At 43.3% G+C, this 257,904-nt stretch overlaps 24 protein-coding genes, 2 long non-coding RNA genes, 1 other non-coding gene and 1 pseudogene across 39 annotated transcripts; 16 read left to right on the top strand and 12 right to left on the bottom strand.

Moving 5' to 3' along the window:
• On the top strand, positions 10,472-14,077 carry LOC8056911 (cyclin-D4-1). The gene is made up of 6 exons (XM_002444487.2): positions 10,472-11,105; positions 12,044-12,130; positions 12,229-12,327; positions 12,437-12,638; positions 12,746-12,861; positions 13,143-14,077. Exons 1-6 carry the CDS (start codon positions 10,785-10,787, stop codon positions 13,437-13,439), a joined length of 1,122 nt encoding a protein of 373 aa, XP_002444532.1. The 5' UTR covers positions 10,472-10,784; the 3' UTR covers positions 13,440-14,077.
• LOC8083565 (zinc-finger homeodomain protein 2) lies at positions 32,587-34,169 on the bottom strand. Its single transcript, XM_002445604.2, has one exon. The coding sequence runs from the start codon at positions 33,950-33,952 to the stop codon at positions 33,017-33,019; it is 936 nt and encodes a 311-aa protein (XP_002445649.1). The 5' UTR covers positions 33,953-34,169; the 3' UTR covers positions 32,587-33,016.
• LOC8083566 (serine/threonine-protein kinase PEPKR2) lies at positions 53,296-56,311 on the bottom strand. Its single transcript, XM_002445605.2, has 3 exons — positions 55,411-56,311; positions 53,894-54,190; positions 53,296-53,817 (listed from the first exon to the last, which is right to left on the bottom strand). Exons 1-3 carry the CDS (start codon positions 56,153-56,155, stop codon positions 53,519-53,521), a joined length of 1,341 nt encoding a protein of 446 aa, XP_002445650.1. The 5' UTR covers positions 56,156-56,311; the 3' UTR covers positions 53,296-53,518.
• LOC110437036 (protein DETOXIFICATION 27-like) lies at positions 74,035-78,977 on the top strand. Its single transcript, XM_021465100.1, has 9 exons — positions 74,035-74,564; positions 76,311-76,852; positions 77,019-77,105; positions 77,228-77,284; positions 77,406-77,644; positions 77,904-78,022; positions 78,140-78,226; positions 78,353-78,470; positions 78,601-78,977. The coding sequence occupies exons 1-8, from the start codon at positions 74,259-74,261 to the stop codon at positions 78,401-78,403; spliced, it is 1,488 nt and encodes a 495-aa protein (XP_021320775.1). The 5' UTR covers positions 74,035-74,258; the 3' UTR covers positions 78,404-78,470; positions 78,601-78,977.
• On the top strand, positions 80,428-81,733 carry LOC8056913 (annotated as a pseudogene).
• Positions 98,952-111,198, top strand: LOC8056915 (structural maintenance of chromosomes protein 1). The gene is made up of 18 exons (XM_021465206.1): positions 98,952-99,572; positions 99,666-99,902; positions 99,989-100,222; positions 100,932-101,170; positions 103,028-103,294; positions 103,419-103,689; positions 104,656-104,780; positions 105,643-105,752; positions 105,847-105,954; positions 106,045-106,184; positions 106,610-106,699; positions 106,787-106,995; positions 107,089-107,258; positions 107,661-107,770; positions 107,921-108,300; positions 109,941-110,192; positions 110,563-110,790; positions 110,885-111,198. The coding sequence occupies exons 1-18, from the start codon at positions 99,096-99,098 to the stop codon at positions 110,931-110,933; spliced, it is 3,696 nt and encodes a 1,231-aa protein (XP_021320881.1). The 5' UTR covers positions 98,952-99,095; the 3' UTR covers positions 110,934-111,198.
• Positions 111,290-113,788, bottom strand: LOC8083569 (epsin-3). Its single transcript, XM_002445608.2, has 2 exons — positions 112,467-113,788; positions 111,290-112,392 (listed from the first exon to the last, which is right to left on the bottom strand). Exons 1-2 carry the CDS (start codon positions 112,589-112,591, stop codon positions 111,522-111,524), a joined length of 996 nt encoding a protein of 331 aa, XP_002445653.1. The 5' UTR covers positions 112,592-113,788; the 3' UTR covers positions 111,290-111,521.
• LOC110437066 lies at positions 113,937-117,311 on the bottom strand. 3 transcript variants are annotated; one of them, XM_021465209.1, is made up of 11 exons: positions 117,108-117,311; positions 116,917-117,000; positions 116,585-116,680; positions 116,418-116,493; positions 116,251-116,337; positions 116,044-116,129; positions 115,879-115,971; positions 115,429-115,563; positions 115,093-115,198; positions 114,534-114,730; positions 113,937-114,352 (listed from the first exon to the last, which is right to left on the bottom strand). In XM_021465209.1, the coding sequence occupies exons 1-11, from the start codon at positions 117,171-117,173 to the stop codon at positions 114,284-114,286; spliced, it is 1,095 nt and encodes a 364-aa protein (XP_021320884.1). In that variant the 5' UTR covers positions 117,174-117,311; the 3' UTR covers positions 113,937-114,283. The 3 variants fall into 3 exon arrangements, with proteins under 3 accessions (XP_021320884.1, XP_021320885.1, XP_021320883.1); XM_021465210.1 differs by having other exon boundaries at positions 116,251-116,331; positions 116,917-117,006; XM_021465208.1 differs by having other exon boundaries at positions 116,917-117,006; positions 117,108-117,310.
• On the top strand, positions 117,471-121,178 carry LOC110437068. Of its 6 annotated transcripts, none has more exons than XR_002455126.1 (6): positions 117,471-117,985; positions 118,075-119,173; positions 119,740-119,800; positions 120,375-120,457; positions 120,562-120,621; positions 120,872-121,178. It is a non-coding gene; the product is annotated as an uncharacterized LOC110437068 (long non-coding RNA). The 6 variants fall into 6 exon arrangements; XR_002455124.1 differs by having other exon boundaries at positions 117,491-118,806; positions 119,046-119,173; XR_002455127.1 differs by having other exon boundaries at positions 117,475-119,173; positions 120,562-120,757.
• LOC110437067 (peroxisomal membrane protein PMP22) lies at positions 121,660-124,513 on the bottom strand. The gene is made up of 7 exons (XM_021465211.1): positions 124,421-124,513; positions 123,932-124,231; positions 122,773-122,874; positions 122,563-122,638; positions 122,295-122,365; positions 122,129-122,214; positions 121,660-122,037 (listed from the first exon to the last, which is right to left on the bottom strand). Exons 2-7 carry the CDS (start codon positions 124,100-124,102, stop codon positions 121,980-121,982), a joined length of 564 nt encoding a protein of 187 aa, XP_021320886.1. The 5' UTR covers positions 124,103-124,231; positions 124,421-124,513; the 3' UTR covers positions 121,660-121,979.
• Positions 127,042-128,119, bottom strand: LOC8056916 (protein PROTON GRADIENT REGULATION 5, chloroplastic). The gene is made up of 2 exons (XM_002445609.2): positions 127,537-128,119; positions 127,042-127,445 (listed from the first exon to the last, which is right to left on the bottom strand). The coding sequence occupies exons 1-2, from the start codon at positions 127,816-127,818 to the stop codon at positions 127,341-127,343; spliced, it is 387 nt and encodes a 128-aa protein (XP_002445654.1). The 5' UTR covers positions 127,819-128,119; the 3' UTR covers positions 127,042-127,340.
• LOC8056917 (probable inactive histone-lysine N-methyltransferase SUVR2) lies at positions 128,344-132,171 on the bottom strand. The gene is made up of 8 exons (XM_002445610.2): positions 131,928-132,171; positions 131,383-131,821; positions 129,903-130,936; positions 129,291-129,580; positions 129,115-129,181; positions 128,984-129,034; positions 128,798-128,891; positions 128,344-128,708 (listed from the first exon to the last, which is right to left on the bottom strand). Exons 1-8 carry the CDS (start codon positions 132,135-132,137, stop codon positions 128,674-128,676), a joined length of 2,220 nt encoding a protein of 739 aa, XP_002445655.1. The 5' UTR covers positions 132,138-132,171; the 3' UTR covers positions 128,344-128,673.
• LOC8056918 (mitochondrial import receptor subunit TOM9-2) lies at positions 133,328-134,098 on the top strand. The gene has a single exon (XM_002444492.2). The coding sequence runs from the start codon at positions 133,439-133,441 to the stop codon at positions 133,718-133,720; it is 282 nt and encodes a 93-aa protein (XP_002444537.1). The 5' UTR covers positions 133,328-133,438; the 3' UTR covers positions 133,721-134,098.
• On the bottom strand, positions 134,895-138,537 carry LOC8054097 (ribokinase). 3 transcript variants are annotated; one of them, XR_002454672.1, is made up of 12 exons: positions 138,277-138,537; positions 137,986-138,153; positions 137,819-137,893; positions 137,682-137,734; positions 137,408-137,558; positions 137,067-137,177; positions 136,420-136,546; positions 136,195-136,295; positions 135,704-135,842; positions 135,570-135,622; positions 135,193-135,484; positions 134,895-134,933 (listed from the first exon to the last, which is right to left on the bottom strand). XR_002454672.1 is itself a non-coding variant. In XM_002445611.2 (11 exons), the coding sequence occupies exons 1-11, from the start codon at positions 138,403-138,405 to the stop codon at positions 135,373-135,375; spliced, it is 1,185 nt and encodes a 394-aa protein (XP_002445656.1). In that variant the 5' UTR covers positions 138,406-138,537; the 3' UTR covers positions 135,140-135,372. The 3 variants fall into 3 exon arrangements, 2 of the variants coding, with proteins under 2 accessions (XP_002445656.1, XP_021320030.1); XM_002445611.2 differs by lacking the exon at positions 134,895-134,933 and having other exon boundaries at positions 135,140-135,450; XM_021464355.1 differs by lacking the exon at positions 134,895-134,933 and having other exon boundaries at positions 135,140-135,484.
• Positions 140,211-141,678, bottom strand: LOC110437313. Its single transcript, XM_021465714.1, has 4 exons — positions 141,469-141,678; positions 140,765-140,833; positions 140,346-140,408; positions 140,211-140,271 (listed from the first exon to the last, which is right to left on the bottom strand). Exons 1-4 carry the CDS (start codon positions 141,612-141,614, stop codon positions 140,211-140,213), a joined length of 339 nt encoding a protein of 112 aa, XP_021321389.1. The 5' UTR covers positions 141,615-141,678.
• LOC8056919 lies at positions 148,685-155,488 on the top strand. Its single transcript, XM_002444493.2, has 5 exons — positions 148,685-149,565; positions 149,764-150,195; positions 151,612-151,785; positions 154,267-154,320; positions 154,458-155,488. Exons 1-5 carry the CDS (start codon positions 149,146-149,148, stop codon positions 155,025-155,027), a joined length of 1,650 nt encoding a protein of 549 aa, XP_002444538.1. The 5' UTR covers positions 148,685-149,145; the 3' UTR covers positions 155,028-155,488.
• On the top strand, positions 159,565-164,806 carry LOC8054813 (bifunctional TH2 protein, mitochondrial). Its single transcript, XM_002444494.2, has 6 exons — positions 159,565-160,089; positions 160,204-160,312; positions 162,609-162,896; positions 163,018-163,429; positions 163,551-163,820; positions 163,982-164,806. The coding sequence occupies exons 1-6, from the start codon at positions 159,713-159,715 to the stop codon at positions 164,404-164,406; spliced, it is 1,881 nt and encodes a 626-aa protein (XP_002444539.2). The 5' UTR covers positions 159,565-159,712; the 3' UTR covers positions 164,407-164,806.
• Positions 164,845-166,644, bottom strand: LOC8054814 (GDSL esterase/lipase LTL1). Its single transcript, XM_021464648.1, has one exon. It carries the CDS (start codon positions 166,134-166,136, stop codon positions 164,991-164,993), a length of 1,146 nt encoding a protein of 381 aa, XP_021320323.1. The 5' UTR covers positions 166,137-166,644; the 3' UTR covers positions 164,845-164,990.
• On the bottom strand, positions 166,825-169,739 carry LOC8056920 (monothiol glutaredoxin-S10). The gene is made up of 5 exons (XM_002445613.2): positions 169,480-169,739; positions 169,295-169,368; positions 168,148-168,222; positions 167,849-167,875; positions 166,825-167,069 (listed from the first exon to the last, which is right to left on the bottom strand). Exons 1-5 carry the CDS (start codon positions 169,737-169,739, stop codon positions 166,993-166,995), a joined length of 513 nt encoding a protein of 170 aa, XP_002445658.1. The 3' UTR covers positions 166,825-166,992.
• Positions 173,154-175,787, top strand: LOC8056921 (ABC transporter G family member 4). Its single transcript, XM_002444495.2, has one exon. The coding sequence runs from the start codon at positions 173,513-173,515 to the stop codon at positions 175,409-175,411; it is 1,899 nt and encodes a 632-aa protein (XP_002444540.1). The 5' UTR covers positions 173,154-173,512; the 3' UTR covers positions 175,412-175,787.
• On the top strand, positions 180,111-182,953 carry LOC8054815 (histone-lysine N-methyltransferase family member SUVH9). Its single transcript, XM_002444496.2, has one exon. The coding sequence runs from the start codon at positions 180,540-180,542 to the stop codon at positions 182,538-182,540; it is 2,001 nt and encodes a 666-aa protein (XP_002444541.1). The 5' UTR covers positions 180,111-180,539; the 3' UTR covers positions 182,541-182,953.
• Positions 187,310-192,539, top strand: LOC8054816 (7-hydroxymethyl chlorophyll a reductase, chloroplastic). Its single transcript, XM_002444497.2, has 17 exons — positions 187,310-187,620; positions 187,716-187,800; positions 188,859-188,967; positions 189,220-189,304; positions 189,402-189,443; positions 189,624-189,702; positions 190,121-190,172; positions 190,262-190,324; positions 190,405-190,502; positions 190,708-190,743; positions 190,825-190,886; positions 190,988-191,015; positions 191,471-191,550; positions 191,625-191,694; positions 191,797-191,854; positions 191,962-192,026; positions 192,132-192,539. The coding sequence occupies exons 1-17, from the start codon at positions 187,388-187,390 to the stop codon at positions 192,321-192,323; spliced, it is 1,437 nt and encodes a 478-aa protein (XP_002444542.1). The 5' UTR covers positions 187,310-187,387; the 3' UTR covers positions 192,324-192,539.
• On the top strand, positions 201,499-203,381 carry LOC8054817 (ethylene-responsive transcription factor ABI4). Its single transcript, XM_002444498.2, has one exon. The coding sequence runs from the start codon at positions 201,722-201,724 to the stop codon at positions 202,904-202,906; it is 1,185 nt and encodes a 394-aa protein (XP_002444543.2). The 5' UTR covers positions 201,499-201,721; the 3' UTR covers positions 202,907-203,381.
• Positions 205,193-205,273, top strand: TRNAL-AAG. Its single transcript has one exon. It is a non-coding gene; the product is annotated as a tRNA-Leu (tRNA).
• On the top strand, positions 209,850-213,672 carry LOC110436815. 2 transcript variants are annotated; one of them, XM_021464349.1, is made up of 5 exons: positions 209,850-210,293; positions 210,392-210,509; positions 211,675-211,753; positions 213,027-213,140; positions 213,255-213,672. In XM_021464349.1, exons 1-5 carry the CDS (start codon positions 210,043-210,045, stop codon positions 213,344-213,346), a joined length of 654 nt encoding a protein of 217 aa, XP_021320024.1. In that variant the 5' UTR covers positions 209,850-210,042; the 3' UTR covers positions 213,347-213,672. The 2 variants fall into 2 exon arrangements, with proteins under 2 accessions (XP_021320024.1, XP_021320025.1); XM_021464350.1 differs by having other exon boundaries at positions 209,852-210,293; positions 213,030-213,140; positions 213,255-213,597.
• On the bottom strand, positions 214,317-217,891 carry LOC8054818. Of its 2 annotated transcripts, XM_002445614.2 has the most exons (10): positions 217,776-217,891; positions 217,406-217,661; positions 217,158-217,316; positions 216,870-216,917; positions 216,702-216,761; positions 216,457-216,549; positions 216,218-216,361; positions 215,686-215,793; positions 214,850-214,901; positions 214,317-214,772 (listed from the first exon to the last, which is right to left on the bottom strand). In XM_002445614.2, the coding sequence occupies exons 2-10, from the start codon at positions 217,508-217,510 to the stop codon at positions 214,735-214,737; spliced, it is 807 nt and encodes a 268-aa protein (XP_002445659.1). In that variant the 5' UTR covers positions 217,511-217,661; positions 217,776-217,891; the 3' UTR covers positions 214,317-214,734. The 2 variants fall into 2 exon arrangements, with proteins under 2 accessions (XP_002445659.1, XP_021320023.1); XM_021464348.1 differs by having other exon boundaries at positions 217,406-217,846.
• LOC8054819 (mediator of RNA polymerase II transcription subunit 15a) lies at positions 217,990-227,398 on the top strand. 2 transcript variants are annotated; one of them, XM_002444500.2, is made up of 9 exons: positions 217,990-218,370; positions 219,340-219,451; positions 219,811-219,925; positions 221,853-221,920; positions 222,504-222,807; positions 223,450-223,520; positions 226,335-226,725; positions 226,945-227,036; positions 227,131-227,398. In XM_002444500.2, the coding sequence occupies exons 1-8, from the start codon at positions 218,216-218,218 to the stop codon at positions 227,004-227,006; spliced, it is 1,278 nt and encodes a 425-aa protein (XP_002444545.2). In that variant the 5' UTR covers positions 217,990-218,215; the 3' UTR covers positions 227,007-227,036; positions 227,131-227,398. The 2 variants fall into 2 exon arrangements, with proteins under 2 accessions (XP_002444545.2, XP_021320021.1); XM_021464346.1 differs by having other exon boundaries at positions 226,335-226,710.
• On the top strand, positions 250,252-252,314 carry LOC110436816. The gene is made up of 3 exons (XR_002454671.1): positions 250,252-250,684; positions 251,232-251,440; positions 251,520-252,314. It is a non-coding gene; the product is annotated as an uncharacterized LOC110436816 (long non-coding RNA).

The following is a 257,904-nucleotide window of genomic DNA, read 5'->3' on the forward strand; positions in this document are numbered from 1 at the left end:
AATTGACGCTCGACCTCTCCTCCTCTCGCCTCCTCGCTGACGAGCCATGCCTGCATGCTCCCCTCCTCTCCTCCCACCTTCTCTCGCTGGCGAGCCGTGCCTGCATGCTCCCCTTCTCTCCCCAAGACCTCACTGCTTGTCCGAGTTTGTCGATGGCAAAGATAGGAAGGAAGGGGATGAAGGAAGGAAGGGGATGACATATGGGCTTCACATGTCATTGGCTCTTAAGCTGAATTTGGGAGCCAAGATTTAGGTAGTACTGCTAGACTTGGAACCAAAATTTAGGTAGTATAAAAATAGGTGGGTACCTAAACAAATATTTAGGTAGTCTGTTTTAGATAGTACTGTTGTAGATGCTTTTACGCACCCGGCGGCCTCTGTAGCTTATGGCCTTGTTTAGTTTCAAAAATTTTGCAAAATGGATATTATAATACTTTTATTTATATTTGACAAATATTATTCAATTATAGACTAAATAGGCTTAAATGACTCGTCTCGTAAATTAAAGATAAACTGTGCAATTAGTTTTTGTTTTCGTCTATATTTAGTGTTTCATGTATGTGACGAAAGATTTGATGTGATAAGAAATTTAAAAAAAAAATCGCAAAATTTTTTAAGAACTAAACAAGGCCTATATTATCCGCGACCAAGCAATGAATCAGTACACAGCTGCGAAATACGTACGTACGTACGGCCACTATATCAGGCCAGCACCGAGCAATAATCAGGTTAATGGAGTAGCCGCTTGACGCTCCTGTTTCATGTGGCCCTTGCGAAGCCAATAAGCGCCGCGAGAGTTAACACCTACGGCAGGGCCGTGCAGCCGTGCGTTAACTCCGGCGACAACGAATATAAAACCTGTCGATTCGTATCGCCGTCCTCGCTTGCACAAAATCTTTGCTCGCTTCGTACGGATGTACAATGCATGGCTTCTGTTCCTGTTGCTTTCATCAACGCTATAAAACTGCCCCCCACATAGTATCATCGTACGGTGGCTTTGGTAGCCGGCCCCTGCTTGTACCTATTAACTACCTGAAGCGCCTCTGCTAAACCAGTAACTCAAATGTGATACAATACTAGTTCCAGGAGGCTAGTAACACATTTATTACATCAGATAAGTTTCAGCGCAGTAGTCTCGGTAAGCGTGGACAAGGAAGGCACGCTATGATAATAAGACACTAAAATACAACATAGGTCCAAAGGACTCAGAAACAAACGATATCACAATCGAACATCTGACGAGTCCCAATGCCACAGGCTTAGTTGGGTGCAGACACGACCTTACTCGAACGCCACTTCGGGATCGAAGTCCGGATCTTCCTCTGTTTAATAAAGCAAGGGTGAGTACAAAGTACTCAGCAAATCCAACCTTACCCTACGGAAGGGGTTAACAATATATATGCATATGGATAAATCAAGGATGAGGCTTAGTTTTATTTGCATAAAGCTATCTTTTTACACATGCAAGGTTTCATTTCACAAATACTGTTGTAAAAGACCTCTTTTCCACATATGATAGTATTTCTGAAAATGGGGTTTGATCACAATTTTAAGTGTTGTTGAACCCTTGTTCCCACAACACAATGGCAGTCAACCATTTATTTCCAAAATCACACTCACTCTCATGTTTTCACTCATACCAACACATCTAGTTGTTGAAACCAAACCATAACCCGTCCGAGACCGCGGACACGGCTATCCAGATAGATTTACACTCTGCAGAGGTTGTACACTTTTCCCACAAGTAGGATACCATAACTTACACCGTCGTGCAAGCATAGATCTATCAAAGTCATTACCCTCCATAGCTAAGTAATGGCGCTCACCACGGGAACACTAAGGCTACATCTCATGATACCACAATAACTCACAAAGCTCTTTTCATATATTTCCACAATTTCACATACATCACTTAGTGTCCCGTTGCACACTTGCCTCCAAGTGATTGCCACACTAACTAGAGGGATTTAGACTAAGCCTTTTTCATGCAAGGCGAGTGGTTGTACGATAAATGAGTTAGGCAAAATGAATCATCAACTCAGTCCTTAATCGAGACAAGACGGATATCTTCACGCTTAACCCCGCAAGGTATAAGCCACAACACCAGGGCATCTCCAAAAGAGATCCCATCCGCCCCATCTCTATAGTAATCACATCTATAACTTGTTCATTAACCCTTTCATAATACCCACAATATATTTTCACCACTCACACTTTTTTCTTTTAAAATCATTATATTTGAGAAAATATAACGATGAGTATCCCGGATGAGTAACAAGTCCTAAGCATACTAAATAATAATATTTCTATCATAGCATATTATTTGTTCCTTTGTTCGAACAAGACAATTACCGGGTAATATCAATTCAAGGATGGCTATTCAACAGGTTTTAACTAAGCAGCGAAAATACTTCGTACATATATCGTACATGCAATATTTAAAACGGTTTCTACGGGTTGTGTTTAAAATAGAATCAATATGCATCAAAGGGGATCGGTTGGACTTGCCTCCGTCGGCGTCCTCAGCAAACTCTTGCTGACAGTCCGGATCCTCGGCGTCAAACTCGCGGTACTCGTCTCCAACGTTCTCGTTTTTCGGCTCGTTCACTCCATCAGCTAAAATACTCGACGAACGACACAGACAACAAGCACAGATAAATAATCACATAAATTCAAATAAGCTCTAAAAATTATGAAATTAATATGGGAGGTAGACCATGATTTTAGATGAATTTAGAAAAAAGAATTATTAAAATCAGAGTTAACATGTGGCATTTGTGAAATGGCCGGACTTTAATCATGCGAAAAAGGCTAACGATGATTAAGAAATACATGCTTCACGAGATGAATTTTGGCTGGTAGTGCATGTTGCATGCATGCATGTACTATTTGGAGTTAATGCTTACGGCCCACGCATGCATGGTTAGAGAGAAATTAGCAGGAGTCATTAGAGCTCTTCTGTATGTCATGGTTCTATTCGTGGAGTTCTTGGCAGTGAATCGGTACAGACAAATACAAGGAAAAATACAAGAAAATACTACAGAAAGACATAGAAGAGCAAGGAGATGCTCATGAGCTGCTCACCTCGTCTTGCGACGACAGTCGAGCTCGGCTTGTGCATATGGCCGTATACGGTATACGCGAAGTGAGAGTGAGTGAGCGAGTGAGTGAACGTGTTTCTCGGGTGGTGAGAGTGAGCACCCGAGGCTGGCTTTTTATAGGCCAAAGCGCTCAGCTGCGTGCCATTAAAAATGCTACTGTAGCGCATGGTCGGTGCCTAATTTGCATGCACGATGCATGCAAATGGACGGTGCCTAATCACCGTGTCCTTGCATGCAGGTGCATGCAAATGGACGGTGCGTGATGTCCTGCATTCATGCATGCATGCCTGAGATATATTCGTGTGGGTGCACTGCTATGTTTTCTTGCATGTAAGCTTGCTGGTACTCGCTGTTATTTATGCGCGAAAAAAATATAGATGGATTAGATGGAGATACTATAGAGCTCAAATTATTTTATAGTTTTTGAAATATATTTTGAAAATAATTTTAAATGCGAGTGATTTTTGAATGTGAATTTTTAGGATGTTACACTATCCCTATTCCCTAGTATAAAATGTGCATCGGAAATTAACGTAGAAACAATGTCGTACTCTAAGGCCAGTCTCACTAGTCTGTTTCAATGCACTGTTTTCAAAACAAATCCGCTGACAGGTATCAATGAAACGAACAATGAAACAACCTCCACAATGTATGAGTTTCACCTTGACGTTTTCTAGGCTGGGTAAAGCATTTAATTACTACAAAATGATTGGATCACATGCAAGATGGTGAAACGATTTAGCCCTCAGTGGAGATTTTATCCCGTTTCACCGCGTGGGAAGCAACGCCCGCGGGGTTTCACCTTGGTAAAACTACTTCCTTCTCTCCTCTTCGTTTCATGTAAAAAGTACGGTTTTGCTGACATGACGCTCAAATAAATGTGCATGACATCTTGTGAAAACCCCCACTGAGACTGGCCTAAGAGCAAGGTCAATAAGACCAGTCTTAGTAGGAGTTTCATCTGAGTTTTATTCACATTAAATAAGCTGTCACATAGATATTTTGGATGACATGGCAGCGTATCTAAGAAGAGAAGAAATGGGTTTCATCTAGATGAAACTCTCTTGATATGATTACCAACTCTCTATGAGTCTTGAAATTAAATGTCTATGAAACCATGGAATAAAACTCTCCATTGAGAGTGAGTGTTTCATCCAAGTTTCATTTCATATCACATGACATGACAACCTTGGCAACAACACTATGAAACTCTCCACTGAGACTGGCCTAAGGTTAGTCTCAATGCATGTTTCATGAGAGTGTCATGCACATTAAATAGGGTGCCACATAAGCAAAATTGCTGACTTGGCAGGGTCATTAAATGAAGGAGTTTCATCAGATGAGAGAGGAGTTTCGTCCCCATGAAACTCATGTGGCTCGGTTACCTAGTTTATAGTCTTGGAAACTGTGCCATGAAACTATGCGTTGAGACTGGCCTAAGGGTACTCACAATGCAAGACTCTATCACAGAGTGTAAGACCATTAATTACATATTATTTATGATATTTTGCTCATGTGGCAGCATATTTATTGAAAAAAGAGGTAGAAAAAATAAGACTCCAAGTCTTATTTAGACTCTAAGTCCACATTGTTCGAGGTAATAAATAACTTTAGACTCTATCACAGAGTCCAAGACAATTAGTTACATATTATTTATGGTATTTTACTGATGTGGCAGCATATTTATTGGAGAAAGAGGTAGAAAAAATAAGACTTCAAGTCTTATTTAGACTCTAAGTCCACATTGTTCGAGGTAATAAATAACTTTAGACTCTATGATAGAGTATGCATTGTGAGTGCCCTAATAGAGCCAAGGGCTTGGCTATAAGCCAAGTGATTAGAGCTAAGTTATACAGTAAGTTGTCTCATACTTGTCTCTAAAACACCTTCTATTTCCTATTTCTTCTCACAACGCTTGTTATTTGGGCCCACCACTACTTATGCATTTGTGCCCAGCTTGGTGCTTACATAAGAGCCAAGCTATCATCTCTCTCATCTCTTCTCTCCTCCACATCAGCATTAGCTTGGCTATAAGCCCATTATTGTACCTGCTCTCATGCATGCATTTCGGATTTCTTTCGAGAAAGTGTAGGGTGGCGGCGAGCATGCATGCAGATGAACCCCTCGTCGACACGGCTGCCAGCGCCGGTACGCTGCCTTAATCTCGTCGTTCCTGCTCGCCCCCGCCACAGGCCACCACATCGCCAAGCACATTGTAGCGTCTCCTAACAGCCAACATCACCTCCATTGTGGATACGCGACCAAGCACATTGTAGTTGGAAGACGATGGCCTAGCTACGAGCCAAAGAGGGGTGGCCGCCATCGGGGACACACGCACTTGGCTAGCAAAGGTGGCCATGGTGGGCTTAGTGGTAGCACTAGAATAACAAATTTAACATATGGTTAAACATGCTTAACAAAGGCGCATGCGTGTGATTCAAAGCTTATATGTTAATCTAAGTTTCCAAAAAATGGTGGTTTCTGCATGCCTTTGTTAATTAAGAAAAAACAAAGAAAAAGACCGACGGCATAGGCACCTATATATTCAAGCTACTACCAGCCTCGATGTGGGCTGCCACCTCCAACCTTCGTGAAAATATGCCCTCTAGATATTGCTATTTCTATTGCGGCCTCTAACCTCCTCGACCCGCTGCTAGGGCATCGCAAGCTACCGTTCTCTATAGATATGGTGTGGGAGACAATGTAAAGATAGAATGGATGAAGAGAGGTGATGAATGGGCTCAACAAATTTAAAGCAACAACCTTAGCCTATATATGCAAATGAAAATACCAAACCCCCAAGCCTCTGACACCTATTTTCTTCTATAAAAGCAAACTAAGAGGTCCATGGAGCCATCAGTACTTAGGTCCTTAGAAAAGTTTACACTAAGATATAAGAGAGACCATTAACAACTAGGTCCATGTAGTATGAGATGCACCTGTCTTCTATGTTGTATAATAGGTTGGGGTATATTTTAATATAATTTGATTGGTTTATTTGACCAATGATGATGCCACATAGAACATATTACAAGAAACACACATACGTGAGTTTAGTGAGATTGGGTAATAGTCTATGAGATTGGGTAATCTCAAAATACTCACGAAAAGCAATTGAGTTTGAATTATATGCTCCATCAAAGGGTATGCTTTTGGTAGTCTACTACCTGTAAAGGGATTAGGTGGATCATACTTTTCACAAAATTATCAATTTAAGGCATATTCTATTATTGTTCATTTTTTAATAAGCGTGTTCTTTTGTTCTAGATGGATGTTCAATATAACAGTCTCTATCAATACATCAATGTTGATGGGAAAAAAGGTCAAAGAAGTTTGCATTCGAACTTGGTAACCAATTGTGAACAAAAAAATCAAATTTAGACGAATTTGGGCCAAGTTTGCAAATTTAAGGGGAAATTGTCTTTGGCTGATTTCGGGTGATGTTCGAACCTCCTCGGCGTAAACTAGCCTAGGTTTGTTTTTCTAAGTGAGCATTATGGGTGCGTAAAAAAAACCTAGACCAATTTTGTGTGTGTGAGTCCAGTTCGATCCGAACTCGATCCAAACTTCTCGGATCTCGCAGGAAACTTACAGATTATACTTTTGGAAGATTTCCTACTAGGATAAGACCATATCCCCTCAATATATATTAGAGGATCATGGTCGATTAAGTTTAATCACACACAATCGTACAAAAATCAATCTACTCTCTACTTTTCTCCTTTGCCCTACTTTTCCAACCTCCATGTCATTATTTATCGCTTGATCTGATGACCAAATTTGTCTCCCTAGGCTTGTTGGTGAGTCTCTTTTAGGTGTGAACTTTTGAAAACTCTTATGCTAGTTTGTCCAAAAACTAGACACAGTTCTTCATCACGTAATTATGTAAGCGCAACAGTTATCTTTTGCTGATTTGCTTTGAAAGCCTTGTCGCTCTTCACCGTCAAAACGTATTGGTTATCCGTTGGATACTTGGATTATTCAGTATGTTTGTGATCCAAGCATTTTAGCTCCTTGTGATATTTGGTTGATCTTTGTGTCAACAAATTATGGTATATCAAACAAGGATTGAAATTAGAGCATCTCTTCTATGCCTTAGAATTTGGTGGGATTGTTGGATATTAATTGGGCTTAGTCTAATTTTATTTAATCAAAAATAAATAAATCCTAAGGCCCATATTAAATGCTAGATGCATTAATGGTTTAGTTCGTATAGGATTTTGATTAGAGGTTCAATGAACTTAAAAGGATGACTATTGTGTGCACTTGTTGAGAATTGAAAGATGTGAAAGACGTGCCACACATGTGTGCACCTAGTCGATCTATATCATGTCGTGGCATGGCATGTCACAACTCTACTCTAGTACAACCCCTCTAGCCGACGGTTATCATGCTGACTACCTTCATGGTTCACGTGTGTTGGCCGGAGCTCAACCCTCCTTCGCATGCGGAGGCTCAGGAGACCCTCATCCATTGCCGTGAGAGGGCAGGCGAATCGTCAAACAGGCTGGAGCTCGAAACCATAGATAGTCAATGTTTCAATAAATTGATTCCAACTAACTTCCAGGGGAGCATTTACAGTCCCTTTATATAGGGCTCAGATTTCGATTGAGATCTATTACAAGAGTGCCCCGTGACGGTGGAGGAATATCCCAGTATATTCCGCCCCCAGTCAGCGACCTACAAGGGCACTCGGATAATTCCCCTCCACGAGCATTTTACAAATCGATGTGCCGGAATTCCAGCCCTAGCATGACCCGGACCTCCGTCGCTCCTCCGCCAGGGTCTTTAGATCCTCTACCAATTAGACGCTAGAGGACCGACGTCTACCTCCCAGGGTTCTTCGCCGTCTTGAGGCTGACTTGAACCTTCGCCATTCATCTGCCAAAGGATCAGCGTCCGCTTCTCGAGGACCTTCACGTCATGTCGGTTTGAGCACACATGTTTCACAGAAATCGGATCGAGTTGGCGTTAGATTTTCTCGGAACCTTCGTACACTACTATACGAAAGTTATGAACGTGAAGGCCCAGCTACCACGATTTCGATCTTTGCTTCCTAAGTAGCCAGGGGAAGGGTGTGGCTGAGCCCCCAACAACATGGTGTGGGGAGGGCAATTATCTTGTTAACCTCCTAGCCGAGCGTTGAAAATGCGCAAGCTCAACTACAGAGACTTTGTCACAACACTACTAGTGCATCTGCTAGCTCACTCTGGGCGTAATTAACCGAAGATCGAACCGAACTGACCGAGACCAAACTTTTCAGTAATAAATTCGGTCCCTGCTTCCAACTAACCAAACTTTATACGGTTAGTTCAGGTATAGGTGTCGGTTAACCGAACTAAGGGCAGTCCCAATGGAGCATTAATAATAGTTTCTACCCCTATTAATTGAGATGCCACATAAGCAAAATGCTGACATGGCAGTGTAATTAATGAGGAAAGAGAAGCGAAATCATGGAAATCGTTTCCTAACAAAGAAACGGCTTCTACTCTTTACCCAAGGCACCAAGAAACCGTGAAATCACCATTGGAAGAAATCACCGATTTCTTGCCCATGTTGTCGTCCTCGCTTGCTGGTCATGCCTAACTACACCTGCGCCGCTCGGCTGTGCCGCCACACCTGCTCACACTGGCCATGCTGCACCGGCCGTGCTCGCCCCGCTCGGCCGCGTGCGCTGTCCTGCCCGCTGCTCGGCCACACCGCCGCATTCGCTCGCGCCTACACCCACTCCGCTTGGCTGCGTGACTTGCGCCCGCTCTGCTCGGCCATGCCACCATGCCTGCTCACGTTGGCCCTGCTCGGCTGTGCCGCCGTGTCTGCTCGCGCCGGCCATGTCCGCTCACGCTGATGTTGCTCGGCCGCAACGTCGCCACTATGCAGGACGCAAGGGGCCGCTGTGCAGCACTCGGAACCAGTGCGCAAGCTACCGTCAGTGTGTAGGACACGCCGCCGTGCAGCTGGCTGTCGCTGCCTCGCTCGTCACGCAAGCGGTCGCTGCTGCAGGGAAGCAAGCTTTTGCCGCGGCCTCCATGGCGCTCTCCATGGCGAAATGGAAGCCAGCCTCAAAACACGCGACCATCCATGGCGAGGAGCAGGTCGTGAGGTGCTCTATATGTGGCGGGGTCGCGGTTGCCTGGCGCCTTGGCTCCATGGTGCTCTCCGTGGCGAGGTCGTGTTCTTTAGTCGTCCGTGCTCAAGAGAAAAACAATGAACTTAGGAGAGAGAAAGCAATAAAAAATAAAACATTTACTAAGGGAAGAAACCTTCATTAGGTGCGGTGATTTCTATACATGATTTTTTTTTGACATGGCTGTTATAGAAATTGTGCATAGTTTCTTCTGTTGGGACTGCCCTAACCAAACTAACCGAAATTCTCTGTTGAAAGTTCTAAACTGTTTTTTATCTTTTTAAAGACTTGATTGTGTGTTGTTTTTGTTGTGTCATTGTGAGTTTGTGACTTGTGAGTTGTGATATGTTGCTATAGTTAATATTCGAATAAGGAGAACCAAGATTTTTTTTATTATTTTGTGCAAACATGTTGCTGAAATTTGATACAAATCTGCTAGTCTGGTTAGTTCGGTCGTGACAGGGACCAAACAATTGCTCGGTCTTTATTTTTTCAACTAACCAATTGATCCTTGTTTTCTGATGACCGAACTTTCAAAATGACCGAGAAATCGATCGATTCGGTTCGGTCAGACCGAACGCTCAGACCTACTGCTAGCTAGATAGCTTTTGCTAGATCAAACACGTTTTTTCTTTCACGGATATCTTTACATATTTTTTGGATTATAAAATATGCCTAAATTCACTTACATAGTAACACTACCGAGCTCGGATTGATGGATGAGTGGATAGTAATTTTGCTGATATTGTAATTTTATTTGCCCATAGATTTTGAACAAAACATTCGCTGATATTGAACTTACATATGTGTTCTAATACTTGCCGAATATGTTTGCAAGTGTTTTCATTTCATAAACATATATATGGATGGTAGGCAGGGCGGCACAGTTGACCGTTCGAAATCAACCCAAAAGGCCGGTTTCACACTCACGCATATCATATCAGGTAGAATCATGTTTTAGGCAAACCCTTGCGAAAGGGCCGTGAGGACTGTCACTCCTCTGGCCGCGTCGTCAACTGGCGCGTCCAATCACATCCGCCGATCCCCGATCAGACGGCCAGCGGGCTCGCGGGACGCCTACAGAACCGCGGAACCGCCGGATCCAGCCGCGCGTACGGCAATGCTCGCCTTTCCTGCACCCGTCGCGACCGCCCGCCTCCTCCATTCCCGCTCCGGCTGTCTCAATTTTGGCGTACCACCGCGTGCGCTTTCCCGAAATACTCCCCTCATCTCCCCGATACAAAGCGCGAGCCGCGAGGAGGAGACGGGAGGGCGAGGCACAGCCAGGCAGGCAGCCGCACGGCACAACTGCACCGCACTCTGCCTCCTCCCTCCCTCCCTCCCTCCCTCCCTCCGTCCGTTCTCCCCCCTTGTCCTTCTCCACTCGGCACTGCCGCATTCTGCTCGCTACCCAAACACGCGCACAAGCAGCAGCCGGTTACATCGCCGGCGGCGCGCGCACGGCAGGAGAGGAGAGGGAGACGCGGCCGGAAGAAGGCGCAGGCTTTGGTTTGCCGGGGCCCGGTGGGAGTGGGATACGCCGGTAGTACAGAGCCATGGCGCCGAGCTGCTACGACGTGGCCGCGTCCATGCTCCTCTGCGCCGAGGAGCACAGCAGCATCCTGTGCTTTGAGGAGGAAGAGGAGGAGGAGTTGCAAGTGGTGGGGAGAAAGAGAGCCCGGTCGCCGGAGCCGGACTACGGGGACGATTTCGGCGTGGATTTGTTCCCGCCGCAGTCGGAGGAATGCGTGGCCGGTCTGGTGGAGAAGGAGCGGGAACACATGCCGAGGTCCGACTACGGCGAGAGGCTGCGCGGCGGCGGCGGCGACGGCATCGATCTCTGCGTCCGCCGGGAAGCCATCGACTGGATTTGGAAGGTAGGTTCTTGATTGATCTGAGTGTCTGTGGTGTGGTTAGACAGGGGATGGAAAAAAGGAAACATTTTTGCTCATTTCTTACTGCTTAGGAGACCTGTAGGAGCGCATTCCATGTCCATTTCCATGAATTAGGCCTTGTTTAGTTCCGAAAAGATTTCGGATTTCGGTACTGTAGCACTTTCGTTTGTTTGTGACAAATATTATCTAATTATGGACTAACTAGGATCAAAAGATTCGTCTCGCGATTTCCAGTTAAACTGTGTAATTAGTTTTTGCTTTTGTCTATATTTAATGCTTCATGCATGTGCCGCAAGATTCGATGTGACGGAGAATCTTGAAAACTTTTTGCTTTTTGGGGTGAACTAAACAAGGCCTTACTTTTTTTGTTTGCGAGGACATTTCCATGATTACTTGAGTTTTGTTCATCTAAGAAGACGCTTATTTTCTCGTTTCTGCATCCAAACACTTGCAATATTTTATCTTCCTCACACAGAGCATAGATTGTTCCTTCTATCTTTGCAATGCTGATGGCTGCTTCAATCATTTCCTTCATGGTCGAATTGCGTGCGTGTTTAGGTGTGTAGCCAAGTAACTTATGCCAATGATTTCAGTACTGTGCTTGATTACAGCGAAACAAACACTGTTGTAACGTGCCTTGTAGCTATGCCGTGACCATTTTTCCCGGGTGGTGAAACTTGGGGACCATCTCGGCCAAAGTTGGCCATTCGTCCGCTTCCTGAATCACGAGATACTAAAGATGCACTGTCTGGTTCAACATTGTTCTTTTTATATTTTCGAGAAAAACATGTAGTACGCATTTTTAGGCCAAACTCAAAATATATTTTTGACAAAATTTCCATAGTATATTTCACGTGAATCTTTACTATACAATGGCTTCACTTCTTTTCCACGTGATTAGTAATGTGATCCTTGTGCAGGTTTACACATACTACAACTTTCGTCCTCTCACTGCCTACTTGGCAGTGAACTATCTTGATCGTTTCCTCTCACGGTACGAGCTGCCGGTAAGAACCACAAGATCTTTCTTTTAGTTACCTTGCCAATGCTGTCAATATCAGTAACTCTTTAATCCAGTAACGTTTATCGCCGATGTCATTTCCAGGACGGCAAGGACTGGATGACACAACTCCTCTCGGTGGCGTGCGTTTCTCTAGCCGCCAAGATGGAGGAAACTGCCGTCCCTCAATCTCTGGACCTTCAGGTGGGTGAACTGTGTGTTTGGCATTGCAATGAAGATGTATATTGTTTTTTCCCCCTTATTATTCATCTGATGATCTTGTTCTAAGTGCGTGGTTGGCATGTGCAACCAGGTCGGAGATGCGCGCTATGTGTTTGAGGCCAAGACGATCCAGAGAATGGAGCTCCTTGTTCTGAGCACCCTCAATTGGAGGATGCAGGCCGTGACACCTTTCTCCTACATGGATTACTTCCTAAACAAGCTCAATGGTGGCAACGCGGCGCCAAGAAGCTGGTTCTTTCAATCCGCAGAGCTTATCCTCTGTGCAGCCAGAGGTATACAAGGAGCATGATTGCCATTGGTATCAGTGGAAATGGCATGGATTATCATGCCATTTCGTGCTCTTGAACTAATACAATTGGTCATTCCTGTTGAACGACAGGAACCTGCTGCATAGGGTTTAGGCCGTCTGAGATCGCCGCGGCAGTTGCGGCAGCCGTGGTCGTCGGAGAAGGGAACGTCGCAGGCATTGAGAACGCCTGCCTTCACGTAGACAAGGTACACATTGAAGCAAAAGCCTTCCTCAATGCGAACTCATTTCGTCCCCTAGTAACCTCGTTTGTTTAGGCTAAACAAATGCAAGGCCACAGTTGGAGATCCACACATTCATAGCTCAAATCTCGTAGCCGTACTTTTTGCATAAACGCGGCCCCGGTACAGATGCGTGAAACGCATTTATACCCGTGTGTTTGTGTTTGTGTTTGTGAGCTGAGCTCGCTCGATCGGCGTGTTATTTAATGTGCTGCTGCTGCCTTGGGCTGCTGTGTGTGTGTCTACAGGAGCGGGTGTTGCTGTGCCAGGACGCGATCCAGTCCATGTCCATGGCGTCCTCGGCCATTGACACTGTGCCACCAAAGTCTGCGAGCGGCAGCGGCAGGACCTCCACCTCCTCCCCTGTGCCTGTGCCATGGAGCCCTGTAGGGGTGCTGGACGCTGCTGGCTGCCTCAGCTACAAGAGCGAAGACGATGCCGCCGGGGCAGCAGCGACTGTTGCTGCTGCCTCACATGGGGCCTCTGGCTCTTCAAGCTCATCGCCCCCAGTGACCAGCAAAAGGCGAAAACTCACCAGCCGATGATGCATTGTTGCAGTGACCGGTCAAAGTGCGTGCCCAATGAGCAGAGTGAACTGACTAGGACTAGTCTAGTCTGCTTTTGATTTTCTTTTTTTACCGCGCCAAGAAAGGTCAAATGGCTCCCGATTGCAACGGAGGTGGTGGTTGTGCTGTGTGAGATGGATGTGCATTGAGAGGCGAAAAGGGAGGGGATTTTGACATGACGAGAGGAGTCTGGGCAAGAGCAAGAAGTTGATGAATAAAGATGTGAGGTGGACAACACCTAAATTGCTGAGCTTTTCTTTGCAAGGACCGGAGGAGAGGAGGGAGACAGACAGGCAGCCACAAGCTTGGTGTGCCACAAAGGGCGCACCATGGCTTTGTGGGAACACAAAGCTGGAGGAGATCGATGAATGAGATGATCAGAATAAAGGTGGTGAAGGGCCTGGAGGGACCAGGCCGTAGGCAATATGTAGGAGAACTAGGCACTGACCTGCCTATCTTTGAGTATTATCTGATAAATTGCTTTAGTAGTTTCTAGTATTTTTTTTTTATTTTTCAGTTTCATTGTGAAGAGAAAAATGTAGGAGAGGAGAAATGTATTTGTGACCCAAAAAAAAGTTGATCCAGATGAATAAATTATGAGGCTAACATGAGAAAAAGGAAGTGAACAGAATCCATGACAAAGGGAAGTGGGTTTAGTTCAGTGATAACAACACAACCGATCATCATTATTATTCATCATTTCTTTTAATTTAAACTTTAATTTAATCTTGGCCTGCCTGCCTATATTGTTCGACTGCTTGTCTGCTTTGAGACCATGGGGCTTTGCTTTCTCTGGGAATTAAAAGAAGGGGGACCTTGTCAGGCGGAGCGTTGGGAACACAAAATTACAATACTGTCCGGATCAGTGCTGGGCATATGTCTCTTTGTTCGAATTAGTAGGAGCTGCCTACTGCTAGTATATGTTGTTTAATTCCACCATCTAAATAAACAGTTGCATATATCAGGGGTATCAAGAATCTGAATTCCCATACTGATTGGATACCATTCGGCCGATCTGACTTCAGTGCCGTGTGGCTTCTATTATAGAAATCACAAAAGCAATATCAATAAGGATAGAGTGTTGACTGCGATTCAGATCACAGCCATCAAGGACTAACACGACCTATCACACGAGGCAAATAACTCCAAAATCAGCAAAACCCATCAAGAGATCGGTTAGGTAGATTTAAAGTCTGTCGTTTGCCAATAGAGCTTGAGAACAGTCAGTGAACACCTCTTCTGATAAGACATGTCACGGAGATGCACGCCGAGTTTCTCAAAGGATCAACAAGGCCATCTACAACATCGCCGTCTTATCGAGAGATGTGTCAAATTTAGACTAGAAAAGTAGGGTAAAGAGGTAATATATGCAAAAAAAAAAAGATCAATTGGATATTGGATCATTCAATCAGTCATGATTCTTCAATATATATATAGAGAGGTAGTCTTATCTTACTAGAAAACTTCTTTGACATGCAATCTATAAGTACCCCATGAGTTTGGATCGAGTTTAAACTCTCGAATTTAGACTGAAAGAGTCAAAAGTTCTAAAAAGTGGTCGAAAGTTCCAACCTTGTGGAGGTCGAAACTTTTGTCCGAACTTTCAATGTAGTGATATCTTTCTGAGGGCAGAACTTCATCACTAGACTTCAAATTGAATGTTTCATATTTTTTATTTCCGTCTCAACAAGAGGAACACAATAGTAAAGTCTATTATGCATTTTTACAAAGTATATAAATTAGCATTTTTAGCTATCAGCAGATACTCAAATTTAGGAGTTCTTAGAATATAGTAATGTTAAGTGTTAATTAACAAGGGAAATTATTTAGATCATTGTAGTATGTTCGTGGACGGCTAGAAATATATAACCAAATTACTTAATATGTTTTCGTCATCTTTTATATCCGAATACGCGTCTGGATCCAAAATTAATATGGATATGGTTGGAAAATATTATTTATTAAAAATATATTTATTAATGTAAAATTATGCTTATATTTTTTATTGGTACGTGTTTACATGTTTATTGAAAGTTTTAAATTATTAAATAAAATGAAAAGCTTATATTCATAAAAATGTTATTTCCAATGAGCTATCTTTGTCCCCATGTGTTATATATACTCACACTTTGATACCTACTTGTATAATGATTTTGTACTTGCAAAATGGATAAATTTTATGAGCTAGGTTGAGATATCTGATTTGAATCCGTATCTAACCAAAAATATGAATCTCTGTTTAATATCATTCAAATTCGGTCCATATTCATTCCAGTTTGACCCTACTGTGGAGGTGAGAGTTCATTTTTCTGATACTGAAATCAGTGGATTGTTTTTATTATTTATAGTGCCAAGATTTTGTATTTAAAGTGTCTCTTTGAAATTTAAAATTAGATATGCAGTAATGGAATGGCACGTAATATCGAATATACACTATGTCTAGACAAAAATATTGTTACTCATCAAAATCCTCTAAAGTTCATAGAATCCAAAATGGTATTTATAAATTTGAAATGGACGGTTCTGATTCTCACACGGAGACAAGAAGTTATACATCTTATGCAAGGAGTCGAAGGCTTGCTTGGCCTCTTGGTTGTATCGTCTCGCTCGGCTATTTGGTACTCCCTATATTTCAATTTCAAATTAAGATACTCTAAGAGCATCTCTAAGAGCTTGGCTAAAATGAGTAACTAAATTCTAATGTTTAGCCATTTTGTAAAATAGATAACTTCTTAAAAAAGAAGAGGTTTACAACAGCCTTGCTATCAGATAGCTAGTGCCAGTGGTTGGCTATATATGGCCAACGAAAATTAAGGGATAGCAAACTTTCTATTTTACAAAACCAAATGGTACATCTGTTGGAGTCTATTTTTCTACTATAAAAGTTCTAAAAGGTCTCCATAATAAGAATAGCAAAGCTGTTGGAGTTGCTCTTAGAATCTTAAAAAGTGAAAATATACTCAAAATTATAGAAAAAATTATAAAGATTGATAACCTTATATAGATATACTATAAAAATATAATTAATAGCAACAAATTCTATAGCGCGCTATTTATTTGGAAACAGACATAGTGTATATTCATTTGGAAACAGACAAAATATATAATAGGTGTTTCACAATCACAATCACAGATCACAAATCACAAATCATAGGTGTTTCACAGTTTAAATGTTTAATACATAACTAACTCATAAGCATAATGCATAACCACAAGTACATAAGCACAACACAACAAATAAGTGCATGACAACATGATCACAGATAAACAGCAATAGCGCGTAAATAGCGGCGCTATGACGCTATTTCAGTATAGCGGCGCTATAGCGCGCTATAGCGCTAATAGCGTAAAAATGAGGTATAGCTTCGCGTCGACTTATTCTGGCCGCTATAGCGGCGCTATAGCGCGAAAATAGCGCGCTATTTAAAACATAATGAAGAATCTAATGATACTTAGTTTCTATCATAAATATTATCATTTTATTATATAAATTTGGTCATATTTAAGATTTTTTGACTCTCTAAAATTCTTGAAATATCTTGTAATTTGGAATGCAGAGAGTAGCGAGCATGAAACTCTACTTTTTCCAGCGATCTTGCCCCATAGGTAGGCAAGGATAACCTTACCACGTGTGGGAGATGCGAGCACGCAGGGATGCACGACATATGGCAACCGCTCTCTCGATATGATCTCACAATGGAGGAACTCATGCCTAACTCAAAATGGTTGTGAAAGGCTGGATGCTGGAAAACACAACCCAGAGGGGAGTGAATGGAAGTCGATAAAAATTATTTGCCCAAGGAAGAACTTGACGTATATGTCAAATCGAATCAAACACTTTTCTCTTCTAACGAAGCTTGGAGCAGAAGCCAAAGAAGCAAAGAATGTCGAAATGCTAAAATATATGGCCCCGTTCGCTTAAATTTATCTACCAAATCTATCAACTATTTAACACTATTTTTTCTCTTATAAGAAAATCAGTGAACAATACTTTTAATCATGACTTTTTAGATAAGCGAATAGGTAGTAAAAATTGGATCGCTTGATATGCATACCGGGTGACTTTTTATTTTTCATAGTGCAGACGGATCCCTTGGTTTTCACAGATTTCAGCCATATACAGAGTAGGAAAGGCAAAATGCTTCAAACAAACCCGCAAAAATATGTAAATTGAACTAGAGATTGACAACAAGTCGAATAAAGCTGAAGAAGGTCTCCCCAAAATCACAAGTTGATATTATAAATATTATAATTTTATTATATAAATTTGATTAAACTTGAGATACTTTAACTCTCTAAAATTTTTAAAATAACTTATAATTTAAGAACGGGGAAGTACGTCCAATGAGAATTGAGATGGATCTCGATGTCGAGTTGTCGTCTTGTCGACACGTCCGTCCGTCGTCCTCCTCTGCCCTTTGCAGATAATATGGGACCATCCCTTGCGGACGAATCAGCAGCAACCCTACAAGGCAAGTATACGTACAAAGGCGGATGTGGAAAAAAAGACCCACCCAACTGCCGCTCGCCAGCTGCCCAGGGAGGCAGGGAATCATGCTTGCAGCGCCAGCGCGTGCTCGCCGTTCTGGCGATCGCCCGCCCGCCCGCCGTGTGCGCCGCACGCAGCACCTGCTATGCTGCCTGCCTGCCCTCCAACCGTAACTAAGGCCTTGTTTAGTTATCCAAAAATTTTGTAAAATTTTTCAGATTTTCTATCACATCGAATCTTTAGACGTATGCATGGAGTATTAAATATAGATGAAAATAAAAACTAATTACACAGTTTGGTCGGAATTGACGAGACAAATCTTTTGAGCTTAGTTAGTCCATAATTGGACAATATTTGTCAAATACAAACGAAAATACTACTATTCCTATTTTGCAAAATTTTTTGGAAGTAGACAAGACCTAAATTTCGTTTCCCGTCTCGATCTGCCACCGCCCCGCCCGGCGGAGCGCGGAGGCACCGATGCGGCCGCGGCCGCGGCCGCGGCCTCGCCTCGCCCCGCGCTGCGCGTGGTCGAATTCCTCGCATCTTCAGCGATCTTCTCCGGACGACAGATACTTGATGAGTGAATCTATGAATAATACGGAGTGTGTGTACGGGACAGACAGATACTTGATGAGTGAATCTATATGAATAATACGGAGTGTACTACGTATAGGAATAGGATGGTCTATATGGATACAGGATCATCAGTACCGCTGTACCGGATCAGCAATGGGTCGTGCATGCAGCATGCATCTATCACAGGCAGCTGGACCAAAGTACTACTACGAAGGAACAAGCGACAGGAGGCGGGCCATCTATCGTAGCAGCTCATCGAATCGAGTGTCCCGCGCTGGTAATCTGCTGGGACTGTCCCTGTCCCCGTCCGGCGGCCAATCACCGGAACGGTTGTGAGCCATCATGGCAAGCCCAGGCCATGGCCCTGAGGAATTCTGTCCGGCTCGGGTGGCCGGCCGGGACCGCCCGCCCGCTTGGGGCTCTACAGCGCCTCGGAAACCGGAAGGCTTTGATCGATCTGTGGTGCGTGTCCGTGCGAGGTGATCGATGGATGCGCGCGTTCCTTGGTGCCGCGCGCAATGATCGCCTCCGATCGATCCTCGCCGTGGCCGGGGATGATTATTGCGGACATCATTGCGCTGCCGCAGCGCCCGTGGCGCGTGGCAGCAGCCGTGAAAAGAGCTGCCGTGGATCGCTCGGAGCAAAGCCAAATCCGGTGCTGCTGCCTGCTAGGCCCTCCGTGGATGCGGTGAGTGAGATCCGTGGGATTATGAGAATGGCGTTTTGACAGGGCACACCCGCACCGCGCGCGGCACCGGTCATCGGATACTACTCTCGTCCGGTTCAATGGTCCCGACGACCCGTGTATGTATGTAGCTACCGATCGCGACTAGCGTGTAGGGTTCATTCTTGGTTGAGCATGATTATTACACCGCTGGCACGACGATCGACTCACCGGACCAAAGATACACCAGGACGACGCCGACGCGAGTGGGAGGGAGGGAGGCCGGAGTACTACTACTCCTACCCATGCATGTAGCCAGACAGAACGGCACGTTCGTCCACTAGAAAAAGGGCTAAAAGCGAACGGCACATACTACAGTCCGTCGGGGCCTGTGCACTGCTTCTCGACAATTCTCAGAGGAATACGAATATCTTTGCAGCGGCCGGCGGCAGCGCTCCCTCTCCCTGCCTCAACAAGTATTGCGCCCGTGCGTGCGTGCGTGCCTGCTCTACAGACAAAGGACGACGCACGGGGCTGCCGCGACGGCGTGTCTTCCTGCTCGCCAACGCCCGAACAGCTCTGCAGACTGCAGACCTGGGCCTGCACTGCACGAGGTGCAAAAGCCGCCGCCGTCGCCGCCCCACCACGCCTTGCAGAACGAACCGATGCTAGCAGTAGCTCGCGCTCACTGCAAGCTGAAGCTGACGGAGGCTACTATGTGAATCACATTATTACTACATTACAATACAACAAAAAAAGAAAAGGAAAAAAACCTAGAAACTGGAAAATAAGACGAAAATAAAACAAAAAAACGGGCGCTGTGACGGCGAGCGACAAGTCGATCTGCCGATGGCGAGAGAGCGAGCAGATGAGATGATTCAGAGTTTTCAGACAGGGGTCGGCTTTTACACAGCACTAGGATTAGGAAAGTGGTGCCCCCTCATCCTCCTCCTGATATGGGCCAGGCCAGGCATGCAAAGTGGGCTTTGCTTGCACGAGCTGGAGAGGCCTGGGCCCAACGCGTGCTCCGGAAAAAAAAGGCCTGCAGGTCAACGAAAGACAGGATCCCCCATCATTGCGAGCAGATTGCACAATGATGCTACCTACCTACTAACCTACCCAGCGGCCAGCAGGGAGGGGCACGGGCTTTAAACTCCGTAGGCCAGTAGGCCCGTCCCCGACCCGGGCTTACTAGGCCAGTAGGCCCGTCCCCATCCCCGTAAAGGAAACTTGGGGGCCGCCTACCCAACTAGGCCGGGCCTAGACATCATTGTTATTAGGCTCCAAAATTCCCTTGAAAAAAAAACACAGGCGTTTCGTCGGCCTAAGCCCAGTCCTTCCTGGCAAGTATTTAGGGCTGTTGTGAGCCCACCAGATTTGACTGAACAGGCATTCTAGGTCTCGGTCTAGGAAAAAGTCTTGCTCCCCAAAAAAATACTAGTCTAGGTCTTGTAGTTACTAAAAAGTTTCGTAAATTTTTTCAGATTCACCATCACATCGAATCTTACGGTATATGTATGAAGCATTAAATATAAATAAAAAATAACTAATTGCACAGTTTACTTGTAATTTGCGAGACAAATCTTCTGAGCCTAGTTAGTCCATGATTAGATAATATTTGACAAATACAAACGAAAGTACTACAGTGTCCATCTTCCAAAATGTTTGGGAACTAAACAAGGAAAAAGTCCTTTTTTCCCTCAACTTTTGCGGTGGTCCAAGATTTCACTCCTTAGATATAAAAGTTGGTTTTTTTATCCCCTCATCCTTTAAGGCCTCCTTTGGAAATTGGAACACATGATTCCCAAAACGTAGAAACAAAGAAAAAACATAGGAATAGAATAGGAATGCATACAGGGAATTAAAGATTCTTCGAGTTTGTTTGGACGAGGAGGAGGAAAAATAAAGGAATCTTGCAAAGAAATAAGTATCACATCTCTTAATTATCATTTGAAAAAACACATAATTTAATTATACATACTATATGATTATGGAAGAGCATTGGCCAAGGTGGGGCTGCCTAAACATTACAGTAGCATCATCAAAGCCAAATTGCCTCGATCCTACACGACAAGCAAAAAACAATCAGGTCAGATTGGATGTTTCTTTCCTACAAGTTTCCTTTGGAATCAACCCTATAGGAAACATTCCTCCATTTCTCCTATGGACAAATCCTTGGTGCCAAAGGAGTGAACAGTGTTATTTCCTACAGGTTTTGGAATCCTTCATTTTACCTTCAATCCAAAGGGGCCTAAACCAGTTTTAGATTTGCATCACGAACATGTTTGATGGCAGTTTTGGTTGACGTGACGCCACGTCGGACATCGTACATGTAGTGGTGAAGCTTGGCCATGAAAAGAGTAGGGCAAATATGATATGAAATGGAGAGAGGGAGAGGGGGTAGATTATTAGTGTTTCATCACCACTTCAAATGGTTAAACTAAGACTTTCATTAAGGAATTTTCTTGATTAGGGGGGCATGGCCCGTGGCCCTCACTAAGCTCTAGCACGCGGCGGCATTGTAGCTAAGAGGGGGTAATTTGATCACATTGATAGTCCAAGGGTAAATTGAACTATATTTGTTTCCAACAAATGTGTCCATTTTTTTTGAAAAAAGTGAAATTAAAAATCACAAAAACCTGTTTACTCCTAAAAATTCATAAAATTGATTTAGCTACTGTGAAAAATGATTTAGCCATGGTACTATGAAAATTTATCTAGGGTAAAGGCCCAATGCCTCCTAGGAATAATAGCAGACAAGTTGCGGGTAAAGCATTTACTCGCTTGCTAGCATACTCACAACTTTAGCTTCTTTTTTTTTGAGATTACACAGTACAACGCAGACACTCAACACGCACGCACACTCACCCCTATGAACACACGTACGCAAACCCTACCCCTATGAGCACCTTCGAAGAACTGAGCTAGCAAATCTTGAAGTTCACGAAGTCACCACATGCGCCTCGCTGTCGACGGACACGTCGCCTACCACTTACTCGTCCGCAAACATGCTCGTGGGTAAGATTTCATCCCACACCAGCACCCGATAGATATGAAATAATAAATACATAGTTAAACAACACATAAATATATCAATCTCACTTACATATATATAGATTTCACTAGGACAATATAAAATAGCTCACAAGTCACGATACATCATAGAATATGTGGTTCAGCCCTTCGTGCTTAATAAAGTAACCAGTTAATAGCTCACATAGTGATACCAATCACTTTATTCAATTATCCATGAAAAATATCTTGTTTATAGTTTGATACGCTATAAATTACAAGTTAAATGTGCTAGTTGAAATGATATACACATGTGAAGTGGTTACAAATATTCGTATTTATTCTCAAATTGTGGGTGATACCCACGTTTTACCCGTATCTTTGCGGCTACCTAATCCTTATATACTCACATGTGAGTTTTCATGCCCATGCCCATCGAATATGAAACCCACAGGTATACGATTGCCATCCCTAATGTCCAGTATGGTCATGATGCTTCTACACAGTATGGGCCATCAAGGGAGACTAGTTATGAATACCAAATGTGTCCATCTAATTTTCTGCTAGGCACCATAAGATAGAACATTATTTTGAGAAAAAAAAATCTTAAACTAGCTAGTTTCAGAATTTCCCAAGCTAAAATAATATTTTTTTATGTTTATTTTAGGATTAAACTTGATTGAGGTTTTTTAGTTCAATATATTTTTCATGTACAAATAATTTATAACTTGATTAAAAAGTTGGATGGTTTTTTGGATATTTTTAAAAGATATTTTTTTAAAAGGCGGCACTACCTTAGCAAAAAAGAACATCATCGATATCTCTCCATGTGCAAATATAAATACGGAGTAGCTTTGAAAGTTAAAGGGATAAAAACCCATGCTTTTTATATTTGATTTGAGATGAGATAGGAAAATCGGATAATCGTGAAAATAGATTTTTTTTGGGGGGGGGTTAAAAAAGGCTTAAAAACCGTGTTTTATTTGCCACCTCGTTCATTCCCTCCTTCCAATGTGGTAGCTAGGGTTGTGGTGGTGCTGAGAGAGGACGGTACTGAAGCTGTTGTGCACTGTTGGTTGAATTCTTCAAGAGTTCAAGTTGTACTCGTATCTTTCGAGACATGGACTGAATTCAAGCACACCGTCACACGATGGCATGCACCACGTATCCATCCATGTTGGTTGTCGGAATATGATTGGAAGATTACACCTCGCTTAATGCAATTATGCAAGCACAGGTATGTCCCTGAACTAACGCAACTCGACAATTTGAGTCGGCACGAAAGATCGTTAATAAGCACACCGTCCAGAGTTTGAATTGGGCAGTTGAACTTGATCACGAGTGAACCAACCTGACGCAGGCTACAGAGGCATCTTTTTATCCTGTATACAATGAACTACTGAACTACTGATGCACAGCAGTGAGCTGTGCGGCTACAGATGATATACGTAGATAGACGGGTAGACGGAACAGGAGATGAGCCACCAGCCTGCTGTGACCCAGAACTATTGCTTGACGTGCAGTCGGGCGTCTACAGTCATATATATCCGCACTGTTGTGTTGCGCCCGGCCTGGTGTTAGCTGTGTTGGCTGTCGCCATGAACTCGTACGCACAGTGATATCCATCGCGCCTAGGCCTGCCTTCCCCTGGCACGGCATGTCGCGTGCAATGCAACGCCGGCAGCCCGGCACACCCACCGCCACCGGCACACAGCGGCCATCATCCCCGTGGCCGCGTTGGGCGGCGCGCCGCCTTCTTCGACTCGTCAGTCATCAGCTAGCTGCTGCGGCTGCGGCAGAGGGAGGAGAAAAAGCGATGAGCAGGTGCTCGGTAGCCGGGCGCCAGGGCATCGTTTTGTCCCTTTCACGCGCTAGCTTTTGCTTCCGCTGCGCTGCCCGATGATGGAGAGTACGTCCGTCCAAGCCGTGTTTGGCCTCCTATTCCCTAAAGCGCGCCACGAGCCGCCCTGAGGTACAAAAGGCTTTGGCGGGGTCTTGTTTTTATCGGTGACAGTGGTGTGGCACACAACAATCAATCTTTTGCTTGCTCCTGGCACTATCTGTCTCCATCAGGCGGGCCAAGCAGGTGCCTGGCTATGGATGGCTGGCCCCTGTCCTATAGCCTATAGGAGGGAGGGACGGATCCCATGCATGCATGCAGTTGCCTTTGAGAGCGGCGAGGTAAAGCTAGCTACCAGTACGTGTGTGTGTGTGTGTGTTGTTAGACCTTTAACAAATTGGACAGCATGCAGTAGTAGCACTGAGACTTGGGCTTTTTGGAACCTTACGGCCGGGCTGTGATCGGCCCAAGGAATCCATGCATGTCGCCATGCATGCACGCCGCTTTAGGCTTTAGGCGACAACGCCCACTTCACCTTTTGCTCCCTCTCTTTCCAGAGGTCGTCGATGCCTCGACCTCGATCGACGACGGGGCGGGGAGTCGAGGTCGAGGCACCATCTCCTCCGGCCAACCTTGACGACGACACCTTTTGTGCTCTGTGCGACGCAGCGCAGGCCGCCGGCCGGGCGTGTCGAAAGGCAGCAGCCAGCAGGCAGGCGACAAGAAGCCTCTGTGCGCGCTGCGCTGCCGTTCCATCGGCCGGCGGCTCGGAGCTTCCGATCCGTAGAGTTCATCCGTTCGACCGGGAAATGCCGCGGCGCCAGCGCCACGCTTTTCGCGCATGCATGGCGAAATGGCCGCCGCCCCTGCGTTGTGTGGCTACGGCGGACCTGCCAATCGGAGGACAGGAGGAACGTCTTTTACGGCATATTTGCTTGAGCTTATTAGGACAAAAGGAACGTCTTTTGCAGCACGTTTGCTTGAGTTTATTAGTCGATTCTATTAACTATTTATTAATGTTTTTCTCGTATAATAGATTAGTCAACCGTATTTTTTGTCATAACTTATCAGCCAAACAAACAAACATAGGTTAGTCTCTACCGAAAACTGATTGTCAATCGCAGCATCACAAACATATAAACACATATCTTAATACAAAACTGCTTTAAAATATATGTATGTATATTTCTTAAAACAAGTCTGAAAAATGGGAGAGTGAAGACATATGCCGGTAAAAAAGCCGCCTTCTCCCTGCAACTGCATGCGTCTGGCAAGCATTTGACTTCATGAGACGTACTCGTACTAGACTTACTACTACCAGAGCACGAAACAATCCTGAAAGTAACACACTTTCCTTTGTATTTGATATTTATTATCTAATTATAGATTAATTAGTATTAAAATATTCTTGTTGTCATTTCTATCTTTACTGTGAAATTAATTATTTTTTAATATATATTTAATGCTTTATACATACATATATCACAAGATTCATGAATCTTGAAAAAAAAATTCTGGGAAAAATAAACAAGGCCGAGCTTTGTTTAATTTTCAAAAAAATTTGTAAAAATTTTTACATTCTCTGTCACATTGAATCTTTAGACGCATGCATAGAGTATTGAATATATACAAAAATAAAAACTAATTACAAACTTCACCTGTAATTTTCGAGATGAATCTTTTGAGTCTAGTTAGTCTATGATTAAACAATATTTGTCAAATAAAAACGAAAGTGTCACGATTTTTCAACTAATTTGTGTAATTAATTTATTTTTTATCTATATTTAATACTTCACGCATACGTTTAAATATTGATGGGTGAAAATTTTTTAATTTGAGAACAAGGCCTAGACAAAGCCCTAGTATGTTGTACAAAAAAAAGAACACTCCAGTACGCCGAGGCTACTCTGGCACGCGCGTTTATGTCACGGCACGGCCTGTGCCAGTCTACTGGTGAGCTCGTGACCTGCGCCAGTAGCCATAGTACTGGTAAACGTCACGGTCATGGTCACGCCTGGTCGAAAAGGACTTCAAGTCAACATGTTCAGGGATCCTGGACCGGACGACATTCGACTCCATGCGCATGTGCGTATATACGACTAGCAGCAACCTGGTCATATTTGATACTACTCTTTGGTCTCACAAACTAAGGCCTTGTTTAGTTCCAAAAAATTTTGCAAAATTTTTCAGATTCTCCGTCACATCGAATCTTTATACGTATGCATGAAGTATTAAATATAGATGAAAATAAAAACTAATTACACAGTTTGGTCGGAATTGACGAGACGAATCTTTTGAGCCTAGTTAGTCTATGATTGGACAATATTTGCCAAATACAAACGAAATTGGTACTATTCACATTTTGCAAAATATTTTGGAACTAAACAAGGCCTAATTATAGATCAGCTCATTAGCTTCCTTATGATATAAATTGTCCACCTAATAACTAGATTTAGTTCAGAACTTATCGGAGCTATATTTTTAGTAGTAAATGATGACGTCCCTATCGATAGGATTGATTGATGATATGCTTTTAATTGTAGGTGACGTCTCTGTTAACAGCGTGACTTTGTGAAGCTCGTGATCTACCGTATCTGTCCTTTGGAGGTGCTCATATAGGTAGAATTTGCGTACATGTGTTGCGCTATGCTTTTAGTGGTAGACGATGTCACATCGATAGTGAGATGTTAGTGATGACTTTGTAAATCTCATGATCTGCCGTAACACCCCTTCGAATGTGACTTTGTTAATCTCGTGATCTCCCAGGCCACCAACATGAATAGGGTGTCGGCTTCTCTTTGCTTGTTCCCTTGCCATCTTCGCTGCCACTGGTCCCATGCTACCTACCTCAGAAGCGTCGTCACTGAGCATCGCTAGAATAGTCCACCAAATCTGGCGCGAGAACGAGCAAGAGGCAAAGATGTGGTCGATAGCGAGATGTTAGTGGTGACTTTGTGAATCTCGTGATCTGTCGTAACAACCCTTTGAAGGTTCTCATAGGGATAGTGTTTACACACCTATGTTCATAAGGATGAGTGTGTGGTGGGGTTTACGTACGTGTGTTCATAAGGGTGAATGTGCTACGTTCTCAATGTGTATTGTGTAATTCTAAAAAAACTATATATCTCATTTTTTGTGTAATCAAGTTTTCTTAAGGTTAATCATGCTGATTTGTTATGAGTGAGAAAAAATATTATTCATTCATTCCGAGTAGTACTGTTAAAGTAGTATAAAAATATATATTATATTATTCTTCGAAACATGTCCTTAGTTAATTCTTAACATGCGAGCTCAGTCTTTTGGATATGTCTATAGGGGTAAGGTTTATGTACATGTATTTATATGGGTGAGTGTACATGTATTGTGAGTGTCTGCATTGTACTGTTCAATTTTAAAACTATATATCTCGTTTTTTGTGTAATTAAGTTTTCTTAAGTTTAATTATGCTGATTTGTTAGGAGAGAAAAACATTGTTCGCTGAATAGTACTATTAAAGTAGGCTAAAGAACAGAGCAATTGTCAACATTTGTATCTCCTAATATATTGACCATAAAAACATTTATTACACTATTCTTTGAAACGTGGCCTTAGCTATTTCTAACCGCTAACCATCTGTAAAAGACGCAAGCAATCCCTCGTCATGGAAAAAAAAAGATACTAGTCCATAACATAGAAAAAACATGGCACGTCCCATGGTTACTATCCATTTCTTAGTTTTGAAGTGTATAGTTATGGGAGTACCTAAACTAACTACATTTCTTACAAAACAAGAACTACAATAGGCTTAGGCTGACACTACCTGATTATATTAAACAAATGTGGTTTAAGCATACAAGATCTGTGAAAAGAGAGGAAGAAATTAACAACGCCAAACTAGCTATCTACAGAAGCCTTTCTTTTCACTCCAAGACCTTAGAAATAATTCCTTGTTTACTGAGTTAGAGGCCCTGTGTAGTAGAGCCAAATGGCTAGGTTCAGGGTTAGCTTGGCATAAAACTTTGTCTAGACCCTAGAGGTGGGTTGTATGTATATGATTTGTATGTGCATACAACAAATAAAACTGAATTTGATATAGATAGTAGTTTTCCTAGACAAATTTCTATTCCTTGTTTATGAACTAAAATTCATATAGGCTTGTTTGCATGCAACACGTGCATACAAAAGCACCACATTTGAAAAAGAAGCGCACGGATGCAATGCCATGTGAATCCAAGTCTTTGTGCGAAAGTAGAGGCACTTGTGAGGTCAATGGAAACGAAAAGTAATTTATTTCGCTGTGTTTTTTTTGTTTTTGTAAAGTAGATGATGTTAAATCTCATTACATTTTTAGATATCGAGAATCTATTCATATGCTACATGAAATGCATTTGTAGTGGGGTTTTATGCGGTTTCCAACGTCGGTCTTGTTTAGATGTGAATTTTTTTTTATTTAGCTACTGTAGCATTTTCGTTTGTTTGTGGTAAATATTATCCAATTATAGACTAACTAGGGTCAAAAGATTCGTCTCGCGATTTACAGACAAACTGTGTAATTAGTTTTATTTTCGTCTATATTTAATACTTCATGCATGTGTTGTAAAATTCGACGTGATAGGGAAACTTTTTGGATTTTGGGTGGAACTAAACAAGGCCGTCTTAGAAATAATGCTCACTCGTTTTGTCCCCATGAAAGGTTTTAGTTCTCTCCTTGTCGATACATGCACATGCTCTACTTTTACTTATATGATACTTTATTTAATGTATATGAAACCTATAATCTACATTAAAACTGGCCTGAGGCCATTACCATTGAAGATTTCGAACTCATTAAATGAGGTGCCACGTGGATAAAAACTAATATCCATGTCAAGAAATTTTTTAATAGAAAGAAGAGGTGTTTCATCATGATGTAATTGGTTCTACACTGTTTCCAAATCTATGATAAATTTTGAAACTAGCATACAGCAACACATCTAAGCGCACATCGAATAGTAAGAGTCGGTACCAACTCTTAGATGAGTGAGATGAGTAAAGAGTTAGGTACTAATCACGTGCATGGTATTGCTATGTATAACCTATTAAACCGTGGAATGCGCAAGATAGCTAGTACTGTGTACTTGAAGAGACTGTATTTCATTCAGTAGTCTCAACACTTTAGGTGAAATGATAGTCTCCAAATTAAACTACAGAATAAAACTCGCAATATATTTGTTTCAAAAGCTCGCAATATAAAAGCCATTCATGATAGTACGTATGCACCATAGTATGGCAGTACGTATCACTGTTCACTGGGGATGCCAGCTGGTTCAGCCTTTTTTGACTGTTGCACACATGAGATGATGCTGTATTTACCAAACTACCCAGATAGTCATTGACTGGAGGATATTTGCTGTGTCTCGCTAACCAAAGCGTCCAGAGCAACTCTACGGATAAATTCTATGTGGACTAAGAATTAAAAGTTAAGGTGATGTGCGCTAATGGCTGCTGGATGACAATATATGAAACCTGAAATCATAATTTAGTCTGCTTGCTCATGCAAATATATATCCAAAGCATTAGATATTCACCAGAACACAATACTACATACTGCCCGTATTTACCTTCTAGTTTTTCATACGGAAGCCCATGCATACTTCTCACGCACTATCTTGTTTAAATGATACTAAAAATCATCAATGTTATACTTTTAAAGCAAAGACGCATGCATTTGGTCATTGTGCTACATGCTCGTTAATTTTTCACTTAGGGCCTATTTAGATGCACTCAAAAACAAAAAAGTTTACATGATTCTCCATCACATCGAATCTTACGGCAAATGCATAGAGCATTAAATATAGATAAAAAAACTAATTGCTTTACTTGTAAATTACGAGACGGATCTTTTAAGCCTAGTTATTCTATAATTAGACAGTTGTTTGTTAAATACAAATGAAACTGCTACAGTATCAAAATCAAAAAAGATTTTGCATCTAAACAAAGCCTTAGTATACAAGATCAAACTTTTACACATCGTTAAGCCTGTTCTTCTGGTCTACCCCTGTACTTTATAAATAGAAAACGCATTTTGAGCAAAGTTCTAGCCAGATAATAATCTTAACTTTCATTTATTTGCGCAAGAGAACGACAGATATCCTACACACACACACACACCATGCATTATATATACCTAAAAAATGTGGATAACCTAGGAATAACCATAAGGTTTTTTTTCATTAGTAGTATAAGAAAATCGGCATCCAAAAATTCAAGCTGAGACAAAACTTAAACGGTTAAACTTCGGTACTAGGGTGCATCACCCCATCTCACATCCAACCAAGTGAAGCTAGGTTCATTCCCAGCGGCCTACACCATGCATATAATAAAACTCCAAATTGAGCATATATATATGTAGATCTCCAAAAACATCCGGTAGAGCAAATTTCCAAGGTGGTGGGAGATCGAGCAACTAGTGGAGCACAACACAAACAGCTGCCTTTGGCAACATCGGCTGTTGCCAAAATACCAGTAGCAGCTAGCAATTGTCAAGAAGGGAAAAACTCCCGCCACTCCCACTCCCCAGTCGTCCGGCCAGCTAGTGACAGACAGACAGTCGTCCAGCCCTCGGCATTCAGCAGCTTGGCATGGACCACGGACGCACGTCGGATCCGGCCAGTACTTACCACGCAAAGAGTTCTAGGCGAGCTCAGCAGCTCGGCGAATGCGAATCCCCTCCCCCTCCCGTGCCGGTGCCGGCCCCCCACGGCCGCCGTCCTGTGCCGGCCAGGCAGACCATCGACGCCGCTCGGCCTAGCTAGCCAGTAGCCAGGCCCCCCGCTCCGTGACCGAGCCCCGCCCAGGGAGAGGAGGACCCCCCCCCTCTCCCGTGCGCGCACGGCACGGATCGGCGCTGGCCGGCGCCGTGGTCCACGCCGATCTACAGATCCCACTACCCCGGCCTGCCGCGCCGCCCCCCCAGTCCCAGCGGTGGTGCCCGATCGACCCCTCCTCCTGCGCTCCTTCTCTCTCTCTCGCCCTACCGCGCGCGCAGGCGCAGTAGAGAACAAGTGTGCACTCCCTTCAGATTCTGCATCCAGGCAGGCGCGCCCACACCGGCCACCGGCCACCGCACACAGCACGGCGCACTTGCCCCGCTCCGCGTTCCGCGGCCGTGCGTGCACCCCCCGGATTGGCCATTAACGTGGGCTTCAGTAATGGCGGGACGCGCCAAAGTACAGCACGAGGAGCGCGCGATGCGAAAGGGAAACCACCACCTCCGGCCGTCCGCACTGCGCCTGGCATGCATGCGCGCGCTTTTTACTCCACCGTCCGTTCCCAGCCCCGGCAGCTCCCCCGCCAGCCTGGCGTGGTGTGCGTGTCGACTGCCGACTGCGGCGCTGCCGATCGAGGAAGAAGGCCACGACGGCCGGCGGTCGTCGTCGCAGGCCGGCCGGCCGGACGGTGTGGAAAGTCTGCCTGCCTGCGCAGGGCCAGGGGAGTGACGGAGCGTCCGCCGGCCGCATGCGACGCCCGGAACAAGAAAGGCAGCGCCAGCTCGCGGAAAAGACTAGGAGAGAGAGAGAGAGAGAGAGAGAGAGAGAGAGAGAGAGAGAGAGAGAGAGAGGGAGGAAGCGCGGATCGTCGTCCTCGCGCGCTTTTGCTTTCTTCCAAAACAAAGACGAAGCTGCCCTTCTAGCTAGCTAGGGAGCTTGCAAGGCTGGCAAAATCTCTGGCTGCTTCCATCCTCTCCGTCGAGCTCCATACGGAGACGCCATGGCCGCTTGCACTGTGGCTGGCTGCATATCGCATGGCGAAGAATGTAGCCATAAATGCTGCCGAGGACCAACCGGAATTGAATGCGAAACTCGGCTACTCTTCCAACAACCAGCAAGTAAAAGCGGAAAGGAGCAGGATGCCGTTCGAAACTAATTAAAGCGAGGAAGGAGACGACTAGGCTAGCTTCATTAAGTTCGATCAGCTCCGACTCCTCACTCAAATCATCATGCTACGAGCCTACGACGACCTCATGCATCATCAGCGTTTACTGCGAGTCTGCATCTCTGCAGCTGCTTTCGCTGTGCTGCTTACGAATTGCATCAAACGCTACGGATCCGAGCAGTGACATCGCAACAGTGAAGCTGGTCGATCGACCAGCATGGCAGCATTATTATTGGAGAAAAAAGGGGTTGAGAAGCATGCAAATGGGGCTGTGGAGATGGACGGATCAAGAACAGGTCACGGTAATGCTGGTACTAATAGTTTACTCCTGCCACACTTGGATCGATCGCTGATGCTGGAAAGCGCATGCAGCAGTGTGCATTGCTGCTGCTTGCCTGCTTGCCATGCATGGGCATCGCAGTTGGCAGGCTGCTGCTGTAGGAGACTAGGAACAGACGCTTCTGAGTTCTGCCCTAGCTGTTGCCAAAGCCTGCTGGAGGGTGGCCATGGCCGGACCCAGGGAGGCCCTGGCCCTGGCCTGGCCGCGGTGTAAAAATTTTTAATCCCGGCTCTCATCAAGCCCCAAGTGGCCGGCCAAACACGAGAGAAGAGAGGGGGAAAAAAGATGATGAAACAAGGGCTCCATGCAACCCAAATCCCCAGACAGGATCGAAATTTTCAATTGCAAACACAAAAGCGAGTAGTACATTCCCAAGATCCAAGTCGGCAAATGGCCATGCCCTGCCCTCCTCCTTCCCAACACCACCAACGTCATGATCGAACACACAGCCAAAGAAACCACAATAAAATACTCATCAAAGATGACAAAAGAACAAGCGACGGCCGTCTTCTCCATCATAGCTAAATCCAAGAACTGCTGCTCGCTACGGGGACCTAGCTAGCTAGCTTGCATTTTTTTTTCTAGTCTAGCTAAAAGGAAGGCAAATTGAAAAAGGCTAGCAATAATCTGCTAAGGATCGGAGAGGAGATCGATGACGCAATATAATGCGATCAGTGGTGGTAGTGTACCTAGCTAGCACTGGCGCCGGCGCCGGCGCCGGGGAAGGAAGGATCGACGATCATGGCTTCTTGCCGAGGGTGTGCTTGTTGTTGTGCATCCACACCTTGAGCACGTGGCGCTTGACGCAGACCTCCTCGCAGAACTGCTGGACGGCGGCCTCGTCGTGCTTCTGGATCCGCCACCCGAGGCGCTCCGCGAACGCCAGCATCCGGTCCTTCTGCTCCTGCGTGAACTTGGTGCGGAACCGCTTCTTGCCGGAGCCGGAGCCGCCGGACCCTGACGGGCCGCCGCCCCCTGAGCCGCCCAGGGACATGCCCACCATGGGCGCCACCACCAACGGGCCGATCAGCCCGGACATGTCGTCGCCCTCGTCGACGCGCCCCGAGTGGGAGGTGGACGGGAGCGCGAGCGGGCGCTGCATCTGCATGTGCCCGGCCGCCGCGGCCGCCAGCTGCTGGTGCTGGTGGAGGAGGTACCCGGCAGGGGTGCGGTAGTAGGGCGAGAACTGGTGGTGGTGGTGGTGCGCCGCGGCGGCACCGTAGGCGGTGATGGCAGCAGGGGAAAGGGCGGCGGCGGCGGCGGGATCGGCCCCGCCGCCGCCCGTGGGCGAGTCGGACTCCTTGCGGTGGAAGTTGCGGTGGCAGCCGCAGGCCGCGCAGCGGAGCGCGTCGATGGAGCCGTCCTCGCCCGCGGCCATGAACTCGCCGCAGCCGTCCACCGCGTGCCCGCCGATGCCGACCGCGTGGTTCTTGAGGCACTCCCGATACCTGGTGCCCCCACCCCCCGCGCCACCGCCTACGCCACCTCCCACCACGACGCCGCCCGGCGTCCTGAAGCTCCCGCCTCCAGAATCCCCGGGCTTCGGGGTCCCGCCGCCGCCGCCGCCTCCCAGTCCCGCCACCAGCCCGGCCGGCTGCATCGGCGCGTCGTAGCTCGAGCTGACGGGCATCGGCGTCATCTCCTCGTCGCCGTCGTCGTGCTCGTCGAAGTCCATGGCTGTCGGTGACTGACGACGTAGTCGGCGCACGGGGAAGCTTCTTGCTTTGCTACTAGCTACTCCTACTTTGCTTTTTTTTTTCCCCTTCCGATTTCCAGTAGGTTCTTCTTTGCCGGCTGGGCCGAGGTTAACAGCAAGAGCTTAGTGGCTTGTAATAGCTACAGGAGAGTGTGTTCTAGCTGGGACTTGTAATAGGGGAAGTGAGAGAAAAATACTCCGTATAGCCGTGAACTGTGCACACTCCCTGCTGCTAGTTTTGACGCATCGGCAGCGGCGCTGTGCGGCAGCAGGCTGGGCTGCTGGCTTTGTTTAGTTCTAAAAAATTTTGAAAAATTTTTTAGATTCTACGTCACATCGAATCTTTATACACATGCATGAAGTACTAAATATAGATAAAAATAAAAACTAATTGCACAGTTTAGTCGGAATTGACGAGATAAATCTTTTGAACCTAGTTAGTCCATGATTGGACAATATTTATCAAATACAAACGAAAAATCTACAGTGTCCATTTTGCAAAATATTTTGGAACTAAACAGGTCCTTGGGGTGACACAAACACATCGCTCGATCGTGTCTGGTTCCGCGCTACTACCCCCAATCTAGCGGGCCGCGCACCTGTCGCCCTGAGGTGTGGTGTGGCTTTGGCTCCTGTTTATATCTTGGATCTTTTGTCCTCTCTCTCAGCCCGGTTCAAAATGGGGTTTACGTTTAGGCCTCGTTTACTTCCAAAATTTTTTGCAAAATCGACACTGTAGCACTTTCGTTTGTATTTGACAAAAATTGTCAAATCATGGACTAATTAGGCTCAAAAGATTTGTCTCGTCAATTTCGACCAAACTATGCAATTAGTTTTTATTTTCATCTATATTTAATACTCCATGCATGCGTCTAAAGATTCGATGTGACGAAGAATCTGAAAAATTTTGCAAAATTTTTTGGGAACTAAACAAGGCCTTACTCTGCCTTCTTCCTCCCGAAGGCTCGAGCTCGAGCTCTTTTTCTCGCACGTATTTACGAAGGAAGAGAGTACGTAGGCCATTATTACAGTACTCACGAACGTATCTGTGATATATGATCTGTGTTTCAATGCTCGGTTAGTACTCCATGGTGATCTGTGTATACGCTCGGCTACACATGTAGTCGAGCTGTTAATGTGTTTCGACGTATAATAACACTTGGTACACTTTCACTTGGACCAAAACGGCAAAACGGTAGCATGTGCACCCAAATTCCATTTTGACGAGGACATCAACATCGTTGATACATCCACACATACACGAGTATATATTCCTGGACTAATTACTCGTGCTCACGTACGGCAACTCAATTTACCAGGTGAGTTCACTCTTAGGTTTGTGTCAATCTTATTTACAACATAAAGACTTGGTACACCTTCGTGTTGCCTACAAATGATGGAGAAGATCAAAGGAAAGGAAAAAAGTGAACAAGGGAAGGGTTCTCGCGCACTGCATTCAGAATGCGAGCTAGGCAATACCAACTTGTCAAGGACTGATTGCACATGGAAAGAATGGATTGAACTTTTTTTGGGGGAGGAGGGGAGTTCAAGTTTCCCAAACATCCTACATCACGCTATCGCGTCACTACAAGTCCAAGAAAAGAAAGATTCTTAGAATGAGTTACAATTTGGGATGAAGGAAGTACTTCCATGTAATAAATGCTTTGGTAATGAAGTAGCAATAAACTATTACTGCTAGGTGTCCATGATCCAAATATGTATTTGTTGTGTCACAATTCTTAAATACTCTCTTTGTTCCATTTTATCAAGCGCAAGTGAGAATGACACAATCTCGTAGATTACAATTTGAAAATTGATTTGATCTGTATTATATTATCTATTCTTATAAACTTATAATCATTAGATAGTATAATTCCTTACAAGACTAATCATATAATGTTTGTATTATAATAGTTCAAAATTCTTAGCCTAATTATTTTTTTAAGATTTTAAAGTTTAGATCTTCATATGTGTCGCTATTTCGTCAACCGACTAGTCAATTTACATGAATGTCGCGCTACTCCACAAAGACGATGATAGCATCCAAAAGACTCGAGGAATTATATTGGTTCAAACCGGAGCCCTATGTCTAGTCTCACCGAAAATTGGGTGTGTGTTACTCACTTGAATGCTCTAAAGTTCTCACAATGGGAGGGGGTGCAAGGAGAGTGAAAAGAGGTAGGAGAACAAAGTCAGACTACACGAATAAAGGTTTTAAGTGTTTATCCTCTTGGAAAGGAGCCCTGGCTGCCCTTATATAGAGTTTGGGGCCAGGGTGCGTACAAAGTAAAAGGTTCTCTCGTCTTAGGGGTCATGAGTCTAAAGGAGGGAAACTAGCTAACTTGACCGTCAAGGAATGTCGTCTTGTCTTGAGTCAGCATACTTCCGAGCGTTGTTGTCGTCATGGCCTTGTGCCCACGTCGCTATATGGGGGTGGCATAGTGCTACTGTGCCGGTCGTGGTGACTCTATAGGCACGATGGTGGTTCTCTAGCCGTCCTATACGACGTGGCCTCCGTCATTTTCTTCTGATTCCCCGTTGGCATCGTACAAGAGTTGGTGGCCACCTCGAGTCGTTGGCTATATTGTTGCTTGCGGAGCTGATGGCCCCTAGCCTAAGCTTCAGGGTCATCGCCTACGTTGGCTTGGAGGTCAAGTCCATAGTTACGTGTCCCATCCCATTGTAGGTGGGATCATATGCTCGTCTTGTCATGTCGTATTTGGACGGTGGGTTACCTTAATGGCCACCACTGTGTAGCGGTGTTATATTGTTTGCGCAGCGTGTCATAGCCTCATAGGGATGGCGTCTGACTGGGTTGTTGTCCCCTTGGTCCTTACGGGGTCAATACGATGTGCCTACCCTTGTGAGAGCAGGCCCACTTGGCTAGGTCTGATCTCTCCCCATTGCTCATGGTGTCAGGACAGAGGAGAGGTCATGCGGTGTTGCGCGGTGAAGATAGAGAGAGGAGGTCGTGGCTGATTCTTTAGTGTGGTGTTGGGTTTGGATCTAAGCTGGGCTGGGCCACAGTCCTTTGGGTTTATACTAGCTTGTGTGTCATGGGCCGCCCAAGCAGCTAACTAATCAGTGTCTTGAGATACCCAGGGTATCATAACCCCGACAATATGTGTGTGCGTCAGATAAAATGGAACGGAGGTAGTACTAACAATGCACTTATTTTGAGACCGAGAATGCATATACATAAAAACATACATGGTTTTAAGGCTCATTTGGACAGCTGGTAGTGAAGGATTTTTGTAGCAATACTATTCGTAAAGAATTTATACCTATCATATGGTTTGGTTTGCAGATACATGAACAATGTTCCATAAGAGTGTACTTCTTTGCATTCCTATTCCAAAGGATTTGTAGCATCCGGTTAGAGCTCTTGGTAAAATTCATGTTACAAAGAACAAAAAACTCAGTGCTATTGCTACTAGGTATGGAGGTTCTTGTATATAGAAGAAATGTTTTAGTCATGTCTGATCAGCTAGTGAATATAAAACAACTTTGTTATGGCCAAAAAAATCCTTTAGGATTCTATGATTTTCTCATGACCATTAGTACACTAGAGATTTCTTTTGGCGCCACCTTTTTTTCAATTGCAGTTCAGAAAAAGGTGGCGCCAGTAGAGAGAAAAGTGTGGGCTAGAATAAAAGTCCACCTGTGTAAAAGAATTCACACTGGCGGTTCCTGTAATAAAACTGTGGTTTGCATTATCTATTCACTATCTATTTATATTGGTGGTTTGCATTATCTAACCGCCAGTGCAAAGGTCATTTACGCTGGCCTCCTACTTACGTGAACGGTGCAAATGAAGATTTACACTAGCAGTGTCCTTATGTGAACCGTCTGTAATTACTATTTCTATAAATGCTATTTCTTGCTCCCCCTGATCATCACTGTTAAGCCCAGCCATCTTCCATTCGTGGTGAACTTGGAGGTCCAACACTCACAAAATTATACAAATTATAATGTACTACCCTCTTCATACCAAATTATATATATATATTTAGATATACACTATGTTTAGATACCTAATAAAAATAATATATTTAGACAATGAGGGCACGGATACGGATGAAAATTTGGGTTCATTACTGAATTTACATTTTTCACAGTGAAAACAACGTTATATTGCAAAATCACCGAGCAGTGGGGTAGTCCTTAGAGGTCAGACACTGACGAGTGACGACTGAAATATTACCGCTGGGATTCAACGGATGAACGGAAGTATAGGATCGCCAAACTACGCGAGGGACGCGGAGGATACGATGACTGATGATGATGCTGTGATGAAGTCGATCGAGTTGGCCTCGGGGGCGCATGCTGCCTCTCAGAGCACCAGCGATCGCCCCACCGCCACCAGCCCTCCGGCAAAGATGGCGCCTCATGATTGCAGGAAATGCGCGCGAGGAGGAAGGGGTGCTCGTGCGTGCCCTTCTCCCGCGCACCGTCTGCTAGTGCTAGCGTCGCGATCCACTCGAGTGTGCGTGCGTGTGGTAGTACACTGCGTCACTGCTTCTGCTCGCGGCTCGTGGCGTCGTGCACGCGCCGTGAGTTGAGCTAGCGTAAAGGGTGCCGGCCGGGGCCGGGGGAGAAAGCGCGCTCGCGGCGTACGCGCGTGCAGCCGCGCTAGCTGCAGGGATGCGTCCAAGCTTGCTGAAAAGACGGATCGAAGGCTTTGCCGAGCCTTGGGACTTGGTGCGGTGCTGGGCGGGAAGGCCATCCAGGTGCTGCAGACGACAAACCGGCAAAGTGTCTAGCGCGCTACTACTGCGCTAGGGCCGAGTCCAGCCTAGGTCTTGTTTAGTTACGAAAAGCGAAAAGTTTTCGTTACTGTAGCAATTCCGTTTGTTTGTAACAAATATTATCAAATCATGGACTAACTAGGATCGAAAGATTCGTCTCGTGATTAGCTAAACTGTGTAATTAGTTTTTGTTTTCGTCTATATTTAATTTTTCATGCATGTGACACAAGATTCGATGTGATGGGAATCTTGAAAAACTTTTTGGTTTTCGGACTGAACTAAACAAGGCCCTAGACGGATGATGCACTGGTTTCTGAGCTGAGGGTTTTATTTGACTGTAATGTCTTTCCATCATCCAGGGGACCTTGATGCAGCGAGCTCGGAGCATTGCCGAGACAGACAAACCATGGCCGCCAGCCAGCCAGCCAGCCCAGCCTGGCACACGCAATGGCATGCGTTCACGGACTGCCCTGGAGGGTAGTCGTATCGTAGGCTCGTAGGCTCGTAGCTACTCCTTCCTTCGTCGCCCGCCTGAGCTCACTGCCAGACAATATTCCCGGCGCACAGACGTTACTGTACGCTGCTGCGACATGGCATGGCAGAACCGGCAAGAGATCGATCCAGGGAGGAGTTATGGCCCGCGCCGGTGGACGGTTGCGCGGCGTGCACACTGTAGCTGGAGGCTGTAGCGCCGCTTCATTCGCAACGTCGTCTGCTGGCCCTGCTGCATGCATGCCGCCGCGGCAGCGGCAGCAGTATTGCCCCCCGCTGCCGTGCCCGGCCGTCGTCAGCTGCTCACATGGTCCATCACCATCATCATCATCATCCCCGCTGCAGGATCGGCGGGCCGCCAGGGCCAGCCATACCGCCTGGGGCAGGCGATCAGGGTCCTTGCTTGTAGCTGTTGCGGCACACGTACGAGCGATGGCTGACACGATGATCGAGCGCGCCAATCGCCATGCATGCAAGTGTGGCGTGGTGGTGGCTTTTGTGTAGTGTAGTGTAGTGTAGTGTAGGAGTAACGAACAGCTGGCTGATCCTGTCAGCCCGCGGGCCCGGCCGAGAACACGCAGCAGCACAGCACAGCCCTGGCCCCTGGAACAGCCCTCGCTCGAGCTCGAGCCAGGGGGAGAGCGACAGCGGAGAGCCGGAGACGGAGAAGGGAGAAGAACCGACCGACCCCTACCCACCGGACCACGGGCCACATGCATGCAGCGGGAGCGGGGCTAGGCCACCCCATCCACCCACCCTGACGACGACGACGACGATCGAATCAGACCAGACCGGACGTGGCCACCCCAGGCCCGGCGTGTCCGTGCTGCGGCGGGCGCTGACACGGGCACGTACGCACAGGCACCCGTCCCCGTCGTCGTACCACGGCAGCCAGCCGGACGCCCAGCACGAGCTACAGCGTCGTCGTAGCCACCATGCATGCTTCCGCGCGCGCCGCTGGGCGCTGGCTGGCCGGGACGACGACGATCTATCTGGCCCGGCCGGTTAGCTGAGGCGCTGAGCAGAGCGCTCGCTCGTATACTATTAATGCAGCTACAGTATAAGCGATGAAGCTGCCGGCAGCCCCATGCATGCATCGCAGGCAGTTCGATCGCAACAGCAGCGCAGCTGCATGCGTGCACTGTGCGCGGCCGCAGCATATCCGCATCCCGGCCGCGTGCCAGGGCCAGGCCAGGCCGGCGGCAGCCATGGATCAATGACACACCTGGACGACGCCGGCGCCGGCCGGACTCACATCACATGCATGCATGCGCCGGACACGGAAACCTCAGCGGACCGCCGGACGATGATGGGCCGGGAGCACCGAGGACGAACGGACGGACGGACGGACGACGAACATTTTACGAATTTGCATGGCATGCGCGGGCGCGCAGTGTGGCTACAGCCATGGGGCCTTGTTTACTTCAAAAAATTTTGCAAAATTTTTCGAATTCCCCGTCACATCGAATCTTTAGACGTGTGCATGAAGTATTAAATATAGACGAAAATAAAAACTAATTGCATAGTTTGGTCGAAATTGACGAGACGAATCTTTTCAGCCTAGTTAGTGCATGATTTGACAATATTTGTCGAATACAAACGAAAGTGCTACAGTACATGTTTGGTTGCTAGCCATAGTTTACCACAACTAACTTTAGGCAAGTGTGGCAAGCTACAAAAAGTGTGGTTAGCAAATTGGTTGCCACACTTTACCATGCCTAAAGAAATCTTACCATACTTTTTAACTCTATGACATGTGGAGCCCAAAAGAATCATGCATAAACTTAGTAATCAACTAAACACTTGCCAACTTGGTCAAACTTGACTAAAGTAAAGTGTGGCAAGGTGTGACTAGCAACCAAACACACTAAACAAGGCCCATGTGCTTCGGGGCTTCTCGTCATGGTGCCCGCCTGCTGTACGTGCAAGCTGTGCCGCCTTGGCGTCCTGGCTTGTCCCAGCCGGAGCTAATAAATTTCGAATTGACCTGTCTCCCTCGTGGAGAGCAGCCAGGGGGTGGTGACGCAGGAGAAAGGAGGAGATGGAGTGGGTTCGGACAGTGACAGGACGACGACGAGGAGGAATGGCCCAGTGAGCTCCATCGGCTCGGCCCTCTGTACAGTACTATACTTCCTACTCCAATAGCCCAATACAGCATTGTACGTATTTTTCCGGTGTGCGGAAATTCTACGTTTTATTTGTTCAACGCATTTCATACACTTCCAAGTACTGACATTGTGATGCTATTATATCGTTTTTTTTTCTAATACTAGAAGGTGACCTCGAAAGAACACTATGCTTCACACATGGCCACATATGCCTTTATAAAAAAATGCATCAGACTTAAATATGCATCTAAATCATATAGCTTAACTATTATTAAGTTATTTTTTTCTACGAATAACGCTGGCAGACCTACGTTTAGTTGTTAAGCCATGGCAGAAAGTACTGATGTCTAATTTGTTGTCAGAGAAATGTACAACTGAATGGCTGACAGATTTAACCGTTAACTCAAGCAAACAGACTTATACGCATGCTTTGTTGACATAAAAAATGTGCCGCCAAGTGCAGTGAACTCCGCCTTAAGTTCCTAGAAAACTGGCCTGGATGGTTAAAAGATCTCGCGAGGCCGGTTTTATTGGTTCAAGCCTGGTTTGAAGTCCAACTCAATCCCGACTTATTTTTTATCACGAGAAACTTGTTGATTCCATTTGGAAGATATTTCTTACTAGGATAATATGATCCCCTCTACATATACCGTAGGATCACGTTTGAAAGACCAACAACCAATTGATCAAAAACACACCTATTGTTAGAAATCGAGACATCGATTGCTCACAATTACACACAAGAACAAATACAGAGAGATGAAGGAAGAGGGATGTTGCTTTCTTTCATTTCCTTTCCTAGATGTCCGTATACAAGGATTTTTTTTCGAGATCACGACTTCATGTGTTTTTCATTAAGAAGAAGAGCCGAAAGAAACGGCAGATAACCGATACAATGAGTTCGCAAGTAATCCAAGGATTACCATTGAAACCCATAACACAAACAAAAGCAAGAAACATGAGGGGGATCCTCCACCTAACAACCCCAACCGCTAAGCCAAAAACAAGAAGAACAACTCAACACCTAGGTAGCCAGCAGTGTTCGGAGCCGCAACAGAAAGGACAACTGACGGCCATGCATCCGTCCCTACCTCTTCAACCTCAACGACCAACCCAGCCAGAGACGCGTCCTCAGTGGCAAAGCGAACGAACCGACGGCCAAGCATCCGTCTCCACTTCAGCAACCTCGACGACCAACCTAGCCGGAGACGCGTCCTCAGTGGTAAAGCAACCATCCGACGGCCAAGCATCCGTCCCCACCTCAGCAACCTCAACGACCCACCTGCCGGAGATGCATCCTTGGTGGCAAAGCAACGCACCTCGGCGGCAAAGCATCCGCCGGAAATACCTCGGTGGCAAAGCATCCACCGGAAGAAGCACAACTGCAGCTTCAACAAACACTAGCCAGCAAACCTGAGTGGAGAGCAGCATGAAGCACGAAAAGGCTCGGCACGACGCCCGAGGGACCATGCGGGCAGGAGGCCACGCGTAGAAAGAACTTCGGCGGCAACGCCTTCAAGAAGGGAAGCGACGCGGGGAGCGCCATTGTTGCCGGCCCATACGGGCGAGGCGCTCTAGTTCCTTGCAACCATCAACCCCAGAAGGGACGAGCGCCGTCGGCCGAGGCGGGGAACGCAACGACATATGCCTCCAACGAGGAAAATGACGCCCTGAAGGCGTCGCCATAGTCGGCCAGAAGGCACGGCTTTCGCCTAGCGCCACCCACTCGTGCACAGACCGCTCCAAAACGCCGACCACGCCGCCATGACGCCGAAGGGGAACCGCTCGAACAGCTGCCCACATCACCACGATGCAGGGAGTGCACGAGGCGAGCCGGCCGCCGTAGCCGTCCGCCGCCAAGCAGATGACCACCGCAGCCGTGGAGGGAGTGCCGAAGCCTTAGCAGCCGCCCCGAACGAGCCCAACCATCCTGCACCCCACCCCGACCACGCCGGAGCCCAGACGGACGCCAGGCAGGCCGGCCAACGCAGGGAACGGGGGGAGTCGCGCCAGATCAGAGGCCGGAGGCCCAGATCCGGCCGTCCCACAAGCCGCCCACGCCGGGGACAGGACGGGCAGGCTGGCCGACGGCCCGGCGAGCGAGTGGCGGCGAGCGGAAGGAACACCTCCGGGTACAGCCGCGCGCACCCGTCCGTGGCCCTCAGCGCCTCCGCCTCCTCGTCCGTGAAGACGTCGGTGTAGGAGTAAATGATACGCGGGCCGCCGTCGCTGCGGTCGGCTGTGGAGTCCAGCTGGGGCGCCGCCTGCGGTAGGAACGAGCGGAGCCCCTCGGCGACGCGCGCTGCGGCCAGCGTCAGCGCGGGCAGACGGCCACCGCCGCAGACCCCAAGGCCGCCGGACGCGGACTCCAAGGCCGCCGGAGGGCAGGGGGGCCAGGGGCCCAGATCCGGCAGACCCCCGGCCCAGGCCACCGGCGCCCGCCCCGATGAAGACCTCGCCGCCGCGCGACGAAACGGCGCCGCCGCAGGCCCCTAGGCCAACGGGGGAGGGGGAAGAAGGTGAGGGGGGAGAGGAGCGTGTGGGAGGAGGAGGGGGGGAGGGAGGAGCAGGCGCGGCGGGCCGCCGCCGCCGCCAGGAGGGCGGCGACGACGACCGGAGCGTCGCGGCGGGGGTTGGGAGCCGGGGCGGGGGTTGGGAGCTCTCGTTCCAGGAATAATTCTCTCAACGCGGCTTCCCTAGCCTCCATATACAAGGATGAAGGTCCCTCCCTATTTATAGAGAGACATTGTGAATGAGTACAAACTTTCTAAAGGGTTTGAAACCTTTGAAAATCATCTCCCTCCTTCATAAATTTAGCCAAATTCAAAGTCTCATTTGCATACACTGTTGAAGACTTTGATTTACAACACCTATTACCCTTTTTTCTTTACCCTATATTTTCCAACACCCTATGCTTAGTTCGTCTCTATACGGAGCATTATAGGTGCCCTTGCTAACCCTAGGACAACCAATACGTGTCCCTCACCGCCGCGTTTTCTAAGGTGGTGTTCTCAACTTTTCATACGAAGAATGGAGATCAAATTCGCTCTATTGGCCCGCTCGTTGGTCTTGCTGATTTGGAAAGTACTCGCTCCATGATAGACCGTGTGTGGCCTGGGATATGTGTGAGCTGAATTAGTGTCAACACATACACACTCACCCCCCTATAAACACATTGATCCACACTCTACCACTATAAACACCTTCAAAAGACTAAGATTAGACCAAGTTAACATAGATAATTCATAATTCTAAGCTACCTACATCTGCCTTTATAAAAATATATTACTAACTTTTGTACATATGTAATTTAGTTTGTATATTGTTCTAAATTACTAACTTCGGAATGTCAATATACAAACTAACTAGCATCAACTTACCCAACCTTCATGGTCAGGAAGTAATCTAAAGTAATTTCTAAATCAAACCATAGTGTCATTAAAAACACCCTAGTGAGGGTTTGAGTTTCTATGTAAATCTTTAGTGAGGCCTTGTTTAGTCCCTCCAAAAAGCCAAAAACTTTTCAAGATTCTCCGTCACACCGAATCTTGCGGTACATGCATGAAGCATTAAATATAAATAAAAAATAACTAATTAGATCCTGATTCGGTAGTTTCTTTGGGTTTATCGGACTAAAAATAACTAGAAGGAATATGATCAGGATCTAATTAAGTTCGATAAATCCAAAGAAACTACCGCATCATGCGTCTAGGGTTGATTAGAATCTTGTGGTACATTCATGTAACACTTTCGTTTGTATTTGGTAATTATGATTCAAACATAGACTAACTAGGTTTAAAAGATTCGTCTCGCAAATTACTGTACAATTAGTTACTTTTTTATCTATATTTAATACTCTATGTATGCGTCTAAAGATTCGATGTGATAGAGAATCTTAAAAAGTTTTGCTCACTAAACAAGGCCTTAACAAAGACGCGTAAACTTTTCCATGATCATCCAAAAACTTTTCAAGATTCTGTATCACATCGAATTTTGCAGTACATGCATGAAGTATTAAATATAGATAAAAAATAACTAATTGTATAATTTACCTTGTCAAATATAAACAAAAATACTATAAAATCAAAATCCAAAAGTTTTTTTACGTAAACAAGGCAAAAAAAAAACAGCCTAACAGGCTGGGGCCGCCCGCTACTTCCAATTTCCTGACCGCTTGCACGAGGCTAGCTACTAGCTGGACTTTGCTGCAACACTTTCAGCGGAAACTGCGCAAAGCCGATCGTGCAACGAGCACCCACTTCACTGTCTCCCTCCTCTCCTCTCCTCTCGTACGGCAATCGGCTTCCGATCCGATCCTTTAAATTTTTTTCACCGCGGTAATTCGAAACGAGGCGCGCGCGACTCTTGCAGTACTACGCGCGTCGTACTGTAATAATTTACCCGTGCACGAACAGTGCGCAGCAGATTCGGGCAGCCACCAGCGGTCAGTGCGCATGCATGCAGGATGAACGCCGGCCGGGCAGGCCGACGAACGCCATTGGCCAGGTGAGGTAGCGGCCGAGACCGAGGCCCACCACCGCAGAGCGCACACTGCGGCGAGCAGGACATTTTTCCATTCCATCGTTGTCTCTACTCTCACTCTCATGATTGCTTCCCCCCTCGAGGCCTTGTTTACTTCAAATCGACAAGGTAGCACTTTCGTTTTTATTTAACAAATATTATCTAATTATGGACTAACTAGGCTCAAAAGATTCATCTCATCAATTCCGACCAAACTGTATAGTTAATTTTTATTTTTGTCTATATTTAATACTCCATGTATACGTCTAAAGATTCGATGTGATGAGGAATCTGAAAAATTTTGTACAAGATTTTGGGAACTAAACAAGGCCTCGGTCGCTTTTCCAGCTCTCCGGCCTCCATGTATGTCAAGGCCAATACGCCGGCCATGCGCGCATATGCCCCGTGCTCTCTGCTCTGCCCTCCTCCACGGCATCGGCATGCACTACGGCAGCGCATCGAAATGCTCCTTGATCTTTTCACACGCGCTCCACATACTCATATGGGCCTTGTTTAGTTTCCAAAAAATTTTGTAAAATTTTTCAGATTCCCCGTCACATCAAATGTTTAAACGCATGCATAGAGTATTAAATATATACGAAAATAAAAACTAATTACACAGTTTGGTCGGAATTGACGAGATGAATCTTTTGAGCCTATTTAGTTCATGATTGGATAATATTTATCAAATACAAACGAAAGTGCTACTATTCTATTTTGTAAATTTTTTTGGAACTAAACAAGGCCATGATATGGAACAGCAGCCAGCGAACCATGTGGCTGTATAGGGAGGTAGCTTTGTTGCTAAATTTCAGATTCTCGTCACATCGAATCTTTAGACATATGCATGACGTATTAAATATAAACAAAAATAAAAACTAATTGTACAGTTTAGTCGAAATTGACGAGACAAATCTATAGAGCCTAGTTAGTCCATTATTGAATAATATTTATCAAATACAAACGAAAATGCTACAATGTCGATTTTCTAAAAAATTTTAAAACTAAACAAGGCCCCGCCGAAGCTAGTACAGCTAGCTAGCGACGCATCGGAGTATAGACCAGTTCGATCGGGACTCAAGAGCGAGATACGTACGTACGTGTGCGCGTCGCGGCTGTATGCATACCTGCTGCTGACAGCTGGTTGTCGTAGTTGTCGTACATGGACGACCCTGCTGCGTCGTGTACAACGCAGGGAGAGAGCTGAGAGGTGAGAGGGATGGGAGAAAGCTGATGAGCTCTAGTAGGCTATAGGTCTATGGCGGCTAGGGGTGGTACGTAGTGGTAGCCCGTATGTAGGGTGGGGATGCCCGGAGCCGACGCGTGCAATTTGCACTTGTGCAGTGCTTGGGATCGGCCTTGTTTAGTTCTCAGGAAATTTTGCAAAATTTTTCAGATTTTTACGTTACATTAAATCTTTAGACGCATGTATGAAGTATTAAATATAGACAAAAATAAAAACTAATTGCACAGTTTGGTCGAAATTGACGAGACGAATCTTTTGAGTCTAGTTAGTACATGTTTGGATAATATTTGTCAAATACTCACTCCATCTCAAATTGTAAGTCGTTTGACTTTTTTTACCCAAAGTTTGACCACTCGTCTTATTCAAAAAATTTATGTAAATATAGTCAAATTTTAAGTCATTCTTGAAGAACTTTTGTTAATAAACCAATACACAATAAAAAAAGTAATATTTTGTACAAAACTTTAAATAAAACGAGTGGTCAAACTTGATATTAAAAAAGTCAAACGACTTACAATTCGAGTACAAACGAAAGTGATACTATTCCTATTTTACAAAAATTTTTAGAACTAAACAAGGCCCTGTGTGTGGGTCGACCAGCCCACCATGCATTGCAACGGGCAATGGCAATGGCAATGCAGATCCATGTTCCGACTGGGGCTTTCGTTTCGTCGTTCCTGGGGGCTCATGATTAGCCAGCCGCTCAGGGTCATGCCGGTGCCGGTGCTTTGGCTGGCTCTTGTCGCACTTGTCACCTGTCTGTCATCCCCCACCCACCACCACCGCGCCGTGACCCTTTTTCTCGCAGCGCGCTGAGGCCGCGCCCGGTTCGTGCCTGCCTCCGCCCCGCCGGCAATCATGCCCTCGCCAAAAGGAACCGGGCGGCCGGCGCCACGCCAACGAGCCGGCCACGAGCCAACAGGTAACGCGCAACCGACCGAGCGACATGCAGGGCATGTTTCTGTGCTCTTGCTGGATAGTGGTGGCCACCTAAAGCCTAGTACAGGCCTACTTGATCGAGCTACATTATCCGATCCTATCCCGTCCGTCGTCTAGCTGGACATCATCTGGCTGTACCCGGCCGATCATCCGTGCGTACATGCATGTCTCTGTACCGTCACGAGCTAAACATCGATCAGGCGATCGATCTATCGATGGTTCATTGGTTCCTGCGATGCACAAACGACGGAGCGCGCGAGCAGCGACCAAGAACTGGCCAAAAACAAAACATGTTTGCACACAGATATTTAAACAGTACGGGACCCTAGCTAGTAGCAAGAGAGACTGAAAGAGCACATCATGTCCGGGCTTTTCCCCGCCGCCCATCATGCCCGTCAGTCCCGGCGAATAACCGAGGGGTTTCGCCGATCGATTGCGCTGCTGAAAACACTGCCCTGATGGAGACAACACGCGGGGGCCAAGCCCCTCGTCCAGTCTAATCCAATCCGACATCGGATCCGTCGGTTCCAAAAGGCGGACACCACCAACTCCAAGCTCGCCACGCCTCCCCGAGCTCAGGCTTTGCTTTGGATCAAATCGAGCCAAAAACGCTCGATGATGGCTCGACTAATCACTGCATGCGGACCTACTACTCCTAGCTTTAGCGCATAGCGCATGCATGGTGGTGGCACAGAAACACTTGTTGCGCCCCGAGTTGGCAGATCCGATGCTCCCTGCCCCCGTGCCGGGAGAACCACCAGAAGGCGGACCGCGGGCGGGCGCGAAGCTCAGGTCAGGTCTCAGGTGGTGGTAGGATTTGTTCTTGTGCTGGGTGACACGTGGGGAGCCCAACAAATCCGCGGCCGGCCGATCGCCACTCCGCACTCGGGAGAGTGCTTGGCTTTGGGTCTTGTTTAGTTCCTTATCGAAATTTTTTCGGGACACTGTATCACTTTCGTTTGTTTGTGGTAATTATTGTCCAATCATAGACTAACTAGGCTCAAAAGATTTGTCTCGTAAATTTCGAACAAACTGTGCAATTAGTTTTTAATTTTATTTATATTTAATACTCCGTGTATGCGTCTAAAGATTCAATTAGCATCGATCACGTCCTGCTGGGCACGTTGCGTCTACTCTACAGCCGAGAACGTAGGTGCGGTCGTCGGTGAATGCTGGGTTGCTTGCAGCTTGCATGGTAGAGAAGAAGGTAGGCTCGCTGTTGTTGGTGTGTCGTGGCTACAGGCTACATTGGATTGGATTTTGGAAGGAAAAAAAAACAAACGGACCTTCAACGAGGCCGGCCACCGTTCACGCCAGCGTCGCTGATGGTGGACATCTCGTCGGAAGCTGACCCGTGCTGCTCGCTCGGCGGGCTTGAGGAAGCTGCATGCAGTAGCTCCACACAGTCGTTCTACAGGAAACGCGAGCTTTGCCCTAGGAGGGCGGTGGTGCTGGCCCTATGGGGTGGCAATGGGTGCGACGACCGAGGGCCCAAGTGGAGGAGGGGCCCAAGCCCAGGTATATAACCCCTCTAGACCCTATAGTTTAGAGCTTTTTACCTGTATGCCATTATGAAAGATTGACCAAACCAGCAGGCCACTAAAAAGTTGTTTCGCACCGCTGTGACCAACTTCATCTTCGACTATACCCGTGTGCCATTCCGTCTCAGTTCCGTTTGTTTTGTGACGTTCAAAAGATCAGACACGTAGGTCCCATGTAGAAAAATGTCCTTCTTACCCCTGAGTCCATAACCCCCATGCGGAGGCCGTGCTCGTGCTGCTTTCCGCGGGCGCTGTTCCTCCGAGGCGAGGGAGTCGACGACATTCAGGTGTGTACGTTACTTTTCTTTTTTTTTCTTATCCTTTCTTTATTTAACTTTTCTTTTCTTTTCTTTTTTGTATCTATTTTTTTTCTTTTCGTGTTTCATGTCGCGGGATCGGCTTTCTTTTGTTTTCCATTTTTGTTATTGTTCTCATTTCTTTATTTTCCTCTTCGTTTATATTTTTATTTTTATTTACATTTCTTTTTTGTTTTAAGTGATTATTATTATTATATTAATTTCCATTTTATGTTTCTTTTATTTATTTTTTTATTTTCTTTTCTTTCCGTTTTAACATTTTATTTCTAATCTTGATTTTTTAATTTTATTCTTTTTTTGTTTCGTGTGATTTTTCATTATGGTAATGATTTTTATTTTTATTTTTTATTTTTTCTCTTTCTTTTTTTCGTGCATTATTCATTTTTTTATTTTATGGTCTTGTTTAGTTCACCCTGAAAACCAAAAAAAAATCAAGATTCTCTGTCACATCGAATCTTGCGGCACATGCATGAAGCATTAAATATAGATGAAAATAAAAACTAATCATACAGTTTAACGGCTAAAACTTTTTTAGTTTAGGTAACATCAGATCTGTGACCTTTTGTTTTGCTGGTTTGGCGTAGCAATACGAAAAAAACAAACAAAAAAATTCATGATTAGACAGCAGGTGCCGGCGTGCCGCTGCTTTCCCATGCATCGGACGGGATGTCTTGCCAATTTCAGTGCAAGAGATCAGGGCTTTGTTTAGTTCCCAACAAATTTTGCAAAATTTTTTTCAGATTCTTCATCACATCAAATTTTTAGACATATACATAGAATATTAAATATAGACGAAAATAAAAAATAATTACACAGTTTGGTCGGAATTGACAAGACGAATCTTTTGAGCCTAGTTAGCCTATGATTGGACAATATTTGTCAAATACAAGTAAAAATACTACAGTGTCAATTTTCCAAAAAAATTTTGGAAACCGCAGAGGCTCACCTAACTTTTAGGGCACCCAGATTAAGGTCTTATTTAGTTCAAAAAAATTTACAAAATTTTTCAAATTTTCCATCAAATCGAATCTTTAGACGTATTTATGGAGCATTAAATATACACGAAAATTTGACACACGGTATTTTAACCATACACCATATCCTGCATTTACCATGGTAGTATCCAAAATAGGCTGTTAGTGGCACACGGTATTTTGATTGGCTCGTTCATAGCGGTATCCAAAATTGGCAGTCAGTGGCACTGGGGACAAAAAATTTTTGTTGTCGAGACCAAGTAGCCCAGGGGCATTCAAGTCTATTGCCAGGCCACTTAACTGCCGTTAGACTTCAAAATGGACGGAATGGCACACGGGTATAGCCGAAGATCAAGTTGGGTATAACGGTGCGAAACAACTTTTTAGTGGCTTCCTGGTTTGGTCGATCTTTCATAATGGCATACAGGTAAAAAGCTCTATAGTTTATTAGACATCAGCAAACCAATGAGATGAAAGACTTAGAATTAGCTAGCCTGTCAAAAAGATTGTTGGTCTTTCTGGTTTTCTTTTTAAGATTCACCACGGCCCTCGAGGACAAAGAAGGCGAGGAGCCACGCCACACTCTCATCGCAATTCGAGTTTGCAACACACACATGTGGAGTTGGAGGTGATATTTTTTCTTTGTTTTAGTTCATATCCAGGCCTTAGGTATTTTTGTCCTTATTCATTTTTAACCCAAATTAATTATTTATATGGTATTCCAAACTTCTAGTACTTTGTACTTATATTCTCATATTTTTCTTTTAATTTAGGAGTTAGAATTTTAAAATGTTTAAACATTTGTTCGGTTATGAGAAAAGAAAACAAAAATAATAAAAAGATCAATTTATTCAATCACAAAAATTTGCTACAAAAATTTTCTTTCGCTTTGCAAGTAAAATTAGTGTCTATATATAATTTAAGATTATATATATGATTTAGAGGGGCCATCACGACGAGTTCGCCAGAGGATCTCAAGATCCTAGGACCGGCGCTGGGCGCTCGTGGTTTGGAAGCAGAGGTGGAGCTACAGCTTCTCATCGCCGCCTGGATGAAAAACTCGAAGTACGTTAACTCGGTCGGCTCGTGGCTGGCTCGACTCAGCTCGTCTCGTTATAATAACAAGACGAGCCGAGCTAATATTTTATCTCGTTAGCTATAACGAGCCAAATCGAGCCAGCTCGCAAACCAAACGAGCTACAATTTTAGAGAAAAAGGCATCCTAATTTATATTAGTTTTATATTACTTTATATCTTATACTTTACAAATAGTTAATATGTTAGCTTATATGAATATTTTGTTTGACTTAAGTCTATTGGTTGTATTATTTTTATACTATTACTATTTTAGATTTTAAATAAATGCAAATATTATATTTTATGTTTTTTTATACCTGTCTCGCGAGCTTAACGAGCCGGCTCGAGCTCGTAACAAGCCGAGTCGAGCTGGCTTTTCTGCCTTCCAAACTAAGCTAACTCGTTATCCTAATAAGCCAAAACAAGCTAAGCCGAGCCGAGCTGGCTTGACTTGTTATCCAGCCTTACTCGTGGTCCGACGACCCGCGACAAATTTTGAAATTTCAATAAAAAATCAGTGCATATAGTGCTAAAATTTCCTAGTGACCCCACCTATTTATGTACAAGACCCTGGTAATCATCAACTCCCTCCGTCCCACAAATAAATTTATTTATTTGACTATTATAATTCATGTTTAACCATTCGTCTTACTTAAATTTGTTGTACAAATAATAAAATAAATAAATTATTATAAAAATATATCTAACAATAAAATAAGTCATGAGAAAATAAATAATATTTATTATTTTTTTTTAATAAGAGAACGGTCAGATATGAATCATATAAGTCAAATAAATGCAATTATTTGTAGGACGGAGGGAGTAGCCTAGATTCGCTCCTGTTGGGAATTGCGGTGGTCATATTCGTGTTCGTCGTGGTTGTGTTGTTCGAGTTATGTAGCTAGTAGGGTTTAGAATTTGTTCTGGAGCAGACTGACCGATCGTGGACCAGTGCCCCCTCACCGATAACTGAAACAGTCCTACTAGTACTAATTGTAGGCCGGCCCATTAGTCACAATTATTTTAGCCCGACCCATCAATCACAGTTGAACGCGAAACCATCTAGGCCCACTTACGTCTTTCTCACCGACCCGCATCCGAATGCCCAGCCTAAGGCCTGAGGGCATGCAGAACAAGGTTTTGTGCTTCAGAAGCCCACTTACGCAAACATCACCTAAGGCCTTGTTTAGTTCCTAGAAAATTTTGCAAAATCTTTCACATTCGATGGAATGTTAAGAAGGAATGAAACGTCAGCGAAAAGAAGAGTATTTTATGTCACCCGCTTTCGAAGCTCAGAAGGCCACAAACACACCGTGGTGACAGCATATAGTACAAAACAATGGCACTATCCACGCGCACGAAACAAAACTAAAACGAATCAATTACAGTGTCATCGATGTAAAGAAAAACGATGACAACAGTGGATATATTTACAAAGGATTAGAGCCTCAGCGAGCTACAATTGCAAAACATCAACCACGGCAAACAAAACAATTTTTTACATCTACAAAATCACAGAGCTCGTATATACAAGCAAGAGGGCTAGGTAGGTCAAGTCAGAAAGCCACACACGGATTCCTCTTCATGTTCGGAGAGTGTTCCTGCTTGGAGGCAACAGCCCGTTGGCTGGGCTGAACAGCCGGCTCCTCTTGGGCTCTGATATCCTCACCTGTGTTATTGCTGTCGCCAGTGCGTCAACTATACCGCATTCATCTTGCTCTTCAGAGTTGTCACTTGAGGATTCTGAAGATGAAGACTCACAGTAATCAAACCTAACTCTCTCCCGATGGATCATGGGAGTTGCAGTCTTGTTAGTACCCCATAGGTTAGAGAATTCAGCTTTCTGCGGGGATTCAGTGTAGAATAAGACCCAGGGGTGCCCTGTGTTCAAAGCCATTGGAAAAGTCGATTAGAATCATATCAACAAAGCACAAGTTACAAGGATGCTTGAACTTACGGAGAACATCTTCGGCGTCGGGTCTTGAAGAGACATCACGAGTTAGCATTCGGCCAATGAGATCGCGAGCAAGATGTGACACTGATGCCCACTGACTGCTGTGAAAATCAAGGTCCACAGTCTTTATAGCATCAAAGATAGCTTCGACTGAGTTTCCTTGGAAAGGAAGAGTGCCCATCAATAGAACATGCAGAAGCACCCCGGCAGCCCATATATCTACTTTTTGCGAGTAATTTCCTAGTAGAACCTCAGGTGCCACATACGCGGGACTGCCAGCAACACCAATCAATTGCTGACCTGCTCAAAGTTGAGGAACATATTAGTGAGCATCAAACCTGTAGGAAATGAAAGTCATAGAGATGATTCAAGAGCATCATCTAGTTTTGACCTAGATGCAACTTTTTTTTTCTAGCCAGAGAATAGCATGTTTGTAACCTCAAACCTCAAGTTAATATGTTCCAGTAAAGATCTACAGATATTAACATAGCAGCCAGGCCATATATAACAGAATCTAAATGGCAGATAAGACTAAAATATCAAATTGCAAAAGGTCCATGTGTGCGAGACTACAAAATCTCAGTAATAATAGCCATGATTGCATGATTGTTGCTCAGAAAATTAATGATCAAACAATTTGTCAATATTCTAGAAAGAAAAAAAAACATAATTGCCATATGCAAGGAATTGAGTTTCGACATATTCCTTGTATAACGATATAAGTGCATTGAAACGAAACAGGGTAAGCTCAGCCAATAATAATCACGTCATGGTTTGGGAAAAAAAAGACATGTTAGTGTTAGTCTGAATGTCTGATCACATACAGAAGGAAACTGCTAACAGACATTTGACCACCTCCTGATGAACAAATTATTACTGACCTTAAAACCAGTTAGGCTGCTATATCTAGCGCACAGAAGCACACAAATGCCTTCAAACCACATGACCGATGTAGCAGTAACCACACGACCTGACCATCATGATGTCATTCTATTGAATCTGTCAACCCAAGTATCCATAACTCCATGGGAGTAACAACTACCTTCAGATGACAACAACTCGACTGCAACTACCAAGTTAGCACCACTTCGACTCTTGACAAACCTAACAAAACAAAATGACACAGTGAATGAATACCTGATACCAAGTCACCACTGAAAACACAACTTGCACATTTCAAATCCCTTGTCAAATGCTTTTTAAATGCTAGTAACAATGTTCAAATGCAGCATGAACCGGAAAACCCTGTTCTATGGGTGCATAAGCAAAATAAACCATTCTTCCTAGATGCACAATGACAAGATGTAACCACTACAGCACCATAAGAATTTGATGTGATTAAATCTTCCTATATTTGAGTAATTCTCGTTCTCCACCATTGTGATCTACTGATGTGGCAGCATTATCAGGGAACTACATTGTCAGAATAGAATCATATCGACTACTCAGTACCCATATATAGATGAACGCACGTGAACTGTCAAACCTAGATAGAAGTGGCAATCTTTTTAGGTACTCACCATCAGCAACTCGCACGGCCAATCCAAAATCTGCAAGCTTCAATTTTCCAGCCTTGGTGAGCAGAACATTCTCCGGCTTGACGTCCCTATGCACGACGCCCATCTCGTGGCAGTACTTGAGGACGGCCATGAGCTCCTTGATCACATTGGCGGCGCGTCGCTCCGAGAGCTTCCCCTCCCTGGCCACCTCATCGAGGAGCCGTCCGCCGTGGCAGAGCTCCATGACGAGGTAGAATGCGTCGGCGTCCTCGAAGACGGCCCTGAGCGTGACGACGCCCGGGTGGCCCGAGAGGTGCTGCATGATCTCCACCTCGCGGTGCGCCGTGTCCCCGGCGTTCTTGGGCAGCGCCTTGCAGGCGAACTCGTCCTCGCCGCCCCGGGCGGCGGGCCCGGCGGCCTTGGGGCGGCAGACGCGGACGGACCCGAACTTGCCGTGCCCGATCTCCTCGCCGAGGTCGTACTCGCTCTCCAGCCGCTTCCGCCGCCCGATCCGCGTGGCGCTGTCGATGCAGCCCACCTTCCGCTTCAGCCCGCGCCCCGGGAGGAAGGCCCTCGCCGACGCCGACGCGCCGCTCGCCGCGGGGGCCGTCATCACCACGGCTGGGTCCGCCGCGTCGGCGCGGCGCGGGGACTGCTGCGGTTCGGAACCGCGGCAGGCGCGCTTCCGGGAGGCCAAATCTTGGAGGGACCTCGCGGCGGAGCACGCCGGCGGCGCGCCCTTGCGCTTCCGGGCCACCGGCTCCATGGCGCCCGCGCGCGCGCGCTTATGGAGGATCGGAATCTCTCGCTCCTAGCTTGGGTTTTGGCGGCGCCGTCTCCGCGTCGGCGGTGGTGGGAGGGGGAGAGGGAGGGGATCGGATCGGGGCAGCGGCGGGGGTCTTGATTGCGGGGCGGGGCGGGGCGGGCAGCGGCTTGGCGGGTGGGGCTCGGAGAGATGTGGCGTCGAGGTGACGCAAAGGACGAGGCTTTTGTGGGGGGGAATCGGTGGATCGGAGCGGAGCGGAAGAGCGGAACTGGGGGCGCGAGCACGAGCGCCAGCGTGACGGCGTAACCGACGCGGCGTGCAGGCGTGTGGCGCAGCGAAGCTACGCGAGTTTCTTGAGTGGGTTTGTGGTCCTGGGCCGTCACGAGGCCCGTGTGATGTGGTGAGGATGGCGTTTTCAATGGCCTTGTTTAGTTATAAAATATTTTACAAAATCGACGCTATAGCTCTTTCGTTTTTATTTGACAAATATTATCCAATCATGGATTAACTAGGCTTAAAAGATTCGTCTCGTCAATGTCGACCAAACTATGCAATTAGTTTTTATTTTTATCTATATTTAATACTTTATACATGTGTCTAAATATTCGATGTGACGGGAAATCTGAAAAATTTTACAAAATTTTTTAGAACTAAACAAGGCCATATATCCTAGCCGGAACAAAGCAGACGGCGGTTTGTCGCTGCAGACTGCGGACAAGCTGTCAAAGTGTGTCGCTGTTTAGGCCCTGTTTAGATTGGAGATGAAAATTTTTTATATGTCACATCGAATGTGTCGGAAAGATGTCGGAAGGGTTTTTAGAAACTAATAAAAAAATAAATTACATAGCTCATCAGGAAACTGCAAGACAAATCTATTAAGCATAATTAATCTATCGTTAGCACATGTGGGTTACTGTAGCACTTAAGGCTAATCATAGAGTAACTAGGCTTAAAAGATTCGTCTCGCGATTTTTAACCAAACTGTGTAATTAGTTTATTTTTTTTATGCACATTTAATGTTCCATACATATGTCTAAAGATTCGATGTGATGGATAAAAAAATTTTGGGTAGAAAACTAAACAGGGCCTTATATGTCCTCACTCAAACAGCCCCGATAGACGTGGGTCTAGGGCCACGGTCTTAAAAGTGATCCAATTTATCTACTAAAAGTATATGTTGAATTTGTAGCCCAAATGAAATATGTTGGGTCAAATTTCTTAATATATACTAACTGGCCAAACACGTTTGGATGGAGATTGAGACAGAAAAAAGAAAATACATCGGGATAAAAAATAGAGGTATGGGTTGGGATGAGCTGCTAGTCGTATTTCTTGTCTTCCAAACGCCACCAGAGAGAATGCAGTCATATTTTTTGTCTTCCAAACGCCACAAGAGAGAAAATATATGTTGGGTATTGGATCTCCATCTTCAATTATCCAAAACTCATATTTTTCTGTTTCCAAACGCCACCAGAGAGAAAAGAGCACCCGCGACTCTCAAGTCTCAAACATCCCCGTCCTTTACAATCCATGTCTATGCCCCACCGGTCAATGCAATTCTAATTTTTTTTTCTCTCCTTCTTTTGGCCGTGGCTAGTGCTGATTTATATTTAGAAAGTTATTGTGGGTTGCAGCCACAGCTACAGTAACAACCATAATAAGTTGAAGCGAACACAACCATGAGGCCAGTATCACAAAGCCAATATTTTGTACAAGCACAATCAAAAGTAGTTAAAAAGATATTGTCCAAAAACCATGAATGTTAGAAGAACTAGTTTTGTTATCTATTAGTATTACATCCCGCGTAGATTATACTTTGGACCTGATGCTAATGAAATATATACATGTCTTGATAGTGGCCTAGGCTTTCAAAATCGATGAGCTCTGCCACTATTTATATGGTGTTTGGTTTGAGGAATCAAACCGTTCAAATAAGATGGTGCACCATGTGTCCATCCCTTAATATGGTGTTTGGTTTGAGGAATCAAACCGTTCAAATAAGATGGTGCACCATGTGTCCATCCCTTAATATGGTGTAGTTTGAGGAATCATACTATTCAAATGAGATGGTGCATCATGAGTCCATTCCTTAATAGGGTGTTTGGTTTAGGGAATCAAGCCATTCTAGATGAGGTAGTGCATCATGAGTTCATTTCTAAATTTTGGTGTGAGACCGCCTTCCTCGCACTACTATGGATCAGTAGCTTGTGAGGAATGAGGTGATGGTCCATCAACTCATCCATTGCACAAATCAAACAAAAAAGGGTAGGGAGTGAGAATATGATAAACTAACTCATTTCTCAAACCAAATACCTAATAAATTTGGTGGAATAACTTTATTCCTCAAACTAGTACTAATTACTATGAGCATTAGTTTATGACAAATTAGATTCTATTCTACAAGCCAGATAAAAGAAGAACTTTACTAGAGCGTGCGCGTGCAGAAATTCTAATTTTTGGTTCCACACTACAATTTGGGTATCAAATTATTTTCGTTGCCAAAAAGGGGGGAAGTATAGTAGATCTTTTGTTCCCTAACTCTGGCACCCTCACCCCCACTGTCGGCCATCACCGTGCAAAGGGCGCTAGGGTTCACCAGAGACCCGATGACCCCTAGTGTTGTCGACGAAAGCTAGTCGGCAGTCTACCTTGGGGTATACCCACGGTAGTAGTTTATCGGCACACACAGGTGCGCAAGCTACGAACTTGATGGTGACGCAAGACACAGGCAAGGATTTTATCCAGGTTCGGCCGCCGTATGGGCGTAATACCTACGTCCTGCATCTGATTGTATTGCTATGCGTTGGATCGAATTGTCTTGAGTTGTCTAAGGGGGGTCCCTTGCCTCTCTTTATATAGTCCAGAGGGTAGGGTTACAGATCTAGAAACTAATCCTAGTCGGATACAATTGTCATAGATAACATGTTATCAATTCCTATTCTAACCGACTAGAATCTTGCTTGATCTCCACGTCTTGTTTCCTTACGTGAAACTCCGAGCAGTTGGATCAAGCCTCAAACTATCTCGTGATGGGTCAAGTCTCCTAGCCCAAGTCTAGCCGTAAGGGTATAGGGGTTTATACCCCAACAAGTGCCGGTGGGAACATTTGAAAAAAGGTGGGAACATTTAAAAAAATTAACACAGACGGTTGGCTTAGCAAACATTTCGACCGGTGGTTCTCAGTTAACCGCCAGTGGAAAGATCCATTTTCACTTGCCCTAGCGCTGGTTGTTCTAGGAAACGTCTATAGAAATGGCTTCCCAATCGCCTGTACACATCTTCATTGCACTAGTGGCTGGGCCCGCTTAGCGAAACACACTTTGCCAATTGCCACACAGAAATTGGTGCTAGATCCTTGAAAATCGTTCAACTCGCAAATTAGTGAGGTGTCCATTTCAAGGAATCCAAATCAAGGCATGTATTGCTCAGATCGGGCACCAAGGATGATTTAACACAGAGGAGCAAGAGCTTGCTAGTTTAGCACAGAAGCTTGCAACCTAGTGGTGCTTTCCTTAGTCTCACCGACCATTAAAATTTGCTAGAGGACATCGAAAGTGTAGGTTGTTTGTTGGTGGATACCAAAAGTGGAGCCATGTTTTATGCTACTGGACACCGCATCTATTATTTTATTCATTTTCACCAATTGAGGAGAGATACATGTGAGAAAAATGTCATTCTTGTCATTGTCTCTTTCTTATTCCTTTCTCTCCCTTTCTTTTTTTCCTAGGCGAGGCAGGTCGACGCATGGGGGCGCCGGTGGTTGCTGCTAAGGACATGTCGGTGGCAACATCGGGCATCTCCACCATGGCAACCACTCCACGACCAATGGTGACCTCGTCGGCAAAACAAGATAACGACGCACGAGGGCTGACATGATCATTAGCAATGGGCAAGCCCCCCTCCCCCTGGCAAGTTTGTTCCAGGTGAGCCACCTTGACAAGTTTAGGAGCAACGAGGGCCCCACACGAGCGAGCTCAAGCCCCAGCCTCCACGACCATGGTGGCAACAACAAGCACAGGGAGAGTCACATTCTGACAAACTAAGTGGTGGAACCTTGACGAGATCATGCTTGCGAGTATCTTTGAGCTATGCGCAGTCTAGATTTAAGATCAATTGAAGGAGAAATAGGATCAATAGAGCTACTCACGTGATGGTTGCCAAGGCGGGCGTGCACCATGGCGGCAATGATGTTTCGGTTACTCTAGCTATGGAATCAAGAAACGAGCAGTCTTATGAGCATCCGAGGAACAAGAGAAACATGGATGCATAATCAATTGTATAGGGGAAGGTCATAGTTGTGCTACCCACAGCAAGGTCGCCATGGCGGCCATGGTAGATCATTTGTCTGAGTTCACTGAAGACGATGAGGACTTCTTAAACGAAATGCTCGACATGTTCTGGATAGGAAATCATAGGGGTCCATGATGCATCCGTAGATGAGAGGAACTGCATGGAGATAGAGCAAGGTAGGAGAATTTCTCCGGCAGCAGTGGTTGTTGCATTCAATGGGGTCCATGGTGGCCATGTGTTGCATTCGTCACGCGCTCGCCCATGGCCACCACACTGTCGTGCGCTCACTCGTGCCTCGTAGACACCACTGTTGTCCAAGGACATCGCCACACGCTTGCCCGAAGACACAAAGGAGCGAAGAAAAAAAGAAAAGGAGAGAGAAAGAAGAAAGAAGCAAGGGCAAGAATGAGATTTCTCCCACCTTCCTCTCTCCTCAACCGGAGAAAATGAATAAAATAAGGGATATAATGTCTAGTAGCATAATTGTCAACAACGAGTGCGTCTTCTAACAAATGACTCCACTCTATGTGTTAACCTCTACTTTCCGAGTCCGCTAGACAAATTTTGTAGTATTCTTCTCCCAACTTGAACCGGCCAATGGATGGACCATCGTTAGAAAAACGTATACCTGTACTTGAGCCGGGACTGTAAAACTTTTTAAGTTTATACTTGGTGATGCAACGGTAGGATCCGCTACTAAAAGTAAAAGGCAAAAAAAAAAATTATTGTAGTCCCTCTACCAGGAACGGGTTGCACATACATGTCCTTAATCTGTAATCTCTCACCCTGTTCTCTTGCCTTGTTTCCTCCTCGGATGTTCAGGGCAGCGAGAGTGAACAGATAAACAGGCCAGCAAGTTGGAAAGGAACCTGGCCGCTACCGTCCCTGCGTCATGCCTGACCTCTCTCAGCCTGTCAGCCATCGCCGTTGTTGTAGCAGTGAGGGATAGAGGAAGATGAGACTTACGGAGTATATGAGAGTGACCGGATAAGAATGGGAGAGGATCGGCAACCAGTGGCGGAGGAAGGATTAAAACTAAGGTATGGCGAAGTTTGTAATATAGATATGAATGGTAACAATGTTTGCTGAATTCGGTTTACGAAAGCGTGGAAAACACAAATGCCAAAAATTTGTATCAAAATTAATAGTGTCCGGTGAAAATAGTTATGGGCACAAGTCGGCCTTGGTAACACATATCATAGAGCCCAAATATAATAACGGTCCACTTGTCTAAGTGTGACCTTTCTCCTGCCGAAGGAGCTTCTCTCGCAATCAGCCATAGTAAACGCCAAACATAGACGCAAGACCTGCAATTTGTAGTGGATATCCACACCAGAATTGATGTATGGCAAGAGCCATACCTTGCCATATGGGATCCTCCGCCCCTGTCGGCAACTCATTTTGGGAACCGCAACTTATGTGGTTTCAACATGTTAGGCCATGTTTAGTTCACCCTTAAACCAAAAACTTTTCAAGATTTCCCACTCACATCGAATCTTGCAGCACATACATGAAGCATTAAATATAGATGAAAACAAAAACTAATTACATAGTTTGCTTGTAAATCACGAGACGATTCTTTTAAGCCTAGTTACTTCATGATTGGACAATGTTTGTCAAATAAAAACAAAAATATTATAATATCAAAATTCAAAAACTTTTTAAATCTAAACAAAGCCTCAATTGCAAGACTTTTCCACCTCCTCTCCCTGCTCATGCACAGTGCGGACAAGTCGGGGTGATACACGCCCCTTTGTCGGGCTTGTTCTACAGGAGTAGTTATACGCCACGCAGGTGCTTTTTGCAGAATATAAAAATAGCCCTCTATTTCGCAAAAAAAATATAAATCTCGTTTCTCTCGAGAAATTAAAAGAGCTTTAAATTTGATCAAATTTATATAAGATGTTATATACCGTTAGATCTCTAATTAATTTTGTTATGAAAATATATTTTATAACTAATCTAATGATATTTATTACACATTGTAAATATCGATATTTTTTAAACTATATTGAGTTAAAGTTAAAAATCTTTAATTTCTCAGGATAAAAGAGTTATATATTTTTTTGGAACGGGGGTAGTAGATATTATTCGGACCGTCGGGAAATCGTACTCGTGTCGGATAGGTACAGACGCGATCTCAATCTGCAGTAATTCGCCATCGCTCTCTGTACGTCTTCGGTCTCGTTTCCAGTCGCGCATGCATGCATCTCTGGCGTCACCTCTTACGCACACAGCTAGGCCACAGCCATGAACTAACGAAGCAGCAGTGTAGACACCCACACCGTGACACAAATCCACTTCTACGGTTCGGCGTATTCATTTCGAGCGAACGATCCAACAACGTACGATAGAGCTTAACCTCCTCACCTGCGTGACGTTAGCGATGATGTCAGGTTAAAAAAAGCAAAACATTTATTTCAAAAAGTTATAATTTCTGAATAGTATATCTATTTTTATTTTCGTCTGCATCATTGTGTTCTATGCGACGAGATGAATAAAACTAGACCTCACTTACATATATTTCAAATAATTTTATTTTATTAGTAATTTATCTATATCATAGAATAATATATAATTTATAGACTATAACTTATAAGAATAACTTATAACATATAACTTAGCATATTTCTACTAATATGTTATGATACTAATTTGTATATTTAAGTTTTGAATATAACTTATACACCTAACTTTACATCTAAGCCATTCATTAAGTTGTATAACTTATAAGTTTTAAATATAACTTATATATCTAACTTTGGTTCTGTTTCATAATTTTTGTGTTTCTAAAATTTAGTTCATTCATTTGTCTGTTAATAACTTTTGTGTTTGCAGTTTTGGCACAAGTTAGTTAATTCGTTTCTTTGTGTTTAATAACTTTTATACATAAAAGGTGTTTTATAGCTCTTAAGATTTTAAGCTTTTCGCATAAGTTATATTTTATAACTTTCATAGCATAAGTTATATGATGTAAGTTAATATACATAAAATGGTAGCAGGAAAAATAAATCTTTGAAACATGTGCAAGTGGGATCTAGTTTTGTTCGTCTCGTCTCGTAGAACACATCAATGCAGACGAAATTAAAAAAAGATACACCGTTCAGAAGTTATAGTATTTTGAAATAAATATTTCTCTTTTTTAATGACGTCAGCCATCCTTAAAAAGTGCGCATGAATATAGAGGCGTTGTGCGGAAGAAGCATCGTGCATACGCGGTGAGGTTTGCTGATTGGTTGCCAAAAAGAGAAATGAGTGAGATTTTTTTTCCAAATAAGGTATGTCTGAAATTGATCGTTTTGAACGTTCGTAATTTAGTGAGACCGACACCGTGATGCTCATGCATGCTGCATTCCCATCGTGGGCATAGGTGCGTTACGTCGGTCTCTCCACGGACGGGCTCCGGGCTTCCGCGGGGCCGACGCCGATGCACTCATGCACGGATGATCGGTTGGGCCGGCAGAGTGTCCTAGCCAGTGGTAAGTAGCAGCCAGTGGCGGACCTAGGAATTCGCCAAGACTAGGGTCAAATTTTGGTGCCAAATTTCAAAAGCTACAACCTATATTATAGTCTATAGGACTATATATATATATATATATATATATATATATATATATATATATATATATATATATAAACAAAAACTATCAAGCAAAGTTTGCAAATTCAGAGAAATTCTCAAACTATATAATTAATAATACGATAGAATAGCTATGAAATATCAATGAACAATGAAAATAAATACTTATTGTCTAGTGAAGATTTGTTGCGTTCGTTGTTCTTGTTCACCAACTCGAGAAAAATACGATGCAATAGTCTTTGTTCTCTTCATCTAATTGAAATCAAAATTTCACAATTAGTAGTTGCTAGTTGAAATCAAAAGAAAATAAAAACTAAACTATTAATAAAAAATTAAAAGAACACATACCTTTGCTCCACTGTGGATAGGAAGCGCCAGGGTGGGCGCGTTGGCTTCGGCAGGGATAGGCGTACCTGGAGATCCGAGGCTCCGAGCGCTGCCGACACTCGACAGCCAAGGGCCCCTGCCCTGTGGCCGCGAGGGGCTTGCTGAGGTGTGAGCGCGTCTGGCACTCTGGCTGTCTGGACGAGCACGCAGTCGCCGGTCGGCCTTGGTCAGGTCGCGGTCGAGGGCCTCGAGGAGGCAGCGAGCAGAGGAGCTGAGGAGGGACGCCAGAGTCCGCGAGCTCGGGACCGGCGACCGCCGAGGGCGCGCGACTGCGCAAGGCCGAGGCGTGCCGCATGCGGAGGCGTGCAGGGGGCGGCGAGGCGCGTGCAGGGGGCGGCGGGGCGATGTGTAGGGGTTGGATGCAGGCCTGAGCGACTTCTCTTCTTCTCTGCCCTAGTCTTTTAATTAATGGACTTCTTTCCCAGGCCAAAACTGAAGAATTACTCCAAGAATTTTTGGGTCACGACTAGAACCATGGCCCTACTGGCCCTACACCTGGGCCCGCCCCTGGTAGCAGCCAAGTCGTGGCCAGAGCCAGGGGACGACAATTGGCTGGTTGCAAACTTGCATCGTAGTAGTACTCCAGTAGGCTGTCATAGGGTATCCCGCAGCAGCTGACGACTATACTTCTTCCGTACTCATAAAACATGTCAATTTGGGCTCTTGACTCATTTTCACAAAGCATGTCGTTGTAGGCGCGGGGTCACGTTTAGACACGTTTGCCCTTGTTCGGCTTAACTCGGCATTAATCACGGTGCCTCGATTTCTCTCCCACAGTAATCGTGTGCACGCTTGCGGCCGCTGCGCTCGCCCGCTGCGCACGCTCGCCGCCACGCTCGCCCGTAGCACACGCTCGCGGCTGCAGTGTGCTCATCCGCGCCGCACTTGCCCGCTTCCCCGCTCGCTCGCGTGCCATGGATTCAGGTGGCGCCGGACTCCATGGAATCCTCAGAGATCCTGATGGCGAGCGCGAAGCATGCATTTTGGTTCGGACTTTAATTATTGTGTCGAAGAAAGGAATACCTATCTTTGCCCAATAGATATAGCCGAAAATCGGCACACATTCCGGATCGGGAATGACAGTACAGAGGTACAGGGTTTGAAAGGTGCAGAACGGGATGAGAAACTCCGAAAGTTGAAACTTGATTTTGAAGCCAAATACGTCTTCTATATTGGACATTCACTAATAAAGTTTCAAGACAGGAAAGCGGTGGTAGCCCCGTACCACTTTGGGTAAGTGTGAGTTTACAAAATATCTATCTAAACTATTTCAATGCATAAATGCATCATGGATTTAATTCGAGCAGGAACCACTGGATATGCTTCATCATTTATCCCAAGGAGGGAAGGGTGTTGGTGCTAGACTCCGCAGATTACCCGAAAGAAAGCTATGCTCCATTCATCAAACTGCTAGAGCTGTAAGTTAAACTATGAATGCATACTTAAGCATTGTGAGAATTTGACAATAACATGGTGACTCTATTTGAGATCATAGGGCATACAGGTTCTATAAGATAAATCATGGAAAGTGCGAGCCAAGAGACCAGGGCCACCATTGGAGGTTATACATAACTGGCCGGTACATATAAAAATTTACTATTATGAATACAAATCATACACATAGGACCACAGTTGCAATTATAGTTAAATAACCACTCTCCTGTTATACAGTGCATGAAGCAACCACCCTTATCTGTCCTTTGTGGCTACTACGTGTGCGAGAACATGAGAGAAAACGGACGATATGTAAGGAACCCTGACAAGGTAATATAAGTAATAGTCTATTAAAGTTGAAAGTCATAAAATATATAATGTTTATAAACTTTCTTTGCAGGTATATAAGCAAGGGACGACGAAGCGCATGGACGAACATGCTTTAGACAACATAGTTGAGGACATCTGCTCGTTCATCATGAAGCATGTCATTCCACGTGAAGGCAAATATCATGATGATGAAAGCCAATTATCCAGGCCATAGTTCCGCGTGCTGATAGAGATTAGTAAGCTCAAACTTACTAAAGAGGGTTATTAGAGGACAGAAACAAACTTTGATGTATATATATATGATGTGTGATGATGGATATACTCTTGTAATTAACTTTATGTCTTTGAGCACCAAACTTTGATGTATACAAATATATGTATGAGATGAAGTATTTAAATTGCATGTTGCTATGTTTGAAGACCAACCAATATCAATATATTTAAATAATAACAATAAAATAATAAATTAATTAATTAATTAATTAAAAAATAAATAAATAATATATATTTTAATAGGTTTCCACAGGCAGCTCTCTTAAGAAACCGCATGTGTAAATGTGCATTTATACAGGCGGTTCCCTAAGAGAGCCGCCTGTGTAAACGGTTTCTACTGACGGCTCTCAAGCAGCCGCCTGTGGAAATGAATGATTTCTACTGGTCTCTAGCGCAGGCGGTGCTGGAAAACGTCTGTATAGTGTGCCCATATACTCGTGGCAGACTCAGCCATGCACTACTGCCACGGACTCGCCGGAATCACAGCTGCTCGTGGCGCTGCACTTCGTCTCACCGGCCTCAAGCAGGACTCGCGGTCTTGGTGGCGCCGGACTATGGAAAACGAGCTCCAAGCAGACTCAAATGCGAACATACTCAAACGCAAAAAAAAAAAAAAGCAACATGCAAAGAGCCAGGCAAAAAAAAAAAACAACGCCAACAAGCATCAACAAGACAGCAACCATGCAAAAACAAAAAATAGTGTAGAAGTTGAGAATTCGAATATAATACTCAATGCTGACGCCTAACTGCACTAACCAGTTGAGCCACTTAAATTTCTTGGAGCAACCGCAACCTTATTAAAGATAAAGAAAGAAAATTAATCCCTAATTAATTATTTTTTAGTTATCAAAATCATATTCTAAATGTCGGGTTTTTTTGGTATAGAGAGAGTGTATCGATCTACCAAACGTGCTAAGGGCTTGTTTTAGATGCAAAACCTTTTTGGATTTCGCTAATATAGCACTTTCGTTTGTTTGTGACAAATATTGTCCAATCATAGACTAACTAGGATCAAAAGATTTGTCTCACGATTTACATGTAAACTGTGCAATTAGTTTTTATTTTTATCTATATTTAGTGCTTCATACATGTGCCGTAAGATTCGATGTGACAGAGAATCTTGAAAACTTTTTGGTTTTTTGGGTGAACTAAACAAAGGCCTAAGAGCACGTGGAAAAAATGTTGATGATATAGCCTTGTTTAGTTTCTAAATTTTTTTAAAATTTCTCCACATCGAATCTTTGATACATTCATAAAGTATTAAATATAAATAAAAAACTAATTACATATTTGTGAGACGAATTTTTTAAATTTAATTAGTCTATAAATAAACAATAATTATCAAATATAAATAAAAATGCTACAATAGTTAAATCTAAAAAATTTCAAAACAAGGCCATAGTGTGCCCGTACGTGCTTCTAGCTGCACGGACAACAGCACAGATATCCTATTGCCCCCACATTCGAGCATGACCAATCCACATTAAATTAAATTAATTCACTCCTCATTCTGCAAAGAAAAGATACATCCACACACAGGAACCCTAAAAAATGGTTCGTTCACAGTGTGCGCCGACCCGACAGCACAGGTACGTACACACACGAGCGCACTTGGCGGAACGCGCAGAAGTAGGTGCACTCCAGCGGCTGGTTCCTATTGTCCGAGTCAACGTCAAAAGCTTTCGCCTTGTTCGCAGTGAAATCTATCAGCCCCAATGTTTTTCTCTTAAAATAAATATTTTTTATTATAGCAGCCAAACGAACAAGGTATGTGACCACTAGCTAGCTAAGTAGTTCATCCATCTCTCCTGTATTGTTTAGTTCTAAAAAATTTTGTAAAATTTTTTAAATTTTTTATACATCAAGCTTTACGAGCCTAATTAATCCATAATTGAATAATATTCGTCAAATATAAACAAAAATATTATAATGTCTATTTTGTAAATTTTTTTAAGAACTAAACAAGACCGAGCGCACACAGACGGAGAGTGCGCGAAGACTTTCAAAACCAATTTCGAAGAGCATCGTTGGGTAGCTGCAGGGATGCCAGTTCAAACTATTTCGGGTCATTGGCTCGACCCAAAAGATTGATCAAAAGGCTTCCTAAAAATTTCAAGATTATCTGTCACATCGAATTTTTAGATGCATACATAGAACATTTGTTACATTGAATTTTTAGACACATGCATGGAATATTAAATATATATAAAAAAATAACTAATTATATAGTTTACCTATAATTTATGAGATGAATCTTTTAAGTCTAGGTAGTCTATGATTGGACAATAATTATCAAATACAAATGAAAATACTAGAGTAGCTAAATTCAAAAAATTTCGCGAATTAAAGAAGACCTAAACTAGAATGGTATTTTCATAGTTTGAGGAAGGTGGAAAAATGAACTACGATGACATTTGACTGTAATTAGTTCGGTGACCCAAAAAGAACACCATTGGCATCCACTTGCATCCATTCATGGCTGTCATCAAAATAATCAAAATTACATAATATGAAACGCTTAATTAATGTAAAGTTTTAGACAAGAGAATTACGGCTTGGGGAGGTCCATAACTCCATACACATGAGAATCGACTAGGTGATCAATTTCCTAAACCTAATCGGCTCTTGGTTTTAACACCGTAATCCGAGCTAGAAATTATATTTTGGTATAGATTTGTAAGAATTTTTTAACTCAAAGCCAAAGAAAGAGACTTAGGAAGAGACTTCCTCACTCAATCTTAGCAATGGATTTTTTATTTTTAACATTTTTATTCAATATTTTTAAAAATAACTGCTCCAAAAATGATTTTCACATCAGCGGGGCTCACATAACCAAATAACATTGTCGCGCCACATGTATAGCCACGACAACATCTACCATGTTAGACGGTGTTTTCCAACGTAGAAAATGTTGTCACGATGGCATGGCAAGACTTAAGTTTCAAAAAGTCATATCTTTTTGATACTATATGTTGAATGAGGAAAAATCTATATAAAAATTATAACTCTCGGTGAAATCTACAACTTTGTACTTTTGAGTTTTTTATTTGAGCATGTTAAAATTCTCAAAAAATAATATAAAATTTCAAGACAATAATAATCGCGTACTGTCATACCCATATTTTAAGAACAAAATAGGATGCATAAAAGACTCATATGTGCCCCAGGAATAGTCGCACACATAAGTAGACAAATCTCAATTGTACCATTGCAGTGTTTATTACATAGCGAAACATAATAAATCACATAGTCTTACACAAAAATGATAGCATAAAGTAAACAACGCTCTCGACGAAAGCTCCACACAGGGACACTGTTGACTGGTTGACTCCAAGCCTAGTACTCATAACGGTAGTCCTCATTCCAGTCATCTTCATTATCATATCCTGAGGTGTTGGAAAATTGCAAGAGTGAGCACATATTGTACTCAACAAGTATAACCAGGAGTTCATGAGGCTCAAATAGCTGACACTGGTTTGACTGCATTTAGCTTTTAATATTGGATAACATGTTTAATCATTGGATAGCAAATATCAAGGTAGCATAAATAATCTCATAACCACATGATCGATGTATACAAGAATTAAGAATAACACAAATAAACAACATAATAAACCATTATTTATTATCATTAATCATGTTCATCAGTGTCCATCTATTCCGTCAGTTTTTCGGGCCGCCCGTATCCGTGGGCACGGCTAGTATACTAGATTTAACACTCTGCAGAGGTTGTACATCTTTACCCATGAGTCATGATTTACCCTTTCGCCCGAGGTAGCTAGTCTCTTAACCCCCTTCCTAGGGAGGTCGCCAGGGATCACTATGAAGCCTTTCAAAAGTTCGTCTAACAAGTTAGGGCCGCAAGGTTTCCTTCACGAGCAGATATAGATACCCCCCTTCCGAATGGCACAATGACGCGCAGCCTATACACATAGGGACAGGGGCTCGCACTATACCCGTGTCGGTTCAGCCCCTCTAGCGCCCTTTCGGATAACCGCTAACAAGCTAGAAAAGGTCTTCATACTGAGCTAAAGCCAGAGCCATATAGCCCTCATGGTTGTACGAGTTGTCCCAGCTTTTGCCAAGGGATAAGTCCTTGTGGAGGGTCAAGATCAATCTAGCAAAAGCCAGAGTTCTTTCCACCCTTTATATTCAAGTTGGTAGAAAGCTTATTTTATTGTTTATTGTATATTCAAATATTCATGTTACAAGATCATGGATTAATAATCAAGCACTAGCAAAAACTACCCAAATGCATATCCAAGTAGGTAACAAGGAATTCAGGATAACAATCATCTATGATTTTGCTAAGGTCATCAAGGTGACAGCATGCATATGATATATATGTGTAGTTATAAGTGAATAGGTAACAAGGATGATCCCAAGTTATACTTGCCTTGATCAAAGCTCTCCTGAGCATGCTGGTCTTCAAATGCTTGGTCTTGATCACCAACGTACGGCTCACCGTCTATTCCCAAACATCAATCAACAACACGCAATCTGATGGAGACAATCATACACCAAGCAAACAAGATATAATTAGAACATTACACCAAACAGTGGTAAAACAAAGATAAAAGTTTATGAAAATATTCTACGCAGCGCTACGATCATACAAACGTAAAGTTCACGAAAATCGGAATTAAAACGAGAAAGATATGAATTTTCTAAGATTTCTTATAGAGAAATAATTATTTAAATGCTTCTGCAGAATTAAAATGTTTCAAAACAGTAAACTAATACTTCTAACATGTAGAGATCATAAATATGAATCTAACGGAATTTGAATGGATAAAAACGGAGTTAAAATGAATATTCTATGAGCAAATTAAACCCAGTGGCAAAGCTGTAATTTTCAGAAAACGTATTTCTCTTTTTATCCGACGAAAATACGTGTCTCAAGTCGAGAAAACGTATTCTGCAGAATACGCTAAGGACCGCGGGTCACTACTTCAATTTTTACAGGGACTCTTAAGCAAAAACGCGGCCGAAAGGGTAACTTTCTTTCTGAGCCCTTGATCTTCGATCGGACGGCCACGAATCGCCCCTGGGAAGGCAACGGCGGGCCGGCCGGCTCCTGCTCACCGGCGCGGCGGTGCGCCATAGGCGCCGCCGTGAAGCTCGCCGGCGTCGTCCACTTCTCGTTTCCGAGCACCAAAACATAAACCGAGACCATGGGCGGGTAGAGGAGAGTGTGGCGATCTCACCTAGGGGGTCGATTCGGCTCGAGAAGGAGCAGAAACAGCCGGGCACTCGCCGCGGCGGAGAGAACTCTCGGCGAGATCTAGTTCTCGTGGAAAACGAAGCTAGAGCTCGGGTTGAACGGCTTAAGTGCGAAAGGAAACCTACGGGGTGGATTTGGGAGCTTTATAGGGGTTTTGTTTCGCGAAAAAGGCAAGAAAATCTCGGGATTGAATCAGCCGGGGGAAGAATCTGGTTCGGTTGCGCTGAGGAAGGAGAAGGCGCTGGTCTCGCGGCCCCACGCGTCAGCGAAAGGAGTACGGGGGCCCGGCCGTCAGTGACTGAGAGAGGGGGGAGGAGGGGGAAGTCTGCGCGCAGGGAGCTGGGCCGGTTGGGCCGCGCGCAAGGGTGGGGGGAACTGCTGGGCTTCGGCTATTGGCCCAGGCCGAGGTGAGGGATGTGTATTTCTTTTTTTTTTTAATTTCCCAAAGCCTTTTCCAAATAGAGTTTTGAAAGCAATACAATTAAAATATAACCAGAACAAACAGTACAAAAATAACTATGCTCCAGCATGAATGCAAAATCACGTTTCTGAACTTATGATGAGTTTTAATTTTCATAAAATTATTTGTTTGCTAGATTCAAATGCCCATAAAAATACTTGAATAAATCAAATTAATTCCTATTAATTGAAATCAAAATTTTGGGTGTTACACGTACTAGTGCTGGTCACATTAGGAAAAAAATTGTTTTTTATATGTTATCAAATACAGATACTTTTACATCAAAGATGTAACTCTAAAGGACATCTACAATTTTATATTTTTGAGTTTTTACATTTAAGACCATTAAGATATAGAAAAAATAATATAAAATTTCAATAGTATGAAATAATCATGTATTAGGTTTTATCGCTTTACTAAAATTATACTTTTTAATGTCTGGTATCAAATGAAGATATTTTTTACATTAAAGTTGTAGCTAACTATAAGATCATTAACTTTTTATTTTTGAGGTCTTTCATTTGAGATAGGTAACATACCAAAGAAATAATACAAAATTTAAGAGCATACTAATCATCTTTCAAAGCTTATCTTTTTAGAAAAAACATATATTTCTTATTCGATGTCACATACAAGTACTTTTTAAATGAAACTTGTAAATCTCATTAAGAACTACAACTTTGATATAAAATATATCTTCATTTGACATCATACAAATTTTCTAATGCGATGGCGTGTACTAGCGATTATTATAATGTTGCAATTTCATATTATTTCTTCATGCATCTTAATGACTTTAAATATAAAAACTCAAAACTATGAAATTGTAGATATCGCTTAGAGCTACAATTTTGATGTAAAAAGTATCTTCGTGAGACAACATATAAAAAATTATTTTTCTAATGCGGCCAGCACTAGTACGCGATTATTATGGTTTTGAAATTTTATATAATTATTTTTTATTTTAACCTCCTCAAATAAAAAACTCAAAACTGTAAAGTTGTAGATCTTATTGTGTGCTATAATTTTCCTATAGATTTTATCTTCATCCAATATCATGTCAAAGAGTTATGATTTTTTTGAAATTTATTCTTATCACATCACTCTCCGTAACGCGACAAAGTTTTTTATGTGGGAAAGGCCGTCTAACATGATAAATATTACTGCACCGAAGGTCTGATATGACAAAAAAAAATTGAGTGGTTATTATTAAATATTAAATAAACATGGATTGAAGAAAAAAATTATCAGCAATTGATCTGGACTACTGTTAAGACCAGTCTCAGTGGAGGTTTCACCAGGATGTCATGCACATTTATTAGAGCATCATGTCAGCAAAACTGCACTTTTTGCATGAATCAAAGAGAAGAGAGAAGGAAGTAGTTTCACCATGGTGAAACTCCGCGGGCGTTGTTTCCCACGCGGTGAAACGGAATGAAATCCCCACTGAGAGCTAAATCGTTTCACCATCATGCATGTGATCCAATCATTTTGCAGTAATTAAATACTTTGCCCAATCTAGGAAACGTCAAGGTGAAACTCATGCATTGTGGAGGTTGTTTCATTATTCGTTTCATTGATGCTCTGTCAGCGGATTTGTTTTGGAAACAGTGTATTGAAACGGGCCACCGAGAAGTCAAACCATCTTAATTTCCATAAGAGTTTATTTATATATAAAAAGGTACTCGTAAACAAATATTATTGGATTGATCAAGGAACATACGCGTACAGTGCGTCTATGTCACCAAAATTTCATTATTTCCGTGACGTGGTCATGCATAGTTCTGTAAAAAATCAGGTTTATTTTCGTGGCCCAGCACCACTTCATCTCGGCCACACTGCCGTGCAACGTGCACCACACCCTTTATTATATATACGGCAGCATCAGCAACACACCGCCATGACATATTATTTGTCACGTATAGGTATAGGAACGTGCGCGTCCGCCGTCTGGCCATCTCTCTATATACAAAGCCGAGGCAAATCGCAGTTCCCACACCACCGCAATCCTCCGCGACCAGAGCTAGCCTACCGTCCAGCCGCACGCGTCCTAGCTAGTAGATAGGAAGAAGGAAGCTAGCTTAAGGTAGCTAGCGCGCGTGTGTGTCGCCGTGCCATCTCGCCGATGGAGGAGGAGGACCAGGCGAGGGCGGCGCCGCTGCTGCAGCAGCCGCTCCCGCTCGGCGATTTCGTCGACGACGAAGTGGGCGGCGGCGCGGCCACCACCAAGGCGGCGGGGCGGGCGGCGGTGGAGTGGTGGGTGGAGTCGAAGAAGCTCTGGCACATCGTCGGCCCGGCCATCTTCCAGCGGATCGCGCTCTACGGGGTGAACGTCGTCTCGCAGGCCTTCATCGGCCACCTCGGCGACCTCGAGCTCGCCGCCTTCTCCATCGCCGCCACCGTCGTCGCCGGCTTCAACTTCGGCTTCCTGGTAAGCGCGCGTCGTCACCACCCACTAGTACTGCCTCCTAATAATATGCGCACACACAACGCGGTGCGGTGCACGCATTCGTACGTGCTGCCCTATGCTAATGTTTCGATCCGGAGCTGGACTATGCTGGAGGAAGGCAGATCACGTCAAGCAAACTGTTACCCCTACCCTGCTGTCTCTGTGAACTGCTTAATAACCAGTTAACATTAACAAGCCCTGCCATCGTCTGCCGCCGAGAGAACTTGTTTCGGACGATAGCACATGGCGGCGAGTAGTAGGTAGATCCAAATGCAATAATGCCACCGAGAAATGTTTATTTATGCTAAACAAAAGAGAACGATATGGTCAACCAACTGGATGCATTTGGTTCGCAGGTTGCAGAAACAGCTCTGAATATTCTTTTCAAGCTATATATATGTGATCTACAATGTTAGTTTAATTTACCTCGGATCTGGTCAGATATCCTACTTCCATTTCAAATTTATGTCGCTCCATCTTTATTCTAAGTCAATTTTCTTTATTTATGACACAGTTTATAGAAAACACAATAAACATGGACAACATAACACTAGCTAGGTGGTCCACTAGCTAGGATTGTATCAACTCGATAGTGATTGCGAATTAATTAAACCCTTCCTTTATAAAAAAAATCAAACTAGATTTATTAGATTCATCATAAAATATATTTGATATTGCATTCATTTCATAGTGTAGATGTTAATACATTTTTTTTAATAAACTCGATCAAAATTTGACAAGTTTAACTTAAGCTAAATTGATTATGTTTTGGAACGGATCAAGTATTATATACACTTATAACAATCATATGATTGAGTCGTGTCGGATCCATGGACCATGCGGTAGTTGATCAGTTGAGCTCTGCAGATTTATGATGATGTTTGGGATGATGCGATATTCATTTGGCTTCCTGTCGCTGTTAATTAAAAACTGAATGAAGAAACACCAAGATTATTGATAGCTTGCTGAGTGTCGCTGTCTAATCAGTATCACCAGTTAATCTCTCGTTGTCGTCTCCCAGTACCTTTCACTCATTATTTTTCACAAAAAAAGGTCCATGTGGGCTGCTGATAGATTGGATCTTTGGTGCATGGTGTTCCCTTTTTATGTGGATAGTTGCTGTCGACGATAGACAGCCAAGTGATAAAAATGCATCTGTTTGTGAGCTTCTGTCCAGGAACCGAATCCAATCCGGATGCAGTGCTCCAGATCATGCCAAATATATACTAGTCAATCAGATGAGCCATGCAATCAACTATACTGTATGCTAGTCCGGAGAACCGTGTTCTAGTTGGATGCATGGCTACTGCTGACTGGTCTAATGACGCTCTCGGTCCATCGTTTTGTCGCCAGCTGCAGCTTTTTGTCGTACCATATTTGCCTATCTCGTTGTTATTATTACTTGTGGCCTCTCGTTTAGCTGTCTGCTACCGGGCCCATGGCACAAGCACAAATGTAAGAAGGTGCCACAGGCTACTTGCTCATCAGCTCGCAGAGAAGCCAATACAAATAAAATGTCACCGTCTTCAATTATTCACCCATTTCGTCATGGCTCACGACATGTGTAGTAGTTGTTGTACAACATTTGGCTACTCGCAGTTACTATCTAATCATGCATGCTGCGAGCACAGTAAAAATGAAAAACCAATGCTTAATTAATTATCTCGGTAATACTAGCTATACTCGTAGTAGTTTCACTTGATGCTGATGCTGTACACGTACGTGTAGCTGGGCATGGCGAGCGCGCTGGAGACGCTGTGCGGGCAGGCGTTTGGCGCGAAGAAGCACCACATGCTGGGCGTGTACCTGCAGCGGTCGTGGATCGTGCTGCTCATCTTCGCGGCGGCGCTGACGCCGACGTACATCTTCATGGAGGACCTGCTGCTGCTGATCGGGCAGACCCCGGAGCTGTCGCGGCTGGCGGGGCAGATGAGCGTGTGGCTGCTCCCACAGCACTTCGCCATGGCGATGCTGCTCCCGCTCACGCGCTTCCTGCAGAGCCAGCTCAAGAACTGGGTCACCGCCATCACGGCCGCCGTCGCGCTCGCCATCCACGTCGTCGTCACCTACGTGCTCGTGCAGGTCCTGGGCTACGGGATCGTCGGCGCCGTCGCGTCCGCCGACATGGCGTGGTGGCTCGTCGTCCTGGGACAGTACGTCTACGTCGTCGGAGGCGGGTGCCCGCTGTCGTGGAAGGGCTTCACCATGGAGGCGTTCGCCGACTTCTGGGAGTTCATCAAGCTCTCCTCGGCGTCCGGAGTCATGCTCTGGTTCGTGCGTGCCGTCCGTCGTCGTCCATTGTTTCGATCATAGCTTATATATAGTTTCTCTAGCCTACACTCTACTAGTAGTGAGCTAGACGAGACATATGATTCTGATGTGGTTTCAAAGTCGACATGCCATTATTAACGTAAACGCTTGATGACCTGCATGCAGCTTGGAGAACTGGTACTACCGACTGTTGGTGCTGCTGACAGGATACCTGAAGAACGCTGAAATCGCTGTGGATGCACTCTCCATCTGGTAAATTAAATGCATGGTGCTATGCCATTCACACGCAGCAGAACGTACTACTATGCCATTCACATCCAAATCAGTTTCCATGCATATATATCTGACATTATTGGTTCCTGATCCAAATGCAGCCAGACGATCAACGGATGGGAGATGATGATCCCGTTCGGCTTCTTAGCAGCAACAGGGTACGTACGTAGATCGGCATCTCTGTTTTTTTTTTAAATAAAGAACGGAAACATCAGTCAGTACACTAGAATGAAATAAACCATCATCTCCATCGATTTGTGGCATGGCATGGCATGGCAGGGTGCGAGTCGCAAACGAGCTGGGCGCAGGGAGCGGCAAAGGTGCGCGGTTCGCCATCGTGGTGTCCATCACGACGTCCGTGGTGATCGGCCTCGTCTTCTGGTGCCTCATCCTCTACTTCGACGACAAGATCGCGCTGCTCTTCACGTCCAGCGCGGTCGTGCTCGACGCCGTGCACCACCTGTCCGTGCTGCTCGCCTTCACCATCCTCCTCAACAGCGTGCAGCCCGTCCTCTCAGGCAAGCCCGTCCCTTCTGCCCATCTCTGACACCATAGTCGTTGGGCAGAGGATTTTAGTCCCGGTTGGTCTCAACAACCGGGAGTAAAAATGTTTTTGTCCTGGACGTTGATTGGGCTGAGATTATTGTTCATTTTGGGCAAGTGACCAAAGGCCTGTTCTCTACTAGTGGCCGCTGAACCTGTGAGCTGAGCTGAGCATCGCCTGCTTGCTTATTCCTTGTGATTCTCTCATGGTGGATCTGTTGCTTCTGCATGCAGGGGTGGCCGTTGGTTCAGGATGGCAAGCATTGGTCGCCTACGTGAACGTCGGCACCTACTACCTCATCGGAGTTCCCTTGGGTATCATACTCGGTTGGCCGCTGCAGTTTGGAGTAGGGGTATGTAGTATGTACTATGTAATGATGCTATAAACAGCATGCGCAAATCAGTAGTCCTGATGATCAACTTTTGTGCATATTTTGGAGTTTGGGCTGATCTTGACAGCTGATTTTCAGGGAATCTGGTCCGGCATGATTGGAGGGACCGCCGTTCAAACGATCATACTCGCCTACCTCACTGTCAAATGTGACTGGGATGAAGAGGTGGCGCACTGCACTCTCATCTTCTTTGCTTCTAGTGTTTCTGCATATATATGTTTGAGTTTCGATCTTCCCCGTGTACTGACCGCATCGATTTGTTTGTTGGTTGTGATGCTTCTCTATTTGCAGGCGAGGTTAGCCAGTATGAGAATGCAGAAATGGGCCGACGACTTGAAATAAACCTACTCCAACAATATACTGCTGCACTTTGTTGTTAGACAGGCACAGGGAACCCTGAAGCGCTAAGGTAACTTCTGGTAAAATTAAAATATGCATAGCTCTCTTGCATGCTTAGAAGTTACTTATATGTAAAAAAAAGGAGTCAAAGCGCAGCAAGACTAATAAAGAAACAATGTGGCATATATGTATGTGTGCAGATACAGCCATGCATGTTCCGGCCTTCAACTACATTTGGCGGCTGACGACCCCAGGTTTCTGAAGATAGTGTACGGAACCTCCGATATATAGCGGAATTGCGTGCTGTCCTAGGGATTACGTAACTATATATAATTGTGATCCTTTCGCAGCATTGTCGCAAGGATAATTTTTGCAATACTGTTTCAGAGTCAAAATATTGTGTCATTATTGAGCTAATCTCAGGACAGGTCATTCGAATTCTTCTTCTTCTTCTTCTTCTTCCTTCTCCTCCTCCTATTATTTTTTGCTAATATTATTATTAAAACAAATGACATAGGTGTCAATCTACCGAGCATGTATTTGTATCTAATATTAAAGAGCGAAGTATTTCCTCCAACTCGTTTTTACTTCCCAAACTGCACTTTTTTGGCCCCGCTTTCTCTTACTTTTTAAACTGCCCTAGCAACACCCCTCTGTATCCCATGTATGACTCAATTGCCCTCGTACACTTTATATGCCGTATATATATATGACCCGAATTCATAACCATTATGGCCTGGATTTATGACATGTGATTATACAAGTTAGAATAACTCACATGCAGCGATGATACATAGTATGATTCCATGCAAAGCAGCTTTTCACCCAAAAATGGCTCCGGCTTTCACCAGAAAGTGGCTCTTCCTTCAGAAGTATTTGGTACAACTTCTTTGACTCCTTCATAGAAGCTGCTGCTGGACCGAACATGATCTTACATATATAAAACCAGCAGAATGTGGAAGCTTAAGAAAGATATTGCGCTGGGATATGCTCATTGGGATGCTTGTTGTCTCCCGCTAATCACCATGATCTAGCTTATTAGGACATGTTTTGGACCATGGATCACAATAATCGCCTGAAATATAACGGTGCTCCAAACATGAGAGATACAGATTATTATAATCAAAGTACCAAATTATAATAATATTATCTTGTAATACACCTGGGATTTATTAATGGGAGATTATGGATGCTAAAAAGACCTCCACCTTATCCCCTTCACCGCATGCAAAGGTATCATTCGTCATCACAGTACTCTAACCAACAATAGTCCACCCACTATAATCTAGGATCTAAATTGTCTAGATTATTAAAATTCATTATCCAGATTATTATAAACCCATTCATAATTTTGATTACTATAATCAAATAGGAATCAAACAACGCCTTAATTAATTACACCCGTTTGGAGGGCCTCATCCCGGCTTAGCGGAGCCAGGAGAAGCCACACATATGCAGCTTCGATGGCTTCTCAACTCCTCTCCACATTTTTTCTAGAGCCGTTTCTTCAGCTGCTACAGCACTCTACAATGCTCAACAGCACGTTGTAGTACATTTAGAGCCAGAGTGAGAGCACAACGGAGCCCGGGGTTAGGGCACTCACAATGCAGACTCTACCATAGAGTTTAAAGTTATTTATTACCTTAAACAATGTGGATTTAGAGTCTAAATAAGATTCGGAGTCTTATTTTTTCTACCTCTTTCTTCAATAAATATGCTGTCATATCAGTAAAATATCATAAATAATATGTCATTCATCATCTTGTCCTTACACTTTTCACGTGGGCATAAATATTGTGAAATGGTTCCTTAAACTATCTCCAACAATGGTCACCCAAAATACAAGACCCATTTGTCCTTTGGGTGCGCTACAGGTAAAAGGTTTCATAACTATTTTTAGTCTTCTCCAACAACAAGACCTAAAAGACAACACTCTCTGCAAATGGGTCTCGAGGAGAGAGGATACCCAAATTTGGGTTATGCCTCTCCTGATACCCAAAATGGGTCTTCTGTATGGGTACTCTGTTGGAGGCTATAGGTATTGTGTTGGAAACCTATTATGGCAGCCCAATATAGAAGGAAGAAATAATTTTAAAAGAAAGTTCCACTTTACCAAGATCGCTCAATCTCCTACAACTAAATAAACATTTTTTGGTGCAACATTCATTTTGGTTCGTCCGTCTGCCTATGCATGTGACCCCTCCGCGTCATCAATCAAGCACCTGACGCTCCTTCCTTGTGATCTTTCCTTTCATAGCGCGATAGTGCGATTCATCTCCTCCCCATAATCCTTCCCTAGCAATGGCGAAGGCAAGGCCGCCCGCCGCCCGCCGCCGCCGTGCCTGCGAATCCCCTTAGGGCCTCCTCCACCACCAGGTCGACATGTGCTCCTGCAACGCCGACCTCACCACCATGCTCCGCCTCTACGACGACGCCCTCTCCGAGGACACCCCCGTCCCGCTCTCCCTCCACCACTACAACTGTCTGCTCTACCTCTGCTCCAACGCCGCCGCTATATATCGACACTGACACCGATAGCTCCGCCGCCCAGCGCGGCTTCGACATCTTCGCAAGGATGGAGGCCGATGGCGTCCAACCCAACGAGGCCACCCTCACTAGCATCGTGCGCCTTGCCACCGCCACACTCGTGACCCCACCATGGCCTTCTCCGTCGTCCACCACAAGGCCGCTGCGGACACCCCGTCGCGCCTCTGCTCCTACGGCCTGGCCTCTTCACCTACTGCAATGCCAAAGATGCCGACGGCGCCAAGCAGGTCGAGGCCCACATGGACGCCTCTGGCGTCGTGCTCGAGGAGCCCGAGCTCGCTGTGTTGCTCCGCGTCAATGCGGACAAGGGCAAGGCCGATGAGGTTTACAGGCTCCTGCACAGGACGCGCGCCCTCATCAGGCAGGTCTGCGGCACGACCGCCCAGGTCGTCGAGGCCTGGTTCTGGTCAGACGCAACATCCCAGGTGGGGGTGGACAAGTGGGATCCTAGCAAGGTCAAGGAGGGCATCATCAAGGGCGGCGGTGGCTGGCATGGCCAGGGATGGCTTGGCAAGCAAGGGGGCATGGAGCGTTGGCTGGACCGACATGGACAAGGATGGGACATGCCAACGCTGTGGGGAGAAGCTTGTCTGCATAGACATTGATCCATCATAGACTGACAACTTTGCAAATTTGCTCACCGAACTTGCCATCAAGCGTGAGGTCAAGGAAGATTTCCTCGGGTTCTAGGTTCTGTCTCCAATCCATCACCATCTTCTTTCAGCCCCATCCATATAGTACTAGGCCTTGTTTAGTTCACCCCGAAATTCAAAAATTTTCAAGATTCCCCGCCACATCAAATCTTGTGGCACATGCATGAAGCACTAAATATAGAAGAAAATAAAAACTAATTGCACGGGGTTTCTCTGTAATTTACGAGACGAATATTTTGAGCATAGTTAGTTTATGATTGGACAATATTTGCCACAAACAAACAAAAATACTACAGTGTCAAAATCCAAAATCTTTTCGGAACTAAACAAGGCCCTACTCTTTTTACCAATATATAAACTTGTCTTTCTGAACCCAAGACCTCCCTCATCTCTGCAGAACTGGCTATGTTGCCATGGACCATTCGATGCTGTTATACAGTTAATAGACGTTGCTAATGTAGACCTTTACAATAGTAAAGCTTTCAGTTTTTCACAGGTAGTAGGCTTTGTTCAGCCAAGCAGTAAAGTTATGATCCAATACTTCTTTGACACAATGACAGGAAACAGCTAAAAATACCAAGTTGGATCGCTCTCTCCTTGTAGGTTAACTCTGTTGTAAATGCTATACAGAGAGTGACTAAGTCAAAGAAGTTGCCACTTATCATTTTGCATAGGAACCGTGTAAATGGTGGTCCTGCAAAGGCTCCATACAACCAGAAGATTCTGGAGAGTTGGAGGAATGCTGGAGCTCTGTATACGACCGCTCCTGGTTGGTTCCAGTGATGATTGGTGAGCCCCTTTTTGCTGTTTAACATACCAGCAAATCTCCTACAACTAAAAAGTAAGACTATCTTTTGGTGTATCGCTCCATCCCGTCATGCGTTCCTACGACAATTTCTAAGGTGGAAGGGTACGAAATAAAATAAATAACAAGAAAGAATTCCTGATGCAAATATACAAGAGAGAAATAATATATAAACATGGAGGTAGAAATAAATAAAAAAGAAAGGATTCGTGATGCAAATGTATAAGTCCTTGGCTATTCCTAGGCATCATGTTTGAGCACCTATTTTCTGAAATTGATACTCTAGTTCGTCAGTCCTCTGCTTAGATATACTTTTGCTTGTGATTTATCTCCTCTCCAGCCTCAATTGTGAATGCGTCCTCAATTGTGAAGCGTCTCGAATTTTCTTTCTTGCTTTACCCAATTAACCATCAGACCAAGGTTCATGCAGATGCAGTTCTAGATATGCAACTGATTGTAGTAACACCAGATTATAAACAGATGCCACATGTTCCAACCTGCAACAGGTAGTTTCCTTTGTAAGAGCTATATAGAATATTCAAATATTGAACATGTAAGTGGTTTTTGTCTTGGCAAAGTTTTGCTTTTGTGAAAAGAAAAAAAAGGAATTTTAGTCACATATCACGTAATTTTGAATTTTAGAATCGGGATCATAGGTTGGCAATTGTCGCCGCTGATCTCATCATTTTTACCTTGTTAGACAGGACAATGAAAAAAACATAGATTTGTGAAATAGCAATGTTCTAAAAACGTCTTATTGTTTCTGTGGTACATTATCCTTCATCTCTTTGCCTCTTTCTGGCATGTCACTATGCCCATCTTTGCAACGCTCTACATTGTGAAGTTTAATATTAGGCTGACTAACTTTAGTTGATTTGGGTTGGCTAACTTAAGTGGAGATGCTTGCCTTATGGAGAAGAACATTGGACATATGTTTTGCTTGAGGGTGATAAATTCCATCGAGAAGAACACTAGGAGGCACTAACTTTTGCTACTGGGAGAAACTTAGAATTATTTCTATGGGGGCCTGAGGGATGAGAATTAATTACTTGAGGATATGCATGTTATTGTGATGAAATAATCCGAGTACATAGATATACCAAGACAGTTGCATCCAAGTAATGTACTGCTAGTCTCTAGATACATACAACTATGGGGGCTGGCCATCATGCTGCACACCAACCAAATTCAGCATAAATAAAGTGCAAGCTTCTCAAACTTTTTAGAATGAGATGTATGGGTTCCTAATATAGATGCTCTTCTACTATGTTATCTGGGTTGGCAAATAATACATGGAGAGGATAAATTTTCAAAGGAACTCGCAACATTTCCGTTACTGTGTTTTAAAATTAAGTGATTGCTCAGTCTCTTCCGTTTGGTGTTTGTAGCTAAATAAAGCGTGAATCCCTTTTTTCAAAAGGTGGATTATTAGCGCACGAAAAATGGATACCGTAGATTTTTTCCTGTTGATTTAAAACATTATTTTATCCACATCACAGAAAGACTTATATAGTAGAGTTTGTGAGCATGTGACGCCGCGGTCTCCGTGACTATGTTAATTTCATAAACTTTGTTTTTATATTACTATCACTTTAACGTTAGTATTTAATTTTTATATATTATTATCTTATCGTGAAATCTATGTACTTTTAGTACAAAATATTAACTATCTCATAGCAATGCACAGACACGCTACCTAGTTACCACAATAATATAAAAAAAGAAAGAAACACAATATTTATTTTAATGATCATTTAATGGTCTAGATTTAACTGAAAAGTCAACTATTAATAGTCACCTAAATTCAAAATTAAAAAGATTGAATACTATACGAATTGGGAAGCATAGGTAAATAAATATTCCATGTCAAGCACAGCTAATAAGTAGGTAAACTTGAATTAAAAATAAAACAAGTAAATTTCTCGTTGGATTAGAAATCAAAATATATGATTAAATAAAGAAAACGTGCAAATAATTTAATTATCATATATAAAAAATTATAAAAGCAACCATGTTAGTTGACGGGGAATAAAAACTAGCACACTAATTAAAAATGAAAACAATGTGCACCATTGCCCCATTGGTTTTACCGGTCATCTAATGGGAAGGATCAGATTTAATGGAAATGTGAGAATTGAGATGTGTAGTAATTAGTAAACCATGACTAGAGATGATAATGGGGACCTGATTTCCCATGGGGAATTCAATTATTAATGGGACAGGGTTAGAGAGCCTTTTCTCCCATGGGATAAAAATGGGGCAATTTTATCCCGTGTCGAGTCTAGCCGGGATCACTACGGAAGAATCAAAATTTCCCGAATGTCACAGGCTTCTCCGAGTGCCAAAAAACGGGCACTCGGGGAAGCCAATCTTCCCCAAGTGTTGCACTCGGAGAAGAATTGCACTCAGGGAAAAGAGGCTTTCCCGAGAGTCGTAGATTAGCTGGCTCTCAGGGAAGAGCGACACTCGGGAAAGGCCCTCTTCCCCGAGTGCAACATTCGGTGAAGAGCTACACTCGGGAAAATAGAAAACATCTTCTATTGATCTCTTTTCAAATTGAGTATGCGTATATGCCTAATTTGATCTTCTGGTGGCCTGTAAGTGATTCTGAGCTGAGACATCCCCATCTGGACCATGTCAAAGGGTCATCGGCATCGCACGACATGCTATCCACACCTGGACCGTCGCTGGGATCGCAAGCTGGGGCGTCCCAACCCTCGTCGGCATCGCACACTGGACCGTCGTCGTGAGCCGCCTTCGGAGTTGTTTTTATGTATTGAACTTGCGAACTTGGAATAATATGTACTTTTGGACGTGTGATTTGTAATATATTCTGAATTTTGTACAAATTTGGTTATTTGTGATATATATAAATGTGGTTTGCGGTTTGTGATATATATATATATATGAAAAAGCAAAGAACAAAAAAAAGAATTTTCAAAGTGGCTTCCCCGAGTGCATGGGCTGCGCCACTCGGGAAAGAAAGTTTCTTCTTCGAGTGCTTGGGCTGTGGCGCTTGGGGAAGAGGATTTCTTCTCCGAGTGTCTAGGCTGCAGCGCTCGGGAAAGAGGGTGTCTTCCCCGAGTGTTGCACTTGGGAAAGAATTTTTTTTAAAAAAGAAGGAAACGGCGTCGGCTGCCCACCAACGGCGTTAACTCTTCCCTGAGTGCTAGAACGGCTCTTGGGAAAGCCTTCCCTGAGTGCACGATTTTCACCTCTCGGGAAAGACGCCTTTCCTGTGAAAAGATACCTCGGGCACTCTTCGCCAAGTGCTTTTGACACTAGGGAAAGCCACTGCTTACCGTAGTGGATGGAGATGGTGTGCATTACTTGTCCCTATTTCCCATAGGGATTCCCATGACGGGGACCGTTTATATGGCTAGCAGGCTAATTTTAGGTAAAGCCCATATCTAAGCATTTCATTCCACAAGACATAGACCTCCCCATGATCACTAGCCCAATACTAATGGCGGAGGGAAGAGGAGGGTGGGGTAGAGGTAAGCACCCCTAACGTTTCTATGCCCCCATAATATGTCCTCTTAATTAACTACTTAATGTTGCTAAAAAATAAATACTTAATAGTTCAATTAGCTAGTTAATGACGTTATTTGTGTTTTGGTTCCATGTTCTTTCTCTGTATCAATCTCTAATAACATCTATGTCTAAATACTGGCTCTGCCCCTACTCAATACAGAGCCAACCCTATCCTCTCCTACTTCTCCCCCACAATTCCTTAGCACCCTCACAGTGAGAGCTTAGCACTCCCGCTCGTGACTTCATGAAATGCGAGTTGCGACAACCCATCATCTCCTTCTCAAGCCATAAAGCGTCAAGTTTGGTCACAAAACAACCAAGCAATAAAGATCCAAGCGGTCCTTACTATTTAGTTAGGTCTAGCGAGAAAGGAACATGGTGCCCAAGTGGTGGTTGTTTCGTCAGATATATTTATTAGTACTCTTTTTATATTTTCTCAAAAATAAGAACTTTAATTAGATTATAGATTGCACTCTTAAATACCGTGATGGAAAAAACATTTAAGTTGGCACCATGTTACTCAAGATTCGTGGTAGAGGTTGAAGTAAGATCTAGGATAGGGTAGCGATGCTAGCTTAAGAGCTATTAATAGTTAAGTCTTATAATCACTACTCAATCCAAAGGAATATTGAAGATCAAGAAGGTCATACCCACCTTTGGTATAAGAGCATCTCCAACAACTCCTCAAATCCACTTGATATTCTTATTATTTTGAGAAAAATACAAAAACACATCTCCAACAACTCCTTAAATTCAGTTGGTATATTTCCCAACTTGCTAAACATCGACACCGCACGCGTATATCTCCGCGCGCGGCATACACTCCGTATCGCAGTTTTCGGGCTTCGACGTTTCTCTCCCGCGCGCGCGAGCGATCTTCCCCGGTGCGCGCCAAACCCTCCCCGTCGTCGATCGACTTCTCCATCCCCACCGTCCGCGGCGCGATCCAGAAGATGGAGAGGAGCCGTCCGCCGTCCGCGGCGTGGCGGCGCTGGCGGGCCTCGACGAGCGCGGCGGCGACCATGGAGAAGGTGACGGCGAAGAGGCCGACGCCGATGCGCTGGAGCGGGGTGATCCCCGTGGCGACGCCCGTGAGGCGGCGCATGGCGGGGACGAAGGCGGCCTCGTACGCCGGGACGAGCGCCACGAGCATGATGTAGGGGATCGCCTGCAGCGACGCCGGCGGGATGTGGAAGCCGGAGGCGGCGAGGCGAGTGTCCATGGCGCTGCCCTGCTGCACGGAGAAGGTCTGCAGCTGCGGCAGGATGGTGTTGAACACGATGGTGCACGCGAAGATGGGCACCACGCACAGCAGCAGCTTCACCTGCTCCACCTCCGCCGGTGTGCACAGACGCCACGGGCTCTCCTTCGTCCCCGCCGACGACCCGCCGGTGCTGTCCGACGCCTTCACGCAGAAGTGCTGGCCGGCTTCGTTCCGTGAGGCTTCCCTCGGTGGACTAGCTGAACGACGCCGACTTCGTTCCGTCAGGCTTCGATCGGGGAAGTACGGTCGCGGTCGACCGGCGGCGGCGGCCACGCACGCGACGTGCAGGTAAGCCAATTTCACGTGATTGGAAGGCCCAGTACAGGTTTGGACAAAGGTGGGCCTATTTTTTTTCAATTTTACCAAGTGAAAATACCAATTTGTTGGAGACACTTCATTTTTCTCCTTGCCAAACAAAATAGCAAGTTCCTATAACTCAAGATATACCAAGTGAATTTTAAGGAGTTGTTGGAGATGCTCTAACCTCACACACTTCTAAAGGCCTTGAATTTTCTTTATCAAGTAATTATAGATGTGTAGTATTGTTGCTTTATTAGTAGAAAATAGTATGCTCATATTTATTCTACCAACATATATAATGTCGATTTATCTAAAATAACAATTTACATATGCTACATGTCACGATATTAATATAATTTTATAATAAAATGCTATTATCATTCATATATGAGTTTAGAGAATATTTTTCATGATTAGTGAAACAAAATCATGGATTTTCACCCATTTATGCATGTGTACTTAATCTAGGTGGGTACACATTTATGTTTACTTTAGTCACTTTTTAATATATTAGTATTGATACAAGTGAATAATTAAGAAACATATATACGAATAGATTATAGTTATTAACATTTTCATACTAGTAGATTTAAGGGGACATTTTAGTTTTTCTAATAAATGTTGGAGGGGTAATTTAGATGTAAATCCAATGGTTTACTTAAACTATCTACCGTAATAAAATGTGGGTAATTACATGCAAATTTGGAGTTTTAGATTATGTTTTACAATAACATACAAATTTAGGAGTTACTTTCTGTTGTTTTCCATAATGACATATGTGGATAATTATTTAGAAAATATAATAGATCTAATGACTATTATCAATTGCGATTAGAGTATACCAAATTGATAACTAGCTCTTTTATGTGAGAAATTTTAGAATTCATCTTCTTAACTTTTTAGCATATCTTGTGAGAACTAATTTAGAGGTTGGTAATAGTAATATAGAGTGCTGATTGATGATGATACTTTGGTTGGTGCCAATTAGTTGCGTGATAAGCATATAGGGATTGACTTGCAATGACATGGACTAAAGTAATGGCCCTATAGTTGCTCGGTGCTACAACTTCAGTTTTTTAGAGATCGAAACAAGTAACTTCTTGTGTTATTAACACCTTTAGGTTGTAGTAGCAATGTCTTCATAAACTCCAACATGATGGACTAAAGAAGCCATGTTAAGAGTTCATTGAGACTACTTATGTTAACCAATGACTTGTTTTTTACATTGTAGCGAAAGCCTTAACATTATATAAGAAACTTATACCAACAACACCTGTAACACAGTGAAATGAAATAACTTGAAAATAAATAATACAATCACATAATTATGTGAGATTCATAAAGAACCAAAAGAATATTAGGTCCAATAAGTAGCCATATTACACTTATACATGAAAACTATGCCTGGAGCGATCAATTGTAAAAGAAAAAGAAAAAACTATGTTCAACTCATATTTGCTTCATCTTCATTAGTTTCAACAAGTTGGTTTGGTGATGGTTCCTCAAACCAATAGCAACAAGCAACAAAATAGATGAAACCTACAATGCCAAGCATTGCAAGCACAAAATAGAAGTAGTCATAGTGCCCTTGGTTCAAGTTATTAGGAAGCCATCCTACTCTTCCACCACTACATGTAATCACTTTGACTAGCTTGACAATCATTGTACTTGCAATGTTTGCGACACCTGATGCTAGGGGAAGGAGAGCCAGCGCTAAGCTACTCATAGTCTTTGGTAGCACTGCATAGTAGAATTCAATCTGTCCAATGGATCCAAATGCACCAATGAGACCAGCAAAAACACATTGAGGGGCTAGCCACAACACCGACATATTTACAACTCCATCAATATTGTTTTTCAGGCCCTGGCTTATTGCTTGCTTCCTCCGAATAGCTTCCACTACTGATGCCGAAAGAGCACATGCAATGGAGAAAAGCACGCCGATGCCCATTTTCTGCTTATGACTAAGTGTTTTTTCTGTTCTTGTAATCTTTTGAAGAAGTGGTACGATAAATTTGTCAAAACATCCTAACCATAATGTGAAAGTAATGACTTCAAATATTGCAATTGAACCAGCTGGCATTTGAAACTTTGTGGTACCAACACGACGATCCATTGTTTCTGCCTGTAACACCCTAAACGAAGCCGTTGGGATCAACAAACTAGTAATCATAGCAGACCACATAGGGATAACACTTAGTGCACGCTTGGTGTCCTCAACTTGCTCAACAGTGCATACATTCCATGAATTGGCATTAAGCACTTCGGTGTTAGAACTATTTACATGTGCCCTCAACACACATGCTCTATTAAGGAACCTATAATATTTGAAGTTTCGAATTAATGATTAACTCAAGAATAATAAGTATAGCTTTACAATATCAAATATCAAATTATCAATGGTTAATACCTCATTTTGCTTGATGGAACCATTGTCAATCCTCTAATATTGTGGTAGTGTAGATCATTATCACCTGCTTTAGGAAGTTGGATGTGTCGATTCCTTATAGCGATGAAGATCACTTGCACTAAACTGATCCATGTGCTTTTCTGTGGTTTCACCTTGATATAAAGGGGTGATGTAACAATATTTAAAAATGTAGCAAATGCCGCTATAGCTATAGAAATAGCAAAACCAATCCTCCAGCCCAATTTGTCTTGCAAGTATACAATAAGAGTTATAGAAATAATTGCTGAGCCACCCATTGATAAATAATACCATCTGAATAGAACTTTGAGTGCACGGTCCTTTTGAGCACCCCTCCAGTGAGTAAACTGGTCCACACCAAAAGGAAGGCTGCAAGGACGAACACCACTTGCACCAATTGACAAGAACATTAGAGAAGTTAGCAAGACAAAAAGTTGTAGTGTTGTCGGTGAGTGACAACTTTGATTATCCTGGTCTTTATTTGCATAATCTTCTGCGACCAATATTGGAACTACTATGGTCAACCAGAGAAGAATAGCTCCCTAGTTTAGAAACCAACACAGAACAAAAAAAACATTTGTTATGAAACTAACTTTAGTTAAAATGGTATGTACATATGTAAGTAGCTATATCTTACAATCATGCATGAAAAAAGTGTGAGTGAAATTGTGAGAAAGCGCCCCAATAGTGCATCAGACACAATAGCCCCAAAGATAGGCAAGAAGTTTGTAGCTGCTTGGTAGGCAAATACAACTAATGCACTTTCTGCAGATCCCATATGATACTCTTTGGTCAAATATATAATAATATTTGCACCAACCGCTAAGTTCACGATCCGTTCACATCCTTCGTTAACTGAAATAAGGAAAACATGCAAATCCATAATATTGATACCATTTTATGAAAAATTAAGTACCATTTATATTAATAACACTTATTAAACAACATTTCCAAAAACAACATGAGAAATTAACAACTAGATGGTGTATGCTAGGAATAAAAAGGTTAGTGAACAAAAACACAATATAATATATATCAACATACTGTTCTTGTTATCTATGAAATTGTTGGAAAATATGAAGTAGTAATAACTGTGGATTATGTATTCCATTAGAGTGAAAGGTATATTACTGATTATGAACGGGATAGTTTGAAGACCGCCTCTTCTAGACACATGAACATGTTCATCCATATGAGTGTCATCCATCTTTCACAAACAATCAGCTCTATGGTGTTTGATATTGTTCATGAAAGTTGTATTATATAGCAATATTAGATAATGGAACTATCTTTCAATTTTGACCATGAGACAACATAATAGAAACCTTACGATAGTAATAAAATCCAAAAGATAGGAATAGATTCTAGAAGATAGATAAAATATCACAAAAGTTATATGGTTCTACTTAGAAAGTACCTGTACGACGCTAGCTGTACACACTCTAAATGATTTCTTCATCGTCAATAATTTAAAGCAAAATCTAGATCTAGAGAAATATATATGAAAATATCTTTGGAGATAAAGTATCCAAAGTTGAAGATAGCATGCATATGCTATATCAAATATAAATTTATATAGTACTCCCTCCATCCATACAAGAATGCAATTCTCGCTTTCTAAGAAGTCAAACAGTTTAAACTTTGACTAAATTATATAAAAAAATTATTAGAATTCATAATAAAAAATTAGTATCTTTAGATTAGTTATAAAATATATTTTTATAACAAATTTATTTAAAGCCATAAATACTATCTGCTATAAACTTGGTCAAACTTGAGCTAGCTTGACTAACAAGGATCCCATAATTGCATTCTTTTGTGGACAAAGGTAGTATATTTGGACATCTCTAGGGATATCTAGATATGATATATTAGGACTAGTGTAATCCAGGGATACCTGGCTTATCTCAAGGGTAAGATCCTTGCCCTCCAAGTAATGTGTCTAGAGGCTCAAGCAATACATCCATATACACTAAACCAATCTAGAAGACTTCTACGTGGTATCATGAACTTAAATTTTGATTCTAAGCCATAAACCCTAGTCTTTCACCGCACGTTGCATCTATAGTCTGTCTTCCACGGAGTGCCACCAACTAGTGGCAGAACCAGGGGCAGCAGGAGCCATGGTCCCCCAATATAGTAGATATTTTAACACCCCTGTAAATATTGCAATTTATAGCATATTAAGGCATAAATCAAGCCATTTTGTATCAATGTATTGTGTTTTTTGTTGTAAATACTAACTACACTCATAAAAACAAAAAAGCTATTGAGACAAACAATTATATATATATATTTATCACACTTAGAGGTGTTATCATATTTGTTCTGCCTCCTTAATCAAAGTTTCCAGTTCCACCACTACCGCTAATGCAACCCCATGAACCACTTATGTGATTTTTCACAAAGTTGGTTATGATATTACTATCTTAAATGATGACCCTGAGTTTGAGCCAACACTGTCCGCTCCAATTCAATATGACCTTGTGGGTACGCAAGAGATGGAGTAACAAAGGAGCACAATATCAACCAAGCTGCAAAGAAACTTAAAAGCTCTAAATTCCTCTAGTTTTAAACCTATTTAAGTGGTTATGTTGTTCCTATGCAATTGGCAACTGTAGTCACATGTTTTGCAATGTCACTCATGTAGCTACCTTGCTTGGAAGGGATTTCCAAGCTATCTCAAATAGTTGGATTTGAAGAAAGTGTTCACTATTGCAAGCTTTCTTTGCATCCTATGGAATAGCCTAAACTACACTAGATAATGCTAATAATGAATTTGCTAGTGCATAGATGTTGATTAGATTTAACCCAAGAGTATTCCAAGATACCAATTTTTCATGGAATGAGAAGTGTGCTAATTAAAATAAGGTTCTTCCTATGATAGCAAGGCGATGTCCTATTGTTTCCTAGAGCTCTAAAGAATTGAGTTTCTGATTCTCACTATGGTAGAACTAGAAAAGATGACCAACTATGTTAAAAGCACATAGAAAGTAGTACAATGTAAGGTTCCCCTCACCCATATTGTTCATTTTTGAGCACCCATATTCAAGGGTTTGGCATGCAATCTTGACATGAACAATGATTGTGTCATGAATTAGTGGGTAGAAGATTGGGGTTGTTGGCATTGGAGCAATCACATCCATGTCCTCAAACAAGACAATTTTGTCCAAGCATAGAGCATCTTTAAACTGTGAAGCCTCAACTCTTCTTGAGTATAAGTTGGATCATCCTCAAAGTAGTTGTCCCTACCACTGTTGCCATTTGAGGGGTATGGGTCATCCTACCTACAAGCTTTACCTCTAGCATAGGATCTACTAGGTGTCTCCACTATGTTTGCTATCCATGCTAAGTGGGAGTTTGCAAAGTAGAACTTCGGTTTGAAGGAGCTGGAAGGTCATGAAGGCTTGGTGGGTGGAACATGAACCTATTGTGCACTCATGCAACTCAACTTCTAGGCCATGCATCATGTGCCCACACACAATCGGTGGCCCGACAAATCTCGAGCATGGGAGAACAAGGGACAATGGTCAAGATGGCAATGAGTACGTACCTATGGATAGTGGCTACCCGTACCCGCACATGTGAAGTCTAAATTTTACTCGTTGGGTTAGCCGTACTTGCACATAGGTAGGAAAATGCTCCCATATCCGCACTTGCATGGGTAAATTCTACCTGACACGTAAACCGCACCTGACTGCATACCCGAGAATTACATATAAATATCAAATATTCACATACAAAAATGAATCATTCCAAGCCTCCAACAAGTTACAAACTAACATTCATATACTGACATTAAATTCATATATATACTAGGAGGGTTTAGTTGGATTTGGGTCAAATTCATGGGCTATATGGGCTAAAATAACAAGGGTGGCTAATTATTTTGTGCATAGGATTTTGCCCAATAATATACCCATGGGTAGAAAATTCATCCCATACCCACCTTTTTATCGGGGAGCATCTCCAACAATTTGCTAAAGCACTTGCCATCCTAAAAAATTTAACAAAAGAGGCAAAAAAAACTTGCTCCAACAGTTTGGTATTCCCACTTACCAAATTGTTTCGCTTGCCAAATATCTGACCCGCGCGCGTAAGTTTCCGCCGTGCGGACGCGCTTGCCATCGCGCGATTCAGCCTATTCGGTGCCATTCCCGCCAGACATGTGAAAGTTCTGGCCTGTTCCTGCCGTCCTGCTTGTTGCTGTAGAGATGCTGCAGAGCTGCTCGTGATGACATGTTGCTACTGATAGTGATGGATGAGACACTTTGTACAACCAATGATTTAATTAAATGACGATGTTCGTAAAGGTAAAGCAACTGAGAATTCGTCAGAGGTCAGACTAGAAGCCGCCCGTTTTTATGCGAAAAAATTTTAGATTTCGCTACTATAGCATTTTCGTTTGTTTGTGGCAAATATTGTTCAATTATGGACTAACTAGAATCAAAAAATCATCTCGCGATTTACAAGTAAATTGTGCAATTAGTTTTTATTTTCGTTTATACTTAATACTTCATGCATGTGCCGAAAGATTCGATGTGACGAAGAATCTTGAAAATTTTTTAGTTTTCAGGTTGAACTAAATGGTAACAGGAGACGGCGCCACAGACAACAGTGTGCCCTCGCGACGGTTGTAGCGGGTACGATGGATCCATCGATCTGGTAGTTGGTAGTTTATAGTGGTGGGCCTGTTTTTTCATAATTTGGCAAATCTAATTGGCAAACTGTTGGAGATGACAAATTATTTCACTTGCCAAATCTTTTAGCAACTTGCCAACACACAAGATTTGGCAAACGTTTTTTTAGCAAACTGTTGGAGATGCTCTAACTTGTCGAGTACTAAGGTTTCAGATGCTAGTTGCCATCTTGAGACAGTGGCCCCTCGGGGTGAGCCCATGGGCCTACGGTGGCACCAAGCGTTAAGGATGGATCACACAACACCGAATTGGAGTGGTGAAAGTTGTCCGACAAGGCTAGGGGCACACCTTGGCAACCTCTCTAGCAAAGCATGGGACACCAACATGTCTGTAGGGCCCATTGGTGTGGGCCGTCCCCTCTAGCATGGTAAAAGAGATGTTCATGCGACACATGACAAGAGCACAATATGTTCTTCTATGTGTGTGTCTTCCCATTCAATGGCATGGCCTCTCCTCCTACCTCATGCTTGTGCTTTAATCGGTAAGCGATGAGTCCCACACCATCTCCCTCCTCTTGTGTCTAGATCACCATGATACTGCCTTAGGAGTGGGCACCTTAGTCTCCATCACGGGCACGCGGCTGCCTCCCACCAGCTGTAGCCCTTTGATGTCACCAGTCACCACAATGTTGTAATGCTCCTGGGCTTGCTTTGGTGCCTCGGTAGTGACCCGATGCAAAGGCTGATCCCCTACATGCAAAAAATCTATTGCATTCCTGTCCTAGGGACATGGGCGGATCCAAAGGGGAGGGACTGGATACTGGATTGGCTGCACCTCCCTATAAACATGATTTGTCCATTAAATTAGTACTGAATCTTCACTATTTAGCCCTCTTTGATCTCATCCTAGATTCGTCCCTGCCCAGGGACGACCACCTCGGTCTGTTGTTTCATGTTTGAGCTACATTTTAAAATGTAAACAAAAGTTGTGTTAACTTATCTAAAGTTGCTTTGCCATTCCAATTGGATTGGCATAATGTTCTATCAAAACAGAGCAAAGACTATCGCCACCTGACTGTGCCGTGGCCATGGGTCCATGTGCAGTGTTTATATTGGAAGTAGACTCAGTGCTCCAATGCGTCGAGCTTAGGCGTTGTTTAGTTCCAAAAAATTTTACCAAAAATTTTGGATTCCTCGTCACATCGAATTTTACGGCATATGTATAAGGTATTAAATATAGACAAAAATAAAAACTAATTACACAGTTTATCTATAATTTGTAAGACAAATCTTTTGAGCCTAGTTAGTCCATGATTAGACAATTTTGTTAAATAAAAAAAAGTGCTACAATACCTAAAATTCTAAAAGTTTGCCAACTGAACAAGACCTTATTGATGGGGCAGCAGCGGTCTCATAGTCAGCCAGGGTCTCATGCGGTCATGCCTCTTGCATAATAAGGCCTGGTTTAGTTTAAATTTTTTTTTAAGATTTTACGTCACATAAAATTTTTGGACACATGCATGGAGCATTAAATCTAGACAAAAATAAAAACTAATTGTATAGTTTGCCTATAATTTGTGAGATAAATCTTTTAAACCTAGTTAGTTTATAGTTAGATAATAATTTTCAATAGCTAAAGCCAATTTTTTTTTGCAAACTAAGAGCATCTCCAAGGGTTATGCATTTAGACTTTGTATTTACTAATTTGCAAAAAATACTTAAAATATGCTATCAAATGGTTTTGCATTTAGACTTTGCAATTTGTATAATTTGGCATTTAGAGGTCTAGACTTGACATATATGCCAAGCCTCCCAGACTTTGCAAATCGTGATCGTCCCCACGCCCGCGCGACTTGGGCTGCGTTCCGTCCACCCGAGCGACTCCTCCACGTGCGAGCGCCATTAAGTTTTGCTGCGAAGCTTTGCCGAAGAGGATCAGGACGGGGCGAGGTTCAGGACGGGCAAGGTTCAGGACGAGGTGAGGTTCATGACGGGTGAGGACTAAACGACGCAGCGCAAGGACCTGGATGGGGCGACGACGGCTGAGCAAGGAATGCCGCGATACGAAGGCGCACGACGCGCGAAGAATTACCGGCGACGAAGAAAATCGCGCGCCAAGAGAAAAACCTTCCGGGGAAAAAAAGTGTGGGCCTAAAATTCCCTCAAATTCCACGTGAAAATGCAAAACTGTTGGAGATCACGTCTTTTTATCCTTGTCATTTTTATTTAGAACTTTACAAACTCCATCAAATACAAAACTAAAAATACATAACCCTTAAAAGATACTCTAAACAAGACCTCACCGCAAACAAACCAGCCCTACTCTAAACAAGACCTAACCGGAAACAAACCAGCCCACTCTTCCCGCCTTATCCTTTAGCCGCATGCTCCATTCTCGTCAAGTTATAAATCACTTTGGTATGTCAACTAATGGAATAGACGAACATGCATTTGATTATTGTGACATACTCTTTCTGTCTTTAAAAACTTCAACTCCTAGAGTTATTTTAAGTCAAATTTTTAAAATTTTAACCAAATTTGTTAGAAAACACTAAGATTTATAGTACCAAATTAATGCTCTCTCTATGTTGTCTGTAAATGAATGGATGAATAAATTATTATAAAAATGTTTTGTGCCATAAATTGTTACACGCGTTTCACAAACTACATCATCTGCTAGAATGGGAACTATGATGCATATGCACGACATTACTTTTTATACAAAGTACTCCATTTGTCACATAATACAATGTATTCGAGCATTTAAAATTTATCTTCAAATATAATGTATTCTATATAGAATAAAAACGAATTCTGTATTACATATATTCTATTTATCAACCAATCATCATCAATCACGTCGAAGATATTGCCTGATCATGAAATAAAATTAGGGTAGTTTTTTATGTTTTCTCTTAATTTGTTCTAGAATTTTTAGGATATACTTTTTCAATACTAGAAAGTATAGATTAAAGCTTGTACTCCCTCCTCCCAAAATAAGTATTGTTTTCGTTTCTAAAAAATCAAACACTTTTAATTTTGATCAAATATATTAAAAAATATTAATATTAATAGTATGTAATTAGTACTACTAGATAAATCAATAAATTTATTTTTATAATAACTTTATTTATATATACATTATTAATATTTTTATAGAAACTTAGGGGTGTTTAGTTGCTCTTCTTTACGGGTTCTAATCCATCATTTTGCATAATAGAATTAGACATTATGCAAATTTTTTGGTAAAAAGATAGTTATTCTCATTTTGGATTTTGGTCTCAAGAGAAAAAAACCCAAAAGAGCCTGAAGAGATCCTCATGAGGGCAATAAATTCTGCATTTTAGATGAACTAAACATAACTCTTAAAATTTTACCATTTTATATTCCATCATTCTAAACTAGTTGGCATTTTACATTTTGCATGTCATGGGGAACTAAACACTCCCTTAGGCCTTGTTTAGTTCCTAATTTTTTTAGTTTTGGGTACTATAGCACTTTCATTTTTATTTGGCAATTATTGTCTAATCATGGATTAACTAGGCCTTGTTCAGTTGGTAAAATTTTTAGATTTTGGATACTATAACACTTACATTTGTATTTGGTAATTATTGTCCAATTATTAACTAACTAGGCTCAAAAGATTTATCTCGCAAATTACAGGTAAATTGTGTAATTAGTTTTTGTTTTCGATTATATTTAATACTTCATGCATGTACCGCAAGATTCGATGTGACAGAGAATTTAAAAGATTTTTGGTTTTTGAGTGAACTAAAACAAGGCCTAAATTTAGGCCTTGTTTAGATACAAAAAGTTTTTAGATTTTGACACTGTAGTATTTTCGTTTTTATTTAACAAACATTGTCTAATTATGGAGTAACTAGGCTTAAAAGATTCGTCTCGTGATTTACATGTAAACTGTGCAATTAGTTATTCTTTTTATTTATATTTAATACTTCATGTATGTGCCGTAAGATTCGATGTGACGAGGAATCTTATAAAGTTTTAGTGCGATGAACTGCCAAAGCTACTTTAGGCCTTGTTTAGTTCGCAAAAATTTTCAAGATTCTCCGAATCTTTGGTCGCATGCATAGAGCATTAAATATAGACGAAAATAAAAACTAACTACACAGTTTACCTATAATTTGTGAGATGAATCTTTTGAGTCTAGTTACTCCATGATTGGACAATGTTTGTCAAATAAAAACGAAATGCTACAGTAGCTTAAAAACAAAAAATTTTACGACCTAAACAAGGACTTAGTTATAGATAGAAAATAGAGTGGACTTGTCCTGACATTATTTTCCGAATTTCGTCGTCCTTCGTGGCCAGAGAAGCAATTTGTGGGCACCGAGGGCCGACGACCGCTTTGTGATGGGCCGTCCGCTCTTCTGGCCCTCTTGCCTCTTCACAGCGCTCCCTTCGTCGTCTTCGTCCCCTTGCTCGACCTCCCGTCCGTTTCCCGGTTTCCGAATGCCCACTCCGACCAAAACCCTAGCTGCTTCGTGAAGGCGGAGGGGAGGAGATGGCGGCAGCGGATGGGAGCGGCGGCGACTACCGGGCCAGGGGCGGCGGCGTTGGCGGTCGGATTGACCGGCTGGTGGTGGAGAACTTCAAGTCGTACAAGGGCGAGCAGACGATTGGGCCCTTCGTCGACTTCACCGCCATCATCGGCCCTAACGGCGCCGGCAAGTCGAACCTGATGGACGCCATCAGCTTCGTGCTGGGCGTGCGCTCAGCGCACCTTCGCGGCGCGCAGCTCAAGGACCTCATCTACGCCCTCGACGACCGCGACAAGGAGGCCAAGGGCCGCAGGGCTTCCGTCCGCCTCTTCTACCGCCAATCCAACCAGGAGGAGCTCTGCTTCACGCGCAGCATCACCGGCGGTGGCGGCGGCAGTGAGTACCGCATCAACGGCAGCCCAGTCACCTGGGACCAGTACAACGCCAAGCTCAGATCCCTCGGCATCCTCGTCAAGGCCCGCAACTTCCTCGTCTTTCAGGTCTCTCCATTTATTCCCTTCGTCATTGTATATTCCTGATTTAAACAGTCTCGGGTTTAATTAGGGCAGGGAAACTGTCCATTTGCACTGCAGGGTGATGTGGAATCCATCGCCTCCAAGAACCCCAAGGAGCTCACCGCTCTCCTGGAGCAGATCTCAGGCTCTGATGAGCTTAGGAGGGAGTATGACGAGCTGGAGGAGCAGAAAGCCAGGGCCGAAGAGAAGTCTGCGCTTGTCTATCAAGAGAAAAGGACCATTGTCATGGAGCGGAAGCAGAAGAAGGCACAAAAAGAGGAGGCAGAGAAGCATCTACGCCTTCAGCAGGACCTGGTCTGATATTCTTTGTGTGACCTTCGCATGCAGCTTAATTAATTTCTTCATGTTAATTATGTTGTCTCCTTGATTTTTTCCCCCAGAAACTGTTGAAGACAGAGCATTACCTTTGGCAACTCTATACCATCGAAAAAGACATCGAGAAAGTTGAAGCTGAGCTTGTGGAGGATAGAGAGTCTCTTCAGCAAGTGCAGGAAGAGAATCGATCCAGTGACTATGAACTGACTACAAAAAAGAAGGAGCAAAGTGTATTTCTCAAGAAAATGACAGTGTGTGAGAGGAATATAGCCAGGAAAAAGCTTGAATTTGACAAGAAGGTAAGTGCTTTTTAGTTCACTCGCTTGCAGTCTCACTTCACCAAAACTTGCATTGTGGAATTGTATGTATGGGCTACTTAGGAAGAATCATTATCATACTTCTTTCACTGAAATTGCTTACTTCTTCTGTACAACTGATTAATTGCATCATTCTAAGTTGCAATATTCTGTTCATGCTGTATCAAGGGTTTAGTAGGTCTCTCAACCGCATCCCTATATTGCCCACTCAACCTTCTGCTCACTTGTCCATGCCATGCATGTGGATGGCACACCCAACCTTCCGCTCACCACCTAGCATCCCTCTAGTATTTCAGCAAATACATATCTTTTTATGAGCTTAAGTCTTATAGGATTTTTACATGTTTTGGATGGGTCCAGTGATAGACTGATAGGCCAATACAATCAAAATGCTTTGTTGTTGATGATAATAATGGACTCAATGATAACATGATATGCTACCATTTAATATTCTTTTAGCTTAACTCTTGAGTAATGTCCTTGTTACTTAATGATTTGGCTGTTTTTATAAAATCATGTTCATTGTGGTATTGCTGAATATTTTTTCTGCTTCTAATTTATGATTATTGCTAGAGATCCTTTATGATAATAGCTGAAAGAGGAGTCTTGTCCTATAGAATTTTAAGTGCTGCTACTGGATATACTAATTACTAATAAAAACTATATATTGTAATTGTATCTCTATTTTCAGCAACCTGAGCTTCTTAAATTGAGAGAGCAAATATCTCGGCTCAAATCAAAAATCAAAAGTTGCAAGAAAGAGATTGACAAAAAGAAGGATGATCACAAAAAACATCTGGGAGAGTTGAGAAGGCTGCAAAGTGATCTGGTTGAGGTCACAGAAGCTATTGAGGAATTGAATGAGCAAGGACAAGATAAAAGTGGAAAACTGCTATTAGCTGACGACCAACTCCAGGAGTATCATAGAATGTGAGTGTGACCAGACATCTTATGCGCAGTCTTGATTTTATATTTAGTCCATCTTAGGCATCAGTGCATATTCGGTGTATTATTATTCGAGAGAATTATTTCCATGGCCCTGAAAAAAGCTCGGCTTACTTTCTTGACCCTTTATTTTTGAACTTACCAGTTTGGCCTGAAAGCTATCTTTAGTTTCTTATAATTTTAGGTGTTAAGCCAAGTGGGAAATGACGATTTTACCCCTGAGTGAAAAATGACTCAGTGTAGAGTTCAGTTTGTCTGTGTTTAATTTTGAGGAATAGTTCAAATGGTTTAAGGTTGTCATAGCACTTAAAATTCTGTAGGACAAGACTCCTCTTTCAGCTATTATTATCAAGGATCTCTAGCAATAATCATAAATTAAAAGCATAAAATATATTCAGCAACACAACATACTATCAACACCATTACCCTAACATTGGAGCTGTGAGGAAAGAAAAGGAAAAGAGGAAATGGAGCTTATCCCCTCTTTTAAAATCCCATTTCTGGGCTGTGGAAGGGGAAGACAGGTGGATTTAAAATCCCAGTGCTTCTAACTTAGCTAGGAACTAGGCCTGCATAGGTGGTCTATTCTGAAAGGTGGAATAGCCTGTTTCCTCCATTAGTTTTGAAGCAGTAATTGAATTCAGGCCTAGATTTTGCTCCACATCGAACCATGAACAAGAAAAGGCATGAGAGAAATATTGGCTAGTAATTCTGTTTTGTGAAGCCCCAATTCTTAACTGGAATGAACACTGAAGGACTCTGCCCTCCCTCTATTTATCCAGGAGATGGAAAGGCACTTCTCTCGTTTTTTTCTGTTATATTTTCTCCTTTTTTTTTAATTTTGAGGAATCACTAATAGAATTCAACCATCTGGGCGACCATATGCACAATACAACATGGAGTTGTATGCTGCATTCGGGAAGGATGAAACACTCCTGAAAAGGAGCCTATTCATTCTCTCCCAATTGGCTGGATCGTAGGGCTGGTGATTTAACCCCCCCCCCCCCCCCCCCCCCCCAAAATTCATTTGATTTGGTACGTATTTGCTGAGTCAACGGGTTGATCCCCTTTCAGCAGGTGTTTGATGTGTGTGTGTGTGTGTGGGAGGGGGGGGGGGGGGGGCTGAATGGTGAGTAGGGACGGGGTTATCCCTAAGGGGAATATGCCTCTCAGATTTGGAATATCCCTGTCCTGTGAAAGTGAAGGGACGGATTTGTTCCCTTTGGATGCTTTCATCTTCCATCAGGACTGGATAGGGCGGAGCTTGGGCGCAGGATGAAGACATGGCTCTAGTATGGGCTATAGGCGCTGGCATGGTGCCGAACCACAAGCAGCACGGATGAGGCGACTGGCTGGTGCTCTGACACGATGTGGCCCCTGTGCACGGTGTGAGTGACATGGTTTGCATATGCGAGAGGTTCAGCTATGAATAATCAAAATAAACAATTGAAGAGCCTACCTTGGTCTTTTACAGCACCTAAGTGGCCTCTTAACACTTTATTTGTGGGCCCACAGTGGTTTTGTGGCTACGCAACACTTGAACTGAAAAATATCTACACAACACTTGTACTAAAAAATATCATGCTTATCAAGGTAGCTGTTGAGTTTTCAGTATTTGATAACCACAAGTTTCTGGATACACAACCATCTCTTTGACATGATTTTGGGTTTGCTTTGTTAAAATTAACAAATATTAATTGGCCTTTTCCTCAGTAGCTCGCTCCATAACTGCTTTTGCCAATCATGACTAAAACAAATAACTTCAAACTTCTTATCCCACCATTTCCATTTATTATTCCTCTGGCTTCAATGCCATCCTGACTTCACTTACTTTTGTTACAGTAAGGAGGATGCAGGAATGAAGACAGCAAAGCTAAGAGATGAGAAGGAAGTTATAGACAAAAAATTAAATGCTGATGTTGAAGCAAAAAAGAATTTAGTGGAGAACTTGCAGCAGCTGGAAAGCCGCAAGGACGAGATATCATCACAAGAGCGTGAACTGCAGACAAAACTTAACAAGATTCTCCATTCTATCCCCAAGCTAGAAAATGAGCTCACACACTTGCATGAGGAACACGACAAAATTGCAAAGGAACGCCAAACTTCAGGGTTAGTCTATACCAAATTCGTTGATTTTTTGATATGGTGTAGCTTCAAGTCCTTTGGCACAAGTTTTCCTTCACTATCAATATGTTTTTAATTCTCAATACACTTATTAACATGTTTTGTGCAGATCTAGGTACCAAAATCTGAAGCAGAGGGTGGATGAAATAGAAACAAAACTACGGGAGCTTAAAGCTGACAAGCGTGAAAATGAGCGTGATGCTCGATTAAAAGAAACTGTTGTAACTCTAAAGCGGCTATTCCCTGGAGTCCATGGCCGCATGCTTGAACTTTGCAGGCCCTCACAGAAGAAATATAATCTTGCTGTTACTGTTGCCATGGGGAAATTCATGGATGCAGTTGTAGTGGAAGACGAGAACACTGGAAAGGAATGCATTAAGGTGCTCTTTCACAATTTTTGTTGCTAATTCTTCTACTCTTGTTTACTACAGCACTCAATCAGAGTACTTTTTCTTTGTTGCTTAATCCAAAATGCACTTTCTAGAAATATTGAACCTCTTAAATGGAATGAAATGCCCAACCCCTCATACTTGTTTGGGATGATATAAAAGGCCTAAACGCCTATATTTTTGTGATGCACTAACTCATATAGTCATGTGGATGTGAATAAATAACCCTTAGATGGATCCATATTTTTTGTTGAGATTGCAGTATCGCGCATCCTCATGTCCATTTGCATCATGCCAATGCAAATCTCATACAACGGAAATTTATGAAGTCATACATATTTAAAATGACTGTCTTTGGAGTCCTTGTTTAAATCTAGTGTGTAAAGTTTTACGGTGTCACATTGGCTGTCACATGAGGGTATTAAATCGAGTGTTTGATAGTAATAATGAAACAAATTACAGAAGTCCTCAATACTCCACGAGACGAATTTATTAAAGCCTAATTAACCTGTCATTAGCATATGTTTACTGTAGCACCACATTGTCAAATCATGGACTAATTCGGCTTAAAAAATTCGTCTCGCAAAATAGCCGCAATCTGTGCAATTAGTTATTTTTTAGTCTATATTTAATACTCCATGTATGTGTCCAAACATCCGATGGGGATAGGGAGTAAACTTTAGGAGGAGGAACTAAACAAGGCCGACTACATTATTTTCAAGAGGCAGCTGAACACAATTTTATCATTGCTACTCTATGTTAGTAAGGTAGTTATACTTATATATGTCTTAATGAAATATGCTTTCCTTTTGTATTTATCCATTCTGTTCTGCCTGCTGCATTCAAACTTCTGTTCTGCCTACAGCATTCAAACTTATATTCTTTCCTGCCTTTGCATTTAAACTTTCTGGCTAGACATAAGTTTAAATGAGTTACTTTATGTTCTGTGTGCTACAGTATCTGAAGGAGCACCGGGATCCTCCACAGACATTTATTCCCTTGCAATCAGTTCGTGTGAAGCCAATAATTGAGAAGCTGCGAACTCTTGGTGGATCTGCGCAGTTAGTTTTTGATGTCATTCAATATCCTTTTTTTAAAGTTGGCTTCTTGCTGTGTAAATTATAAATTATTGTATTTATTTATTTTTTGCAGATGAATTATTTTGAGTAGTCAAATCAAATGTCTATATTCTAGATGAACGTATATTTATGCACAGTACAGTAGTCTTGAAGCCATGCATATTAGATGTATTCTTGTTGTGTATATTATATATCTTTAATGCCCTCAAGAATTTTCGAAGTGGTTCAGTACCCATGCTGATGCTAATGAGTGCAGATGCCCAACGTTTCAAACATTTACCTGTTTCCCTACCATTGCTCAAAGTAATGCTGTTGTGAATTAATCTCTCACCATGTAAGTGTAGATACATTTGAAAGATTCACTGCTGATTTTTTGCTTCTGACCTGATCACTTTCATCAAATGTGCTATCCATCTTTTGCCTATATCTAGGCAATCTCTTGTTGATAAAGCTCCTCTACTGTATTTGCTAAAAGATGTGAATGCATCTGTCAGTAGGGAAAGATTTGTGTTTCCATGCCTTGAAACATGTACTTCATTCCTACTATTGCCTAAAATGTAAAATCATCATATTTTTGTGAATTAATCTCTCAACATAACAATGTATTTATGATTTCCATCAAATGTGATATCTGTCGTCTGCCCATATATTCATCCACTTTCTAGTAATATTTTCTTCTAATTTTGTACGAAGACATAGTTGCAACCTTTCACTAAGCCTTGCCCTTAGTTTTATTGTGCATGATTGCCTGCCCACTTGTGATTTTGCATTCTTTTTTGCAATAGTAGCTCATGGAGAAAAGTTAATGGCTCTTAAACTATACCAATTTTCTTGACATGTTGATTTTTGTACCTTAACATTGTACTTTTGACCGAGTTTTGGAGAAAGCAGTTCTGTATGCTGTTGGAAATACACTTGTCTGTGATAAACTTGATGAAGCTAAAGCCTTAAGTTGGAGTGGTGAAAGGTATAAAGGTAAGGGCATATATCTTGTGCTTATTCTGAGGCAACAAATTTTCTTGTTTGGTTCTTTTTATGCTTATTGTGATATACAATGTGTTGCATTTAGTTGTTACTGTTGATGGGATTCTGCTGACTAAATCTGGAACGATGACTGGTGGAACAAGTGGGGGGATGGAAGCTAGATCAAACAAATGGGATGACAGTGCAATAGAATGTCTGTATTATGCAATCCCTTTATTACATATTAAAATATGTGTGCTATTTGGCAATGTCTTACTAGCTCTTCTTGCAATTTATATTACAGCTTTGAAGAAGAACAAAAATAAGTTGGAAACTGAAATGTCAGAACTTGGTTCCCCCAGGGAGCTGCAGAGAAAGGAGCTTGCCATATCTGAGAAAATAACTGGACTTGAGAAAAAGTTGCACTACTCGAATGTTGAACAGGTTGGTTTGACTAATAAACCAGATAATGATTGATGATTTTTCCCCCATCATCTGAGTGAGTAAGAAAGTACTTTAACCTGTGGTGGAGGAAATTTCTTAGAGGGCAAGTCTATTTGACTCCATCTCATTTTTTCAGCTATTTGTTCAGTATGGCTCTTGGTCTTGGATATCGTTCCCTGTCTAAAGAAAAATACTTTTACGTGGTTTTAGCCTGAGTTGCCTGGGAAACATGACTTGCCAAATTGATTTCTATTGCCAATTATCTCTCTCCCTGCTAACTAATGTTTTTGTCCACTACTTCTAGCTTTGTATAGGGATCCTAGGCCAATGCTAGGTTCTCTCTGTCTCCCTTGCTCCCTCCCTTTGTGATGCTTCTCTGTATTAATCCATTGTTGAGACTCTTTTAAATTGAATCATTTGTGCAGAATAACCTTAGAGGGAAACTAGCTAAATTAGCATCTGAGAGGAGTAATATTGAGGCAGAGATTAAACGTCTGAAGCCTGGAGAGGAGGAGGTAATATTTTGTTGAAGATATTTCACCTGTTGTTTCATCAGGGCTGAACTGCTACTTTTGCATTGATTGCTTATTTTGTTTCTTTAGCTCGAGACCCGTATTGCTGAGAGGGAAGCAGAAGTAAGAAAACTTGAGAAAAAAATTAATGACATTGTGGACAAGGTGTACAGAGATTTTAGCATTTCAGTTGGTGTGAAGAATATCCGCGAGTATGAAGAAAGGCAGCTAAAAGATGTTCAGGCACTACAGGAGAGGAAGCTAAGCCTAAGTAACCAAATGTCAAAATTGAAATACCAGTATGTGACACAGTGACAAGGATTTAGCACTGATTAAAATTTCGCTTTGACTGCACATGCATTTTCGAGTATGAACAATATCTTGTTTTGCAGGCTTGAATATGAACAAAAGCGAGATATGCAGGCACCAATTGTGAAGTTAACGGAGACACATGAGTCCCTAGAGAAAGAGCTGAAGGGCTTACAGGAGAGAGAGTCTGGTGCTAAGGCTGAAGAGAAACACATTTTGACTCAGATGGAAGAACTGAAGACTGAGGCTGATGGTGCACATTTGAAGCATCTTATCTATTTTCTTGTTGATAGTTCTTGGTGAATTAGTTATAGTTAGAGAGTACATGTCACATTGTTCTATAACTTTTAAATCCAGCTCTTCCAAAGCTCTGCCTTCAAACCCTTGGCTCAGCAAGGCTCTTACAACTTGAAGAAACCTAAAATGCTTTCTTAAGGATGCATAAATTTTTTATTTAAATTCATCAACTATTGCATTATGGCATTTGGAAAATTTATCATCATTTGACATAAATGATTTATGTCAAATGGTGATAAATTTTCCAAATGCCATAATGCAATATTCATTCTTCTGTTGATATTTCTAGTGAATGCAATATTCATTCTTCTATTGATATTTCTAGTGATTTCATGGACCTCTTTATTGCCCTATACAGACTGGAAAGCCAAGTCGGACGAATGTGAGAAGGTTATTGATGAATTAAAGGAGCAGAATGGTAATGTTGCATCTACATTGGCAAAGCTGGATCGCCAAGTGAAATCAAAGGTAGGCTTTTCTAACAGCTGTCCTCTTTAATCAAGAGCTCTTTTATGTACTTTTAGCAGTGTCATGGTTGAGGTCTGTTCAAAGATTGTTTGCTTTGTTTGCTTGTGTATTGAAATATTGATGATAATAAAACCATCCATTGACTTGTAGGAGGCACAACTTGCACAACTTATATCACGCCAGCGGGAGGTTCATGAGAAGTGTGAACTTGAACAGTTGAAGCTTCCTACAGTAAATGACCCAATGGATACCGGAACATCCTCACAAGAACCAATCCTTGATTACAGCCAGCTTAGCAAAAGCCATCTGCAGGATATACGACCTTCTGAACGCGACAAACACGAGGCAGAGTTCAAAAAAAGAACAGGTGTGCTACTGGCTGATATTGAGCGCACTGCTCCTAATCTAAAAGCACTGGATCAATATGATGCACTCCAAAGAAAGGAAAAGGAGGTTACTGAAAGGTTTGAAGCAGCTAGGAAAGAAGAACGAGAGATAGCTGATAAATATAACTCAGTCAAGCAAAGGAGGTATTGCCCAATCATTTTCTTATCACCATATGAAGTTCGTGACTTAGAATTAAGTTATTTTCTAGGATGCTGTATCTTTTGTAAGGACCTGAAAGATTTCTTCCATTGCACTCTGGAGCACTCATGCTATCTTTTTCTTTATGGAACTGAAGTTATTTGTCTTTTACTCCCTCCGTCCTAGAATAGAAGGCATAACTGTTTTTTCTCCTAGTCCTGTAATACAGGGTGCCCAATTCTTAACATTCGTATAGTTGCATGCATAATTTAATACGCTGCCGGTTGCATGGCTCTGCGAGGTTGATAAAAATTAAGCATGTGGGACCGGGGAACAATTAAACGTGGAAGCTAATTGGTTAGCCTGTTTTGCATGCACACATGTGGCGTCCCAGTAAAATGGGCGCAAGCCAAAGCACCTCTATTGCATGGAAGTTAGGGCGTGTTTGGTTGGAGGTGCTAAAATTTAACAGGTACTGTAGCATTTTGTTTTATTTGGCAATTAGTGTCCGATCATGGACTAATTATGCTCAAAAGATTCGTCCCACAAATTATTCTCTAGCTGTGTTTTTAGTTTCGTAAATAGTCTATATTTAATACTTCATGAATATGTCCAAACATTAGATGTGATGGGAGCTAAATTTTAGCATGTGGAGCCAAACAGGGCCAGGGAGTTTGCGCCTTCTATTTTAGGACGGAGGGAGTAGATGATAGTCTGGTTATATTGGTGATGCTAGAAGAAAGCTCTAAGGTGTTTTTACACTGATAACTTCTTTCTTAATTTACACTGTACTGATGCAAGTTTTTGTTAATGTTCTTGCAATGCACGCTTTCTTTTTTAAATAAAATACTCAGACATGGATGCATAGTTGGTTTTCAGCTGATTGTAATTTCAGATTATCTTTGGTCAAATTAGAATGAGGTTAGGTATATCTGGGTTGAGTAAATTCCAAAGAACTGTACTACTTTGGTAAAACTCATCACAGACCAATGTTCAAAAAGGCGCCTAGGAAAACGCCTTGAAACGCCTAGGCTCGCCTAGGCTCTAGGCTGTGGGTCGTCACCTAGAAACCGCCTAGCGCCTTCTTGAACTTTGTCACAGACCATACTTTTAAAGAAAAAATATCATAGAGTGGTACTCCTTTTTGCATGACATTTGATGAGATCACAACACCCAGTTTAACCATTAGCATCATTGTCAGTCCCGTGAAGGTTACATGATGGCAGTGTTTAGAACTGGTTTTCTGAAAGGGAGTTCTCTAAAAGTATTACTTGAAAGTGTGGTTTTGTAAATAGTTTTGATGAAAGCAGATTGGCGTTGTTACTTATGGATTTTATGTTAATAATTTAATATGTATCACAGTATTGGTATTCGTCTCAAACATGTGTGTCAATTGTCAAGTATCCTTTGAGATCATGCTCGAGGCCTGGGCAGCTTGCAAACAGAAAAAAGAACAAGTAAACCTTGCAACAGTAACCTGTAGGCAATTTGGCACAATCAATCGTATAGTGCTTGAGAACAGAACCAGCTATGTTCCACTTTTGCCCTTGTCATTACATGCATCAATGTAATGTGACAACTTGGATGTTGGTCTGCTATGTTAGAGGATTGCGCCTTACCTGTTGTTATTTCTATTGGTGCTTAGGTATGAGCTGTTTATGGAGGCCTTTGATCACATATCTAAAGGCATTGACAAAATCTATAAGCAGCTGACAAAAAGCCATACACATCCACTTGGAGGAACAGCATATTTAAATCTAGAAAATGAAGACGAACCATTTCTACATGGAATCAAGTACACAGCTATGCCACCTACCAAACGGTTTAGAGATATGGAACAGTTATCTGGTGGGGAGAAGACTGTTGCAGCACTGGCCTTGCTTTTTGCCATTCACAGGTATAAAATGTTTCTAGTACTTTTTTCTTTCATTGTAGTTCGGAGCTTGCAGATGTCAGATTTATCCATTATTAGTAGTTTTGCTACTTGTTTCTTTTATATGTTTTAGTTTTGTTCTAGTATTGAAATGTTTATGTTCGATGCTTCTTGAGTACCTCTTTGGTATTTGGGTATGCCAAGACCAATAAATTAGCACAGAAGTATTCAGAATCAGTATTTACTGGCCTTCCCAGGAGTTTGATAAGGGTAGAGCACTGTTAAAGGGGGAATATATATATGTGTATATATTTTTCTGTATGTTGTGATGCATGGTTATCTTGCTTCACCTTCTGCCTCAATCAAGTCACGTAAAGTTTTGTGGTAATTGCAGTTTCAGGCCATCACCGTTCTTCATATTGGATGAAGTAGATGCTGCTCTAGACAATTTAAATGTGGCCAAGGTTGCTGGGTTTATCAGATCAAAATCATGTGACCGTGTCGCTGATGAACAAGGCAGTGATGGAGCATGTGGTTTTCAGAGCATAGTCATATCACTGAAGGATAGTTTTTATGACAAGGCCGAAGCACTTGTTGGTGTTTATAGGGACTCAGAACGAAGGTAAGTTGGGCATATATTACTGCACTGCACTTGCCTTTTTTCCCCCCTCTGTGCGTGTGCGTGTGCCTAATTAACACAGTGATTGGATATGCAGTTGCTCGAGCACTCTCACCTTCGACCTCAGAAAGTATAGGGAAGCATGAAACAACTTTTGTTGGATATATATATAGTTGCCACTGTATGTGATTGCTTTTTTTTAGATAAAGAACTGTATGTGATTGCTAGCTAGCTGTCGTGAACCTTAGACGTTTTAACTACTTGTGTACATAGTCGCGTAAGCTATTAGCTGAACAGGACACTTGAATATTCCTGATTCATGTGGTAGGTTTTATGGCTTGATGTTTCCAACATGCATGTACCTTTTTACCTATTAATTATTATTTATCCCCACGGTTCGCCCAACATCAAGTGCAGTGGCTCCCAGAATTTGGTGAAATTGCAAATCAGCAAATGGCATGCACATTAATCCTAATTAGTTTTGCGGATGCTAAAGCACAGGTTTCTGGATATTTGCGAGAAAATCTCCACCGGTTTTTCATCCGTGTTTATCATAAGTAGCAAAAATAAAGGACGAGAGGCAACTTAATGGAGCTAGAGAGAGAAGGAAAAAAAGAAGATAGAAATTACAGTAATCGTCCGGTCAATTTAATTTAATAATAATTAATCTAGAGGAGAAGAAGAGAGATTACTAGTACAGTAGCCGTCGCCCGAGCAATCAAGGACGTGAATTGTCAGTCGGCGGAAAGCTGGCGCTGCAGCTTCTTGGTTGTCCTCCGCTGCTCCGGTTGCGACAGGCTCTGGAAGCCTGACGCCCTGCTGGGGGTCAAGGACAAGGAGCCGAGCAACCTGGCGGACCATGTGCTGGTGCTGTCCTCCGCCGCCAGGTGGGCGTCCCAGGCGTCGTCCATGAGCCCCTGGTGCTGGTCCTCGCCGTCGCCTTCGTCCACCGTGGCCGCCCACTGCCTGCCGCTCCTGTAATTCGACGAGGCCCAGCAGTCGTCGTCGGCGGTGTAGGCGTCGCACTTCTTGTCGTGGCGGTAGTCGGCGTCGGAGGCGCAGGTGAGGCACATGGTGGGGCTGTCGGAGTAGTGGGAGGAGCCGCCGAAGGACCAGGTGCGCGAGGTCCTGGAGGAGGCGGAGGACGACGCCGAGGACGGGGACGACGACGACGTCGGGCTGCCGAAGCCGAAGCCGTGCACCTCGTGGGAGGAGACCCTGATGGCCCTGCGGCGCGCCTCCCTGAGGCGGTCGGCGTCCGTGAGCAGCGACAGGACGCTGTCGGTCCGGCGCTGCATGCAGGCGCCCCAGTTGAAGCCCTTGTCGTCGACGTAGTTGAAGCTGCGGAGGTCGTGCATGGCGGGCATGTCGGGCAGGAACTCGCGCGGCAGGTCCTCGGGGCCGTGGGTCAGCAGGAACTCGAGCACCACCAGCGCCTTGTACACGGGGCGCCACTCCTTCCAGTCGGCGGCGCGGCTCAGCCTCTGGTGCAGCACCTTGGCGATCCTCCACATGTCGTCCATGTCGAAGGCGGCGTCCGCGATGCACGCCAGCGTCTTGGCGTCCGGCACGCACGCCTCGTTGTTGGTCGCCTCCTGGACCAGCCTGCATGGCCGGTGCATGCATCATCAATTGATATCGGATCACATCAACATCATCAAAGGCCGGCATGCACTCACAGCTCTGCCGGCGTCACGTCGCCCAGCGCCAGCCTCGCCTGCTTGTACTTGTCCAGCAGGAAACCCGACGCCTGCCGCTTCACCTGCCCGGCCAGCAGCTGCCACCGCGCCGTGCTTGCGGCCATCGTCGTCGTCGGTGGCGGCGGCGGCAGTCCGTCTTAATTGGAATCGATCCAGCCAGTCGCAGCAGCAAACAACGCAGGCAAGTGAATGAATCTACCTATCAATCCCAAACCCAAACGCATGCTGCAAAACTAGTGGTGGTGGTGGAGAATGGAGATGAGATGGCCGGAGAGACAAAGGCGCAGTCGTGGGACGGATGGACGGTCGAGGCCGGCCGGCCGGCCGGGCATGCATGCGCGACTATGCTTGCACAGCCACTAGGCCAAGCCAACCACCGACCGAATCGCGCGTCCTTCTCGCCGCCGCAGCCGGACCGGGTCTGTTACAAATCCATTTTTCTTTTTTCTTTTTTAAAAAAATCCTTTTACAAATAGACGTCAGTGTGAATCATCATGCAACCAAATTGCAAACAGTGTTTCCTCAACGACAATGTCTGTCTTAATCATCAAGACATGTACAGGAATTCAAAAATAAAAAAAAATATAATTCTAATTCCAATTTCACATTAACATGTAGATGTTGTTTAACTTATAGTAACACTATCTTCGGCAGTACTTTCAGCGAACGAACAATATTTTTCTTTCACAGAATTTCAAGATAAGCATTAGCATAAGCCAAATTTCAACGAAACAAACACTATCTGGACAATAAACGTGTGCAGACTCACTGGACCATCAGCGGCAACCGAAATGCGAGTTCTCAGACTTCCAAACCGACGTCTTCAACTTGGTTGGCAACGTCCACATGGAAGCGACCACTTTCTCATTCATCGTCAGGGTCATAGTTTGCACACACACCTTTATATTACCACATGATCGAGCAGGAAGACAGTTTGGATAGGCTCAAGATACCAAGCTTTATGTACATTTTCTAAAACTATGCTCTATATTATGGTTTCATATACATTTTCTAAAACCATGCTCTATATTATGGCGTCTAGCGTGATTTTAGGAAAATATGAAACTGGTTTCATATTTTAACTGAGTCAACAGATTTTCTATGATTTTTTCCCCTAAAATTAAACCAGCTTTTATAATTTTTAAATGCACATTTATTCCAAAATTATATGGATAATTATTTTAACGTAATTCTACATTTTTTGATTAAGCCAATTGATCCTAAACTATCATGAAAATCCGATTTGCATTGGCTGATGTGATGCCATGTAAGACAGCTGACGAGTTAGTGCCACTTCAGCTAAGGAGATAAATTGGACAGTTTCAATAGTTAAGAGCCTACATATTCAATTTTTCGATTGAAGGAGACAAATTTAACTTGAACAATAGTTGAGAAAAATAAACGAGCCGAGTCTGAGCAAGCGTCCAGCTCTAGATGCAACGAGCCGACAGCGACAAACATAGCATCTACACTATTATTCAAGTTGAAAATTCGATTACAATCGTCACAGATTTATTCGGAAAAGGCAGTAGCATTCTGCAACAATTAATCGTTTGTTCCACTCTGGATTATTTACCGGAACCCAACAACAAAACAACCCATACAGGCAGCAGCGCAGCACAGATTCAAAAAAAGCACGTAGCACCTAGTATCCCATTGTACACCGGTTTTGTAAACAGCATAAGAATACATCTCTACCGTCCGAAATCCATCCCATAACTACACAGGCCAAAGTTGAACCCCAACTGTGGCCTCCGCGAACACCCTTCAAACTAATCAATCTTGACGTTCGAGTACTAATCAATCTTGACGTTCGAGTACAAGAGGGTGTCCCTGGTAAGTGGCATGTTCATAAGCAAGCAAACCTGCACAGATAGCACAACACTTTAGGGTTTGGGCAGCCAAAGACAAACAATTGTTAAACATGTGTCCCTGGTAAGTGGCATGTTTCCATCTCCTGCATCTATCTAGAATTTTCGTTAAACAATTGTTGAAGTGTGTCTCAAGTTTAATGCAGGAGGGTATGTGAGGAGTTGTTATGCTCACCCCTATGAGAGTTGAAACAAGCAGGATGATCCCTGTAATCCATGCCAAACTCTTTCGAACAAGTGCCACAGAGGCTTCTTTAGTCTTGCTTGCTTCTTCTAGTCGTCTTGAAATGTGCAGTGAAGAAGGTGCGTCAATTATGGATCCTAAGGATGATGAAGCCTCCTTTGTGGATATTACCAGCCCAACAATTTTCCCTATTTAGTTGTCACAGCCAAAAACAGATTGTCATCAGCGTATACTAAAGGTATAAAAGGTGCATTAATTTGCAAAAGGTAACTGCAATGTTTGAAATAAGGGAATCCAACTTCATTAGAGATGGATTCTCTGTAGGAGGTTCACATCCCTCCTCTACAATTCCAAACAAGACCCAAGATATGTATGAAGCAACAACAATTTTAAAACCATCGAATGCTATAGTTCTTAATTCATTCAATAGAATAGAGAACAGAACAGAAGCTACAGATGCACAAAGAAAAGGGTTGACTATGAGTAGTACAGAAGAGTCAAGAGAGCAAAAGCTTATGTTTGATGTCATATTTAATGGAATTGGTAATACCTTTGTATGCTTCATGTAGGGACTGGAATGATTTGGTGACAGCTCTCTGAACTACTTCAGTTGCCTGCTTAACAATTTCAGTGGAACCATATTCATTCTCCAGAGCCTACAAAATCCATCAAATTGGTGAGTGCATATCAATACTAACATAAAGAAATCATATTACAGACTAGAGACACATATTTACATCAAGGACACAAGGAATTAGATCAGAGGTCGGAGTAAACATGGACAGTGCCAAGGCTTCAGATTAGCGTTTGGTACTCATATATAGAAATCAGTCACCCAGTTTTAATTTTAAATTACAAAGTAATAACTATTTTGTTGTACAATTACCTTTATTCCTGTGAAGTGGCATTCTAGTAGCTCTGCGGGGTTCATGACACCTGAGAAATCTTCGTGAACCTGGATCGCCCTCTCGATAGTCTTAAGAAGGGAAGCCAAGCTGGACACAAATTCCATGTCTGCTTCCTGTAAATAAATGCATTGCAATGAAGCCAGGACTTGAGATGTAAAAAAAGAATGCAAGCATGGTACTTTTCAAAAAGTAATAATATAACATAAAATGCAGTAAGATATTCAGTTACACATATACATACTGCTATATATTGTTTCATGGTAATAAATTATGGTATTACTGTAATAGAAAAAAATGCAATCCAGAGGTGGAGGGGGGCAGCATGCTAGCTGCACATGTGTGAATTATGCTTGAGGAAACAAATTCAGTTATGCGGTTCAGCAAGGTAGGTAGGAAGCATTTTTGTGTGCAATAGATGGAGTGCTGACCTTATCAAGTAGCAAAGTGAGACTGTTTCCACTCTCCAAGGGAATGACTAGTTTGCTGCTAGACTTCTGATAAGATCCCTCCAACCAGTTTGCCTGAAAAATAATTAATGGATTACAATTTGTACATAGAAAGGTTATGCACCGTACTATATTTCTCTTACTTACCAAGCTGGAAAGTTCATTATCAAGATAATCTGATCGAGAAAGATCTAGAGATTCATCTGAATGAATGACAATTAAATCATCTGTATCTGAAAAGTAAATAATGGATAAAAAGAATATGTCAACAACAACAAGAACCCATATGTGGGGCATCCAGGTTCAGAAGCAGAGAGAGATGTACAAATCCACAATAAGAAGCATCAGTTAAACCTGAAAGCCCTGTATCAGCGCTGTTTGCACCTTCAATCCTGGTCTTGAAAATGTTGCTGCCTTCAGATACGAAGCTAGGGGCTGAGGCTGACACACAAGCAGGAGGGGGGATTCAGTTGCTAGATTAGAATGCACAGAAATTCACAAATACTGATACAAAGCATTACCATCGGTCCCAGCAATTTGCATAAGGAAAACAGCACGCGGTCTATCAAATGGATTGGGAAGAAGCACTTTGTTCAACTGAAAATCACAAAACAAAGACTGAGGCATTCTGGCAGTGTAGGGGGATGCATGTAGAGGTCAGCTGGTTCCAGGATTCAGTTTAAATAACCTTCGACGATGAAATCGCTGGTAGGGAGGTTGGCGCTGCAAAACCAAGCAAGACAGAAACAGCCGCAGAAACTTCATTTAACGACATTGAAGCGTCCTGCAGTAACACGATGATGCCATGTATATTAGCCAGCAAAGTATGACGATCACATAACGGGAGTTCTGTAGTTGTGTATGTCAGACTACAATACCCAATGGTAACTAGTGCTTACATAAGTAACTAATCTAGCTAGCTATGACGCTCAATGTCAAAACAGATCTAAGAAGATTCGTTGGTTCCTCTCTTTTTCCTCCTAATAAAGAGAGCTTGGATGGGGAAATTCGGTACGAAACCTGGCCGTCGGCTTGCTGGTCCCGCAGGTAGCGGTGCGACGCGGCGTCGATGAAGACGGCGGAGGCTTCGCCATGACTCTGCGCCTGCCCCTACCACCACGCGACACGACAGGACAGGAGATGAGCACCACCGTCAGCGGCAGGTGGAGACACATCGGAAGGGAAAGAGGAAGAAGAAAGTAAGATCTTACCGGAGCAGCAGCAGCCAAGGCGAGAAAGAGAGCAAGGAGGAGGAGGTGGCGGCGGCAGCGAGCCATGGCCACCGACCTTGCTCGAGAACGATCGGATCGCCGAGTGGCAGCAGCAAAGATTGGATCTTGAATTGATGAGACGACGAGGGGAGGAGACGAGAGGGGATCGGGGAGACACGACGACGCCACCACCACGAGCGTGCTTTGCTGGGCCTTTTACTTCTTGTTATGTTATACTTGTAGAACGGGCCACGCCTTGGAAGGCCCAGTCCAGTATGTTGAAAGAGGTTTTTCTCTTCTAAATGAGCCGCCAGCTTCCAGGCCGAGAAGCAGGGGCCACGTGTCCAAAAAAACCGCTGGCCATCGGATCTTTCAGTGAACGCTCCAGATTGATCGAAGCAGATTTCGCCGGAAGCAGCTTCTGCGGCTCCTCCTTCGCTTCCATCGGCTTTCTCTCTGCTTCTCTCAGTGTTGTACGGCTTCTGCTCTGGAGTCATCCCACCAAATATATACGGCGGCTCCAGATTCTCCTTCATGATCCTTCCACACACCAAAAAAACCCTGACCCCGACGCGTCTCCTCTCCCGTTCGCGGTTCGCCTCTCCCTGCACCACCGCCGCCCTCCTCCCCCAGCCCCGGCGGTGGCCGTCGCAGGCTATGGAGTGGCGTGTTTGGGACCTGACGGTGGCCGCAGGCACGCCTTCCCCCGTCGTTGCCTCCTCCCGTCAGTTTGCGTGTTCTTGATGAAACCCTAGCTTCCTGTTCTCGATGGCCCCGGCGGCGTCGCGAGCCACACCTGGCGGCGCAAGCGCGTGGCGCGGCCGACCCCGGCTATGCATGGCCTCTTTCTCGCTGACGGCGGCGGCGGCTCAGCTCGGGTCGGTTCCTCCCTTCTCTTCTTATTTCTCCCATTCTCCCCTACCTTTGACTCGCTCCCCCTTGGCTGTGGATGGCGATTTGTATTCAGATGGATTGTCCGCATCAGCTGCCTCCCCTACCTCCACTTTGTTGCGTTGCCAACATGGCTGCTCTGCTTGTTGCGGTGGAGGATGTGGCTCAGGCGCACGGCGCCCCTCCTTCGACAGCTGGGGTTCACCCTAGGCACTTTTTACCTGTAAACCGAAAACCGAACCGAACCGAACCGAAATTGCGGTTTATTCGGTTTTCGGTTGCGGGTTCGGTTATGGTTTTTGTGGTATTCGGTGTTCGGTCTCGGCTTCGGTTTTATACTGAAACCGAACCGAATAACCGAATAAACCGAAATACCCTCTTTCACTTCTTTATCGCGGGTTATTTACTGTTTCAATAATGAAGAACTTTTGAAACTATGTTTGCTGCCTTGTTGATTTGTGTACTATGAGAATGTGAGATACTGAGATGCACTACTTTTAAATTTTTATGTTAACATATTGTTTTAATATGCTGTTGCTTGCAATCTGCTGTTGTTTAAATATGCTGATGCCATTATATTCGGTTATTGCGGTTAAAAACCGAAAACCGAATTTACAAACCGAACCGAAATTCTGCGGTTTTCATTTTTTTTTGAATAACCGATCGGTGCTTATTTGTTGGAAACCGAAATATTTGTAACCGAACCGAATTTGCGGTTATAACCGAACGCCCAGGGTGAGCTGGGGTAGCCATGCTAATGCTGGATCTACCGCGGCTCATCAGTCACATGACGCATCTTCCATGAGAGGTGAGTAGGGCCGTCACTCTATCATTCTGTATTTTTTTTCTCTTCACGTGTATAGAGTAATTATATCTGGTGTGGTTATTTTAATTCTTTTGAATTTAGCATTGCATTATAGAACAAATGGCGGAGGCCATGAACTATATGGTCTATGGTGGTGATTACTATTACTTCTTGAAATTCATTTTGGATTCGTAATTTTTTTAATAAATATTCCAATGGTCTAATTGATTTTTCCCCTCCAGAGAATGCCACGTACTCCCTTTTATTTGTCTACAACTTGATCCGAAATGCTCAGGACAATCGACCAATAAATGACTCATTCATGGTGGGAAATGGCTGTAGAGCTCAAATTAGTTGCCATTGATCAATGGTAGGTAGACTTAAAGCAGCCATTTTCTATATTATCAGTTGTTCAGATTGTCTTTTCATCCTTGACAAAGAATATTACTGAAGAAAAGACATTGCCTGGAAATTTACATGTCATAAGAATTAATTAACTATTTCAAATATTGCCATTCAATATTTTTGCGGCACATGAAATTAGCTTTAGAGATAGATAACAATCTTAGTCAATTGAAAAGCCAAAACATCTTACAATTTGTAGCGGAGAGAGTAGCTTACAAGGTGGATAGGATGATTTGTGTACAACCATGCTACTAATTGGTATCTTTTGAATCAAAGTAATGCATATTAGATTTTTTATGGTCATAGAAGTTTTCTGCCATCTCATCTATGAATGTGAGAGAAGCCATTTGTAATGTGGGATTTGGCTATCGGTAGGATTGAGGTCTGTGCCAAGATCATTTTCTCAGACATCTTAGCAGGCAATCATATTTACAGTTACCAATGATGGTTCAACAGTTCAGCAGTTGCATCTTAAAGTTTGCTCTGGGCAGGTTTGCTTAATGTGATTGATGTTGTTTCTTCCATTTTCAGTTATGCAAAGGATCGATGAGTTTGTGGGCATTGCACAGTTGCTGGTCCTGTGTGTGCTGAGGTCAGATTACTTATTTATTGCCTGAGTTATTTATATCACTTCCTTAGCGCATTGGTCAAATAACACAGAAATGCTGAAACTGGCATTTTCCTGTACATGTCTTTACCTATTATCTTTACATAGATTATATGGTTGCAGCACTTGGAAAATTTGGCAAACAAAACAACCACTCAGAACATTTCCTTGTTACCCATGTTACAGTATTTTCTCCTATGTGTTTGTCGTTATTAGAACACACCTTTTCTTTTTTGAGTAATTTTTCAGGGTCCTTTGTGATGGGAAGTATGGATTTTTGTTTTTGTTCAGCCAATCTATGATTATTAGAAATTTAGAGTAGCCATAGTTTTTTCTATACAAAGACCCATTTTCATTTATTTGTGATCTATTCCTTTCTTGTTTTGTCACCACCTCTAATAACCTATCATCCATGTTAGAATTTTAGGCAATATCACTTTTCCAAGTTGCTTTCAGAATATATGCAGGATGTTGGTTATGCCGTTTTCCTTACTAATTTGGTCTTTCTCAGTCAATGAACCTGTCTCGTGATTTCAGCAGAGTTTCCCTTCCGTTGCAGTTTAGGAGATTTTAAGCAGATCCAAAATGTGATGAGCCTACGGAATGATATGGTGTATGGTTTAAATCCATCTGATCGAACGGGTATGAAAGAATTATCTTCTCAAATTTATTCTCGCCATCGTATTGTTCTTTAATTGATGTCGTTGACTGACCTCTTAAAATTGTTTGGCCATGGCCTATTGAAGATGAAGTTAGCACAGATCTTGTCAGCCAGTGTCGCTGAAATCAACAAACTTCTGCAGTTTGTGAGTATACAAATCTAATGTTGGTTCCGAGCACATGCCCTATTTCCAAAGATTACATTGTCAAACACTTTTGGTTGTCCGCGAGTGCTTTTGGTTCTCCTGTTTGTTTGAGTTTTCAATACAACTACATACAGAGGTTGTTCTTTGAACTCAAGTGGAATACATGCAAGCCTAAAGAATAAATACAACAAATGTCATTGTATTCTTGCTTTAGAAATCCATCTAATATTTTTTTTCTTCTTGTGCACAGAATAGTTCCTGTTTTACTTCAAGCTCTGTCAGATCCTCTCGGTACTTCAGGTCAAAATGTTCAGCCACCATATGTAGTGCAACATGTACAGAATAAAATGTCAGCAACCATCATGCATGAACATATGTACCTGTGAACTTTATATATGTTCTCTTAAACTCAACTTTTAGATGGTGCAGCCGCGCTTCACCATGCTGCATATTTCTCTAGCGTTTTCTTGTGAACTCCATAGCCATGTGAGTTTATACTACATTCTTTCTATGCCTTATGATATATATGACAAACTTTGAACGGTCAGTTTATACTATATTCTTTCTATGACTTATGATATATATGACAAACTTTGAAAGGTCAGTGCAAAATCTACAGAATTTCACATGCACAGGCGCGCGATGGCGCGCGCATTTCACTAGTTTTTTTTTTAACAATGTTGAAAGAGGACTGTGGTAATCTCTTCATCCACAAAAGAACGCAACTTCCTCTATTCTAGAAAAAGAAAAAAAAAACAAAAGAACACAACTAAGTTTATGTAAATAGTATTAACAATTATCTTCAAATCAGTTTATATTAGAAAAGCATACCTCATAATTAATCTAATAATACTAATTTATATCATAAATATTAATATTTTTTGGATAAATTTGATTAAACTTGAAAGCACTTGGTTTCTTGAAATACAAGAATTGTATTCTTATTACTCAACTTCCAATTCCCATAAATCCACGTCGACTTATATATTTAACGATCATAAATGAAGTACATGTACCTCCCTTGGTATATGAATCCGGTTGAATGCAATCCAGTTATTCGATGTGAGGAACATATATGCTTTAGATACAAATTAGAGAGTGCATGTTCTTTCTGCAAAAACTAAGTTTTACTGGAAGTACATGTGATGAAGACATCGACGGACGAGCAAGCAACAATTTTCGAAATGAAGAGAGAACGACAGCTTTCGAAATGAAAAGGAGCAAACTTCTCATGGCAAACAATTCAACTCTGTTCCTCTCCTGCTGGAAAAGAATTCAGGTGTTACAACGGAAGCCTAGAATATACATGGGTTTTCAACTCAGATCATGACATCCGCTCCTAGTATAGATAGCTGCCTCTATGCCTTCTTAGTATTTGCGATTGATCTTGCTGCCTTGAGGTTCAAAAACACAGCCCTGTGATAGTAATTTCAAACAAAAGTCAAGCACCATTCTGACAAAGCCAAACGGCATGACGAAAATACTTCCCTGTGATAGTAGGCATTACCAGCAGGATGCGACGAAGCTGTGGAAAAGAACTCGGAGCTGGAGTGGCATGTACTCATAGTTGATCCAACTTACAATTGGCCAGAACTGCAAGTAATAACCCCCAAACTCACTTAGAGAACAAAACATGCATTGAAGCATCAATTTCAAAACCGAGAACAGCATACCCTCCAAGCTGTCAGTTGGACAGATGCATAATCCTTCTTCACCTTGTTCTTTACTTGTCCAAATGGTCTCCCTAGAATTCATGAAAATTGCAAATACTGATTATTTCTCACAACAGAAAACATGTTCAGGTGTTTGTATATTGTCTGACACAATGTGCAGTTGTCTGTCTGGATCCGGTTTTGAAATAGTAAGGAAATTTGAATAATTGACAGAAACTTATTTTATTGGGATACACAATGAACTTCCCAGTGGAAATTATATATATACCTTCAACCACGAGACCAAAATACATCATAAACATCATGTTGTTCCATGGAGACGCGGTCAGCTGCTCTACTAAGACCTACACATGACAAATGAGCAAAAAAGCCGTACCTTAATCATGATGGTCCTTCAGGTTAGGACCTTGGAATAAAAAGGTATAGGAAGTTGCATTTGAGAAAATTTCAATGTTCATCCGCAAAGACAGTTACATACCTTCTTGGCTGTAGTTTCTTTTCCTTTCTTTCCCTTGAAAAACTTATCCATGAGCTTGTGGAGGAAATGTCCAAAGGGTCCAGCGTATGCAAATCCATATAGCTGTTTGACATTGCCAAAAAATGAAAATAACAACCACTAAATCAGAATTGTGGCAGATGCTATTCAAACAGAATTGTTGATACGTAAACTATGACATTGGCACTTGGTCCAGTTGATTGAACTAGTGGTCAGAAAGCTGTCCAACTTACCATCAGGTTATTTTTGTGCATAGATAATGATATCGTATTCTCACATACTTGGACAATATGACAGTTTCATTTACACAAGAAAGATATACATGACCTAACAACTAACATAGAGGGGGTTGGGGCGGGGTCGGGGGCGAGGACAGGGAATACTAAATTTATGTGTGTCCCTGAGCAACAGACTAGCAGATCACGGCTAAGCTTGATTCTCTGATGTCGAGCAAGGTCTGTCAGTGAGTGAAAATGGCAGTCTAGTTGATGGTGATCCGTGGATGTATTTGGTAGAAGTTGCTATCAGCCTATATATTTCACATATTGTACTTATTTTTTGGTTTGTAGTGTACACCAATAACCAATCATGTTAATTTCCAACCCACTAGCAGGCCTACATCAATCGTGTGGGTTCGGCCGGAACAAAGTAAAGGCAAAAAAACACATTTTTCTTGAGGAGACACTCTGACCGTGATGTTCATCAGCTAGGCATAATTCTACTAACTACATACAGCATGATCCAAGCAACAAACCTTGTAGAGCCTTTTTTTAGTTCTCTGAGTAAAAAGTTTTGGGGTAATATAGCACTTTCGTTTGTATTTGGTAATTATTATCCAACCATAGACTAACTAGGCTCTGTGCAATTAGTTATTTTTTATTTATATTTAATGCTCCATGCCGCAAGATTTGTTTTGCAAAAGTTTTTGGATTTCACATGTAACTAAACAAGGCCTAAGCTAACGATTGACCTGATGTGATAAACTAAATCCAGACGAAAACTACTGAATCGAGTGATAACACTGGCCGATCTAGATTTCGGGCAGGCGATAAGCAGTTACTCAAATCAATTAAAGCCAAGAACGCCTAAGCCGCCCTGAAATGAGACGCAAAGGAAAGGAAAGTTAAAAATAGTAGCGTACCGCGATGAGGAGGAGCCTCCTGAGTTGGAGCTTGGGGACGCCGGAGATCTTCTGGGCGACGGCGTCGCTGCAGCCGGCCAGGACGCCGGAGGTGATGGCCTTGGTGCGCAGCGGGTGCGCCTGCAGCTGCCTCATGTAGGCTTGCCCCGCCATCGCCACCACCTCAGACATCTTGGATGAATTCGATCAGAGCTCCCCTCCTCCCTCCTCCTCTAGTCGTGGAGAGGCGATGGAGCAAGTCAACTGGAGAAGAGAAGCCGAGAAAAGGAACAGATCGTGGAGAAATAGTGGGGGATGCTTCTGCGTAAATCAGTGAGAGAAGCACATTTTTGTCACTGATTCTGACAGGCAAGTGCTGCTGTTGACACTTGACAGCACATTTAATAAGAACATTTTTGTTGGGTGGAGGACTAGTATAGCGCCGTAGTAGGTGAGTACTAATTACCATTGAATTGCCAGAGCAGAGCATCATAGTAGGTGAGCACTTACCAATGGATCACCAGCGCTCTTCTTCCTCAATTCCTCTGCAGGCTGCAGCAGCCGAGGGGAGTTTTGGTCAAATAATCTTTTCGACTTAGACTTTTTTTTGGGGTGTGTGTGTGACCGATTCTTCACCCGATTTTTCTAAGGATAAAAATTTCCTTTGTTACTCTTCGATAAATTCGTTTAGCAATGCGATGGGCCACGTCATGATGAAGAATTTTATAAAAATGAGAATCGAAAATAGATCAGTTCGAACAGAAACTTATCGAAACAATGATCTGATAAAAAAGACAACATGAACGTTAACACACGGAACAAACAAAACATCATACTTCACACTAACCTAACAACCTGGCATGATAACAACTACCAACAAATAAATGATTTTAACTCATACCATAAGGTTCATAAGATAATAAAGTATAAGTGTGCAAAACCATAAGTCCATAACATAACAAGTCAACCGCCAGTATATCATGGTGTAAGAATCATGAGCCTATGATCATACTTTTTAGTTTTGGTGATTTAGACGGAAACAAAAATTTAGGACTAACATTTGTGCTAAAATGTATTAGACATGTTACCATAGGTCCTAGGGATGCAAGGTTCAAGTTTGATCTAGATCTGAATTGAAACGGAGAAGAAACGACAAAAGTTTCCTCGACGAATATGCTCTTGATCACAGCCTTAGGCACATCGGATCATACGGTGGAGTCTTGTAAAATGATTAGGAAAACTGTGTCCACTACATGGTACGGTGAAGAATAAAATCGCCCGATGAATCATTCAGTACACATCGGAGAGTTAGAATAGTTGAAGACCTAAAAGATCAAGGTCATTAGAAGATACGATGTAGCATGGCAATCCGATGGATCTCTGATGAAGACCAAAACCATCGCAATGATCAAGACCAACAATCAAATATCTTGTCAAATGATACGGTGGACAGCGAAATGGTAGTTGAGGTGGATGGGGTTATAAATATGGAGTTCCCTCACTTGTTTGAGTGTGTTGGATTGCCCCAAGGCTGTCACAAGTTAGAACAAGTGTTTTTACACTTGATCTACACATCTATCCTCTCAAGACATTCAAGATCACATCCGAAGCTAGGATAGGCACTATAACACATCCTGTGAGTGTTATGCCTTAAAGCTTGAGAGGTTTGAGTGATAGGGTCGTGTAGCACATCAGGGAATAAGTGATGCCTCTGATCATGTGATTTCCTTTATGGTCTATTAAATTAAAGTAGTGTTACATGGAGGCTATTTATGGAAATGGTGGTTGCCCATGCCAATATTTTTGTAGGAGCAAATTCAGTTGAAATGAAATATGAATTTCTCTGCAAAGGGACTTTTTTGTGCTTTAATTGCTCGATAGAAGTCTTTTGATTGAAAGGTTTTGTGACTGTTTAACCCTCTCCCTCCAATATTTATATTCATGTGGATGCTTTGTTTGCCAATATATGAAGATGTTAGGAGAGACAATTAGCGGTTTACATACTGAAGATGTCAACTTTAACCAATGTAAGTAGTTTCTCTTACATTGATTCATTATTGTTACTATTTATTTGACAATTGATGTACAACATGCAATGGCTAGAAAGGAACAGACTTGTGTGTTGAACAAAGTGCTTGCTCAGAACGAATCACCCAGACCCAAAGTTCCCTAGCATGATTGGTGAAAGTTCTAAGTCTTTTTCGGAATCGACCCTAGACCCAAAGTGCTTGATCAGAATGAATTACCCAGACACCCACAGACACTGGAGGATTAAGCACCAATTTAGTGAAGACTAAAGACCTACATCACCTACATGACTATAGGCTATAAAGGTGTCCAGGTTATTACTTAGATCTCGTAAATACCTAAGATTTAATTTCCACATTGAGTAGAGTTAGTGATCATGTATAGGTTAAATTAAGACTAAGATTAATTTTCAACAGAATGGCATGGAACAGCAATGATGAAGAAGTAACCAAGAGGACGAGGACGAGAGGGGCTGCCAAGTGCCAAGTCCAACGATGAGTTCATAGCATGGACGACGACGATGAAGACAACTTCGTCTAGAATGCCTCCTCCTGCAGCTTTGTTGTCGTCATCACAGAATCAAAAGCCCGGATATTCAGAAATGGGCGATGGAGAAGAGAGGACGAATATTCAACCAGACCATCATCCCGAACTCGAGCAGGCTGATGGTAGAGGTGACGACAATGTGCGAGCTAAGATTTGTATAATTGATCATCAATCGAATTAATCCTCCTAAGATTTGTTTTCATAGACATGCGTGCATGTAAGGTCTTGTTTAGTTCCAAAAAATTTTAGAAAAACGGCACTGTAGCAACAATTTCGTTTTTGACAAAGATTGTCCAATCATAGAGTAACTAGGCTTAAAAGATTCGTCTCGCGATTTACAAACAAACCGTGTAATTAGTTTTTATTTTCATCTATATTTAATGCTTCATGCTTCGATATGACGGAGAATCTTGAAAAGTTCTTGGTTTTTGGGGTAAACTAAACAAGTCCTAAATATTATATGCATTATTGACAGGAAGGATGCATCATCACAGTGGTTCTGAATGTTGTTGCCTAGTGAATCTGCTCAATAAGATGCATAGTACGTTTCCGGGAGAGAAAAAAAGATGCGGTGCATCATCCATTTGGCGAGAATGCAACGTCCAACACGTAACAGTGATTTCTGCAGGAATGAAGCAAGCAAGCAGCTAGCTGCAAGATCGACAACCAAGCATCAGAAGCTGAATTGAAGCATCATCACACCAATGACATGTACTAGCTACCACTTAATAGAGGATTTCGAGCAAAGCAAGAAGGTATCATTGTCCGTCACTACTCGATGATGGAATACTTATATATATATCATTACATATACGTATCAACGTCATCGTGGATTCGTGGGCGCCCATCAGATAGATCAGGCAAGGAATCCGAGCTTCTCTCCGTTCTTCTTGGCGAGGCGGATGAGGCCCTGCCGCTGCTTGTTGTCGGCGCCGATGGCCTTGCAGAACTCATTGATAACCTGTGAAGAGTGGGGCAGATGAGATGACAATTGACGGAGAGCAGGAGCAGCAGGAACCCCAAGAGAGAGCGTGACCGACGGACAGACCGACCTGCGAGTGCAGCGCGATTGCCTTCCCCCTGAGCTGGTTGAAGCGCTTGCGGCCGACGATGTTGCGCGTCACCACCACGAGCGGCGCGAACAGCCCCTTGCCCTCGTTCACGTTGCCCATCATCCGCGCCGGCGACCGCAGCGGCCGCGCGCCGGTGGACCGGGGCCGCGCCGACACCGACATCGCCAGCACGGAGGAGTAGGCGTGGTGGTCGTCGCCGGACACGGAGCTGGACCACGTCGGGAGAGCTCGCACCCGGGAGAAGGACACAGCCGCCGCCATGCCCTTTGCCCTCGATGGCTGGTCTAAGCTTACCACCACGCTCGAACGGCACCGGACGTGTAGTAGGAGAGTAAAGAGAAGCACGGAGCTGAAGCTGAAGCTGAAGCTTGGAGGAGTGGTCTGGTGGTGGTCCGACGCCGAGGTGAAGGGGTGGAAGAAGAGATGGAAGGGGAGGGGAGCCTTGTGGTGAGGAGGAAGCCACACCACACCGGGCGCAGTGGCGACACCGCTTGTGGCTGGCTGGCAGCTCTTTCCGGCCAAGAAACCGATCTCCAATTCGCAGCCGAGAGAGGCTTTGAAATGTCTGGTGGTCTCGCTCGCAGCAACCGAATCCAGCAGATGAGGAGTTTCTGGGCAGCAACCAACGGCCTCTGCCCTGCTGACACGTCAGACCCTACCTCCTAAGCACGTGTCATCCTAGCATTGCACAGCCAAGTGGCTCCGAGGACCAACCAAGGCTACAGCAGAACCATTGCGCAAACGCAACCAAGGCTCCAAGTGGCTTCAGCAAAACCATTCAGCACAAGCATAGAAACCAACATGGCATAGATGATGCCACGCAATGGCATGTAATTGAAATCGATGCCCTGTAACAAGATGACATGGACATGATTTAAGTATTATTATGCGTTCTTTCTACGCCTACTCGTACTCAATCCCAGGCTAATTTAGATGCCAATATATGGCATAGGTTACTAGGTGGCGTTCGTGCTGCTCAGCCGGCGAGGGTCCAAAACATCCGCCCTCATTCCAATCTATCTACACTAATACTAGCTGAAGTGATGATGCTGCACATCAAATACTCCCACACCAAAAGTTGATGTGCTCATCTCCAACCAAGTTCACGCTCCCCGCCTACTTCCGCTTTGAGGCTGCTCTACCCATCCTCCCTGCCAAAAACAAACCATCATAAATACAAGATTCCACGTTTACTTCCAAAGAAAATGCTTCTTTTAAGCACTGAAAAATGGCAACATACTTGTATTGTTCGGATCACGGCAATATCTACTTCCACACATGCATCGGAATGGTTTACTGGGCCCTTCCACATCATCAAAATCAATGCCATAATCCTGAAATCACAATTCAAAACATTTATCTTGTGAAAGCAGCACCGTGCATGTATGCCAACAGAGGGCCCAAAAACAAAAAACATGATACTTACCCATGTCAGTTCTTCAAATGCCTCCACCTTCTTGTTCGTGAAAAATGCCAGCTGAGCAACATCAATTATTAAACCATGGGCATGTAGGCACTCTCTCTTTTCAAACTTATTAAGATCAGCAGATCACTTACATGGTAATAATGATGATCAGGCGTCTCAATTTCAACAGGGATCTGAACTAAATTTGGATCGTAGCATCTAGTCATAGGATATGTTTATTACCAAAAACATAGTGGGCAGCAGACATGAAATACAAAAGTTATGGCAAGATATTTACAACAAAAAAATGAACAAGTAAACTACATACCGGTGGTTGATAAATCGCCCGACGTTCCCATAAAATGAACCGTCAAGGCTAAGAGCCTCTTCATCCCTCAATACACCTGAACCCTCATCATCCCTCGATACACCTGAACCCCAACCAGCATCCAGGAGTACTTGATGCATATGCTTGCCATTTCTTGCATTTTCAATTGCTCTTTCATGCAACTCAGCACTTGTTAGTATCTCTCCAACATATTCACAAACAAAGGCACCTTTTGGGAGATCCTCCACTGTGCGTACTCCCCAGCCTTTACCCTCGCGTGTAAAGAACACCTATACCATGTAATAATGCGACATATAAGGAATAGTTGTTTATGGAACTGAAACCCGGGTTGGGGGAACAAACAAGAACCATCAACTAGATTAACTTCAAGAATGGAGCAAAGACACATGGTAAATTGTTGTGTTTGGGAAGAACTAAGCAATACCAATACACATGATAAGCATATAGCAGCACATAAATGAATGCACTTCAATGCAATGGCCATTGTTTAGAGAAGACCAGAGCCAGCAAACATTGCACATTAATAAGCTCTCGGTGACTACCATTTAGAAAGGAACATTGCATTGAAAATTGAAAAACTCTTAAACATACCTGCAATTTGCATGTTATACCACGCTGAATCACACGGTTTCCACACTGCATACCACATCCACATTTACTCCAGCATTCTTTAATGAATTTTCTGACAAGATGACCTTTACATGCACCAGGTGAAGCTTCATTCTTGGATCTTTCGAGAGGGCAAACTGTACAGTAGAACCTATGATGCTCTTTTGGGAAATGATTAACTGAGGTGCATTCATCAAGGAATGCTGGCTTAAGCAGGCCCTCAGGTGTATATGGGAACTCACCCCCCGTTAGTCTTGAACAAGCACATGGAACTGATGCAGACAAACAGTTGCCAGAACAATCAGCACAACAATCTTCATCACCAATCCGAGCAATAGAGAAGTTGACATAAGCATTTTGGAAGATCAGATTTCTTGGTACATAATAAAAGGATGGAGGACAGGTCTCGCTGCCAAATTCATTTACTACAGGTATTCTTACCCGTTCTCCCCCTTTGGATATATCAGTAATATCATGGGTTGTCTTTTGCTTACGATGAGCCAACTCAGGATCCCAAGCAACAAGTGAATTTTGCAAACAAGGTTCTGAGGTTTCAAGCACCGATGATCCACCAGCCACATTACCATTTATGCCCACAGAAGCCTCACAAGCGATTGGCTTCACAAAAGGAGCAACTGCTTCATTATGCAAGCTGCCACTGTCCCTATTAATCTCAGAATGCACAGTGCCCAACTGCACAACAGATTGACATACCTCACTCATCAGTTTGCCAATAGAAAAATCTGGAGGTAGCACCTTGTATGAGTGAAGGCATTTTTCCTCCACCATTTTGAAAACCTCTTCCATACTAATGCTGAAATTTGAAGAATCCAAGCTGCATTTCAATGACATCTTCACCTCACCATTGGTGGAAGAAGCAACATCAACTTCCACAAAAGATGTCTCCTGAGTATTTTGAACTGTAGACTGTACCCCATTCTCGCACACTGGGGCTGGTTGCAGGCTCCTGCCAAGACTTTGAGGTTGGTTGACTATGCAGCCTCTTGCACCAGAACCTGAAGTTTGTTTTGCAATGTTCAGTTATCATAGTTTTGCACCAAATAGAACTTTTAGAAAATATAGGATTTTTTGTGCTTTGGGAATTGATCAAAATGGCTCTTACACAACATGTGTATGACATTTACAGCATGCGATAGGACAGGTCTAATGTACCTTTCAGTTTGATTTATACACAGCACATAAACATGTATAAAATGCACAATTCTACTGAAACTAAAAAAATGATAAATACGAACATGGATATAGCTTCTGCATAGAAGTAACAGTGTGCAGCTTGGGAGGTCCTACTGTAGCAATCAGTTGATTTATAAATGAAGCACAAACATATGTACGAAATGCACATTCCGCTGAAGCTAAAAGAATGACGAATACAGGCATGGACGCAACTTGTCGTTGTAGAACATTGAAAACATGATGTTGAGGACAGCAAGACAAACTTTACCTGAAGATCCATCATCGAGCCGTATGGCATCAGGACCAGCCAGAAAATCTCGATCCGTTAAAGGGTCACCAACACTGACTTCTGATATATCAATTTGTGGTTCTGGTTTGGGTTCTTTCACAATGAGAGCATCGTCGACGGCTAAAGGATATTCATGGCCAGCAGCGTGCGGCACTACAGCCAAGGACCTACTTTGCCGACGACTGGCTTGTGGTGAAGCAGGCAGAGCACCTTGGGTTGAAACAGTGGATTGCTGTGGTCCAGGCTCAAATGGCTGCGGCTCTGACCTGAAATTAGCCGTGCCCATCCTGGGCCTCTTGACCAGGGGTGTTTCATTATCATCTTCACCCGTGTCATCATGAGTAGCAGAAAAATATTGTTGTCGATTGTCCCATGTTGATCCATTTGGCTCCGAGTCCACATGGGCTGCTTGGGCGCCCTGATACAAAAGATCAATAATGTACAACAGTAAGGAGTTAATGGAGAAGAAAGGAAGGTATAAACTGTTGAGTGTTGACAAGCAAGGTAGATGGGCGAATGATAACCTGTTGGGAGGGAGAGGTTTGTTTGTTGTCTTCCCTAGCGAAGATGGCATCTGCGAGGGCACGGTAGTGCTCATCCTCAATGGGCTCCCAGTTGTTGTCGAAGGTGGCGAGGAGTTCCTTGAGTACTGGGGTGGCCTGCTTCCTAGAGATACCGAGCTCCTTCATGGCGTCCAAGGCCTTCCTAGCCCTTTCCATGTTTTTGCCGCCCATGTTGGTGTAGATGGCAGTTGCTCCCAGTCAGACTGCAGCCTGTAGCGGGCACCATGGGCAAGAAAATGGTCAGCCACAGCTGGGCAAAATAAACTAGTCTAGTTGCTGGGCAGTAGCTGATGCAAGCAAAACCCAAGCAAGTAAGAGAAAATAGTGGCGTGACTTTAGCCATCGAGGGAGGAGCGAATGGCCGAAAGTATACATCAATCCCCCAATGTGTGAACTGAGAGGTCGCTATCCTAAATTTTCCCCGCCGAAAATCACCAGAACAGATCAGATCGGCCCCCAAAAAAACATGACGGAAATCCAAGACAGAAATATAGAAACGACGGTACTAATAGTGAGAATGGCGTGATATTTTGCCCCAAATGAAGACACAAAAACCACAATGCGTGAACTGAATGGTGGCTTAAGTTTTCCGAGCCCAATGCGTGAACAGAATGATAGCTAGGGTTTTCGAGAAGCATCCGAAAGATTAGATCGCAGTCGCACCTTAAAAAGGGATCAGTCTTTTTTTCCCCTACTATCAAGAACCAGCAAGAAAGATGTGCCTAAATGAGCCAAAAAAAAAAGGTGACCTGAGGCGCTAGAACAAGCCAATCGGCAGGGGGATCAACCACATTCGATCCGCGCGAAGAGAAGGTGAATGAATAGTGACGGAGGGGAGATGAATAAGAAGGAAGAGAGGCGCACACCTCTACTTCAACGGGCTCAGGTGGACGAGCAACGGACGGAGAAATGGGAGGGATTAAAACTGCAATCAGGAAGGGGAAGCATTCAATCTCTCACTCCATCCTACAGCTGTGTGCGTGATTCGCTCGCCGATTTGACGGATTGATTGTCTGGAGCACAGGGAATGGGAGGAGGCGGAGGAGACGAGGAGGAGGGCTGAGGGGTTTTCTCTCTCCCTCTGGCGCTTACTGGGGTTTCTCTTCTTCCCAGGTCACCCAACCAACAAGGGGTCAGGGGGGGGAGGGCGAGGGAAAGGGGAAGGCGAGGCGACGACGAGGAGAAAAAGGCGTGTCGTCGATCCCCCTCCCCCGCACCGTGCGTGGCTGGGGTCGCCATCACATCGCGATTTGGGCCGGCCCATTAACTAACACTCCTCCTGGACTGGGCCAAGGGACCAAATGAAGCCCAACAAAACGATGAAAGGCCCATATCCGATGGGGTCGCAAGCATACAAGTAGGAATCCGAGCCGCGGCCCCCGACGCCGAGTTCCATCGTTCCCCTTTTTCCGCCGTGCCTCCCTCCCACTAAACCCTAGATCTCTCTTCCTCTCTCTCGAGGACTAGGAAGGATGCCGCCGTCTTCGGCTCTGAGCAAGCGCGGCGGCGGAGGGGACGGCATCCTGGCCGCCATCTCGCGGTCGCAGGTGGCGGCGCACGGGCGCGAGGCGGCGGCCATGGCGAAGAAGCTGCTGCGGAGCACGGGGAAGGCGGCGTGGATCGCGGGGACCACCTTCCTGGTGCTCGTGGTGCCGCTCATCATCGAGATGGACCGGGAGCAGCAGCTCAACGACCTCGAGCTCCAGCAGCAGACGCTCCTGGGCGGACCGCCGCCGCCGGCAGCAGCCAAGTAGATGGATCCTCCATGGATCGACCCTTTTGTTCCTCTCTCTCTCTCTCTCTCTCTCCCTTCCTCTAGGTGTGAGGTGTCTGTCGCTATCAAGTTCATCATTCGAGTTGAGAGGAGTTTCAGAGGGAGGGAGTTATCGAGTCGGCCTGTTGTCGGTCGGTCGTAATTAAAGGAGAAAAAAAACCTGTTTTGTTCATGTTCGTTCTCGATGCAACACTAGTTTAGTTTCCCTTTCTATGAATTGAAACGGATTGATGAGATAAGTTGTGCTCGGTCGCTGCTGCTGCTGCTTGTTCTTGTTATATCTGTCTGTGTTAGCGATTTTAATGACTAATAAATCTGCTTCTTGCTGTTATTCTGGATGATGAGGCAAGCAAAGCAATTTGCGTTGGGTGTACATTGGTTATTGTCTCATTGATATGTTTGCGTTGGGGGTACATTGGTTATTGTCTTATTGATATGTATGTTCTCCAAACTGTGCTCTTAGGCGCGCCCTATGCGAAGCTCCTCAACAGCATTGTCTTATTGATAAGCTGTGGTTTCTAATTACACAGTTTGTCTGAAAATGGCAAGACAAATATTTTAAGTCTAATTAGTCGAACACTAATTGTTAAATAAAACAAAATGATACAGTAGCCAAATCCAAAAACTTTTTGGAACTTGTTTAGTTCACCCCCAAAAACTAAAATTTTTTAAAAAACTTTTTGGAACTTGTTTAGTTCACCCAAAAACTAAAATTTTTTAAGATTCACCGTCATATCGAATCTTACGTCACATGCATGGAGCGTTAAATATAGATGTACACAGTTTGTCTGTAAATCGTGAGACGAATCTTTTAAGTCTAGTTATTTTATGATTAGACAATGTTTGTCAAATAAAAACGAGTTACTTTATGATTAAACAATGTTTGTCAAATAAAAATGAAGTTACTACAGTGTCGTTTTCCCAAAAAAAAATTTGGAACTAAACAAGACCCGCCTGAAATTGGTAACAATTCAAATTTTGTTATTTGAATGGCTATTAAATTGGCTTTTGGAATCCTGGAGAGGAAGAGAAGGGTGAACAATTGCTTGTAGTGGGGTCAAATTCCAATTCTGAATTATTAACCATCCAAACAGCTTCAATACCAATTTCACATTCAGAGGCTAAAATATCTACAATTCTACATCCAAACAGGGTTAAGGTATTTTCACCAATTTTGCCCCCACGCTTGCTTCCTGCTGCATCAACAATTCAACATATGAACATGTTTACAGACTACAAATCTTTTATAATGTCCTCTCCATCCACTCAAGCATGAAATATACTACAGACTACAAATCTTTTATAATGTCCTATCCATCCACAAACAATCGTCGGAGACAATGGTTGGTGAAAATGCCAGCAATGTGCAGATATTCACATCTATCATTCAAATCAGGCATAAGTGAAAATAATCATTGAGGACTTGCAACATTAAAAAAAAAGGTTACTCACATTGTAACGGTTTCAGTCACCAGGCATGTGAGCATACATTGCGTTATAAATCAAATCAGGGCTCCGCCACAAATGTACCAATACACATATCTTCCTACGATGATAATAACTTGGCAAACACTAGGTAGCCTCGATCTGCAGTAGTCTCTCTCTCCCTGTGGCCACCCTGAACTTTGTTGATCAATAGCCCACCAGACGTTGGTCTGTGCGATGAGGAAGGCTGCTCCGAGCCCCCAAACCTCTGCAACCGCAGCCTGCCTGCAAATTTTGCGTATACAGCAACCATGGAATGCTATGTGTGATTTATTGCCACAACTTTCTTCTCCAAATATTTTTCATCTACTAGAAACACTAAAAAAAAATTGAAAGCGCCTTACCACTTGTGATGCAAAAGGCAGCATCCTCTCTGGTGGCATGCCAGTGCACAAACCTATCCCCAAAAAATAAGACGATCAGTCCATGTGATAGACTTTAGAACTGTCTCAGTAGTCAGCAATTGCAACCATCTCACCATATAGAACTGCTCCAATGAATGCATCTCCTGCACCAGTTGTATCAATGAGCTCATCAGGTGGTATAACTTCTGCTGTTCCTAACAGTAACCTGCCATTTATGGACCCCACTCCATCTGCACTTATTCTCAAATTAGCCTGAAAAACAAGGACAGCAGCAGAAACAAATTTGTTACATAATTACTATTCAGAATTGTTCAAAGTAATCAGTCATGAATTTAAAACAGACAGCTGCTTGATAGGGCTCCAGGGTCCAGGCAATGTGTTAGTCTACAAACAAAAATTTCTATGCGTGTGTTGCCACTTATTTTAGATTAACATTTTTGTTATAAACCAAACAACTTCAGCTTGTTTGCAGTGTTTTAGGATTTCTTTATTTATATTAGTGTACTGCAGCTCCGAACCTGTATTCAGGTCTTAATAAGATGATAAAGGAATAGACCTATGGGAAAGAATGATCATCCCATGTTTTACATATAACGTATCATACCTTGGAAGTAATGCAATTTGGTGTCGTAGAACTCTGATCAACTTTCTTCTCTAGAGATTCTAACAGTGCCTCTATGTCTATTTTGTCTGCCTCAGAAGCATCTGCAAGGTATGCAGGGAGAGACAGCACTGAACCCATTCCCGGTAGAATGCATAATGGCAGGTTACCCTTGTATTATGCTAAATGCTTGGCTAACATTGGCATGCAAAGATAGAGTAAACATACCTATTGTGCTTCTTTCAAGCATTAAGCAACCTTTCTCCCCTAGAGTTACAATAACAAATTTGATCTTCGGTAATCTTAAAAGCATGGAAACTAAAGCAACTGGAGTTGATGAGGCTCCTGTCCAGGCCTACAAAATTACGTTAGGTGGAAAGAATAGAACCCACAAGATAGCAACAAATTAAACCTGCTTAACACATGCCATCGATTCAAAACATCAGCACAGCACGATGGAAATTTGGTTGTCAATCACCAAATACAATTGTGGTAATCCAATTGCATATAACCACGCAAAGCTTAACCAACGATGTAACTGCTCTTCTAAGTTGATGGCAAAGCCTTACATAGTACATACCAATATACTCAAGACGGTGCTAGTTACATAACAAACAGATGGACTAGAGACTACTGTAAAACAGAGAACAAGCAGGTTTGCATTCCGAATAAATGATATTGGGCCTAATGACACAGAAAGAAGTAAATAAAGAAAGTGAGTTCTTGCCTAAGCCAGGGGATATTTAAGCATCTCCATTTATAGTATGGAGAATTTGATCAAGAATAAAGATTTGCTAGAAAACTTGACAACAGCCAATGGGAAGTGTATTGGGTAGAATTTAGCAGTTATGCTCTTTTGTAATAGAACAACTTACCTGAGGAAACTTTGCAGAACATACAACATAGGTTGCAAAATTAAGAAGCTCATCCAATCCCTCCCTCTTTTTTTCGGCATCGATGAAAATAGGGATTTTTCTTCGACTTGCCTGCACTGGATTGTCCCATAAACAAAGATCAGTCTCAGTAGCAGTGCAGCACAGAGAAAATGAGAAAATAACCAGATTCAGTTTTTGTATGACACAATACTGTGGAAATCACAGATGTGAAGTGGACAGAACTTTGCTATTTGGAGCCATATCTGAGATGTCTATATGCAACCACAACTGTAGGGATTTATTTGCTGTAGAATGAGATGATGTGGCAGGAAAAATATTACCTCTTCTGCAACGATCAAAGCAGTCTCATGCAACCGCACATCAAAATAGACCATGTCTGCACCGTCTAAAGCGGCAGACAAGTTTTCCTTTGTGAGTTCCTCTGGCAACAGCGGGGGATAACCAGGAGTGTGTATACATGTACGAGTTTTCCTGAGAGGTGGAAGGGGAGTGCTCTGGATAAGCAGTAACACACACACACACAAATACAGTTGACAAGAATATGCATCAGCTATTTGAAGTAAAATGTCACTGTGTTTGTCCTTCAGAACTCACGTTTGGTTATCAACAATGATGTAGGTGAAGGGAGAATTCCCATCCTCAGCAACCTGGAAAAAGGAAGCGTCACATTCTTATACTTGTATTGAGTGCCTGTAAGCAATTCTACATGGTGACAGTGACATGATGCATACAAGCATGTAGGATGTGTCGATGCCATCATCTTGCAGCTCCTTGAGGATGTTTCTTCCTTGAGCATCGTTAGATACCTGGATTGGAAGCAAGCTCGTTGACCTACTTTAGCTGTTGAGAGGGAAGGGAACTAGTACTATATAGGGAAGGAAGAAACACTAGTGATGACCTTGGAAATGATCCTGGGGCGGAGGCCGAGGCGTGCAGCTGCAGTGAGGGCGTTGCCCGTGTTGCCCCCTCCCTGCACCTTGAGGGCGAGACTGCGGATCTTGTCGTCGGGGTTGGGGAAGGAGGCGACCGTGGCCAGATAGTCCACGGACGCGGCGCCGCAGCCCAGCTACAGACAACAAAATCGACGGCGGGGACGCTGGGCGGTGAGCCGTGAACGGAGGATAAGGAAGGAAGGTAGGAGGAGGAGAATCGAATCAGAACTTGTGAAAAGAAGAGATGGAGCACGTACCACGATGGGATTTGGGCTGTCCGAGGTGGAGGCCGAGGCCATGGCGACGGCGACTGGCGGGCGGTGATGGGGAAGAGGACGAGTGTGGAGAGGAGCTGGCAGCTGCAGCGGCAACAAGAAAGCCACCATTTTTGGCTGTTTTCTGTTGCTATTGACTTGTCGTCGTTATTTGTTGATTGGATTAAACTTTACTAGTAGGAATAGGTATACAATAATCGAGAGAGGGCGGATGTGGGTTGCGGATGTTGATGATGGAATTCGATTTTGGCCCTGTTTAGTTCCCCACTAAAAATTTTTTCATTCATCCCATCGAATCTTTGGACACATGCATGGAACATTAAACGTAGATAAAAAAATAAACTAATTACACAGTTTAGTTAAGAATCACGAGACGAATCTTTTAAGCCTAGTTACTCCATGATTAGCCTTAAGTGCTACAGTAACCCACGTATGCTAATGACAGATTAATTATGCTTAAAAAATTTGTCTTGCAGTTTCCTAACGAGCTATGTAATTTGTTTTTTTATTAGTTTCTAAAAACCCCTCCCGACATCCTTCCGACACATCCGATGTGACATCCAAAAAATTTTCATCCCCAATCTAAACAGGCCCAAAGTTGAGAGAAGTATACGAAGGAGGAGCTAAAGCTGATCTCTGGCGTTCTTCCTGTTAAAGTCGCAAAGCTTTCGCTTCTTTTAAAGGTGGCTGGCCTGGATTGGCTCGGCTCCCTCTTCCACTTTACAGCCGAATATGGGATTGTATGGCCTTGTGGCCCTTGTGTGCACGGACAGTAGCTAACATTTTCTTCGACTTCAAGAACCAAACCCGATGCTCGGAGTTATCACACCGGAATCCAAAACGTACCCCAAAATAATGCCAAACACTTTCTAATCTTTAGTCCTTGCTATTCTCTTCGTTTCAAATTATAAGACATTTTTTAAAAAAAATGAAATTCCAGGGCTCGTGCCTTAGCCTTTTAACTAAAGTTAAAATATGTTCGCTTCTACCATTAAATGAATAATAACTAAACATAAATGTGAAGACATGTGCTTAGTTAAGTGCTAGAAAGATATATTTCGCCACAAGAATAAGCTAACTGAGGTTCAAAGCATACCCACCAGATCTCTTTTCTTTTTTTTCTTAAAAATTTATATAGAGGATTGGGAGAATGTGTTTTGAGGTTTTAGAGGAGACCCACTATAGGAGATTGATTAAATCTACCCTACTACCTCTTTTTCTCAATCCCGTTCCCCACAACCACCGCCACCACTCCATTTGTCGCCACCTCTCTGTCTTTATCCTCTCAGTGCTTGCTCGGAGCTCGCACTACAAGAAACACATGGCTTTTTAACGTTTAGTTATGTCACAATATATGGAATTTATGTTACAAATTAAGATTTGTGACATCAAGTTGACAAAAATCAAAACGTGGAAAAGCCCGCGTCATAAAATGATTATGTGACATTTGTTTGGTTCATGTCACAAGCATATGACATTGATTTATTGTCACAAAATCGTAGGTCTTGCCATGTGGCAGCTGACATGGTAGGGAGAAAAAATGTCACAAACACTACAAAAAATGTCACAACCATCATAATTCTGTTACACGTCAGTATGCTGTTTATGGCCCATTATTCATGCCCATGTGTTTGTGGCACGCTCATGAAATACGTATAAATTGGAAGAAAGCTCACAATTGACAAAATATTGGTCATCTTTTTCATTGAAACCATCAACATTTGTACTTGTACAACTTTTCATAGAAAATACAAAGGCAATAAGCAAGCTACACACAAGTAGCTACAAAACTAAGAGGGTAGCTTGCATAATACAACTCATATGATTTGCTTGCATAACAAAATCTTTCAAAAATAGCCACCATGAGCACTTTTACAATACTAGTTCTCATCTCAAAGGTCCGCTGGAAGTGCTTCTCATCGATCAGATGCTGAAGCAGGCCACACTATTCTTCTCATAGGCATGTGCAATCTCCACCTGCCAATAACCAGGTAGTGCATCTAAAATTCAGTCACGAATTAGATCTAGTCTTAAACTAAGTCATAAATTACCTTCGTGCTGGTTGACATGGATGAGCAGCTAAACTGTTGGTTTTTAACTGCAATGGGAGCAAACTACAATAACGTAATGGTTGTATCCAAAACACAAAAACAGTTATGCAATCATAGCCAAATTCTCTGTAGAACTAGAGTAGGGATAAACATTCTCATATGAATAGCACAAGAGTATAGGTTTTATCATTAGCAACTACAGATGGGATTCAGAACCATAATGCTCCATCCCACACTGTATCAGAAATTGCAGTATCAATTTTAAAGATCAAAAGATACATGTTAAGCAAAGATATATTTTTAGACAACAAAAAAACACTAGTATTGGAAAATAGAACAGGACATTGCATCATATAGACACCAAAGTTTAGAGTAGTCCTTATGGCAAAAGGTAATTGAAGAAAGGAAGCTTCACTCACCCTACTGAATTCAGTGGTTGCTGTAGTCGCGCAGAAAAACTAATTGCATTTGGCCTCACAATTTCCTCCCTGTAGACAAATGAGAATGGAATCATATGTACGTTGCTATGACTAACATATGCTCTCTAAATTATGGATACGATCTAAGCATGCCAACACAAGCGCATCATATATAATAAAGATTTACCTTAGCATATGATAAAACATATACTCTCTAAATAGAACAGGAAAGCAAAATAACCTACATGTAGATGTATAGGAAGGGAAGTCAAATCAGTCTTGATCTCAAAGATCCTGTTTTTCCCCAAAATCCCAAAATCCGAACCCTAAATCAAAAGTTTTTCCAAATTTCGTCCCAAATCCCTACCCCTAAGATCATCAAAATAATTTTGCTTACCCTAAGACGTCACACTTGTGCCATGAAGACTATCATATCATTGTGCCTTGAACACATTAAATGAACTAGGAATAACAGAATGACATCTCTGAGACCAGGTTATTGCACTATAAACTGGGTTATCAAGCTGACCTTCCAAGGGAGCTGCTGGTCCAAAGTTGAGACAACATCAATCAGCAATTCGAGATGCTTACTGGTAGTATAGCATAAACGAAAACAAGCATAGCAAGCAAACCAACTAAAAAACTAAGAACACGGCCATAAGGCACCAACTACTAAACAATTTTATTAACTATGTGAAACGCACCTGAGAGTCAGCTGAACCACACAGGGAAAGTCAAAAGTAACATTTTTCCTCTTGCACAAACCTCTCTTCTCCCTCTCATGTATAGATCCAACACAATGAAATTTACAAGAACATCTAGCAATAAAATTAAAAATATACAAAGACATACATTTTATTAATTTGTGAGAACTTACCAATTTCCTCTTGGACTGAACCAAGGAAATTACCAACTTGAAGTATTGCTGCAAATTTCAATTTAAGAGTTGAATGAGTGCACAGCGAAACAAAATATTGATACAAGACAGAAGTTTTGATGATTTAACTAAATAAAGTTTATACTAAACAATTAGAAACATCCTTAACCTGCTAGAGTGGGCTGAATGGCTGTCCTCTAGAACTTGTTAGTGTTGGCATGGCTACCTTTATACTTTAGGCTTTTTGTGACACACAAATACAGAGAAAGCAACAAAAAAATTCAGTCAGCGACATAATAAGCAGTCAATCGTTTTGCTGAGCTTCCAGAGTAACTGCAAATGCGTGGTCAGATAGAACACTGCTCAAACCTAATCCTGTCTGCACATTAACTAATTACTACTATATCTGCCCTGATAGGAAACGCAATGCAGAACCCTATCCTGAGGCAAAGCTGCAGTAGTGCCACACTGTCTGACTGGCATCTAATTGCTACGCAAATCGCTCACATTTCAGAAAAGGAATTTTCCTGTGCTGCTTCAGATAAAAGTATCTAAAATACTGATGCTGTCTTAATCTCACATACGACAATCTAATATTGCCGATGATACATTTTGATGAGAATCCCAGAACCTGCAATGTACCAAAGGGGAGGGGAAAGGCATCACCTTTAGGCTTGTCGATGAGCATGTTGGTCGCGCATGGGCCGTCCCACCTGGGCGGCAGCTCCGTGGTCCTGGTGACGACTGACGAGATACGTCTGCAGCCGCTCCTCCTCCCTTGGCTCAACTGCCCTGCTCCACCGTCGCTCGCCGCTGCACAACGGCCTTCATTGCTCCGCACGCCGACCCACGGGGACCCATGGCCCCATGCCACTGCTACTCACCTGCGCTAACCCTAGCAGGAGCACGATGTGGACTGGGATGCGGAGGGGAGAACGGGGAAGAGAGGCTCGGTGGCTGAGAGGGTTTCTGGGGAGTGTTATATCCAACGCTTGATGCATCTTGATCGTTCCTTTCAATCTAACGGTCAAGCATGAGGCAGTGTTTGATTTGGGCTCCAGTGGGTTGGCTGCACTCGACATGGGCTTTATTTTCTGGGCTGCATACTAGGCATGGACAATTATATGTATTTCATTCTTTTTTGATTTATTTATAAGCACTATTTGATTATTAGACACTCTTGTGAAGTAAATACTCTAATCCAATTATATTCATGTACTAAAAATACTTTTTAAATAAAATAGACTACATATATGTCTCTTTGTAGTAGTTTCACAAATTTAAGAACCAATTTACTATTTTCTATTGTTTAAATAAATACCTACGTGCATTTGGAAAATCACTACAACTTCGTATCTAACAATGTCCAAAAAATAGAAAAAAATATGTAAGAAGACATGTTATATTTGAGATTACATCCTAAAATTAGATGAAAAATAAATTGTTTTAAATCATTTTGACAAAATAAGACAGTATATTGTTTACGAATGGATACATCTCTCACATAGTTATATAACTATATATGAGACATGTGAGAGATTTTACCTATTTATGAATAATGTATAGTCCAACAATGTTAGACACCCGACATCAACATGCACAATTTATTTTAAAAAATTTAATAAAATAATTTGTGACACATGAACAAGCATTATGACACAAAAATATTGTCACTAGATGAAATTTGACTTGTTAAATGACATTTGTTGTGACATACAACTTTTTATTGTCACTAAGTCATAGTGCCTAAAATATAATGTCACAAAATGAATGATGTAGTGACATTATGACCATTGTCATATTAAAAACGTTAAAAAGCCACACATTTTTTGTAGTGTCGTCACTTGCCAGTGTGATAGGACCCTAGTCACTCGCTCAACACGACTAACACCACTAAAAAGATTCCACGGACACTTTCCAACCATTAATGTAGGCAGTCATAAAAAGGCAACCGTCTCTTGCTCATGGTGATTCTCGATCCGCCATTGAGGTGGCCGGCCCTTGCTAGTTTGGTGTCATTTCGATGACGTGGAAGAGGTGTGTCTGGTCTTCAATGACGACTACTATGTAGTTTAATTAATACAATAGTATTTTAGGTTTGAGTGGTTGTCCGATGGCATTTACTCAATCAAATGTCCATTGTCTTCTCCTTCTAGGCAATCTCGATGACATCTGCTTTAGCAGGCTTGGTGTTGTTGTTCCCGCTTCAGTGGTTCTATGTCCTTTTGGTTCATTTTCTTGTCAAATGGGTAAAAGATGTATGTGATTCTTGAGACATCAAATTTTATCATCACCAGCAATGTAGGCCTATATATTTGTTCAATGTTTCAAGTGCATATCGAGTTTGATACTATGTGTTGTTGTGTGGTTCAAGAATCATAAAGTTTCTTTGTCGAGAAGGGTGTCAGCTTCAAGCGCAACGTGTTCCTCCGCTTCTTCGTGCAGCAATGGTCCGTCATGTGGCTCATCCCATTGTCAATGACGAAGACATCTGGGAGATTTTTTGCAAGGACTTGAATATGTTTTTTGCTTTTGTCAGGTGTGTCTTTGTAAGGAAGCCAATGTAATATCTTATCATAAGTAAGATAGATAAAACCTGGTTCCTCTCAATAAAAAGACTATGCAAAAACAGAAAATGCAACAACAACAAAAATTAAGGAAAAGACTTTTTTAACCCCTCGCCTATACTCACCTATAAAATAGAGATGTTGGTTCATGCTCAAATTTTATTTTTGAAACCGTTTTCTTTTGCAGGCTCACTGCCGTCCTACATAGCCCATCAGTCACGAGAATGGTAAATTAGAATGCATTAAGAGTTCAAGGTCAAATGATTTTAAGCTATACGTATAATTTTGTAATCTATTCTTTTAGAAAAAAGTTATAATCGCTTGTCTGAAAAAGACATGACTAAAAATACTATTTGTCGATGTGTTGTGAGAGAAAAATAATGCTGAATTGTTGGCAGATTCGACAAATAAGTTCAAGCGAACCGGACTAAAACGCCGCCCGCTCTTCTTCGTGGTCCACCCTTGATAGTTGAAGTCGTCCTTTCTCTATGGTGCGTGTGTGTCCGTCTCCAGCATTGGCCACTCCAACCTCTCACCGGCCGTGCTTGTGCAGCAAGCCAGGGGTAGTGGCCTGCTCCTTTTGGTTTCGCCTACATCACATGTGGTAAATCTTAGAACCATGCTCCCATAAACTTTTTCTCTTTCCTGCTTTTTGCTTAAGGATTATTATTAAAAAATTGACAATGATATGGCATACTTTATTTCATTTCCTCACTTATATTTAGGGCCTAAGCATCTCCACGAGTTTAAGAAAATTTAATCCCCTATACTTGCTTAAAAAGGGTCGGTTCATGCAAAAGTTTGGTTTATAAAACTTAGACAAGCCAAGATTTTGGCAGTCATTTAGTTTGGTACCAAACCAAAATCTCCACAATTAACATTGCTAACTTTATGGTAATTTTTTTTCAAAGTTTTGGCAACATTTCTTGTCAAATCTTGCGGGTGACAAATTTTAGTAGCCAACTAATCAGATCCGTAATTCCAAATTGCAGGCGAGGGCTAATGCAGCAGAATGAAATTGAAAAAACATATCTCCTTTTTATCACGTGGGGTCCAGATGTAAAAAGAAAATCATATTTCTTCTTTCTTTTTTCCCCTCTTGTATCTTTCGTCCCCGTCATGCTCTCTCGGTGCCACTACTAGTGGCCATCATCTGAGCCCCCACCCCACTCCTCGGCCCGCCCCAGCGTGCTCGCCCGCCCGCCCGTCGGCGACGGCTTCCAATGTACGCGGTCGCTCGTCCAGCGCGACACGGTGGCTTCCCGATGCGGAGGTAGCCAGCCCCGGTGTGATGTGGGTGTACCTCAAGTCTGGTGCGGTGGCAGGCCCAGCGTGGCAAGCGACTTAGAGTAACTCTAATGGTTTTGCATTTGAGGTTTGCATTTGAGTAATTTGCTAAAAATCTCTAAAAGAAGTATCCAACGGTTTTATATTTTGATTTTGCAATTTGGGCAACTTGGCAAATGAAGAAGCAAACTTAGCAAAAATACCAACCTGTGGATGACTTTACAAACCCGATCGTGCGAGCAAAGTCACGCGCGAGGAAAGCGCGCGCCTGGAGACCTTCTATTTTTATCCTTTGCCAAGTCCAAATGCCAATTTCTTTGGAGATGACCTATTTTTATTCTTTGCATTTTGTTATGGGAGTTTGCAAATAGCAACAAATACCAAGTCAATTTGCCAAAGCCTTTGAAGATGCTCTTACTCCCTCCGTCCAAGAAAAAAACGCAATTGTATGACCAGACACGTGGACCAATGCAAGTGGTGAAATTATCTAAATGCCCCTATGATTTGCTGTACACACATGAAAAAAAAATCCTACAGTATTAACCGTCAGAATGCCCAGTGCCGCCGGACATGCATATTCGGATAGGAACAAGAAGGTTCGCGATTACTTTTATGGGCAAGATTTCTCTTTTTTTTTATTATTTTATACAAGAGTAGGATACGTGTCGTGCGGTGGTTTCATTAGTGGAAGAGTGCAGGCCTATCCGGCTACTGTTTTGAGCATTCTTTGCTGGACAAAATTCAAATGCTAGGATTGTGTTATTTTTTGGACGGAGGGAGTATGGCCCAACGCCGTGTGTCCTGGTTCCATGTTGCAGGACAAAACGCGGATCAAAGACGGGACGGCACATGATATGATCGTGAGATGATTTTTCTCGACCGAGGACAAAAAATAAGGTCATGTTTAGTTCAAAAAAATTTCAGATTCATCGTCACATTAAATCTTACGGCATATACAACACTAAATATAGATTTAAAAATAACTAATTGCATACTGCGAGACAAATCTTTTGAGCCTAGTTAGTCTATAATTGAATAATAATTGTTAAATTCAAACGAAAATACTACGGTACACAAAACTAAAAAATTTTCTAACTAAACAAGGCCTAAAGAAAGAAGATACAAAACCATCAACTGAACAGCCCGTCCGATAAAAGGCGGCACGTGATCGTGAAGAAAGGGGGTCGTTTTCTCAATTTGCTGGAAAGTGTTCTTTTTATCCCCCTGCCTCTTACTCTCTCAGTCACAAAATAAATATCATTATGTGATATTTAGTGATCAAATTTACTTAAGTTTAATTGAGTTTGTAGAAACATGTTAGCAATATTTATTTCCTAAATAAGTATTATGAAAATATAATCAATGATTAATTTAATGATCTTAATTATGTACCATAAATATTAATATTTCTTTTTATATATTTTGGTCAAATTTAAAATGATTGACTTCTGAAGGAGTGAAAATAATATTTATTTTGAGACAAATAGCGCACGTAACAATTTCTAGAGAAAAGAGAATTCTTTTTCTCAATCCGACGTCCATGTCCTCCGCCACGTGTCAGTGGGGCCAAATGAAGCCTTCATCCATATTGGGTCCCACATGTGGAGGATGAAGTTATAAAAAAACTAGTAGCTTCATCTCACCTTAATCTCATGCCTTCATCACGTTTTCAGAAGCTTCACCCATAAAGCTATTTACAAAAGGAATATTCTCACAACACAACTTATGAAGTTGTTGGTAAGCTATGTCAAATAAGGCCTTCCAAGTCATGGTTACATAGTGCTCCAAATTATCCAACCCTGTGTTAAAAGGATGTGTTCTATAAAATTTATAAGTCCAAGGCATGACACCGCTTAAGTTGACCAAAGTATATACATCTGGCGGATGAGATGGCTTGGCATCACATCACATGCGTGCACCATCGTTCATGCCAGCTCATGTGCATGCTTGCTGCAAGGCCAAGGCGGGCAGTGGACTCGTTTAGGCCTTGTTTAGTTCGCAAAAATCTATATCTCTTATATAGATAAACCCCACTAGTTAATTCTCTTAACATGTAAAGCATCCACATCATCATCCACTAGAGCATCCCACTAACTAATTCTCTTGTCATGCAAAGTATTCACATCAACATCCACTAAATCATCCCACTAATACATTACCCCGCCATGCAAAATGTTCACATCATTATCCACTAATAAATCGAACTAACACATATTATTTATCCTGCATCTATGTTATTCACATTAGCAAACCACATCATTTTCTAACATATATTTAGTTGTCCATGCTAGAATACTAAAAATCATCCACTTACATATATTATGATAGTATAATTTTACCGGTAATTTCCGCAGCAACGCGCGGGCATTCTCTTAGTTTTCAAGATTCTCTGTCACATCGAATCTTTGGTCGCATACATGGAGCATTAAATATAGACGAAAATAAAAACTAATTGCATAGTTTACTTGTAATTTGTGAGATAAATCTTTTGAGCCTGGTTACTCTATGATTGGACAATGTTTGTCAAATAAAAACGAAAGTGCTACAGTAGCCAAAAACCAAAAATTTTGCGAACAAGGCCAGAAGCATCCAAACATGGTTAGTCTATGTATGTGGATGGAGTGATCGGATTAGCTAGCTAAGCGGTGAAGGCAGTAGTGTCTGGTTGAACTAGTCTGGTTGCAATTGATTTGATACGTTCTGGATGTATATACGTACGTGCTGAGGCGCTGAGCTGTAGCGGTGCGCGCGTCGGCGTGCACTGGAATTTCGAAGCCGAGAGCTCCGAGCTGTGCGTGCGTCGCGTGCAGTGGAAGAAAGGAAGAAATAGGTCTCGTTGCTAAATTTTTTTGCTTCCGAATAAATAGTATAGTACTTTTATTTGTATTTGATAAAATTTGTACGCCGCAAACGAAAGGAACAACACCTTCATCAGTTTCAGTCCCTCTGCATATGCATTGCATATTTGCATTGCATGCCGGCATGCCGTCGTCCCTGATTGTTCGTTTGGTTGTCGGTGCCACACATGCACAGAACACAGGCAAGCCGGAGATGTGTCACACATACGGAGTATGCATACACATCGGATCAGAGCATGGCGGACTACGGAGGAAGAGCAGCAGGAGACAGTGACACGCACGCACATTAAATTGAGCAAGCCATAGAGCCTGAGCCTGAGCCTGATCATCATCATCATAGTCATAGCGCAGCGCAGACTGTGGCAGCAGAGCATAGTGTGCGGTACACAGCCAGCAGCGTCGTCCTTGTGGTGAGTGAGGGAGCGCCAGCACCATCAAGCGCTGCTGGTTGGTTCCTATTGAAATGGTAGAATTCAAGGCTTGGCCTGCTCGGTAGGTGAGGGTGCTCGTAACTGGTGGTGGTCAACATCGAATGCCCTCACTCACACACACACACACACACTATCTATCGTCTCAGATCCTCCATCGGTCCTCATCTTGCCTTGCAGACGGCCCTCTTCTACTCGGCGATCTTCTCCTTCCTCCCATCACTCGCTCCCCTGCTACTCCCGGCCTTGTCCAACCGTTCAGGCGTTCGGCCTGCTGAATTTTAGTCACCGGTCACCACCTCAGCTTGCTCCATTCCTTGTCCAGTAGCTAGTGCATGCAGTAGTGCACATCACATCGCGACAAATGCAGCTCTCGGCGGCGGACAGCAGGAAGAAGAAGCGGCGGCGGCGGCGGCGGCGGAGGGAGCTGCCACTGCCAGCGTCATGCTCCTCGAGATCTGCTGCCGGCGCCGCTCAAGGTCAGTGCCAGTGCTGCTGCTCTAGCCCCGACGGCGGCGGCGGCGGCCTCGTGGCGACAACAATGCCACCGCGCGCATTCTCTCGCTGCTCCACCGGCGGCGCCTCCTGCGCGCCGGCACCGGCCGTCCGTCTCGGCACCCAGCAGCACAAGCTGACGATGCTCCTCGTTGCACTCGCGCTCCTCCTCGTCCTCCCTCCTCCTCATCTAGTGGCAGCGGTCTCGGTGTCGGTGTCGCCCCGGAGGATGGCGAGGATCCAGAGCCATCTCGACAGGATCAACAAGACCCCCGTTCGCTCCATCCAGGTAAGAACAACAAGGCGACGGACTAATTAATTTGCGCTAATTAGCAGGGACCGATCGATCGATATACGTCCATGCAACAACAACAACTGTGTGTTTTGTTTCTGTCTGTCTGTCTGTCTCTTGGTTGACGATCATGCATGGCTGACGATGGAGCCGACGACGACGGCGGCGCGTTGGGTATCGTTTGTTCGATTTCAGAGCGTGGACGGCGACACCATCGACTGCGTGGCGGCGAACGAGCAGCACGGCCTGGACCATCCGCTGCTCAGGACGCACACCGTCCAGACGGAGCCGCCCGAGGCGCCCATGTGGAGGGGCCGCGGCGGCGGATTCGTCGTCGTCCCCGCCGCGGCTGGCGGTGGTGGCGCTGCGACCGCGACTGCGACTGCGACGAACGGCAGCAGCAGCAGCAGGAACAACGACAGGCGCCAAGGCGCGTGGCAGACGTGGCACCACGGCGGGCACTGCCCCAGAGGCACGGTGGCCATCCGGCGGACCACCGCCGACGACGTGCTGCGCGCCAGGTCCATCTCCCGCTTCGGACGCAAGAGGAGGCACAGGAGGAACGCGGCCGTCGCCGCCGCACGCGCCGCCAACGCGCCCGACGTCATCACCGGCAATGGACACGAGGTGAGCCCGAGCCACTGATGATTTTTTACTGGTGCTACTGAATAGTCGTAGCTACTACGCATCCAGTTAGAGTACCATATCATCAAAATCAAGCTACCTATAGCCACTTTATTATTTTTATTACGCTTCCATCGGTGGATCGAGCTGCTGGATCGTCCGTCCGTCCGTTAGACCGGTGACGACGCTGGTTTGAACAGGCAACGTGTGTTAAACTCGATGGTTGGTACGGTGGCATGCCATGGCCGTTGTCTGATGAATGGAGGACGAATCAAATTGAATTGAATTGAATTGGAAGCGGGTGGTGATGGATCGGGAATCCGATGGAGGAGGAGGAGGAGGGAGGGAGAGAGCGAGGGCAGGCACCAGCACCACCGCAGCAGGCAGTCATGATGAGCGAGTGAGGCCCGGCCGGGTGGCGCGCAATAAGTAACGCAATGCAGAGGCCGGGAAAGGACGACGCCTGCTGTTTCTGCATGCAGTGCAGCTAGGAGAGGGAGAGGGAGGTCCGGCCACGCATGGCCATTACTATTGATTGAATTCATTCATATCGGTCGCGCATGGCCAGCTAATACGCAGTATCTCATCGCTAGTGGAAGTGTATATAGCTCTATTTCTGTGTCGTAGTTTTGCTTGTTCATTAGCTAGCTAGAGTATGTAGTAGTACGGAGTACGTAGTCCTTGTACGAAACTTGGTCCATACTGTACATGATACATCTCTGTTAAGAGGCCTGGCCTGGGAGCTGGGAGTGGCGTGGTCTCGACTCAAAGTGAGGTCGTCACTGCACCTTTTAAAGTGACGATGGAGCCGGCGGGGCATATTCACCATGCACCAATCATGCATGCATGCATGCATGCGATCGATGGTCCATGTATGCACTGCACCCAACAACAATACTCGTCGTTCCACATAGTGCTCTCTCCCGGACCGCAGGTAAAAGTGCTTTCCATATGTTGTGGGGAGGATTTATGGGCTAAGGTGGACTCGTGCTGTCGTAGAGTATACGTTCTGTAGTAGAGCATGCATGCAGTAAAAGATTGTTCCGGTAACATATAGGAGTGAGTATATAGGTGAGTGTGGAGTAAAAATGATGAATGCGGGTGTGGGGTTCGTTGGGCCACCTGCTGCCTGTGCTGCCTGAATCCTGTGCCTGTGCCTATAGTGCCATGGTGCTTGTAGTAACTGTGAAGTGAATGAATTCACTGCATGCTGCACACGTTGTGTAGATAGATCGTCTGTCTTTTGTTGGTTGGTTAGTAATGTTAACCCCAACGATCGATCGCTAGATCGTCTACTAGCAGCAGCAGCAGCAGCAGCATATGCATGCATAGTAACATATGTAATGCAGAGAGCTTAATTACTAATGGTAATAATGATGTATATTTATTTATGTAATAATGATCATGCGCTGTATGCAGCACGCGATCGCGTACACGGCGCCTTCGCAGCAGCAGGTGTACGGGGCCAAGGCCACCATCAACGTGTGGGATCCGGCCATCGAGGAATCCAACGGCTTCAGCCTCTCCCAGCTCTGGATCCTCTCCGGCTCCTTCAACGGCTCCGACCTCAACAGCATCGAAGCAGGATGGCAGGTCCGGTCCACCATACCAATATCCTCTTTTCATATTGCCATGCGATCGATCCCCTTTATTTTCCCGTCCATTGCATGGATCTCAACTAGCTAAGCTAGCAGTCCAACTGACACTGACATCGATGAACACCGGCGAGTACATACATGATACAATACTATAAACTAACACTACAGTAGTAGTACTATATAACAACTGATGAAAGCAGGTACCGTGTTCTACTATAGTAGATTAATATAGTAGTTTACGTTCTTAATCTCCGTATCCTATGGATAGCTTAGAGCTTACACTACTACGGTCAACCTTGGCAAGTTAAAGTTTAATTTTGGTCGACTGATAGATCGAGGCCATTGCAGCATGCATGCACATGGCCTTCTTAAATGCTCGCATCCATCAGTCGCGCAGAGATCAAGATCCCCGACGATTATTGTTGACTCTGCACAGCATCTCCATCTCATCGATCGAGCAGCTTCTCATTTGGTTGCTCGAGGTCAACCCATTCCCATTTGTGCGTGTGCGTGTGCCCAGTGTCTCTGCCTGGCTTTGTGCCTCTGCTTGTATGGTTGTCCAGCCCACAGTTTTTTTTGAGACTCTCGTCAATTCCGACCAAACTGTGTAATTAGTTTTTATTTTTGTCTATATTTAATACTTTATGTATGCATCTAAAGATTTGATGTGACGGGTAATCTGAAAAATTTTGTAAAATTTTTTGGAAACTAAATAAGGCCAAGCATGGCCACATTCGGGAGCCACCTCTCGGTGTCACGGTAGGGTCGAGTCCAAATCCTGAAGCAGTTGTCACTGGCGTCGAAGATGAGAACACCCCTGCGTGGCTGCGTTAGGAATTAGGATCCAGAGCTTCAGGGTTAGGGTTCATAAGAGCAAGTTTAATAATATAGCCCACTTGCTGGTTGTAAGATTTTTTACAGCCTTCTCCCAGCCCATCCATACCTATTCACTTTTAATACATAGCTCACTTATCTCTCTCACAAAGTTTATTGGTTCTTTTGTGTCTAAGCTGGCTGTAAGCTTACAACATGCTTCTCCTCTCTCTCCTTCCTTCTCTCCTCTACATCAGCATTTAGCCAGCTTACAGCCCACCATAATACTTGCTCTAACTTCAGATCGAGCTTCCAGCGGTGACGGGTTGACAGCTGAACCAAACGGCCATTAGTGAACCAAACAGCCCAAATGTTTCCGGAAAAAAGAAAAAAAATAGTGTTGTTGCCGCTATTAATTAGTGCTAAACAAGGCGACCTCCATAAACGCTACGGAGAAAGGAAGTAGTAGTTTATGGAGTACTTCACTCGGCAACAGCTGACCTATATATCTTGAAAAGGAAGTAGTTTAATTATGGAGTAGTACATAGCTACTATAATTAGGCGGGCTAGCTAGCTTCGTTGTTCATGATAATTGCCCACATGCATGCATATTTGTGTGGATATGATTTATTCTCACGCACGCTACCTACCTACCTACCTGCGCTGCAAAAACCTTTTTGGTTGGGGCTTGGGAGGGTCACGCATGCAGGGAGCAAATCATTGTGTGCCATGCAAAATTTTAGGTTTGGATTAACTTAAAGTTTCTTAACGAAATTTACTGAAAATAGTATTGCATCTCCAAATAGGGTTATTATAAAATATATTATTTTTCGCATTTGTCAAATTTTGAGATTAAACGACTATAAGAAAAGAAGCAAGAAGTATATTTTGTAGGACGGAGGAAGTACATAGATAAAATCGTACAGTGTCCATCCGTCCATTTGGTTAATTTGATTTGGATTTTTGATTGATCCCGTAGCTGTGAAGAAAAAGTTGAATTATACCTCTGTTCAGAAATGGTAGGCATATTTGACCAGAAGAAAAGTCAATATTTACAAGTTTTGACCAAAAGTTAGTAGAATTAGTAGAACTATATGCAAGTTTAGGGCATAAAACTTACATGAATAGATTTATGTTCAAAGTGGCTCTAAGATGATATGGATATTTTAGCAATTGACTTAATTTAAAGATCGCAGGTCAAAATATACTTTGTAAGACTTTTCTTGTGGTCAGGAAGTATATATAAATGCTTCCATCCTAAAAAAAAACAATTCTAATTTTGTCCTTAGAGAAACTTCAAGGTCCTCTTTATATCCTTCCTAATTGATAGAAATAGAGGTTTTGGTGGAAAAAAAATAACCTCCAATAACTTTTAGATATTATTATTCTCCATTCCGGAATTCTCTCTAACTAAAAGATGAAAGTGGAGCTGGTGTATACAAGATATAGAGAAGTTTTTGGAGGGTAGAAGATATAGAAAAAAAATTATTCAAATAATGACTCTGATGATTTAGAGAACGAATTTTAAAAATTATCTTGGAGGTACTCTTAGTCAAACTGTTTAGAAAAGGATAAAGGATGTAACAATTAATATATTTATGTCTATAATAATTAATACTGCTATATATCTGAATCTGAAGCTGTGCACGATTTTTCTAGTCAGGTCAGCCCTGAGCTGTACGGGGACAGCAGGCCGAGGCTCTTCACGTACTGGACAGTGAGAATAATCTAACTGCTGCTCCATGTTTTATTGTTGTCCATTTCATTTTCAATTCATAAGCATTTTTTTGATTTGCATTGCATACATGGACCTACATTACCTTACTATTAATTATTGCATGCACGCACACGCAGAGCGACGCGTACGAGGCTACTGGTTGCTACAACGCGCTGTGCCCGGGGTTCGTGCAGACGAGCTCCCGCATCGCCATCGGCGCGTCGATCTCGCCGGTGTCGTCGGCCGGCGGCGCGCAGTACGACATGACGCTGCTGATCTGGAAGGACCCGAAGCTGGGCAACTGGTGGCTCAGCTACGGGGACCAGCTGGTGGGGTACTGGCCGGCGCAGCTGTTCACGCACCTGTCGGACCACGCCACCATGGTGGAGTGGGGCGGCGAGGTGGTGGACACCAGGCCCGCCGGCGTGCACACCGCCACGCAGATGGGGTCCGGCCGCTTCGCCGGCGAGGGGTTCGGCCGCGCCAGCTACTTCCGCAACCTCGAGACGGTGGACGCCGACAACAGCCTCGCCGAGGTGGCGCTCGACGCCATCCAGACGCTGGCCGAGAACCCCGCCTGCTACGACATACGCAAGGCCTACGACGAAGACGACGACGGCGGCGGCGGCGGCCAGCACTCCGCCCGCGGAGGATGGGGAACCCACTTCTACTACGGTGGCCCGGGACACAACCCGGCGTGCCCCTGATGGTCTCAAGTTATCTGAATCTGATGAGTGCATGGGACCTGATGATGACCACCGTACCATACCATGGATGGACTAATACCTGCATGCATTTGAATTAGTTCATCTACATATATTAATTAATCCCACATCATGCTGCATCAAGCATCATCTAGCTACTAGTAGAGTACTGTATGTGTAGCTTATATTTGCATGAATATATGCATCATCTAGAGGACTAGGAGAATGTATCCGTCATGGTTCGCTCCCTAGGTAGCCAGTCCAGTCCAACAAGGCGGATCGTGCATGCAATGCTTCCACCTGTGTGTACGCGTGGCCAAATTTTGACGTACGATCGTACGTGTGCAAGCTTTCGCTAATTCTAGCTACCTGTAAGGACTTGCAAGATGTAATTAACTGTTGATTTATCTGTTCTTTCGATGGACCCCCAAGGATTCAAAATTTGACTTTTTGATAAAGTTTCATTAATCTTGCCTAAACTATTATGAAAGTCCGATTTACCACCGTGGCTGACGTGGCGTCAAACCAAATAAAAACTGCTTTCGAAACCGCTCCGAAAGATAAAATGGATATTTAGAATGATTTCAAAAGTTAGAAGAATCTAACAATTCGGGTTTTTTTTTATTGAGGGAGAAAAATAGAGCTTGTACAATAGTTGAGGGAGACTAGTTGGGCTTCTGGCCACTTGCCAAGACTGTTCTATTTGCCAATATTGCCAAGGTGGGAAATTCAAACCGAGCCCAGAATTCTAACAGCCCAGTAGTCTATCGGAACTTCGGAAGGATGGAACCATGGAGGCCATTCTCTCATCTCTCAATTTCTCCTCTCGCAGTGGCAGCTAGCAAACACAGAAGTTTCCTCGTCATCTACAACGGACAGCAAATTTCAAAAGTACTTTAACAATAATTGACACGGAAAAAGAGGCACTGAAAATGACCTAGATGCCCACTTCATTTGACCTTAGCTTGGCCTTGTTTACTTCTCTTAAAAAATTTGCAAAATTTTTCACATTATCCGTCACATCGAATCTTTAGACACATGCATGGAATATTAAATATAAACAAAAATAAAAACTAATTGCACAGTTTGGTCGAAATTGACGAGACGAATCTTTTAAGCCTAGTTAGCCCATGATTAGATAATATTTGTCAAATACAAACGAAAGTGCTACAGTGTCGATTTCCCAAAATTTTTCGGAACTAAACAAGGCCTAACTTTCAAACATTTTTATCTATTTGTTGCTTACTTTCATTTCCAGTATGTATGTATATATATATATATACGGTAGCGCTATTCTACACTCTAGGTGTAGAATATTATTCTACACCGCAAGTCAAAACTGAGTAGAAAAAATACTGAACAGTACTGGAGAGTGTTTAGTATCAACTTGTCCAACACTCAGGACCATGAAATACTGAACAGTACTGAAACACGAATAAACACGAATACTAAGCGATACTGAATTTTGCTCAATATAACAGCTCGGTGTAGAATAGTATTCTACACCTAGGGTGTAGAATAGCACTTATATATATATATATATATATATATATATATATATATATATATATACTGGAGCCGCAAAGACAGACCATGCTGTACTCGGATGTCACATTCTGTACGATGATGTTGGGCACATTTCTTTTTCAAAAAGTAGTTTCATAGCTGTAAATTTTCGATGTGTATTACGGAAATTTGGTGCCAAAAGACTGTTTTTAGGGATCATATTGGTGTTCAAACATCATTATTGGTGACTATAGCAAGTGCTCTCATGGGTGACTGGTCACTAGAGCTCGCCCTCAGTCTAGAGATCTAGGTTCAAGCCTTGCATCTTCTTAGTTGAAAAATAGGGGTGTGGTCTGCTCCTTCCGTCAAGTTTTTTTTTTATTGGTGACTATATAGAGCTTTTGGTGAAAAAAGAACTCGTCATTTAGAAAAGGTTTAGTCAAACCTATAGACGACAAACATCAATAACTACTGTATTAGTTTAGAAACTTGTAAGTTATATGTGTAGATTAGTAGTCAATATACTTGCAAAATCTCTTATGTTTGAATAATAATGTGCTCGAGCGTTGCGCTGAAAACCAAAACATATTAAAATCAGGCTTCGTATCATCAACAGACTAAAGATTCACTTTTCGCTTCTATAATATATAAAAAATGCTCTTGTGTTGCAATGGAAGAAATAAGCAATTAAATATTATGTATCTATTTATGTGTTATATTTTTATAAAAAATTAAAATCATACCTTAATTTATAATGAACATAACATCTATAATAATGTTATCGTTTGAGCTTGTCGCCGAATCTGTCAGCCATTCACCAATACTTTTTTCTCACAATAATTCAGCAAACACTGCCATGATTTTTTAGCCAAATGAACAAGGCCAGCCCGTATCAAACTTAAATAGACATTTGATAGATTTTCACAAAAACACTTACTAAAAAAAATATTATGATTATAAATTTCATACTATCCATACATTACTACTGTTAAATATTGAGTTTCGTAGTGATTTAAGTTGACAAGGAAGTAGCTGCTAGTATGTTATATTTATTTGTACAGGATCGGAGGACGTTTAGATTTTAGTTTACAATTTTCTTCTTAGTTTTAGATCATCGGCTGAACCAGAATCTAAAAAAATAAATCATGTTCTTAATTTAACTTATGTCAAAAAATTGATGGTGAAAATTTTCATTTGTAGAAAAGAGTAATTAAAAGACCTATAGTTGTTCTTATTCTTCGTTTTCTATTTATGGGGAACAAACATTGGTGTACGTGTACAGTGTACTTCCCAAAGGAGAAGTATTTATTTGTATTATATTAGACTGGACTACAGCTAGATTTTAGTTTACATTCCAATTAGTTGGATCATAGTCATAACCAGATTCTAACAAAAAAAGTCATTCTGAATTAAAATTACATTAAAATTTTGATGGTGAATTTCTTCTTGTTTATAGAGAAGAGTAAAAAATTGGAAGATTGTTACTTTTATTCTTCTTTTTTGATATCTATGGGAAATAAACACATGAAAAAAAAAATAAAAAAGAAAAAAACAACTGTCCGAACGAACAGAAGAAAAAAGAATTGAAAAAGACAGAGATAATGGATGTCCGCGGAAACACGTTCGACGGAAAAAAAAGAGAGAGGACAGGAAAAAACATAAATAAAAAAAGAAAAAAAACAAGAAGAAGAAACGAACACGACGCCCGCCAGAATTGTGCATGAAAAAAAAAACAGGTGAACCTACGAAGCTAAGGGCAATATTAGGATTTTTTAAAAACAGTGGGAAGAAATTATTATTATTATTATTATTGAATATATATATATATATATATATATTCTGAATACTATAGTGGTTAAAGATATATATACATAAAAAACCGTGTAAAGTCAAATGTGTCAAGTGTATTCAAGAGGTAGAACTTGTCGTCCAAACAATTACTCTCCCAATGTATATATAAGAAACTTATGATTTTTTTTAATTTGGCGCCAGAATTTTGACACAAACTTGGTTTGATAAAATGTGCTAACCAAACTAGTTTGATAAAATGTGCTAACAGGAGATCTATTTGGGAACCCAAATCCAAAATAGATTTCCAACACAATATCTATAGCCTCCAACAGAGTACCCATATAGAAGACCCATTTTGAGGACACTTTAACTCTCACGTCCAGGAGCGGTCAAGTCACAGTTTTAAATTGGAACAACTCTACTTTTAACTTGAAAGTCAGATCACAACGATTTCTGATACAATACATTGAATTAGTTGTCTGTAGATATCTACGGAGTACCATAGTACTACAACTTTATTTTGGGCTGCCAGATCCGATAAAATAGATCAATATATATTACCTAGGCTATTTTCTCATATTCATCTCCCTACCAAATACTTCCTACATTTTAAATTATAAAACATTTTAATATTTTAAGATTCATTATATATATAGACACACACACACACAACATATATCTAGGTGTGTAGTAAAAATTATAAATGTGAAAAACCAAAATGTTTTATAATTTCGAATAGAAGGAGTATTCTAGATTCCTTCACGAAAGAATTTAGCAATTCATTACTATATATAAGGAAGAATTATATATTTGGTTTATAAATAAGGAAGAATTATAGTGGGATTGTACATGAGTCTCTATTAAATCATGTATGTAAATACCCTATGTAATATCCCTGTTTTTATCAGAGGAGAATTTAGCACTTTATTTATTATCTTAAATTATAAGACATTTAAAGAATCTTGAATAGTCAAAATATCTTAAATTTAACTAAAATTATAGAAAAAATTATAAAAAATCATGACATCAAATAAGTATACTTACTATGAAAATATAATTAATAAAGAATCTAATGATACTTAGTTAATATCATTAAATATTATTATTTTATTATATAATTTTGGTTAAACTTAAAATGCTTTGATTATCTAAAATTCCTAGAATGTCTTATATAATTTGGGATGGAAGGAGTATTGGGTTTATTTATAAATAAGGAAGAATTATATATTGGGTTTGAAGAAAGGGGAAAAAAGGCTCCCATTTGCCGGCCACTTCTGCCCGGTTGGAGTCCCCGTCTTCGTCGTCTTGTAGCAGCAGTGAGTGCGGTAGTATTGGCCGGCCGGCGGCGAGGCTCCCCTCCCCCTTCTCCTCCTCTTTCTCTGCACACATACATGCTTGTTCTCCGCCGCCTCCGCCTCCGCCTCCCGCTGCGACGTCCTCTTCTCGTCTCCTCCTCCTCCTCCTCCTCCTCCTCCTTCCCCTCCTTCTCCCCCTCCCCCTCGCCCTCGACCTCTAGCTCCTTCTCCTGTTGGTCGTCGACAGGCGAAGGTAGAAGGTCCATGGCGTCATCTCCTTCTCCCGCATCCGCCGCGGTCGTTGCCGAGGGCTCGGCGGCCCGCCGCTTCTGGATCGCTGCCTCCACGCGGGAGGCCGCCTTCGCCGCATACACGCCCTTCATCCTCTCCCTCGCCGCCGGCAACTTGCGGCTCGACGTCTTCCGCCACTACATCGCGCAGGACGCTCACTTCCTTCGCGCCTTCGCTCGCGCGTAAGCCCAATTCCCTCCTTCCTGATTCCGCCTGATTTGATTCGCCTAACTACCCCCAGGACTGGACTGGATCTGATCTCATTCTTCCTTTCCTCCCGTGGCGCAATCATACAGGTACGAAATGGCCGAGGACTGCGCTGACGATGATGACGACAGGGCCACCATCGCCGACCTCAGGAAGGCCATCCTCCAAGAGCTCAACCTCCACTCCTCCGTTCTGCAGGTCATTTTCTCCCCACCCATATGTTTCCCATGGAATACCCAATGAATGGATTAGTTGCTTGCCGTTGCAGGCCAAGCTTCACCGCTGAGCTTAGCATCCTGCTATAACCTATAACATGATGGATGTACACATGGATCCTTTAGGAAACCACTAATACTGATGAAACTAATCTGTTATATTTCAATAAAGATAAATCAACTGCCCCACACCACCCATATTCGTCTTGTAGGTTTGACACTAACATATATCTTGATTGTGTATCTTAATTATTCCTGATTGTCCCGTGCATATGCAACTTTGCTGCTTGCTCTTGTCACTTTAAAATCCTGCATCTATACCCAAAATGCTTACAATCCAGCATAGTTTTTTTTAAAAAATTGTAATTTGGTTTAGTGTATATGTACTGTGCACCTATTTTACAGTATTGCACTTTAAAATCCTGCATCTATACCCAAAATGCTTACAATCCAGCATAGTTTTTTTAAAAAAATTGTAATTTGGTTTAGTGTATATGTATAAGATAGTCCTATCAGTTCAATATTGTCTGTCCTTTCTGTTGGCATTATGATTAAATTATTTTCCTTTCTAGGATTTGTTTCATTTCCTTGACCATTTGATCTGTCGGAGTGAGAAGTTGATCATAATCCATGCATTCCTCCCCAAACGAACTATTGCACATACTGTTTTTCTTTTTTAGTCTTCACTTCTTACTAGTACCTTTGCCTTCCACCCTCAGATTACTTGTAAGCCTAACCTGGTTACTACTGAATAGATCTCTATTAGCATGTTAACACTGTTGAATTCAAAATCTTGCTAATTGTTGCCTGTTGTTATTAAGGGCATTTCGGTTTTCAGATATTTCACTGCATAAGAGGTTTTTTTTTATGTCCCTTGAGTCCTTGTACCAATACTAGCAAACATACTTGTGCATTTTGCAACGTACTGTTCCTAGATGCGTGCTGCTCTAACTCATATAAGTATGGGAGATTTAGAGATTTATCATTGATCACATCATGTTTCCCAATTCGTTTTGCGGTCAGATTCCACACCATGGCTAAACACTCTGCTCTAACTCGTATTGGTGCATGAGAGAGTGGCAGATCATTTAAACGGTTCGTATTCCAATTTCCTTTGGAATCAGACTCCGCACCGTGCTTAGACACACTACTCCAACTCGTACGGGCATGAAGAGAGATTGGTCCGTTGGATCCTAGTGGACGGTTGTGAGCTTTAGAGACGATTTTGTGTATTCTTTGTGCTGTTTTGGCATAGTGTTTATTTATAGAGGACTGGACAATAAACTGCTCTAAATTTCCATTTGTATAATTAGTTGGACGATCTATTCAACCAGGTTCCAATATGACAAGTTTTGTTCATATAATTAAAACTGCAACAATAATTTAATGGGGAATCCTTTTTTCGTTGGGAAGGGTCAACGTTCAAAGTCTTGTGATGTTGCCTTTTACTTTGTTTTTTTACATTTATTATATTTCTATTATTTATCTTTATAAATTCTCCTTCCATTTTTTAGAAAATCAGCTATGCAGGAACACACACCTGAAAAAACAGGGGTGGGAGGTACGCGTGATGGGAAAAACCGGTAAAAAAATAGGAGTACGGAGGTGGAACACACATGAAAATACGAGTGGAAGGCATGTGTGATGGGGGAAGTGGTAAAAAGAGTAGTACTTCCTCAGTTCCAAATTATAAGTCGCTTTGACTTGTTTGGTACATCAATTTTGCTATGTATCTACATATAACATATGTCTAGATTCATAGCAAAATCTATGTACCAAAAAAGTCAAAGTGACTTATAATTTGGAACTGAGGGAGTAGTATGGAGGTGAAAGAAAAGTCGGAAAGAAAAAAAAGGTAAAAAAGAGGACCGCATGGAGAGAGAAAAATCAAGTGGAACACGGTCACAGAAAAATCAAGAGGGAGGCAGGGAGATTCTGGAGGAATGTGGTAAAAAAAGTCCAGGTCACATACATGACAGGTAAAGGTGCGGGGACACTTTGGGAAGAAAAAAAAGACGGATGGAAGAATCATTTCACTCATGATTTTAGCCCTAAACTGAGAGAACTTAAGCAAACACTTCTAATATATCCTTGTCATGCATTTTTATATGGAAAAAATGCTTACCAGCTGATGTATTGTACAAGTTGCTAGAGATATATCTACTGTCCTTAAAACTGAACTTCATCTGTCCTCTCGGATTCAATAATTGCTAACTAATCCTCTTCCCAACTTAAAAAAAAAACTCAATCGGGTATCCTCCTGTCTATTCGATTTGCAGGAGTGGGGAGTTGATCCTACCAAAGAGATACCTCCAAGCGCAGCTACAACCAAGTACACTGATTTCCTACTTGCAACAGCGGCTGGAAAAGTTGATGGTACAAAAGGTTCTGACAAAATGGTTACTCCATTTGAGAAGACTAAAATTGCTGCATACACTGTTGGGGCCATGACTCCATGCATGAGGCTTTATGCATATCTAGGCAAAGAACTCATGGCTTTCCTTAAACAAGATGAAAATCACCCATACAAGAAATGGATTAACACATATGCATCCAGTGATTTTGAGGTATAGAATTATCATCTTTCTATACATCAGTGCTCCTACATTTTACTGTAGTACTGGCTCATGTTTCAATGCAATTGGTTCATGTGCTGAATCATCTCTCGTTTTACCCTCTCTTCCACAGGACAATGCACTCCAAATAGAAGAATTGCTAGACAAACTAAGTGTGTCATTAACTGGTGAGGAGCTTGAGATTATTGGCAAGCTCTACCAGCAAGCTATGAAACTGGAAGTGGAGTTCTTTTCTGCTCAGCTTGTAGACCAACCTGTTGTGGCTCCACTTTCAAGATATTGTGATCCAAAATATAAGCTCTTGATCTTTTCTGATTTTGATTTGACATGCACTGTTGTTGATTCATCTGCCATTTTGGCGGAGATTGCAATTTTGTCATTCCAAAAGGCAAGTCAAAGTGGGAATGATAATAACCTTGACCGTACAAAATCAGGAGACCTGAGAAATTCGTGGAACATGCTCTCTAAGCAATACATGGAAGAGTATGAGGAATGCATGGAAAGACTACTTCCTCCAGAAGAGTGTATGTGCATCATGGCCTCTATTTGCTTTGTTTCTATTGGTTTGTGATCCTGCAATAGTAGATATGCCACGCCTGAATGATTTAATGATTGTTTGTGTTTTTTTTCTTTTACTTATTACAGCAAAGTCACTAGATTATGATAAACTGTATAAAGGCCTGGAGGTGCTAGCTGATTTTGAGAAGCTTGCAAATTCTAGGGTTGTTGACTCTGGTGTCCTGAGGGGAATGAATGTAGAAGACATCAGGAAAGCTGGGGAGCGGCTTATTCTCCAAGGTGGCTGTAAAAATTTCTTTCAGAAGATTGTAAAAACAAGGGAGAACCTCAATTTGGATATCCATATTCTTTCCTATTGCTGGTGTGCAGAACTTATAAGATCCGCCTTCTCATCAGGTATTCTTTCTTTCTCTGATGACAATGACACCACCACGATTAAGCTAATTTGCTAGCCTGTGTTGTTGCTATAAGCTAAGAATCAACATCTCAAGTTTGTTTTGAATAGACCGTTCTTAACTGGTAGTTACTTTCCTTTGCATTGTCATGCCTTCATGCAGCCGGTTGTCTGGATGGTTTGAACATACATTCGAATGAGTTTGCCTTTGAGGAATCTGTTTCAACTGGTGAGATTGACAGAAAGATGCAGTCTCCGCTAGACAAAGTTGAAAAGTTCAAGAGCATCAGAAGCGACGTTGACAGTACAGTGCCATCCCTGTCTGTTTATATTGGAGATTCAGTTGGAGATTTGCTCTGCTTATTGGAGGCAGATATTGGTATCGTCATTGGGTCAAGCACAATCTTGCGTAGAGTGGGCAAACAGTTTGGTGTTTCTTTTGTCCCATTGTTCCCTGGTCTAGTAGATAAGCAGAGGCAACTGACAGAGGAAGATGCTTCCGTGTTGAAGGCACGGTCTGGAGTCCTTTATACAGTTTCTAGCTGGTCAGAAATACACGCCTTCATACTGGGAAGTGATTTCAGCTGATGGATGTTCTGCTTCTTTTCTCCATTTTTTTCCCCTTAAGAAGCAAACACTTTTGCCGGTTGATGCTGATGCACATGATACGTGAATCCCCAATGTGGTCATTTTATGAAAGCCACATGTCAATTCTGGCTACCAGTATGTATGAATGAATACCAATACCAGTTTGTGGTGTGGAATGGGTCAAGTATGTACCCCACGAATTGTGATCAATGTTTCATTGATTCGTCCTTATTCCATTTGGGACTAATTTCTGGGTGGTTGCTGGCATTATACTGCAGCAACTACAGTATAAATATAGAGTGGTATATATCCCAAGTCCAAGTGTAACGACGACTGCATATATTTAGAGATTTGTTTTTAAATTGGCAATAAATTAAATGTGATAAGATTGCTGCGCGCTTGCTTGATGTCTGGCTGCATATATGTTTACGCTTACTCTGAATGATGAACTACAGCTCATTTTTTATTTCAGATTCTCAGCAGGAACCGTACTTGCGTACTAGTACTAGGGCCCAATGCATGCTACTTGGGGTTCGGCTGGGTGCGTAATATATGACATGAATCTCGTCTGTTTTCGTATGCAATTAGTTGCAGGTTGCAGCGGCATCGGCGGCGGCGGCGGCGCGGGCGTCGACGGCGAGGATGGTGCTGAGGTTGAGCGGGTGCATGTACTCCTGGGTGCCGTCCATGAACTGGCTGACGATGATTCGGTTGGCCTTCTCCGTGGGGTGGAAGTTGTCCCAGAAGGCGTAGACGCTGCGGTCCGGGCAGACGTTGGAGACAGCGGTGCAGAGCCCCAGGCCATTGTAGGGTCCCTGGCCGCAGCACGCGACCTTGGAGGTGACGAAGCCGTAGGCGGCCGGGTCGGAGATGAAGTCCATGTGCATCCGGTACGCGTTGACGGCGACGAAGACGTCGGCGCCGAGCTCGGCGTTGACGCCCTTGATCATCCCCACGAGCTGCGGGTTGTAGAGCGCGGCGGCGCGCTGCAGCTCGGCGCTGCACTCCCCGGCGCGGCTGCCCGGCCGCATCAGCGCCAGCTCGGCGGGCGCGCACCCGAGCGGGCCGGACCCCGTGACGAGCACCCGGCGCGCGCCCAGCGCGTAGAGCTGGCGCAGCACCTTGGCGTACTCGGACACGACGTAGCGCACGTAGTCCGGCAGCGCGAACTCCCGGGACCGCGCGGAGAAGGGCACCAGGTAGTAGTTGTTGATGAAGTCGTTGCCGCCCAGGGTGATGAGCACGAGCGCGCCGCGGACGAGGCGCGCCGTGGCGTCGCCGCCGATGAGCGCGCCCACGCGGCTCTGGTACTGCCGGAAGTACCGGAGCTGCTTCTGGATGCGGATGATGTTGGCGAACTGGACGCCCGTGTCGTTGAGGATGCCGACGCCCGCCGACGCGAAGTTGGCGCCCACCAGCAGCTTGTGCCCGTCGAGGTCAGGGCTCAGGTACGGCAGCGCCGGCTCCGCGCCCAGGTACTCGCTGATGATGTCCGGCACGTTCTTGCCGTTGGAGAAGCGGCCCGTGGCGCGGTGCGTCGGGTAGTCCAGGCCGTAGGGCGGCGAGTCGGCGCGCGCCGTCGTGGCCAGGTAGTTGTTGTTGCCGCTGTCCACCAGCGAGTCGCCGAAGACGAAGAAGGCGCGCGGCGGGGTGGCCGTGGCCGTGACCGTGGCTGGGCGCACCTGCAGGAGGGCGAGGAGGAAGCACGCGGTGGCTGCAATGGAATGCATTCTGGTGATGCTCTGCTTCTTCGCTGTTCAGCGGGCTGCGGGACGCCTAGGAAGAAGAAATGGGGACACTGCTGATGGAGCTGCTGCACTGCACTGAATTGCATTCCATGGCGGGGGTCCCTATTTATAACGCATTGCTGTAGCTAGTCTAGTGATCCATCGATCTGTCCATGCATCCTTGAAGGGTGGCATGGCAGCAGCAGCAGCAGCAGCAGCAGCAGCAGCCGCGCCGGTCGGCTCTTGGGGAAGTTCAACCACACTGTGCCTGAGTCTTGTGAATGCAACGCTACCTGAAGGAGAAAAAGGAGTACGAGGATCCTCCGCCTGTAACCGCGGCTGCGTACACGCCGCCCTGTCCTTGCGTAACAAACCCTACACCAACGCATTTTTCAGGCCATTCATTGTCTAGCTCCGGCAGTCATTTTTCAGGCCATTCATTTTCTAGCTTCGGGGCAGTGGTGGTAAATGTTTACTCCAGAAATCACAGGCAGCAACACGGGCTCAGTCAAACTCACCAAAAGTGACTGGGAGCTTCAGCTACCTGCTCTTACTCCACGGCACGTACCGCACATCATAGCACTCCATGCTTTGAAATATATATGTGCTTGGGGGAAAAAAAAAGGGCAACAAATTGCCAAGGACACAACATTTTCGAGTTCGTGCGCTTTTCTTTCTAGCAATGTGCATATAATGGTCAAATTAAATGATTTAATTGGGGTACCAAACAAAAATGTGTAAAGGACACCAGTTTTTTTTTCCATGCCGGCATAATGGATCTGCAACAATTAAAAACTCAATACAGGGCTGCCCAAGCCTCTCAAGCCGAATCCATCCTTGTAGAACATGCTCAAACTTGTCATGAGTTGTTAATGTTGATATCCAAGTCCGATAGCATGCTAGCTAGCTCCCCCTTGCGATACAGCTTCACAGTATCTACAACATAAGAATATGGCGCTGACTTTAGTAACAAACTACAGTTTTCTTTTCTTTTCTTCAATAGAAAAACAGGGTACTGTGATTTTAGTAACAAGCTAGGGAAACACTAATGTCCAGTATCTGCTGCCTTTGCAGCATGCTCTGGCAGATGCTAACTGCTTAGGAAACACATGTAATTCTCGCAGAGTCACAGCCCACCTTGTAATGCAGATGCAGTCATAGCGTAGCTATACAAAGCAAAGCTTGAAGATGGATGACCTATTTGCTTCCATTATAGTCCTAGAGATGGCAATTTGCTTTCATTATCTTTCTAGTGTTGTGCATAGAAGAAATTTAAGATGGAATGGCCTTTGCTTTAATTATCTTCCTAGTGTTAGAAGAATATGCATCTTTGGGTAAGTTGAATTGCAATTGACCTCTCAAATACAGGGGCAAAGCCATGTTTACTTGCCCAAGTGCAGATGCACCAGGGTGAAGGAAAAAAGTGCTAGTAGTTGACTCAATTTTACCATGTGGTACTTCTACAATTGCACATGTTTCACGTTTGAGGAAAATTGTATAGATTTCTTAATATACACAGTGGAGTATGCTTCTAATCTAGCTTCACCCCTGCTCATGTAGCAGGAATAGCTTGCACATGAAAAATATTATGAGGTTACATACACTCTCATTTAGTCTACAGGTGGACATCATCATTTGCCACATTGTATGTATTATATATGCAGTATAAAACTTAAAGATTGACAAGCATTCAACAAAGAACACATGTATAATACCTGTACAGCCACCAACATGCTTTCCACCTGGAATAAAACAAAACAATTATTTAAAGAATGAGTCATACAATGTAGATCAAAATAAGATACGTGCATGAATTAATTTCCATGCAGTAACAAACTATAAATGGGACACAACACACAAGTATTGGTATCGGCACTTAGGGGCACGAACTGTAAAAATCCCTACTTGATACGAAAAATCATTGAGTGATTTTGCTACCGAGTCATGAACAAAAGAAAAAAAAAAGCTAGGCTAGACAGTAAAAATGACAGTGAGAAAGGAGAAGTTGGCATACCGATGAAAACATTAGGAACAGTAGTCTGTCCAGTCAGCCTCTCTAATACCTTTTGTAGTTGTGGTCCTTGAGCACCTGAAAGGGATTAGCTATCAGTTGCATAAGAACATCAACATGAAAATTGATATAGAATCACTACATTACTACACTGTTTCTTGTTTTCAGTACGAAATATCTACCAAAAAATCACAAACCTTCAGGTCATGGACTTAGTAAAACACAAAAACACAAGCATAGTGAGGGTACATTTAGATATGCTGACATGGCCAGCTTCACTAGCACACTCAAAACGCATAGGAATATAGAAAAGTATGCTGAAGTCCCTTGTGCCTATGAGCATGCCAAATGCATTGTCTGGTACGAGTAAAACAAGTCTATGCAATAGTTCAAGCTACTGTTCAACTGGTAGTGCTTTTGCATGTTATAGGATTTGTAGCTGATGGTGACGAAGAAGAAAATCAAATGCAACTATGAACATGTGGGTTCTGAAAGACCATATAACTGGTTGGCAAAGTGGAGAATGAGAGGAGAGGAGCCTGAACAAAAAACTGTGTATGACATTCAAACACATTCCATGAGGCACAAAAACAGTGCACAACTACCACACATTTATATCACACAGGGTAAAAAATGGGTTTGGCCATAGCACATTTGGCCAACTGAACATGAAAGGCAGCATCAAATACGCGGGTGTTGATGGTGTCCATGGTAGGACAAGGAGAATCACAAGCCACAAGACATCGATGCTCATTTCTGATGGGATGTTGTGCTTTCACAGGTTCAGGCTAGGTAAATTTCAACCTACACCTGATATAAAGCTTTGGCAATAGAGATTGTCAATTGCCGATGGTGTTGGGTGTGCAAGAGCACCTTCTCATGTTTGTATATACTTGATAAAACATTTATAGGGATGCAGCTAAAGAAACCATAGAGTTTGAACAGCAGAAAACATCTCCATCTCAAAGTCACAAAAATGATTCAGTAACATTGCCACCTGATTGCCCACGGACATGGGGTATAGCACGGTAGGACAATCAATGGTAATGATACACGATTTCATATATGACAGCCCGTAGTGAATCTGAATTAAAGAGTGGTATTCAGCTCAGTTCCAGAGAGAGTACATGAAGGGGAAAAGGGGACGAACCGAGATGGTCGAGCTCGATGACGTGGGGCTGCACACCGATCCGCTTGAAGAGCGCCTTCACCTCCATGGAATATCTGCCGACGTTGAGCATAGCACGGAATCAGTCAATCAGATGAGGTGACGGCGAATCGAAGCTAACAATGAATGAATGCTAGGTTTGGTTCAGTTGGGGCTATTAATCTTACGAGCACCATGACTTGGAGTAGATGACAACGGGGTTGTCGGCCACCGTCTTCTTGACGGAATCCTCCATCCGCGAACCGAAGGAAGAGTCCGGTGATGGAGAGGAGGAGGAGGAGGAGGAGGCCCTGGCGGCGACGGCCCTGGCGCGACGTGCGGCGAGGGACATGCGGGGCCGAGATAGCAAACAGGGGAGAGAAAGCGGAAGGCCAACGGTGGCCGTGGGAAGGCGGCAGAGGGCCATGCCCGACTGCGGCGGCGGCATCTGAGCCCGGCGATGGCCTGGCGGAATCTCCCTCGAGTCCTCTCGATTGTGTCTCCTCCGGCCACGACACGCGACCCGACTCTGATTTTTTTTTCTCTTTTGAGCAACAACCCGACTCTGAATGGGATTGGATGGATCCCCTTCGTGGGCTGGGCTTTGAAGCCCCCAAAGCATTCCTCATCCACAGCACTAGGCCTCTAGCCCAGCCCGTGCAAAGTTTTGATTTTTGTGAAACTTCTGCATAACAGGTCGTGATTACTATGTGTTTTTCAATGGACCGTAAAAACGATCCACAGCTGACAGCATGACCCAGGCCCGGCCCTGTCAATTTATAGATTTGGAGCGAAGCTACCACGATGGATCCCTTAATACAATTCTAATAATCTCGAATAATATTATAATGATGTTTCTAATAAGTGTATATATAAAAAAACATTCTTATGAAACAAGTGCTTATATTGCTCTTAAAAGATTTATGAATAGTCTTTGTGATTCTTTCAAGAACTCTATCCTTCTTTTTTTCTCACTTCCGGATGCATATTTTTTGGGCAAGCCTGTTCGTTGGTCTCAAATATCATGGCTGAAATATGTTGATTTATTGTGAGAGAAAAATACTGCTGACTAGCAGAAAGTAGTATGTAATTAAAAAATGCTGACAGCTGCACTATATGGAATTCCTAAATCCCAAATCTAAAAGAGGATAAAGATTAAATAATAAAGATTTTGGGGTGATTAGAGGGGCTTGGCCGCTTAGAGCCAAGGGCCAACTTCTTACCTCCGTACACGAAGAGTCAAAGCCAGAAGCGACAATGGATGGAGTCAGTGCCCGCTCACACTCGTACGAGACGAGACGGGAGTCGCGATTCGCGAAGATCACTGCTCGCAACTCAAGATGGCAACGGGTACCCGAAACCCGAGTACCCGACGGGTTTTACCCGATAAAGAGACGGGTATGGAATGAATTTTCTACCCGTGGGTATGTTATTGGGCAAGATCCTATACCCATCGGGTATGCGGGTACGGGTGTGGGTGTTTACTACCTATACCCGCCTACCCGCGGGTAAAAAATACCCGTCAAAATAACTAACCACCCTTGTTATTTTAGCCTATTTTGGTCTAAATCCAACTAAACTCCCCTAATATATATGTATATGAATTTGATATTGTCATATGAATATTAGTTTGTAACTTGTTGGAGGCTTAGTATGATTTTCTTTGTGTAAATATATGATATTTATATGTAATTTTCGGGTATACTAGCGGGTGCGGGTTACCCGTCGGGTAGAAATTACCCGCGGGTGCGGGTATGGAATCATTTTCCTACCCGTGTGCGGGTACGGGTAACCCGACGGTTAAAATTTAGACTTCGCGGGTGCGGGTGCGGGTACGGGTGGCCACTACCCGTCGGGTACGTACCCGTTGCCATCTCTACTTGCAACCTCGAACGGAGTCGTGACCCTGCGGTGAAGGGCACGGGAATCGGCGAGTCACAGACGAGGAAGCGGTGAAAACGAATTAGATACGGACGGATATCATTGATATTATATTTGTTTTCATATTTTTGGTCGGATTTGGATTCGAATACGGATAATGTTAACCATGTCGGATAAGATAGGATTAGATGTCGATATCATAAATATACGATAACGATATCGGATGTTGAATATTCGGACCCGGATACAGACAGATCTAAATTTCTTTAAACGAATTCACTCTTAAATACGGTCAGAAAATATATGTACCGTTTTCATCCCCACACGGAGTCAATCTCGTACGCCTTGTTCAGCTATTCCTTATGGGCCATAGAAAGAAGGAAACACTACTACTACCTACATATTTGGGGTTGGGCCCCCTGGCCTCAAGGGCCCAGTGCGGCAGCCCAGCTCGCACCCTCCAGGGCCGGGCCTGGCATGACCAGTAATCTATGGGCCTGTTTAGTTCATGTCGTACTGTGCTTTGATAAACATTCAAACTATGTCTGTCGAAAAAAAAAGCTTACAAGCACAAGCAGCTGAACTTGGCGTCCTTGTGCGGTTGTGCCAGATGTGCTGGTCATGTGCGAAAAAAGAAAAATAAAGGTTAATACTGGTTAGGACATGCCTTATAGAAACTAGCTTCCTTGTGCTAATACGTGCTCGCCAAGTGTTTAATATGGAGCATCAAACAAAAATAAGGTTCGCCAAGTGTTTAATATGGAACATAAAACAAAAATAAGCAGTGTTTTTCTCACACAATAAATTAGCAACAGTAATTTCAGCCATGACTTTTCAGACCAGCGAACAGAAGAGTACATTTCATAGAGGTCCTTATAATAATAATCTTTGTGAGATGTATGTCATGAATATATCTTTATCTCTACTTTTCTATCTTTACATCTAGAGGTTTAGTTGGATTGATCCCCGCATGTCAATAAATCGAATAGCCTTTTTAACTCGATTTGTTCATCATAGCTCATGTGAATATAGGTCAAGGCACATAGTTCATGTAAATACATATCCTATTTTCTTCCTTGAATCCTAATTTCATATGGTAGAGATTCATGCTCAAAATTGCATACATTGGGTGTCTACATATAGTTGGTATCTATATCTACTTCTATATATCTATATCGATGTATTCTATATCTATGTCTATATCGTATATTTAACTAAGAAAATGGGTAACGTTAATGTTGATATCTGATCGCATTTACAGTAAAACCGAACAAACATGCAAGCAATAAGAAAAAGTACACTTTGAGAATTAAAAAAAAAGTACACTTTCTGATTAAAATGCGAATAACAGGCATGTTAACGTTTTTTCTTAGCTGGCATAAGTAGCAAGGCCAGTGCCGCACTACTGATCATAACCTATATAATTGGGGGAAAAAACAGCTCATCTCCATCCACATGAGCGCTCACCTCAATCAGTAACTGATGATCAATGGAGCAAGCCAGGTATTGATGATAGATCATGCATGGATCGGAAAATATATACTGATAGAGTCACTAGGCTGCCGGGTGTGACGCATGACAGTTTGCACTCTCACGTACCGAAGGCAGTTTTACGAAAAACACTGTACTAGTAGCTATATAAAAGATGGAGATATGGAGAGTTGGGACCTGCTGGAGTGGAAGCACAGCCAGTCGTACACGATGGCCACCACCTGCAACAAGATCGCATCATTTCCAGCCTCACAACAAGTCCCAGCTACATACATAGTAGTATATACGAATCGGAGCATAGATAATTATCTCATGCATCCTCTGACCATATCATGTGGATGACAGAGAACGATGACGCGGCCTGAGGGCTAGGCGGTTTCGTCCGTTACTTTCACGGGTCCTTGGCTGCTGCTGCTGTACTCTCTTTGTCTGATCGAGTGTCTCGTGAACTCTGTTTGTCCTGGGACAGTTTGGCACTCGTCGTCGTGTGTAGACTGTAGAGGCAAGACGACGCTCGTGACGCATCAACATGCAATGCCTTCAGGCGCCACACCGCCCTCGTAAATAAAATTTTGTTTCACTTCACGCGCGCCTCGCCAAAAAATTCAGTGCAGTACGTCTGGCTGCAGTCGCGCAAGATCTCGACTCCCTTGATCTGTTGATGGGTCCGGCGAATCCGCTCTCGGGATGAACGGCTTGCATGCATTGCAGGGCCGCCGCCGTGGTCACGGGTCGGAATCCCACGCGCGCCCGGGGTCGTCCAACCGTCCAAGCCGTGCGCGGGAGTAGAGTACATTACACACATCTTCCTCTGGCACACTCCCTCTCGAGCTCCTTCGCTTCACCACAATGGCAACCACCACTACTACTGTCACGGAAGAACCGAACAATGCCGACGACGACGCATCATCGCCTCCATCTCCGACGACGTCTCCACCACCCAACAACAAGAAGAAGGTCACGTACGAGCTCGCCGCGCGGAACATCTACTACGCCAAGCCAGCCGCCGCGCCGCGGTCGCTCGTCGCGCATCTCCTGAAGCCGTGCGGCGCGTCCCCGGCGCCGCCGGACTACATCCTCCGCGACGTGTCCCTGACGGCTCGGGCCGGGGAGATCCTGGCCGTCGTGGGTCCGAGCGGCGCGGGCAAGTCGACGCTGCTCGACATCCTCGCCACGCGCACGGCGCCGGCGCAGGGGCGGCTGCTGCTCAACGGCGCGCCGCTGCGGTCCACGTCGTCGTTCCGCAGGCTGTCGGCGCACGTGCCCCAGGCGGACGTCGCGCTCGACCTGCTCACCGTCTCCGAGACCTTCGCGTTCGCCGCGTCGCTGCTGCGCCCGGACTCCGCGTCCGCCGCCTCGGCCGCGGTCGCCGCGCTCCTCGACGACCTCAGGCTCGCCCACGTCGCGCACACGCGGGTCTCCCCCGCGCGGCTCTCCGGCGGCGAGCGCCGGCGCGTGTCGATCGGTCTCGTCCTCCTGCGCGACCCCGCGGTGCTCCTCCTCGACGAGCCGACGTCCGGGCTAGACTCCTCGTCGGCGCATGTCGTCGTCAGCTGCCTCCGCGCCGTCGCGGCCGCCCGTGGCACCACGGTGGTGCTTTCCATCCACCAGCCCAGCGCGCGCCTCCTCTCCGCTGTGGACTGCCTGCTCCTCCTCTCCCGTGGCACCGTCCTCCACCACGGTTCCCTCGCGTCCCTCGACGCCGCCCTCCTCTCCCACGGCCTCGTCGTCCCCGCGCAGCTCAACCCACTCGAGTTCGCGCTTGAGGTCCTCGACCAGCTCCCTCATCCCACCACCCCCTCTACCCCTGAACCCAAGACGACGAAGACGACGCAAGAACTCAACTCGCCGTCGTCGTCGTCGTCTACTGGTAGTTGTTCGCCGTCGTCGAGGCTGCACGAGCTGGTGGTGCTGTACAAGAGGGCGTGGAAGGTGGTGTACCGGAGCAAGCAGCTGCTTCTGACAAACTTCCTAGAGGCGGTGCTGGTGGGCACGCTGCTGGGCACGATCTACATCCACGCAGGCTACGGCGAGGCCGGCGCGCACAAGCGGCTGGGCCTGTTCGCCTTCACGCTCACGTTCCTGCTGACCTCCACCACCGAGACGCTGCCGACGTTCGTGACGGAGCGGCCCATCGTCCTGGCGGAGACGGCGGCGGGGCTGTACCGGCTGTCGTCGCACGTGGCGGCGGCCACGCTCGTGTTCCTGCCCTACCTTCTCGCGGTGGCGCTGCTCTACTCCGTGTGCGTCTACTTCCTCGTGGGGCTCTGCTCGTCGGCGGGAGCCTTCGCGGCGTTCGTCCTGGTGGTGTGGGCGGTGGTGCTGACGGCCAACTCGTTCGTGCTCTTCGTGAGCTCGTTCGCGCCGGACTACATCGCGGGGATGTCTCTGGTGTCCGTGTCGCTGGCGGGGTTCTTCCTCTTCTCCGGCTACTTCCTGTCGCGCGGGAGCATGCCGTCGTACTGGGTGTTCATGCACTACGCGTCGCCCTACAAGTACGCGCTGGACGCGCTGCTGGCGAACGAGTACACGTGCGCCGCGAACCGGTGCTTCGGCGGCGTGGTCGGCGGCGGCGGCGCCGCCGACGGCAGCGAGTGTTTGGAGACTGGGCGCGACGTTCTGGTGGAGAAGGGGCTCACGGCAGAGGAGCGGTGGACCGGCGTGCAGGTTCTGTTCGGCTTCTTCCTTCTGTACCGGGTGCTTTACTGGGTGGTGCTCAGCCGGCGAGCGTCCAGGGCTAAGAGATGAGAATTGAGAAGATGAGGTCTCAGCGGCCGCCGGCCGGCAAACATCGGTTGCGCTTGCCTGACTGTACGTGCGTGTGAACACGTGCATGTACGCATGCAAACAACTTTAGCCAGCAGAGGTATGTCAAATTGCCAACTTTGGAGAAGGCCATGAAGAAAGGTGATATTAACTAGTATGTAGTAATTACGCTGTCATATACTGATGTAAATTGTGAAGATAAAACTCCTTTATAAGTGTGATGATATGATCGATGGATGGGTGAACAATGTGTTGACTTATCAAATATATAAATTTTGTCTTTCTTGTTATTAATTGATTGATTCATTGATTGGGACTCGGGTCTGATGAGTCGTATATATATGAATATATATTTATCTATGATGGTTGGAGTTGTTAAAGATAAGTTTTATCTTTATGTTAATTTTATCTGATCTTTGTTACTTGTATTTTGAATCTGTTTGGCTGCATGTTTCATCTGCCTATATTTTTCTAAGAAAATGAGTAAAGTTATTTTTCATCTCTGGTTGCAAGTAAAACCGAGCAAGCACGCAAGTAATAAGAAAAGAAAAAAAATACACCTTCCGATATCAAAATGTGACTAGCAGACATGTTTTTTTAGCTGACATAATAATAAGTATCAAGCACAGTGCTGGCGCTGTTGATAACCATAATTTGGAAAACCCATGTCATAATCCATCCACACCACACGACGGACGGACGGATCACACACAATCAGTATCTGATCAATGGAGCAAGGTATGTTTTGGTGGATCATGCATAGATCGGATAATATACTGATAGACTCACTATATATGCCGTTGAGTGTGACACATGACAGTTTGTATTACCTATAAAAAACGCTGTACTAGTAGCTATATAAAGATGTGGAGAGAGATGCATGGCGAGTTGGGACTTGCTGTGGGAGGTTGAAGCACAGCCAGTCGTACACGATGGCACACCTGCAAATATGCTAAATGCAACAAGATCGCATCTCTCCCAGCCTCACAAAAAATCCTAATTCCTAACTACTACATGGTATACACGAATCGGAGCATGCATAGATATAGTTATCTCATGCATGCATATCTGACAGCTAGCTAGAACGATGATGCAGATGGCTAGGCGGTTTCGTCGGTTACTTTCACGGGTTCTTGGTTGCTGCTGCTGTCGCATGTAAACCCTCTTTTGTCCTGGGATAGAGGGCAAGACGACACGCGTGACGCCTGATCATGCATGCCTTCAGAGCCACACCCACACATGACACACCCCACACCGCGTTAGTTTCACTTCATGCGCGCCTCGGGAAAAAAATTCAGCGCAGTTGGCTGCAGTCGCGAAGATATCGGGAGCTGGTGCCGAGCATCCGTCAATGGCGGCCATTCGCTCGCGATTCATGGAAATGGGACAAGCAGAGGAGGAAGGGGGAAGTACAAATGCGCGCGCGGTGATCGCGGGTGGGCTCGGCGTTGCGGTCGGTGGTCGGAAACTCGGAATCCCGTCCGGATTCCTGAGCAGCAAAGCAGGAAGGATGGGAGAAGGAGATCGGAGCCGGCGGGGCGGGAGGTAGAAGATGACGGGCGGGCCCCGCTTGTCGGTGGCGTGGCATGGGAGGGAGCTGACGGTGGGGCCCGCGTGTCGGTGGCGTGTGAGAGGGGAGGCGGGATGGGCTGGCTCCACGCCACGCGGGGAGAGAGGGGGGGCGCGGGTGGAGTGGGCCGGATGAAACGGGTCAAGGTTCAAGCGGAGGCGGGGAGAGGGAGGAACTGGGCTCCTGAGCGGGCCGGCGCGGCTTCTGGGCTGGGGCCCACGGGGAGAGGGAGTTGTCGGCCTTGGTCTATGGGAGAGGGACGGAGGTGGGCTTGGGGAGCTTTCGGCCCAGGTGGAGAGGATGGTTGGGACAAAATGGAAATGAAAGTTTCTCCAAAAAAAAAAGGGAAACGAAAGAGAAAGGAAAGAATAAAGGAATTTGGTCTGAGATTGTTTAGATAGTTTTGGCCCACCAGGTTTTATAATTCTGCAACTAATTTCTAAACCTATTTCAAAATAGATTTCAACAAATTATATTTTCAATCTTTTTTTCAAACATATTCTTAAACCTCGTTTTGTGTACTGTTTAACATATCTTTGGAGAAGTTATTTTGAGATTTTTTTAAGGCTCTTGTAATATTTTTTTGAACCTTGTTTTCAATGACCACTTTAAATATTTTGAAGCCAGATTTTTCAACCAAAATAAAGTATTTTGATACCCTTTTTCAAACATAATTTGTAACATATTGAAAATACATTTTCAAAACTCAAATTCGAACCATTTTGAAAACTAGATTTTAAAGCAATCTTTCAAACTTTTACTTTAGAAAATAGATAACATCTATTTGTGAGGCTTAGTCAGATTGTGTAATTCGTTTTTCACTGAATAAATAAATATAATCAGCACGAATGCAACGTTCCTAGGGAAAAAATAATTAGGAAACATTTGTTAACTCATTTCTTATTTTACCAAATTGATAAACAAACTAAGGTAGGAATGTTTCATAAAAAATAAATAATTTGGCATCACTACTAATGTGACATCCTCAAAATATTAGAGGCCTAAGTAAGGTATTACAAAATTAATTGTGCTTGATTATACTTTTAACACATTTCAGCATCTTCCTAAGTTTTTTTAATAAAAAAAATCAACATACAAGGAATTTTGTATTACGATAAAAGTTCCTAAAACTCTCAGCAGTGTTTTCTTAAAGCTGAGTGTTCCATATTTGCATATCACCAATTTGAATGCACGTGCACACCTCTTGGCTTCCGGTTCTTTAGAAAAGGAAAAGAGCAATTCCATTCATTATATGGGCTGATGAAACGCTGGAATTTTTGGGCCTATCTGTTTTGCTTCTTTCCCTTCCCAGGCTAAAATCGGGATCATATTACTAAAATTTTTTGAGGAAAAGAGCAATGCTAAAAAGTTACTAAACCATTTGTTGTAGGTGCTGGATTTGGATTAAAAAAATATACAAAATTAAATAAATGAAAATATGCTTTAAGATTTTTATTTCTTTTGTGGACCAAGAACTACTTAAATACAACTTTTTTAACTTGTATATGCCTAAAAAGAATTAATTAGAAAAAATGTTGTGAGATGGATGAATTAGATGATGTGAAACTACCTTTTCGTGGTTTCATGTTCGTCGGTAAAATATTGTGATTTTGTGGTGTGCTGTTTGGCTGTGATTTTTCTAATTCTCTTCAAAATAAGAAAGAGTTCAATATACCAAACACACCCTTAGATGGCAATATAGGATCCTAGGATTTTTTTTTTGGAAATACAAAAATGTAAACGCGCTGGATGTGAGGCTTCAGCCCACATACCCCAACGCCCGTTGCCCGCACACCTCATCCTGACACCCGCTGCCCTCTCTCTCTCTCTCTCTCTCTCTCTCTCTCTCTCTCTCTCTCTCTCTCTCTCTCTCTCTCTCTCGATGAGCACTTCACCGGCGACCCTCTTCCCACACCCACACCCCAACGCCTCCCCATGCCTACGCCCGCGCTCACCACCTCCTTGTGCGTGGGCATGACTGATGCTACGGCGGATCCGCCGGATCTGACGGCGGCGGCGGTAGCGGATCTGTGCCAGGTAGGCCTCCTCCTCTCTCCTCGTCCTCCCATATCTAGCGGCGGTGGATCTGTGCTAGGTAGGCCTCCTCCTCTCTCTCCTTGTCCTTCCAGATCTGGCGACGATGGCAGTGGCGGTGGATCTATGTCAGGTAGGTCTACTCCTCTCTCCTTATTGTGCCAAATCTGGCAACGTCGGTGGTGGATATGTGCCAGGTTGGCCTCCTCCTCTCCCGTTCTCCCAAATCCGGCGACGGCGGCGGCAGATCTGTGCTAGGTAGGTCTCCTCCTCTCTCCTCTCTCTCCTCCTCCCGAATCTGCTATCTAGGGTTCCAAGAAGCTCTCCTTATCATCTCTTCCAACTCCGGCGGATTATAGAATGGCCAATTGGGAGAGGCATGTAGGCTAGGTGGTGGGGATGATCGACGGGCGGTTTAGGGGAGCCGACGGCTGTAGGGGTAGTCGGGCTAGGTCGGGACAGGGGAAGCTTCAATTATGGTGGCGACAGGAGGGTAGAGGGGGAGAAGGTTGGTGCCGTAGTCAAGCTAGGGTTTCACAGGAGATCCAAGGTCACGGTCGTGGCTGTGACTGTGATGCTCTGGTGAACTGTAGCTTGCTGCGCGGAGACGGTGGTGGTGGCGCGGGGGGGGGGGGGGGGGGGGAGGAGGGGTCACTAGAGTTGTGGAAGAAGAGGTGCTGTGTTTTTTTGTGTGTGTAAAATGTTGTGCAAGGTGTATGTGCAGAATTTTTTAAATCCGGATTCTTAGACTCCTGTGCTAACTAAATATTGAGCCTCTTCGCTTAAACTTATCTGCTAAATTTGGCAGCATTATTTTTCTCTTATAACAAATCAGTCGAACGGTATTTTCAGTCATGACGTTTCAGACGCAAACAAGTTCAATTACCTTAGGCCTTGTTTAGTTCCCAAAAAATTTTGCAAAATTTTTCAGATTCTCCGTCACATCGAATCTTTAGATGCATGCATGGAGTATTAAATATAGACAAAAATAGAAACTAATTACACAGTTTGGTCGGAATTGACGAGACGAATCTTTTAAGCTTAGTTAGTTCATGATTGGATAATATTTGTCAAATACAAACGAAAGTGCTACAATATCGATTTTTCAAAATTTTTTGAAACTAAACAAGGCCTTAGTTTTCGGCTAGCACTAGTTCTCTTTGGAAATTCCGTGGGATTGCAAATATAAGCACGAAGAAGCCCTCGTAGGCAAGCACTGATTCTCTTTGGACATTCTGGGGAATCGCAAGTACTCGTATCACGTACTCGAGTTGTGTCATTGTAGTGGAGAAGCCGCACGGCCGTGCTTGCGTCATTGGCTCGTTGCGTGTCATTGTGTGCAGTGCAGTGTCCACCCCTCCACCCCATCCGCATCCAGCCAGATTCCAGACCAGACAGGGCCGCGGCTTTCACGCCGCTCGGACACCCGCAACACCTGACCGGAGAGAGAGGGAGGCGGAGAAGAAAGGGGAAAGGGGACCGACCAGGCGAAGCCGGCCCTCGGCAATGGAGACCTCTCCTCCTCCTCCTCCTCCTCCGCCGCCGCCGCCGCAGATCGATCATCTTCTCTCGCAATTCCCCATCATCCCCAAACCCGATCCCGACGGCCCAACCCCTGCGCAAACCCCCGCCCCCATCGCAGAACGGTCGGCGGCGCTGATGCTGGCGCTCACCCCGGAGCTCTGCCAGGTTCTCCACCGGGAGCTTGCTCCTTCCCCCGACGACGATCCCTACTTCGCTCGCTGCCTTCGCCAATCCCAGCTCCACCTCGAAGCCCTCGCCGCCAGTCTCCGCCCCCCCTCTTCCTCCTCCTCCTCCTCCTCCGCCGCCGCCGCCGCCGCATCCCTTGCACGAGTCCTTCCTCCGCCTCCTCCCCCTCAGAAGGAGTTGCGGACGCAGCTGCAACGAGAACCAGGCGCAGGCGGCGGATCCAACCCCTCCAGCTCCAAGAAGCGCGCGCGCGCCTCCACTGAGGTGGTGCGCGCCACCCACCTCAGCCCCGCGGACCATCTCCGCTACCGCGCCCTCGTCCGCCGCGCGCGCCTCACCTTCGAGGCGCTCCGCAGCACCTACCAGCGCCAGGAGACCTCCAGCGGCGTCCGCAACCGCCATGACCTCCGCGCCTCCAGGCAGATGCTCTCCGCTGGCCACTGGCTCCACCGCGAGGTCCGCATCGTCGGCGATATCCCCGGCGTCTTCGTCGGCGACGCCTTCTACTACCGCGCCGAGATCTGCGTCGTCGGCCTCCACACCATGCCTCAGGCCGGCATCGGCTACATCCCCGGCAGCCTCCTCAACGAGGGCGACCCCGTCGCCACTAGCATCGTCTCCTCCGGAGGGTACCTTGACGACGAGGACACCGGCGACGTCCTCGTCTATACCGGCAGCGGCGGCCGCCAGCGCAACCGCGTCGACCACCACGCCAACCAGACGCTTGAGCGCGGCAACCTTGCGCTCCACAACAGCTACCTCTACGGCGTGGAGGTGCGCGTCATCCGGGGCCACGACATCGACCAAGGTCCGCACCGCAAGGTCTATGTCTACGACGGCCTCTACAGGGTCATTGAGTCCACCTTCGGCCCCGGCAAGTCCGGCCACGACGTCTGCAAGTTCAAGCTTGTGCGTCTCCCCGGCCAGGACGACCTAGCCAGCAAGACCTGGCACACCGCCAAGCTGCTCAAGGAGTCCATGGACGCCAGAATCCGCCCGCCAAGGTACATCTCCCTCGACCTCTCCAAGGGGGCTGAGCTTCTTCGCGTCCCTGTCTGCAACAAGGTGGACAATGACAGGTCTCCCCTGCTATTTGAGTACATTGCCCAACCTGAGTTTCCAGTGCGGCCAGCGCACGTGCCAGTCAAGCAGCACGGCGGCTGCCATTGCGCGGGGGGCTGTGGCTCCAAGTGCAGATGTGAGAGGAAGAACGGTGGAGAGCCAGTGTATACTGAGGATGACATTCTGGTGATGGGGAGACCGGTGGTGTATGAATGCGGTGCTCTGTGTGGGTGCCCCATGACCTGCGTGAACCGTGTGACGCAGCGAGGGATGAAGCACCGGCTGGAGGTGTTCCGCTCCATTGAGACAGGCTGGGGTGTCAGGGCGCTTGACTTGATACAGCCGGGAGCGTTTGTGTGTGAGTACACTGGGCATGTGGTTGTTATGGATGATCAGCCAGGCAGTGCATTGGAGGGTCGCAGCATCATCGATCCAAGGAGGTTTCCAGAGCGATGGAAGGAGTGGGGAGACGCCTCGGCTGTGGAACCAAACATGAAGAGACTCCAGTTTGCAAAGTTTGCAGGACCAGGTTATGTTCTTGATGTGTCACATAAGAGGAATGTGGCCTGCTACATTAGCCACAGCTGCACACCTAATGTGTTTCTTCAGTTTGTATTGCGTGGCAATGAGGACGAGTCGTTCCCTCACCTGATGGTTTTTGCCATGGAGACCATCCCACCCATGCGTGAGCTGAGCATTGACTATGGAATTGATATGGAGTTGAGTGCAATCTGATGCTGGTTCTGAGGCATCAATGTGGGGAAGGCAGGCTTACTAGACTTTTTGGATGATAGCGTAGGCGACGATTTTTTTTTTGGGGGGAATAATAACCATACATGATACACTGGTTTAGTTTTGCCCTAGTTTGCACCCTTCAATAGTTAAATTCTAGAATTCAGAGTGACAGAGTATCAAAAGGTGCTCATATTTCTGTTGTTGTCACTAATCCTTGCTTCATTTATAGGGCTTACCTGCAAAAGGCATGCTAAATCTGTTTTACTAGTGTTGATATGGTTAATGGCTGGCACAGAAAGACTGTATGTTTAGCAACCATGTATTGTGAATGTTTGTGAACTTACCCTGTGTTAGTTACATGAATGAGCAGCTGCTTTATTTTGGGATTTGTTTGCTTTGTGTAAAACCCTCAATCTGGACAATTTGCATGCATATCTGAGTCCTTTGTGAGCATGAATCACTTGATTGGTAGTACTGAGAGGGTTTGTAACCAGTCCTGTTCACAGGGTCTGGGACGCCATGCTGTTTGAATGATGTCGAGTTAGATATTATAGATAGATTCTGGGTGTAGTCCTGACTCAATGACTCCTGAGGATAGGAAGTACTATAAGACGTTTTGGCTTTTCTACTCGATAAATAGTTTTTTACTATGAACTTAGATATAGATTCCGGGTGTAGTTATGAGACGACACTTGATGCCTAGGGTCCATTTTATTTTTCTCCGAGACGATACTTGCCTTTCGCTCTACCAAGCAGTGGTGGCCCTCATGGGACACATCACACAACACACAAGAAGACATTTTTAACCCACCATGTCGAGCAGTTTAGAAATATGTCTTTGAACAGTGTAGGAAGTGGAATTTGGTCGGGGTTGGTCGAGACAGAGTTTTTTTTTTTTTTTTTTTTGACAAGTGGTCGAGACAGAGTTGCTCCTCTTAAGCCTGATGAAGTAGAGTTTTTGCTTGGTTTTCCAAAGGACCAATACCAAGGGAATCAGCAGGACTAAGAGGTACAGATCTCTAGGTAACTCATTCCAAGCGGATACAAATGCTTACCATGTTTCCAAATGGACTAACGGAGATGTTTCCAAATGGCAATGGCATGAACGTTCTCTCTGAGACAGCTCTGCCCAAGTCTGGGATCTCTGTTGAGATATCTAAAGTAAACAGGAGTGTCTTGAAAGCCTGGTGGGATCAAACCCAATCAGGAACATTGATTGAAATCGCTGATGTAAGGGCAGTCCAATGGTATATTAATGGTGGTTTCTATCTCTATTAATTATCTTGTCAACTCAGCAAAAATCTGACGTGACAATCTAATTAATGAAGAAAGAGAGGGAAATATGAAGAAATCGTTTCTCAGATGAGAAACCACGTCTACTCGTCATCCAATGCACGAAGAAACCGCTGGTTTGCCGTTGGGAGGAAACGAGTGATTTCTATCGATGGGCCCGCGATGAGACTTCCTCCTCTGCATTCGTTGTCGCGCCGCCGTCGCTCAAGCCACGCCACCGTCTACAGGTCGCTCGCGTCGTCCGCAGACCGCATCGCTATCACCAACGCCACTCACGTTCGCATACGCCGCGCTGGCCGCGCTGCCGGTGGCCTGGCCTCTGCCTTGACGGCGCTCTCCATGGTGAGGTGGACGCTGGCCATAGGACATGCAGCCATCCATGGCGAGGTGCAGGTCACGACGGCGCTCTGCGTGATGAGGTCGTGGTCCGTTGCCTCGACGCTCGACGACGCTGTCCGTGGACGCGACCATCCATGGCGAGGTGCAGGTCGCGATGGTGCTCTCTGTGGCGAGGTCATGGTCGCCTAGTCCCTTGCCTCGACGGCGCGCTCCATGGCGAGGTCGTGGTCGCCGCCGCCCAGGCCACTCGCCGTTCGTTTTTGCTGCGGCCTCCGATGGCAAGGTGGAGGCCAACTGAGGAGGAAGACGCTACTCTCTGAATCTCTGATCGTCCGTGGAGGCTCGCTTGGCTCCTAGCGAGCAAATGTGCTGCGGCTAAGGAGCATGGCGATGGACTTTAGGAGAGAGAGACAGAAAACATTTATTAAGGATAGAAACATGCATTGTGTGATATGATTTCTATAGTTGGTTTCTTGCTGATGTGGCTGTTATGAAAATCGTGACTAGTTTCTTCCATTGGGACTGCCCTAAGGATATAACCTCCGATTGGCTTGAGTCAATTATGAGAAAAATAAGTGGGTTTGACTTGTAATTGTTGGCAGCCCATGCAACAATTTTACTGGGAGCAATCGCTACCACCGTGATGGCTTAGGAGTGTTTGGTTGGAGGTGTTAAAATTTAATAGGTACGGTAGTATTTTCGTTTTATCTGACAAATATTGCCCCATCATGCACTAATTAGGTTCAAAAGATTTGTCTAGAAAATTATTCTCTAGCTGTGTTTTTAGTTTTGTAAATAATATATTTTTTGTATTTCATATATGTCCAAAGATGTGATATGAATTAAAAAAATCGCTCGCAACCAAACAGGTGTAAGCGGGCGAGCTCTTCCCTGTTCTACCACTATCCTAGAATTTTGGGTTGTGTGAAGTCAGTGATGCAGCGGGTGAGCATCTCCAACAGTTTGCTAAAACACTTACTATCTCATAAATTTTGGCAAATCAATAATAAAAATTCTCTCCAACAGTTTGCTAAACATGTTTGCCAAAAACCTAGACTTGCTATCCTACTCGTCCGCGCGCACTTCTACACGCGCGGACTCTACGCGTATCTCGTCCCGGCGCCGTTCGTTGCTGCGAGCTGCTGCTGCAAGCTGAGCTGCTGCCGTGCTTGCTGCTGCCCTGCTGCTGCTGAGCTGCTGGCGTGCTGCTGCTGAGCTGCGTGCTGCTGCTGCCGTGCTGCTGCTGAGGTGCTGGCGTGTTGCTGTCTTGTTTAGGCCCTGTTTACTTTCCCACTTAAAAATTTTTCATCCATCCCATCGAATTTTTGACACATACATAGAACATTAAATATAGATAAAAAAATAAACTAATTACACAGTTTAGTTGAGAATCGCGAGACGAATCTTTTAAGCCTAGTTACTCTATGATTAGCCTTAAGTGCTACAGTAACCCACATATGCTAATGACAGATTAATTATGCTTAATAAATTTGTCTTGCGGTTTTCTGACGAGCTATGTAATTTGTTTTTTTATTAGTTTCTAAAAACCCCTCCTGACATCCTTCCGACACATTCGATGTGACACACAAAAAATTTTCATCCCGATCTAAACAGGTCCTTAGATTGTAGATGAAAATTTTTTGGATGTCATATCGGATATGTCGGAAGGATGTCGGGAGGGGTTTTTAGAAACTAATAAAAAAACAAATTACATAGCCTGTCAGAAAACTGCAAGACAAATCTATTAAGCATAAATAATCTGTCATTAGCACATGTGGGTTACTGTAGCACTTAAGGCTAATCATGTAACTAGGCTTAAAAGATTTATCTCGTGATTTTCAACTAAATTGTATAATTAGTTTATTTTTTTTATCTATATTTAATGTTTCATGCATGTGTCCAAAGATTCGATGGGATGGATGAAATTTTTTTGGGTAGGGAACTAAACAGGGCCTTAGTTGCAAAAATTTTCAAGATTCTCCATCATATCGAATTTTACGGCACATGTATGATGCATTAAATATACATGAAAACAAAAACTAATTGCACAGTTCATATGTAAATCGCGAGACGAATCTTTTAAGTCCAGTTACTCTATAATTGGACAATGTTTGTCAAATAAAAACGAAAGTGCTACAGTGTCAAAATCCAAAAAAATTTGCGAACTGAACAAGGTGAAAGAGTGTCTAAAGTGTTCGAAAGCTAAATAAAATCTGCTGCCGCACGGAGGCGACGTCTAGACGTCAGGCACGGGCCACAGATAGATGGGTGTTGGTAGTTGGGGTGTGGGCCTTCTTTTCTTTTAATTTGGCAAGTCTAAATGGCAAACTATTGGAGATAGTCATTTTTTTTACTTGCCAAATCTTTTACCAAGTTGCCAAAATTCAAAATATGGCAAATAAATTTTAGCAAACTGTTGGAGATGCTTTACTATACAGAAAGTGATTCAGGATAGGAAGTACTCCCCATTATAAATTATAAGATATGCACTTTAGCTTTTCTATAAATAGTTTTTACTATGAACTTAGATTACACTATATCTAGCTATGTAAGAAAATCAATGTATCTAGGAAAGCTAAAATGTCTTATAATTTGGAATGGAGAGTGTATATTCATCTGGAATGTTGAGTTGTTTAACTAAGGTTTTAGGTAGCTAACTTAGTGCAATATATATTTTTTAAAATGCCTGGAGGATGAGATGGGATGGACACATTTCTCTTTGTATTTTCTGGATTTGATTAATGAACAGAATGAAAATGTAGCTTTGTCTGGGAATGTTTTTGTTCTTCAGTCTTGGTGTAGAGTTGTGGCTTCACATCACGGATGAGATTGAGTTTGCATATATAAGGTTGCTCCCTCCCCACAATCCTCTGCTTGAATTGCAGCATACTAACATGCACGGATGGAGCTCGTGGCATATGCATTTTCGTTGAAATCAGCCTGTTTGCTTGAGCTTACCAGCCGAATCTGCTAGCCATCATATAGTGTTTTTCTCTCACAACAAGCCATTTTTCATTTTGCAAGGCAAAGGGTCCTCCAAGGCTCCAAACTTTCCTCAAAGAGTGGAGATGGGCCGAAATTTATGCGGTGGCCCAGTAGCATTGGTTTGTCTTAAAGGCCCAAGGCACGGCTCCTCCATCTCCACTCGATTTTTTTCTTCCTCCAGTCCTCCGTCTTATCACCGCCACCGGTGAGGTGAGACGAGCTCCGCCACCATGGCCTCCGCCTGCCTCTCCCTTTGCTTGCACTTGCACGCCTCCTCGCCCTCGCCCTCGCCCTCGTCCTCTTCCTCGTCTCCCGGATCCCGCCGATCCTCCCTCGCCTTCTCCTCGTCCTCCAAGTCCAAGAGAACGCTCAAGGTCAGGGCCAAGGCGCTCAGGGAGGATTGGAGGCAGAAATCCAAGCCCATCCCTCCTGGCGCCGTCTACCCTGCCAAGGACCACTGCAGGTATGTGCTGTGCTGTGCATTCCTTTGTTTGTTGGTGTGATTATGTGATGCGATGCTTACCTCTGTTCATATTTCTGCTTTTATGGCGACCCAAGCCATTGTGGGCTCTGCGACACATACTATGTTGCGCATGTCAAGACTGCCTGCGCCTTCCTGGGAGAAGGCATGTCCCGTGTCGAGGTCACCTCCCTTCATATTCACATCACCTACCTAGAACAGCTCAAACAGTTTGCTAAATGGAAATAAATATCTCTGCTAATCGTTTAATAAGCAATGGACTGCACGCATGCAATTACTCCCTCTGTCCAGAATTATAGTTTACCTTTTCTGACTTTGACCAAGTTCATAGAAAACATCTGCAATATCAAAATAATTTCATTAAATTCTCCGTGAAATATGTCTTAATAGTGCATTTATTTGAACTTGTACTTGTAGATGACAATATGTATATATTTTTACAACAACTTAGGTCAAGTCAAAGTCAAAAGAATTTTGATTTAGAATAAAGCTAAAGTAGGGGCCAAAAACATGGAGCTGGAGCACTACAGCTGTGTGCTTTGTGATGGACAGGTAGAGGAATCAACTGAACAGTGAACACCCCCTTCTAAGTTGCCCCTTTGCCCTGGCATGCTGGGAGTCTTTTCAGCTTAGAATAAATCTCAATTCAGACCCTTTCTCCAACCTTGAGCAACTCAGAGCTTAGATCAGACAACCTTTTTTCTTGGAGATCATCATACTGCTATGTTGGGGGATCTGGATGAGCAAAAACAATTTCATCTTCAAGAGCACTCCAGCAACCTTATAAAGCTGCAGAAGACTCTTCAAATTTGAGTTCGACGCTTTACTGTGTCGAGCAAAGAAGAAATATTACCCGCACATTCAGATATGGAGTGACAGCTTAGCTTAAGTGTTGTTCCCTGCTCCTTTGTTCTCTCCTCCCTCATTTTCTTTCTCTCATTCTTTGTTCCCTGTGTCCCCCCCTGTAATACCTCTCTTCACTATATATATTTAATAGGGAGTTTAAATATATTAAACAGTAGGGGCCAAAACCCCCTCCTGATCTTTCAAAAGAAAAAGAATAAAGCTAAAGTGAACTATAATTTGGAACAGAGGGAGTAGTAATGCTCAACACAAATTGTACGCTTTGTTTCAGTAAAATAAAGCGGGGAACTCCCCTTTTCCCTAAAAAAAAATTGACACAAATTTACAGATACCAATACTCTCCTCACTATATTTAGGATCTTGAGCCACAAGTCCACGGGAGAGGCCGGAAGGAAGGCATGGATGAAATGTACTTTGGAGTCTATGACCAACTCTTGTATGCCAGGAAGACCGAACCTGTTCAAGGTACTAACTTATCTTTTACAAGTTCCTGTTATCCCTCAACAGCCACCTGCATCCCTCTAAGCACACATATGCAATATACCACAGTCTTGCTCACTGGCCTGTCTTAACAAACCGAAACCAAATACACCTCGAGTGTTGCATCTTATTTCCTACACTATCTTGATATACTTGACAGACCTTTGTTAGAAAAATCTGTACCCTGGCAACTTATGTTCTGTACCCTGTAACATATATGTGCCTTACATGCAACAGGAGCTCAGTGGACTGGAATAGTGACAACAATCGCAGTTGAGATGCTGAAAGCAAATCTGGTTGATGCTGTGGTTTGTGTACAAAGGCACCCAAACAAGAATCAAATGCCACATCATTCTTTCTCAGTGCAATGCACAAGCATTATCACGTGGACTCAAATAATTATTTTGTCCCTTCTGCAGTGATCCTGACGACAGGCTTGCTCCAAGGCCTGTTTTGGCCAGGTATTGTGAAACTGATGGATTTCAGAATTTTTCTTTATGGTTTGTGTATAACACTCCTTTAACGGGTATACATTTGCAGTTCCAGACTTTCTGCAACTATTTTGAGCTTAAACTTTTGTTATCAGTCCACCCTTGCTAGAATGGAAGTAACATTTAATCTCGGTAGCCATGCTCTTATAGGACACCAGATGAAGTAATTGCAGCCAAAGGTGTGAAGCCAACATTATCACCAAATCTCAATACGCTTGCCTTAGTCGAGGTAAATCGTTCCTTTTAACACTATGCGTTCTTCCTATCCCCCCCTTATTCTTGATGCAAGCTACAGCGCCATGCCTCCTTCTCCTTATAACATGTAGAAGTAATAATGGGTCATGTCAGCAGATCTCTGAGAGAACATAAGCTGTCCTGACATTAATTTAGGGTTACTTGGTCCAGATATTTGTTCTCATTTCCCAGTTCAAGATAATTAGAAGTAGTTCAACTGCCTTTGAATTTGTTGCTTGGGCAAAAGTAATTCTGTTAGCCTACTCAATCTGGAGGAGCCCCGTTTGACTCCACATTCCAGTGGGTTCCAAAGCCCATTCCAATCATCACTCCAACCATAACAATAAACATTCTATAGTGAAAGCATTATAGTGACCAGTTTTCCTTTACCTGGCCTTTCTTCCATTTGGCAGGCAGCTGGTGTAAAGCGGCTTCTTTTCTGCGGTGTGGGCTGTCAAGTGCAAGGTGTTTTCCTTTACCAGGCCTTTCTTCCATTTCTATTGGTGATGTTCTATGAAATGTCAAAGTTGTTAAAGTTATTGTTTGAACTACAGCTTTGAGATCTGTAGAAAAGTACCTTGGTTTGGAAAAGCTTTATGTGCTTGGCACAAACTGTGGTAATTTCCATTACTCCTCACAAACCAGTCAATCTTTACATTTGTGTCATGTAGCTCTGAAATACTGTAATTTTTTTTAGTTGACAATGGTACGCGTGAAGGGCTTGATAAATTCTTGAAAGCGGCAAGCAATGAACCAGAAACTGTTATGCATTATGAATTTATGCAAGACTACAAGGTATGGCATTGAAATAGTTAGCTGCATACATTCTTTTCCCCACTTTGGTAGTTTCATGTATGGAAAATCAATAGGATAGGAATACAGTTTACTTTTCCATATTAACAGCTCAAGAAGCAGAACACATGGCATCTACAGAATTACCATGCTTTTCCTTAGAAATTTTTTATGTATGGTCGCATTGTATAACTGAGAATATTTACAGGTACACCTAAAGCATTTAGATGGGCACATTGAAGAGGTAAATATTTGTTTGCCTATAATTCTGAAGCTTTGTGTCTTCCACAGTGGACTATTTAATTCAGGGTCTAATTCAAAGCAGGTTCCCTATTTTTGCCTGCCAGCAAACGACTTGGTAGATGTTATTGCACCATCATGCTATAGGTATTCTCTATTCAGTAATACCAATGGGTTGTCATTTTCTTTTCCAAAACTTTTATTGGCCGTTCACAGGTGAGCTAATGATTCGCTTATACCAACTGCAGCTGCTTTGACTACACAAATGGCTTGGCGGTAAGGTTTCCATCGTTTGAATTTGAATAGGGTCTCTTGTTTTGAATACAAACTGTCTTTCTGATAATCATCTGGTTTTGTTAGACAGAAGTTGTTCCTCCTAGTGCTCATCTACAGAAATAGAATTTGTTGGATCACGTATCGATTAGAAAAGCTAGAATAATACTGAAACACACTAGACTGGGTCATTATGTGTTGCATGATGTAGACTGCATTGCTCTTATTATTAGGCACTAGCATAGCTGAACTAATTCTCTTGACCTTGAGTTGCCAGGGTGCCTCTTCAATCTCATGTTCAGAATATCATTTGTTCTGAGAGATTAGCTCTTTATTCTTTTACCTGTTACTTCTAATCAGCTGCTTTCCTCTTATCTTGCTATATATCTTCACAGTCTGCTCTCTTGGAGCAGAGAAGCAGCTCAGATTCACTATGTTGTTTGGTTAACTCTCTGCAGGATTTGGTGGTGGGATATATGGGAGTACCGAAATATGCTGGGGTCTCCATGACACAGCATCCTCAGTACATTACAGTCAGGTAGAGCGAGTAGGATTGTGTAGGTATATTTTAAGCAGTAGCTGATGAGCATCATTGGAACTCTATCCCTTCAGGAACGATCGTGGACGGGAGATGCTGAGCCTGGTAGATGGCCTTCTGGAGAGCACACCTACAATTAGCAGTGTACGCTTGTATCCCCAGCAATAGAACTGGCACAACATTCTTCGGAGGCATGCAGCGTGGTACTGGAGATTGACAAGGGTGTTGTGTGTCTGTTTGTTTCAGGGCTCCAGGCAACCATTTGTTATGGAGACAGTGAAAGCTGACGATGCGGCAAAATTGGGTACTTCCCCTAATCATGCCTATGAAATAGTACTTTGCATTGGAATAAAACTAGTAAGAATGGTCTGTTTGGCTTACATTCATGTAAATAAATGAATGGATCTACAGGGAAAGACCCTTCGAAACCAGCTCCTAGATTTGTCGGCGACATTCTGGCCTTCCTACTGAACTTGGTTAGTTCTTGGTCGTCTGCAGGGGAGGGATGGCATGAGATTTGTAATGTTGTTAACTGAACACGAATAAATAACCAGATTATATTGTACGATATGCTGTTTCAGGTTGGACCCAAGGGTCTGGAGTTCGCACGCTACTCTCTGGATTATCACACCATTCGGAATTACCTGCATGTTAGGCGGGTATGGGGAAAACAGAGAGCCGAGCAGCACATCCCCGGGTATGCCAAGAAGATCGTGGAGGCCTACGACAAGGACGGACGGATCGAGGCAATGGTTACGCAGTCAAGTGACTGACTCACCATTCACACTCTACTAGTTAGTTGTATTTTGCATTGCAAGAATGTAGCAGGATTATGTCTGTAATGTGACGTAGTGGTGATGTATACAGTAGAATGTATAGGCTGCCCGGCAGCAGCTCTGATCTGTACATCTTGCGCTTGCCCATTTTTAGTTTGCATTTGCATGGAGCCCAGCTGAGATAATGTGAATTCCTGCTACCTTTTTTGAGCATTTCTTTGTGTTCCAAAGTATTTGTCTTGATAAAACAAAGATAAGAGAAGCCACAAAGTTCTCCCTCAAATGTTAGAAATCACCAAGTTAATTAGGTGAAAAGGAGGAAAATCTAGATGGGCCTCACGTAACAGCTCTAATACAGGGCTTGGATGGAGAACGCTGGTAATCAAATGCAGGTAAAATTAGAAAAAAAACTTGACCAGGATTATTACTGTTGATTGAGGCTCGGCGAAGTGCAGGGTCATGGCGAGACGAGGTCTTGGGTGACGTAACTCGTCTGAGCTGGTTAAGGACCGATTTTGTTACATTAATCTAAGCATTACTTGTACTTTCCACATCTTATCTATGGGCATGATAGCTGAGTATTATGTTTTGACCGGGTAATGATCGGATAGATTTAGGTGTCTGATGAGGGGTAGCTAGTAAGATGCTAGTACTCATGTGCTTTACGACCATTCTTTGAACGACTTGGCCAAATGTGGGAAAGGTTGAGGTTGTATGGGTGATGGACTTGTTCTTGTATGGGAGAATTGCAAGACGCTGCTTAATCCTTTCAAACTGTCACGTTGTTTGTTATGAACAAGCTCTTTGTTCCTTTTGTAATGTAGATTTACCGTGTTGATGAACTCGTGGAAGATCAAGCTCACCCCTCAAGTTATAGATGTTGTTGTTCATATTAAACCTCGAGTAGCTAAGATGAGTCCTATGCATTGGACTTAATGCACAAAAGCTTTTATGCAAACCGACTTGTTCATCTTGCTAAATAGCTCAAATGCATATTCCTTTGTGTATTATGTTTGGTAAGCCATGAGGAGGACAACCCCGTACTCATGTTGCTTACATTAAGATGTGGTTGCAGGTGAGCAAATGCTGGTCTATGGCTACTTTTACACCCTCTTGAGCCCTCTTCTGACTGGGAGTAGAGTGTCATAATAACTAGCTTGTGGGTGGTGGCATGGACCACAAGATGTAGTATCTAGAACCATTGTTGTGTGTGCTTGATGTTGAACTAAGAGCAAGTATTATAGTGGGCTATAAGCTGGCTAAATGCTGAGGTGGAGGAGAGAAGAGAGGAGAGAGAGGAGAAGCGGGCTGTAAGCTTACAGCCAGCTTAGGCACAGGAACCAAGGAACTTTGTGAGAGAGACAAGTGGGCCATGTATTAATAGTGAATAACTAACTATTGTATGGGTGGACTGGGAGAACGCTGTAAGAAACCTTACCGCCACCAAGTGGGTTGTATTATTAAACTTGCTCTAAGTGTATGCGACACTTTTTTTTGCGAGACCTAGATATAGATGCGTCGCTCATATGCATGAGCCAGGGCCGTATCTAGGATTTGGAGACCCCTGAACAAAATACATGATGAGGCCCTAAAATTCGAGAAAATCAAAGCATACTTTCACTTTATTATAAAGCTTCAAATTTATACGGATCTTACACTATTAAGAACAAACCAAATGTTATAATGCTAAAAAGGTATAAAGTAGTACTCAAGTAATAAACTAGCAACCTAGCAGTTTTTTTATTTTTTATTTTTAGAAGAAGCACCCCAGCAGCTAGCATAATAGTATCTTGCCAAGCAAGTTGGTGGACATGGTCATTGGACCTTATGTTAGTGAGTTGATTCAATTAACAAACTAGGATTAATTAGTACTTACTGTAAATTTGGAGGCCCTTAAATTTTGGAGGCCCTGAACAGTCGCTCACCTTGCTCCTGCTAATCTACGGGCCTGCATGAGCACACACTCATGACTCACCCCTATAAACGTACGCATGTACACCCTACCCCTATGAGCATCTTTGAAGAACTGAGTTGAAAAGTCACCACAAGCGACTCGCTATTAAATCCTATAATAAATCTAGAAAAATATGAGCACTTATGTCAAGTCAGAAATTTGAATCCGAATGGACAGGTTCCACCACACATGTCATGACGGACCACCTGATCATGACACTCCAAGGTCTACTATGCAGCAGTGAATAGAGCATGAACTCACATCCAACATCACGACGTTTCTTGCAAAACAACTTAACGGCAGCAACATGAGTACATTTCATACTCGCAGGACTTAATTCTAACTTATAGATATTTGGTGGATGCAAGGGTATCATCAGTCATTTGTACATTTGCGGAAAAGCAATGGCGTCTCTTAAGATGACATGCCCATGATTCCATATTAAGATATTATCATTAGGAAGCTCATAGTAACAAGAAGAGTGATCAACATTTGCAATTCATCTCATAAACAAGTTTCATCATTAACACTACCATGGGTATCTAGAACGATTGTTATGTGTGCTCGATGTTGAACTAAGTGTGTGCAACACTTTGTTTGTAATTGAAATTACATTTTATGCATTATAATGAACTAAGTGTGTGCAACACTTTTTTTGCGAAGGGAAGGGGGCTTATATTAAATCTTGGCGCAGTACATCCCCAAATTACATATGAAAAAAATCTGAAATAAAAATATATAATAATCTATCTAGATCTTCCATGGTCCTCTTTCCCAATGGCTTGTTTCGAATGTCGAAGAAAAAGTGCAGTCCTTATGCCGAATCTAATGACCAACCCTAAAACATTGGACATGCAGCAATATGCAACGCTTCGTAACTAGTCCAAAACGCCTAATAAATCGCTGAAAGAATGTCGGTAGTTGCATCATCGGGAATGACATAGGATGCAGATACATCACCTTGAGATCTTCATTTTCTCTCCACAACCATTGATGATGAGATCGATGTACGGAAGTCACTATAGCCTACATGTGGGTTCCACATCACGTTAAATAAGTGAAAATGCTAGAATCAATGCATCAGATCACATGGTGTCTCCGTGGAAAACATATTGCCCACCTATTATAGCTATGTGTATATCAATTTCTACACCTAACAATATTAAAAGTGGCGGAAGTCACTTCTCAAAGACTCACCCTCCATGTGAACTCACTTTGTGTTGATCATCGTCCATAACCGACATTTGAGTCACATGATGGCGTAGGCGGTATAGCAGTAATAGTGTAGGCACCACATTTCATCCAGAGGATATATTGTGCTAGATCACATCATTAAAGGGTATATATTATATATGAAAAGCTAGCTCTAGGAGAAGGTGGTTGTCTGTCGATTCTTGTTTTTTGAAAGGCGTTTCTCTAACATGAGTTTGCAATGACTTGTATGCCCTTGGTTTATATTAGCAACCTATTCTGACGATGTGGAGTATAACATACATTTTTAGTATTGGTCAATTGTTACACAATTTATACATAAGTACATCCTTAAAATTCTATTACACACATTTACAAAGTAGTAAAGGAAGGCAAAATAGTGCGCACATTTGTAAATGTTACATACACGTGTAAATGTTACACACACTTACACACATTGCATGAAGGGCAAGGGCAGACCGGACAACCAGTAGTGCCTCTACCGCAGCATCCGCCAACAGAGCTAGGGCAAGTGTGTGGCCGAGATCCACAAGCCCAACCGCGGTGCACGCCTCTAGCTTGGCCCCTTCGATAGCACGCTCAAGGTCGTGCGTGCCTACGACAACATGGCCAGGCAGCTCTACGATGACTACATGTGCCTCAACCTACACCTGCCTCCTCCTCCTCTGGTGGTTGTGGTAGCAGCAGCAAGCAGAGGAGGACGAGGACCGGCAGTCGTGGTGTCGTGTCTCTGTCCCCTGACACTGTGGTGGTTGGCCCTGTTGCTGGTGGTGGTGGGGACAACCGCCACCACTAGTACATGCAGCAGCAGGCCACCATGGCATCGGTGCATATGATGATGTAGTACTCCTCTAGCTACTCAGCCAACGCATCATCGTCCAACTTCTACTCTAGCTCATCACCGGTGACCATGGCAGCCTCGCCCACCATCTACCGCCACAAGAAGTCATTCAAGATGTCGCTGCCACCATAGGACATAATGATGGCGGCTATCGTGCCATAGGCGTAAGGATGCAACGTGGATGACACTAGTGGTCGTTTGGTGTAGATTATTTATGAAAAACTGGCTCAAGGAGAAGGTGGTTGTTTGGTGACCTTGGTTTTCCGAAAGAGGGCCTGTCTGACCTGAGTGTGCAATGATTTGCATACCCTTGACTTATGTAACAACCTATACTAATGGTGACTAGTATAAAATATATTTTTAGTACTAGTTAATTGCTATTTTTGTTAGTGTAATGCTATGTTACACAATCTATAGTTATATACATAAGTACATCCTTGGTGTTTGGTTCAGTAAAATGTAACTTAATTAGATTGCGGAGGGTATCGGGTAGTGCTACATGTGTTTATAGTTTAGGTCAAGCCATTATCGAGTATCACACAATTAGATACGGCCCCGTTCACGGCCGATACCACCCCTTGACAAGCCTTATCGCATTACGCAATAACTACCGTGATTGGTTTCCATTACTTTTTTTGCAACCAAACAAATCATGGGAATCAAGATCCCCCTGTTGCTCCCAGTGTGACTTGTTCCCATTAACATTTCCATCCATGGAACCAAACACCTTGAGAATTCCATTACACATATTTATAAAGTAGTAAAGGAAGGCAAAATGTTTCACACATTTTGTAAATGTTACATACATGTGTAAATGTTGCACACACTTAAACACATTTGCATAAAGGACAAGGGCAGACTAGACAACTAGCAGTGCCCCTACCGTGGCGTCTGCTAGCGGACCTAGGGCAAGTGGGTGGTCGAGATCCGTGAACCCAACAATGGCGCACGCCTCTAGCTTGATGCCTTAATTAGCACACACCTATCATCACAACGTGGCTAGATAGCTCTATGGCGACTACACGTGCCTCAACCTATAGCAACTGCCTCCTTCTCCGGTGGTTGCAGCGGCGGCGACAGGCAGAGGAGGACCTATGGTTGTGGTGTCAATTCTGTCCCATGACCCGTCACTGCTAGCCTTACTGATGGCGCCAGTGGGCATAATTGCCACCACTAGTACTTCTCTAGCAACATCAGTAGAAGGCTACCATGTAGGCGATGCCTATGATGATGATGTACTACTCCTCCAGCTACTCTGTCGATGCGTCTTTGTTGAACCTGACTCCTTTTCCAACTCATCATCAGTGACCACTGCGGCTGTGGCGGCCTCGCCTACCTACAACTACAACCACCGAGCGACGTTCCAGATGCTGCCGCCACTGCCTCTGTCATGTGGCGTGATGATGGCGCCCATTGTGCTGCTTGCGTAGGGCTACCACGTCAATGACACCACTATCACCACCACGATGGAGATGGAACGTCATGAGAAGATGATCCACGAGCTGGCGATAGTGCCTCTACACTAGAACCTAGATGACTTCGAGGACTTCATGACGCGGTTGCCCAAGGTAGAGAACTTCGGCCTATAGGGCTTCCAGGAGGTGCCTCCCGAGCTGTTTGATGAAGCCACCAATCGCATCTGGGACCACATGGCGGCCGCCTAGTCAACCCCCACCATGATAATTGACTCCAACATTGGCGCCGCCCAGCAACAAACATCCTCTCAAAATAGGGGGTGTTAGTCCCACGCATAGCACCTTAAACAAGTGGAAATGCTAGAATCAATGCATCAGACGTGGCTTCTCCATGGAAAACATATTGGCCCACCTACTATAGGTACGTGTATATCTATATCTACACCTAACAATATTAAAAGCGGTGGAAGTCGCATCTCGAAGACTTTACATCCGTGAGAAGTCTCTTTGTGTTGAACACTGTCTGTAACAGAGGTTTGAGTCACATGATCGTGTAGGCAGGTATAGAAGTAATAGAGCAAGCATCACAATCCAGCTCGAGGATATGTTGTGCTAGATCACCTCACTAGGGGTCATTTGGTGTAGATTATTTATGAAAAGCTAGCTCTAAGTGAAGATGGTTGTCTAGGGACCTTGGTTTTCCAAAAGAAGGTTTGACTGACTTGAGTATGCAATGACTTGTATGTCATTGACTTATGTAACAACCTGATCTGACAGTCTAAATTCGTCATAGAATAAAAATGTGATGGGGTTTTTTGCACAACCCAATTTTTATTACAAATTCATCACAAAACTGAAATGACGACGAATTTAGCCCCTTCAGTGATGAAACAATTCATCGTAGAAGTTAAAATTTTCTACTAGTGATAGAATATATTTTAGTACTGGTTCATTGTTATCTTTGTTAGTGTAATGCTATGTTACACAATTTATACATAAGTACATCCTTGGTGTTTGGTTCAATAAAATGGAACGTAATTAGATTGCTGAGTTTGGCTACAAGTGTTTGGTTCAGGTCGGGCCGTTATCAAGTACCACACAATTAGATATGGGTTCGTTCATGGCTAATACCGCCCCTCCGCAAGTCTTATCGCATTACGCTACCATGATTGGTTTCTATTATGCTTTTGCAACCAAACAAATCATGAGAATCAAGATCCCCTACTGCTCCCCACGTGATCTGTTTCCATTAACGTTAATGTTTCCATCTATGGAACCAATCGCCTTGAAAATTCCATTACACACATTTACTAAGCAGTAAAGGAAGGCAAAATGTTACACACATATGTAAATGTTACATATACACATGTAAATGTTGCACACACTTACACATATTTGCATGAAGGGCAAGGGCGGGCTGGACAATAAGCAGTGCCCCTACTGTGGTGTCTGCCAATGGACCTAGGGCAAGTGGGTGGCCGAGATCCGCAAGCCCAACTACAGCACACATATCTTTGGCTTAGCACCTTCAATAGTGCACTCGAGGCCGTGCGCGCCTACGACAACGTGGCCAGATAGCTCTATGGTGACTATGTGCGCCTCAACTTGCAACTGCCTGTGTCTCCTCCCACGGTTGTGGCAGCGGCGACAGGCAAAGGAAGGATTGGTGATCGTTGTGTCGTCTCCATCCCTTGACACTATGGCAGCATGCCCTGCTGCTAGTGGTGTGGGCAAACCGCCATCACCGGAAGGCCGCCATGGCGTCGACACCTATGAGATGATGCATTACACCTTCAGCTACTTTGTCGATGTGGCGTCGTCCAACTTTGACTCCTTTTCCAACTCTAACTCCAACTCGTCGCCGGTGACGGTGATGCCCTTGCCCACCTACAACTACTACCCAACGACGTTCCAGATGACAATATGTAGGTGTAGATTATTTATGAAAAGCTGGCTCTATAGGAGAAGGTGGTTGTCAGCTGGCGACCTTGATTTTCCAAAAGAGTTGTATTACACAATTTATGTTAAACACATTTACAAAGTAAACAAAACTCAGGCGAAGAAGGGGGCAGACACACATGTGCCATTTTATTAGCTTAAGGTAGAGAACGTCTCACCCATCTCAAACACACAAGGGCCTGTTATCTGGTGAGGAGATAGATCCATTGTACTCCACATTTGTACCGGATAGACAAGAGATTTTTTTTCGGCACCGAGGATTCGAAATGTGGTCACGAGAGAAATACCACCCGGAGGCTTGACCAGATGGTCTAAACAATTGTAAGCCATATATTTACAGAATAACAAAAGAAGACAAAATATCGCACACATTTACACACACATTTGTATTATTATTATCATCGATCAGCATTGGCCCGGGCTAGCTAGCTAGCTAGTCTATACACGCGCCAATTTAAACGGCCGGGCGGACAACAGTAGGGGTTAACAGGTGTGAGTTGAAAGTGGCGACACGTCATTCCGTCCAGCTGGTGTCGTGGCAAAGTGGCAACAGGCAGTACGTACAACAGATTCGAGAGCGCGATCAGGATCAGGATCAGGCATGCATGGTCCTCCATGGATGGATCATCATCATCATGCATGCATGCATGGATTATTCATCGAGCAACCCATCCCCCAACGAACGCAGCATGCAACGCTCGACACAACGACAACAGAGCAACACCTGTTCTTGGTCGCAGCAGCGCAGAGGCAGGGGACGAAGACACACGTACACAGAGTCGTCCGTACGGCTCGATAGGCCAAATGGGATCTGGATGGATAGAGACGACGACGGGGAGCCGAGATGAAGCCCTCCTGTCGCATGGGCACAGCACGTGCAATGCATGCCTACTGCATGCCAAAAATATACTACTAGTTATTCTTATTTTTATATATATATATATATATATATATATATATATATATATATATATATATATATATATATATATATATATATATAACAGATAGAGAGGGATGGCCGAGGGCAAAGTCGTCAGTGAGTCCGTCGTTGCGTGCGTGCGTGCGGCGACCATGGTCAGCGGTATGATGCAGTGCGACCAGATACAGATCCAGATCCATATCCATATCCAAATGCCCAGCGTCCAGCTGCCAACCCATGGCTAAAGACTGTGGCTCGCGGATCGACGCAGGCAGGCAGGCAGGAGATGGATTATAAATTCATCAATGGTCTTGTTTAGTTCTGAAAACTTTTTAGTTTTCGAAACTGTAGCACTTTCGTTTGTTTGTGATAAAAGTTGTCCAATTACGGAGTAACTAGGCTTAAAAGATTCATCTCGCGATTTACAGTTAAACTGTGTAATTAGTTTTTATTTTCATATATATTTAGTGTCTCGTGTATGTGCCGCAAGATTCGATGTGACGAAGAATCTTGAAAATTATTTTATTTTTGTTGAACTAAACAAGGCCATTCATGGATAGATAGACGAAGACGGCCGATAGCATGCGGGGCTGTGGCTGCATCTGCATCTGCATCGGCGTCCACGGGCTGGGCGGGCTGCATCCATCAGCGTGACCTCACCGTCTCCCCTTCCCCCCGCCCAGACCGCCACGTGTCCCTTGGTGCAGCGACTCGTGGAGCCCACGGCGGCGCCCATGTGTCCCGCCCCGCTGGCCCCCACCCCCTTCGTGTCACCCGCTTCTCTTACTTGGCGCGCCGCGCGCCCCCGCGTGCCCCCGCCTGGTGCCGCCTCACACCGAGGCGCCATGCAGTGCCATGCGCCGGCTTCTCTGCCCGCCCCCGCCCGCCTGCCTTCATTGCGATGCGCACACTGCTGCCTGGCCTGCACTGCACTGCTCCATCTGCATGCCTTGCCAACTGTCTATATATACCATGCCAGGGGAGGAGCCTCACACAGCACACACCCAAGCAAGGATTGCATATTGCTAGCTAGCATCCATCGCCGCCGGCCGGCCCAGCGCCACATCGACGATCGATCTGCCGACGGACGAGATGGATCGGTCGGTTGCCATGGAGGTGGCGGAGATGCAGCGACAGCGACAGCAGTTCGTCCACCACCTGCAGGTCCACCACCAGCAGCAAGGTACTACGCACCACCAGCCGCTGCTGTCGTCGCCGCCGCCGCACCACCAGCAGCAGCAGAACAGCGGCAGCAGCAGCAGGGCCGGCGGCGGCGGGCGCAGGTGCTGCCCGCTGCGGCGGTCGCGGAAAGGGTGCATGAAGGGCAAGGGCGGGCCGGACAACCAGCAGTGCCCGTACCGGGGCGTGCGGCAGCGGACGTGGGGCAAGTGGGTGGCCGAGATCCGCGAGCCCAACCGCGGCGCGCGCCTCTGGCTCGGCACCTTCGGCAGCGCGCTCGAGGCCGCGCGCGCCTACGACAACGCGGCCAGGCAGCTCTACGGCGACTGCGCGCGCCTCAACCTGCAGCAGATGCCAGTGCCGCCTCCGTCGGCGGCGGCGGCAGGCGGAGGAGGAGGAGGAGGAGGAGGAGGAGCGGCGGCGGTCGTGGTGTCGTCGGCTCCGTCCCCTGACGCCGTGGCTGCTGCGGGCCCTGGTGGTGGTGGTGGTGGTGGGCACAACCGCCACCACCAGTACCTGCAGCAGCAGCAGCAGCAGCAGGCAGCCATGGCGTCGTCGGCGCCTATAATGATGATGCAGTACTCCGCCTCCAGCTACTCCGCCGACGCGTCGTCATCCAACTCCGACTCCTTCTCCAACTCGTACTCCAGCTCGTCGCCGGTGACCATGGCGCCCTCACCCACCACCAACAACTACAACCACCACCAGACGTTCCAGATGACGCCGCCGCCGTCGTCATGCGGCGTGGTGATGGCGCCCGCCGCCGCGCCGCAGGCGCAGCAGGGCTGCCACGTCGACGACACCACCACCACGACGCTGGCGATGCAGCATCAGCAGATGATCCGCGAGCTGGCGGCGGTGCCTCTGCACCAGGAGGCCGACGACGACTTCGAGGACTTCATGACGCGGCTGCCCAAGGCGGAGGACTTCGGCCTGCAGGGCTTCCAGGAGGTGCCGCCCGAGGTGTTCGACGAAGCCGCCGGCATCTGGGACCACACCGCCGCCGCCTGGTCGACCCCCGCCACCATGATGACGATCGACTCCGCCGCCGGCGCCGCCCATCAGCACCAGCAGCAGGTCGTCGTCCCTCTCAGCTGAGCTGACCCTCGCGTCGTCCATCGATGACGCCGCGCGCCCTGCACCTGCTACTTCGTTCCAAAGCTGCATCGATCTGGCCGGTGTACGAGGCGAAGTGATTCGACGCGCGCGCGCGATGCATGAGGCATGAGCATGATTACAACCCAAGTAGTGGTTCGTGAGTTACTTACACATCAAGCAGGCGTACATGCATAGAATCGTATGTACGTACCAGATGGTTACTCTGCTATAGACTGCTATACTGGTATAGTAGTACTATATAGTTTTGTTTTGCCTAGTTAATCGTGGGGTTTGTTGTCTGCTGGATAATGTTTCAGGTTTGTAAAATATATACTGTAGTATTGGTGTCTCTTTTAAACATATATATATATACTCCTAGTCCTAGGCTAGCTCCTAGCTATATAGTCTTTGTGGGTTTGTATGTGTGGTATGTATATATCAGTATATGCATGGGCGGCTAGCTAGCTAGCTTGTACAGTACTGCCATATATAGACATATTTAATATTAATTTCTTTTTTCCCTAATTAATTATTTATGGTTTTCATTTAATTTGGATCTGTTCTTAGTGTGTCCTTAAAAAGAGTATATATACTCCTACGTAGTCTATATGGTTTTCGCTAGTAATTAATAGTATTGCATGTATAGTGTATATAGTATATATGTGCCGTAGAGCTAGAGAGATATGTACTCTACTGCGCGCCAGTGCGTACATATATACGTGCACGTTTACATGTAGCCAGCGACGGAGCCAACAGTAGAGCTGGTGGGGCTCCAGCCCAGAAAGAACCCACGTAGCCCCCTTAGCCTTCCTATAAATTTTAATAAATTTTAAGTTATCTTAAGATAGCAGAAGCCTCTCCTAAATATTTTTTTACCTTAGCCTTCCTATAAATTTTTATTATTGATGCTCTTTAAAAAGGGGCTGAAGTTATCTTAAGATAGCAGAAGTCTCCCTAAATATTTTTCTAAATATTTTTCGAGATTCGTCACTGTATTCGTCACTGCATGTAGCACAGTAGTGCTAAAGCATAGTCACAGTAATGATGTATGCAACGTGTAGTAAAAAAAATGTATGCAACGAACTCTGTTGTGCTGTTTGATGATGTGTACCTGGTACCTGCACTGCTCATGCGTACGTGCCGGGCTCCGAGCAAATAAATCATCCAGTGGAATTGACACGCGCCATCATGCATGGATCGGAGTGTGTCGTGTGTACGATGGACGGCTCGAGCGAGGTGCACAGTTGGCTATAGTTTCGTGGAGTCCAGAGTCTAGCCTCATGCCATATGGCACTGGCGTTGACCTGTACTTTATATATACCATATAAGTAGACTACTTCAGCCGTGATGACTGAAGACGCATGCATACGTACACGTGCGGCTATTAAAAGGGTTACATCCTCCGTCCCAAATTATAAGTCATTTCAAGAATATTTAAGAGTCAAAGTTTTTCAAATTTAACCAAATTTATATAGCAAAATAATAATATTTTTAGTACCAACCAAGTATCATTAGATTTTTTATTAGTTATATTTTCATAGTGTATGTATTTTATGACATAAATCTTTATATTTTTTTTATATTTTTGGTCAAACTTGAAAATGCTTTGACTCTCCAAGATTCTTGTAATGACTTATAATTTGAAACGGAGGGAGTATAATGATATATAGGCCTTGTTTAGTTTCAAAAAATTTTGCACAATTTTTCAGATTATTCGTCACATCGAATCTTGCAGCACATTCATAGAGCATTAAATATAAATAAAAACAATAACTAATTACACAGTTTGCTTGTAATTTTTTGCGAGACAAATCTTTTGAGCCTAGTTAGTCCATAATTAGATAATATTTGTAAAATACAAATAAAAGTGCTACAGTACTTATTTTGCCAAAAAAAAAAATTGAAACTAAACAAGACCATACTACTAATAGCAAAGGAAGGGAGCAAAATGCAATGCAACAAAGGATCAGGAAATAAATAGCAAAAGAAAAGAGAGCGAAAGAATCAGGAATTGAACATTAGGCCATCCATGTGGGATTTCATATCCCAATTTTCAAGAACCTTCATATCTTAGATACACTACAGTATAGACAATTTCATTATCATATAACTATAAATTATTTCATCTCATGCATGATCATTCTCATCATCTCCTTTTCATTTATACGAGCCATGTTAGTTCATTTATCTATGAAACTATTGTGCACCGAGACTGCCTGTAGGAGCCACTACAGCCGCTAGTCTTGTATTAGTGTATACAAGAACGAATCTTGCCACACACATCAAGTTGAGATGGCCGAGTTGGTCTAAGGCGCCAGATTAAGGTTCTGGTCCGAAAGGGCGTGGGTTCAAATCCCACTCTCAACATATTTTTTTCATAATTTTTTGTGTTTTATCATATAAACATTTTTCATACTTTTTTGGGCTCAAATCCCACTTTCAACATCTTTTCTCGGACTTTTTTTTGTTTTTATTATATAAACATTTTTCATACTTTTTTTGTTCAAATCCCACTCTCAACATATTACTTTTTTGTGTTTCTCACATAAACATGGAGCAAACCATATTTTTTGCTGTGCTCATACACTCTCAACATATTTTTTTTGTTTTCCTCTCAACATATTTTTTTCATACTTTTTTGTTTTTCTCATACAAACATGGAGCAAACCATATTTTTTTTTTGTGCTCATACACTCTCAACATTTTTTTGTTTATTTTCCTCATAAAAACATGGAGCAAAACCTGCTCGTTCGTTCCCTAATTTAATTCCCTATTTTATATATGTATGTAATAGTCAGTGCTTGTACCACTTGCTTGTACCACTGTCCTGCATAAACATGGAACAAACCATGTTGGTTCCTTCCAAGTAATTTAGGGGCTATTTGGATACTATTTTGGACACAGATTGCCTGACCTATACCATGTCTGCTTGCAGCCCTGGTTTCTTGGCAGGTCTGGACATTCCAGACACACAAAAAAGTCTAAAACTAATGTATTTGTCTCTTCTTTTTCTCTTTTAGTAAAAAATTCTATTTTTCGCGATGAATTATATAAGGAAAAGGTACTAGCATATCACACCTCAAGCATTTGTAAAGAACGATCTAGAATATTGAAAAATTATGGCTAATTTTCAGACTTTCCTTACCAAAACCTCCTCCCTGTCCGCCGTTGATGGACATCAGAACTAGGCAAACAAGACATGCCTCCCATCTCAACAAGGGACACCAAAACTTGGATCTGTAGCACGAACCGTCCACCATTTCAAATCAATGTTGTTGAAAGAGCATCGACCTTCAATGCACCAAGAATAGAATGGAAGAGGAAATTAAAGAAGTCCACTACTAACCAATAAATTGACCTAAATAACAATTCACGGTTGCAAACCACGAATCATCCACCATTTCAAATCAATGTTGTTGAAAGAGCATCGACCGTCAATGCACCAAGAATAGAATGGAAGAGGAAATTAAAGAAGTCCACTACTAACCAATAAATTGACCTAAATAACAATTCACAGTTGCAAACCACATCAGTAACCCAAAAGGGAATCCATTAGTGGGGATGACAAGATCTATTCCAAAACAAAGTAGGAGAAGAAACTCACACTATCGATGTTGGAGAAATTGAAGAAGCTCGCCATGCCGCCTATGAAGCCGAAGCGCCTATGATGCATCTGCCCACACAAATCATTGGAGATAAAGTTGGAGGATGCCAAAGGACATGTGAAACCATCAACATGGGTAAGTGGAATCCTAATATACTAAAATGCTAAACTAGTAGATAAGGTTATGTAAGGCCCTATTTGTTTGAGCTTTTCCTGAGTCTCACTTATAACCTAAGCAAGATTATCTCATGAGCAACAATTTGGAGAATATGCTGTCAGAATACCTGAGCGTTTGACTATGAAGATTATTTTAGCAGCTTGGTGGAGACCACCGAGACCCTAAGGGACGCGGCTTAGAGGAGGCGACGGGAGGAAGGTGGCCAACGGGAGCTCAGAGGAGGTACATCTTGGAGTCCGATGGAGGTCGCCTGCTATTGGGAGGGACGAGACCACCGCCTACCGAGAGAGAGAGAGGTGGCATCCTTCGGAAGGCCCAGATCCGGTGGAGGCTGGCGTCCTAGAGGAGGTCGCCGACTGCCGGGGGGAGGTGACGTCCTTTGGGAGGCAAGATCCAGCGAGAACTGCCCACCACCAGTGGATCTAGGCAGCCAAGGCAGGGGATGAAGCAACCGGGACGGAGGGAGGCGGTAAGGGTGGAGGGAGGCGGCGGGGGGAAGGAGCGCCTGCACGGGAGGAGGGGCAAGCACGAGCAGGTGGGGACGCGAGTCACATTTTCTAAATCATGGGCTTGATATCGTGTTTTGAACAACACACTGCGAGCAATGCTCCAACACGGTCGTGCAGTCGCGATGAGCGGGCGGTCGCTGGGCATTTGGCAAGCTTTTCTGGCTTATTTGGCTCAAACGCACCGCGACCGTGGAAATAAACTGGGCCTAAACCATATGCTGAAATCATGGCTTTTCCATCCTCCAACACTAAAGAGGTTGTTTGAGGTGCAAGAGAACAGACGAGACCTGTGTTGGAATAGAAGTCACCTTCTACTATAGCAAGGGAAAAGAAGAAGGATTGATAAGGCACTTTGCTTTCAGTATATAGCAAAGTTATATTTACTATTTTGCCCAACCATTGTTTTGGATTTTCCATCATAGAAAACTAAAATTGCTAATTGCCATATAAAAGTTATAGTTATTGCAGATTTGCCATTATAAAAATAAAAATTGCAATTGTGCCATAAAAATTGAGCACTACTTATTCCTTTGGTTTGCTGCTTGTTGCTTCTCCCATCATAATTATCGTATATCCGAGGCATAAAAGGTATTCATCAAATTAACAAGGAATGGAATAATGCCACGTGAAGACTAAAGTGCACGTTATTTTTTCTTCCTTCTCTCTAATCAGTGGCTCCCTAGTGTCGTGAACTCTTGCGCAGATGTCTCTGTCACATAACTCCATATGGTATCCATGCAATCTAATCACCAACTAGCCGCTGCCAGAGATCTAATTACAAGGGGCTCCGTTATAGCTCATGTTAAACCAGTTGGCACGAAAATCTACTTATATGTCAGGCTCATGTGATGGCTTAGTCGAGTGAGCTCTCTCATGATATGGCCTACATTATATCTGTTTATATATATGATATTGTGTACTCTAAAATGTTATGAGTTAATGAATAAAGACAATCTTAATAAAAAAAACATCGTAGCCTAGATCTTAAAATCCTGCTTTATCCTCTCTAATCCACTAATAAATAACCTGAAAAATGAACCCAGTAATAAATAACGTCAAAATTAGTTCAAATTGACAATAGAGTGGACGAAGGTTAGTGGTTAGCATTGAGGAGGACGATAGAAATAATCGGCCAAAGAAGATGGCGATGTTCATATCAAAGGGAAAAAAAAAGAAAATTTTTTAAATAGCGGGCTAAGACGTTTAGCGGTTCATATCTAAAACAGCTAATAGCGGAGCTAAATCGGACTATAGCGAAATATAGCGGCTAAATTGTACATAAACACAAATAGCGACACTCTGCCTCAAAAGTGTATAGCGGACTATAGCGGCAGCTATAGCAGCGGGATATTTAAAACTATGCTGTCGACACGCACGGGTGTCCACTGCCCTGCGGCAACCCGACGCCAACCGCAGCGCAGTGCCGGCCCTATGGGAGGGGCAGCAGGTGCGCAGGCCATGGGCCCTAGCGGCTTGGGGGCCTAACGCCAGGTATGTATATTCTAGGCTTTGTTTGGTTCCCAAAAAATTTTGCAAAATTTTTCAGATTCCCAGTCACATCGAATCTTTAGACGCATGCATAGAGTATTAAATATAGACAAAAATAAAAACTAATTACACAATTTGGTCGAAATTGACGAGACGAATCTTTTAACCGTAGTTAGTCCATGATTGGACAATATTTGTCAAATACAAACGAAAATGTCACTATTCATATTTTGCAAAAAATTTTGCAAGTAAACAAGGCCCTAGTATATGTATAGGTTAAGGGCTAAGTCATTGGCTTTTGTTCCAGGAGACAGCGCGAGACGAGGCCACACGAGCCGATCAGCGGAGCGGCCGCCGCCAACACACGCCAACACCTGTCGTTGCGTTTAGGGGCTTTAGGCAATTACCAATCAGGTTCTTGTTAATTTGATTAATTAATTCAGTTTTGTATTTTCTGTTATAAGATCGTGCCAAATTGTGTAGGTCCTAGGTTTTTTTTCTCTTGTTCAATTTTTGTCTATGTGTAATATCGAAAGAGATATCTTAGACACGATTGATCTCAATACCATCCTTGATGATTTTACATCAAGAAATGCCCGAAAAAGTATATTTATATAAAAAGCAATGAGTATGATGGAGTTCTGTTCTTTTTTAAGGTAATCATATTAGTTCTATAAGTACAAATATATTATTTTTTAATCTACATTGTTTCTCGATCTTGATAATTATCAAACATGTTTAATTTTAAATATATTATTGCATTTATTTTTCCTTTATAAGTAAAATTAGCCTATATATTATAGAGAAAAAAAGTCTAAATTACTCCCCTCAAGTTTGTCCTACGTTCAGATTACCCCCTAAACTTACATTTGATTCAATTTACTTCCTCCAACCATTTTAATTGGTCTAGTTTACCCCTTAACATGATTTGTTATTTATGTTTCCACATATAAGTTGAGTTTTAATATCAAGTTTTGTGATATATTGGAGAACATTATAAGTTATGTTAGAAAAAATATAACTTAACTTTTTACCAAATTTTGATAGCTTAGGAAATTTAAAAATAAATTAACAGTAGAGAAACTTATATAATGATGAAAAAATTTTGATAGCTTAGGAAATTTAAACATAATGATGAAAAAATTATATTGGATTTTTCTAACACAAAATACTAAGTCCTCTATCACCTCACAAAATTTGAAACTAAAATATAATTTGTGCATAGAGAAACAAAAAAGAAAAAACTTTTTAAGGTATTAGTTGGACCAACTTATATAGTTGGAGGGAGTAAATTGAACCAAATGTTAGTTTAGAGGGTTATTTGGACTTTTTTCTATTATACACTATAGAACCCGTCATGACGAACTCGCCAGAGGGCCCTCAAAATCCTAGGGCCGGCGCTGCCGCAGCGCGCACTAGTCAGAGGACAGGAGTCGTCCGGAGGTGGTGCCTTGCTGCTTCCTCTTCCTCGTCTCGCCTACCACGAACAGATCCATCCAATACTCCAATCCAAGCACGCCGCCGATCCAACCACGAAGCCATGGACGCCGGAGGCGACTGGCGCGCCCAGCTCCAGCCCGAGCGGCGCAGCAAGATCGTGAACAAGATGTACGCCCATTCCCTCTTCCAATTCGTTCTGTCGAATCCCCCCCACCCCCACCCCCCGCCACCCTCACACTTTAATCAGACGCATATCTTGCATTCAGAGTACTGACTCTGAGGAAGCATCTGCCGGTACAAGTGCCAGAGGGGCAGGGGCTGGTTGAGCTTCAAAGAATTGCCGTGCGATTCGAAGACAAGGTGTATGCTGCAGCCACTACCCAGGTACCTTAACCTAACTCAGCACTGGCTGTGTGGGTGGGTCAATCATAGTTTCTACATTCTTGCACAAAAAGAGGGGGGGGGGGGGGGGGGGGGGGGGGGAGCAAACCTAGAAAAAACATGGAAAAGAGACATCTATGGACAATCTGCTACCAGGATGTTAGACCAATTTTTACATGCCTGTAGCATTTCCTTTTATCATCATGTTACCATAAGTCGATAGTATGGATGCTTACTGTGCTAATCATACTAGGGCATGCAGGAGGAAAATATTGTCTGCACATGCACCCTGCAGTTAAAAAAAGAGTAAAGTCCATCAGCGGTCCCTAAACTTGTTCGGATGTGTCATCCCGGTCCTTAAACTCGCAAAATGACCGTTTAGGTACCTAAACTTGTTCGGTTGTGTCATCCTGGTCCCTAAACTTAAAAATCTCCCATATAGGTCCTCAAACTTGTTCAGTTGTGTCATTCCGGTCCCTAAACTTGTTTTTAAGTCTTATCTGGGTCAAAACAGGACGAATCTAAAAACTCTATATTGAAAAATAATTCATAACTTTTTCATATGAACTTAAATGAAGATAAACTTTATATCAAAATTGTAGGCAGCAACATGATCTACAACTTTGCAGTTGAAAACTTTTTAAATTAAAATCGTTTAGGTTCCCAAAATATTTTTTATAAGTTTATAGATTTTAAAATTTAAAATTTAAAATTAAATTTTATAACACTAAACGACTTCAAATAAAAAACTTTTCAACTACAAAGTTGTAGATTGTGCTGAGGACTATAACTTTGGTATAAAATTTGTCTTCATTTGAGTTCATATGAAAAGTTATGAATTATTTTTTGATATAGAGTTGTTAGATCGCTTTGTTTTGACCCAGATGAGATTCAAAACCAAGTTTAGGGACCGAGATGATACAACTGAACAACTTTGAGGATCTAAACGGATGATTTCTAAATTTAGGGACCGGGATGACACAATTGAACAAGTTTAGGGACCGAGATGACACAGATGAACAAGTTTGAGGACCTAAACAATCGATTTGTGAGTTTAGGGACCGGGATGACATGACAGCACAAGTTTAGGGACCGGTAGTGGACTTTACTCTTAAAAAAACTTATCAATGTGAAACTACAACCCCAATCCTTGTTTTGTATCATTCAGGCTGAGTACTTACGGAAGATTTCTCTCAAATTGCTGTCAATGTGGAGTTACACAAATACACAACAGAACCCTGGTCCAGGTACCATACACAATAAATCCAATATTACACTTTGTGCTATCTATATATTTTTATTATTTTTTATTATAAAAAATAGAATATGAGTAAGATATTTCAGCCACTATGTGATATTTGGGCCACTAGGGGAATGCGAAGGATGTATTTTTCTTCAAAATTTACATGTTATCTAGGTTATTCCCAGCTTTCATAATCTGGGCATCTATTTAACTTGAATTTTAAAATAGGCTTGTGGCTGTGAGGGCATTTTTTTCCCAATCCTGAGAATGATGCTATGAAATGGCAGTGTTCAACCCGTTCACTTGGTTGAGGCAATGAGTACCATTCTCAGGCTTGGATGAGACATTGTCTTTTCACAGCTGCTGTCCAGATTTTTCCTCAACACAAGCCTTTATTGAACTTGAAGCCCTAAAGTCCAAATTAACCAATGTGTGAAATTTGTGCATGAAATTCAAGTCATGATCTTTAGCAAACTAGATCAACTTAGGAGGAATCATAGGTATCCAGATTCTCCTTGATGATGACTATAGATTAGGTTGTTTAGGTGTGCATCCATGTCATCAATGAAATTTGATAGGCTCAGTTCCTATATCCAAGTCATGGTCTCATAGGTCGTCTGGAATGTGGACTGGGTGGACACTGAACTGATGAGAAAACATGAGGTTGCTGTGAATGTTGGGCAGCTAGCTGCTGCAGCCAGAAGACGCTGCTGCTAAAGTGATTAGAGGGGGAGGAGACAAAAGCTGCAGCTGCAACCACTGTTTAGCAAAAGCGAACACCTGTGAATAGGTCACGTCCGGCAGGGGTAAGTGATCGCCCTGATTCCACTGTCAAAGGGCCATTGGGTACACGTTGGTTCCAGAGGCAGACCTAGAATTGGAAAGCATTGATGTCACTACCATTGGTGTCATGTCTACAATAATTTTCCATTGATTTTATATAAGCCATTGCTGTCAGATGACAGCAATACTACTAACAATCTGAGTTCGCTCACATCCCTAACATCCTGCTCAGGATTCAAAGTAACTTCTTTGCATGCTTAATTATGAAACTCTAGTAGTCTTTGTGCCTAATTAAGAAAAATCTTTAAGTTGTTTGTATCTAAATCTTTACGGTTTAATCATTGTCACTGTATCTCTATAGGGATTAATTTGGTATTGCTAATTTCATGAACTATCACAATTAGATGTTATTTGATGGTGTGTAGAGTGATGCACATGAACTGTAATGGTTATAAATAGCGATCAATTTTCATGGTGGATAATAATGGTGCCAGCAGGTAGTAGCACCAAAGGGAAGAAGCAAAAGAAGTTGAGATGCCATTTCTGCAAGAAAGGTGGCCATCTTAAGAAGGATTGCTTGAAGAGAAAATTATGGTTTGAAAAAAAAGGTGTATACACTATTTTTCTGCATGCTTGAAAGTTGGAATCTACTCATTATAGGTCCTAGTAATACCTACTCGTTAGATTTTAGTGCTATTACTCATGTGTCAAATGTTATGCAGGAGTTGCTTATGATCCAACCCATAAGCGGACTAAAGCACATGAGAATAAAAATGAAGGCACCGTATTGAAGGAATCAGGAATTGCAGAGTAATCCTTGTGTATGTATGTATGTATGTCACCGTATTGAAGGAATCAGGAATTGCAGAGTAATCCTTGTGTACGTATGATATCGTGTGTTTTCTATCCTGCGTGGTTATCCCAGGAACTGTTTTTTTTTTCTCAGGATTAGCTTTGGACACTCTTGTTGCTGGTAACCCCAGCGTACTCTGTATGGTTTGTTTGCCTTATAAAAGCAGAGTTAATTCTCGTTGAAAAAAAAAGAAATCGTGTGTTTATGAGAAAGTTGGATGTACTAAGTTTTAAGGTTATGCATGTAGATGAGACAATACATATATTATTATGGTCCCAGTACTTTAATTGATCGCTTATGCCATTTCAACCTTCGTGATGGTTTTTTAAAGCCATGCTGAACAAGTTGTGAAAATGAGTGTGATGCACGCAGTGATATGCTTTCTTTTGGCACAAGAGATTAGGTAGTAACATAACAAAATGAAGATTCTGATGGCCGGAATATATGTGTGGATTTACGTTAAGGGCAAATAAGACCTCATGAACATCGAAGCAACCATATGCAATGAGTTATAATACAAAGGTTGGCATAAGAACAATGCTAATAATACAGCTGGCTGTTGGTTGTAAAGTTTCTTTGCAGTCCATTCATATAGTGATTAGCTCATCACTATTAATACGTGACCCACTTGTTTCTCATAAACTTTCTTGATTCTTGTGCCTAAGCTAGGCATACAACCCCTTCTACTCTCTCTCATCTTCTCTCCTCCACCTCAGCATTTACTTGCTCTAAACTATTACGATTATTTTTTTTATTCAAGGAAAACTGTTATGATTGAATACACACAAACCATTTTTGTCCATGTGATCCTTTTTATTGGGGGTGGTAGAAAATAATAATCTCTTTATTGATGACTTCTCATGTAGTCTTTACATAGCCATGGGCATCTAAGGATTACCTGTAGCAAGTGAAACGATAGGTTGATAGAAAGTTTTTGTTTCTTCAAACATATACATGCTCTGAATTAATTTATAGTTTAGCCTCACCTACGCAAACCCAAGTAACCAACATACAGAAAGGAGTAAAAATTTCAGGGTCCATCCCTTCATTCTAGTAGTAATATGTTCCGAATACCAACATTGTATATCAGCAAACACCGGTCCTGGACAAATCAACTTGTGCACGGTGCGCTCTCTAGAATTTTGAGACGATTAAATTTCCTAGGAACCTACTCAATATTGCATCTCAGTCTGTTCAATACCCTGTAGACATATCAGACAGACTACCACTTCCACTACAACTGTTGTTTTGTCTCTTCCTTTTCTGTCAATGGGAACTGAACAAATTTGAGTAGATTCAGTCCCAGAACCTGAGCGATGCACAAACCACACTTGAGCACAACAAAACTGCTAGCATGGAAAGTTCGACTGCTCTTGAACTTCACCAACTGTAGAGACAAACAAATCAGGTCAAATGCAATTAGCATAGAAGCCAGTAATTCACAAGGTTAGACAGCAAGCGTACCAGGAAGTTCTACTGCAAAGTTAGCTTGAGCATCAGCAGCCGAGTTATATTCCTGTGAAACCAACGAGGGCAGTATGAGTGTCAAGGGTATCATGTTTAGGTACCGACATTTTTCCCCTCTTTTTTTTTGATAGAGGGGCTTTCCAACCAACATTGAATCCAGTTAAAAGGGACTCTTTGCAGAAAGTTATGTTCTGAAGGGGCTTTCAGATGGCTGATAAAAGCACTACAGCTAAAAATGACTTCATCTTGAGCAGAAAGGTCTTGTCAATCCATAGAGATGCCAATCTAAATGTTTATCAAATCTAAAAAAGATGGATACGTATTAGACAGATAGAGGAAATTGCTCCAATAAATATGTTAATTAGCACTTGAGTCTGAGGCAATCTGAAGCAATCATGAACTGGCCATGCAGCAATCTTGTACGTGTCACTTTTCATTACTTCAACTGGACAACTGCAAGAAAAAAGAGTGCCATGCTAGTGCGCACGAAATAGTTGTTATGCAACACCCATACAGTGCCCAAATGGATTTTTTTTTTTCGAGCACGCGCGAGAGTTGTCTATCGTTACATTAAGATAGGCATCTAAGAAGACTCATACAAGTAATTCCAGGTTATGCCACCCTTTTTGAGGGGCAGTTTCTGCCATGTGGTATCTTTTGAGAATTGATTATATGTGATGTCAACATAAAACTTGCATGGCCAGCTATAATCGTGCCAGTAGAATATGATATGGCGCCATGGCGCAGCACATGAACATGGCAAACTGCAAAGCTGGCTGGTCTAAGAGAAAATTGAACAAGGTCACAAGACAGAGGAAAGAAGTGACACCTACCCTCAAAACATGCCTGATTTGAAATAAATGAAATGTTCCCTTTAGCACCTTAACTTTCTTGCACAAGCCAGCCATATTCTCATTCTTAACACGCCAGAGATCTTGGACCTGCTCCAGAAAGCACAATGTGTTACTTTTGTCAAGAAAAAAATTAACATCACAACAATTTCCAGCTGCTCGAGACTCTCAGCTGAAAGCTCTACAAACTAGGTTTCACAACATTTTTATGAAAAAAAGCAGGTTTTACCAGATTATGTATGCAGAGATTTTGAGATAAAGTCTTTATTTCAATGTGAACTGATTTGAACAAGGGCTCTTTGAACGAAAGAAAATACTTTGGCATGTTGAATAAAACAAAAACCTTCCGTGATAACAAGAATGAAGAAAAATGTATGGCAAAATCACATTCAAGGTATTATGACCTTAGTGGAATTTGAAGTCAGAATGAATTGCACAGTGCTAAATCTCTATTGATAGTTCAGTGGAACAACGAACATATAAGCTACAAAATAACAAAGCTATCACCACTGACCTGGTTACAGACAAGCTTAGAATCGCCTTGAGCACGAATATACTTGAACCCTTTCTTGGCCGCATATGTCAGCCCTAGGATCAATGCACGATATTCAGCAGCGTTGTTGGTTGCAATACCCAGACCCTCACGTAGTTGAGCAATCTTCAGTAAATAAAGATCATAACACGGTAACCAGCTAGGTATGATAATTCAATATAAATAGAACACATCAGTTTAGCTACCAGTTGGCTACATACCACAGAACCATCTATCCGCCTTATTATTGCTCCAGCACCAGCTTTCCCTGGGTTTCCTTTAGAAGCACCATCAAATTCAAGAATACAAGAGAGCTGCAAAAAAGGTCAAAACTGCTGATGAGCACAGGTTCATGTATCATCACAGCAAAGATAAGTTGAAAATATACATGCTAGTAACAAACCATAACTACAGAAACGAGGCAATAAACGATGCATAGAGCGCGGATTGCATTATTCATACTCACATGACTATCAGGTAATTCCTGCTCATCAACTTTGGGATGCTTCTTTGATGGTCCGGTTTCCTTGAGAAAATGATATTTGGTGTGAGTAAATGAGATATATAGAGGCCACTTTTGAATGGAAATGGATCACATATCCACACTTGTAGTGACAAAGAAAACACTACTCACAATCTCATGTGGCCTTTTCAAAGTAGAGGATGCAGCTCCATCAGGTTGCTGAAACCACAAGTTGCACAGTGAGCATCTCATGAGATGTTACAGCAAAAGTCAGGTAGTATAAAACTGAATACCATGTACAGAAATGACCAGCAATCAGATCAAACTAGTACATAAGATGTAACCCTAATTACATAAAAGCAAGCAAACTTTGGTGGACGCTAACATTGTAGAATCTTCACAAAGCCAATGGCTCTGAAGCAGCACGAACTTACAAGCACAGAGCATTGTTTGCATTACCTGGAAAGGGCAGGGAACTAGATCATCGAACAATTCATCTCGTGCATCTGCTGCGTCAATGGCATAGAGAGCGTTCCTTAGCCCGCGCGCCGCGAGGTATTCCTCGGTTTCTTTACGCAGAGAGTAGCCTTTGAAGACAGTGACAGAAGGGTCGCGAACCTAGCAGCAGCAGCAGCAGCGATAGGGGCATGGTCAGCGACAGCGAGCCAGCAACGAAAGGAAGGTCACGGAAGTCGGAAGGCACATACCGAATTGCCGACTTGAGCTTGGCATTCGCTGAGGGTCTTGTAGATGCCGATGACGTCCCCCTTCCGGACGACGTAGAAGGGTTCGCCGGCGGGAGCCGAGTCCATTGGCGTCTTTGCGGCGGATCTCTTGGTGGAGCGCCGGGAAGAGGAGGAGGAGGAGGAGAAGAAGCGCGTGGGCAGCTGTGGGAGTGGCGGCGGCGGTGGCCCGGGAGGCCTGAGAGCCCAGAAGAGGGGGTAGTGCCTCCTCCACGCCGCTCTGGAAATCAGAAACCCACAGTGGAAAGAAGAGCAACTCCGAATCACCATTAGAGAGGCGGAGGAGAAGCACAGAAGACACAGAACGGTGGCTGGGACCGGAGGTGGGGCTTACCAAACCAACCGCCGCCGCGCAGGAGCACACGCAGGCAGGTGCTCCCGACTCCCCTTCCCTTCCCTTCCCAGGGGAGGAGACGGGCGCAGACGGCGATGGCGACGAAGATAGAGTGGGCCGGGCAGACATGGATTCTCTTCTAAGCCCACTACGTAATGGGCCTTTTCCTGTAAGAATGAATATCCAAAGCCCATGAAATGAGGCATATCGGGGGTCAAATGGTCAATGCTGACGTCGTCTAGCGTGTTAGCTTTGACTTCGAGCTTTCTTTTTCATTTTCCTTCTTGCCTTTCTTGACTTCTCGCTACAATTGCTCCTCTCCTTGTTATATTAGAGAGGGGCGGCGGGAGGAGGTGCTCCCTCCGTCGTCGACCAGCAGATCGATCGAAGTCAGCAATCGAATCCAAAGAAGAGCAAGAGAGGCGGCCGGGTCCAAAGCCATGGACGGCGCCGCCAACTGGAGCCCCGCGATGGGGGACGGCCCTGCCGCCATCGCTGACGCCGATGGCGTCGACCCTAACGCGGCTGCCCCCGTCGGAGGCGACTGGCGCACCCACCTTCAGCCTGAGGAGCGCAACAGGATCGTCAATATGATGTACGTCCTCTCCATCTTCCTTCCGTTCCACCCTATGACGGGAATTGTCGAGCAATTCAATCTTTTTCTTGAGACGAGGCGGCTCCGTATTGCTGCTTTTTACGATTTGATCTGTGGACACTTGCTTTCCTCTCTACTTATTTGTATATACCGACAATGTCATGATTCCGGGGTAGGGTTTGTTGATCCATCCGTGCACTCGTTTGTTTCTCCCACAGATCGCCCACTCGTTTGTCCGTGACATACAGATCCATGCATGTAGTCGCATTGGTGGCATCCAATCCATCATCCTTTATAAGACTATATACATCTTTAAACCTAATTTAATTATCAAAATCACCAGTAGAAATAGAAACTACTTGTCTACTTGTTTAAAGATATCTTTATAAGGTCACCTTCACCATAAACACACATAGGAACATATTGTACATAGCTGCATATGGTGTGAGATCTAACTCTTGCATATGCGCATGTGACTACTCTTTTTTTCCTCAGACACGAGAGGAGACATTAATGTGCATTTGAGTTTTTTTGTAAGGTGTGGGAGTAGAATGCTTGGTTTTTTCAAATGTTCTTTATCTCCAATGAAGGGTGGGTGTGGCACAGCAGCAAACTACTGACGTCTCCACTTGTGTCAACCTCCTTGCAAAATAAGCAAGGGTAAAACCATATAAAAGTCCCCTTCCCTAGACCATCACCTTGTGTGGGAGCTTTTAGCATTCAGTATGTGGTATGCCCTCGGTACATGGTGAAAACTCATAAAGTGATACTGCCCTTTTTCTGCCAAGTGCCAACTACTTATTAGTTCAGCTATACATTGCCATTCAAATGTGTCCATTTTACCCTAGAAGGCTTAGTTCAACCATATGTACCTAGAAGGCTTAGTTCAACCAAATGTACCTAGAAGCTTAGTTCAACCATATGTCCAGTATATCTCTCAATATATAACATCTTGTATTGTATATGTAGAATGGAGACTCTGAAGAAGCATCTGCCAGTACCAGTGCCAGAGGGGTTGGGTGAGCTTCACAAAACTGCCATGCGATTTGAAGAGAAAATCTATGCTGCGGCCATCAACCAGGTACATTTAACCTAACTCTAGTATGCTCCTGTACATAGTCACAATTTTTAGTCATGGGGTAGGTCAATGGTATAAAAGTTTCTTTCTTCCTTAATTGATAGGCAGAGCTTCCTGCTGTTTGTTTCAAAAAAAAAGATATAAAAGTTTGATCTATGAATAATCTAAAATGATTTTAAGTCAACTTTAGATGCTTTTAGCATCTTTTTATCATGCTAACATAAATGATGGGGCAATGCATGGATAATGTGCTAGTAATACTTAGGTGTGATACCAAAACATCATGGGCTCATGCATCTTGCACATGTAAATTGTATTGATGCAAAACCACAACTTAAATCCTTCTATTTTGTACGGCTTAGTCTGATTATTTGCGGAAGATTTCTTTGAAAGTGATGTCCATGGAAAGTCAGGCAAATACACAACAGAACCCTGGAAATGCTCAAGTGATTTCAAATCAAAACCCCCCTGGTCCAGGTACCATACACAACAATGCAACATTACACTTATTTTTTGTGCTATCAATGTATTTTCTTCTCAAAAAAAGTAACCACATGCAAAATATTGGGTGATAAGTAAGTTTTCAACGTTAAGAGTGAAGGAATAAGTCTTGTGTTGTTGATATTTTGGAGCTCCATATATAGGATAAGTAGGAGTAGTTAGCGCCTTGTCTTGGCATCTTATCTAGTGCTTTAGCAGCTTATCTTCTACTTTAGTTGTTGCTCTACTTTATGCTTTAGCTGGTAGCAATAGAAATCTGAAAAATCCTAAACATGTGTCTTTGCCAACAATTGGTATCTAGAGCCTAGGTTTTCCTTGTGTGGTGCCATGTCTGTATGATCCACCACCTCCAGCCAGTGAGCTTGTGCTGCCGTCACCGGTGCCGTGGTAAATCCCAACGCAGACTGTTATGATCGGTCGGGTCTACCAGCACCGCAACAAGCACCATAGATCACTGCAGGAATAACTTCTCTATATTTAGCTTATCTAAGTTTAGTGTGAGTGGATGGAGTTTCCTTGCTCCCTTGCTCCTGCGATCTCATATTTGGATTTGAATTTGTCACTCATGGCTAGAAGCGCAGCTGCATGCCTTATCATGCACGATCGCCGTAGATTACTCAGGAATAACTTCTCTATATTTAGCTTGTCTAAGAGCATCTCCAACAAATTAGCTAAAAATAGTAGCTAAATTTACTGATTTAGCTACTCTATAAAATAGATTTGACAAAATGATATTAGAGTACTCTAACAGACTCTATAAAGTATGGCTAGTGAGGTAGGCTATTCAAAAATAGATAGCGAATAAGGTGGGATGAGAGCTATTAAATTTGAAGAGTAATTTATAGAGTTTGTTGGAGACATTTTTCCTTCAACGATAGCTAAATATACCTTTACATAAAGATTTAGCTAATCTCTTGGAGATGCTTTAAGTTTACTGTGAGTGATTGCTATATGTACTCATCGACTTGGAAATAAGAAGATCAGCTGGAGATTGAAGACAATCTCTCCTGCTCTCCTATTCTGTGCATGCTGCCTTGTTTCGGCACCGCTTGCCAGAATGGCGTCGCAGCCTCGCAGCTACCGTGGACCTAAGCCCCGTCCACCTACGTCCCACGACTACTTCCTGAGAGGTAATACGAGCAATCCTAACACAGACCGTGATGCTCGCATCGCTACTACAGAGGCGGTGGCTGCGCGTGCGGCCGCGACAGCCAGGCAGGTGACGGCCACGGCCTATGCATTCTTTTAGCCGCCAAACCATACAAGGGTGATGTGGCAGCTAGACAGTGGTTGCACGTACTTCAATAACCTTTGATTGATAAGCTTAAATGATATTATCTCCTAAATCATATTACTAATTTGCAGTTTGTTTGCATCATAATATTTATATTGATTTTATCTACAAAACAAGATCCATGTTGACTGCTCCTTCCATTTCAAATTATAAGATATTTTGGGTTTTCTAGATTCATTGATTTTGCTATGCATTTAGATATACACTATGTCTCGATACATAGCAAAAGCAATGCATCTAAAAAGTCAAAATGTCTTATAATTTTCAATGGAGGGAGTATATTTTTATAATAAAAGCAATTAGTGATGGTGAATACCACACGTCATACACACAATTGTATTGCCATGTTCAATAGCTTTGGTTTGGTCACCATCCAAACATGTCTAGTATGATGAAATTTTGGCCATGCCCTGATTTAGCTAGAGCCAAATTTTGGCTTGCCAAGGGTCACAATCCAAACCTTCAATTCACTGTTGTGAGTTCTTTCCACTAGTAGGCACATAAATTTTCCACTCGCTTCTTGCATCTAGTTCTACGTTGTACATGGTTGCTACTTGATTGCTTGTTCGTGGTGTTGGTTGAGTTTTGACAACCTTGCTTTCCATGTAGCATCTGCGGATTCCACTGCTCAAATTGCTCCACCAGACACAGGTGATTTGCAAGAGTTATATCAAATGGTAAAGTATGCTAATCACATTGGCATTATCACTTCTAGCTCACTTGCACATTTCTAGATTGATATAAGATGTGATAACTGGCTCGCTGTATTGAAATGTTAGGATTTCCACTTCCTGTTACCCCTAAATTCCATTTTTTGCTTTTCTATTGGTATGTTATTTTGCCAAACGACCCTCTTTGTCTTCACTCTTTTTAAAATAAAGTTGCAATTGAAATCCATACAACAGTGATATTTTAGAATTTCTAGCCGACCTTTAGTATTTCGGTGGATCTGTGTTCATATGACCATATGTACTATGGAGCAGATGGTGTCTAGATGTACTAAGGTTACTATTTTATTTGGGTAGTAGGTTTTTTATCTTTAAGTTACTTTGTTTGATCTAGAAAACACATGATCCTTCGCTGGACTTCACAGTTTCTCTTTTTGTGCCAAATTCCATGCTTGTAGTTGTAATGAATCGATCTTGTGTCATCCTTGTGACTTAATTGAAAGCCGTTCTATTCAATTTTTACCTTTTGTATACTCACATGAACATGTAAAGTCAGTGACCAATTTATCGGGTTTTGTCCATTCGTGTACAGATTAAGAGCTTGAAGGACCAATACTTTGTGGAATTGAATGATTTGTACAATAAGGTATCGATCAAGATACAACATATTGACAACCACATGCCTTCTCAAAAGTCAGCAGAGCAGTATGAAAAGATGAACGGTTTTAAAGTAATGTTGGAGCGCATGTTGCATTTCCTGCAAGTTAACAAGAGCAACATTCAGCCAAGTTTTAGGGAAAAAATCCCTATTTACGAGAGGCAAATTCAAAGTATCCTAAGTTCACAAATAAGGAAGTCTGTGCAGGCACCTGGACTACAAATGTTTCAGCAATCTGGTAGGCAAGCTCCTAGCTCTAACATCTCACAATCTAAATGCAATGTTTATGCTGGAAGAAAAGGCTTCTAATTGTTTAGACAAAAAAATGGAAATGGCAACCATATATACATAATTTGGTATGGTGGCTGCTATTTTTACTGAGTTGATTGTCAGCGTTTTTCCTTCACGAAATGTGGTTCTCCTTTATGTTTGTATTGTTGTAAGTGCTACTCCCTCCATCCTAAATTACAAGATATTCAAAGAATCTTGGAGAGTCAAAGGATCTCAAGTTTGACCAAATTTATATAATAATATAATAATATTTATGATACCAACTAAATATCATTATATTTTTATTAATTATATTTTCATAGTATACCTATTTGATGTTATAAATCTTTGTAACTTTTTCTATAATTTTAGTCAAACTTAAGATATTTTGACTCTCCAAAATTCTTAAAATATCTTATAATTTGGAATGGAGAGAGTACTCTGCAATACTTCTTTGTACTCTATCCTTTAGTTTATTGTTCTGACTCATTCCACTAGTAGCACAGAAATTTTCCACTTGCTGCTTGTATCTCACTCTATGTTGTACAAGGTACTTGATTGCTTTGTTCATGGTGCTAATTGTGTTTTGACAACCTTGCTTTCTGTGCAGCATCTGTGGATTCCGCTGCTCAAACTGGTCATCCAGGTGCAAGTGATCTGCAAGAGGAGTTATATCAAATGGTAAAGCATGCTACAGTCCCATTGACATTATCACTTTTAGCTCAGTTTCACCTTTATAGATATGATTTCTACTTTTTGTTGCCCCTAAATTACTTCTACTGGTTTCCATTGGTATGTTCTTCTGCCAATAAACCTCCTTGTTTTTGCTCTTTTTAAGATTAAGTTGGAATTGAAATCTATACAACAATGATTTTAGTATCTGTAGGTAGATGTTCTATTTTCTTTTTTTCTCGAACAACACAGGAGAGTTGTGTGCCATTTTATTGTTGGGTATTTTAAACGCACACAGAAAAATCCACAAGCGCACGGATACCGATGTAGCTTTCATCGGGAGTATTCCAAGATATCAATTTTCCATGGGGAACGCGAAGTGTACTAGCTGAGGTTTAGATCGTCCAAGGATAACTATATTTATAATTTTGTAGGATAGAGAGGAATTTTCTTAAGAGTTCTATAGGTTGATCTAGGAATCGGGATTTACTCTAAGGTTACTTATCTTGGGACATCAGAACACTAACCACAGAAAGGGATGAGATGGGGTTAGGAAGGTCTGACTATGGTCCTACAACACCAATCCGAATGTGGTGGAATACATCGGCCGTCAGGATTGTCACGATCCTAGAGCTACCACAATAATACGCTGGATTGGGTGCAATTCTAGGTAATTGCAAGACTAAGCACCACGCTTAACCTATTAATTACTACTCTAGCGCTGCAAGAACTAGAGCACTTGATGCAAGCGGGAATCCAATAAATAACTTAAATATAAATATAGAAGTTAAATAAGAACTTAGGAATTATAGAATTGAAGTACCTAGAGATTAACCAAAGGTGAACTGGTTGCTGCAAATATACAATGTTGAGGGAGATCTGATAGATCCGGCTCCTCTTGGGTCTCTCCTCTTCTCTGTCCCTCTTCTAGTTTATAACTAGATGAACTAGAAGAACTAGAACTATAAGATCTAGAGGGGCCTCTACTTCTCTATTTGATGAAACCCTAGTTTTTGCTCTAGATGTAGCTAATGAAGGAGATGCCTCTAGAGGGGTCAGGGTTGTATTTATAGCCCCCTAGGAAGCACCACAACCCTTGAATCAAACCGACTTAAATATGCGCTTAAGATTACTCCTCAAAGTCGGTGGAGGCAGGATCCGTGAGGTTGGCTGTGATTGGTTGGTGGAGATCTCTAGGCGGCCGCCCTTGATAGGTGGGGCGCCCGCCCAGCCACCGAGCTGGTTCGAGCTCCCGTTTGGTCTGGAGCCTCCTAGAACCTTCTAGATTACTCTTGAGTTGAAGTTCACGATATTCTCTCTATGTAAATCTGACATGTGGACCATTTTTGGTTGTTATTCTAATAACCCCCTGCAGAAATAGACAATCACTAAAACTTGTGGAATTCTGTTAGTGATAACCCTATATCTACTAGGTGTTTGCATATAGGTCCATTTTTATGTCTAGTTGACGGTTAAAATTAGGAGTTAACTACCGTCAACATTCATTAAGAAAGAAAAACATAGAGACAAGAGTCTATTCCAAGTAGAAGGGAGAAAAAGAACTAACTCTCACACCCAACACTTAAAACCAAGAAAACTACAAAGAAAAAACTCCCCAGCACACATCAAGTCTGTGTGCTTAGCAGTTGAACAAAGATCTCATTAAGAACACAGGCTTCATCCATGCACCACAAAGTACTCTTATTAGCCACAGCTTGTAGAACCAATTGGACATTTTGAGGAGCTCCTTCAAAAACACGAGCATTACAGTGCTTCCATATTCCCCAAGGGACCAAGATGATTAAAGAATTTAACCCTTTTCTCATTTTTTATCAAACCCCATGTTTGCTTTGCACCACCAATTGGAAAATTGATACTCTCTAGGCCGAGGAGCAATAGTTAGTAAACTCAGTCTACTCAAGATCAGAGTTCAGACCTATCGAGAGAAGAAGCGAGGTACAAGGATATGTTGAATTGACTCTCTGCTAGATCACATAAGGGTTAGGCTAAAGGGTGGGGTTACCCATGTTTAGCCAGTCGATTAGACATCCAACAAAGGTTGTTGATGGCTAGCCAGATAAAAAAATTGCACTTTAAAGGAGCCTAACTTCTCCAGATCCTTTTCCAAGGAGAATCTTCCTTCAAAATTTTTTTGATCGTTCCTTGGAAAAAAGCTACATAGGTCGACTTGCTGGAATAGATGCCGGATTGTGTCAACTTCCAATGAAATTGATCAGGAGTATCTTGCAGCAAAATTACCCCATCCACCAAATTCCAGATCTGCAAATATTCCACCAAGACCTGAACAGATAGAGCGGCTCTGATGTCCTTCACCCATCCATGATTGTTGAGGGCATGGGCAACTGTCGTAGTTTTTATTATTCTCTTAGGAACCAAACTGTATAGGTTTGGGGCAGGCCAACACTATAGTCTTTCCTTATAACCAATGATCCTTCTAGAATTTAATAGATTCTCTGCTGCCCAAAATGCAGATAACAACCATGTCAAAAGGGCTTAGGCATTCTGTAAAACTTGGATATGTTGGCAGACGATTAGTATTTTATGGTGTCTAGATGTATGAAAGTTACTTTTTTCTTTAGACAGTAGGTTTTTTATCTTTAAGTTATTTGGGATGATCTAGAGAACACATGATTCATTCAGTGGACTTAGTAGTTACCATTTTTGTGCTAGATTCCATGCTTGTAATTGCAACCAATTGATCTTTATGGAAAGCCTTGTTCTATTTCATTTTTACCTTCTGTATACTCATGAACATGTAACCTCGGCAACCAATTTATCGGGTTTTCACCCATTTGTGCACAGATTAAGAGCTTAAAGGACCAATACTTCATGGAATTGAATGATTTGTACCATAAGATATCCATGAAGATACAACATATTGACAACCACATGCCTTCTCAAAAGTCAGCAGAGCAGTATGAAAAGATGAAGAACTTTAATGTAATGTTGGAGAACATGTTGCATTTCCTGCAAGTTAACAAGAGTAGCATTCAGCCAAGTTTTAGGAAAAAAATCCCTTTTTACGAGAGGCAAATTATCAGTATCCTAAGTTTACGAAAAAGGAAACCTTCTGGTGGGCCAGCTCTTAGCTCTAACATTTCACAGCAACATCAAGATTCCCAAAGTTTGCAGGAGCATGATAGTCATACTAATCAGAAGCCTCAAGCAAGTATACCAAGTATGTACACTGGAGGTACATACCTCTGTATTTGGACCTTCACTCTTTATCCATTATCACTGTACCTCTTTAGGGATTCATGTTGTTATTGCTAGTTTCATGGACTATCAATGTTAAATCTTATTTGATGGTGTGTAAAGTGATGCACATTTATGTTCAAAAAAAGTGTTGCACATGAACGATAAATGGATATACACTGTGGTTAGTTTTGATGGTGGATAATGGTGCCAACAGGTAGCAACAGCAAACGGAAGAAGCAAAACAAGCCGAGATGCCATCTCTGCAAAAACGGGTAGCCTAAAGAGGAAAATATGTTCGATAAAAAGGTATATACAAGAGTCTTCTACATGTTTGGAACCTCCTAGTAATACCTAGTGGTTTGATTCTGGTGCTATTACTCATGTGTTTAATGTTATGCAGGAGTTGCTATGATCCAACCGATAAGCGGACTAAAGAGACGGAAGAAGCAAAATAAGCAAACTAATCACATATTGGAATAAAAATGAAGGCACTATACTTGAACTTTGAAGGGATTAGGGCTAGAGAGTAATACTTGTAGCATGTTTGTGCTTAGTACTAAAGGAGAGTATCTATGTTTCCAAATGTAGTAGAATTCTTGTGTTTATGAGAAAATTGGATGTACTGATTTTTGCGGTTATGCATGTGCATGAGAGAATACATATTATTATGGCTATAGTACTTTAATTGATCGTTTATGCCATTTCAACCTTCATGATGGTATCAAAACTATGTTGAACAAATTTTGGAAATAAATGTACTGCACACAATGGGGTTCACATTAAGGGCAAATAGAACCTCACAAATATTTATGCAACCATCTGCAAGGAGTTATAATCTGATACAATTTAATACACACTAACCATTTTTGTCCATTTGATGTTCCTTTTGTTGAGATGGTGAAAATATTTGTTTCTCTTTATTGATGACTTCTCGTGTTATTGTCTTGAAGTCACGGATATCTTTACAACAAAGTGGAAGGACAGGTTAATAGAAAGTTTCTGTTTCACATATATGCTCTGAATTAATATACTCCTTCCGTCCCGTATTACTTGACGTTTTAGATTTTCACATAGACCAATGTAGAAGATAAAAGACCAAAATATCCCTTAAGAAGTAGAGATAGAGATGTATTGGAGAAAGAAAAATATATATTGAGAGAAGAGGTGCATTGAGAAGTAAGAATGATAACTATTTTAGGATAAAATTTAAATGTTATAAGGTCAAGTATTTTTGGATAAAGAGAGTACTCATGCACTTAGTTTACACCTACACATGAAACAAGAACCAACCAACAGAAAGAAGTAACAAACACATCAGGATCTATCTCTTCTACTTCCTCCATCCCAAATTATAAGTCATTCTAAGAATTTTAGAGAGTCAAAACATCTCAAGTTTGATCAAATTTATATGATAAAATAATAATATTTATGATACCAACTAAGTACCAATAGGTTCTTTATTAATTATAACTTTATAGTATATCCACTTAATCTCATAAATCTTTATAATTCTTTATATAATTTTGATGAAACTTAAGATATTTTGACTCTCTAGGATTCTTGGAATGCCTTATAATTTAGGATGGAGGGAGTATTTGTTATACTGATCCTTGACAAATTAAGAGACTCTATTCTATTCCTAATTGTTATGAATTGAGATTTTGGTGAAAAATACCCTCTAATAGTTTAATTGGATATCCAAATATCGCATCCTCTATTTTAGATTTCTTCTAGCCAAAGATGAACAACAAGGTTGACTCTCCAAAGTACGTACAAGATAAAGAAAAGCTATTAGAGAGTGAAAATATATAAAAAATAATTTTTATTTAAATGACACTTGAAAGAATGGTTTAGAGAACGAGTTTTAAAAAGACACTTGGGGATGCTCTAACTTGTGTACACTCAAATGATTAAGGGTCTATGAGTTATGGAAAAATTGACGTGAGCAATGAAAAAACTACTATATGTCGTTTGGCTGAAAACTATAAAACCTAGCCCTCGCTTTATCTCCCTTGGAATAGCTGTGAAATGTTCTCAGTTTGCATCGATTTGGAAAAGCAAAAATATAAAAATGCAAAAGCAAATCTAAGGTGCTACAAAAAAATATAATGCGTGAAAGTAATTACTTATGAAAAAGCAGCTTTAGATTCTATTCATTTGGCTAGCATTCTTTTTTTTGGCAACAAATGCACTATTTAGAAATTGAATCAACCACAACCTAAATTCCTAAAAAAATCTACTCAACATCTCATCTCAGACTGTTCAATACATTTTCTCCTCTACAAACGGCGATAGATTCTGCAATAGAAGGCCTATCCACGTCGCTCCAAATGTCCCTGGCCATCCGATCTCGCGTTCAACGGCCCAAATCGCTCGAAGCGGATTCTCGCCGGCACCATCTTCTTCTACTTCTGGTTAGCTTCTCTCGCTTCTTTGCTTCTCCGGCTTCTTTTCAGAATCCGAGAAACTAAATATACTAGTATATTGCCCGTGCTAACGCTACGATGACATTTAGAAAAAATTACAAAACTAAAATAAATTATAAAACTAAAAAACAAACCTACCCCACTAACAAAAAAGTCTATATGAAAATTACGATACTTCATTTGGGAACGTATATTTGGTTTTAACAATGCTATGTAGAAAAGTTGAGAAATATAGCTGATCTACAAATACCCATCATTTGTCTTAACCTTGGTAGCAAGTCCATAAAAAATGAGATATTTGATTGTAGTTAGTGTAGGCGTATACCTGCCTTACTGGACAAACAAGCAAGAAAAACAAAATTGTAGAGATCGATTAAAGGAATAATAAAACAAAAAATGCCTGACAAAATCAAACACCTATCTTCAGTCTATCACGCAATGCTAAGAAGAGAAGCAAAAACTAAATTATACACAAGGCTAAAGGGAAATTAAAATACTCCTATTCAGAAGTTGCAGATAGTGTAGATCATCGTACAAAACTGCTCTAGATAGGAGAACATACAGATAGAATTTATTCATTCTCCCATCACGAATTAAGGGTGCATATAAAGTTGGCATTCTACTGTGTAACATTATATTCTCTCCATTTTTGGCTGGTGCTTACGCTGGTAGGACTATCTGCCAAGTTCATCAAAGTTCCAAGAAATTTTCACTCTTGAATACTGGAGCAAAACCACAAATTAAGGCCTAAATATTGAAGACTAAATTAGCACCAACTTTTGTAATTCAGGAACACATTTACCATGTCAAAACTTAGCAATCTCCAAATAGAATATTTTACTATAAGCAATTTGTATAATTGTATTGCACACATACTCAAACTGAGACCATTCCAAGTCTTGAAAAATTGATCTGACAATCTGGTGAAAAAATTGATCTGACAATCTGGTGAATTAGACTGAAAAAAGCTAATGAGCCCCATCTATTCTCACATCAAACTGGTTCTATTATTAAAGTGAAATAACATACTGCATGAACAAACTCATGCAAATACTAAAGCCATTGACAGGATATTACTTCTTTACTGATCTGAAGCAGAAATTATGGAAGATAAAATAGATGGAACAATCAAATACAACATGAAAAAAATCAGAAATCTTCTCAAGTTGGTATGGGATCCGCTTGCTATGTCACCATGGTCAAGAAAGCAGCAGCCACCCCTTTTACTGCTATAATCGATATGAAGATTTATTTGGCAATCATTAGTTTTAGCAAGTCGCTATTTTATTTGGCAAGTCAAAAAAGATCTCTCTCCTAGTATTCTAACTTGGTAAAATCACCATAAGCGTGTTTTTTCCTGGGGCTATTTGCAAAGTGAACACAAAACATTCTCCTAATTAATCAAACCTAAATGAGAAAATTCTTCTCTCTAGCAGTTTTACAAAGTAAACATGGTAAAAAATTTCTATTTGCATGGATGCCCTTCTCTCCGTCTACGACGATGGACGGACGGAGCACGGCGACGGTCTCGCAGCTCTGCCACCGGCGTCGGGCGTCGCGCTCGTGGCCGCCGGCGCGCCGGGCGTCGGGCGGTGGCCAAGCAGCGGCGGTCGGGTGAGCTGCGCCCGCGCTCGCGGCGAGCGTCACGCTCGTGGTGGGAGGCGCGCTCGCGGCGGGAGGCGCGCCGGGCGGCGTGTGACGAGGCGATGGTCGGGCAGCGCGCTACGAGGACGGGCGGACGAGCGGACTGGCGCAGCTCCGGCGGGCGCGGCGGGCGGCGCAACACCGGGGCGGACAGCGGCGGCCGGGTGAGCGGCGGGAGGCGGAGCCACACACGCGTCGGGCGTCGTGCTCGTGGCCGGCGTCGCGCCGGGCGGCGGGCGTCGCGCTCGCGGCGGGTGGCGGGCGATGGTCGGGCAGCGCGCTGCGAGGACGGCCAGGCGAACGGACTGGCGCAGCTTCGGTGGGCGGCGTAGCACCGGGGCGGGCAGCGGCGGCCGAGCAGCGGCGGCCGGGTGAGCTGCGGCCGCGCTCGTGGCGGGCGACGGAGCCGCACGCGTGGTGAATTTGTGTGATGTGGGATTGACGCGAGGCTGAGGGTGTGTAAGGTCGTGATCATACTTCTAATCTGGGCCGTTAAATCTGTAGGATATGTGTTGTGAGTCGTTGATCTTGCAGGTGGAATTTGCCTGGAGAAGATTTCAATTATAGTAGAGATACTCTGGCTTCCACTTCTCCTTCCACATTCTTCCCTCCTCTCTTTCTTCGCTCTCTCCCTCGGTCTCTCTCCGTCCCGGCACGAGCAGAGGCGTCGGGCGTTACTACGGCGTAACGGCCGCGGCTGCCCTCCTCCTCCTCCTCCGTTCTCCCTCGCCTACCTCTCATCTCCATTTGTCCCTCACCATCCTCTCTCTTTCTCTCTCCCCTTCCCTCCTCATGTGGAGGCATGCAACGAGGCGGTGGCAAGCGCTAGGTGATGGTGGCTCTAAGGGCGGTGCGACGGGATGGGAGGGGCTCGGCGGTCACCTCGCTCTCCCCCATCCTCCGTGCAGCCTCCTCAATGCCTCCTCCCGCTAGGGAGCTTATGCTTCTTTGCTCGACGAAACCCTAAGTGTTGTTCGGTGGCGGCGGCGGCGGCGGTGAAGCTCCACGAGTAGATTTGCCGGTGACTCACTTTCCTCCTTCATCCTAGGCGATAGATTCTGTGATAGAAGCCCTATCCACGTCGCTCCAAGTGTCCTTGGCCATCCGATCTCGCGTTCAACGGCCCAGATCGCTCGAAGCGGTTTCTCACCGGCACCAGCTTCTTCTGCTTTTGGTTAGCTTCTCTCGCTTCTTCTTTGCTTCTCTGGCTTCTTTTCAGAATCCGGGAAACTGAATATATACTCTGGCTTCCACTTCTCCTTCCAGATTCTTCCCTCCTCTCTTTCTTCGCTCTCTCCCTCGGTCTCTCTTCGTCCCGGCACGAGCAGAGACGTCGGGCGTGACTACGGTGCAACGGCGGCGGCGGCCCTCCTCCTCCTCCTCCGTTCTCCCTCGCCTACCTCTCATCTCCGTTTGTCCCTCACCATCCTCTCTCTTTCTCTCTCCCCTTCCCTCCTCATGTGGAGGCAGGCAACAAGGCGGCAGCTAGCGCTAGGTGACGGCGCCTCTGAGGGCGGTGCGACGGGATGGGAGGGGCTCGGCGGTCACCTCGCTCTCCCCCATCCTCCGTGCAGCCTCCTCAATGCCTCCTCCTGCTAGGGAGCTTATGCTTCTTTGCTCGACGAAACCCTAAGTGTCTGTTCGGCGGCGGCGACAGCGGCGGCGGTGAAGCTCGACGAGTAGATTTGCCGGTGACTCACTTTCCTCCTTCGTCCCATGGCTGCTCCCCAAGGTTCTCTCAGTCGCATTTTTTTTGGAGCGGCAGATCCTCACAAAAATTTCTATGGCACAATTCCTATGGCAATTGACAACTGCAGATTCTAAAGCTTGTGCTGATTTTATTGTCTTTAATATGATAATTTCTATTACCTGAATTAAAGCATGTTAGTTTGTTCAAAAACAAAACTTTTAGGTGGAATGGTTATATGTACAGTTTTGATATATTACTATGCATTTATTTGTCATCTCCTTAGAATGGATACTGTCCACTCATTGAAACAGCAGCAAGGCCAGTTCCTTTTATATGCTATTTTTTCTTTGTGTGATTTATGACAGTGATTAGTTAGTGCATATGTCCATGACCATGTGCTTCTTCCAGTAGATTCCTGTTTAATTGAAACCAATGAGTTTCCACAAAGAACGATGCTCTATTTTTAATATCATGCCAGTTTTATCTCCATCTATATTGATAACCTCCATTTAATTTTAGAGGATTTGAGTTCAATCGTCTTGCAAGGACACCGCTTGGTAACGGGCAGCATCACATACCCAGCAACCAAATAGGTAAACTTTCAAACTCAAAGACTCTAAACTATTTTTAGGAATAAAGAATCGAACTACTAAAATATTGTTATTTAATTACTTTAAAGACCCAAATGAAAGGCTACAATAGAGATTAGCCTGTTGCATGATGTACCTCTTTTGTTGGAATATACCACTGCCTTTCCGGGGTTCAAAAATCTAATTCACAGCCCATGTTGGTTAGAAGAAAAACAGAGACCAAGTAAATGCTTGTTTAGTTTAGTGATGTTTTTATATCTCATATGTGTTTTTTTTTGCTTTTTTTATTTTACAACCTGGGGGCTAATAACAAGAGCGATTTCTTTTCTTTTTATTGATATGTATTTTTTTGCTTTTTTTTATTTTACAACCTGGGGGCTAATAACAAGAGCTATTCCTTTTCTCTTTATTGAACTATAGATATGGATCTTGAGATTATAAGAAAAATTTACAAATGACTATGATTATAGGAAGCAAGAGCTTTTGTTAAAGTTCTGCATATGGTTCAGTGACTCTAAAAAAATGTTCTTCTGTCTACATTGCAATACTTCACCAGTTGAAGCTCAGATAAAATTTTGTTTATGCATGCCTTCGTACAGCAAAAAAATAGAATTAAAAGTACGATACAAATTACATCCTATGCCACCTTCTAAGACTGATATGAACATGATGTTTTTAGGTTATTTGCTCCTAATTTTTTGGATATAGTCTGTATGGATTTTATGTTTTCTCCCCTTCATGCTTAATGCAATTTCAGACTCCATATTTGTAGATACCTTAGTCATTGTTGTTAATTATATGTAATTTGTTGTGTGTATGAAACACAACCTGCTTATATTTGCAAATTATTTCTACAAACATTTCGCTGATGTTTTCAGAATTTGTTGAGTAACTTCTTCTCCTCCTTTGTATGAGTTCATCCATCCACTGTGTATGCAACCATGTAGCAACTACAAATATATACCTCATCACAGATCGCTGATTCTTCTGTCTATGCTATTTCTGGGTAAGGTGGGCTGTAAAGCTTAGATTTATTATAAATTTGTGATGGGATCAACTCTTGTTGCCATTGACAAAATACAGTTGTTTGTGATTTTCTCCCAAATTATTCATGCATGCAGAGTCCAGGTACATCCAGGGGAAATATTTATTGCAGAATATCCTTTAAATATAGAAACTTATGCTTTCAAAAAGAAAACTTTATACTTGATAGGTTGCATGCTTGTCACCTAAATTGTATGTTATCAGGTACGCTGCAGCGCCTGCCTAGCTCTGTATGTAGTAGGCTACAACGAGGGTAGCGATGATGAGTTATAGGCCAACTGTCTCCTCCGGCTGCAACAGATAGCGGCCCAGGCCTCTCTGTGGCAAGATTTATTGTGTTGTCAATTTCTATTATGAGTTTTATGATTTCAATAGGACATTGATCATGCTCCTTGTTGATTGGTGAGTTCACTTTTCACTCCTGATTTTCATTAACCATTCATGAATTTTTAATTGAGAAGATGTAGTTTGTATTTTTGCTTCCCCACTTGGTGTCAGTTAGCCACACCCTTGCAAAAATACATTTGTTTTGTTGTCTATGTACCTCACCAATAAATATTAACATGACTTTTATGTTCTTTTTTGGCGACTCTCTAGATTGCATTTTCAACTAGGACTGGTATACCCATGCTTTGTCCATGCCTTCATGCTGTGCTGATGTATGCTTTTATTACAATGCCAGGTTGAATTTTAAGAGCACACAGCTACTGTTAGTTCTGTTGGAGTATAAGGTTTAGGCCCATGAGGCCCATGTATGTGACCATATTGCTACCCTTCTAGGGTGAGCCCAATTAAGAAAATCACAGTTTACAGCATGGTATCAAGCTAGGGTTTCTCTTCTCCCTCCCTCCCTTCCCAGCCCAGCCGCCAGGCAGCAGCCGCCGCCGGCCGGCGCGCCGCCGCAGCCGCGGCCATGGCCGCCCCTCCTCCACCACCAGCGGGCGCGCCGCCCCTGCACGCGGCCCCCCTGGGCGCGGGCGCGCCGCCCCTGGGCGCGGCCTCCCTGGGCGCGGGCGCGCCGCCCCTGCGCGCGGCCCCCCTGGGCGCGGCCTCCCTGGGCGCGGGCCCCCTAGGCGCGAGCGCGCCGGCCCTGAGCGCAGCTGCGGGCGCGCCGCCCCTGGGCGCGGGTGCTGCCCTTCCTCCACCACACTCCGCCCTCGCCACTGCCCTCACCGCTGCCCGCGCTGCTGCTGCGGACGGCCATGTGCGCATGCATGTCGGGGTGACCTCCTCCGGCTCCGGGGACGCGGCCGTCGCCGCCATGCCTGCTGCAGTGGCTGCCGGACTGGGCATGCCCTGGGCTGACGCTGCCGGACTGGGCTTGCCGCGTGCTGACGCAGCCGCGGCGGTCACCACCCTCGCCGCTGACCGGGCCGCTGCGGCGGCGGACAGGACCTCGTCTCTTCTTGCTCCTCCTCCCTCCGAGCCAAGCGGGGGTTGGGGGGGCCGTGGCAGCCACCGTCGCCACCGCGGTGGAGGCGGGTGGAGTCTCTCAGCGCCTCTGTGGCCTCCACCTCCGAGTGCCTTGCCAGTGCCTGTCGGATGGGACCCGGCGGCCTGGGCATCTTTCCGCCACCTGTGGTCGATCATGTGGGGCGACGGCAGGTCGGCGCCTCTGTTGTCGGACACAACAGCTCTACGTGCGCGGGCCATGGCCGCTGTGCCTAGAGGAGCTGCGTCTCCTTCCACACCGGCTTCCTCATTCCTCTCCACCGCCAAACCTTCGCCCGCGGCTCCTCCTGCCGCAGGGCTGCGACCAGTCAGTCCTGACTGGATCGCTGACTCGGGCGCCACCTTCCATATCACGCCCGATGCGAGTCTCCTCTCTTCTATCAGTCCTCCCCACCCTTCTTGTCCTTCTTCCATCATGGTCGCTAATGGCACCTGCATTCCTGTCTCCTCCGTAGGCACTGCCAATTCCCATGGCTCTTTTCATATCCCCGATGTTCTTGTGGCTCCCGGTATGGTTCACAACCTCCTCTCTATTCGCCGCTTCACGACTGACAACTCTTGTTCGGTTGAGTTCGACCCCTTTGGCCTCACCGTGCGGGAGTTGGCTTCCCGACGTCCTCTTCTCCGTTGTGACAGCACTGGGCCTCTCTACACCCTTCGTTTCCCGGTTTCCGCTGCACCTCCTTTGCCTTCTTATTCACCCCCTTCGGCTTCTGCCTTCACCACCACCTCCACCACTACGTGGCACCATCGCCTTGGCCATCCTGGCAGCACTGCTTTGTCCCAGCTCAGTCGCAGTTCCGCTATGCCTTGCCCCCGCACTCCTGATGAGCATTTGTGTCATGCATGCCAGTTGGGCCGTCATGTTAGACTTCCTTTCCCTACCTCCTCCTCCCATGCGGCTCACATCTTTGATCTTATCCATTGCGACCTGTGGACATCTCCTGTTCTTAGTATGTCTGGCTACAAGTACTACTTGGTGGTGGTTGATGACTTCTCCCATTACTCTTGGACTTTTCCCTTGCGTGCCAAGTCCGATACATTCACCACTCTTCGCCACTTCTTTGCATGGGTGTCCACCCAGTTCGGCCTCACCATCAAGGCCGTGCAGTGTGACAACGGGCGTGAGTTTGATAACACCACCGCTCGCTCCTTCTTCCTCTCCTGTGGTGTCCAGTTGCGCATGTCTTGCCCTTACACCTCCCCTCAGAACGGCAAGGCTGAGCGCATGATTCGCACCACAAACGATGTCATGCGCACCCTTCTGTTACAGGCCTCGCTTCCCGCTCGCTTCTGGGCTGAGAGCCTCCACACCGCCACCTATCTCCTTAACCGCTTGCCCTCCACGGCTTCCCCTGCGCCCACTCCACACCACGCTCTTTTCGGTACCCCTCCCCGCTACGATCACCTTCGTGTGTTTGGGTGCGCTTGCTACCCCAACACAGCTGCCACTTCTCCTCATAAGCTTGCCCCCCTTTCTACTCTCTGTATCTTCCTGGGTTACTCCCCTGAGCATAAGGGGTACCGTTACTTGGACCTCTCTTCTCGCCGTGTCCTCATCTCTCGCCACGTCGTGTTTGACGAGTCGGCATTCCCTTTCTCCACCACCCCCACCTCCACACCTCCTGCTGACCCTGCGGAGGCTTCTTTTTTTTCCCACTGACCCGGTGGTTCCACCACCGTTTCCACTATACCCTGCAGGTCTTGCTCCGGCACGCTCTCCTGGTGGTCCTTCGAGCCAGGACCCTCCTGTACCTGGCACGACAGAGGCAGCCCCAGAGCTTCCTCCCCCGCTACCAGTGGTTGCGCTGCCTCCCGTTGTGCCCGAAGTCGTCGCCCCGATCGCGGGACCGCGCGCCCCGTCCTCACCTCCCCGACGCTTCGGCCTCGTCTACCAGCGGCGGCGAGAGCCGGCTCCGCCTCTGCAGCCGGTGTCGCTGGCTCCGTCGCCGCCCTCGCCGGTACGGGCTCCGCCGTCGACCCCGCCACCTCCGGCGGAGCACCCGTCCATGCCGCCTCCGGCCCCGAGGCGCTCTCGCGCCGAGCCGCCGGTGTACCACCCGCCTCTACTTCACCGGGATCCTCGTCACACTCACCCAATGGTGACGAGGCAGGCATCCCGGCCGCGGGCCCTCACCGCTGCTACCTGCGAGACGGGGATCTCTCCGGTACCCTCTTCCGTCCGCGAGGCCTTGTCAGATCCTCACTGGCGCCGTGCGATGGAAGAGGAGTACGCGGCCCTCCTCGCTAACCAGACGTGGGATCTGGTGCCCCGTCCGTCGGCCTCCAACGTTGTCACCGGCAAGTGGATCTGGACGCACAAGCGGCGTGCTGATGGTTCCTTGGAGCGCTACAAGGCTCGCTGGGTCCTCTGGGGTTTCAGTCAGCGGCCCGGCATTGACTATGATGAGACCTTCAGTCCAGTGGTGAAGCCAGCTACCGTCCGCACCGTACTATCTGTGGCTCTCGAGCGCTCCTGGCCTGTGCATCAGCTGGATGTCAAGAATGCCTTCCTCCATGGCACTCTGACCGAGACAGTCTACTGCAGTCAGCCGGCCGGTTTTGTGGATTCTTCTCGCCCTGACTTGGTCTGCCGGCTCAACAAGTCTCTCTACGGTCTCAAGCAGGCACCTCGGGCGTGGTATTCTCGGTTCTCTACCTTCCTGCAGACTCTTGGGTTCACGGAGGCCAAGTCCGACACCTCACTGTTCATATACCACCATGGGGGTGAGACTGCTTACCTGCTCCTCTATGTGGATGACATTGTTCTCACCGCCTGCAGCGAGTCACTGCTCCAGCGCATCATTACCACTCTCCAGAAGGAATTTGCTATGAAGGATCTTGGTGTGCTCCATCACTTCCTCGGTGTCACTGTTGAGCCCCGACCTTCAGGCTTGTTCCTCCACCAGCGGCAGTTCACTTGTGACATTCTCGAGCGAGCAGGGATGACTGACTGCAAGTCTTGTTCTACTCCGGTCGATACCCAGGGCAAGCTGTCAGAGGCAGAGGGTCCGATGCTTGGGCCAGAGGACTCTACCGCCTACCGGAGTCTTGCTGGCGCGCTCCAGTACCTCACCTTCACACGGCCTGACATCACCTACGCCGTGCAGCAGCTCTGCCTCTACATGCATGCTCCGCGGGAGCCCCACCTTGCTGCTATGAAGCGGCTCCTCCGGTACCTCCGTGGCACTCTAGGCTATGGGCTGCTCCTCAGCCGGTCCTCCTCTGCCGAGCTGGTTGTCTACACCGACGCTGATTGGGCGGGCTGCCCCGACACCCGCAGGTCCACCTCCGGCTACGCTGTCTTCCTGGGCGGCAACCTTGTCTCGTGGTCGTCCAAGCGACAGCCGGTGGTCTCACGCTCCAGTGCCGAGGCGGAGTACCGCGCCGTTGCCAATGGTGTGGCCGAGGCTGCTTGGCTCCGCCAGCTACTGGCTGAGCTTCACCGCCCCCTCGCCAGGAGCTCACTTGTCTACTGCGACAACGTCAGCGCCGTCTATCTCTCCACCAACCCTGTGCAGCACCAGCGGACCAAGCATGTGGAGATCGACCTGCACTTCGTCCGCGACCATGTGGCCATCGGCGACATCCGGGTCCTCCACGTCCCGACCACCTCACAGTTTGCGGACATCTTCACCAAGGGCCTCCCTTCCTCGACTTTCGCCGAGTTTCGCTCCAGCCTCAACGTCACCGGTGGCTAGTTGTGGCTGCGGGGGGGTATTGTGTGTTATGTGTTTTCTTTCTTGTCCAGTCTTGAACTCCGCTGTGCCGGTAGTCCAGACTGCGGGGGGGTGTTGGAGTATAAGGTTTAGGCCCATGAGGCCCATGTATGTGACCATATTGCTACCCTTCTAGGGTGAGCCCAATTAAGAAAATCACAGTTTACAGCAAGTTCCATTTGCTGTTCCCTTGCAATTCTCTGATGCTCTGATATTTAGGTTTCAGACAACCACATCAGCTCAACTTAAATTTAAGAGTTATCTATTGCTCCCCATTCATCTTTTGGTGGGCATATACTCACATACCTTGCATTGAACTGAGATTATTTTCAACCACTATGATATCTGCATCCAATCTACAGTTAATTCGTACTCATGCTGCTTTGATTTTGGTCTGAATATTTTTTACCTTTCCTCATGCACAGGTTATCCTTCAAGGTTTGGTATTTCTCAATTTTTGTTCTGCACTTCCATTATTACCAGCATTTGAGTCTCCACTCCGTGATAGATTTTTTTACATGCATATCCACTGTGCCACCTTGTGCATAATCTAGGCCTTCTCTCATTTCTCTTGATCTTTTCTATTTTTTTATCTCTTTTCTCCCGTTGCATGCTAAATTCGATGTTGTGTAATTTTTAACCTCCCCCCCACAAATACCTTTAAATAATATTATATTTTTTTTCTTTTCCTTCATGATTTTAGGGACCAGGTACATACTGCTACATTCATCCATGCCTTTTGGGACCAGGTACACACTACCACACCCATGTGGTCAACATTTATTTAGTTCATATGCACTCGGCTAATATTACCTCTTTGCTCAGGTTTTTGTTTCTTTCAACAGTCTACGCTGGCCAACATGGTATTCACCTTAACATTTTGCGATATTAGGAGGATGCGTGTTCAAATCTCTAGAATCATCAAGTATGGATGTCAGAAATTACAAGGATAGTTGTCCTCTCTTTTGGCCTATACTATCAGCCCAACACAAAACCCAAACATGGTCTACTATGTTTCATACTTATTCTCCGTGACAATGCTACCACACCATGAACCAAGCTAAGGCCTTGTTTAGTTTCGAATTTTTTTTGGATTTCGCTACTGTAGCATTTTCATTTGTATTTGATAATTATTGTCCAATCATGAACTAACTAGGCTCAAAAGATTCATCTCGCAAATTACAGGCAAATTATACAATTAGTTTTTGTTTTCATCTACATTTAATGTTTCATGTATGGGACTAAAAATTTGATGTGACACGAAATCTTAATTTTTTTGTATTTTAGGGTAAACTAAACAAGACCTAAGTTCTTCTGCCATTGCGCGCGAGGGCGTGTGCCCTCCACTAGTATATTAGCAAACACCAGTCCTGAACAAATCAACTTGTGCATAGTGCACTAGAAGTTTGAGACGATTAAATTTTCTAGGAATCTGGGCGACTCGGGGAGGGAAGGGAGGGCACCGGCTGGAGAGACTGGTGACCAGATGTGGAAGTGAGGAGAAATTTATGGAGCAAAGATGAATTTGCATTGTTGATCTCCAAAATGGACGGTCAAAAAAAAAAATCTGCTAACGTGGCATAGCTAGCTGCTCAGCCCTGTGTTCTCCTTTGTTTAGGTGAATTTCAACTTTCTTGGAAAGACAAAGCATTTTAAGTTTGACCCAATTTATATAATAAAATAATAATTATTATGATACAAAATTAGTATCACTAGATTTTAAATTAATTAAATTTTCTTAATATACCTATTTGATGTCATAAATCTTTGCAATTTTCTCTATAATTTTTATCAAACTTGAGATACTTTAACTCTTCAAAGAAGTTCTATTGCAAAGTTAACTTAAGTATCAACAACCGAGTTATATTCCTACCTAACAAACTAGGCAATATGAGTGTCAGGGGTATCAAGATTTAGCTACTGACCATCGAACCCAATTAAAAGCAACTCTTGCAGCAAATTGTGCTTGACTAGACTTTTAGATGCATGATGAAAAGTTGTAACACCCTAAAATTTGCTCCTTTGAAGTAGATGAAAACTGATTTAAATTTTGTATTTTCGTGCTCATGAAAGTATAGAAAAATAATATTTTTTTATTAAATTAAAATTTATCATAAGATTTAGCAATATTGTTATGCATACATGCTGATGCATATGATTTAATGTGATGATTGCTTGTTGTTTGACTATCCATTGTGAGTGTAAAGTTTTCAAAACACATTAAAAACACGATATTCTTTCCGCGACTTCTTTCTATATTTTTCTAAAATCAAATCCCCTGCTTTCTCGGGCTCAATCCTTTTTGTTTGGAGTTTCTCGGCAATCTCTTTCTTCTGGTCCAAATAATTCATTTGAAATCATCCATCAAAATGTTTCTAATATTTTTTTAGGAAATTTTTCAATTACTGTTGAAACTTTTTCTCATTTATCCAAATAGAATCTAATTTATTAGATGCCACAAAATATCTGTTCTATGAGCCAAATATTTTATTTGGGATCTCAGCAATACTCCCTCCGTCCCTTTTTAATTGTCGCCTTGCGTTTTCCAAAAAATAACTGATGGCAATTATATATTAAAAATTATTATTCATATTTATCATACATAATTAATATCATTAGAAAGATCTTTGAATCTGATTTTTTAACAGATGTAGAATACAAATGTTGCACGTATTTTCTGCAAATCAAGTCAAACATGTGGCACATTTACCAACAACAACAATTGAAAAGGGACATAAGGAGTACACTCGTTGCCTAATTGTGGCTTGGCCTCATCAATCATTGTCTTGAACTCATGTCAAAGTCTCCTTCGGTCCACAGTTAGTTAGACGAAGCATCGCCTCTTTGGTTCTTGTGTGAAACCAAATGGGGCCTTATATCAAGTCGTCGCCTCTTTGTTTCTTCTCTCACGTTGATATCTCATGCCCTATGTCTTATTTAGTTCACTCCAAAAACCAAAAACTTTTTAAGATTTTCCGTCACATCGAATCTTGCGGCACATACATAGAGCATTAAATATAGATAAAAATAAAAAGTAATTACACAGTTTGCCTTTAAATCGCGAGACGAACCTTTTAAGCTTAATTACTCCATAATTAGATAATGTTTGTCAAATAAAAACAAAAGTGTTACAGTGTCGTTTCTCCAAAAAATTTTGGAACTAAACAAGGCCCTAGTAGTCGCCTTTTCGTCATTCGCAGCCTATTGCCTAGCTCGTAATCGATCTGTCACTGCCGTCACGACGTCTTCCTTATCTGCCGTCAAGATTTTTGCAGTTGCTTCGGTAAAGTAGGTGCACAGGCACAGGCGGGTACCAGCTGCCGATCCACGGTCTGAGAAATCCTCATACATGAAGGACCATCTTCTTGTCCAAATCGAGCATGCGTCTGCGATTGTTCTTTGTCGGCTGATGGACTGATACATGTGTAAGTGAACAGCTACACGTGGTTCCCTACTCTTGAAGCTGAAGCCAAATTGGAGTTTATGCAGGAACTTGTTGTCCGTCCGCCGAGCTGTACACTGTTCTCGATCGTCTCAACTTCAACTATGAAAACTCCTTAGGGCTCGTTCGTTTTGGCCCGGAACAGCCTGGATTGTGGCCAAAACCATTCGGATCGAATAGGCCCGGTTCGAAACCAGGCCGGATCAAAAGCTGCCGTTCGGTTAGATACGGTCTGGAATACAAATTGGCCAATCCGGGGCTTTTCCTTGCTCTTTGGCCCGGAATGGAGACGGGCCCTCCTACGTCCGAAACTTATCTCGGCGACGGCGCGACACGCGACTCTCAACTCTCGACGGTGCGACACGAGGCGACGGCGCGGGGCATCACAAGGGGATGCGACGACGCGGCACGAGGTAGCGACGGTAACGCATCGCCTCGTCTTCCTTGCCCCCTTCTCTCCCCGGCGCTAGGGTTCTTGTTTGCCTACACTTGATCCATCGCTCGATCCTTGCTAGATCCGTTGTTTGGTCCAGGCTGGCGACAGTGGCGAAAGTGAAGGGTGTAGCAGCGGTGTTGGGCTCCGGCGAGCATAGTTCAGTAGATTGTGGGAAGAATGGCAACAGAGTTGTGCATTTCGTTCCAGGTTTGCTGCCGCACTCAGCGTGAGCACCAGTAGGTGTAGCCGTGTAGGTCAGTGCATGCACCGCGTGAAGTGGCCTAGGCAACCAATTATGTTTCCCTCTTATCCAAGCATTTCAGCTTCTTAGACAACATTAGGATAATCCTGCATTCCAAAAACTATCCCAAGCATTGAAACACAAAAAGAGAGTCATGAAAAGTTGAAAGAAAAATCATCGATATGCAGTATGCTAGCATCAAGCATCCAAACAAATTCCAATTCCAGTTCAAACAATGACTTTTACAGGAGGAAACAAAAACAAATATCTTTTCAAGGAATCAGGAAAGGATAATAATGAGCATTGTAAATTGGATTTTTGGTTTCTCTTGTATATTTGGAGTTTGAGTTGAAAAGTAGGATGCTACATGATATTACATTCTATACACCAATTGTAACACCCGAAAATTGATTTGGAATAAATAGGATTTAATTGGATTTAATTAAGCCTTTTGTGAGCATTTAACGTAGTAAATAAATAAATTTTGTTGAAGATAAAATTTATCATATGTTTAGGAACATGGCTGTGCTGGAGCATAATAATTTTTGTGCTGATTTTATTTTATTTTGTTTTATTTACTTTATGCTCAAAAGCTCTTTTAGAAAATGCTTTGAAAAGAAATAGAATAAAGAAAAAAAAAGAAACCCCCTGTGCGCAGCGCTCCCTCCCCCTCCTCTCTGCTCGCTGACATCCTGGGGCCGCATGTCAGTGCTTCCATCTCCTTGCTCTATTCGTAACCAAGCCGGACACGGCAGGGAGCCAATCGAACCCGATTGCTCGGGATTACTTGCCAAACGCGTTAGCCGAGCCCCTATATAATCCCTAGCATCGCCCCCGCGCGTGTTTTGCATCTTCACCGCGCGAAATCCGTGCCCTAGCTACAGCAGCCGCCAGACGGGATCTCGCCGCAAGCCGAGCGCCTTGCCGCGTGCCGCGAGCTCCTCCCGTCGTTCTTTGGCCCCAGCAAAGCACCTCCTCGAGTTCGCGGTGAGCTCCTCGTTCCGATGGTGTTTTTCTTTCTTGAAACGGTGCTCGGAAACGAGACGCCCGCGGACGCCGGCGAGCTTCCGGGCGGTGGCCATGGCGCCACCGAACCGGTGCCCAACTCCGGCCGGATGTGCGTGACCAGGAAGGCGCCCAGGCTACCAACCGTTCAACCGAAGATCAACGGCCAGGATTAAAACATACTCTTTCGCTGCGTATTTTCGTTAAGAGTCCCTGGAGATTTCGCTATTCAACCCGCAGTCGTTGGCGCCCGCAAGAAAATACGTTTTCTAATTCGGAAAACGTAAACAGCTTGGCTTAAGTCAGAAATACGCTTTCACTATTTACAGAATTGCCATTGGAACTGTTTTGCTTATAAAATGCTCATTTTAAATTCGATTTGATCCATTCAAATTTCGTTAGATTTATATTTACGAACTCTACATGATAGAACTATTTATTCTCTGTTTTGAAACTTTTTAATTTCCTGGTTCTATTTAATTAATTATTTCTCTATAGGAAATCTTGGAAATTGCATAACTTCTCCGTTTTAATTCCGATTTTCGTGAACTTTACGTTTGTGTGATCGTAGCGCTGCGTAGAATATTTTCATAAACTTTTATCTTTGTTTTCCCACTGTTTGGTGTAATGTTCTAATTATATCTTGTTTGCTTCATGTATGATTGTCTTCATTGGATTGCGTGTTGTTGATTGATGATTGGGATTAGACGGTGAGCCGTACGTTGGTGCTCAAGATCAAGCATTTGAAGACCAGCAGGCTCAGGAGAGCTTTGATCAAGGCAAGTATAACTTGGGATCATCCTTGTTACCTATACACACTTAATACAATATTTATCATAAGCATGCTATCACCTTGATGACCTTAGCAAAATCATAGATGATTGTTATCATAAATTCCTTGTCACCTATTTGGATATGCATTTGGGTAGTTCTTGCTAGTGCTTGATTAATAATCCATGATCTTGTAACATGAATATTTGGATAAACAATAAACAATAAAATAAGCTTTCTAGCAACTTGAATATAAAGGGTGGAAAGAACTCTAGCTTTTGCTAGATTGATCTTGACCCTCCATAAGGACTTATCCCTTGGCAAAAGCTGGGACAACTCGTACAACCATGAGGGCTACATGGCTCTGGTTTTAGCTCAGTATGAGGACCTTTTTCTAGCTTGTTAGCGGTTACCTTAAATGGCGTAAGAATGGCTAGACACGTTGGGTATAGTGTGGCCTCTGTCCATGTGTATAGGCTGCGGGTTATGTGCCATGGAAGGGGGGCTCTATATCTGCCTGCCGAGTGAATCTAATGGCCCTAACTTGTTAGACGAAACCTTTGAAAGGCTTCATAGTGATCCCTGCCGACCTCCCATGGAAGGGGGTTAAGAGACTCATGACCTCGGGCGAAAGGGTAAATCACGACTCATGGGTAAAGATGTACAACCTCTACAGAGTGTTAAATCTGGTATACTAGCCGTGCCCACGGATACGGGCGGCCCGGAAAACTGACGGAATAGATGTACACTGATGAACATGATTAATAATGATAAATGATGGTTTATTATGTTGTTTATATGTGTTATTCTTAATTCTTGTATACATTGATCATGTGGTTATGGGATTTATTATGCTACCTTGACATTTGCTATCCAATGATTAAACATGCTATCAACTATTAAAAGCTAAATGCAGTCAAACCAGTGTCAGCTATTTGAGCCTCATGAACCCCTGGTTATACTTGTTGAGTACGATATGTGCTCACTCTTGCTATTTCCCACCACTTCAGTTTACTAGTAAGAGTTGAGCAGAAGAGCGATGGAATCATGAAGGATGTCCTCAAAATACAAGAAGTGCTAGGCATATGTTACCCCAGTCAACCGTCCCTGTGAAGATTGAGCCTGAAGATTAGTTACCGTTCCGCGATACTCTGATGTAAGTGTTAATTATAAGTATGTTTTCGCTATATAACATTGTTTCTGATACTGTTCCTTTCTGTTGTTGTATGTGTGGACTTCCTGGGCACACATATAGCTAGCCTGGTTTTGTTCCTTAAAACCGGGTGTTACACCAATCTGTTGAGAAATTTTTTATGCCTATTTGCATGGTATTTTTAAGGCTGAGAGGTGAGGGCTGCATATTTTCTTGGGCTTGGGGTAACCTAAACTAGTAAGGTGACCCTCTTAAACTACTGGCAAGCATTGACTCTCTATTTTGCCGTACTCCTGTAACCTCCCATAATCAATTTCAAACCATACCTTAGAAGTGACCATAGCCAGGTTTAGAAACATAGCAACACAGAGAACTTAAGAAGGAATGAGCGAGCAACATTTCCCACCTGATGTTCCTCTTCAAGATTTCTCAACATCCAAACTTGACTGAACTACTGGCTAGCCTATCTGACTTTGCCTAAAATTAGCATAGTTATCTGAACCAAACATCATAATTGCATCCTCAAAAGTTCGCAGATCATCAGTCAACATTAATTCCTTATTGAACCAAACATCATAACTGCATCATAAACATCATAATCTTTGTGACACATCAGTTGCTTCAACTCTGCGTGCTATGCTCTAAAAAATGACAGCTGCCATGGTTGTTGTATCTTTATTCATTTATTTGTTTCTCACAAATTGAAATGCATAAGGAGTGTGCTTCATTGTTTGTGAATAAAACTGAAATAACCTACAACATGAACATATTGGTATCACTTCACTTCTGAATATTCATCTACAGGTCAGTCTACTTTGGTTTGGCTCAAAAATGCGATGGTCTAACTGGTCAGTCTACTTAATTGCTGAAACTTGATGTTTTCCTTCTATTTGACTACAAGAGTCATTTAGTCACTGAAAAACTTTGAGTTCTCTAGGCCTGGTCAGTCACATAACCTTAGATACCTTCATAGGAGCAGTGCTACTGTTGGTTCTTGAACTCATGTACTAGAGATCTCCGTTGGCTGTGTTCTATGTCTTGCAGACTAAATTTCTAGTTTATGTGTTGGTTGCTTTCTTAGTTTCTTATAGACTAAATTGAGCTTCTTCTTTGTTTTAAATGCTCGTGAGTTGTTATTATCCTTTGTTTTAAGGAGAAAGGTAGGACCTCTTTAGTCTTGCAATTCATTCGTTGGGTTCAGTACTCAGTAGGGTCTGCAGCTTGGTCATTTGTTTTTGTACCTTAGTGCTGCCGCTCTAGTTCAAAACATGCTGATAAACAGCTTGGTTCAATATATGACCATACTATTTATATTTACTAAAGTCAAACAACTGTTTGAAGCATATTTGAATACTCAACTCATTGTAAATCCTTGATCACTTTTCAACAAGAACTGTAGTATTTAGAAGAGCACAACTCATCTGTATAGTAGGCAAGGCCTACTTGGCTAATTTTTAGTAGATAGGTGCAATACTGTTCATTTAGTCCCTTGATGAAGTGTAGATTCAAATAAAAGACTCATCTCCACTTGGTTGTGTGCGTGCGCGCGCGCATGTGTGTGATTTTGCGTGGGCCTAGAGGGGTTCTGCATAAATTTGTCTATTTGATAGCTTGGTAGATTGGATACAATGTTGTGATGCAGCTATTGTCTCAATCTGCACATGATAGTCCAACTCGCATATTGTATTCTCAAACTGCACATGATAGCCAGCAACAAATATGCTTTTGTCTTTAATTTTTGGTCTCCTATCTAGGGAAGTTCTTTAGATCAATAGAAATTCAAGAAATGTTCCGTTGATAGTTTGAAAAAATTATTCAGCGCCATATGTGACATAAATAGTTGCACTTTTTCTCTGTGCACATAGAATACCTTCAGTTTTGTTATGTTTGCATTTGAAAAATGAAGAGCCAACACATATAAGTTGGCATTGATAGCTGCATGTCATTCTAATTGCTGTTCCATTTCAGAAATGCATTGTATTTTTTTCATGACCCTATCTAGCACATTTTTCATTAATATGGAGAATTATATGTATTTTTGCCATTTGTAAATATTTCTTATTTTTACCAAACTAATAGTTTGTTTGCACCCCTCTCACCTCTTTCTATTGGTCAGCGATAGCTATATCATAATGTCTAATATTTCTATTTCAGGTATTGGAGAACCTAAGGATACTGAGGTAGTACAAGGTGCCCAGAACGTTTGTGTTTATATCAAGTTGCTGCATAGAACCCTTGCATTTTAAACATTCAAAGATCTAATCTAAGATTTGTGCCAGATGTGATCTTATGGAAATAAGATATTACTACAAGATAGAGCAAGTAGAAGACCCCTTTCAAAGTTTCAATACCTCGATTTTTGATGACATGACGCGGTGTCAACTATAACTGATGCACTTTTGTATCCCTTATCACTCGAATTTACGCTAGTTGCAGACTTGCAGCTACCTCTCATGCACTTTTGTCGGTTAAACATCTGGATATGTATGCGCATCAGATTCTCAGCCCTGGATTTATCCCTGGCTAACCGAACAATCAAATAGGAGCAAGGGGATTGGTTCTGCCAGGGAATTAAACCTGCCCAGGGAATGAGTGATAGCTAGGGGGTCAACTAATTCCAGGCCTGCATTGGATCCCCAGCTGCCGAACAAGGCCTTAGTGAGTTCGCAGTGGCCTTTGTTCCGTCCTTGTGTTTTCCCCACGTCAAATCGTGGCAGCAGGCCAAGTTCCATACTCGTTGGCCAGAAGCTCGCTGCCAACAATGGTTGGCCGTCGTGCGTGCCGAGCGTGTACTCTGCCTTCATGATGTCATGATGACGTCATGATAACGCAGATGAATTTTGTTGCCATTTTTCTTTAGAAAAACAAATCTACAAGTCCAAAGAAAATACACTAGTTTATTTAGGCTATATTTTCTCCGTTTTAACACCGTTTTGATTCATTCAAGTTGTGTTAGATTCATAACAACATAATTCATACATTAAAATTAATGTTTATCATGTCACATGTTTATGATTTTATTAATTAATTTAAATACTAAATGGATTAACTTTTATGCAATTGGATTTATGATAAAAAGTCATATAGGTTTTATATCTCAGTAATTATAAATAAAATATTATTGTGACTAGTTGCATATAAAAATATGTTTCTAAATTATACGTTTGCTCAGTTTTAACATACATATGTGATAAACTCAATTAGTTACTTTCACATATATTTTTTATTTTGCAAAAATAAAGGTTAACTTAATTAAATTATATGACATTGTTTATAAATAAAATATAAGTAGTTTTAGTCTAACTTTTGAATTAAATTATATTTGTGTAATCTGGTCTAAATGACTTTTCATATGATTTTATTTAATTAAAATAAATCAAGCACATATAGGCCTTTTCTTTAATATAATGTACAAGTCTCAATAATCGTTTCTTATTCACAGTAACTCTGATTAGCGTATTTTTTGTATCTTTGTGCTCGTAGTAATGCGTAGATTAGTTTTTTGAACCCTTTTTATTGATTGGTGTATTGTTTTAATTTAGTCAACTTTGTATGTTACGAATGTCTATTAGGATGCTTGTGTGGTGTCTTATGATCGTGTCCAGTCGGCGAGATATGCGTGGTGAATCCAGAAGCAATTCATTGAAGATTTGGACTAGAAGAAGGATATGAGTAAAAGGCAAGTATAGCATTTGGGTTTTCTGTCTGTGACCATGATCTTGTGACTTGATTAATGTTTAAGCAACAAACGATAAAAAATGACTTTCTAGCAACTTGAAGATTTGTCTGTAAGCGGTTACCCACACTACGCTACAAACCCCTGTTTTGCAACGTATCCCTTGGAACGGAAATTAGATACGTTGCCCTCGACCCCGCATGCTCGTGTTTACAATAAGATTAAAAAAATCCCAAGCAATCCCGCACAATACCACTTCGCATAACCGCAAATAGGGTTCGCTCCCTCGCCCAACTTCTCTTCGCCGTGCCGCAGCTACACACTGCACGACTCAAATCCTCATCGGCTTCGACATGCCACAGCAGCGCACTGCGGGAGTCAAATCTTCATCGGTGCTCCCTATGAATTCAGGCTGCAGTTTGTCAACAGTCTCGTTGCAGTTTGGCCTCTCCGTCAAGTCTACACTGCCATCTTCAAACTCATGGGATCTAGGTTTGAACAGATCCCTCCGCTTCCTTCTATCTTCTCGTTCAGATCAAGTAGTGGTGAGGAAAGGGATGGTGGTTACCGGATTTGATGATGGATGTTGCCTTCTCATCTTCCTGCGAATATTCCTCTCCTCTAAACAGTGCCCTAGCTCTCTTGGCATCACGATCCCTACTGAGGTATGATCCCCATCTCTCCTCTCTCTATAGGAATATTAGAATCGATCTATGTATTTTGGTGCACAGCCTTATTTTCCTCCTAGAAGTTAAAACATTTTATTTGTCATTTGAGATCTGGTTAACCCAACGCACTCCTTCCCCCCTTGTTATTCTATATCTATCTAACAATAATTTTGGTACAAGTGATGCAGTTGATTTGTTCCAACCATGTAATTGGACTAGGCAATAGAATGGATCTGCTTAAAAGGGCAAAATTTGACAGTAATGTTTTCACTTTTGTTGCAGTTTCTGTTGTCTAGTTTAATTAAAGTAGAGACCAATAGTTTCTGATTACGATGAAACTGAAAAGTCTTTTTATTGCAGCACCCATTGTTGACAATGTTCTTATATAGGATAACCTGAATTTGACTTACTAGTTTTCTTAGAGACTTATACCATTATAATTTTCTACTGTATTTTCACGGGAACAATTCTGTATTATGTTGTTACTTCTTTTTTTCATGAGCTATATCAGTCATTTACCAGGAGCATTATCCTTTTTATGCAGAAGCACATATGAAGCTTGTTATGCAGTATCAGTTAATTACCTTGAGTAATATCAGTAGATGAAGCTTGTTATGCAGTATCAGTCGTTACTTACCTTGAGCAGTATCCGTAGCTTGTTATGGAGATGGAACAATCAATGACTGGACTAAGGATCAAATTGAGGATTCAACGCTTTTTTTTCACATGAACTTTTTGCTGATGTACAAGAAGGTAAGTTAAATTTTTTTTATCGACAATTTTCTCTGCATTGAAATATTTATTTATTGGGCCTCACTTTCCTTGGCTACAGAGACTGGCTGCAGAGATGTGTATGCTGACTATGAAGATGCAGTATCCCACATGCTTCTACAGAACTGAAATATGATTGTCTTATACAAACATTCTGGCAATAACTGAGTACTTCCAAATGGCTTGCAGATATGTGTTCACCAGTTACCATAATGAATTTTACAGGATGATATCTTTGACCAATACAGATCTCACTTCTAGTTTGCACATCAGGTGCCCATATATCAGCTATCCATTTGTGCACTATCATGCACGTGGTAATTTCCTCAAGGTACTGAAATTTAATTTTCATCTACACAATTAGAAAACTTTCTAGAAACTAGAGTATTCATCTACACAATTAGAAAACTTTCTAGAAACTAGAGTATCGGGTAATGTTAGTTGATTTCTATTTTTTAAATAAATTAAGTGACACAAGATCTTTAATTATGTGTGGATCACAAGTATGTGAGTTTTTTCTTCATTTAAGTATGAGTGTCACATCAGATAATAGTGGTCCCTAGCATTGACATACTTGAAGGCTTGTAACAATAATGTAATGTGTTTTCATGTGGGTCCTCATTTGGATTCTGAAGTCATGCTGCACTGTATTATGGAGAATCATTCAGAGATTTGGGGTGCATTCGTGAACAATTTTTTTTCTGAAGTTTGGATGATGGACAGTGCAGAATGATTCGTAGGAAGACAAATTAGGCATAAATTTTAGATACATATTGTCTGCTATGTTTTGAACATGTAATCCTTGTAATTGAAGTATTGTTTCTATTCTAATATAATACAATATAATGTTGTGTCCTTTTTTTTGGTTGAATTATTTATGTTTAGAGTGTTACATTATACATATTTTTGAAACTCACATGGGACTGCCCAAATTTTTGGGATTGCTAATTGGCATGAAAACAATAAATATCCAAATTTTTGGGGTCGCTAATTGGCCTTCCAACACATATAAGTGTTGCTATGGTTTTCTTATAAGCGTTACAAGCCAGCAACACTTGGTTCAACATGTTACCAACGCTAAAATATATGTTGCAATAGATCCTTGCAACACCACATATACCAACACACATTAATGTGTTGGTAAAGACCCTTGCAACACTTACATGAACTTCTAGGAACACATCTATGTGTTGCTAAAGGGGTGGTCATTTTGTAGTGCCAGGATTGAGAGTGCAACTATGAGGGCTATAATGACTCTGGATTTAGCTCAGTATGAAGATCTTTTCTAGCTTATTAGAGGTTACTTGTAAGGGTGCTAGAGAGGCTTGCCGACATAGGTACAGTGCCGGCTTTGTCTTTATGTGTATAGGTTGCGCGTTATTGTGCTATTTAGAAGAGGAGCTCTACATCTGCTTACTAATTGAAAACCTTGCGGGTCTAACTTATTAGACAAACTTTTGAATGGCTTCATAATGAACCTTGCCGACCTTTCTTGGTAGTGGGTTAAGAGGTCGATGGGCCTCAGGCAAAAGGGTAAATCATGACTCATGAATAAAGATGTATAACTTTTGCAGAGTGTTTTAAACTGGTATACTAGCCGTGCTTATGGACACGAGCGACCTTGGGGACTTTTACATTAAAGATGATGATTCTTGTTATGTTATTATACTCACTGATTATTGTTTTATGCTCTACATTATTTATGTCACATTGATCATGAGTTTGTGGGATCTATTGCCTTGTTGCTATATTTGTGGAGTTCGACATGAACTCACTCTTGCTATTTTCCCCATACTTCAGGAGATATTTTAGGCTTGTGATCAACCAGTCAGTTTGGATCCTATAGAGTGGAGTTAATACCTAAAGTTTAGAGTATCTTCTGTTGTTTACTGCCTAAGGTTATCTCTGATTTATTAAGTATGTTATATAATTTATGCATTGCCTTCTGATATTACCCCTGATTTGTAGCTATATGTGAGATTTGGCTTCTAAGACTCACATTGATGTATATCTCGTTTTATTCTTAAAATCAGGTATTACAAAAGCACTAGTGCTGAAATTATAGTATCTTTTTTCTTTTAAAAAACAGTATCTTTAGTACAAAGATCTTATCAATCTGAAAAGATGCCTATCTAAATGTTTACATATCAATTCTAAATAAATGGTTACATATTATTATTAGACAGATAGAGAAAACTGCTCCAATAAACATTTACTCCATCCATTCTAAATTATAAGATGTTTTGGCTTCTGTTATGCATCTAGATATATTGTATATCTAAGTACATAGAAAAAATTATATATCTAGAAATGCCAAAATATTTTATAATTTAGAATGAGTAGAGTATTAACTAGTACTTGACTATTTGACTCTGATGCAAGTAATCATGAACTAGCCATGTTGTGACCTTGTATGTCACTTTTCACTAGTTCAACTACAAGCAAAAATAGTAGCATGCTAATGTGCATAAAGTAGCTGTTGTATAACACCCATATAATGCTCAAATGGAGAGAACAATTTTGGGTTATGCCACAAACTAGGTTTCACAAGATTTTTTTTATGAAAAGACTGGTTTCACCATATTTTGTATGCATTGAGCATGAATAGAAACCGTTTAAGTTTCCCATTCTTCCACAAATTTACTCCCTCAGCTCTTTTTTACATGTCACGTTAGATTTGTCCTAAGTCAAACATTTCTATCTTTGACCATCTATTTCAAAAAACCTTATAATTCAACAACATATGAATTATATACTATATAGTATTTTTCATAGTGAACCCAAAAACATAAACTTTATGTGATGAAATCCACATTTTTTTGAAACCGATAGTCAAAGGTACAAATATTTGACTTACGACAAACCTAATACGACATGTAAATGAAACATAGAGGGAGTATTACTTTGTCCTTGGCTGCACTCTAATCGACCCCAATCCACATGTATTGGTAGTAGAAAACTAAGTATTTTTCCTTCCCAATCTAACCTAGTATATTTATATTCGGGTGGATTGAAGTGCAACCAAACATGCATTTAGTGGAATTTGAAGAGTTAGGTTGAATTGCATAATGCTAAAATTATATCTGTAGTTCACAGTGAAACAAATAACATACAAGCTACAAAATAGCACATTTATCACCACTCACCTTGGTTACATGCAAGCTTATAATCACCTTGAGCATGAATATCCTTGAACCCTTTCTTGGCCGCATATTTGAGGTCAGGATGAATGCATGAGATTCAACAACGTTGTTAGTTGCAATACCAAGACTCTCACATAGTTGATCAATATTCAATAAATATCATGGCACACTAACCAGCTAGGCATGATAACTTAATATAAATATAAATAGAACACATCATAGCCATGTACTCACCGGATGTGTCCCATGAGCACCAGCCATGTTGCACCGGACACTAGTATATAATTAACGGCTAGTTTAAAAACTAGTTGTTGGAGCTACATGAGATGCGTCTGGTATGAGCACCAAAAGTGCACCAGACATGTTCGAAGTGGAGGGGCAATGGCTAGTTTCTTGCCTTGGGGCTATAAATACCCCCTCATCTCATCCATTTAAGCTCTCTTGCCACTTTCTTCAACTGAAGAAACATATTAGAGAGCAAAAGGCGAGAGTTAGTGCCTAGTGAGGTGATTGAAATTTGATAATCACAAGATTAAGGACCTCGTTAGTGCATAGAGTAGCAGTGTGCATTTACTCTTCTCATTAGGCTTGGTTGGATCAAATGAGAGTCATTTGTGCTTGTTACTCTTTGTGATCGACATGACCTAGATGGCTCAGTGATGTCCGGGAGATTGGTGATTGTTGGTACCTCTAATACGATTACAAATAAGGTAGGTCAAACCTCAGCAAAGGCGTTAGAGACGTACATGACCTCTCTTAGCATTGCTTAAGTCAGGTTTTTATCCCTAACACAACACCAAAAGTTGTGGTTGTACTTATAATAAATGTTATCCGCAAGCGTACAGATAAAATACATCCGTTGTAGTATTTCACCCAGGGAAGTTGTAGGTATCATATTTATAATTTTACCATTGGGAAGGCACTAGGAGATATGAAAGCTATATCTTACACTTGTGATAAGAGTTTTACTAGATCAATACTCAAAACAAGGATCAATCATATCATAAATAAAGGATAATTAATAGAGCCTACTTGGGCATGACTTTAGAAAAAAATAGAAAATAGAGACTAACTCCTAGAATTATTCTAACTATACACTACTACAGAAATCTTTAACCATAGCGGGCAAAACAGGTTAACTGTGGCGGGCAAAGCAACCGCCACGGATCAAAGGCCATGGTTAATAGTTGTATATAGGTCATTGAGCTATATTAATTAGTGCAATTACATCTAGTAATCATGGTCAGAGTTCACTTGTATCCATACACAAGAGATATTGCTAAGGTGGGTCAGGAACATAGCAAGACATCACCCTATAACTTAGCCTTACTAGTCCTACATTTGGGGAGTGGACTACATAGGACTCAATGAAGCTATAATAGTCACCTTCGTGATCTACGACATGGCTCGAAACATAGGGTGCATTCGTAGATAGATGATGTCTAAGCACCACGCTTATACATCATTGTGTTTCTTTCTATCTCTTTACTTTAAGCATTTATATTTGAACAATTATATTCATGTTTTTACATTCCTAGAATTGCTATGCTAGATTAGGATTAGAATCTAGAGTGCAAAACTTTGAGTGGTAGAATAGAAATTCTATTAAGCACAAGGGGTGAAGTGGGCTAAGTGATAGGATTTAATTATTGCAAAAAAAAAGAGAATTAGCCCAATTCACCTGCTCTTGGGCATCTTGATCCTTTCACCTAGGAATTGACTACTAGTGCACCTAGCATGACCACGAGAGCCTCTACCTAGATTACCTCTTGGACTTTATCCTAGGTTGGGCTAATGTGCTTCTTAGTTCTCAAGCCATTTGTTTCGAGGGATACAACGCACAAGCTATAGTGTGCAACCAAGTGCTCAAACTAACATACAAACAACGATCCTCAAGCAAGCCAAGCCAGCCAATACACAAATCCTACTCTCTACTGTCTGGTTGGTGCAACACTACCGCACATTTCATGACACTGCACGACTTAATATTTAGTTGAGAAAAGAGGGGGTATTTATACCTCTTCTCCTTCCTAACGATCATCTCGAGCATAACTCACCACCAACCTTTAGACAAGCAACTCTAACTCTATTGAAGGCCCTAAGCTCTCCCCATTGATTCCCTTGACATTCTTTGAGAGATCAAGTCTTTAAACTCCTTTATAGAGTAACTCTTAGAGCACTTGGTTCACATTCAATCCAGTGAATTATGTTCATTACTCTTGGAGCAAGAGGTGTCAATCGTCAAAGCTCCCAACTCTTGTGGGCGCTCTGGGAAGTTTGTAATCACCCAAACATTTAGTAAGAAGCTCCCCGTCAATAGACTTTGCTCTTGACTTGAGAATAGGATTGAGTTCGTTGAAACCCAAGCCTTGATGACTTCCTCAACAACCCTCAACAATGTGGAGGTAGGCAAGCCTTAGTAGTGAGCTAAAACTATAGGATAAACACCTTGTCTCTTGTGTTCTTACTATTTGTGTTGTGCTCTACTTGTTTGTTGGTGATTTTAGGATTTGCTCCCAATCTACTTGTGCATTAGCTTCCGATCTCATTGAAGTGGTGAAATAGGCCCAACAGTACCCTTTGAGCATTAGTTTTACTCAATCTAAGTTTCATTAGGTAGTTTTTGATTTGTTCTTTCGAGGTGCTCTGATACGTGACACCATTGCATTTTTACCTGACACGTAAAAGTACACCAGTGTGACACTTGTTACTACCATTGCAATCGAGTTTTGTTTTAACATACCTATTCACCCATTCTCGGCATGTCAGATCCTTTTCAATAGTTAGTATAAATATATAAATCTTGTATGAACCTATATATATTTTTTGAGTTGGTGGTCAAAGATACAAATATTTTATTTAGTACGAAACTAACACGATATGTAAAAACAATTAGAGGAAATAGATATATAGATATCGATATTGGTAATGATATAGATATTATAGGGATATAGATATAGACAATTTTTTTAGCAAAGATATAGTAGATATAGTCCCTCGAGTTTTCTAAAGAATATTGTTTTGATGTTTTCTTAAGTTGAACGTTTAAACTTTGACTACAAATAAATTCTTTTGGTTTAAGTTCGAAAATATGTAAGTAGATTTATCCCGAAATGTAGTTTCATAAAGGTATATTTTAACTATATTTTATAGCAAAAAATAATGATCAAATTTGTTTTTTGGAAACCTTGTCCAAAATGCCATTCTTTAATAAACCGAAGCGAGGCCTTGTTTAATTGTTGGGGTGAAATTTTTTTAGGTATTATAACACTTTCGTTTGTATTTAGTAATTATTGTCTAATT

This window comes from Sorghum bicolor, chromosome 7 (assembly GCF_000003195.3).
Source record: "Sorghum bicolor cultivar BTx623 chromosome 7, Sorghum_bicolor_NCBIv3, whole genome shotgun sequence".
In the NCBI taxonomy this organism is placed as follows: domain Eukaryota; kingdom Viridiplantae; phylum Streptophyta; class Magnoliopsida; order Poales; family Poaceae; genus Sorghum; species Sorghum bicolor.

Bases quoted from the DNA above. Each gene is read 5' to 3' on its own strand.
- LOC8056911 (XM_002444487.2), top strand. From the start codon at position 10,785: ATGGCGCCGAGCTGCTACGACGTGGCCGCGTCCATGCTCCTCTGCGCC. The intron at 12,639-12,745 runs GTATACAAGGAG...GTTGAACGACAG, and splicing joins TATCCTCTGTGCAGCCAGAG to GAACCTGCTGCATAGGGTTT. The intron at 12,862-13,142 runs GTACACATTGAA...GTGTGTCTACAG, and splicing joins CCTGCCTTCACGTAGACAAG to GAGCGGGTGTTGCTGTGCCA.
- LOC8083565 (XM_002445604.2), bottom strand. From the start codon at position 33,952: ATGGACTTCGACGAGCACGACGACGGCGACGAGGAGATGACGCCGATG.
- LOC8083566 (XM_002445605.2), bottom strand. From the start codon at position 56,155: ATGGAGCCGGTGGCCCGGAAGCGCAAGGGCGCGCCGCCGGCGTGCTCC. The intron at 54,191-55,410 runs GTGAGTACCTAA...AACTTTGAGCAG, and splicing joins GGCCGTGCGAGTTGCTGATG to GTCAGCAATTGATTGGTGTT. The intron at 53,818-53,893 runs GTAAGTTCAAGC...CTTTGAACACAG, and splicing joins CGACGCCGAAGATGTTCTCC to GGCACCCCTGGGTCTTATTC.
- LOC110437036 (XM_021465100.1), top strand. From the start codon at position 74,259: ATGGAGGAGGAGGACCAGGCGAGGGCGGCGCCGCTGCTGCAGCAGCCG. The intron at 77,106-77,227 runs GTAAATTAAATG...ATCCAAATGCAG, and splicing joins GTGGATGCACTCTCCATCTG to CCAGACGATCAACGGATGGG. The intron at 77,645-77,903 runs GCAAGCCCGTCC...TTCTGCATGCAG, and splicing joins CGTGCAGCCCGTCCTCTCAG to GGGTGGCCGTTGGTTCAGGA.
- LOC8056915 (XM_021465206.1), top strand. From the start codon at position 99,096: ATGGCGGCAGCGGATGGGAGCGGCGGCGACTACCGGGCCAGGGGCGGC. The intron at 101,171-103,027 runs GTGAGTGTGACC...CTTTTGTTACAG, and splicing joins CTCCAGGAGTATCATAGAAT to TAAGGAGGATGCAGGAATGA. The intron at 110,193-110,562 runs GTATAAAATGTT...TGGTAATTGCAG, and splicing joins TTGCTTTTTGCCATTCACAG to TTTCAGGCCATCACCGTTCT.
- LOC8083569 (XM_002445608.2), bottom strand. From the start codon at position 112,591: ATGGCCGCAAGCACGGCGCGGTGGCAGCTGCTGGCCGGGCAGGTGAAG. The intron at 112,393-112,466 runs GTGAGTGCATGC...CCGGCCATGCAG, and splicing joins GACGTGACGCCGGCAGAGCT to GCTGGTCCAGGAGGCGACCA.
- LOC110437066 (XM_021465208.1), bottom strand. From the start codon at position 117,173: ATGGCTCGCTGCCGCCGCCACCTCCTCCTCCTTGCTCTCTTTCTCGCC. The intron at 116,130-116,250 runs GTTTAACTGATG...TTTACTTTTCAG, and splicing joins CGCTGATACAGGGCTTTCAG to ATACAGATGATTTAATTGTC. The intron at 115,564-115,878 runs GTCAGCACTCCA...ATTTATTTACAG, and splicing joins TCACTTTGCTACTTGATAAG to GAAGCAGACATGGAATTTGT.
- LOC110437067 (XM_021465211.1), bottom strand. From the start codon at position 124,102: ATGTCTGAGGTGGTGGCGATGGCGGGGCAAGCCTACATGAGGCAGCTG. The intron at 122,875-123,931 runs GTACGCTACTAT...AATGTCAAACAG, and splicing joins GGAGGCTCCTCCTCATCGCG to CTATATGGATTTGCATACGC. The intron at 122,366-122,562 runs GTATATATATAA...CATGAATTCTAG, and splicing joins TTTTGGTCTCGTGGTTGAAG to GGAGACCATTTGGACAAGTA.
- LOC8056916 (XM_002445609.2), bottom strand. From the start codon at position 127,818: ATGGCGGCGGCTGTGTCCTTCTCCCGGGTGCGAGCTCTCCCGACGTGG. The intron at 127,446-127,536 runs GTCGGTCTGTCC...CACTCTTCACAG, and splicing joins CAATCGCGCTGCACTCGCAG to GTTATCAATGAGTTCTGCAA.
- LOC8056917 (XM_002445610.2), bottom strand. From the start codon at position 132,137: ATGGGCGGCAAAAACATGGAAAGGGCTAGGAAGGCCTTGGACGCCATG. The intron at 129,581-129,902 runs GTATGTTTAAGA...TACATGGTATAG, and splicing joins GTATAACATGCAAATTGCAG to GTGTTCTTTACACGCGAGGG. The intron at 129,182-129,290 runs GTATGTAGTTTA...TCCTATGACTAG, and splicing joins GGGCGATTTATCAACCACCG to ATGCTACGATCCAAATTTAG.
- LOC8056918 (XM_002444492.2), top strand. From the start codon at position 133,439: ATGCCGCCGTCTTCGGCTCTGAGCAAGCGCGGCGGCGGAGGGGACGGC.
- LOC8054097 (XM_021464355.1), bottom strand. From the start codon at position 138,405: ATGGTGGCTTTCTTGTTGCCGCTGCAGCTGCCAGCTCCTCTCCACACT. The intron at 137,559-137,681 runs GTGAGTTCTGAA...TCCACCTCTCAG, and splicing joins ATCATTGTTGATAACCAAAC to GAAAACTCGTACATGTATAC. The intron at 136,296-136,419 runs GTATGTTTACTC...CATACCTTGCAG, and splicing joins GCTTGAAAGAAGCACAATAG to ATGCTTCTGAGGCAGACAAA.
- LOC110437313 (XM_021465714.1), bottom strand. From the start codon at position 141,614: ATGTCTTTGTATATTTTTAATTTTATTGCTAGATGTTCTTGTAAATTT. The intron at 140,409-140,764 runs GTGAGTGAAGCT...ACGTTATTGTAG, and splicing joins CAACCACTGAATTCAGTAGG to TTTGCTCCCATTGCAGTTAA. The intron at 140,272-140,345 runs GTAATTTATGAC...GGTTATTGGCAG, and splicing joins CCATGTCAACCAGCACGAAG to GTGGAGATTGCACATGCCTA.
- LOC8056919 (XM_002444493.2), top strand. From the start codon at position 149,146: ATGCAGCTCTCGGCGGCGGACAGCAGGAAGAAGAAGCGGCGGCGGCGG. The intron at 150,196-151,611 runs GTGAGCCCGAGC...CGCTGTATGCAG, and splicing joins TCACCGGCAATGGACACGAG to CACGCGATCGCGTACACGGC. The intron at 154,321-154,457 runs GTGAGAATAATC...ACGCACACGCAG, and splicing joins GGCTCTTCACGTACTGGACA to AGCGACGCGTACGAGGCTAC.
- LOC8054813 (XM_002444494.2), top strand. From the start codon at position 159,713: ATGCTTGTTCTCCGCCGCCTCCGCCTCCGCCTCCCGCTGCGACGTCCT. The intron at 160,090-160,203 runs GTAAGCCCAATT...GCAATCATACAG, and splicing joins CTTCGCGCCTTCGCTCGCGC to GTACGAAATGGCCGAGGACT. The intron at 160,313-162,608 runs GTCATTTTCTCC...TTCGATTTGCAG, and splicing joins TCCACTCCTCCGTTCTGCAG to GAGTGGGGAGTTGATCCTAC.
- LOC8054814 (XM_021464648.1), bottom strand. From the start codon at position 166,136: ATGCATTCCATTGCAGCCACCGCGTGCTTCCTCCTCGCCCTCCTGCAG.
- LOC8056920 (XM_002445613.2), bottom strand. From the start codon at position 169,739: ATGCCGCCGCCGCAGTCGGGCATGGCCCTCTGCCGCCTTCCCACGGCC. The intron at 168,223-169,294 runs GTTCGTCCCCTT...AATCCCTTTCAG, and splicing joins CATCGAGCTCGACCATCTCG to GTGCTCAAGGACCACAACTA. The intron at 167,070-167,848 runs GTATTATACATG...CTTATGTTGTAG, and splicing joins GCATGTTGGTGGCTGTACAG to ATACTGTGAAGCTGTATCGC.
- LOC8056921 (XM_002444495.2), top strand. From the start codon at position 173,513: ATGGCAACCACCACTACTACTGTCACGGAAGAACCGAACAATGCCGAC.
- LOC8054815 (XM_002444496.2), top strand. From the start codon at position 180,540: ATGGAGACCTCTCCTCCTCCTCCTCCTCCTCCGCCGCCGCCGCCGCAG.
- LOC8054816 (XM_002444497.2), top strand. From the start codon at position 187,388: ATGGCCTCCGCCTGCCTCTCCCTTTGCTTGCACTTGCACGCCTCCTCG. The intron at 189,444-189,623 runs GTATTGTGAAAC...ATGCTCTTATAG, and splicing joins CCAAGGCCTGTTTTGGCCAG to GACACCAGATGAAGTAATTG. The intron at 190,887-190,987 runs GTATTCTCTATT...TACCAACTGCAG, and splicing joins ATTGCACCATCATGCTATAG to CTGCTTTGACTACACAAATG.
- LOC8054817 (XM_002444498.2), top strand. From the start codon at position 201,722: ATGGATCGGTCGGTTGCCATGGAGGTGGCGGAGATGCAGCGACAGCGA.
- LOC110436815 (XM_021464349.1), top strand. From the start codon at position 210,043: ATGACGAACTCGCCAGAGGGCCCTCAAAATCCTAGGGCCGGCGCTGCC. The intron at 211,754-213,026 runs GTACCATACACA...TAATGGTGCCAG, and splicing joins ACAACAGAACCCTGGTCCAG to CAGGTAGTAGCACCAAAGGG. The intron at 213,141-213,254 runs GTGTATACACTA...AATGTTATGCAG, and splicing joins ATTATGGTTTGAAAAAAAAG to GAGTTGCTTATGATCCAACC.
- LOC8054818 (XM_021464348.1), bottom strand. From the start codon at position 217,711: ATGGTGATTCGGAGTTGCTCTTCTTTCCACTGTGGGTTTCTGATTTCC. The intron at 216,918-217,157 runs GTAATGCAAACA...TTGTGGTTTCAG, and splicing joins TAGTTCCCTGCCCTTTCCAG to CAACCTGATGGAGCTGCATC. The intron at 214,773-214,849 runs GTACGCTTGCTG...TTGTCTCTACAG, and splicing joins CTTTGCAGTAGAACTTCCTG to TTGGTGAAGTTCAAGAGCAG.
- LOC8054819 (XM_002444500.2), top strand. From the start codon at position 218,216: ATGGACGGCGCCGCCAACTGGAGCCCCGCGATGGGGGACGGCCCTGCC. The intron at 219,452-219,810 runs GTACATTTAACC...TGTACGGCTTAG, and splicing joins ATGCTGCGGCCATCAACCAG to TCTGATTATTTGCGGAAGAT. The intron at 221,921-222,503 runs GTAAAGTATGCT...ATTCGTGTACAG, and splicing joins TGCAAGAGTTATATCAAATG to ATTAAGAGCTTGAAGGACCA.